This window comes from Anastrepha obliqua, chromosome 2, assembly GCF_027943255.1.
Source record: "Anastrepha obliqua isolate idAnaObli1 chromosome 2, idAnaObli1_1.0, whole genome shotgun sequence".
In the NCBI taxonomy this organism is placed as follows: domain Eukaryota; kingdom Metazoa; phylum Arthropoda; class Insecta; order Diptera; family Tephritidae; genus Anastrepha; species Anastrepha obliqua.
Window position 1 is genome coordinate 84,269,297 of NC_072893.1, and position 244,229 is coordinate 84,513,525.

General features: G+C 36.8%; 9 protein-coding genes across 13 annotated transcripts; 7 read left to right on the forward strand and 2 right to left on the reverse strand.

Annotated features, from left to right (window-relative positions):
• The first annotated feature begins 4,420 nt into the window (after positions 1–4,420).
• LOC129237844 (E3 ubiquitin-protein ligase MARCHF2) lies at positions 4,421–5,780 on the forward strand. Its single transcript, XM_054872797.1, has 3 exons — positions 4,421–5,010; positions 5,065–5,374; positions 5,450–5,780. The coding sequence occupies exons 1-3, from the start codon at positions 4,765–4,767 to the stop codon at positions 5,590–5,592; spliced, it is 699 nt and encodes a 232-aa protein (XP_054728772.1). The 5' UTR covers positions 4,421–4,764; the 3' UTR covers positions 5,593–5,780.
• Positions 5,781–13,693: 7,913 nt separating this feature from the next.
• LOC129237899 (amyloid protein-binding protein 2) lies at positions 13,694–27,979 on the forward strand. The gene is made up of 8 exons (XM_054872875.1): positions 13,694–14,179; positions 22,595–23,169; positions 23,232–23,459; positions 23,522–23,623; positions 25,278–25,791; positions 26,263–26,428; positions 26,491–26,648; positions 26,719–27,979. The coding sequence occupies exons 1-8, from the start codon at positions 14,012–14,014 to the stop codon at positions 26,842–26,844; spliced, it is 2,037 nt and encodes a 678-aa protein (XP_054728850.1). The 5' UTR covers positions 13,694–14,011; the 3' UTR covers positions 26,845–27,979.
• Positions 27,980–49,255: 21,276 nt separating this feature from the next.
• LOC129237166 (uncharacterized) lies at positions 49,256–98,580 on the forward strand. 3 transcript variants are annotated; one of them, XM_054871668.1, is made up of 6 exons: positions 49,256–49,379; positions 85,836–86,236; positions 92,831–92,947; positions 94,314–94,570; positions 94,852–95,011; positions 98,318–98,580. In XM_054871668.1, the coding sequence occupies exons 2-6, from the start codon at positions 86,037–86,039 to the stop codon at positions 98,478–98,480; spliced, it is 897 nt and encodes a 298-aa protein (XP_054727643.1). In that variant the 5' UTR covers positions 49,256–49,379; positions 85,836–86,036; the 3' UTR covers positions 98,481–98,580. The 3 variants fall into 3 exon arrangements, with proteins under 3 accessions (XP_054727643.1, XP_054727644.1, XP_054727645.1); XM_054871669.1 differs by having other exon boundaries at positions 86,005–86,236; XM_054871670.1 differs by lacking the exon at positions 49,256–49,379 and adding an exon at positions 49,431–49,491 and having other exon boundaries at positions 86,005–86,236.
• A 6,773-nt stretch (positions 98,581–105,353) lies between these two features.
• LOC129237167 (uncharacterized) lies at positions 105,354–113,516 on the reverse strand. Its single transcript, XM_054871671.1, has 4 exons — positions 113,038–113,516; positions 112,062–112,208; positions 106,505–106,574; positions 105,354–106,374 (listed from the first exon to the last, which is right to left on the reverse strand). The coding sequence occupies exons 1-4, from the start codon at positions 113,083–113,085 to the stop codon at positions 106,160–106,162; spliced, it is 480 nt and encodes a 159-aa protein (XP_054727646.1). The 5' UTR covers positions 113,086–113,516; the 3' UTR covers positions 105,354–106,159.
• A 1,794-nt stretch (positions 113,517–115,310) lies between these two features.
• Positions 115,311–116,435, forward strand: LOC129237578 (uncharacterized). Its single transcript, XM_054872405.1, has one exon. The coding sequence runs from the start codon at positions 115,550–115,552 to the stop codon at positions 116,303–116,305; it is 756 nt and encodes a 251-aa protein (XP_054728380.1). The 5' UTR covers positions 115,311–115,549; the 3' UTR covers positions 116,306–116,435.
• A 327-nt stretch (positions 116,436–116,762) lies between these two features.
• LOC129238889 (sialin) lies at positions 116,763–119,059 on the forward strand. 2 transcript variants are annotated; one of them, XM_054874113.1, is made up of 2 exons: positions 116,763–117,127; positions 117,233–119,059. In XM_054874113.1, exons 1-2 carry the CDS (start codon positions 116,893–116,895, stop codon positions 118,714–118,716), a joined length of 1,719 nt encoding a protein of 572 aa, XP_054730088.1. In that variant the 5' UTR covers positions 116,763–116,892; the 3' UTR covers positions 118,717–119,059. The 2 variants fall into 2 exon arrangements, with proteins under 2 accessions (XP_054730088.1, XP_054730089.1); XM_054874114.1 differs by having other exon boundaries at positions 117,242–119,059.
• Positions 119,060–120,658: 1,599 nt separating this feature from the next.
• Positions 120,659–122,831, forward strand: LOC129237847 (uncharacterized). The gene is made up of 4 exons (XM_054872801.1): positions 120,659–121,201; positions 122,095–122,183; positions 122,244–122,415; positions 122,485–122,831. Exons 1-4 carry the CDS (start codon positions 121,030–121,032, stop codon positions 122,826–122,828), a joined length of 777 nt encoding a protein of 258 aa, XP_054728776.1. The 5' UTR covers positions 120,659–121,029; the 3' UTR covers positions 122,829–122,831.
• Positions 122,832–130,152: 7,321 nt separating this feature from the next.
• LOC129237669 (neprilysin-1) lies at positions 130,153–189,446 on the reverse strand. The gene is made up of 9 exons (XM_054872544.1): positions 188,671–189,446; positions 160,827–160,880; positions 149,999–150,126; positions 148,510–148,627; positions 147,390–148,393; positions 146,990–147,152; positions 146,787–146,906; positions 131,265–131,461; positions 130,153–131,170 (listed from the first exon to the last, which is right to left on the reverse strand). The coding sequence occupies exons 1-9, from the start codon at positions 189,272–189,274 to the stop codon at positions 130,898–130,900; spliced, it is 2,661 nt and encodes an 886-aa protein (XP_054728519.1). The 5' UTR covers positions 189,275–189,446; the 3' UTR covers positions 130,153–130,897.
• A 31,352-nt stretch (positions 189,447–220,798) lies between these two features.
• LOC129236812 (regulatory-associated protein of mTOR-like) lies at positions 220,799–235,202 on the forward strand. Of its 2 annotated transcripts, XM_054871051.1 has the most exons (5): positions 220,799–221,123; positions 221,268–221,695; positions 229,048–229,409; positions 229,597–229,785; positions 233,110–235,202. In XM_054871051.1, exons 1-5 carry the CDS (start codon positions 220,904–220,906, stop codon positions 233,294–233,296), a joined length of 1,386 nt encoding a protein of 461 aa, XP_054727026.1. In that variant the 5' UTR covers positions 220,799–220,903; the 3' UTR covers positions 233,297–235,202. The 2 variants fall into 2 exon arrangements, with proteins under 2 accessions (XP_054727026.1, XP_054727025.1); XM_054871050.1 differs by lacking the exons at positions 220,799–221,123; positions 221,268–221,695; positions 229,597–229,785; positions 233,110–235,202 and adding exons at positions 223,031–225,454; positions 225,682–228,123 and having other exon boundaries at positions 229,048–229,166.
• Positions 235,203–244,229: the final 9,027 nt, after the last annotated feature.

Consider the following 244,229-nt stretch of genomic DNA (forward strand, 5'->3'; position numbering starts at 1 on the left):
TAGAATTAAAAAAAATCGATTTTTTTATTTTATTTTCTTAATGTACATATATTTAATAATCCACACAGAAAATTTAATATCGTCCCGGTCAATATTTTCGAAGTTATATTTATATTATAGGTATATATATATAAGGTTGTCAAAAAAGTCTTGCGGTATTTTTATATAATTTTCAATTGTTCATAAAATTGGTTATAATAATGCGATTTAAGTCAAATATGCGCCGTTTTGTTCGATGACGAGTTCCCAACGAGATGCCAACTTCATAATGCCCCTCTTATAGAAGCTCGTTTCCCTATTGTCAAAAAACTCGGAGAGCCAATTTTCACAGGACTCTCTTGTGGACAACTTCCGACTACCAAGCTCGTTCGCCATGGACAGAAATAGGTGGTAATCACTTGGTGCGAGATCCGGGCTATACGGTGGATGCAAAAGAACCTCCCATCCGAGCTCCCGGAGCTTCTGGCGCGTCACCAAAGATGTGTGTGGCCTGGCGTTGTCCTGATGGAAGACAATTCGGCCTCTGTTGATCAAAGATGGCCTCTTCTGCATGAGTGCTGCATTCAAGCGGTCCAGTTGTTGGCAGTACTGGTCCGAATTGAGCGTTTGACCATAGGGGAGCAGCTCATAGTGGATGATTCCCTGCCAATCCCACCAAACACACAGAAGAACCTTTCTGGCCGTCAATCCAGGCTTGGCCACCGTCTGGGCAGCTTCACCGCTTTTCGACCACGACCGTTTGCGCTTCACGTTGTCGTAAGTGACCCACTTTTCATCACCAGTCACCATCCGCTTCAAAAACGGGTCGATTTTGTTGCGATTCAGAAGCGATTCGCATGCATCCATACGGGCAAAAATGTTTTTTTGCGTCAAGTCGTGTGGCACCCATACATCGAGCTTCTTTTTGAATCCAAGCTTCTTCAAATGGTTTATAACGGTTTGATGACTCATGCCCAGCTCTTGGCCGATGCTACGGCTGCTACTATGCCGATCTCTTTCGATCAATTCAGCGATTTTATCGCAATTTTCGACGACAGGCCTTCCGGACCGTGGCGCATCTTCGGTCACCTCTGCACCAGAACGAAAAGTTTGAAACCATCGTTGTGCGGTGGAAATGGAAACTGTATCGGGTCCATAAACTGCACAAATTTTATTGGCAGCATGAGATGCATTTTTGCCTTTATCGTAGTAGTACTGTAAAATATGCCGTATTTTCTCTTTATTTTGCTCCATGTTTGCGACGCTATAACTCACGAACGACTAAAAGCAAACAACAATTAATCAAACACGTGTTATCACGTGAAAAGAGCTTTCCAAAAAGCTCTAGCGTGAACCGATGCGACGAATACAACTAGAACTACGCGCTTGCAAAGACAAGCTTGCGGAAATACCGCAAGACTTTTTGGCCAACCTTATATTTCGAAGTGCTTTTCAAACTTTAAACGCGTTTTTCTCAAAATGGTGTTTTCAAAGTCGGTGACCAACATTACTGGAAAACGGCTAAGCCGACTAGTCTCAAATTTTAAATTTAAAACCGATAAATATTTTTTTTATAAACAATTTAAGGCCGAAATTTTGGTCAAAAATCTATTTTTTCAAAAAAATTTATTTTGCTTATTCTTTCAATTAATTACTAGATTTAACATTAACTTTAACGAAATTTTTTTGGTTTTTAAATTTCAGAGGAGAGGTGGTCATCGCAAAACGTATTTTTTGAAAGGAGCTCCTTTCCATATAAATATTTTTACTAATACTGAGTCTTAAAATCCAGTTAAAAGATAACATAATATGTTAGATAAATTTTCCTTCATTGTATTTGTTTTATTTATGTGTACACATTTTTAGATCAATAAATTTAAAAGTTTTCTCAGAAAAAGTGCTGGAAAATTCGCTTTTTTCGGCCTTCTAACTGTATATAACCCCTTAAATATTATTTGCCTAACTCTACCTTATATAAATGACCGAGTTCTTTTTTGTCATGTATGTGTATTTTGCTAAGTTTTCATGTTTGTATTTTCTATGTACGAATGAGCTGTTTACGTTTTTTGTAGTTTTGGAAACTACGTTTGAAGAACGAAAATAAATGGACCCATAAACGCATTAGACTTGCATTTTAATATATATTTTTTGAATTAAAACCATATTACTTGGGTGTCCGAGTTCTTTATTGAGGCACTGTACATATACTTAGAGCCAGGATGAGCTGAAGGAAAATGATATCGCTAAATAAATTTAACAGTAAGTACACGAAAAGTCAATACATTTATTGAAAAGAAGATATTAAACTTAGAAAATAATCTCAAATTAATATAACATTTTAAAAGGTGACTTTTGACACCTATGGTAGAAATAGTGTTAATAAGCCAGTATATTTTTCTACACCCCTATTTCAATTATATTCAAATCAAAAGCCTGTAAACCAACAGCACTAAAAAAGTTAATTTACAAAACTAGCTTACAACTTACGGGTATATGTGGATATAAATATGTGCACTTGCTCGTTTAGGTGTTGGAACGCTGCACTTACGCATTTAAAAACCCCTGCAAATAAAAGCTTTGAAGAACAATTTAAATACAAATATCCTATCAGAGCTTACTAATTGGAGTATATGTTAGGTAGACCCGAGTGTATTTGTTGCGCTAAAAATCTTTAAATACGAAGGTTTTGTAAGAATTGCTACAAACGCCTGTATGAAAATTCACAAACCGGTTGTTCTCTGCAGCAAAAAGAGAGTTTCATATAATGGATTGCAACTAGAGGTAAAACTCGATCGACCTAAATAAGGAAAAACCTAATTAATTTGCAGAATAATTCATTTTTATTATAAAACTTACTCGTATGTTTACAATCAAACAAACGAATTTCAACGAATAATAATGCGTCAAAATGGAAACAATGTTGTCGACCATGATTCAATGATAAAAGGTTTGCCAGTAACCAGCTTTCTCATTCTCCTGACAAATCGGCTCCCTTAGCAAGACACTGGGTTGCTAGGTCTAGACATTTTGAGTAAAAGTGGAGGAAAAGAAAAAACATTTCATTTTCAATATGGTCTGCTTACAAGCAACAACTCGCTAAAGAGTTTTCATCGGTATGTTCAGGACTAGTATGACATGAAATACATACCGCTTAAGTCAGGACATGATAGAGTAATTGAGGTGACCCGAGATCGATTAGTGGAGAATTTACAAAGCTTTATTTCTTATGATGTGGTGATTTAGACGGAATTCATGTTTTGCAAACAACTAGCATTTCCCAAACTGTTGCAGGGAAAATAATTCGATAGTTCCGACGCGATCGGTAACATTTCAGATCTCATTATAAAAAAGTTGGAATTGACGGAACTTGTTTCCAAAGAGCCCACCTTCCCATGGATGGATGAAGTGTCCAGAGGAAGCTTAGAAAAACACAGTACCAGCATGAAAAAGCTCCACATAAAACTGTTGGTCCTTCCATTTATGGAATAACATCAAGACGAGCGCTGCAAATAGGAGAAGGATCTCGGCCAAACACCTAACAGAATTGTACGTGCCAATTATGTATTGATTTTTAACAAAAAAGTTTCTTATTGGCGAAACTTCCTAACTTCGCGATCAGTTGTAAATTTTAAAATTAATTCACAAAATAAAATTTTGGATTAAGTGAAATAATTTCTTGTTTTAATATTAGACTTAGCAATTTCCGCTAATAACTTCTATTTGCACCATTTTTTACTTTCAAATATTAATTTAAATTAATTTTTTAAACCGTTCGCAGTTTCTTTCCGTTTAAGTAAAAAAGTACTTTTTTGCTACCATTTTGACCAAAAAGGATTTAATATTTTCTATTGTATTATACTTTATTCACCTTCTTAAATACAAATTTTTGTAATGGAGTCAAAATCCAATGTCACTAGTGAGCAAATCTTTAATAATGGAATCATGGTTGTCGACCACATCATTTGTATTAAAAAGTTTGAAATTAGTGAGCAGATTTGTCAAGAGGGAGCGAGAAAGCTGCTTACTTACCTATACTTCTATAATTTAATGATGTGTTTGTACACTGCAACAGTCTAGTTCTCAAGCGTCGAATATGAACTAAGACGTAGGGCGCCATTTGAATAAATTATAAATCGTATCGAACGGGTGATTAATTTTGCGCCACCCTGTATATAATTATACATAGATATATAGGTATAAGTACACGAGTTTATGAATAAGCGACTGTGAAGGGATGAGCCAAGCTTATCATCTCACGTCGTATGGTAGACGTGTATATCGAAAAATAAAAAACACTTTTCTAAACAAAAGTCACTTTTTTGGACTTGCAAATTTGCAATTACTATTTATTTTATTCCCTTCTTACGATTGACATCATTTATTCAAGTAGGAGCCAAAGCTTACTAGATGCATGTATTTCCATTTCCCCGTCATCATATTTTCATTGATTGTCAACCTCGAAGCGTTGTAGCTTCGACTTTTCAAAATAAATGGAAAAATATTAAAAATTTTAGTATGAAAATCGGAACAAAATCAACCAAAATTATCAGTTGATCATTAAAGTCAATTTTTAAAAGCCTCAAGCTGCAGCAGCCAGCGCCTCCCGTTACTTCTCCCTCTTCCGGCGCTGCCTCCCAACAGCCACCGGCTCCTGTTTTGATTCCGCCACCACCGCCTCCTCCACCACCATCATTGCTGTCTAGAACTCGAACAACGCCATTTGACGCCTTGTCCTCGCAACCATCAACATCAACACGTCCGCCAATTAGACTACGAACGAACGGCATGCAGGGACTATCAGAGGCGACGGCCATACGTTTATTCAATAGTGTCGTAGCAACAGATCAGCTGACTGCTCCGATAACGTCACTCAATGCTGTCTCACTTACGCCAGTCAATGCTGTAGACGAGCGCAAATCGGTAACGGCGGTGCATTCGACAAATGAGTTTGGTAATACGTGTCGCATTTGCCGTTGCAATCGAAGCGACATACAACTAACGCCATGTCCATGCCAATGTCGCGGCAGTGTGGTAAGCTTTTATCAGACACATTGAGGTGCATGTTGCTCATTTGTTCCTTTCCAGGGTTTTGTGCATTTGCCGTGTTTGAAGCGTTGGATTTTACATCGACGCGGCACACATTGTGAAATTTGCAATGCTCCATTCGACATACCGGAAGAGAAGTTGAATTTACGCCGCATGTTGCGCGCACTGTTCTGTGCGCGTTGTGGCGGTTCTATAATGAAGCATTTGCTCTTTAGCCTCTCACTGCTACCGCTGGCTCATGTGGTGCTCCAACAGGTACTCATTTGCATGGATAACATCAACACTAGCCCCAACGAGCATTTGACGGTGCAGGAAGTGGTGGTGGCATCGTGTGCGCTTTTAACTTCGAGTTCGTTACTGTTATGTGGATTAAAACGCTTAGCTAGTTTAGTGATATGCTTTTATATATCTCTTCTAAATTTAGGTGCACTCTTCTTCCACTTCTTCGAGTTTATAACTACTCGTTTCCTACTCATTCGCAATATTCTTAACCAGTGGTGGATGTTTGGCAACCAGGAGAATTTTACAGTCATCGAAGTGGACAGTGAATATTTTGATGTGTTTTAACTTGCCAGCAATGCATTAAAGTTACGAAAAATTTAAGAAACTTCGAACACCACCACGGAGCATACAAAGTAATACGAAAGAAATTAAAAATATCAAATTTTTTATTATTGTATATTTTGATGAGATTTATTCCAGCCAAAAGGTATTTTGATTCATATTAGAAACGACAATAGATAAATTTTCCTTTATGGTATTTGTTTTATTTAGAGAGAAGGCAGCTGTTTATAAAAATATAATTTATACTACAACAAAACCATATAACTAAAATTTTTAAATTTTGTTCTAATTTCAAAAAAATTCAACAAATTTTCATCAAATTTTAAACTTTTTATTCAGAATTCTAAAACAATTTGAAGTATGCAGTATTTTGTTATAATAAAGTGCACGTTTGTGACTCAAAATTGATCCGTGTTTAATATAATTTTTTTGTTTTTGCTAACGATTTTGTGCACTTTTCCCATACAAAACAAATTTCGCGCATTCGTTATATGGAAAAATGCAAACAACCATCAACAAAAAAATTATCAAGAACCAATGTGAATTTTGAGCCATTTTAAACTAGTATACAAACATTGAATGGGCTACAAAACTGTATACTCAGATCTGTTTAAAAATTTTGAATACATGTATCACACTGCTATTATTGTGAACACAGGTGTACATACTCTGGATATACACCTGATCCAAAGGCCAGAGTAGATGTTACATGGGTACGTAAGAACGTTAAAATTTCGGCAGCTGAGATTGCGATAATTGTTTGAAGCCATTTCGCCTGGTGCAATCAATCGTCGCTTTTGATTCACCACTTCTCTGCTCGTTAGAGAACTCCGCTACTCGGTAAGCGAAAAATTTGTATGTGAAAGCAGTATTTTAGCACTTTGTTTAGGCCAGTGATTCCAAGTATAAGTAGGCATATTTTTTAATATATTTTACATACAGTTTGAGCTGCATGTGGTGCGGAGCAGCACGCTTAACTTTTGACGGGATCGCTTTGAGTTGATATAACCCACGGTAGGCAGGAAGCATCGATAGGTTGCACAAAAATGTCGACAAAAACTGCAAACTGGGTTGTATTTGTTGATGATTATAGGTGCAAAATCCGTTGGAATTGAAATCTTACCTACTCCTTTTCAAAAGTTATTCATATTTTTATATTTCAGGTTGGGACAATTTGGAATAAATATCAAAAGTTGTTTTCTAAATAGATATGTAAAAGTGTTGTATACTCAATACATGGTATATAATATGTATATCAATATTATGTAGCTATATTATATATAATAGTTACGATAAATGCCGCTAGGTGGCAGAGGGCAGTCGAGTGCTTCCCGTAATAAAAAAGTACAGTTTAAACTATAATATTAATATTAGTGTTTTCTGGCAAATGTATTTTCTAGTTTTAGAAATTCTTATATGAGAAGATTAATCAATAATGAATAGTCAGCTGAATAGTCGGGTGAATAGTCAGCATTCGCTTTATAAATGCGATCATGAAGAAAATCGCACAAAAGTATGCGCTCTTTGTGGGAAAAAAATTATTTTCAAAAATAAACCTTCCCATCATTTCTTGCTATCTGAAAAACATATTGAAGTTATAAAAAAGCACATTAATGGTGAATTTAATATTTATAATAGTAAATTCCCAAAAAGTTTATGTAGCTCTTGCCGACTAACTATAAATGAATATGGAAATGATATTTTCAAAAGACCTTGTCCAACTATGCCCAATTACGAGGATCTTAAATTATCAAAAGAAACAAGAACGATGGGTTGTAATTGTTACATCTGTCTAACAGCACGAGTTACGAGTCATAAAAAACAAAAAAAAAGGTAGAGGTCAAATTAAGGATTTCTCTACAAATATTGACGTAAACAAGTGTTTTGATGATACTTCGCAACAAAAAGATTTACTTTCTAAAAATGAGGCAAAGGCAACTAAACCGAGAGCTTCTACTGAGTTATGTAACAGCTGTTTTCAACAAATAGGTAAAGGCATATCACATTCTTGCAGAGGTCTTTCTACTTCTAATGCTCGTAAGAATGTTTTGAATATAGTACAAAAGTTACCCGAGAAACAGCAGAACCAAATAATAACTAAAATTTTGAAAAAAAAAAATATCCAACAATGATAACGAAGATAAAGATGAGCTCGTGTTAAATACTCTGGGATCGAAGGTTCGGGTAACTGTTAATAAAAAAAAAGAAAAAGAATTAAAATTTTCTGCCGAAAGATTAGACAATTTCCAAGCTAATACTGGATCGTCTACAAATGATATGAAAAAATTGGCTAACTTCATTCGTAGTTCTGCTGGTAGAAACTCAGTTCCCAAGAATTACAATCAACATTTGTATGAAAAATCCAATATCCTGGAACACATTTATAAAGAAGGTTTCTACGAATTCGAAACATCCCAAGATGGTATTAAACAGAGATCAGTTGTGTATGCTACTGCATCAGAACTCGTAGACTTTGTCTTTGAAAATCGAAACATTGAACATATTGAACAATCAAAAATAAAAGTAATGGCAGATGGAGGACAAGATTTCTTCAAAGTTTCTCTTTCAATATCAATTCCAGAAGACGACTTGAAAGAAAATGACTTGGATAAAAGTAAAAATGTTTCAACTTACTCTACTGGTGGAAGTATGGCAAATAAACGTAAGTTGACTAGTGTATTTAAATTGCTTTTATTAGCCATAGTGCCTCGGATTAAAGAGACCTATGATAATTTTAAAATTTTCGTTGAATTGACGAAACTCAATGAGATACCATTTAAATTTGTTGGAGATTTAAAGCTCGTTCTATTGGTCAATGGGCAGCAAACTGCAACGGCTTTCTACCCTTGCCCTTATTGCTTCGTCACATTAAATGAATTAAAAAGTTATAATAAAATGATTAAGGAAAATTATATAAGCAGTGATGACAAAAATCTTGATTTAAAGACCTACAAGCATTTAAAAGATGACTACTTTAAATTCAAGAGCTTGGGTAATGACAAAAAAAGTCTAAAGAATGTCGCAGTACAGTTAATCACCCTTTATTCATTGAATACGGCAGTACTGAAGATGATAACTTGTACGTACTTCAGAAGTGCATTCCTCCTGAACTACACCTATTACAAGGGTTTGTCAACCATCTTTTCTGGGACGGTATAGTTAAAATTGAGGAAATTGGAAAATATAGAGCGTTATTGTGGCCGAATAAATTAGGTATATCTCATAAGAGCTATCAAGGAGATATGTTTGAAGGCAATCAATGTCGAAAATTACTTAAAGAGGCCGATAAATTGCAGGATCCTGAAATTTACGAGCTTGCAGGACCATTTCGTTTACAGCCTTATATTGCTGCATTTAAAGCTATGAATAAAATTGTTGAAAAGTGCTTTGCTGCCAAAAAAGCTGATCTTACTGACTTTAACAAAAATTTAAAAGAACTCCGTGAAGCCTTAAAAAGTACTGAAATTTCTCAAACACTAAAAATTCATATTATCCTGGAGCATTTGGAGGAAGCAATCATATTCTTGAATAATGATGGATTAGGTTTATGGTCCGAGCAGGCTGGAGAGTCAGTTCATAGCGAGTTCAATAAATATTGGAATAGATTTAAAATAAATTTGCTAGATGAACCATCTTTTATAAGTCGCTTAAAGAAAGCTGTCGTTACATTTTCATCACAGCATGTTTAAATTTACAAACTTAAGTTTACAAATTCTAAACAATATATACATAAATAGTAACACATCTTAATATCTAAAAATAAAAAAATAAAAAAAAATCTAAAATAATAAAAAAAAATCTAAAAAAACAAAAAATCTGAAAAAAAAAACAAAAAAACTGAAAAAACATAAAAAAAATAGAAAAAAAGGTACAAAGTAAGTTACCTCCACGTGGTGTACCTTGGAAACGATTAAAATCGGCTAAAAACTTATGTAAGATTCTTTATTATTCTTTTGCATAATACAAATTCAAACGAGATTATACTTTTGATATTGATTCCAAATTGTCCCAACATGAAATATAAAAATATGAATAACTTTTGAAAAGGAGCAGGTAAGATTTCAATTCCAACGGATTTTGCACCTATAATCATCAACAAATACAACCCAGTTTGCAGTTTTTGTCGACATTTTTGTGCAACCTATCGATGCTTCCTGCCTACCGTGAACCGGTTTGAGTGGAAAGTTGCAATATTATATTTATGAGCGGCTTGAAAGCATTTACTTGGGAAACTCCAGCTAAACGTCAGTAGCAGAATAATACCTGATTTGGTTTTTTTTGCGATTTGGTGGTGAATCAATGATGATCAAGTCAACGATGATCTGCTTTTTTGTTGTTGTTCCGCTTATTTGTTTACATTCTAACTGAAATTTTTACACTCAAACCACCAAAATGCCAAGACAAAATACGTGCAAAACAAAAACATGTAAATTCTGTTTTTGTACTACTGTTATCACCTTGCATGGGTTGGCATTGAAGAAAACGAAGATTTCCAAAACGAAAATAATGTGATGCTTCTAATTAAATGCAACGTTGAATTGAAGAGAATTTTTTGGTGAATCGAAAGCAACCACTTGAAATTGCAAACGAAATTGTTGCATGCATTTAGGCAAGTGTGTACACATAGTGGGCGCCTTCTATTCACTACTCCTCTGCTCGCTATGTCTATGCTCGATTAATTTGACGAAAAATTTGCATGTGGAAGCAACAACAAAGTCATCGAGCAAGATTCGCCGCTAGCGAGTATGATTGTACCTTATTAGACTGGTATAACTCACTGCCTTACAGACACATGTAATTTTAGGCAGCCCTATTCAATCGCAGCCAAGATATGTTTATGTATACCAGTTTCTCCATCTATTCGTCACTTGCTAACGCTTGAAGAAAAGAAAGAGTCCTATTGATGGTATGTAAAACATATGTGATAACAGGTGGCGCTAAAGTAATCCTCCTATCAGAAAATGCTATAAATTTTGCGATTGGCCCCTAATGTCAGTTCTGTTTTGACATTTGTGTAGTAAACACATGCGAAATACACGTTAATAAACAATGTTACGCTACTCTGCTCCAGAACGCGGAATATTGCTGACTATTTATTTGACCAATAATCGGTCGGTGACTTTGACACAACGTGAATTTCGTCGCAGATTTCTTCGCCGTCCAACGCCTACTAGTGAAACACTGCGACGTTTAGCCGCTCGCCTCGAAGAGACTGGCACAACACGAGATGCTGCCAGGCGTGGCAGACCCCGGAGTAGCCGTTCTGCAGAGAATATTGCTGCTGTAGCCGAGGATATCATGGAAGCGCCGTCGACATCGACCAGACGACGTGCCACGCAAATGGGTATCAGTCGACGGTCTTTACAGCGAATTTTGGTACAAGATTTGAAGATGTTTCCGTACAAAGTCCAGACGGTGCATCAGCTGTTAGCTGCTGACCGCCAATCGCGTCTAACATACGCTCAAGCCATCCTTAATCACCACCAAGAGGAAGATGATTTTTCATCAAAAATAATCATGAGTGATGAGTCCCATTTCCATCTTAGCGGGTACGTAAATAAGCGAAATTTACCCTTCTGGGGCACTGAAAATCCGCGTGTAACCCACGAAGAGCCATTACACCCGCTCAAAGTCACTGTATGGTGTGCTATTTTCGCTGGAGGAGTCATCGGACCTTTTTTCTTCGAAGACGTCGCGGGCCAAACGGTTACTGTGAATAGTGAGCGCTACAGAGCAATGATCAACGAGTTCTTTTTGCCGCAACTTGATGAATTGGTATTGGAAAACATGTGGTTCCAACAGGACGGTGCAACGGCACACACTGCACGTGCCACAACCGATATGCTGAAGGATGCATTTCCCGGGCGCCTAATCTCCCGTTTTGGCGATTTGCACTGGCCAACAAGATCGCCTGATTTGACCGCTCCAGACTTCTTTTTGTGGGGCTTTTTGAAGTCGCGGGTTTATGTCAACAAGCCTCAGACTCTTGCAGCTCTTAAAGACAATATCCGTCAAGAATGTGAGGACCTATCGCCGGAAGTTTTGGCCAAAGTGATGGAAAATGCCACAAAAAGGGCTCAAATGGCAATCAACTGTGGCGGCGGCCATTTACAAGACATCATATTCTCGACTTGATGTAAAAAAATTAAAAGACCAAATAAAAATAATCCACAGGAAGAATCAAAGCTTTTCATTTTTTTTTTAAATTACAGCCAAAAAACATCGCAAGGTTACTTTTGCGCCACCTTATATACGTGATCGCGCCGATAGGTGTACAGCAATTTGTTGATATGTCACAACTTAAAACTGTTCTGACGAACTGTCAATTTACAAACATAAATGCATGAATTCACAAAACATTCAGTCTTTATAGTTAAAAATAAATAAATAAGAAGAAATATTTAGAACAAAAGTAAATTAATTTTGTGCATTATCTTAACTTCTAACTAATGTGCGAGGTGTATTAAAGAAATAAGGCGAATTTTCATTTTTCACAAAAAATATTTATTTATTCATAAATTTCTATTTTATCTTCTTCAAAGTAGTGCCCTTAAATATAACACACTTGTGCCAGCATTTTTTCCAATCCTCGAAGCAGTTCTGATATGCACTTTTTGATATGTCCTTGAGCTCTCCCCGCGATTCGATTTTTATATTCTCTACCGTCGCAAACCACCGTCCTTACAATCTTTAATCAACAGAAAAAAGTCGCAGGGGGCCAAATCTGGTGCATACGGTGGCTGAGACATGATAACGGTGTTGTATTTGGCCAAATAATCTCTCTTAAGCAAAAATTAGTGAGCAGGTGCATTATCATGATGCAAAAGCCATGCATTTCGTTTCCACTATTCGGGCGTTTTTTTCGTATTGCTTCACGTAAATGGGGCATTACTTTAAGGTAATTACTATTATTTACCGTACGACCTTGTGGTAAGAACTCCTGATGCACTGCGACTTGGTAATCGAAGAAAACAACGAGCAAAACATTGACATTTGATCGAACTTGGCGTGCTTTTTTGGTCTTGGTTCTTCTGTACTCTTCCGTTGAGACGATTGGGCTTTGGTTTCGATGTCATAACCATATACCAATGATTCGTCCCCAGTTATGACCCTTTTAAGCAAATATGGATCATTATTGACGGCATTCAACGATTCTCATGCTCATGCGACGTTGTTTTTGGTCAAAATTCAGCAATTTTACAACGAACTTACAACGAACTTTGCTGCCACACGCTTCATGCCTAAAATTTCCGAAAAGATTGCATGGCATGAGCCAACCGATATGCCGACATCCTTAGCAACTTCTCTAATTGTGATTCGACGATTCTCCGTAACACTTCACTTCACTCAACACTTTCATCGGTTGTTGATGTGCATTCAGAACTTTTAAAATTTTTATTTTACTGCAGTCGACAACACAGTCTGACCTTGAAGATATATGGAATGTGAAGTTAAATCTCTACGAATTTTTTAATGAAGTTTTTTTTTTTGAAATGTTAATGTTTGCTAACTTTCCATTTCCATACATTTATCTGGCAATTAAAAGAATCAATGAACAAATACAGTTTTCAACGTTTGAAATAAGGAAATCGATTTGGTTAAGTTAATGTTTGTGTTCTTACATTTACTCTTATACAAGTTTTCAATAATTTATAAAGTTATCTATGCCTTTGCAGCAAGTTTTATACTTAACCCCTGTTTTGCCAGCAGAACTGTATCCAGGGAAAGTGAACAAATTACACGTTCTATTGGTATATTTAGCAACATTTTTTTAATATTGAAAAAAAAAAAATCGTAAAAAATTTATATGAGTATTATTAGATGATTAGATCGTAGATATTAAATGAGTACATATGTATTAGTTAAAGCACAATCCCTCGCGATATGTATCTCACAAAATAATTTTATATTGTGACGTAATCAACCGAACAGCTGGTTGAATGAGAAGTAATGGATCTGCAAATGAACACTCATTATTTTATAATTTTTGGAACAAACTGGCATCGCTGCTTTTAATACTTTTACACAGTAGCGTACTCGCTCTGGTATATTACGAAAGCAATAGTTACGAACTCTACAAGGAAAGCGAAAACGTTTCTTTGTCATTTCCAGTCGTTTGCTGAAATTATTTGAGATTAAACATTTTGTGGTTGTTTGTAAAATAGTGAATCGGTGGGATTTGTATTGTGTATTTGTTTTGTATAATTGTTAAAATTAAGTGCAATTATTTGCTAAAATAATAAAAGACGCCATAAAGTGTATTAAAACAGAAAATTTGTTAATTTAGAGCAAGAAAAAATTCGATTTATACAGTTTATTGGCCAGGGCTAATGGTTCATTGAGCAGCAGCCCAGACTGATTTTCAACTGTCTCGTGGGCAGGAAAACGAGAGGAGCACGGTAGCTGCGAAAGTGCAGTTTAAATGGTGGAAATGGCGCAAGACATCACCAAAGGGAAGACACCCGAATCATTGTACGAGCAATGCCTTGATTGCTACGTCGCTAAACTCAATTATAATGTCCAAACGTTGGATAGTGTGCAGCAGTTGCGATATTTGCCAGCAGGTGTTCTAAGCGATGTTTATGCCATGGTGAGTTATTTGCTCGATTCCATATCCAAGGTTCTAAAGCAATATGCAGTTTCCCGAGTTGGTTTATATCTTAAAAAAATCTATGAGCATATGAAGCAGGGGGCGCCAGCAAACTTATGGTGGTACTTATGCTCAATTTCGTCGGTAATAGTTTACAAATCATTTTATCATCCGAAAACGAAAGTGAAACTAGAAAATTCCACGCTACAATCTCAATAAAAAATGGATATTAAATTATGAGCGTGCAGGGAATTAAAAAGGCTGGCAGTTAAGGCTAATACTTGTTTGTCCCGTGCAACGAGTATCACACGTACTCAGTAAGTTGGTTGGCCACTTCGTGAATGGAAGAGTAAGCATTGGTAGAAGAATCGAAGTGTCAGCTGCTAGCAAGATGAATACATACAATGTGACTCGGGTACAGCAGCTGATTTGTTGTTCTTGCGACTTGTAGTTTTCAGTGTCAAAGTGCCTGCTTTTTCGTTATTTTGTTTGTTCACTTATGTTCTTGAAATTTTGGATTTCAAAATTCCAAATTTTAATAGCTAAGTATATGTCAATGTTGTTGCTTTACTGAAGTCACCTTCTATGAATTCGCCTTGGAGAGACATTTTCAATACTTGCCGTTGTACAACTCCTGTAAAAAAACTCTACACTTCTCCAACACACACATCTTTGTTGTTATTTCTGTTATACATCAGTCAGAATCAGCTGGTGTTTAAAGAGAGAAATAAAATACTAGTCAATCAAGCCAACCTCCAGCAATGAAAACAACGGCCCAGCAGAAAAACAAAACTGATAACGAAATAAAAATAAAGTAGTTTCCCTTTTTGCCATCTTCGATTGAATTGCAATTATAACTTTTTCTTTTGTTTTTTGGCATCACTTTCTCATTAACTGAGTGATGCTTGTGTTTACATTTGAAGTATGTAGCTGTAGCTGTGTACATGCAGAGTTAATGTACAATTTGTCTTAAGATCGTTTAAACACAATTAAATTAGTAAATGCAAATGACCGACAATTCCATTCAACTGTCTCAACACATAAGTTGTGCCAGCATTATTTCGACGTTCAGCTTGTCAATTTGGTATTTGCTCGTGCTTCTAATTTACTATTCCGCGTGACATTTCCCATTTCTACATATTAAGCCGCCCATGCATATCAATAAACCGCTTTAACATAAAATAGAGACCCTCAATTATAGATGATTTTATCTATATAATAGGGTACTATGGCAGTTTGTTAGTTGGCAGTTCGCAAATATGTTCTGCTGTGAACGACCTTGCGAATTTCCTTCGTTTGCGACACTCGAAGAAAATGTCCTTGAAATATCAAATTTTTGACTGTAAAAATAATTTACTTATCTTTGTTCTTCACTTTTTGATACTTGAAGCTTAAACTTCGGGCTTGGCCGGCACAGTTGATTGTTATTTCAAAATTTTCAAATTCAAGCTTGCCAATGCGGTGTCGCGTTATTTGGCGCTCGTTGAATGTACAAAAGCCAAAAATACGCAAAACTGCCAAGTAACGAAGCCACCACCTCGATGTAAAGATCACTAATATGTTGTGGATATCTTGTTTTCTACAGCAACTGCTTAAACCTAGGTCTGAACATCACTAATTCATGGGCTTTATATTGGAGCTGAATGCATTAAAGATTAAATATCGCTTGCTTTTAACCAATACTATTAAATCTATTGAGTGTATAACCAGTTATGCAGTTATAAATGCTTAAAGCAGACGAAAAATTCTGTAGCTTCCTCGATCTTAATCATTTAATTCGGTTACTCATATACATATGTACATGCATATGCATGTAAACATATACGGTGGCTGCAGAAAGTCGTTCCCACTACAGTCGGTTCTACGTAACCGGAACGACCCGGATTTATATCCGGACAAGGCCAAGGACATATGTACAGATGTAGCTACAATCAATTTCCGAATTTTCGTTTACATCAGTCTTTTTTGATGGATATAAAGATGGCACATGTTTTTGAGAGTTAGGCGATTTTCGCTCCGATATTATTAAATTTGACCAAAAGGAACCGTTACATATAACACAAAAACGTATATCAGAAGTGCTTTGAGAATTGGAAATGCATTATAACTGAGAGAAACTTTGAATTTCAAAAAGCACTGTACTTAGAAAAAAGTATTTTACCATATTAGAAGCTCTAAATTTTTTTAAATAATTTTTTCATAACAGTTTGCATTTATCGAATGTAAAAAGCAAACTGATAATTTAAATAATTCAATAATAGAAAATATGTTCATTCATAATGATTCTTTAAAAAAATTTGCCTCTGTACATTTAAAGTGTCCAAGTTATATCACACATAAAATTGTAGTCTATTTCCTCAGAATTTTCAACTAGTGGCCTTAAAATATACTTCGAGTCATACTTTGAATTTTGTTAAGCGTCTGGATGTGAGAATTTATAATAAATAATCTGTTTCATTAAAATTGTCATAACAACATTTTTCCCTTTTTAGTCAGTTTTTATCAGAAGCAATGTATTTACTGTAAGGAGAGGCAAACCATTACGAATTTTGCTTTTACAGGTATTCGTTCCGGAAATTAATATTTCACCACCCACAGTCAAGCTTTAAATATTGCAAATTTTTTAATGTTTTTTAAATATCTATGAAAAAGACATGTCCATGCATATTAATTTAGGGAAAACCACAATCACTAAAAAGGACACTAGGCAACTTTTTTTTTAATTTTCAAAAGGTGCTAAACCCAGTGCTTAAAATACCAAGTTGACAACTAAAGGGTGTTTTTTTTAGAGGTTAGGTTTTCAAAATGAAATAAAACGTATATCATTTAATGTTATGGCCAAGAATTTAGCTTTATTATAAAGATAAGGGTTTGCCATTATGTTTTAAAAATGATTTCGGGCAAGTGGCCGCCGCGGCTGGCTCGAATAAATTCCAGCCGAGAGGCCCAATTTTCGACCACTTTTTGCAGCAATTGGGGCCGTATGTCAGCAATAACGCGCCGAATATTCTCTTCCAAGACGTCAATCGTCTCGGGCTTATCTGCGTAGACAAGCGACTTCACATAGCCCCACAAGAAATAGTCCACCGGTGTTATATCGCACGATCTTGGAGGCCACGCCACAAGTCCACGGCGCGAGATAATGCGCTCACCAAAAGTTTCCTTCAATAAATCGATTGTTGCGTTGGCTGTATGGCATGTAGCGCCGTCTTGTTGGAACCAAAGGTCGTCCACATCAACATCGTCCAATTCAGGCATGAAAAAGTCATTAATCATGGCTCTATAGCGCTCTCCATTGACTGTAACATTATGGCCGGCTTCATTTTTAAAGAAATATGGACCAATGAATCCCTCTGCCCATAGAGCACACCAAACAGTGACTTTTTGAGGATGTAACGGCGTCTCAGCAATAGCTTGTGGATTATGTTCACTCCAAATGCGACAATTTTGCTTATTGACATACCCATTCAACCAAAAGTGAGCTTTATCGCTGAACAAAATTTTCTTGTGATGCGTCGCGCGAACCGAACCATTATTTTCGTAATAAATTTGCACGATTTGCAAACGTTGTTCAGGTGTAAGTCTATTAATTATGAAATGGCAAACCAAATTGAGCATAAATCAAGTGACAGCTGTCAAAAAGACCATCTACGAAAAAAGTAGTGCCAACTTAAAAACCTAACCTCTAAAAAAAACACCCTTTATTTACAGATGAATAGATAAATACTTTTCAACAAAAATACAAAGTCAGCTAATTTGAACCAACCTCGTGCATATACATACATAAATATATGACAGGTTTAAAAATACTGTCCACCTTTAATTTAAGCAAAATTTTAATCATTTTGCCTCTTTTTATAAGTGCATGAAAAATTACAAAAAAAGTGCAGAATAGTTTGATAGGTATTCTATATGCAAATATGCGTACACTTATCAGTAAAACTCTACAAACAACCTTGGCGCAAATATTTGTAAAACAATCACGCAGGTCAAGACGAATTCATATAAGGTGAATTTACTAGAGCAGCTGATTTTTTTCTTGCGTCTATAATCAATTATGGGTCATATACTCTATTTAGGCATATCTGGGCTGAAAATATGTCATCTCAACGCTCAGAGTTTGCCATCGAAAATTGATGAATTTCGATATATTTTTGAGTCATCTGATGTAGATGTTGTGTGTGTATCTGAAACATGGTTCTCTACGTGGCATAATGACGATTCGTTTTGTGTTAATGGCTATAAAACTTTCCGTTTAGATAGAGCCAAGCGTGGTGGCGGTGTTGCAGTGTTTGTTAAAAATAGTCTGTCTTGCTCCCTCAAGTGTATCTCGGAAAATACGAACCTAATAGAATATATTTTCCTTGAAATTAAAACTAAGTATGACAAAATCCTTATTGGCTGTGTATATAGACCTAACAAATACATCGCCTACGCATCATTTGTTGATTTCATCGAAAATTTGTCTCTTAATTATAGCAGGAGATTTTAACAGCGACCTGCTATGTGAAAATGAGTTCGTGTTAGCCATGCGGAGCCTGGGTTTGTTCCCCGCTAACGGCTCTATGCCTACACATTTCACGCAAACTAGTAGCTCTTTGCTAGATATATTTTTTGTTAACGATACCGCTAAAATTATTCTATTTGACCAGCTTTCTGTGCCAGGTTTTTCTAAGCACGATCTAATTTTCATGACATTTGACTTCCAACTGACCCATGACACTAAATACAATACTATTCGTACCGTGATTTTCTACGCATAGATTATAAGCTTCTTGAAGGGGCTGTGGAGGAAATTGACTGGGAATGTATTCATAACTTAATATCTAGTAATGAGCAAATTAGCTTCATTGAAGAAAACATTAGCTCGCTCTTTCACCGCTTCGTACCACTTGTACACAAACCAGTAATTGATAAAAACCGGCCATGGTTCAGCAACCATATTAAACACTTGATTTGCAAACGCAACAAAGCATATCGCAAATGGAAGAGCTTCAGAACCTCGGAAACTTATAACATCTTTAAGGCTTGCAGACGACATGTTAACAAATCAATTAGATTGAGTAAACTAAAATACTATGAGCAGCAGTTTAGTACTGCAGTGGGTTCGAAGCAGACGTGGAACAAAATTCGTGCGATCGGGATTGGGAACAAAAATCAACCTATGCTAGATTTATGTGATGTTAATGTAAATGCACTAAATGAGAATTTTGTGTGCTTGCCCGGCTCTGTTAATAATATATGTTATGACAATTACAATTCTAATCTTAACGTTTTGAATGTGTCGATGATTGTGAGGTAGTACAGTCCATACTTAGTGTCAAGTCGAATGCGGCCGGTCTGGATGGAATTCATCCAAAATTTATAAAATGCCTGTTACCAAAGATCTTAAAATATCTTACCTATGCTCTGAATATCGTCTTAACCACGTCAATCTTTCCCAACTCTTGGAAGAAAGCCAAAATCATACCTATTAAGAAAGCGAATGGAGACTACCGCCCGATTGCAATATTGCCGTTCTTATCCAAAGTTCTTGAGCGTATTATGCATCGCCAAATAAATACGTTTCTGAATAACAACGCCTTGGTGAACACATTGCAGTCGGGGTTTAGATGTAGTAGGAGCTGCACCACAGCACTCCTAAAAGTGTCTGATGACATAAGGCTCAACATTGACAAAAAGCATGTGACTTGTCTAACTCTACTTGGCCATTCAAAGGCATTTGACTCCGTAGACGATAAACTCTTAATTTTGAAGCTTAAAAACTTATTTAGCTTTTCAACGTCGGCCTTGACTCTTATAGAAACGTATCTTAGTGACCGATTACAAGCCGTATGTGGTGCTAATATTATATTTACCATGTCAAACTTTCTCCCTGTAACCAGAGGTGTACCTCAAGGCTCTATCCTTGGCCCTCTTTTATTTGTCTTGTACATTAACGATTTGTTCGGTGTGATTAAATATAGTGATGTCCATGTATATGCTGATGATGTTCAATTATATGTTAGTTGTCCCATTAGCTGTATTGATATTTGCATAAGTAATATGAATTCTGACTTGAGCCTCACAAGCAAGTGGGCTTCTGAAAACGGGTTAATTCTTAATCCTGATAAGTCCCAATGTATCGTTATTTACAAAAAATATATCAAGCTCGATGGCTATACACAAGTCAAACTAAATGGCGCTGTGATTAAATATGTGGACAATGGTAAAAATTTAGGGGTTACATTTAATAGAACTTTGACATGCAGCAACCACATCTTTACTGTCATAGGCAAAGTTTATGGTATGCTTCGAAATTTATGGACGACTCAATATTTTACACCAGTAAACACTCGACTGCTACTAGCTAAAACGTATTTGTTACCAACGTTACTGTATGTTTGTGAGTTATATACTCCTTGTGATAGTGTGTGTCATAGTAAGCTTAATGTTTTGTATAACAACATTGCAAGATACGTGTACTGTAAAAAACGTTATGACCATATTTCTGTATTTGCGAAAAAATTGCTTCCGTATCCTTTTACGACTTGCTTAGATTTAAATGTTTAGTTTTACTCCACAAGATCATAAACACTCAGAAACCCAGATACCTCAAAGATCGACTTATGCCTTCAAAGTTCTGCCGTTCGTTAAACTTAGTCCCGATGAAATACAGTTGTTTGGTGACTGAACGTCAATACTTTGTGTTCTCTGTCCGTCTTTGGAATACCTTACCTTACAAAATTAAACGTATAAAAGAAAGCTCGTGTTTCAAAAATAAATTGCTTCGCTATCTTGTCTAAAATTGCTGAATGCACTCAAATGGATCCACATTATTTAAATCTCTTCCTATTAATCCCTACTCCTACTACTACTATTTTTACCTTACTTTCCTTTTAATACTTTCTCCAACTTATACTTCTTTACTACTATCTGTAATTTTAATTTTAATTTTGATTTTACTGTTAATCCTTTTATGTAAACTATTCTTAAGGTCAATCATTGTAAAAATAACCTATGGTTGTATGTTTTGACTTTAATAATAAATAAATAAATAAAAAAATAAATAAATAAATAAAAGCGAACCTAAAGCCAAGTGCGAAGTGCCTTGCAGGGCAACCTCCTAAAATATATCAATTCACCTGTACTGAATTGAATTGAATTTCAGTTAAGAACACAGGAATTAGAAGCACACGATTACTGCGAAAAAAATGCTGAAAAGTGTGATGCTGCAAGATTAGTCCAAAATCACCTCTAAGCTACCTCAAGGCCTCAACCGAGAGATTCCGAAAATCTCACTAATTTTGGTAAATTATTAAACGTGAATAAATATTTATTAAGCAAGCATTTGCATTTGTATACAAGTACGTGGAAGTGTTTTTCGTTTGTAATTCGGTTTAAAGTGTGTTTCTATTTTTGTTAACTTAACTTGTTTTTAAATATGATAAATCGAAAATACGAATAACCAAAAGCATTTATATTTTAAGCTTACTGCAGCACGATTCATTTTAAGACCAAATTTTTTTGAACCCTTTGTGTGCAAACTTTTCTGTAGTGTTATAAAAAAAGAAAATAAATAATTGGCGTGTACACTCTTGTTAGGTGTTTGGCCGAGCTCCTCCTATTTGTGGTGTGCGTCTTGATGTTGTTCCAGAGTGTTATACTCACTTCTAAATAGCCCTTAAGCATTATTAATACACATTGCTTTAAAGAAAATTAAATATTCGGCATTCCGTGAAAATAACAGGTATGAGTGCAGAAAAACTCAAGATCATTTAATAATGTACGAGATGAAAATTTAAGATTTTCACCATTGCATTGGGATTTCGCAATTACAATTTTTGCATTGTGCAAGTATCACTTGGTTAAATGCGTAGGCTGTTTGTTTCAGCTGCATCGTTTCTCTGCTTTACACTTCGCATGATCGGTATCAATGCCATTGAACCCTGCTGTGTGGACTAGCAATCAATTAAAAACTTGCATTCTGCGTATTGATAAAGGACAGCACAATAAAGTGGCCTCGCGCGAAACAATTGTTAATGTTTAAACATGAATGATGAGAACATAAAAGAAATCCGTGTAAATAAATTCACAACTGAGCAAAATGTGTGAGTTTCCATTTCTGCGTTGTGATGCAAAACTGATGAATAAAAATGATATACGACTTTTGTAACTAAAATATACTACAATACTTATGCTAGTGCATGCATACTTGTGGACTTGAGTTCAGCATATAAAGCCCTGATCGTCTTCCGATAGATATTTAATGAGCCATGCCTCATAACGTGTAGTAGTCCTGTAAGGTGATTCAAAGATGTGCTAAAGATAAATATTACGCTTCAAAAAAGTCCATTGACAATTTAAGATATATTTATCTTATATTCCGTTTATATACTGAAGTATGTATTTAATAAAATTCCGTTCATATTTCAGATGTCCACGCATGAAGAACTTAAGGATATGCTGCTGGAACAGCTTATCGATTTGAGCATCTTTGAACGTTTACTGCGCTTTGATCCAGTACGTCAAAAGCTGTTTCGTTGTCTGACATCCTTGATGAGCAGCGGTAAACTTCTATCGACTCAACTACAACAGAACTTTACTATGCGTTACCACCAGAAACAAGACTCAACAAAATTTACGAAGACTGCCACAAAAGAACACAACTCGAGTGCAATCCCGCTGAGAAAGGCTTCTAAATCTCGCATAACTTCAACAATGGTTGATTTGTTTGCCAATACAAGCATTAGCAGAACTAACGATGATAAAAAGACAAGTGAGACGGCTGAGTCGTCAATTGCAATTGATGTTGACTATGACGAAGTTTTGGATGATGAATTACACTTTGGTTTGGATGCTATTGATTTTGGACTACGTTTGGGCTCATTTCTGTCTGAAGCCGGTTGGCTGGCGGACAGCATAGAGATATTGCAGTGTGTAGCGGTAAAATTGTGTAGCATGCCAGCTGATAAACAACATACGCTTCTGCGCTTAGACTGCCTGCAGAGGTAATATGTTGCGAAATAATGATAAGCATATTTTACTAAAACTTCTCTCTTCTCTATTCCAGATTACTACATTCCGAATCTACATTATACAATTTCAAATCTGCCGAACGCACATTTGATGAAACAGTTAAACTACTCAAAGAATTTTCTCAGGATAATGTACCACGTTCATTATTAGCAAAAATTTACACACAATTCTCGGCCATGTACTTTGCGCGCAGTGAATACGATAATAGCCACATGTGGAGTATTGTTGCAATGCGACATTTGGAAGAATCAACGCCGGAAAGGTATTTCCTTTCGCTCTATAAATTCAAATCAAGATTAATATTTTATATGTCAATTATTTTAGGATCGCAGTAGATGTTTTGCGGCAAGCAGCAAAAGCGTGTGTGGTAAAACGTGATTTTCAACGCGCAAATCTTTTAATTAGTCAAGCAACGTACAGGGCACGGTAAGCATGCCGTTTTAATACCACAGTTAACCATAACGAACGCTGTCAGTAAAGACAAAAAAGGTTAATTCGTCGATTGAAATGAAGAATTAAAACTTTTTCTGTGATGGTGGATGCATTTTTATCAAACACACAACCAAAAGTTTAACTTAGTTTAACAGTTTTTTAACTTACGAATATACAGGGTCCATCACTCGAAGTGTAACCAATAAAAAAGGTTTTATTCAATTCAAAGTAAAAAATGTGTGAAAATAACACAAAATTAAGAATCAACCCGCCGTAGCCGAATGGGTTGGTGCGTGACTACCATTCGGAATTCACAGAGAGAACGTAGGTTCGGATCTCAGTGAACCACCAAAATTAAGAAAAACATTTTTCTAATAGCGGTCGCCTCTCGGCAGGCAATGGCAAACCTCCGAGTGTATTTTTTCCATGAAAAAGCTCCTCATAAAAATATCTGCCGTTCGGAGTCGGCTTGAAACTGTAGGTCCCTCCATATGTGTAACAACATCACACACCACAAATAGGGGGAGGAACTCGGCCAAACACCCAAAAAAGGGTGTACGCGCCAATTATATATATATATATATTTCGGAATTTACTTTTCGATGAACTTTATTACCACAATCTGGCCCAAAAATATTATATTTAGTCTTATCGCTAAATATTATTGTACTTTTGACTAAAACTCATTGTTACGATCAATGAATTTTTTTGTGGATTCCAAAAGCTTTTTTCGGGGTTTTTCACTTATAAGCTGCTTAATGCGAGGAGATCGCTGATTATACTCAGGAGCTCTAAGCGTTCTTTTAACAGTTTCATCACTAATGGTTATTCTGCTAATCTCAGCGAGATTCCTATTAATTTCTGGGGATGTCGCTTAATTTTTCTAATAATAACGGTCTTATCGCGGAACTTCAATGTTTCAGGGCCTTCTTCGCTGTCCTGCGTTTAACGAATTCCTCTACAAAATGCTGTGGATAGTTAAAATGCTCCTTTTTTTGGAATTTGATATATCTTTTAATGTTTTTCTTTCATTTTGTAAATTAGATATTATTTTTCTTTCCTCTAAAGTATTTTCTTTTGACTTTCTACCCACATTTTAAACAACTTCTCGTATTTTATTACACATTAACTGCCGAACCCTTCGAATTTTACTAACAGAATGAATGTTAAATTATACCAACAGCGACGCGCTTTTGTGTGGATAACGGTGCCTTTGCAAATCCTATTACGATTTAAAATTCTCAATACTTATGTGAATTCAATTCAGTTCATGTTTATAGCGGTTTATACTTATAATTTTTTTTTAGATGATTATTTTTTTCAAGAGAAAGCTAAGTGTTCAAATGTATTAAAGAATGAGTTTTTGAATGTGAACCCGAGATAAAACAATCTTTTTTGGACTTTCTACTAAGAAAATCGACTCCGAATACTTTTGTGAGGCACTGTATATAGAAAATTAAGTGTAGAAGATTGCTGGAATACTGCGTTTGTCAAAAATCTCCAGTTCTCCCAATGAAAGTTTAAAGTCTCTGGTAGGCGATTTCCTAAGATCTGATAAGATCACATTTTTTGTAGAGGCAGAAGTACATTTAAAATCCTGTATAAGTATGCTAGTAATTCAAAGTTCGTATTGTACTTTCTTTTATAGAAAAGTTTTTGGTGCGAAACATCAAAAGTATGCCGACACCTTGCTCGATTATGGATTCTTCCTTCTCAATGTTGACTCAGTATATCAAAGCGTTATTGTTTACAAAGATGCCCTCGACATTCGATGCAACATATTTGGCAATCGCAACTTTCATGTAGCGATAGCACACGAAGATCTCTCATATGCTTACTATGTTCACGAATACAGCACCGGCAATTTTTCTTGCGCACGAAAACATGTCGAAAAGGCAATCGACATCATGGAATACTTGGTACCGAAAAATCATTTGATGCTGGCATCAGCGAAACGTGTGAAAGCTTTGTTACTTGAAGAAATCGCTCTGGATAAGCTTGCTGAGGGAGGGGTTGATGAAGACGGGCTCTTACGTCAGTCCGAGGAGTTACATAATTTCGCGCTTAAATTGTCGTTGGAAATGTTCGGCGAAGTGAATGTGCAAACAGCCAAACACTATGGCAATTTAGGTCGACTCTACCAAACTATGAACCGGTTTGAGGTAAGTGGTCGCGAGTAGTATTTATTTTGTAATTATGAAAATGAGCTCGAAAATTATTTGAAGAATTCTGTTGGAGTTACAGTCCTTATACACTCCGGTAATTCTATAATTGCAAGTGGTATTCTCAGCATTCTTATGCAGCCATATGCGCAAGCTCGGGATATGGTCCAGCGACTTTTGTCGTTTCTTCTTTTCGACTGCGATGTCATAGCGAGAAAAAGGGAGTGGACAACACGGCCTGTTTGGCCACATGAAAAGCACATACTCTTAGCCCAACCCAGCTCCATCCTAGATTTATTGAGAGAACTGTGTTTGGATGAGGTATTGTGATGAGTAGAGGGCGTAAAATATCTTTTGGTCGAAGTGCAAACCTCATTTTGTTCTTTTCTATTATATGCGCCAAATTGGAATAATCAGTTTTAACAATTAGTTTTTCGATTTACCACTTGTTAATATCTTTATTTATTCCAGGAGGCAGAGCGCATGCATCTGAAAGCGATAAAAATCAAAACAGATCTGCTGGGTCCCTATGATTACGAAGTGGGTCTTTCGATTGGTCACTTAGCTTCCCTCTACAATTATCATATGAAAAAATACCGTGAAGCTGAGTCATTATATTTGAGGAGCATAGATATTAGTATGTATTAATTGCAGTTATTTGGCTCAATTATTTTTCATAATAATGAATTTGCCTTGCAGGTCTTCGCCTATTCGGTAAATCGTATTCGGGACTAGAGTATGATTACTTAGGCTTATGCCATGTGTACGAAACGCGACACGAATTCGAAAAGTATTTGAAGTATGCAACAATATTGGAGAATTGGCAAGTTTTGCGCGGTCAGAATGTTGATATGAACGTAAGTATTTTGCAATACTGATTTTCTAAAATCTCAAATCTAATTTCTTTGTATATCCGTTCCTATTTAGAAAACCTATGCTGCAGCTAGCGATGAGTGTTCTTTGGAAGATGTGAAATATAAATTCTTTAATATGTGCACACACAATTTAAGCGCCTCAACGACTGCGAATGAAGGTGCGGATACTCTGAATTGATTACACACAGTACACTTGCGCAATATACTCAGTCGAATACTTAAACAATCACTCGAATTTTATAAATGAGTATAAGGATTGATTGCATCCACGACTACGCTGTTGAATTCGATGATTTCTTGATTTCTTTGGTTCAGCTGTATGATGTGGGGTATTTAAAAATGGCATGCGTTGATAGAATCATTTATTGTATATCTTGTTTCGGTTGTTCGTACGATATATTGCTTATGTTAATTATTTTAAGTAAATCCACATATTTTTAAGGAAAAAACAAGACGTCCCATGTTTATTTTTTATCTTAACTACCATTTTAGTTTGCCGTAAATCGAATGAAATATGATTTTTAGCTATAGATATGTATATGCTTCACAGCACTATTCCCTTTCAAATACTGTATTAGCGTTTATTTATCTGAAAAGCTTACTTCAAATAACGGAAATAACTGTAAACAGATTATGAAGTGTAAAGAGATACAGACAAATTGCACAAAAAAATATATAGATATACTTAATAATAAGGATTAGGAAATAGTTGCTTAAACTTTTATGGAACATTTACTAAAGTATAGATATAAATTAACAAAAGTAAAAAAGTAAAAAATAAGACTTTGCATTCTGCTTGGTTATGCGGTTTTACACAACACGTAAATAGGTATATAGCACGCAAAAAGCAAAAACAAAAACAAACAAAAATACCACTTAAGGATAAAGTCATTGAAATTATTACAACATGGAAGAAAATTATATTATAATGTTTTGAAATGTTTCATTTGGTAATATTATGAGACAGCAAAGAAGGTAGTTGGACTTTAATTTTTTTTTTATTAGAAAACGGATTTTTGGAAGTGTTCAAAATGTAAAATAGCGTTCCGAATTTTTTGGAGGCGAGCAATTTTATTTCAGATGCGTGGAATTATTTACAAAATGATCGATTTTACTTATGTTGAGAACGTATATCCTTTGTAAATATTAGGAACTAAAAATAAATTGAGCTGAAGAAGCTCAAAAATAGGAGTTTAATAAATTAAATAACACCAGTTCTGATTTTTTAATTAATGTATTTTCACATTTTTTTTTTGGTTTCAAAATTACATTAAATCAATTTTATTAAAATTTATGTGTATACCTCTACACAACTAAAGCATAAATATTCTATTTATTTTATTATTTTATTTTATTTTATTTTATTTTATTTGGTAATTATTAAGAACGAAAGGGTTTGGATTTTAATGCTTTTCGTAGAAGGAGAAAAGGTTCTACCAAAAGAACAAGCGTTTATGATTTTTTTATCTAAATGTGCGTTTGAATTAAGTAACAAATTTTGTTGTGTGTTGTTTTTGTAGCAGCATAAACATTTCCTATACAATCACGGGGAATGCTACTCGAATGACAGTCCTTGACCGGATATAAATCCGGCTCGTTCTGGTAACTTAAAATCGTCTGCCGTGGCAACGAAATTTTGATTGTACTTTGGAGCACTGGTTAGTAAATCTCCATTAATTTTGATAGAGTTTGAATCGAACTCGTTCTAAAAATTTAAAAATGTAGAATTTTCTTCGACTGCTTTACATCCAAATTGTGTTAAACTTATTTTTGATTTTTTTTCATCCCTTCGAACTCAATAATATATGTATAAAGGAGTTAAAGGATAAAAAAACGTCAGAACACAAGTAAGACACTTTGGGTAGGCCATTCCACAACGTTACATGCTTGCTGCCACTTCTCGCAAATATGCGTATTTATTGGCAACTGGAAAAACTCTACCTTCGTGCCTTTACAAAAGTGTGTTTTATGTTTTTACTCTGGAAATAAGTGCTGCTTTTGATTTCGAATTAGAAATTAAGCTTTCAATTTTCTTTTTTTATTATATATTATATATTTATTTTTCGAAATGTAAAATAATAAAGATTTTTGGAACTCGAGTTGATAACAGGAAATGCCAGCCATAATCTGTTTAATTGCCAGGTAGTTAATACTGGCGACCGATACGTTACAATGAAACTACCTTCTTTATTGTGTCATGGGTAATATCAACATATACAAAAAGGTGCTAAGCATACAGTTCTTGAATTTAATATCTTTTCGGTTATACGATTATAATTATTGTATAAGTATGAAATGCGCAAGAGCGTCATTCAAGCTTGTAAATGTGGATACCAATTGCGTTATACGTATTTCAGAATTTAAAATCGAAATGAATCACTTTTAATTAATTCCTCATTCTAATCTTGGTGTATATAATTTATTTCCGTGTGCCTTGGTTTTCAGCGCATAAACTAAATTCCAATGTATTCTCTGCTTCTACGGCAATTACAGAATTTCATTAATTTTATTGTGTATAATTGAATATATTTTAAGTTATCTTTCGAAAAATTATGACTAATTTTCGCCAGTATACATACATATTATATATTTTTTATTCACTTATATTTACTTATGAATATATTTGGTTTAGTGTTTTATGCGTTCTCTAACTTTTCGAAAGTTTATCCGTTTGATTAATAAATTTTTATGAAAAGGTTGGTTGTCTGGTGGTGTCCATTTAATGTAACTTAAATTAAATCGTTCTAATACTTATTCATATATTTTTTTTTTATTTACACGTATTTATTTTTATTTCTGGTTACTGGCTTAAAACGGAAATCTCAGTGTTATAAGACACAATAAAATAAGTTTTTTTCGTTGCTTTGACAAAATAAAATACAAAGTATTTTTTTAAACGCGTTCATAATTTTTTGGCCAAGCCTCATTTAACAGGTAGTAGTAGAGCAAAAACAACAAGAGCAATGTATTTTGTTTTTGTTCTGGCTTCCTAAATGTAATTTTGCAGTTTATAGTCCCAATAATAAAATGAAATCAGCTGCTCTATTGAGACCACCTCTTCAATGTGACTTGCCTTATTCATAAAAATATAATTTAAAATAACTTTTTTTTAAATAATTATAACATGTGCATATCAAGGGCTTATACTCAATACCCTCTCTGCAAAAATGAAATTTTTAGGAGAGCAAAAAAACTGTTTTTACTGCTATTTTTCAAGAGCCAATAATACAATATAAAGGCGTTCCCGCATGTCATAAAAAAATCACGTTTTAGATTCAACAATTTTTTTTACTTTTAATTCGTTCAATAGATCAGATAGAGATTATTATAATCCGAATGGAAGCTATGTTTATCATAAGTATTGCTGATTGGAAGTACTTTTTGCAGAATAATGAAAATATCAGTTCTTTGACTGTAGATTATATGTTGTACTCGTACTAAGTTTTGAACACAAAACCATTTTGACTATTAAAAAAAAATTAATTTTGGAATTTATTTTCTTAAATTGTCTTTAAATTATCATAGAAATAATAGGCCTCTTCTATTCGCCACACCTCTGCTGGCTATCTCTGTGCTCGAATAACTTGAAGAAAAATTAGCATGCGACAGCAACAACAAAGTCATCGAGCAAGGTTCGCCGCTAAAGGGTATGGTTATACCACATACAACTGGTATAACTCACTATTTTACAAACAAATGTAATTTTAGGCAGCTGTATTCCAGCGTTGCCAAGATATGTTCATTTATACCGGTTGCTTCATCTATTCGCCACTAACTAAAGCTTGGCGAAAAGAAAAGGCCTAATGATATTTATATGGATTAAGGGGGCATCCATAAATTACGTGAGATGTTTAAGGGGGGAGGGGGTCGAGTCAAATCTCATCTAATCTTACGTTGGAGAGGGGGGGGGGGGGGGTCTCGGCAAATATCACGCAATTTTTTTTCTGATCGAAACAAAAAAATAATACTATTTTGGTCCATTATCCAGATTGTACATGCTTAAGATTTAATCTTAAGCGTAATCGTAGTATGATTAAGATCATTCACTAATTCGTTCGAAAGAAAATAATTTCATTCATACTTCGACGTTATACATTACTACTGTCAAACCACCATATTTATTTTATTCCAAATAGCTCAATTTAATCTGAATTTACTGTACAGTGTAGCCCGTCGTTTGTTTCGATTTTTTTCTTCTTTTTACAATAACAATCCAACGCGTTTACATAAGAAACCCACATTTTGAAAAATCTCACATGAGATTGGGGGATGGGGGAGGAGGTTGAATAAAATCTCACGAGGGAGGGAGGGTCAGAAAATTAAAAAAACCACCTCACGTAATTTATGGACGCCCCCTAACTACTTTCAACTCCTGTAAATACTTCCATTTAATTAGATGGCTCGGAAATGAATTAGAATGTAGAGACGGCTTGGAGTCATTGTAGCCTAAATACTTCTTTCTGCAGGTATATCCTTGTAATTGAGATTAGAATTTAACTTGAACCGAACGGGTGCATATTTAAGAGACTTTAGATCAGATCTAGGATTCTTTTGGGCTCGTCCACGTTTTATACTCGAAAAACGCTGTTACTGTAGTTTTGAAAAAAAGTAGTAGTGTAAAATAAGCATAGAATGTGGTTTTTATTATACGAGCCTATTTGGTTATATTATATCATAGTCGTCACATGTCCACTGACACTCATTTTTTTCTCTAAATATTTTTGTTCTATAAAATATATGTATGAAAAAAAAGTTATTGCTGACAGTGGATAATTCCATTAAACCTAAATCTTAAGTGTGTCCTCAATGTCATGGGTGAAAGATACGTAAATCAGCGTTCACGCTACCATCAAAAACTCATTTTCGTCGAAATTCCATTTAGATGGTATTGAGTGCAAGCCTTCGATATGATGTTTTTTTTTTATTCACAAAGCATTTTAAATGCTTTTCATTTTGTGTGAATTTAGTTGTTACTTTTTTATATTTTTAAAACCCCAGCCAGTGTTGTTTAGAATATAGCTGTAGTTGATGAAGTAAAAGTAAAATTGTTTTAAGGAACTTATATACATACATATGTAAATTATACATATTCTTCCACAATGTGTGCTTTGCGTCATAAAAATAAAATAAAATATGAAAGTAAATATATAACGACTTTTTTGACTCCAGTTCATTGACTCATGCAGAGTGAGTTAGTTTTTTGAAGGGTATTTCTAGATATCTACTTCTATGAGGTTTTATTTTATACTTTTCTAATACAATAATGCATCTAAAATTATTACAAAAGTTGAAAAAACTCATCCAAAATGTACTGCGATACCAGCAATCAGAACTTCACACTTAAACAGGCAAGATGAAAATATCTCCATTTATTTACTTTCTGTTGTTGTTGTAGCATCATAAACATTGCCCATACTTACATACGGGGAATGCTGCTGGAGTGACAGTCCTTGGCCGGATATAAGTCCGAGTCGTAGAACCGCCTGTCGTGGAAACGTTATTTACTTGCTTAAGACGACCAGTATAGCCTTCTACGCCTGTAAATCTATGTTCGGCGAAAACTGGGGTCTCAAGCCACGTGTCATGGTTGCCTAGCTTGGTGGGTAGCTCTTCAGAAGGTAGCTCTAGAGAGAGTGCAGAGACCTGCATGTGACTGCGCACTGATCTCTCCATCCGCATCCTGGATTTTGAGGGTTGTTGTGCTAGGGCTATCTTTCCGAGCAGGCAAGATTGGAAAGAGGGGAGAGTCGGCACGGATATAGGTGCCTCTGTTTTCACTGACGGACCCAAAATGGAATCTGGAGTGGGAGCGGGGGTTTCCTCTAAATCAGCCAATATTTCGGTCTTATTCAAACTACCGGATATGAGCATCGTTTTTCAAGCAGAGGTCTTCGCGATTATGCAAGCATGCAAAATGCTTAGGGATCACTGTTGGGAGGGAGACATTAATCTTTTTTCCGATAGTGAAGCTGCGATCAAGGCCCTGTCGTCGCCGTATTGCAGGTCTCTTCTGGTCAATTCCTGTAAGGAGGAACTCAAACGTCTCGAACGTGCAGGAAACAGTTCCTTTATCTGCGTTCCTGAGCACAGAAAAATAGAGGGAAATGAAATTTCCGATGAGCTTGCCAGGAAGTGGTCGACAGAACCGGTTTCAGTTATCCCCTTCTCAGACATCAGTGCTCCCTTGACGTTGTTAAAGGGAAACTAGACAATTTCTTTCTCAAAAACGCGCAAGACAGATGGAGGTCTGTCTCATCGTGTGCTATTTCGAAAACCCTATGGCCTCAATACGTTAACAAGTGGCAAATAGATGAAGTATCTGGTATAAATAAACATATCTTGGTTGCGCTGGAATATAGATATACATATATATATAATTGGCGCATACCCTTTTTGGGTGTTTGGCTGAGCTCCTCCTCCTATTTGTGGTGTGCGTCTTGATGTTGTTCCACAAATGGAGCGGCCTACAGTTTCAAGCCGACTCCGAACTACAGATATTTTTACGAGGAGTTTTTTCATGCCAGAAATGCTCTCGGATGTTTGCCATTACCTGCCGAGGGGCGACCGCTATTAGAAATATGTATGTTTTGCTTAATTTTGGTGTTTCACCGAGATTCGAACCTACGTTCGCTCTGTGAATTCAGAATGGTAGTCACGCACCAACCCATTCGGCTTCGGCGGCGCTGCTTAAAATTACGTGCGTTTGTAAAATAGTGAGTTATACCAGTTTAATGAGGCATCACCATACTCGCTAGTGGCAAATCTTACTCGATAACTTTGTTGTTGCTTTCACATGCACATAGAAGAGGCGTACTATACAACTATGACCAGAGAACTGTGCTATATCTCTATTTCCAACATAAGTTAAGAAAATTAAAGGTAATTTTTTTCTGTAAATTTTTGTTTGTTGTATCTGTAAATTTTTGTTTGTTGTGCCTGCTCGCTATATTTTGGCTCTGTTCGTTATGTTTGGTCTCTGCTCACTTGACGAAGAATTTGAATCTGGCAGAACTCACTATTTTCATTGCATATTGTTTAGTTTTTGGTCTACATTCAACAACAGCTTTGAAAAGAACGAGAACACAGAATACGAGCATCACACGTAACGAGTTGAAGCAACAAATGCTTCCCTGTATGAACGCGGTCTTACCAATACTCATTAAGTGTTAAATAATTGAGGAATAATGAATGAATCTACATATATCAATTATACTTGTCTGATTTGTGGAACAACATAAAGAGACAAGCCACAAATAGAGGGAGTTCGACCAAACACCCAAAAAGAGTGCAAGCGCCAATTATAATTACACATATTCTTGTTTGAAGACGCACCCCGTAAAGCACGGTGGGCGTAACTTGAAAGTTTGAGCATTGATTTCTTGGAATAGGGATCAATAGTGACAATAAATGACAATATGGATAAGTTCGCATATCTTTATACTCTCAAAAATACGATGGAGCCATATTTCATAGAGGGCATTGCCGCTAAACTGCTTATTCATACATGATAACGACCCCAAGCATGCAGCAAAAGTGGTAAAAAATTCGCTTGCCAAAGAAAAAATTACAAATCTTTAATGGTCAGCACAAGCCCCGACCTTAACCCCTTTGTACAGATGCCAAAAGGTAATAGAAAGTTTTTCTAATATAGCAGTTAAAAAATTCAGGTAAGTATTTAATTATATAAACGAATTTAACTTATTTGAAATAAAAATTTCAAAATGTGATGAATTCCGCTTGTTTGAATTTATTATACCTTATACTGGTATTTATTTATTTTTTTTTGCTTATAACACTGAAATAGAGGAATATTCGTATATTTGAGCAAAAATAGCTACCCTATCATGTTGTTGTGGAGAAGTGCGCTATTTCTTTGACCAAAGCTAGTATACGAGTATGACACCTGAGTTCAAAATTCTGGTTATGTAGTTCTATAGCCCATGATAAAAGGTGTGATCTGTATTCATAGAAAATGCTTATCCTCACTATCTCTTAATTATAGCCTAGACAGACAATCGGGGTTAACGACTTAGTTCCGATATATGTACATATTATATATCAGGAATTAAGTGCAGCTAATGTGGATTGACAACTGGACTTAATTCTCATCATTTAAACGAAATTTTTGATGGCAACATTGACGAAAAATGACATTTAATATCTATTGTGAGAGAATAATGAAACTTTTAAAGGGAAGAACAAGCCACACTGGATGCAATGCTAGTTTGTACTAACAAAAAATTACCCGTCTGAAGCAACACACATGTGCCACCGTTTAACCTAGTCCTCCATGCACCACTGGTAGGCCGACGAAGGGATGGCCTTCAGCTCCTTCGTGGTAACTTCAACTTGGGAAACAAAAAGTAGTCGCACGGGGCCATATCAGGTAAATACGGTGCTTGTTCGAAGCTATTTACTTGGTATTTGGTCAAATAATCCACCACAATTTGGTTTCGGTGCGGTGACGCGTTATCATCATGCAAAATCCAAGAATTGTTTGCCCACATTTCCGCCCGTTTGCAACGTACAGCATCTCTACAAACGCTTCAAAACGGATAAATAGTGACATATGTATGTGTTACAGTCCAACAATAGAAAAAAATATGGGCCGGTTCCCAGGTGCGCGGTTCGTTTAAATTAAACATTCCCGGTACTTTTTGATCATAGGGTATAAATGTATAATTGGCGCGCACACCCTTTTTGGGTGTTTTGCCGGGCTCCTACTCCTATTTGTGGCGTGCATCTTGATGTTGTTCCACAAATGGCCGCCGTCTGTTTAGGCTATTATAATCTGAGCTTAATCTCAAAGGCAGATTTACAATAAAATGTTTTTAACTTCTTAACACAAATCCCGTAAGGAGGCGGTACTTTTGAGTGTTGCAAAATTGTACGCGCAGTGTGGGTACATTGAGAATTACTGTTGCGTGATCAAAATTAAAAAAAGGAGATAGTATAATGTTTCAGTTCCAGATCGATAGACAGAAATATTTAAGAGAGAGGGCTACATTTCGGTGGAGTAAAATCTGCAGATTGGATCTGATTCTTCGTATTATTCTTGTGAAAAAAGAAATTTGAAGAATGAGTACATGTATTTGAATTGTAAGTCCAATTCACACATTTTTGTGGAAGGCAGCTAAATGAAGATAAATAAAGCCATCTACACTCTCCAGCGGAGTTGTAATAACTTCTTTAATTATTTAGATATTTTAATCGGAAGCATCTTAAAATATTCATGAGAATGTGCACTTAACAATTAAACAAAACAAAAAATTGATTTTTTTTAATTTCAGGGTGGTCTAACCCCTTTATAAAATATAATGCATGCTTGGATAACTGGGACATGGATAACTGGGACACGCAAACAAGAATTTGGATAGTCCGCCGCTATCACGCACTGGAGTCCGTAGTTTTGGTACAGAGAGAGTACAGGCGGATGTTTGGCGGCGATCCCCCGAGCAGATGGACCATAATGAGACTGGTGAATAATTTTGCTGAGCAAGGAATAGTCGCAAGAAGGCCTTATCATCGAAACCCACCAGTTCGGACGGAGAAAACGATCGCTGCTGTAGCTGCAGCTATACAAAGCAATCCAAGGGTTTCAACAAGAAGCTTATCTGCTCAACTTGGTGTCAGCCGACAGTCTTTGCAAACAATAATGCACAAAGATTTAGACTTATTTCCCTACAAAATTCAAATGGTTAACAAACTGAATGCAGCAGACTTGCCGAATCGCTTGGAATTTTGCCAGAAGATCCTGCAAATGGTGGAAGAAGACCAAAACATGTTAAACTGCCTTTTCATGTCTGATGAGGCCCATTTCGATTTAAACGGCAATGTGAACAAACAAAATTGTCGAATATGGAGTACTTCTAACTCACAGATACTCCATGAGACGGAATTGCATCCTCTTCGCGTGACAGTGAGGTGTGCGGTTTCTTCACGCTGTATTGTCGGGCCTTATTTTTTTGAAGAAAATAGTCACACCGTTACGGTTACTGGAGACCGTTATTTGAAAATGCTGAAAGAATTTTTCTATCCAGAACTACGCCGAAAGAGAATTCCTTTCAACTCTGTGTGGTTTCAACAAGATGAGGCAACGTCTCACATAGCCCAGACTGTTATGACAGAGTTGCGACGAAAATTTCCCAATAAACTGATTTCAAGAAACTCCGAATTTCGTTGGCCCCCCAGGTCGCCTGACCTTACTGCACCTGACTTTTTCTTGTGGGGTTTATGTAAACAAGAAGTTTATAAAACAAAGCCAACAAATTTGGATGAACTAAAACAATCCATTCGGGCAACAATTGCGGCTATTCCTGTCGCAACTCTCAAAGCAGCAATGAACAACTTTTTACTAAGATGCCGCACTTGTGTCAACGAGCATGGGGGGCATTTAAATTCAATTATTTTTAAAACTGGTTCAGCTACATTTAATAAAATTTAATGGCCTTCAACTTAAAAAAAAAAAATAAATGAATTCCATACACTAAAAAAAACGTTATTTGAGTTTCTTATTGTAGCAAAATTCATCAGCCACCCTGTATATTATTTAAAATATTTGTTTTTTTTTTATTTAAATAAAATTTGTTTTATTTTTGCATTTTAACCACAAATATGTTAAAAATTAGGGGATAATGCAAGTTAAAAAAAATGTATCGACATTATTATTAAAAGCAATCGATAGCTTCATGATAGTCAAGAACCATCGTTCATCGCCAAGTCATGATAGTACAGTCGCTAGCAATAACGCCATCAAACTTTCAGATCTACACCTCAGCTTCAGGTTTATTTGAATTGAAAATGAAAGTAACGTCTCCCGCAAAGAACATTTCTTTCCTTCAAATGCTGATAGTTTCAAGCACTCACGTTCACAACAGCCTAAGCTTGCCATGTATACAATTTTATGCAAGCATTTACCGCTAGATTCATCTATTACAATTTGTATACTTAAATTACAACAAAGCATTTTCAAAGAAATTCTGGTTGCAATGAAACAACATAAAATACTCGAACACTGTCACAGCCAAAGAGAAAAATGTAAACTTATAGTATATGATTTTCCCCGCCTATAAATCTCGATGTGCCCTAAATATTTTCTGCCAAATAAATCCTATTGCTGCTAAACGCACGCACAATTAAAGCCCTTTTTCTATTTCCGCTGAAGAGTTTCAAATGCGAAAGTTACTTTTTCCTTTTTATTATTCACTTTCTGTTTTTTTGTTTTGTTCTAACATTTACTTTTTATGTGTGTGATTGTATCACTCATCCGCTCCCGTTTTACGATCGTCGCACAGTGTAGCGTCCCCATATAAGCTTCAGCCAAAAAAAACTTACGAAGATTGTTTCGAAATTAAATTGAGAAGCGAGCCATGTAGACTTCTTTTTAATGCAGACATTCTTCTTAAACCCAGCTTGCAGCCCATTCACTTCATTTTAGTTGGTTTATTTGTTGGCTTCAGTATAATAAGAAGTGAGTGAAGAAATTTATAATTTTGAGCTTTATTCATTATTGAAAATTATGGTGAATGGTCTTTTAAAGTCAAATATTTCCGGTTCCTTAAAATTTGAATACATAAAATAAATTAATTCTTAGTATGAAATATACTTAAAAAAAATTGTTTGATAAACATTTTTTTATTCTTGTTCACTCCTCTCGAGAGCATAGGCCTCGATAAGACTCTTCCATCGTACACGGTTCTGTGATGTTGTTTTCACACCGTCTCATGAAATGTCGGCATCTGCTAGTTTGCGCAGCATCGACCTTTTCCAAGTGTTTTTTGGCCGACCGCGACCTCTGCTCCCTTGCGGGTTCCAGTCCAGTGCCATTCTCGTGGTGCTATCTGGTGGTTTTCTCAATGTGTGACCTATCCATCGCCACTTTCTGCATTTGATTTGCCTAAGGATGGGTTCCTCGTTCGTTAAAAAAATAAATTTGATAAAAAATTATATGTTTTTAATTTATACTTAAAAAAAATGTAAAAAAAGAAATATATTTTCTGTAGAAAATTTTTGGGGAAAAAATTTGTTTTGTCATTATGGAACACCCGATTTTTTTCGGACTTTTTATTTGATTTTTTTTCTGTTAATAATAGCTTAGATTATGCTCAGTAATTTTTGCAAGTTTCCAATTGGGATTGCCCTAACTTTTCATAGGATCGATTCATATCCAAACACCTATAGTGCAAAATTAATCATTAAATTTTGTTTTTGAATAACTTTTTTACTAACTAAAAAAAAGGATTTTGAATAATGGAAATCTTTATTTTGACCTTTACGCATTCCATTGGTGAGCTGTTTGTATACTGCAGCTATCTACTTCATAAGAGTCAAATATGATGATCCGATAGGGTGATTAATTTTGCGCCATCTTTTATGCATCCGGGTACGTTGTTAGGCTAGAACTCCACACTAGTCCTTTCAGGCGTTATGGTTTTTGAAATTGCTCTGGCTTTACTGACTGCCTGCAAACATTAGAAGTAGGTAACTCAATTTCAACTCGACAACTCGATTTCAATGAAACAAACACCGATGGGAAATAACTGCCAATAGTTTAAAAAAATGTATAACAAGGATATGTATAGAAAAAAACTGGAAAGGTACATTTGGATACTTTTTTTATTCACTTCAAAAATTTGTTTTACATACTATTTTATTCTTGCCTAATAAATAGCTTTTACGAGTATCAAATAATGGTTCTAAGCAGCTGATTAATATTGTAAAAAAGCAGTGAGGCCAAATCGTAGAAATTCCATATTCTTCATTAATATAATTCCAAGGCTTTTTTTTTTAGGATAAAATACGTCTCCCAAAATGTTAATGTAAAATACTTGCCATACCAATATGTAAACTTTTAAAATTTCAAATTTTAATCTCCACTGTCGCCACCATGAAATTTAGTTTAGTTTTAATTAAACTATTGGTATTTTATATTAGTAAAAATCGTGCCTTAATTTTAACATTAGATGAAATGTACATATTTTTGTCCGCTTCGTTGCATTGTGCGGCCGCTAGCTCAAATAGTATTTGGCGCTGCACAGTTGGCGCTTGCTATCATCTGTGTACTATATATACTCGTATGTGTTGGCGGAGTACAAACACCTTCCTAAATATGTATATGTATATAAATACATATATACATGAACCCATGTCCAGGTCGAAAGCAGAACTACAGGCATATGTATGCCACTGTCACTTTTCAATCATAAAAAATAACGTCCAAACATTAAGCCGGACAACTACAACAAAAAATATAATTAAGTCAAAATGACTAAGCATAAATACATATAAACTTGTATAAGTATGAATGAATGTGTGGTTGTTTGCATGCGTGCAGCGTTTGACGGGTTGGGTGCTCTTGTGCAGGCACTTCACTTGTCGATCTCCTCGTTATTCAAGTAAAAACATTGGTAAGTAAGTATGTAAACAAAAATGAGAAGCAACTGAAAGACAGTTTTCACCGTCTTTGAACATGTCAAACAGTTTTAATGTTTGCAAACAACATTGCCACCGAGTGTACGGAGCCAGCCAAACGACATAATCTGGTTTTGTAGCCAACGCACTCGTACACAATCCACTCTATACTGTAGTACGGTCAAAGTGGATCAATCACATTTTAAGACTAGTCCTGCGAGAACTAGTTCATTCATGTATCTTAAAAACAGTGGCTATTGAACTAAAATACAAATTTATGAATCATAAGTTTTTTTTCCAATTACTCAAACGTGGTGATTGTCTTATATTCAACGTGAATCAAGAATCATTGTTTGTTTTAAGGTCTAAATTGCTTCTAACTTCAAGTATTTCAAAAGTTATAGTCGATCAAAATTTAAGTTGGCCATCGAACATTTCTACTGTGAAGTATATGAAAGAATAGGCGTGACCCTCCGCGAAAAAAGTGTAAATATTTTATAGTATAGTAATGTAGTTGTACGAGTATAGTATTTAGTATTTTGCTATTTAATATTATAAAGAAGTGAAGTAAAAAGAGGTTGTCTGTAAAGTCGGTTTACTGACGATAGTTTAACGTGATAACGTCATAAGAAAATACTGATTGAATGGTTGCATTTTTCAAAAGAAAATTTTAATTTTATTTGTTTTATAGATATTTTGTATGGATATAGAGAATGAGTAAACATTAACATAACATAATATACTTTAACATAACATAATATAACATAACATAACATAACCTAACATAACATAACATAGCATAACATAACATAACATAACATAACATAACATAACATAACATAACATATCATAACATAACATGCTGTTCATGCAAGGTAACGACGCATGAGCAAGATAACGACGCATTTTTTGTTGCGTGCAGCCGGCTACATAGAATTATAAGACGTTATCACGTCAAAAAATAATAATAATATTAAAACAACAGGTATTATTAAAAAACTTGGTTTTATTTTAAATTCTTCAAGTAAATCAAATTAATAATAATCAATAAGAAGGCATATGCAAATATAAATACGTGAATTTATATATGTACATATTCGCATATACATACACATATACGCTCACTTAAGTAGGAGAGAGCAAGATGTCGAACGTTGCCGTTCGTTTGCTTTGTTTGCTTTGTCGTTCGCTCCGCGCTTTCGCTTGCAGTTCATTCAAGGTAACGGCAATGAGCAAGGTAACGGCAATGAGCAAGGTAACACTAATGAGCAAGGTAACGACACATTTTTTCGTGCGTGCAGCCTGTTAAATCGAATTATAAGACGTTATCACGTCAAAAGTTCTGATTGTTTTGCGCTACATCTAGGCATCCCTTTAGTGAGCCATATTTCAGGAAATCAGCATTACATCGGGTCATCCGATACGACAATTTAAAGGCAACATTAGCTCCCAAAAAAAGTTTATTAAAAAAGCTATTTTATATTCGGTGAAGCCAGTAGCGTGATACAACGGTCTGGAAACGCGGTCACCTCTCAGCGGGCAATGGCAAACCTTTGAGTGTAATATTTCTCATAAAAAACCATATGCCGTTCGGAAGAATTGCAGCCACTTTGTCTTATCATTCAGAGCATTGAAACTTTGGTAGGGGAATAGTAGTAAGTAACTGGCCCCAAAAAATCGATCGCTCTAAATGTAATTCCTGGAACAAATATCAGCAGAATATTTCAATTATTCCGTGTTTTATTTATATACAATATTATTGAAAACCCCTGGAGCATATTCGAAAAGCTCCGAGTGTGTTCTGCCACTTGTTACTCGGAGACTTTAAATGTGCAGAATTGTGTAAAATTGTTATTAAAATGCATTTAATTAAGTAGCCACCTGAATAGATCTATTGTGCAGCCATGTAGCCTGGAGCTCCATTTCCCAGGTAATTTAGTCTGCGTCGTGCCACTTCTGGGCAGTCGCACAGAACGTGTTCTGCTGTTTCTTGTGCCTCTTTGCAAAGTCTACAGGAATCGTTTTCTATCGCACCTACCTTTTTTATGTGATAATTAAGTTTACAGTCTCCTCTAAGTAGTTCAGTGTAAAGTTTTATGTCCTTTCTGCTTAGGTTAAGGATTGCTTCTGCCTTTATCCTTTATCTATGAGTCTTTTCGATTGGCGTAAGCCCGATTGGGCTCTCCAGTAATCGATTAGGCCTCGTTGTTCCTGCCTAAAAAACGCACTTTTATAGCGGAGGTTCAGGAAGGGAGTGTTGGCCCCCTTCGTGCCCCTCACGACGCGGAATCCACATCAAGGTAACAAAGTTTCTTGTTGCTAGGGTGTTGAGGATTTTAAAACATGCCCAGACCAACATTGATTGGAATGAGAAGCTATCCAGCGATTTTAGAGCTGCTTGACTGTCAGAGAGAATGTTAATATTAGCACCGCGCGTGAATTTCTTGACGAATTCTAGTTTCCTTTTCATCTTGTCGTTGACTGTCAGACACGAAGAGTTCAGGATTGAACCCAGAATCCTTACATGTACTGTAAGATTGCTTTCTTTAATAGATTAGGAAGCCTTAGAGCTGCACTGCTTGGCTACAAGATATAGTGGAATGAGTCCAGTGACCATTCCTAAAGCCGCTGTGGGGTAGGTTCGCATTGCTCCCGTTACGCTCAGACAGGCTATTCTTTATACCTTGTTAAGTGTTATCTGAGTCTTAGTTTGGTCTACTTTTGGCCACCACCAGAGGTATAGGCGATCATGGCACTATTATTGTCTTACAAGACCATGCCATCATCTTTGGCCGCAGACCCCATGTTTTACCATAAAGTCTTTGGCATATGTATTATGCTTTCAAAGCTTTATTTGTCATGTACGACAAGTGATTTTTCCTGGTCAAGGTTTTATCAAGTATTACTCCCTGAAATTTCATGTCCCCAGATAGGGTTAAGTCAGCGTCCCCTAGTTTAAGGCACCATAGACTTAATTTCCTTCTTGGGGTGAAGGGTACCACATATGTGCACCCATTTATGATTAAATTCTTAATATTATTTAATTTTGATTAAATTATTAGGTTTTAATATAAATGCATTGCAACGAGAAAATATGCAAATTGACTAGAAATATATCTGAGAAAATTTGTTACAAAGTTCCCTATAAATTGTGTGAATCATAAAACGACTGTACCAGATATGTATACGAGTAGTCAATGGATTTAGATTTGTCACTTATTCACTTCACTTAGTTTGCATTTTATACAGGGTGGTCTATATATTTTATTTTGATATTGGCTGCTATTTACTTTCCGTTCAAAATCTTGACTTTCAGTGAATACCATTACACCCGCGGAATGTATGTAGTAAATTTCTCTTATATATAACTTTAAAATTAAGATATAAAAGTATACTGCAAATTATTCACCTGATATAAAACATGGTCGCTGACAACAAGTTAACAAGGCAGACTACAAGTCACCAAAATATTGCGAGTTATCGCGATTTTCGAGTTAGCGGAGTTACGAGTTATAGGAGACTATCAGCTGAGGTTGCGAGCTTTAAAGCTCTTTTGTGATTTTTTACTATTGCGTGAATACGAGTTATAGAGGTACAACGTTTTTGGGAGTTTAGTTTGCTCCTCTTATTTGTAGTGTGCGTCTTGATGTTGTTCCGCCACCGAACGACAAATTTTTTTACTCATGAGGAGCTTTTTCATGGCAGAAATACACTCGAAGGTTTGACATTGCCTGCCGAGGAATAGATCTAGAGTTATAGAGCTATAGGAATTATTAAAACGAGTTAGATTCTTGGCGGCCGCCGTAGCCGAATGGGTTGGTGCGTGACTACCATTTGGAATTCACAGAGAGAACGTCGGTTCGAATCTCGGTGAAACTCCAAAAGTAAGAAAACGTTTTTTCTTATAGCGGTCGCCCGTCGACAGGCAATGGCAAACTTCCGAGTGTATTTCTGCCATGAAAAAAGCTCCTCATTAAAAAATATCTGCCGTTCGGAGTCGGCTTAAAACTGTAGGTCCCTCCATGTGTAGAACAACATCAAGATGGACGCCACAAATAGGAGGAGGAGCTCGGCCAAACACCCAAAAAGGGTGTACGCGCCAATTATATATATATTAGTTAGATTATAGTTAGATACTTGACAGATACCAACACCTAGAAAAAATGTCCTTCAGCTAGGGAAAAATACGAATTGTCCAAAGGACCTCATTTATACGTATTTTCAACTGGTTTTATTCCAAAGCTTTCAATTTAGTATCTAATACAACACTCTTTGGTTGGAAATCAGATGATCTCAGCTCAATCAACAGATATTTTACTTATAAACGGTCGTTCAAATGTGACGACTAGATGTCAGTAGGGATTAATTCCTAGACGTTCCCTTTTTTATGTTATCTTTGACATTTGTCAAGTGGACAGATGTAAAATTTTACATGCTAGAACAATACGTTCAAATTATTGAAACTTATTATGAAAATGGTCGATCTTTAAAAACAATATTTTACGAAATTTGAATTTTTTTGGTGGAAATAATAGTCCGAATGAGTCAACAATTCAAAGGTTGGTGGCGGCTATACTTATTAACAAATATAATAATATTGGAATGGATAGATTGGTTAGAATTTTGGAGTGGGGATATTACGGACGCAAGATATTAACTTGGACAATTTTTTGTTTTAACAGGACTGGTCATCGATTATGAACCATCTTGGCAAGGCCAAGCGATTTCCTCTGTGCGGACAATACACCCTTAATGCGATTAGCGTCCGAAACTATTATGAGATATGGCCATAAAAATTACAAAATATCTTCAAAAATTGGGTGGATATGCTGTGTTACTGCGATGATAGTGAAGTAAGTAAAATTGTATTTTAAAAATAATAGGAATATTTATTTTTTCCAATAAAGCCATAATATAGCAAAGGAAATTGATGCTTGTTCTTGACATTTAATTTTTGAAAAGTACTTTTATATTAACCACCCTGTATTTATTGAAGTGCATAGCGGAAATAATTTGTTCGTTAACCACTTTGCAGATTAGTTAATATGCAAAATAAAGCAGATTTTATTATCTTGAATAATATAGTATGTAGAATACGTCAGTTTTTTTCCTAGAAGTTTTTCATGACTTATGCACCTTATATAAGTATATTTACAAGCAAGTAATCAAAGAGTCGGAATGGCAGAAGTATTACCCATAAAACCAAATTAAAGGGGTTTAAAATAAAAGTAAACTCAAGCTCCTATTTCCCGGATTGATATTCTCACAAGACCCAAAGTAGGCTCTACTACCGGGAAATAAAATATGTTTTGCATGAATATTTATATTTTATATACATATGCAGGTGTGCACAGCCCTTAGTGCTTATATTTACATTTGCGAGGCGATTACCAACAGGTCATAATAGGATATGCAAAAGCCGTATTTAGCTATTATAAAAGACAAATGAAATCATTGAAGCCCCTGCTTAACGGCCAGCAGCTGTTGTCCTGAAGAGAGTGTACTGTCGTTTTTTGTGGATCTTGGTAATGGACGAACTCTCACAGATATTTAGCCAAGCTTTTGGAGCACAGGGATATGCAAATTATTGAGTAACAGACCTCCCATTATACACAAAGGTGATGTGATAATAAGGAGTTATCTATCTATTGATCCCAATAAAATGGATTGGGAGAAGAATTTTCTTAATGACTGCACCCACTCTGGGTAGTACCGGAATTTGTTTTTCTTTTTAAGAAAGAAAAATACATAGGGGCAGTGCTTGATATAACATACACTTGGATTTGGACCTTGTGTTACTGTTATAAACAAGGCATTAAGAAATTTTTGCCTGAATACGACTTTTTGGTAAAACGTGGGACCTATTAATCGTTTAGTATCAAGGTGACCTAAAGTTAAATAAGGAGGTGAAAGCACAAAATCGAAACGAGGGCAGCAATAAACCTATGAGCAGCTATCAGACATTGTGGCGCAGAATGTCTTCGAAGAGGCATACGAGGTAAGCAACGAAAACGACGGTTTAAAGCATTCCATTTTTAATTTCAATACAGTGCATCCCCTTGGCTATACATACAGCTCTACATGTACTCCATATTCGAAAACACTGCTGGAAGTCTTCTTTTGCTCTTTCAGGACATGTGCCGCTTTCTCTTTCAAAGCTTATACATGTGTATAAATTCCTATGGTTCCGCCATAACGAGATTTCTCCATTCGATTCTTTCGGACGCTAGTCATTTCAATTCGTTCCAACTTTGGTTTGTTATTGCTATCTCCGTTTCTGAAGCTTTATTACGAGCTTAGGTTAGTGATGGCCTGGATTATTCCGGATTATTACGGAATTACGGATGATGTCCTTCGGCTGTCTTCCTAAAATGTGATCAAGTTACCCCAACTTTCTTTTGAGTGTTTCCGTTCGCATTGGAGTTTGATTTGTTGATATCGTGCTGGGCCAGAAGATGCGAAGTACTGTGCGGAGCCAACGGTTAATAAATTTTTGTAATCGCTGCAAGTCTTGGGCGACAAGATTCTGGGTTTTGCAGCCATACAGTAGGATAGAGTTGACATTCGAATTGAAAAGAGTCAAAGGCTGTTTCGCTTTATATAAGTGGCTTTTTATACCTTCTATTTCTTTTAAAGCTTGAACGGACTCAAATTTTATTTTTTTTTACTTAAATTTCACATTAGGAAACATATACATATGTAGAAGTCACATAGCACATAACCCGAGGGATGATGCGGATGGTCCGACACTGAAATCCTGTACTTGACTAAAAACTATTTGAGAGATAACACAGAATAAATGGTAGAAAATCTACGTCTTTTATCACCACAATTCGAGTGATAATTTTGACTTTTATGTAGGTATGATAGTTTGGTCTTTAGGAACCCATTGAAGTTGCCTAATCCAATGAATTCAAAAACAAATTATCATTGCTCGGAATTCTTATATCCTGATTCAATTTTTTATTTTTTGCCTTTCAGTAGATTTGGGCTCTTCTCTTTGTGTGAGCAAACAAAGAACTCTAATATGAATGAAGGCTATGACTATAGCTGGTGGTAACTGGCGTTCAATACATGCATACTTCTTCTATAGCAGCGGCAGTCTCCTTATATATTAACAACATTTCGTTTATACGAATTTTTATAAATCCATTTACAGCAAACCAGGCAAGCCAACAGCATCAACTGTAATTAAAATTGGCTTAAAGATGCAGTATTTTTGAGACCCATGACGGAAAAGAACAGACAAAACATTCAGCAAAATTCGACCGTGTCGCTGACAGTTGGATACATGCCGGATTGTGAGATGGTTCCATAACCAATATAGAGAGCGAAAAGCAAGAAAATATCTTTTTTAAGTAGATGGTGGCACAAAATTAATCACCCTATAGGCGGCCGTAGCCAAATGCGTGACTACCATTTGGAAGTGCAAAGGTTCGAAAACCTGGGCGCGCAACATCAATTGATAGAGAGAGTTTTTCTAAAAGCGGTCGTTCCGACAGACACTGGCAAAACCCCGAATATACTTTTGCCGTGAAAAAGCTCTTCACAAGAAAAAATCTGCTATTCGGGGGCAGCGTAAAACTGTAGGGCACTTCATTTGTGGAACAACACCAAGGCGCACACCACAAATAGGAGGAGGAGCTCGGTCAAACACCGAACAAAATGTGTGAGGGCCAATTAATTATAGTACAGCCGTTTTAAGCCGGCTTCGAACGACAGATATTTTTTATGAGACATTTTTTATGGCAGAAATACACTTGGAGATTTGCCATTGCCTGCCAAGGGGCAACCGCTTTATAAAAACTTTTTCTTCATTTTGGTGTTTCGCGGAGATTCGAACCTACGTTCTCTCCGAATTACGAATGGTAGTCACGTACCAACACTGTATATACATATATGTATACAGTACATATACACACACTCACCATCAGTCACCGTCCAAGAGAGGTGTCCACTCAAAAATTCAAAAGAGGGTAACTTCTTCCTATACACAAGATTTGGCATAGAAAAACATTTCCGCTCAAGGGAGGTGTCCTTTGAAAGATGTTACACTGTATATACACGTAAGATTCATAAGATGGCGCAAAATTAATCAATTTTGTGTTTGAACAACTTTTTTACTATAAGTAAAAAAAAAAACTGATTATGAGTGATGAAAATCTTTATTCTGACTTTAACGCGCTCCATTGCTCGTTTGTTTGTATTGTATAGTATTGTCGTACGACGCAATTTACCAAAATTAAAAATCTTCCGATAGGGTGATAAATTTTGCGCCACCTTGTATAAACCTATGTATGAATTGTTCACAAATACCAACGGTAGTTGAGAAATTTCAATGAATGATAATGATGATATTTACGTCCTGCCAATTTGGCTTGATTTTGAAAAAAACTCGCAAGCCTATTCTTCGAACACATTTGTATTTGATCTGCAGCGTTAAATTTAGTTATGTCATCGATTACAACTAGAAAACAATTGAACTACTTATGTGTGTATTTTGCAAGGTTTTGGTATCTGAAATAAGCAGGTTTTTCTTTTAAATTAATGAGTCATAAGCTTTCAAAGAAAATTTCAATATTTTTATTCAAATTTTATGAAGACTGCTTCCTAAGCTAAGGCCATGAAGAACTAATAGTTTATACCATATATTGTACGGTATTCCGGCGTTATAGAGCTCAGTAAGTAGAATAAGCTAAGTCGGTATGAGCTGTCCACAGATATGTTTCCATTCATACCTCCATCAGCATTCAAACGATTTCATACCAAATTAATTTAATGCTTCATTGATTACAAATTCAATGATAACTTCATTTCAAAAGTGGCAACAACAACGACAGTACAAATGTACCAGTATGCATGCACACTATGAATTGGATAGTACGAGTATGAGTATGAGTATTAGAAAAACAAATAGTCAAAACCCGCAGAGGGTGTAGTTGTCTGCCCAGCTTGGTCAACTTTTATGCGAACATTGGCCAACATCAAATAACTACATGTGTATATATGTACATATGTATGCATTCACATATACATATGTATCTGTTGTGCCCACAGTGAGAGAGAATTTTGAAGCGTCAGTGAGAGTGATAAAGTGGCGCAATGGTTTGTCTGGGCGCAGCGACTTCAGCTTTGCGGTTTGAGCCGGGTTCAAATCAGTTATTACCACTGCATGGCAGCGTGCAGTCCGGCGATTTTTAGCAAACGTCCTGAAAACGGCAAAAGAAATACGAAAAATAAAAAAACCATAGTAAAAATACATACACACATACATATAAATTCGTAACTACGGAGTTAACGAAGGTTAAAAACGATCTTTCATATTATAGTGTTTTGTGCACAAAAAAAAAAAAAAGAATAATAATAAAAGCAAGAAAAAAAGCAAATACCAATGCAGTTTATTTAGTGTTTCTATGTATGTATGCATATTTGTAGTTGATCCCCACGAAGCTGTCGCGCACGCGTGTACCATTTAATCAGCGCTTATCGTTGTTGCTCATTTGTTTGCGGGCGTGTATCTCTTAGCATCACAGTTGACTTAGCGGTGCGTGAGGCACTACATTTCAAAACGATTGTGCGTGAAAATAATCAATTTATCATGCAGCGCGCATTGTGGTTTCTGATGATATACCCATGTATATACGAGTATATACATTCGTTTGTTGCTGTTGTCGTTGCATATAATGCTACATTGATTTTTTTGTCCGAAATATGTTTCTAGTGATTTCTTAATGTACAAGTAGCCATCGATTGTAGACTTTTCTTTTTTAGACCTTTTTAACTGTTGTTTTAATGGGTCCACAACCATATAAAGCTACATATACAGTTGCGAACAAGAAAAGAGAATCAGCATTAACATCAGCAAATAATGAATTTTTTTATTTAATCAGAGATTAAGTGGTTCCAACACATTGGGAATTAAAGTGGGAGATTTGGAGTCCAAACAGGTGGTAATACAATGAGCCTTCAGGTTTAAGTGGCATCCTCTATACTCATATTTTGGGTTGGTGCATGACTACCATTCGGTAGTATCATGTTTTAAAGCCCCGGGCATGAAACACTAAATGATGGAAAACGTTTTTTCTAACCTCCACGTATTTCTCCCAAAAAAGCTCGCCATTAAAAACCATCTACCGGTCGGATGCCATCTACCATATGTCGTTTGTGGTATAGAACTGTAGATCCAGTTGTCTATTTGTGGAAAAACATCAAGACACACACCACAAATATGTAAGAGGAGGAGCTCAGCCAATCACCCAATAATGGATTTAAGAGATACTCTCGATAAGTTCCCATGCTGATATTCATATTTGATTTCCCTACAGAGTTTAAATATTTATAACGATTATCGAAACACTACTCTTGTTTCCAAGTAAATTAACACAAATATTTAACTTTTAATATTTTATAGCTTAGAAAAATTGTAATAGAATGGAATTGTAAAATATCACAAGATTTATCTCCTTCTCTTGACTTGAGAAGTTGAGAACTCGTTGTCTCCGACTCATTGTCGTCCACTCATTTTTTACTTTTGGTATTTTCTTGCTGAAAAAACATTGTTATAATGTAATTTATGTGCCGGCAGGCAATAGCAAACCTCCGAGTGTATCTCTGCCATGAAAAAGTTAGTCATCAAAAATATCTGCCGTTCGGAGTCGGTTTGAAATTGTAGGACCCTCCATTTGTAGAACAACATCAAGACGCACGCCACAAATAGGAGGAGGAGCTCGACCAAACACCCAATATAATTTATTAGATTAAATTATCAACGTTGCGCTAACTTTATGATTTACCTTCTTCATTTTTAATTTTCTCTTTTATTTAAATATAAAATCCTGAAAAATATTGTAATAGTGCAGATCGCGGCATTAACGTAAAATGGAATTTCGCCAGTTATTTTTGGCGCCTTATTTCTGGCAGTCCACCATTTCATGTATCAGCTTTTTATTAACCCAAGGATTGGCGTGCTCTCCAGTACTCAAACGAGTTCCTTGGCGCACTGTCACATAAATTAAGAGAGTTTCTCATCTAGTCTTCTATGGCTGAATTTAAGGAACAAGTTTAAGTATCAAATGAAGAAGTTAGGGTTTTTTAGCTCGTAAATGTGCTACAAAATTTTTATTTTTTACTAAATTTTTATTTTTTATAAAATTACATTTGAATTGAAACGAAGACAGTTAAAAATATTAATTACAATTTTCAATCTGGTACCTATATTTCGTCATAACGTCATAGTACTAACATGGCTGCTAATGTCATTATGTGGACCTACTTTATGTCTTAAATCATGATCATACTATACTTATGCCAAGAAAAACTAGAGCTGGTACTTATTTCCATGTATGCATCTGTATATACTTGTAGCATTTATATGCATGTGTGTTCGCGTGTGCGAAGGCGAACGCTCTTGTTGCATTGACCGATTTTTAGTTATGCTTGCGAAATTGCAGACAGTGGAGCACACTATCGACAGCAATAACAATGACAACAATAATACATACTCTCGTTAACAGTTGTTGGTTTGAGTTTGCAAAAGTTGCATGACAACTGTTGTGCCGAGCTCTCCATTGCAATCTTATAAATGTCCATATACATACACACACTATTTTTGTTGGCATATTAGTTGCATGCTGCGCTGCGTCGTACCTTCGCCTTCTTTCAACAATTCACTTCTTTGGAAAAAAATTTAGAGCAAATTAAACACCTAATTAGTGACTGTGAAAGTTGGCAGTGAAATCTTGCAAAGCAATCAGCTAACTGCAACATTACTCACCCTGTGCTATAATTAAATTAAATTTATCTTTTGATGTTGTACGTACCTATGATGCATATCCAGATTTAATTGTGATTGGGGCTTGCATAAGAAATACTATAAAACGATAACTTGGAGGCAGTTTAATGGAGGTTTGGCGCCCAAAGTTCAATGTATGATCTAAATTACGTGTAAAGTGCAATGTACATAGAATTTTTTACGACCGTTATGGTGTTTTTTCTACGGAGGTATATATGGATGTCTGGATATATACATTATTTTGGGGGGAAAAAACCCATTATTTTTACGTAAATTTTTTGTGCAAATGATTAACAACTGTTTTATGGTCGATCGTGATGCTACGTGACGCTCCTCGGTGATGCTACGACCACTAACATGCCGGTCAACTTTGATTATTTCTATGATTTTATTGACATTATCGACATTCTCTTTAACATCAAAAATGTCTGAACGTAAACGAAACCAAAATTGTACGTAATTAGCTATTACAGTGCCGGCACCATAAACATCATTCATAACTTCAGCGGCCTAGCTTGCATTTTCGCCTTTATCAAAAAACTGTAAAGTGTACCGAATTTTCTTTTTGTTGACTTCCATTGTTAACACCCTGCACCTCACAACTGAATGGGACAAACAAAAAACAGCAAAAAAATGTTTAGTGTGAAATGTCACCTTGGCAACGAGCATAAACTTTAAATTATTTGATCGATACTTTGCGAGATATCGATCGCTACAGCCATCTACCGATAAAATAATGGATTTCTTTTTCCCAAAACTAATATAATACCTGATTAAATTTACTTTTATGTAAATCCATATCGCACCCTAAATACAAAAGATTTTCAGGAGAGACGAAAAACGTTTTATGTAAAAATTATTGTAATATTTAAAGAAAATATTGTTCCATCATGAAAATATACAACATTGAAGAAGGTTCTACTATATTTTTTTTCAATTTTATATTATGTTTGCGAAAATAAAACAAAATTTTGATTTATGACTCTTTAACTGAAATTTTTTCGATTAACTAGTGATATTATCTTAAGTTGTGCCTTTTTAAATGATAAAATGTTTTAATTTTATAAGTTTCCTAACCTAATTGAACTCACTTTTTACAACTAAAGAGGCACAATGCAAAATAATATACCACGAAATTTATCACTTTTTACAGTTATAGAGGCAGAACTCAAAATAAAACTCTTTATGTGTAATAAAAGTAATCAGCTGTTCTTGAGACCATTAACGCAACTAAAAATAATTCTCTTTAGTTGATCGTGCGAAAGCAACACACTTGACATAAAAATAGACATAACTGTATTTTTCCAGTTAACCCTCCGATGTTCGGTGCCTTATGATGCGGTAAGTGCATCATAAGGGTCTGGCCAGACCCATAAAAATAATGTAAGCAATACGGTTTTAAAAATAATTTTATTTATTTATTTGAACGGATTAGTATTAATTACGAAGGGCAATTGGGTTTACAACTATATAGTTGCATGGAATGTTCATTAAGACATATGGGACGATTACATTTGCTGCAGTTATAACGAGTTTTACGTCGCTTTTTAGAAGAAGAAGCAGCACGATGACCATGTTGAAGCGACTTGAGCATATGATTGTTGCTGTGCTGCATCTGATGTCGATGGACAAGATTCCGCTACCTAAAAGTAGCGAAATAATTTATTTTAAATTAGTAAATATGAATACATGCATACACATATCTTTACACGCGGAGATATATGTAGGTGTGTATATAATTCATACTCACCTTGATATTGAAAAGATTCATTGCTTGTCTTATATGAGCAAACCTCCTACTAATGGGTTAGTCGCCCGTTTCGTCATATGTGGGATAACTAGCTGCCGTGCCAATTCAATGATAAATGAGCGCCTCTTATCACTCTGCTTTGCCGGATTCAGCTCGTCATAGATGATGAATGAAGCCAAACAGGCAATATCAAGCATATTATAAAACATTCCCAGTGGCCAACGGTTTGTCGAGCGTTTGCATGAATAGCCAGTCAACATTTGATCCATTGTATCTACCCCCGCTTTAAATTTATTGTAGTCCAAAATTTTATCTGGCTTGAATCCTTTCAATGGATCGGTGCTTTGACGATAATGGGCAGTGGATAACATAATTACTGGCTTTTTCGGCTTTGCCATATACGAGCACAGAGCGATATTATTATTGTGATAACAAAATAAAGTGCTTTTAACATCACGCTTCGGGTTAAGGAATTCATGCGGAATGAAGGTCTTATTTCTCATCCTCTACGATCCATCAACATTTCTGCCAAGTTATATGTTGAAAAAAAAATTGTCAGCATAAACAGTCCTACCGCTGTCCATATAATTTTCCATCAATTTCATGACGACCCGTTCACCTTGATTCGTTTCTCGCTGGCCACCTGGTGGTTTTCCGGTATAAATTATACCTTTCAAAGGGTAGTTTGAAACAGAGTCACAAATCCACCACACTTCATGCCATATTTTGCCGGCTTACTCGGAATATATTGGGTGAATCGAGTGCGCCCACGATATGGAAATAACTGTTCATCGACGGTTACATGACAATCCGGAGTGTATGCTTTCTCTAAATTGGCCATCAGCATGAGCCATACATCGTCCAGGGCAGCAGATTTGCTTTGCTTCAACCTCTCAGCACGAGTACCACTGTAATCGAAACGGATGAAAGTAGTTAAGCTCTTGAACCGATTCAATGACATAGTGGCCTTATAAATTGGCATATTGTAACTGGCCCACAATTCTTTCGCTGGCTGAGAATTCGAGTGGAATACACCAGCAATAAGTAGCATCCCAAAAAAAGCATACATTTCGTCTTCGTTAGCCATTACCCAAGAACGCTGGTTATTACTGGGATGAGTTTCATTCCATAGACGAAACGCTTCAGCGGCTTTTCTGTTGGTTTCCCGCACAATGATACTTACGATTTCAGGAGACAGCAATAGCTTGAAAAGAGCTTTATGACTCGGTGACGCTCCTCGTAGTGGCCCTTTACGAGTAAAAGTTGTAACATTGTGATAACGAGGCCTTCCAGGTGGTGGAGGATTTGAATTCCACATCTTACCATCTTTGGACCTGTATATAAGGCCCTGGCTAATAGATGTGCTGCATGATTCCATTGTGGTTGAAGCCTGAAGGGCGATAGCTTCTCTATACAAATCCTCAATATCATCATGGTTTTCATCCAGAACAGCCTCTAACTCGATTTCCTGTTCTATATCTGATGCTTCACCGAAGTCATCTTCATCTGGAAAATATTCATCATCTTCTACGTCGCCACTTGTTTCAAATGGATTGGACTCCTGTCCCATAATTTCTTCAATTTGTGCCTAAAGTCACTGACGTTCTTCCGGACTCATATTTGCTGCACTTAGCTTACGAAGCAAATGCGTCATCACATCAACTTCATCCATATTTACTTGTTCCATTTTATTAAAAAAAACACTTCCCACTAATTAAAAAACACGTATTCACTTTAATTTTCAAATGTCAACTAAAAAATTATCTCTGCCGCTGCCTCCGCTAACAGTTTAGTTGTTTACACCTAACGGTTAACCAATTTACATGAGAAGCTTATATAGGTCTGCACAGACCCATGTGAGCTTTGTTAACGAAATTAGTTTAAAGTTATTATTTTTATAACAAATATAGCAAAAATCTTAATTTTGCTACTTCATTGTGTTTAGCACACTACATTTTAGGAAGTCATGGACTAAGAAGCCTCAGATATTAAAAATAAAAGATCTACATACATTTAAAGATCGAATGGGTCTGGCCAGACCCATATGAACATCGGAGGGTTAAAGAAGATAGTTATGTGAACGAAATATTTGCAGCAGTTAGAAATGTGTACTCTGAATTAATTTATGCAAAAAACTCAGTTTTGGAAAATTTTGAGTTGTGACCCTTCTGTATTTAGGGTGCGATATGTGTACTTGTATATAGGACGGTTATGTAACATTTTTTCGACGCCGCTCCTAGCAGATTCGGATTCTACATGAAATTCTAAAACAAAAGTTCCGTAGAGCGTAGCTCTAAAGTCAATTTCGAGTCCTCCAAGTTTTAAAGAAAAAAAAAGCTGTCTTTAATTAACACGAAAATTCGTTTTGGGATTTATGGCAATATGAAGAAAAAATACAGCTCCTGTTGAAAAACAAGAATCTAAAAAAAACAACTAAATTTTTTAATACGTTGCTGATCATAAAACTAAAACATGTAAATGTAAAAATAAAGTTTTGAAATATTGTAAAATCGAATTCTTTTCGGCTTTTTCGCAAGTTTTCTTTTAATTTACATTTGAAAAAAAAAATTATATAAAGACTTTTCCTATAAAAATATTAAAAAATGTCATATAATTTGCTTTGTAGCGCCAGTTCGGAAGTTCTTTAGATATCAAAAATAAATTCTTCGAACCAAAGAATTTCCAAGCATCGGGTGCTTTTTTAGCTGCCTGAGAAGCTGCTAGTTTGACAGCTGAGAATGGCAAACTGGGTTGACGTTGCTGTTCAGTAAAATTTGGCAAATCATCATGAACCGTTTAACGCCAAATTGTGGGAATTTGCTTTGAAAAAGAGGAAATCTGTAGTCGAAGTTCATGGCGTACTTCGTTCATTTTACGTGCGGTTTACTCGCTGGCTGTTTCATCGGTCCTTATTTTTTTTCGAAATGATAAAGGAGCAGCCATTACGGTAAATAGTGAGCTCTATCGAGCCATGTAGACTGAATTTTTTATTCCAAAAATTAATCAGTTAAGCATTGGCGACATTGGGTCGCAACAGCATGGCGTAACTTTCCATACCGCTTAATGTGCTTAACAATCCATTTATGGCAATATTCAATCCACTATTGACGCCATGTGGCTACATTTATTGGAAAAATGTAGTCAAAAATTGGACTGATCGAATGGACCATATAACTCGTAGCTGCGGCGGACATATGCCGAATATCATATTCCAAAAAAATAAATGCTATAAAATTAACTACTAGATTATAATGATTATAAAAAAAAATCATTCCAACAAAATTTCTTTTTTTGTATTATCATTTTAAAATCTGAATCTCTTAAACAAACACCCGATACACGTTTGTATTTAAAAAATTATATTAATATTCATAATACTTTGGTCAATAAATTTCTTCATATTAAATGCGTATTAATTAGGGATAGCTTCTTTTTAAAAATAAGAGGCTCGAAATTAACCTTAAAAGTAATACTCGAATGCACTTTTTTCTTAAAATTTTATGTAGGATCCGAATCTGGTAGGTACGATATCGAAAGAAATTTACCCTCTCATATATGTACATATAATTATAAAATATAAATTATTTGCTTAAATGCAAAAAATGCTACTCTTTGCCTCACCATTAACAAATTTGTCCTCCAGTTCATATAAACCCATTGAACTCAACATAAAATTGGACTTCGAAAGACAAGCAATGTTCAGTAAAATGCACAAGTTTTTACAAAATAATTGTTAGTTTGCTGTTTAGTTTCGCTCTAAACGTTACTCGCATATTAATTGGCCGACAAGTGGAGAAAAAATCAAAGCAAATGTAAAAAAAATCACACATTTGATTCCCGGGCTGCTGTTTAATATGCTGTGACGCGCGTCGAGACGTTAACTAGTGTCTGTATTGCAGTATTCATCTGTCTGCACTGGTCTGCCTGACAGTTTTGCATTCCCATCTATTTGCTTCATTTTGGCCCCGATTCATATTATCTAACTCATACATCTCTATGTTTGTACATCGATAGCGAGGTGCATATACATATGTAGAATGAGTTGTTGTAGAATATGAAAAATGCAAGCTTTATACAGATTGACAAATGTACACGTAGGTGCCTGGTTAATGTGACTAATTGAAGTTAAAAGGGGTTAAATATATTTTGACAGCTAATGATTATTACTTATTTTTTACAAATCTACCCGTATGCCCATATCTCGCCTGTTAATTAACCACCGAAAAGCAAATCAAGCTTACGCTCTGACCTGTTATTCTTTTTTCCACCAAAAAAAGCTAGTCAACAGAATTCTCTAATTATTTGAGGCACGCCATTTGATTTGTAAGTTTAATAATACAAGAAAAAACACACGAAACGCGTGAAATATGCATGGATCTATTACATACATAGGTGTAAATGATTTTTTGATATGAGACTGGTTTCCGATGTATTATATTTTATTCAAAACTGAATATATTTTTTTAACTGCTTACATGTAATATTATTTAATTTAAGGTAAACCCCCCGATTGTACTTTTGTTAAGAAAAAGCTTTTTATAAAAACTGTCTGCATTCCGAAAGCGGTATAGAACTATAGGACAACATCAACAAATACACCATCTTTTTGACTTGTACGACGAGCCTTATTTTATTTACGCCGGAGAAACTAAATGCTCTCAATCTCATGGTATGTCACATTAAAAATGTTCTCAATTTCACGGTATGTCACATGGCAGTATTGCATTATCAACTTTTGTACACCTTCCACGTTTTTAGAAGCAAACAAAAAAAATATTTAAAACATTTGCATTTCACAAAGGCAAATAATGCGGTTTCGTCGGCAGAAGTGGAAGTTAGTTTATCAATTCACTCTTGTTTTGATAATTCACATTGAAAATCATAATAAATCATCCATTAAAATTTTCACGAGTTGATTTCAAGTCAATCTTTTTTTTTTGTAGCAATGCCAACTAGCCCCTTGCGGTTGTTAAGGCTCAAATCGTAAATAGGCGCCCTCGTATACAAACTGTATTGCAGATGTTCGTATAATTAGGTTGTTATGAGAGGCATGAGAACTCAAGCTATTGTATCATTCAATGTGTCGTTACAATGTTACATACGTAAGTGGAAATACTCGCGCTTCCACAGGGAGTGAATTCAAAAGCTGAAAAACAAAATAGTTTCTTTCATTAATTCAAATTCAAATGTTTACTAGTATTTTTGATATCAATCAAATACATACATTCCAATAAAACTCAAAAAAGAAACAACGAATGTCCTTCTCCCGCCCAACCGACACGAGGGCCGCAGTCCAACAATCCTAAACTTTGAAAATAAACTGCTCAAGAATTATAAAAGGAAAATATTCCATGTTCTAAAAAAGTTGCTACATGAGAATTGCTATTTCAAAATTTCAAAACTAAGAACATATAATTTTTATATTGTAAAAATATTTTCGTTAAATTTTTTAAGGGGTGGTCTAGAAATTTCAAAAAATCGATTTTTAGTTTTTTCGATATTTCGAAAGTATATTATCTTAAGAATATATTGTGAAATTTTCATGCGAAAATTCCGAATATTATAGCTTCTACAGCCCATTAACTAGGTAGAGAGTGATCCGCGCACTCCTGTACCTTAAACTTTAAACTCATTTATCCCGAAACGACTTTTTCCGGCCTGGCGTTGTCACTAAAAAAAACTATTCAACTTAATCGACTGAAATTTTAATAAGTTGTTCACAATATCAATGGCTACCGCCAGAACTAGAATCATATTATTATTTCATTTTTTTTGTATTTATAGTAAAAAAAACCGAAAAAAAACTCGGTAGCGGGACAGCTGTAGCGGGTCATATTGATTAATAGTTTTTTGGTTTTTGTGTTTCAGATAAATAGAAGAGCCAAAATCAATATCGCCGTCCAGGTCCAATTTTTCGGGGGGGTCGACTTCAGCGCCATTTTTTAAATTATTAAAATTAAAAAAAAAAATTTCATTTTTTTATGTAAAAGAAGTTAAATAAAAGGCCTAAAAAATTTAAATATCGTTTTTCATTTTTTTTTTTGTAAAAAAATTCCTGAAAATACCCTAAATATTCGAACTTTAGACCAACTGGACTTCTTAAGCGTTTGTTTTGCCTTTCAAATATCACCTACCAAATAATTTTATGAAATTTATGAACTCATATCTTTGACACATTTTTCGAAATCGTAGTCGTAACTAATTGTATTATAATTGGAAAAGTTATAGTCATCTTCAGGCAGGAAATACCAAATGATAAAAAAAGTTTTTTCTAAATTTTCTAATAAATAAAGAACCATTTGCCCTTGGGAGGCAGCATAAAACTGTAGGACCCCCCATTTATGGAATAACTTCAAGGGCATGCATCAAATAAGGGAAGGAGCTCAGTCAAACACCCAATAAAGGATGTATGTACCAATTATATATGTATATGTTTTGTATATATTTTCATCTTTAGCATCACTAGTTCATCTAGCAAGCACTAGTTCAGCGCAGTGAATGCCCAATATTTGTACTTGCAAGTAAATACTAATAACTAAGTAGTATTTTCTTACTTTTGACTGCAATGAAGCCACCACTCCATCTATTTGTGCAAATATTAGTTCCTACGCTTTACTTGTGGCAAGTAGGTAGTTGTGAAACGATGAGGAACGAGGAGCATATGACTGCTATAACCGATATTGTATTCAGCTCCTTCGACTCACCATTGATCTCAGCAAGTCAACATTTCACGCCAAACATGAGAATTTTACACAAAAATCTAAGATTGATCGCTTTCCCAAACCAATTAACCTTAGCGATTGATGGCGTGCATACCTCCACTTATTAAATGCTAATCGGTCCATTTTTGTTAATAGTGCTGGAAAAGTTGGCTGAACAACAGAGTCTTGAATATACTATGCTGAAATTGAAGGTAAGGGCTTGACAACCTCGGAGCTGCATTTTAGACTTGCCACATTTTTTGGTGTGGAGCATTAAAAGCTCGATGTTATAGAAAATTGGGAATATGGTAGTTTGTATATCGTTACTCTTCCACCTTCTATGTAATGATAATTTTCAGTATATTTGATAGGCATTTAAGTAATTGTTGAAGTTAGTTACTATAAACTTAATATAGACGATGATCTTGAGAAAGTTATATTCAAAAATACTACCTCAAATCTTCCACCTCCCAAGAAGAAATTTGCATTTTCGTTTATAAAGGCGTTGAACCAAAATATACATCAGAAAATATTTCTTAATTTTATAAATTTAGTTCCTATACGATTATGACTTTCACTTAAAACATCCATCGACGATGTAAGGATCAATAGCGTCCGAACTCAATTCTTCTTTCCTTTTTGGAAAAATCTTCACGACTACAAACTTGGTTTTTTAAATTTGTGTTATTATTTAGACCATTAATCTAGTGTTGCTACAATGGGGAGATGATGTCTTCTTTGATTCCTTCTTCAAACCGGAATGGAAATTTATACCGACGGCCGCTCTTCAGTCCTGATTTAAAAGGATTTTTTTGTAATTTTCACGGTAAATTTCGCATTTTAAATTTTCAATTTTCGTATTTTATATTAAATTATTGATCCCCTGTTACTATTGTAAAAAAATGCAATGAAGCCGAGTAATCGATTTCCTTTTCTTGTATTAGCTAGTTTCTATTGCTTTCACCTACTCTTCCTCCTCCTTACTTTTGTTTGCATATTCTGACCTGACGTCGCAGCGAATTCGGAAGGTTTCATCTCGAATTCTATCATTTTTGCCTTTTATAGATACGCCTTGATTTCGACCTTAATTTTACATTGCCACTCTGGCAATTTATCGATTATTTTTGAAAGAAAAAAGTTGCAGTCTCTTTTGAAATTTTGTTTTGTGCAAAACTCATTGCTTACAAAAAAGGTTATGCATTTCCATTAGATTGCAACCCCTTCTCCCCAACTGCTTGACATATTTCTACCAAATTTTTGTATTTAGATTCTATGTACTTTGTATTACTTTTTTTAAATTTGCATTGGAGTCGTTGATTTCGCTTACAATCAACCAACAGAAATCCGCTACATCGAGCTGATTTTCTTCTCAACAAGATGATGTCATAATAGCGTCATGAAACCTTTCGGCGGCTTCGTCTGCCTCTGTGTGCGTAAAATTCAAAACTTTATTTAAGATATATTTTGGATTGTCCGATTTGGTTCAAATATGCACCGTTTTGTTGTATAATTTATTGCCTCTCTTTGAGAAGTCTTGGTCCTGATTGGCGACAAACTCTAGCAATCGATTTTCACAATCTTCTCGTAATACCTTATCACTCTGGCAGTTTTGCAATGGGAGAAAATATGGTAATTGGTTGTTACCACGTCCGGACTATATGGTGGAAGCACTAAAACTTCCCAACTAAGCTCCCGGAGTTTTTTGTAAGTCTTTACAGACATGTGTGACCTTGCGTTGTCCTGGTGGAACCCAACACCTCTTTTTTTGGCCAATTCTGGTTGCTCCGGTCAAATGTTAACCTCAAACGGTCCAGTTGTTGAGTAGAGATCTGAATTTAGTGTTTGACTACACAGAAGCTACTCATATTAAATGATTCCTTTCAAGTTCTACCAAATATACAGTAGAACCTTCCTGGACGTTATTCCTGCTTTAGCCACCGTTTAAGCTGCTTCACCACACTTTGACGACGATCGTTTTCGCTTAATATTGTCGTATGTGACCCATTTCTCATTCCCAGTCTTCATCCGTTAAAAAAATGGGCCGTTTGGGCAAGGCTTCGCAGATGGAAATTCGATCCATAATGTTTTTGGTGATAAATGGTGTGGCAACCAAACATCGAGCTTCTCCTGAGCGTTGCTATGACTACTAAAGTGCCGCTCAACTTCAATTATTACTGTGATTTTATCGACATTTTTTTAACATCATAAGAATTAAAAATTGGCTGTTACAGTATCGGTACCATAAACACCATTCACAATTTCAACAGTTTGCCTTTATCAAAAAAAAAACTGTAAAATGTACCGAATTTTCGTTTTGTTGACTTCCATTGTTAACACCCTGTAACTCGCAAATGAATAGTACAAACAAAAAACAGGAAAAGAATTTTTTTAGTTTGAAGAGTCACCTTGGCAACGAGCATAAACCTTAAATTGTTTGGTCGATACTTTACGAGATATCGATCGCTACAGCCATCTACCGAGAAAATAATGGATTCATTTTTCCCCAAACTATTGCTGCTATGGTCGTGAATGAGGACTTTACTGCTCAATTGCCTACTTAGTCCAAAGTAGCACTTGTTGGCAAGAGAGATTCTACGTTGGATTTCAAGGCTGACATTGTTATCGGTGTTAATGCTGGTTCCTAAATACACGAAGTCTTTTACAACCTCTAAATTATAACTGTCAACAGTGACGTGGGTGCCGATACGCGAGTGCGCCGACTGTTTGTTTGAAGACAGGAGGTACTTCGTTTTGTCCTCGTTCGCCACCAAACCCATTCGCTTTGCCTCTTTATCCGGTTTGGAGAAGGCACAACTAACAGCGCGGTTGTTAAGGCCGATGATGTCAATATCATCGGCATACGCCAGCAATTGTACGCTCTTATAAAAAATTGAGCGATTAAGTTCTGCGGCTCGTACGATGCTCTCCAACATCAGGTTAAAGAAGTCACACGACAGCGAGTCACCCTGTCTGAAACCTCGTTTGGTATCAAACGGCTCGGAGAGGTCCTTCCCAATTCTGACGGCGTTGCTGGTGTTGAGCAACGTCATCTTACATAGCCGTATTAGTTTTCCGGGGATACCAAATTCAGACATAGCGGCATACAGGTAACTCCTTTCCGTACTGTCGAATGCAGATTTGAAGTCGACGAAAAGATGGTGTGTGTCGATTCTCCTTTCATGGGTCTTTTCCAAGATTTGGCGTATTGTGAATATTTGGTCGATGGTAGACTTTCCAGGTCTGAAGCCACACTGATAAGGTCCAATCAGTTGGTTGACGGTGGGCTTCAGCCTTTCACACAATACGCTCGCTAGAACCTTATAGGCGATATTTAGAAGACTAATCCTGCGGTAATTGGCACAAATTGCAGGATCGCCCTTCTTATGGATTGGGCAGAGCACACTTAAATTCCAATCGGCAGGCATGCTTTCATCCGACCAAATTCTGCATAGGAGTTGATGCATGCACCTTACCAGCTCCTCGCCGCCATGTTTGAATAGCTCAGCCGGCAGTCCGTCGGCGCCCGCGGCTTTGTTGTTCTTTAGCCGTGATATTGCTATTCTCACCTCGTCATGGTCGGGTAACGGAACGACAATTCCGTCGTCAACGATTGGGGTATCGGGATCTTCACATTCTCTATGACATGCGCAGCTGTCACCGTTTAACAGGTTTGAGAAGTGTTCCCTCCATAATTTAAGATTGCTCTGTACGTCAGTCACCAGATCGCTGTCTTTGTTCTTACAGGACAACGCCCCAGTCTTAAAAACTTCTGGTAAAATTTTCGGGCGTTGTTCCTATTGGCCAGCATCTCAAGCTCCTCGCACTCACATATTTCGGCCTCTCGTTTCTTCTGTCGGATAACATCGATCGCAGCGTGGCTCTATAGGCGGCATCCTTTCTTTCTAAGGCAGCATGACATTCCTCGTCGTACCAATTGTTTTTTCGGGCTCGCCGGAATCCGATTTCTTCTTCGGCGGCGGTACGTAGGGAACGAGAAATGTTGCTCCATTACTCGCGCATGCCGGTTTATTGGGCAGTGCTCTCCGAGAGCAGGAGTGAAAGTCGAGTGGCGGATCTTCTGGCTGTCTGTTGTGATTGCAGCTTTTCGATGTCGAACATTCTTTGCGTAGGTAGATGTACGTTTTTTGCTGCACAGAGACGGGTGCGCAGCTTGGCTGCAACAAGGTAATGATCCGAGCCGATGTTGGGTCCTGGGATCGTGCGTACATCTAATGCACTAGAAGCGTGTCTTCCATCACAACATGATCGATCTGGTTTCACGTTTTTCGATCAGGAGACAGCCAGGTAGCTTGGTGTATCTTTTTATGCTGGAATCTGGTGCTGCAGACTACCATGTTTCGGGCCCCGGCGAAGTCGATCAGCCTCTGTCCGTTACCGGATGTTTCGTTGTGCAGGCTGAATTTTCCGACTGTGGGACCAAAAATTCCCTCCTTGCCCACCCTGGCGTTGAAGTCGCCAAGCACGATTTTTATGTCGTGGCGGGGGCAGCGCTCATAGGAACGTTCCAAGCGCTCATAGAAGGAATCTTTGGTCGCATCGTCCTTCTCTTCCGTCGGGGCGTGGGCGCAAATTAGCGAGATGTTAAAAAAACCGCGCTTTGATGCGGATTATTGCGAGACGCTCGTCCACCGGAGTGAACGACAGTACTTGGCGACGAAGTCTCTCTCCCACAACAAATCCGACACCGAATTTGCGCTCCTTTACATGGCAGCTGTAGTAGACGTCGCAAGGTCCCATGGTTTTCTTACCTTGCCCCGTCCATCGCATCTCTTGGATGGCAGTGATGTCAGCCTTTACTCTCACGAGGACATCAGCCAGCCGGGCAGAGGCACCTTCCCCATTAAGGGACCGGACATTCCAGGTGCATGCCCTCAAATCATATTCCTTATTTCGTTTGCAGGGGTCGTCATCAGTGTTGGAAGTTATCATCCGAGGCTTTGTGTATGTTTTCCTTGGGGGAGGTTTTTAAGTGGCGGGTCCCAAACCCAGCGCACAACCAGCTATCCTGGAATGCTTCGCCTTCTCACGTTAGCTCACTCCCGAACGGGTGTTCGGAAGCTACCCAGAGGATACGTGGGCTAATCCCGGCCGTTGTGAGCTGCTTGAACCATATGTAGAAGAATCGTCCTGGCCACTCCCAAGTGAATGGCGATCAGTAACTTTCCCCACTTGCGTGGACTTCTACACATGGAACCATCCTCCTTGAAAGTCAAACTAAGTAAAAAACGTTAGAACAAAACTTAGGTTGAGTTTACTACGGGTGTCCATTATTCCATTGAAATGTGCTAGACGAATGAAGAATGCTTTGAATTGAGTACAGTAAACACCAAGCATTAAGTAGTCGTAGGTAGATTTCTTCAGAGCTCTAGCCAGGTTATCCGAAAAGAAATGTTTATGGTTTTTAGACCACGGTCTTGTGTCGAAAAACAAACCACTAACTCACCGAAAACGTCAGCAATTTTTTATATACATAAATACCACTGATTTGTTTTTTAATACTTGAATATAAACCATTAAGAAACAAACTATGACGGTGGCGGTTTAAATTTCGTAACATTTACACTCTTTCGTTTTTAGTGAGTCGAAAAAGAAATGAAGATGACAGCAAAGTAAATTGTCCATCTCTTAACACTATTCAAATAACTCAAATCAACTGCTTCCAAACAATTTCACTTTTTATGCCTGTGAACTCTACACCGACGGTGTACTTACATACATACATATGCATATACAATGTATATTATACATACATATAATCTTTTGTTATCTCTTTTATGGGGGCCTTCCTACCACTCGAAATATTCACACACAAAAAAAATCGTCCTCACATTGTTTGCAGCAATTAAAATTTAATTCACAGCGTATGCATAACGTGATAATTTCGTGCATACAGGATTGAGGTGGCGCGCATACACTTACATATCTAACAACAATATGTACATACATATGCGATTGTCTATGGATATGGGTGTATATGCGATTTGTATGTTTCGAACAACATTTCGCAATTCGTGAAACCGTTGCTTGACTGTCAACTGACTGCTAATGCTATCAGCAGCGCTAAGCCCTCCCCACCACAATGACAACATTAGCCAAGACAAGAGTGCTATGGGCCAAAGTTACACTTTCACTTTGGACATTTTGGGCCAGGTGAAGAAACGTTATGCGTAAATTGCTGATTAGAGCGCAACCAATGTGAAAAACATTCGAATAAAAAGAAGAAAGGCAGTAGCCACAATGAATAAAAAATGTAAACAAAAATGAAGAGAGCTTAAAAAAATTTAAAAATAAAAACAAAACTCTGCCAAAAACGAGGGAGGGAGAAAAACTGTTAGGCATATGCTTGCGGAATAAGTAAAATGAGAAAAATGAAAAAAATACATATGAAGAAGTACATGTATGCATAGAGAGTAATGGAGTTTAGTTGCATAGCAATTGGGTGAAAAATAAAAACGAACACAAACAACAATTATGTTGTTCATTTACATTTTTCGTGATTTATGGTCGATGTCGTGTGCGGGCCGACATGCACACTTGCCACTTCATTGAATTTGTAGGTGCGCTGAAGTTATTTTATTTTTTGAGTATACACCGCATGGAGTATTTACTGCTGCTGATGTTATCTGCATTAGGCTCAGGTGACGAAACGTAAATACTCGGGATTAATTTATTCAAATATTGCTCGGTACATTTGTGTTTAATGCTAGTTTTTGCTCAATTTAAACATTTAACTATTGCTGGCCTATGTATGTACGTGTGTATGTATGTAGCTAGTTAGCAAACTATAAATGAAAGTGATATTTAGCGCTTACTCAAATAATAAAACTATAATTGGGAAAGAAAATTAGTATTTAAGTTTAATATAGGGTGTCCAGATAAGAACGATAGGAAAATAAGTTTAAGTGCGATACAAATTTGTGCGATATCAAATTTATTTTGCCCTTATTTTGAACCTACATTTATGTCATTTGGGATATTCACTAGGTCTTGTAAGTGCGATTAGGTGTAAACTTTAAACGGCTTAAACACCGTAAAAGTCATATTATGAATTTTTACACAGTAAAAAAATAGTTGGTTTCGAGTCCTCTAAACATTTATTTAACCATTAAGGGGTTAGGCCACTCTAGGATTTTCAAAATATCGAAATTTTTTTTTTTGCTTAAAAGATGCGTTAAACTCTTTAGAATATAAAACAAAAAGTCCTATGCGTGAAAAAAATGTTTATCTCTAATATTTCGCACTTTTGCGCGAGCGCCTCTGACGTCTCTGACACGAGTATTCAAATTTAAACCGTGTTTATCTCAAAACGTGATTTTTCAAAACTGCACGCAGCATAACACAAACAATTTTTAATATTTTCACTTGTAATTGTACAAGGATCTTTAGAACATTATTCCGCACTGAAATACGTACGGATTTTTTTATTAATTAATTAGAAAAATTTTTATAAACAATTAACGGTTCCATTTTAGATGAAAAATTCTACTTTTGACTTCAAACATCTGCAAAATACACAAATTTCAATATTTCTAAAATCCCGTACGTATTTCTACAGCTATACTCACGTCGATTGAGAAGAATTTTTTTAATTTGATTTAGGTGGACATTTACGTCAGTTGTACTGCGTGCCGTGAAGTGCCTTTTTCGCAGGGCGCGTTCAGAGATTCACTCCAAAGGCGCCATTTTGTAATATTTTTCAATAAAAATATTTGTAATTACACTTAAATATATGCTTAATAATATACTTAAAAAGTTTTCTCCTAGCACCTTTCTTTCAATGTAAAAAAAATCCTTAAAAAACTGCTTTTTTTACAGTAGCTAGAGTGGCGTAACCCCTTAAATACTTCAGGACATGCGACAATCTGACACTTACGACACCTTGTGCGCGTTCGTATGACAGTCGCTTCTACGTAACCGAAACTACCCGGAGTTATATCCGACCAAGAGGACTGTCACTCCAGCAGCATTCCCCGTCCATGTATGGGGAATGTTTATGCTGCTACAACAACAACAACACCTTGTGCACGTTCCACGGCAGTCGGCTCTACGTTACCGGAACGACCCGGATTTATATCCAACCAGGGACTGTCACTCCATCACCTTGTACAGCTCTTAATTGTGTATGGCAGTGCTTCAAGCGGTCGGTTATTGCGCAATAGGGTCTTGAATGTTGGTTTCGAACCTGTCCAAAATGTTTGGGAAGGCAAGTTCATACAAGGTGACCTCGGTATTGCACTAACAACACTTACTTTGTAATTTGGTGGTTTGAAAGTTAAGGCTTGCTCCAACCTAGCTGCGAGGCTTGCTCAAAGTGCCATACGAAAAAGTTTAAGGTCCTTATACTCGAAAATTGCTGTTTGATTGTTGGAATATGCTTCTATTATCTGCAATCCATTTTATTCCTCACACTCTGACAGAATTCAGCGATTACAACATAGAGTCTCTCCTTTCGCCCTCCATTAATTCATTCGCTTCATTTCCCCCATCCCTAGCCATCTTCAATGCTTGCTGCTTGCTGATAAATCAGAAATCTCTTGCAAGTTGACAAGCTACTTAGTCTTTAATGTTTATTTTCGATGTTATTCGTGTTTTAATAGACAGTTCATCATTATTTGTCCAGATACGTTTCAATATAATATATCAAACAAAACACTACGTTTCCATTATTCCTTTCATGTTATGGCAGTTAAATTAAATTAATTTTTATTTTGCCCTTATTATAAGACCAGTTAATGAAATTAATATAATCTGTAGAAAACTAAATTTTTATTTTGCAACGCAAAGGTCTCATTTTGCAGCTAGGGTTACTTCCTATTATTCATAAAAAAATTATTTTACTTGCATAGCCATTAAGAAGCTAAAAAAATAAATCTGTTTATATACCGAAGCCACCGAATGTAGACTTGCATTGGTTTCGTAGACTATGGACTTGATGTAACTCAAAAAAAAATAATAATAACTGATAAAAGCTCGTTGTGAGATGACTCAGTCGTCAAATTTCTCATAAATATTTCTAGCATTATGCTATTTGTATGGCATGTTACGCCGCCACGTTAGATATAACGAAGTATTATATATCTCTTTGCACCCAGGACCATTAACGATACCGATGTTCTTTTCCTAATTTTGAAAAAAATACATTCCGATGTTGCCGCCATGCCAAACACCGGACCAAACAGCCAATCTTTGCGGCTGTATGGTTGAACTTTTGTTGACGTAGCCGCCTACCCAAAAATGGGTATCGTTAAAGAAGATGATTTTTGGTAAGAAGTCGACGTTCAGTATTTACAACTGAGCCGGGTTTGCACACATTTCGCAAGCATAAAATAATATAAGGTTTTTTAATAAGATATTCAAAGAAAAATGCTATTTTTTAATATAAATGATCGGATGTTTATTTCATTATAAAGAGGAAGGTATGCCGTTAATAGTAGAAAATAACATCAGGCAAATGACCACCACGGCCACGCTTACAGGACAATATCATTTTCATGAAATTTTCCATAACCGAATTGCAAAGTGGCTGCCCTATGTTCTTATAGCCTCACAAATTCCATCTTTAAGATCTTGAATCGACCCTGGGCTGTTGTCGTAGATCTTCTCTTTCACGTGACCCCAAAAAAAAAACAGTCACAAGATCTCGGTGGCCAATTCTGATCACCTCTTCGAGATATAACACGGTCCGGAAACTTTTCCCGTTAAATATCAATGGTTTCGTTGCTTGTGTGGCACCGTCTTGTTGAAAATAAACGTTGTCCAAATCAATACCATCCAATTCCGGCCATAAAAAATCGTTAATCATCTCTCGATAGCGCAATCCATTCACCTGTAACACCTGTTATTGGAAAACCCTTTATTTGGTAAAATTACCAACCTTACTGAGTATTTTGATTGCTGCATGGCATTTGTGCATTTGACAGCTGCTGAAAAATACAAGTAACTATTGAAAAAACTATCATTGAGTGTCAAAGTTCTACTTTTTATCGCACACGAGAAAATCTATATATCTGCTATAATAGAGTTCAATTATATTAAAACTGCCTTTTATCAAAAGTGTGATATTTCACTTAGAACTCATGGTTGGAATAATTATTATAAGTACATAAAAGCACAAGTAACATACATGCAACGAACATGTAAGTATTAAATGGAAGAAGGATATTAGGAATATGAAACGAAACAAATTTTCTTTGCAATTTTTATGCTTCAGACTCCTTGATGATTATGTATATCTGCTAGTACATTCAGTTTGTAGTTTATTTATTTTAAAATTGTTTACATATAAATATTATTTTTAATGTTTATAGTAATGGGAGGTTGTGAACTATTTTCATTTTTAGCAATGTTGTAGTGTTGAGCGGAATCAATACTTAAAGTAGTAACCAGAGCACGATTTTTATAGGTATAAATACTTGCTACTGACAAGTACTCAGTAATACGTATTAAATTGAAAAAGTACTCAGTATGAATTCATAGTACTCAGTGTCAAGAATCGACATTGGTCTCTGTGCTGACAATTTAAATAATAATGCTAATACTGATAAATTGAAACTACTTTTAAAAATACCCTATTCTTGAAAGAATGGGTAACGAAGTACTCGATTCTCAAAAGTACGCGATACGAGTGGTTCCCATCCCAACAATATTCATACATACCACCTTGATCAAAAAGTTCCCGGAATGTATTCAGAAAATTCAAAAAATAAGTAAAATAAAAAGTTAAGACATTCGTCATTCTCGATGGACTCACAATCTCTTCTGATGTATTCATGCCACTTGTAAACAGCTGTTTTCTTTAGAGTAGCATTACCGAAACAGTCTCCCAACAATTCTAAGCTTTTCACAGCATTGAAACCATTTTTAACGCAAAATTTAACTCAAAGTTGGAAATTCAAATTCATTTTTAAAACTGTAAAAAATTTAAAACACAAGCAAAGATAGATTTACTCAAGATGACGTAACTTTTACAAATGTCAAACAATGACGTTACAATTTTGGCAGGATTGTTAATAATAGTTGTGGGAACCCAACAAATAACCGAACTCAAATCAATTGACGTAAAGTGTCACCTGGCGGTAGTTCCGGGAACTTTTGGATCATGGTATTATGGTATAAGTATAGAAGGCGCTACAACATGTAGTGTTAAGATATTTTGTTAAAAAATGAGTGTCCCAACATTTAATTGCACTGCTGCACGTCAAACACTTTCTAAGCAGAAAGTTTTCAATAGCCTAAATTCACTCGAGGACTTGTAATTGTCTTACTAGAACAAGCGTTAGCAGAAAAAAAGTTCTTTCCTTTTAATATTTAATGTTCGCAATTAATTTTGAACACGGACCAAATGTCGGTATACACTTCACAAGTACACCAAAGTCTAGTGACTGTTATTTCTTCTTCTTTGATGGGGCTGTAACCACTTAGACTTTATAACGGAGAATGACCTTTATAACGGAGAAGCCATTATCTGCTTCTAACGTACAAAGCTCCATAGATCTTTCTCAGGAATCTATCTCTCGGCCGTTTCAAGGGCTCCTCCAACGAGTGTTGTAATCATGTATCATTCAGTGACCAGTCTCCGCAAACTCCAGCACACCTTCTTTTCGAATGTGGCACTATTACGCGTATTGAGACATTTCGGCTAGGTGTGGCCTAAAGAAAGGCATATACGCTCAGTCCAGCCCAGATCTATCTTAGGTTTATTAAGAGAACTGGGATTGGATGAGGTAGTGTTATGAGTATAGGGCCAAAAGGCCATAAGTGCAAAGCTCGTTTTCATTCCTTCATGAATCACTCTGCATATCAGTCCAAACTGACTGATAAATTCATATGAATATGTACACCCCTACATACATACATATAAGTATGTATGAGTCAAATTGACCTTGGTTTTGGTTTTCATTTTACGCTTGCTTTCTGCTACAACTTTTATTGTTTTTGCGCAAGTTTTGTTTAACACCGAAAAGGTCGATATACATAATTTATTTCCTCTTTGTTTTCTGTTTTCTAAATATTAATAACTTATGTGGCGTGATTCGCTTAGATTGCATAATTAGCTGGCTGTTTTTTCGTTGGTTGTTTTTATATTAACAAAAAAAAATGAGAAAGGAAAAATATTCTGAAAAATTAGTCTCGGTGTTTTTTTTTTCAGCAGAAAACTTTGTAGGAAAAAATAATGCATACCAATATACATATGTCTGCATACGTAAATAAAGTTCAAAATGTACCCAGAATTCGTCAATAAAAGCGGTTCAATTATCAATTGATACTCATTTTATTACCTTCAAAATAAAATCAGTGGTAACTAATACACTTATTTCAATGTTTCATCGTATATCGAAAATACTTTTCATAGAAAGGAAGTCAGTAAACCATACTACGGCACTGGCAGAAAACATACAACAAAACTTTCATCGACTTTGTGGTGATAATTGGACTTTGATTCCTCGGTGAAACCCTATTCCGATGATTGTAATTTATTCATAGACTCAGGTCTCATCATCGGAAATGATCTCTAGATAACATTGTGGGAAAAAATGTTTTTAGATTTCTTTAGATAAGGCAATGCAAGACACTTATGTCCGAGGGTATTAAAATTTTCCCATATTTTTTTCACGGAATTCCACTTTCACTTTAATTTTTTCCAAAATTCAGCTTTTATTTATTTATTTACAAGGTGGCGCAAACTTAACCACCCTATCGGAAGGTTTATAATTTTTGAAAATGCTGCCGTACGTCAATTATATTTGACAACTGCGAATTAGACACTTGCAATATACAAACAAGCAAGCAATGTAGCGCGTAAATGTCAAAATAAAGATTTCCATCCCTCAAAACCATTTTTTTATTTATTAAAAAAGTTATTCAAAAAAATATTTGATGGTTAGTTTTGCGCCACCTTAGATTTAGAGTTAGGATCGAGCTACATGAGGTAGGGACTATTTTTGGTTAGGTATACTTATCGAACTCAATGAAACAGAGAAGAAAGGCATACGAAAAAAACGCGTACACTTATTTTTTGGCAAGAGGCTTTATAAGTACGCAGATTTGACAGCTTGAGTAAAGATCTTTAAGTTCTTACGTAACTGAAATTAAGTGTACGTCTAGAGTAATTACACTATAAGCTGTGGAAACTTTTTCAAAATGAACTTCACTTATAGAATCGTATTGCAGATATGATTTTCAAATCATAATAGGGAATAAAACATCAAGGAATTGTAAGATAATTCGATCGAAAATTATTTTATTTAGCATAACTAAGAAAAAATAGACACGAAATGGGGAATAATTAATTATAACGAAAATAATAAATAATTACCACAAAAAGCATTAAATGTATTCCCTTTTAAGTAATTTGAAGCTATGCACACATTTTATTAAAGTGCGTGTCGGTTAGCACTGGGCCGGTGTAATTTTGTACAAACTAACCGATAGCTTAAATAAAAGTGGTGGGCGGAGTTTCATTGTCACGCAAGTGCTGCGGGTGAGCACCTTAAGAAATATGGGTAAAAGGATGGCCGTCGTGAAAGAATTTTTGTAGTATTGAGAAATGTGCTGCAGTTATAAGTTTGTATGCATATCCTCCAAAACCATTGTTGACTACTCGTTAATTTACAATTTAAAGGATGTAGGACAATTTCACTTTTTATTCTCCCTTCTCACCAAATTAAATGCATACTATATAGGTATGTAGCGGGCGTTTTTTAAGAGCATGAAAATTTAAAATGATAATATAATACAAAATATAAATATTGTTGGATTGCATTTTTTAATATATACTATATATATTTTCTAATACATACATAATAATGTATTATAATATATATTTTGTGATGTGCTACTTGATATTTTTCAGACATAAGGAGGGACCAATAGTTTTAAGCCGACACCGAATGGCAGATAGTTTCTTATGAGGAGATTTTCCATGGCAGAAATACTCTCGGAGGCTTGCCATTGCCTGCGAGTCGACTGATCGAGTGGACCAAAAATAAACGCCATCAAATTATCTACTAGATTATACCAGAAATATATTATATATATATATATATATATATATATATAAGCAAAGATTCTTACGTAAAATGTCCACGTAATCGTAGTCGAAGAAAAAATCAACTAGTTATCGGATTAGTTGTTCTAACATTAAACGATTCAAGATGACTTTCTAAACCTTACCTTACATTCGTGGAGTTAAAAAAAACACCCAAAGCATGTTTATAAGTATCCATAAGCACATGAATTTTTACTAATAATTATTAAAATTATAATTTTGTAGGGAAATCCGAGCTCGTTCACTTCCAGAGGGTAGTCCCTGTTTTACCGCAAAAACAAGCTTCCGTCAAGATTATTTTTTCATGAAGCTTTAACATTTTTTTAAGCCTGTCAAGGTTGAAATTTTAATTTTTGTTAAAAAAAGGTGATTTAAAGCTGTGCCATGAAAAAACTTCTCATAAAAAATATCTGCCGTTCGGAGTCGGCTTAAAACTGTAAGTCCCTCCATTTGTGGAACAATATCAGGACGTGTGCCACAAATAGGAGGAGGACCTTGGTCAAACACCCAGTAAAAGGAGATAAAGTTTTGTGTAAACAAATTTTTCAATTTATCCCAAGATTATTATGTATTGAAAAACAAACATCGGTTTAATAGATTTTTAGTAATCCTTGGCAATTGGCTCAGAGAATGTCAGTTTGAGAAAAACATGATAAAAGTTTCAACTTACTATTATGCAATGTAAACGAAACAATGCTGTATTTTTTTACGCGCGCATGCGTCTGCGCTTTCTTGGCGTTAACACGCGACGGTTTTGCAAAAACAACAGCAATACATTCGCACTTATTTACGAATACATACACAATTCTCTCACTCTCTTCGTCACTGTCTATGATTTTTCGGAGACAGTAAATTTGGCAAATGAGTTGACGTAACTGGCCAATTCGCCAACGTTTCATTGTAATTCGGGAAGTAATCGAAGTTGGAGCAGATAATTTGTACAAAGCGATACTAACGATGGTTGTTTAAAAGTGAATTGTCTTTATACTTGTCTGGACGTCTAGGCTACGTAAACAATTTTTCTCCTTTTTGACAGTTAATACCTATTTTCAATTGTCTTCGGAGCATTGTTTTGTGTAAACTCAATGTTAAATGTGGTTCCCTAAGTACAATAAGGCCAATTTTGTTTTTTTAATAACTTTTTTTTGAACAGCTTTTTTTTATTTTGACCTTTACGCGCTCCATTGCTTGTCTGTTTGTGTACTGTAGCAGACTAGCTCACAAGTGTCACACAGGTATATGATTGACGTGCGACCTCATTTGCGCAAATTATAAACCTTCCGATGGAGTGATTAATTTTGCGACACCTTGCGTAAGTGAGTATAGGCAATTCAAAAGTTGTATTATTTGTCAAAATTTTGTTGTTGTTTCGTAAAGAGCAATTAACTACACCCACATATATTTTTTCGGTGTTGTATTCTATGTTGCTATTTTTGTTATATATTTTTTCTGCTTAAACAACTCCACTACATAGCGCTATTCATTTGATTTAACATGAATTATTTGACTAATTCTGTCATTGTCTAGATTTTTAAGGACAACAGTCCTTTTTTAGGTCACTCAAACGATTTGAATATGCTTAAATAAACACTTCTGCAATTGGTCAAGAGACAAAGCAGAATCATGGAGAAGCATTCATTAGTTCCGTCCTTCACAGCGCATAGTATGATATTATGACAATGTAGTTGAGCAAAATTATTTGCTTATATTTTGGGTCATAAAATGGATAAATTATAATTAAACCACGTACAATTTGTTTTTTTAATACATTTTAGAGAAAATATTGATACTAAAGTCATTTTAGTTTAAAAAAAAATATATTATAATTAAATGTAAGGAATGTTTAATACCAATTTACATAGAGCCGACCAACTAGGCATTGTCAGTCTTGACAGTCTAGATGGACATAATTATTTCAATTTATGTTTGTTAAGTAAACGCATTATAAAATGCATAAATATCGTTTATTTTTATAACACAAAAATATAAAAAATAAAAGGCTCATCACTTTCAGAAATACATATTTTCAGAGCTTCTGTATAAGCCGTGGTAATTTCCTTCTTCAATACTATTTATTTGCCCTTCTGTTAATAAATTTAGTTCAGTGCGTTGATCGCAACCGATTACTGAAAATAGACGATTTTCGAGTTGTAACTCATTCTTTGCTTTTCACTGACTTTACTACCTTGAATATCAGCAAAAGTGTCTTAACTTAAAAAAAAAATAATTCAATAATAAGTCAAGCTTTCATAGCTCTCTATACCTGTAAGAAAGCTATAGGCAAAACCTGGGGTTTTTCACCTCGGATCATTTATTGGATATATACCTCGATCATCAAACCGGTACTCTTCTACGGTGTGGTTGTATGGTGGACAGCACTCGAAAAACGGTGTAGAGTAGCCACAATTGATCGAGTTCAAAGAACAACCTGCCTCCTGATAACAGGATGCTTAAGTACAACACCTACTAAGGCTCTAAAGACGTTGCTTCACTTGTTCCCTATCGATCTGGCTGGCAAAGCAATTGCAGCGAAAGCAGCGACACGCATGAATGCTATATCGAAATGGAATAAGTATCTTGGCCATTCGGCCATACTGAACAGGAACACTGTTATCTCTTCCGACATAGACTATAATGTAAGTCTTCCATCACCACCCTTGCTATTCTCCTGTTCACTCCCAACTAGGGAAGAATTGAAGACAAATCTAACCGAAATCGATGGCCCTCTGATTATATATACAGATGGTTCAAAACAAGACGGAAAAGTGGGATTTGGAATCTTTTCCAATTCCCCTCACATCAATCTATCATTTAGATTACCCGACTACTGTAGCGTATTCCAAGCGGAAGTATGCGCTATCTGGTATGCTGCGAAAACTCTCTTAGAAAATAGAATATCACTAGAGGATATCCGCTTTTTCACCGACAGTCAAGCGGCCGTTCGAGCACTCAGCTCCTCTTATACCCACTCAGATGTGGTTCGATCCTGTCTCTTATCTCTTAACGAGATAAGTGTTCAGAATTCTGTCCAAGTTATCTGGATACCGGGTCACAGTGGATTCGAAGGTAACTGCAAAGCTGATGAGTTCGCAAGAGCTGGAGCTGCGCAATCGCTTCCGCTCTCAACATGTAAATTGCTCATTGATCGAGAATTTCACAGCATTGCTGATCGGAGGTGGCGAGTGGAAACTACTTGCGTTACGACCAGACAAATCTGGCCATCTTACAATCTGAAACAGACAAAAACCCTTATAAGTCTTTCGAAACACGAACTAAGGCATATAATATCTCTTATCACCGGCCACTGCCTTTTGGGCACTCACGCACGTCGGCTCGGGGTTCCTCAAAACGACCTGTGCAGATACTGCGAGGACGAAGATGAGGAAGTATCGAGCAGACATTTGCTGTGCAGTTGTCCCGGTCTAGCCAGAAGTCGACTCGCTCTTCTAGGCTCTCCAACAATTGACAATCTTTCAGTACTCTCGAACCTGAAAATCGAATCTCTCATCAAATTCTCGAAACGAATTAATATCTTTGACCAAAATCTACAATAAAAATCTCGGTTAGGTGGGGAAATCATATAAAATAATGAGCTCTAGGGCAACACAACGGACCCAACTTGCGGTCTATGTGGCACTCCGATACGGGGTCACCCTTAAACCAACCAACCAACCAAGTCAAGAAATCAGTTTTTCCATCAAGTTAAAAACAATCTTCATAATCTTTTCTCAACTGATTTTTTAAAGTCACCACGTGCACTATTTCTCTATTAAAATGCGGTATAGTTTTGCCATCGAACCACATTTGGCTAATTTTAAACTGGCGAGGGATGTAATCACTAGAAAACTAGTCTATTTTTAGTGAAATAATACTATAATTGAATAAAATGTACATGGTGGGTAAAAATTAATTAAGCAATTTTGTTTTTGTATAACTTTCTTACTAAGTAAAAAACATTATTTTGAGTGATGGAAATCTTTATTTTGACCTTTATGCGTCCTATTGCTTGCTTGTTTGCTTGTAAATATATTGCAGCTGTCACAGTTCACAAGTGTGGTTTCCCTAATTTTGGTTTATCTGTAGAAAGGAAGTCGATCGCCATAGCTGAGTGCGTTGGTGGGTGACTACTTTCGGAAGTACGCAGGTTCAAATCTAGGTGCATTAAACACAACACAACGTGTATTTCTGCCATGAAAAAACTCCTCATAAAAAACCATCTGCTGTTTGGAGGTGGCGTAAAACTGCAGGTCCTTCCATTTGTGGAACAACATCAAGAGGCATGCCACAAATAGGAGGAGGGGCTCGGCTGAACACGCAAAAAAGGTGTAAGCGCCAAGAAGAGAAGTAAAATGTGCACACCTCCTCACGTGAGAACAAATACCACGAACACACATTTTTGTACATCAAAACGTCTGCCACCTGCCAATTGCTGCGTCATAAAATATTTATGGATACAACTTCGTGGCATTTTCCCAATATTACACGCAACCTCAAACGCAAGTATATTGGCCCATATATAGAATGTAATCGCTCCCTAATCGATATGAAAATATAAATCCTACGCCGACTACATTTGAGCAACATATTTCAGTGATATACCAACCGGCGAAAACAGCGCTTGCAGTTATATGGTATAATATTAAAGAATATTAAATGAAAGTTAAAGAATCAGAGAACTGCAGCGGTGTACTGCTACACCCCATTTACACACGGAGACATCTGGAATGGAGACACTGGAAATTCTCTTTTCATGTCTCATTCGCGGGCACACGGGCAAAATTGTTTTCGGCGACATTTTGACATTTAATACTTTAGCATCGTATGGTTCGGAAGTATTCTCGCACGCGCTTACATGTAAAGCGGAAAACGTTCGTCAAAAATTTCTTAAATATATGAATGAAAAATGCAAACTGGTTAAATAATAAATAATTTGTTGTTTTTTTTATTGAATTTGTTTGTGTCGGTCGCATAGTAATCGGCTCTCTATACAAAACAGATTTTCAATTGTAATTAGTGCGAAAACTGAAAATAAAACGTTATTAAAGCAAGTGCGAAGGTGTAGTGCTTCTATCGTGATAAATGTGGGTGCTACCCGGGACACAATAAAGAAAAATAGACTAAAACTTTATTACCTAAGTTTTGGATGAAAATTTCTCCTTCGTTATCAACATCCAAATCTCCCGCGCAACTTTTTATCAGTTGATAAACAAAAACAGCTGATAATTAACGTCAACATAGATTTTAATTAAGTGTATACCTAAAAGTATACTACAAAAATTAAGGTGTTATAATATTGTATAACAGTTTAGAAGTTCAGAGTTGCCATCCGTCCAATAGAACTTATTAAAATAAAAATTTGTAAACTTTACAATTCAAAAAAAAACAAAAAAAATAAATAAATAAAAAAATAAAAAATAAAAAATAAAAATAAAAAAAATTATAAACATTAAAAATGACCCAAACACCACCTCCAGGAGGTGGAAGGGCCGCGGAACCATCTATAAGTCGGAGTGTTAGAGGTAATACTAACTCAGAGATCGACGATTTAAAAAAGAAATTGAAAGAACTAGAAAAGCTTTGCCTCCAATTAAAAGTTGAAAACCAAAAACTCAAAGAGGAAAGTAATATTTCAAACTCATCCAATACAAAACAAACTTCAAACATAAATCCGGAACAGTATGAGACTGATGAAGAAGATCTTGCACGGGAAACCGACTGGATCCTTAAAAAAAGCAAGAGACAAAGCAAAAAACGAAAGGCTGAAGAATCTCCTGAAATGGAACATATAAATAGTTTTCCACTGAGAATTCAAAATGCCACTGTCATAAATCAAAGTAAAAAGCGTGACCTTCGGCCCCCACCAATTATGGTTTCAAACGTCGAAAATTATCAGGACCTTAGAAATCTTGTTCAAAAAGCAGCCAAAAGTCACTTTGCTATAAAACTTTTAAATAATGAAACATACAAAATTAATGCATCTTCAAGTGATGATTACAGATCCATTACAAAAATGCTCACCATTTCAAATTCATCTTGGTACTCCTACGAAGATAAACAAACACGTCCAATAAAAGTGATGATCAAAAACTTACACCATTCATGTACCCCAATTTCGATAGTGGCTGACATTAAAGAACAAGGCTTCAACATAACGAATGTCGTAAACAAGTTAAAATGGAAAACCCGCGAACCACTAAACATGTTTCTTGCCACATTCGACTCCACCGAAGACATCAAGAAAATTTATGAAATTAAATACATTCTGCATTCTGTCGTTATAATCGAACCAGTTAAAAACTCCAAAGTTATTCCACAATGCAAAAATTGCCAAGCTTTTGGCCACACAAGAAACTTTTGCGGCAAATCACCCAGATGTGTCAAATGCAGCGGAAAACATAAAACTATCGAGTGTACTAAAGAAATGGATGAAAAGCCCAAATGCTGTAACTGTGGTGAAGACCACCCGGCCAATTACCGTGGATGCGTAATTGCGAAAGAGCTTCAAAAAATGCGAAATAAAACTGGTCAGAAACAAAATACGGCTACTGATAATCAGCCTAATAATATACGTCCTGTTAATATGACAAAACATAATAATAGCCAAGCAATTTTACATAGTAATCGGAATAAACCAACCCTTTCCGATGTAGTAAAAGGTAAAGGTAGTGAAAAACTGGTTATAACCAAAACCCAAACAAAAAGTGAAGATATTCTCGCTCAAATCCTTAATAAATTAAATAAGCAAGAAGTTTTTAATACAGACCTCCAAAAGAGACTAAATAATCTCGAACAAAAGTTAAAAACATTGTTATGATTGATAACCTTCGAATTGTAGCGTGGAACTCGAATGGATTATTAAAACACCAAAAGGAACTCGAACTACTTTTAAATATAGAAAAAATAGATATTTGCCTAATATCCGAAACACACTTTACTACACAAAACCACATTTCCTTCAAAAATTATAATGTCTATCACACAATACATCCAAACAATTGCGCAAGAGGAGGTACTGCAGTAATTATTAAAAACAGTCTAGAACACTACGAAGAAAATAAAACTAGCTCTGACATTCTCCAAACAACAACTGTTTCAGTAAGGTTAAAACACCAATATATGTCAATCACAGCTATTTACTGTCCACCGAGGTACACGATATCATCTGACGACTTCAAAACTCTTATTAATATGCACAAACGCAAATTTATTATTGGTGGAGATTTTAACGCGAAAAATACTTATTGGGGATCGCGCCTTACTACAACCAAAGGTCGGGAGCTACTTAAAGCGGCCCAAGAAACCGGATGTGATTTCATTTCTACTGGAAAACCAACGTACTGGCCAACAGATGTAAACAAAAAACCAGATTTAATTGATTTTTTCATGGTCCGAAAAGTATCCCAAAACTTCGTCAAAATAGAAGAGGGATTAAGTCTGAATTCTGACCATTCCCCTATATACTTGACCATAAGTGAATCAGTTGTTGAAAAAGAACCAAATCTGACTCTGTACAACAGATACACTGACTGGGCTTCGTTTAAATCAACACTTAGCACCGCAATGCATTTTTCTGCACCAATATTGACAGCTGAAAGTTTGGAGGTTGAGATCGATTCTTTTACGAAGAAAATTCAGAAAGCTGCTTGGGAAAACACGCCGGAATTGAGGCGGAAAACGATAGGCACCAACTACCCCAAAGAAATAAAACTTCTTCTTGCAAAAAAGAGAAAACTTCGCCGGAAGTGGCAGCAAACTCGTTCACCTGCAGATAAAACGAAACTCAACAATGCAGCAACTGCATTAAAAAAAGAAATAGCAGTTATTGAAAATGAGTCAATGCAACGTTACCTATCAGAGCTTTCAGATGATAAAAAAGATGACTATTCTCTCTGGAAAAGTACAAAGTATTTAAAACGACCAATATGCCATGTTCCACCTATTAGAAATGAAAATAGTACTTGGGCTAGAAGCGATGCAGAAAAAGCCACTGCTTTTGCGAAGTATTTGAAAAAAACTTTCACACCTAATAAGAGTAACTACGACTTAAACTCCTGTGGTACATATGAAAACCGTTCTGAAATTCCACAAATTACATTAAATGAGCTCAGAAAGGAAATCAAGCAACTTAAAGATAAAAAAGCTCCAGGCTTCGACCTTATAACTGCAGAAGTTTTAAAACAATTGCCAAATAAAGCCCTAAAACGATTGGCTTATCTTTTCAATACAGCTATTAAACTAAAATATTTTCCTGGACTGTGGAAAGTTGCGGAAGTTATAATGATTCCAAAACCAGGAAAAGATCCTCACGACGTGTCTTCATACCGTCCGATTTCTCTGTTATCACAAATATCCAAGTTGTTTGAAAAACTAATATTCCTCAGGTTGAAACCCATTATTGAATTAAAAGATCTAATACCTTCTCACCAATTTGGTTTCCGAAGTAAACACTCCACGTTGGAACAAGTCCATAGAATAATATCAGAAATCGAAAAAGCATTAGAGGAAAAGAAGGTATGTTCAGCAGTTTTCCTCGACGTCGCACAGGCGTTCGATAAAGTATGGCATGAAGGCTTGATTTACAAATTAAAGACTTGCCTCCCATACCAATATTGTAGTCTGCTGGAGTCATATATTACTTCAAGATATTTAAGAATTAAACAGGGAAAGGAATATTCTGAACTGGTTGAAATAAAAGCCGGCGTACCACAAGGTAGCATCCTGGGTCCAATCCTGTATATTCTTTATACCCGAGATTTACCACTAATGGCAAATTGTTTAACTGCCACCTTCGCTGACGACACTGCAATTTTATGTGTTGAAAAGACAGAAGAAAAAGCTGCAAGGAACCTTCAAACTGCAATCGACTCTATGGTATCATGGACGAGAAAATGGGGAATCAAACTCAATAACAGTAAATCCATTCACGTGAATTTTACAAATAAAATTACAAAATACCAACCAATAATGATTTCTAATGAAAAAGTCCCATTCGCTAATACTGCAAAATACCTAGGTATTACCCTAGATGCGAAGTTGCGATGGAAAGAGCATATAAAAATAAAACGAAATGAGCTTAACATCAGGCTAAACAAAATGAACTGGCTAATTGGATGGAAATCGCATTTATCCATATATAACAAATTATTGGTCTATAAACAAACATTAAAACCATTATGGGCCTATGGTGCACAGCTTTGGGGTTGCGCCAGTGAAGAAAATATCAATGTAATACAACGCTTTCAAAACAAAGTGCTGAGAATCATCGTTAAAGCACCCTGGTACGTCAGAAATGCTGATATTCATCGGGATCTTAAAGTTAACACTGTAACTGAAGAAATTAAGAAAATAGCAGAAGCGCACCAAATTCGACTTCAAGGGCATGTAAACGAAGAAGCTAGGAGCATCCTTAGTAACCCGTGCCCAGTTCGAAGATTAAAGAGGAAAAAACCACATGAACTTGCTGGCTATTAACAGAAAATAAGAAATATTGTTTGTAATTTCTTTTTATCAATTGTAATTTATTTTCGAATCAAACTGCTCGTTAGTTTCTGAACTAGTTGTAGTGTAATTAAACATTGTAATTTACTTATTATGTTTGAAAAAAAAAAAAAAAAAAAAAAAAAAAAAAATATTTATAAATTCTTATACTTGAATAAAAAAAAATTAAATTAAAAATACTTCATATGTAAATACAGTGCACTCGCGGTAACTCGAATAGCCGCTAAGTCGAACGACGTGCTAACTCGAACACATTTTTTCCCCTATTGACTTCTTTGTAACTCGAACAATAAAAAAGCGCTATAACTCGAACAAAAAAACAAATTTATTTGTACACACATTCTTTTCAAACATGTACATTTTGTACATAGATACATATGTAATAATATAGTATATGTATATAAATTATATGTATACTAGTGTATTGTCCATATGAATATTTCGGCGTTAATATCCCGTTAGTTTTCTGGGAACAACATCTTGCATTGACCAAATTGCTTTAAATTTGTCATTTGTGGTGTATCAGTGCACGTGAGTAATGGATCGTAAAAGGTTGAAGTGCTTAACATTAAAAGAGAGGGTTGAAGTCCTTAACAAAATTAAACGTGGACGTAGTGTTACTTCTCTAGCGAAGGAATATGGGGTAGCCAAGTCCACCATAAGTCTTATAAAAAAGAAAGATAAGGCAAGTTATGGCTTGCACTAACGCTACCGGCAACCATAAGCTTAAACTTCTCGTTATTGACAAAGCAAGAAATCCTCGTGTTTTCAAAAATTTTAACTGTCCGGTGGAGTACAAAAATTCCAAATCAGCCTGGATGACTTCGGCGATTTTCAAAGACTGGTTTCATAATTCGTTCGTGCCGCAGGTAAAATCCAGATTCATTAAAACAATTTTTTTAACCAAGTTAAATGACTTTAATATTTAGGTAAGAAAATATTTGAAAGATGGGGGACTACCTGAGAAGGCTCTTCTTCTAATTGATAATGCCCAATCACATCCCAACGAAATCGAATTAAAGTCCGAGGATGGTTTAATTTTATCTATGTTTTTGCCGCCGAATGCGACACCATTGATCCAGCCAATGGACCAAAATGTAATTCGTATAACGAAACTATACCACAGAAATTTTCTACTGGCTTCCATTTTCAACAATCGATCGAAAAATCGATATCGATGACTGTTTTTTTAACGTAGCACACTCAATTGATAAGTCGAACAAATTCGATAAATCGAACAGCGCCTGTTTTAATTAGTTCGAGTTATCGCGAGTGCACTGTAATTAACTTAAAATTAACTTGAGTATCTAGAAATGCAGGGAAAAATTAGAAATCAACATAAACATGTCCCATAACTATTTTAAATTATACCTAATTTACTACCAAAAATAATCGTGCATTTCCCAAGCAGCGTTCGGATGTTTGTCATCGTTGTTTTCTTCCGTTTGTATGAAAACCAACACATAACTTAGAACTTTCTTCCACAAAAGCAGAAAACGAATGAAGCAACTGTCAAAAATTGCTTTAAGATTGGAAATACGAATAAGAAGAGCAAAGCGTGTCGCCAGTACAGGAGACAAATTCCCTTCCCTCTTCCCCGGCCGTCCTTCACCCCCGAACAAAATGTTTCCCTTCCAGTGGAGACATCGTGTAAATGGGCACTTAGTTTGCGTTGGTCGTACATATTGATACCGCTTTTTTTGTGAGTGGATCGCAAGTCATAAAAATACCACCGCTTGCAGTTCTCTGTAAAGAATACCGTAAAAAATAAACAAAAATGTGTAATACGCTTATTTCTTCCGTGGTTTTTTCAAACCAATTTACATTGAATTGTTAATTCGTTATAATTCATAATCCTTATCAGCAACAGTGCATGCAATCGCAGACTATTTTACTTTTACAAATAAACACATACATACATACATATATGTTTTTGTATGAATTTACGTAGTTGAGCGGAGTTGAGTGGTGAATAAATACATATAAATATGTGTAAATCGAGTTAGTTGCAATGTTTATTCAATTACAAGGCTTTCGAAACGCAACAACGTGTTGAATGTGCCGCAATTATTTTACTAAGTGCATTGTTTTTTAATAAAAAGTATTTGTTACTGCCGCAGGATTTTAGTTTTACAACGGTTTTATTGAAAAAATGTTTACTTTTGGCGCGAAAAAATATTTGCAACTGCTTTGTTTGCTTTTGTGCGCGCTTTGTGGATTGATTTCCGTTGTTGTTGCGAAGCCGACCATCGCTTTTAACCTGCCACAAAGTTTTCAGGGATTTCCCTCCTTCGCATCGTTCACCCAGCAATACTTCGAGAGTCGAAATTTGCGGCAGATGAAGACGTACAGGTAAGTGATGATTTTATAGCAGACTATTTATTAGTAAAAGCAAAACAACAAACAGAAAAAATAGATAAACACTCAGTGCTTGGCGGGTACTGTGACTAACTACAGTCAATAAGTTAAAAAGATCACTCCGCGCACCCGATTCGAGTCCGTAGAAGAGATTCAACGTAAATCGCTGCGAGAAATAAAGTCCGTTTTTATTCCCCGAATTTAGCAAATGATGTGCTCTTTTTTTGATGTGAAAAATGTTTGAATTTATAAATGATAAACATTTTGATCACAGTGTACACAGTGAGCCAGCCATTGACAACATTCTTATTCGGAAATTGCCAAGTGTAATACTAAAACAAGAAATTATTTCACATAATCCAAGATTTTATTTTGAAAATTAATTTTTAAATTTAAAACCAATCGCGACGTTTCGCCAATATGAAACTATTTTGTTAAAAATAAATAAATAATTGGCACGTACAATGCTGTTAGGTGCTTCGCCGAGATCCTTCTCCTATTTGTAGCGCGCGTTCCACAATTGGAAGACCCTACAGTTTTAAGCCGATTCCAGTAGATGGTTTTTTATGAGAAGCTCTTTCATACTGGTACTATGCTTTTCTAAGCCTCCTCTGGACACTTCATCCATCCATAGGAAGGTGGGCTCATTGGAAACAAGTGCTGACAACTTTTTTATAATGAGGTCTGTAATGTAATCGATTGCGTCGGGACTATTTAATAATTCTCCCTGCTGTAACTCTTTAGCAAACGCTAGCTCTTTGCAAAATATGAGTACCGTTTAAATCACCACATCATAAGAATTAAAGCTTTGTAAATTCTCCATCTCGATCTCAGATTGCGTCAAATACTCTATCATGTCCTGACTTAAGCGGTATCTATTTCATGTCATACTACCATAGTCCTGAACATACCGATGAAAACTCTTGAGCGAGTTGTTGCTCGTAAGCAGTCCATTTTGAAAATGAAATGTTTTTTCTACAAATTTTACTTTTCCTCCACTTTTAGTCAAAATTTCTAGAGCTAGCAACACAGTGTCTTGCAAAGGAAGCCGATTTGTCAAGAGGGAATGAGAAAGCTGCTTACTGAGCAAACCTTTTATTATTGAATCATGGGTTAGTAGTTTGTTTCCATTAACCCACTGGAAGAAAATAGGGTAAAAGTACCTTTGAATTGAAATTTTGTAACATAATTCAAAGAATTCGTTTGAAATAAAACTAACGAGCTTGTGTAGCTATTTTATTAAGTTTTTTATTTATAATCATCTTTTTTTGCATTACTTTTGCTTCAAAACTTTGTTCAAATGATTGATTCAAAAATGGATCCTGCTTTTTTACATCCATGGCAATTGTGACGTTGCTGCTTTTTTTCCAATAGTTCTAATTGTGTTTCCGTTAATTTCTAAAAATACATTTTCCAAAAGTTTTATACATTTAAAATTTTTTACTGAACGTAGTAGTGACGTATTCTTGACAATTATTCTTCTCTGAAATGGTGCTAAACTGCTTTTCATTGGAATAATGGGGTTTGACATATGTAACTGAAGTCATTTCGTTCAATACACAAATCTGCTTTTCAATTTCCAAATGGTTTCTTGAATACGGTGTAAGTAATATTTTCGAATTTTTAATTTAGAGTATCGAACAAGGCGAATCTATTAAAGTTGGTGTTGGTAAATCAGCTGATTTGTTTTTTTTTTTCTTTCGCTGGGTCCATGTAGCTGTCAGCACAGAATAAAACTAGGCGAAATAATTTTTTGTTTTCTACTTCGCCAATACCTTGCCGTGACAATCAAACGTACAAAACATTGTTGTTGGTCTAGTGCCACCACCTTCAATAAATGCGCCTTGGTATTGAACCAAACGTTTACCATTGGGATAACAGCGTCTTATGGCACTCGCTGTAGTATTCGAAAAAAATTGTAAAAAGTAAATTCATTCAGGTTAAAACTAGTGCCATTAGTTGATTAGTGAAAATGTTCAACCAATACATTCAAACGAATTGTCAAATAAGCATGTTTACATTTTTTGTTTTGGCTACTTGGCTCACGTATGTATATACTGTGCGTTGTGCTGACTTACTTCACTGAAGAGAGAAGAGGGATATTTCATTCCTCAATGATACGTATTTACGAACTCTGGCTCTGGCAACAGAAAGTCGGTTAACGTCGCTCTATACTGAGGATCGTTGACGGCAACGGTGTCTCATTCCTCATTTCAAAAGAAAGAGGTCCAATGATACCGCTATGCCATAAACCGCACCAAACAGTCAATCTTAGAGGTGCATTGCTACTTGGTAGAAGATTTGTGAATTGTGTTCGCTCCAATAGGGGCAATTTTGTTTGTAGACATATCCGCTGAGCCAAAAATAGGTTTGGCCTGGGAATACGATTTTTTGGTTTGAATCCGGATCTCCATATCTACAATTGAGCTGGGTTTTCTATAATATTGGGTATGGGAATAAGTTTCCGCCCTCGTAAAAGAGGGCTACTAGTATCGCTACTGATACTACTTTTGAGTTCGCTCGAGTATGATAATGTACTGGTGATTCGAAGGTGTATATGTGAGGTCTCGATCGCAGTAGTTGACATTCGTTTGAAGGGTAAAAATCCTTTTTATCTCACGTCAAAAATGTCTACGTTCGTACTGAAAAAACAGCAGTTATGCTTCATTATTACCTTTTAAAGTTTTAAAGAAAAGTGCAGCTGAGACGTGTCGTATATTGATCAATATTTACGGTAATCACGTTCCATCAAATTCAACTTGTAAAGAATGGTTTCGACGCTTCCAAAGTGGTAATTTCGACGTGAGTGATAAAGATCGTGAAGGGGCACCAAAAAAATTCGAAGATACTCAACTACAACAATTATTGGATGATATGTCTAAAGAGTTGGATACTGACAGATCAACCATCGGTAAACGTTTGCACGCGATGGGAATGATCCAGAAAGCAGATAACTGGGTGCCACATCAATTGAAGGAGAGGAATATCGAGAGACGTTTGGTGACGTGTGAGATACTTCTTGAATGGCAGAAAAGAAAAGATTTTCTGCATCGCATTGTCACTGGCGAAGAAAAATTGATCTATTATAATAACCCTAAGCGTCGAAAATGTTGGAGTCTGCAAGGTGAACCAGGTCCATCGACAGCGAAAAAGAATTTTCATGCTTCAAAGGTTATGTTGTGCGTTTGGTGGGATCAGAAGGGTGTGATCTATTATGAACTCCTTAAACCGTCTGCAACCATCACTAGCGATCATAAGCGACTGCAGCTAATGCGTTTGAATCGAGCTTTCAAAGAAAAGCGGCCGGAATGGGACGGTAGACATGACAAATTGATTTTGCTGCATGAAAACTCCAGACCACACGTTGCTAAATCGATCCAGAAATATTTAGAAGGACTGAATTGGGAAAGCTTGCTCCCCCCGCCGTATTCCCCAGATATGACACCTTCAAATTTCATTTCGAATTTTTCGTCAGAGGAATTCGAATGTTGCCTGAAAGATGGAGTAAAGTTGTAGCTTCCAATGGCACATACTTCACATAATATAATGTATTATTTAATTGTTCAAATAATTCGTAACTTTGGCTAAGAAAGGACGGAAACTTATTCCCATACCCAATATAATATTTTTTAGAAAATTCCGTGAAGCAATCACGATGAAATGACAAGCCTTAACACACTTTTACATGAACTTGTTCCTTACCAACTTTAAAATCAATATACGCAAAACCAATATAGTAGGTAAATATTGTTACCATAAAAGTATCTTGCCTACATACATATGGTATACATACGCACTTGCAAATTCATACATATTTAAATAAATCTATAAGAAAACTTGACATTAAAGTAGAGTGAAAGCTTTCCTTGTAGTCAACTCCCATAAGGAGACATCTCTTGAAACCGGCCAAAAATACAACTTATTTTGTTGCGCTTTCTATCCAAATGGCTTCCCTATGAGTGAGCATCTGTTATAGTCGGACAAAAGCACTGCATTTGTTTTTTTTTTTTTTTTTTTTTGAATTCTATGGCAATCGTAGTGCGCGTTTTAAAGGTGAATGTCGTTTTTTTTTTTGTTTCGGTGGTTATTATAATATTTTTGGAGGTTTAGACCATATGTGAACTCGTGTTACAACTTAAAAGAAATTTTCTTAAAAATTAACCAAATTGCGAACGATATTGACCTTTTTGTAAACGAGGGCAAAACCAACTATCTGTTGAAATCGAGCCGGCCAAATTTCCATGTGGGAGCCTATACTTGCAGTGCAGCGTTTTAAGTACCTAGGAGTTATGTTCGCATGTAGCGGTGATTCAACTTCCGCCGGCAGGGATCATATCAACGCCGCCAAAAAAGCGTATTACGCCTACCTTAACTTGTTCAAGTCCCGGCTTTTGTCTAAAGCTACAAAGTTCACTATGTACAAGACTCTTATTCGACCAATCCTAACATATGGTTGTGAGGAATGGACTCTTAAGGTTGATGATTGTGCCCAGATTGGTCGCATGGAAAGAAAAATTTTAAGAAAGATCTTTGGCTCAATAATAATGGTACCTATAGAATCCGATTGAACTCGGAACTGAACGATCTAACTCAGAACGAGACAGCTGTGCGTTTTGTTAAAGCGCAGCCCATAAGATGGCTAGGTCATGTGATCTGTATGCCTGTTGACTGTACCGTGAAGAAAGCCTTGACAGGAAAGCTAATGGGCGTGAAGGCCAAAGGCAGACCGAGGAACCGTTGGATAGACGCAGTAGAACACGATCTGAAGAAGCTGGGAATACGTAACTACGAAGCAACAGCTGAAGATAGACCGCTTTGGAGGAGCATTTTGAAGGAAGCTTTGACGCACTCCGCGTTGTAACGCTATGAAAGAAGAAGAAATACGATGAACAGGCTGAAAAAACAGGAGGTTTTCTCGATATATGATAACCCGGAAGCTTGTGGACGCTACCATTGGTTCATTAGGAGTTTCTCCGCTTCTGTGCCTACGGCATAAGCCTACCAACTTAAATAGGGACTAGCTATGCATAGGTCTAGAAAACTTAGATTATTAGCATGACTTGTTATTGAATGGCAGCGAAAACGTCCGCTATGACGCTAGGAGAATCATAGGCACTCAGGAAACTTATGAGGAGTTCGACGCAACCCAAAAACCTCTCTGAGACTCTCCCCTTCTAGCCGCAGAATGCTGCCCGGGACTACTTATTGGGTATTCGCAGCTAACCTTCATATTTGAAGCCTTTTTATTATTAGCAACATATGGCCCGTTCGGTTGCCTACAGCTCGGCATTCGCAAAATATCTCTAATTCTGCGATCCGGACTGTTCGCCCGTATGAATTTCTAATGTTCTAGATTAAAAAATAAGAGCAAGTCTCTTAAAAAGAAGTATTAAATGAATCTTCCGCTCCCTCTAAATTGAAACCAAACTTGACTCCCTATCGAGGGTTGTACTTAACCTGCTGCTGGGGGAAAATAGTTCAAGGTGCAGAATTAAAATGTTCCGATATTCTTTAAAAGATTAGTGAAACTAATGACTCTGATAGGGAAAAAGAACAAGAGTACAAGTATTGCCAACACACAAACAGTTAATGTACTTGTGCTGCTAAAATTATCCTTCCCCATCTTCAACAAGGCAGTGGTGGAACATAAGAGTATAAGCTTTCAGATCAGGTTAAGCAACTTTGAAAGTTTCTCGGGATGTGGTTCCGTTCTAAGCGATGCCGAAATTTCACTCTTCTAATAATAATATAATAAAAAAAATATTTGGCACATACACCTTTTGTTGGGTGTTTGGCCGAGCTTCTACTCCTATTTGTTATGTACTTTTTATGCTTTTCCACAAATGGCGTTTTGTACCGCCTCTAAACGGCATTTGGTTTTTTATGAGGAGCTTTTTCCATGGCAGAAAAACACTTGGAGTTTGGCATTGCCTGCCGAGAGGCGACCTCTATTAGAAAAAACGATTTCTATCATTTGGTATTTCATGACAGTGGTTTCGAAACCCGTTACTGCAAAATAGCAGACATGCACCAACCAACCTATTTGTCTACAGGCCGTCACACAGCTTAAAGAGAGTATCTCATTGAGGGAAACTTACGGACGCTTTGTCATTGGCAAGTTGGCAAAGTTGGTAAGCATTGGGGAAGACATTGATGGTTTCATGAACATTTTAAGGGTGTGCTATTTTATACAAATATAAACGTATTACAGGAGAACTGACCTCAATTACATCTTATTAGTACTTATTGAAAGATTAACACGTCAGGAAAAGCTACTCTATGTATTCCTAAAACTAAATTGTTTTTAAAATGAACTGTCTTGATTTTATAGAGAAAACTAATTACATCACATTTTGCAGTTTGAAATTCCGCTTTCAAGTTCTAAATAAATTTATTTACATCTGTAGTGATGTACATAATTATGCATTTTATTTCAATTCCTTTACAATATCACATTATGCAAATTCTGGTTACGAAAAGTTAATGTATTATATTTAACATCCAATCCAATTATTCCGAAGAATACACTGATAAGACATTACAGAAATTAATTAAATTTTTTTTTTATTGTATTTTTTATTTTTACAGTGGGAAACGGCTCACTAATGACTCGTTAATAATGATTTACTATCATGACTCCACCATTGCGGTTACCGAATTAGGACCAGAGAAACTGTTGTTAAGCTGCGAGTTGATTGAAATTTAGTAAGTATTATTTATTTGGACTCAAACACTATATCAAGTAAGCAAATAAATATTTTTATCTATGTATAAAATATTTTTTTTGTTTATTTATTTGCATGCGAACTAATTATAAATAATTAATCCTCTAAAGATAAACGCTGGCTTCTACGGCCTTCGGCTCATGTTACTGTAAATTTAAAAATATATATGAAAAATGTTATTCCAAACTATCTTACATCTACCGCCATTCGGAATTCACAGAGAGAACATAGGTTCGAATCTCAGAGAAACAACAAAATTAAGAAAAACATTTTTTCTAATAGTGGTCGCCCCTCGGCAGCCATTGGCAAACCTCCGAGTGTATTTCTGCCATGAAAAAGCTCCTCATAAAAATATCTGCCGTTCGAAGTCGGCTTGAAACTGTAGGTCCCTCCATTTGTGGAACATCAAGACGCACTCCACAAATAGGAGGAGGAGCTCGGCCAAACACCCAAAAAGGGTGTACGCGCCAATTATATATATATATGTGACGTTCCACGTCAACCGGTACACTAGCGGGTCCAAAATTCTATGGGACCGATTTTGAAGTCCAAGGTCTCAAAATGATCGTCTGAATGTCCACCGAGACGGAAAGAATTAAGTTGGTGGACTAATTTTCTTTCGTTCATTTAATACTTTCCAATTCAAGTTTCTGAGTTATCTCAGATTTACCAAAGAGTGCATACGAGTTGTGTTCAAAATATAAGGTGACCTTTTATTTTTCTAGAAAAATATTTTTTTGCTCTTCAAAACGAGTATCTGTATTGTTCTATTCAAAATAACCCCCCTATAGTATATAATAGACTTGTGCCACCCTTTTTTCCAATCATAAAGACACCTCTGACTAAAAAGCGCTTTGGTATGGGCTGAGCGCTTCCAAAGTTGCGGATTTTATATGCACAATTGTGGCAAATCTCCGGGGCCAAGTCCGGTGAACACGGTGGTTGAGGCCAAATCACTGTATTATTTTAGGTAAAAAGAATTCAAATATTTTTGACCTATTTTTTTCTATCGCAGATGGTTGATACTTTTGTTATTTTAGGTAAAAAAAAATTCAAATATTTTTCACCCATTTTTTTCGATAGCAGAAAATTGCCGAACACACCAAAACACAATTAACCTTTAAATCTGCCAAAAACAAAATTCATATAGTTGAAACTGTAAACATATTTACAGTTTATTTTATATTTACTGGTATGTTCAGGATATGCGTACTAACACAACAAAATCGAATGTACTTTGCTCGCGAAATTTTCAACTTTTTGAACACACCTCATACACTCAAAACATCTAGACATATTACAAATATTTATATAACAAATATTCCAATTTTCATTCCTTCTGCTAGCAATGAAAAAGATGGAAAAATCCTACTCGAAGGGCTTTCCAAATACAATCGACCACTACGGATAAAATTTGATGAAATGCTGAAATTAATGAACCAATGTGAGCGTGTCGATAAGATTACATATGCATCACGAAATCGAGCCAAATCCATAGATGTCAATGCGAATAAGGATAGCTCAACGAATAATGGTGTTACAAATTTGGCATCAACTATATTTCCGAAAAGTCCATTTTCATTATTGAGTGGCATAATACCGGGTAAGTAAATGAAACACGCATACAACGGCATGCGAGCATTTTTGCATAGTAATGAACGCTGCTACTTGGCATAGTCTACTTAAGGCTTGAGCTCACACACCCTTTAAATACAATAAATAAAAAAATTAATATCGATATCCGCACAAAAATACATACATTTGTATAAATTGTCATTCAATTAAATATAGTAGTTTATATGTATTGCATTTTCTTACTTAAAATCGATGTAGGTATGTATGTAAGTGTACAAATATTATTAATTTTTAATTATTATTCGATAGGCACAAAATGGTGCGGCACTGGTGACATTGCGGAAACCTACAGCGACTTGGGCACCGAGATGGATATGGATCGTTGTTGTCGACAGCACGATTTATGCCCCGTGAAAATACGTGCCTATCAAAATAAGTACGAACTGATGAACGATTCCTTGTACACAAAGTGAGTGCGCATCCTAATACATACTATAACATTATATATGCACATACTCGTACATACAAACTAGTGATGCCAATGTTGGTGGTCATTTTTGATATCGGGATTTTGGTATATTTATTTAGTTATATATTATGACATAATCCCGCAATTTCGGGACTCATTTCGGAACACAATTTTCTTACATTCAAAAAAACTCTACAAACCTTAAAGTTGTTAGAAAACGCTAAAGAAAAATTTAATATTATTTGTTTTTTAAAAACAAAAATACAAAATTAAAGAAATGAAAAAAATATCACTTAAATTTCGCTTATTAACATCGTTTAAATGCCAACGCATACAAACATTCTTTTGAATTTATAAAAATCATATTTTTAAAAATATAAAATGCAAAAAAAAAACCACCAAAAAAAATTCTATTACTACTAGAAAAAATCATATAAGACCAAAAAGTTTAAAACGCCAACAAAAAATGTTCTTTTCCTTTAAAATTTCATATGCGAATCTAGAAATCGGAAAGTTATAAAGGGTTTTTCAAAAGTAACGCCTAGATGTCAGTAGTGAATAATTCCTAAACGATACCTTTTTCCTGTGCCATGTTTGACATTTGTCAAGTAGACAGATGTACAATTCTACAGGATAGAACAACGCATTACAATTAATGAAACTTATTATAAAAATGTTTAAGAACAACATATCGCAAAAATTGTGTTTTGTTTTTTTGTGTGGAAATAATCATCCGAGTGAGTCGACAGTTCAAAGGTTGGTAAAAAAACGTCTGGTTCTGTCGAGCATAGAAAAAGGGCTGGTAGAGCAAAAACTGGACATTATGGTGTGAATCATGCCATTGTAGTCAAAAGGTGGTCTTCATCAACATCGATATCTCGACGTTCTCAACGATTAGGCATTCGTGAATCGACTGTTTGGGGGATTTTACCTGTAGACGTGCTCATGGTGGACATTTAAATGATGCCATTTTTCACATATAATTGTTACGAGTCGCATTGTAAATAAATATAGTGAAAATGGCAGAATCTATGCCTTTTAGATACTTAATTTTAAAACAACATCCAAACGCGTCTTTTGAAAGACCCTTTCGTTTATTAAATTTGAAATGGTGTTGTAAGAATCGCAAAGGATTTCACTCCAGTTCTCAGTTAAATCATTAGCCGCCGCTCTTTACAGAATAAAAATTAATCACTCTATCGGAAGATTTTTAATTTTTACGCCGTACGTCAACCATATTTGACAATTGTGAATTAGACAGTTGCAGTAAACACACAATCAATGGAGCGCGTAAAGGTCAAAATATAGATCTCCATCACTAAACAACAATTTTTATTTTTTTGATTTAGTAAAAAAGTTATTCGAAGACAAAATCGGTTAATTAATTTTTCGAGTGTCATTCAATTTTGACAGGAGAAACCTTAAATTTGTTTCCATTTAAAATTTAAAAATGTATATTTACAAACCTCAAAAACAACGGATCACAAGGTGAAGTCCAAAATAGAAAAAAAGACTGAGCTAAAATAGAAACGACAGGAGCTTTGTTCGGATAACTTCGTGTTTATTGGTTCATAATAGTTCCCTCTGGCCTCATTGCACTCTTTCAGGTCATTGACCGGAATGTCCTTCAGGATGTCGGCACAAACCTTTTGGATGGCCTCTACGACCGCAAAACGTTTTATTTTCATGCCAAATGCTATTTTCCGAATAGGTAAAAGTCACAGGGAGCCATATCAGACGAATACAGTGAATGATTGATAGTTAAAATGCGATTTCTAGTCAAAAAATCAGTCACAAGAGTGGATCGATGCGATGGTGGATTATCATACAATAAGTGCCAGCTTCCTCCTTCGCGGTATTCAAGGTGAATTCGACTAATGAGATGTAGCAAACGCTTCAAAACGCCAAGATAGAAAATTGCATCGACGGTTTGGTCGATTGGCTCGAAATGCTTGTGGACTATTCCCTTGGAATCATACACCAAAATTGGCATCGACTTGATTTCTGACTTCTCCAAACGCGATTTTTTGGGTGGTGGCGCGTCTGGGGCCTTTCATTCAGCACTTTGACGCTTAGTTTCAGGTTCATGTTGGAAACACCACCTTTCATCACCAGTTACAATGTAATAAAGGAAGTTCTCGTCTTTTCTCGTCTCTTTAATGAGGTTTTTCGAATGTTGAATTCTGAACAATTTTTGGTCCTCAGTTAACTTGTGCGGAATGAAACGTACACGGACCTTTCGTAAGGCCAAATGATCAGTTAAAACGCACTGAATCGATGTTTTTGAGATATTCAACTCCGATTCCAGGAATTATAAACGATGATTTCGGTTCGGCTCATTTTTGATAAATTTGCAAACAATTTTGATGGAGTTTTCGGTTCTTATGTTCATGGTCATATATGTCCTCACAACCATCTCTGAAACGTGTAAGCAACTCATGAATTCTGGCACGAGATAGACAATCATCGCCATAAACTTTTTTCATCAATTCAAATGTTTCGGTAGACGTTTTACCGATTTTAAAACAAAATTCGATAAAAGCCCTTTGTTCGAAACTCATTTTTGTACCGATGACACAAACATATTCACACTTTAGACGCTATAACTTTGCTTCCACTGAACCGAATGTCACCAAGTTTTCACTGGAAGTCATGGAAGTCAGCTGGAGATGTAACAAAAACATTTTTATGCCGCCAGTCTTGTTTATTTTGGATTTCATCTTGTATAACCTCTTCCGCCATAGAAGTTTCAAACAGGCAAAAATAAATATTTAGCGCATGAAATAGTAGAGCGAATTAAGTTTTAATGTTTCTCTATAAAAGCGACGAATTAAAACAGTGAGAGGAGGCCTTAATTTGTACGCATTTATTACCCAATTTACTTCTCCTCATAAGAATAAAAAATTAAGTCCAATGTTAGAAATTTTTTTATTTGGATTTATATGAGTTGTCATTTATTTTATTATAAAATTATTCATAAATTATTCCGAGATTTAGATCAACTACTCGGCACTCAAAAACATCCATATTTCGAGATCCCGAAATAGGTATTAAGATTATCACTATTATTATCAATATACACACCTGCAAACTTGAATGAGTCTAGGTCTCGTGATTATACCAATAACACAGCCTTCTAGCATGCATATACATAGGTATTTTTGTTTTTACTATCCTAATATGGCCTAATACGTATAAGTACATATGTATATATACTTATTAAATGCATACTATTAATTATATTTAAAAATTCACGTTAGTGTTGACTTACCATTAACTTACTGTTTTTTCTGATTATCTTCACAGATCTCATTGCATATGCGATGATATGCTATACTCCTGCCTCAAAAATGCCAACACACCAGCGGCGCAGCTAATGGGCTCAATCTATTTTAATTTGGTTCAAGTACCCTGTTTGGCTGGGGCCAATGAAAATTATCGTTTTCGAGCTGCTAAAGAAGGATTCTAGATAAGCGATAATTGGGGAATATGCTTCTCTATGTACATTACATAGAGAGACAAATGTGAATTAGGAATTAGCCAAATTTGTGTAAAATATTGTGTTTGTTTTTGTATATTATATTACTAAAAATAATTTGTTGTATTAAGTTTTGTTATGTATGATTTTCGATAGCACTTAAGTTCTAGCGTGAAGCGAAAATACAAATTTTTTATTTATTTATACATTTTCACATGAAAAAAAATTGAATTTTTATTTATCAGAAAGTTGTGGCATCAAAGTGATAAGGCTTATTTGAATTAAAGTGAATGCTGGAATGGGTATTTGCTGCAAATCAATTTGAAGGTTTTGTGCAAATTACTAAAACAGGAAACAACATAATTGAAGGAACATATTTAACATTTAATACACTTTCTGCAAAAGCTGTTCATGAAAGCATCGAGCTTTCAGAACAGATCGTCATAAAACTGTCAAATGACAAATTTCTGAGTCAATTTCAGATAGCGAAAAGCATATCGTAAAAAATCTGAAACTGTTATCTTTGGAGGGGGCATAAAACTATTGCCTCTCTATTTGTAAGACATCTTGGAGACAGACCCACTGACTGTAAGCGAAACTTGGCCAAACACCTGATGGCTGTGTAAACTTAGTGACTGGTTTACTTGAACGCATTCAGATTTAGCTATAATGTAATATGAGCATAGAAATGCAATACCTTCGCTGCCACATCGACTCTACAGTGGCATACTAATGGTGAAGATCCTGCTATCTTTTGAAATATCCTTTTCTTTACCTGGACCTTGATCGTTGATCCCTGAGCTGGTGGTTGCTGCATGGCTAATGGGCAAATACTGTTGCTGCTTCCTATGGGAATGCGTCAACCTTCGCATGACCTCCCTGCCTTGGCATAGATAACCATGGGTCATTTAGAGACGACTAAATTTCGGGTTTTGGATAGCGGCTCCGGGTAGGGTATTTTTCTAAACATAAGTAAAAATTTTAATAATAACAATAACAACAACAAACAAACCCAAAAACCTCCAGCGTCGAAGTCAACGCTCAAAGTTTTATCTAGACGGGACTCTGGGAGGAAATCGGAAGCGACTTCGAGTATAGCCCCCGTGGGTGTGAATGGGAATCCGTTTTACCTAGGTTGGCAGCCGCTTGCGGATCCGCTTGCATATTTAGTTATTTGTAATAGGGTCAAGCACCCTCATTACTGCGGTCAGGGAGATGGTCTTGGTCTTACTTTGAAGCTGATGTATCGAATTTCTGATTGGAGGGTGCTTAGCGCTTGAAATACAACAACTGAAAATATTGAACGCGTCGCTACAAGTTGGCACGATAATCCGTGTCTTCCGTGCTGTCCTTGGACTTCCAAAAACTAAATCGTGCAAGCGCTTAAACCTAACGATTACAATTTACGTAAAAATTTTTTAGTAACAATTTTAGAGTTATGCCGTACGGTAAACACTATCTTTTGGAGTGATGAAGCCCATTTCCATTTAAATGGAAGTGTAAATAAGCAAGGTTGCCGTTGTTGGACACCTCAAGAAAAGAACGCAATAATAAAATTGGTTTGGTGTGCATTATCAAGCAGTGGTATAAATGGATCATCTCTTTTTAAATGGTCGAAGACAAGCAATTTCGGTGCATGCTGAAGGATTATTTTCTGAGCACAGAGTTTCAGCAAGATGGCCCATAGAGACCATGGTGATACTGCGGATTTCTTGCCAAAAAAACTGATAAACCATTTCGGTGACATATCCTGGCCACCCAGGTCGCCCAGTCTTATAACTATGGAGGTTTTTCTGTGGGGGTCCCTCAGAAGTAAGGTCCCTGCTACAAACTCAACGACTATCTCATCGAAAAGAAAATATCGCTCTCGAGATTAATGGCATCCCGGCGAGTGGGACGGAGTAAGGAGACCAGAGTTTAGATTCACGTTAAGGTTATTAAAATAAAATTTTATCATTAGTAATTCTTTTAATAATAAATAAAAATAGTAGAGTTCCCTATAAAAATTTATTTTCCTTAATAATTTCGTTATTGACGGTAATTTACTATTGAAAATGACAATTATAATAATAAGTCAATCGTACAGACACAATTTTCAAGATGCCAATTTAACAATGCCTACATTTTTGACACTTACAATGTTAACTTTTGCCGAAGCTGACAGAATTTCTCATCGAACGCGACCATTTAAAAATTCATGCAACACGGCGGTTGTTGATTGATTCAAGTTTTCCCAAGTAGGCACCCAAAGTTGACTTTTCGATTTTTATACATATATCATTAGCCGATTTTAAAAGTTAACATCGTGTGCAATATTGTCACGCAAGCGGGTTTTAATTTTTCGACGAGTTAGATGTAAAAGAATTTCATGCTTTTTACACAATTCATTCGAATCTTATGATTTTGCCAGCAATTTTTATGGCAGCAATTAGAAAACTTTTAAGCAACAAAATAAAATAGTTGATTTGTAAAATTTCAAAAAAAAAAAAAATTCATAAAAATGTTATACAATTTACTTTTTTTAACAATTACGTTTTTTCACCAACTTCTAATATAGTTAAAAATAAATTGGAAAAGCATGCGTGTGAGTGTCAATTACTGAAAATGTAGCTCCTCCTTAAGTACCTTTTAAAAAAGTCCACACGTCGTAATGTGATAAACGCTTCAAGAGCCCTCCAGCCGATCGACGGCACTTGCCATTGTGACTACAATTATTATTAGCTAAATAAAGTGCAAAGCTTTAAGTGACTGAAAATTCTAGTTGATTCTTATCCACCTTTTCCTCACGATGTTGCGAATTTTCTCCGTCTAAAAAAAAATTCGGCCATTCGTTATATGAAGAAAATACATGCACAATGGAGTACTAAAATTTAATGCGCTATAAAATGCGTATTCCAAATTTAAATTTGTTTTTAAATTCGGTTTGAAATGTTTCAAATTTTTATTTTTTTATTTTTATTTCTTATAAATTTTGTACGAAATTTGAAACTTTGATATATTATATATCACAAACTCGACGAAGTTTCATAAAAATTTCAAAAGAATTATAAAAATGGCTTTACGTACAATATTTTATAGAAGTATTTATAGGTAGAGCCCGCTTTTGATAGACCTCCAACTAATTATGTGCGCCTTGATAATTTTCCAACACTTTGATATAAATATATGATATTTGTTGTAGAAAATGAATGCAAATTTGTATTTGAAAATTAATGAAATTTAAAAAACAAGAAAAATAATCAATACTCGTCAAAATTTTATGGGGCTATAGTTTATTCGCGGGCTGTATCAAACGCGGTTCATGTAAGAGAGAAATTCCTGGCACTTTTTGAGCAGAAAAATCCCCAAATTCTCATCGGCTTGATCACCTTCTAAGGTAACTAGACATCTCGACGCTAGATTTTTGATCCAATGAAATTGCCAATCGAGGAAAGAAATTGAATGAATTTGGCAATTCATGTCCCGAAATATTAGGCCTCTTCTTTTTGCCAAGCGTTAGCAAGTGGATAGATGAAGCAACTAGTAAAAATGAACTTATCTCGCCCTGTCAGTGTAGTGTAAATTACCGGTCGTCTTCGTCTAGCTCATCTAACGGTAGGCCCAGGAAACTGGCAGTTTCGACGGGTTGGGTCCAGAGGGAGAGAGGTGTTAGATAAGTGGGTTTGATGGGGCATGTGAAGAGGTGGTTAGTGTCGTGCGGGGTACCTTCACATGCAGGACATATGTTTAGTATGTCGGGGTCGATTCTGGATAGGTAGGAGTTTAACCTGCTACAATATCCAGAACGTAATTGTGTCAATATTACGCGGGACTCTCGAGGAAGCTGGAGCTCTTCGTCTGCGATAGGTGGTGGTTGGACTCCGATAACGGCATTCGGGGGTCGGGAGCTTAGGAAGGTGGTAAGTGTCTCCCGATGAATGTCGTTAATAGCCTGTCTGTATACTGTCTGATCCTGGAGAGGTCTGTCCGTTTTGTCCTGGATCTCGTCCACGTAGTTGAGGAAGTGTCTCCTGATGTGCCTGGGAGGTGGCTCAGGCTCGAGCAGGTGTCTGCATGGGTGAGGCCTACGGTGACACCCAAGCAGAAACTGCTTGCCGAGCATTTTGTTATGCTCCTTAACCGGGAGCATGTGCGCCTCGTCATGTAAATGGTGGATAGGGGACATCAGGAGACATCCTGTCGCGGTCCTGATGGCAGTATTCTGGTAGGTCTGAAGCTTCGTCCACTGCGTATCACTGGTTCGGAAAATCCTCGGGGGGAGGGGGGGTAAATCTTGCTCGATAACTTTGTTGTTGCTTTCGCATGCAAATGTTTCAAGTTAATCGAGTATAAAGATAGCGAGCAGAGATAAACGGTTCACTAGACAGGGCTAGTTTACTGGAGCGGCATCGCTTGGTCGGGAAAAACCCTAGTCATTCCGGTAACGTAGAACCCGCACAAGGGTTTTCAACCTGTCATTGGCCACTCTCAATATCCCTGACAAGTAGAAAGCAGGGGAATCTTATCGGCCGATAACTCTCCTCTCCCCAGTAGTGAAGACACTTGAAGCCCTCCTACTCCCACTCTTCACGAAACACCTGGCCCCAGCCCCACATCAGCATGGTTTCCGACGAGTGCACAGCACCACCACAGCACTCACCGTCATAAACGCCCAAATAAACCACGGGCATCGCCCTTGCGAGAGGACTGTCTTAGTAGCGTTGGACTTGAAGAAAACTTTCCACACTGTCAGCCATTCCACGCTACTAGATTATATTTATCAGGCGACACTCACGCCAGGGCTGAAGAGGTGGTCCGCCAACTACTTGAGTGGCCGTCACCCGCCAGTGATCTTTCGAGACCAAACATCCAAGCAGAGGAAGATCAAGCAAGGTATTCCGCAGGGTGGTGTCCTTTCCCCCTTGCTGTTCAGCTTCTCCCTATCGGAACTCCCCCAACCACCAGAGGGAGTCTCCCTGGTCTCATACGCTGACGACTGCACGGTAATGGCGTCGAGCAATGACATTGATGGCCTATGCGCCAAAGTGAACATCTACCTCAGCGATCTATCTCACTTTTTCACTGCGAGGAATCTCCAACTTTTCCCCACTAAGTCCACGGCGACCCTCTTTACCACCTATACAAAGGAGCTCAAAGTGCAACTCAAGGTAAAAGTGGATGACACACCAATTCCGAATGTTAACAATCCCAAAATTTTGGGTGTAACCGTAATCGGAGTCCAACCACCACCTACAGCACATGAAGAACTCCAGCTTCCCCGTGAGGCCCACTTAACACTGTCACAATTACTTTCTGGATATGTAGCAGGTTAAACTTCTACTTATCCAGAATTGACCCCGACATACCAAACATATGTCCGGCATGTGAAGGCACCCCGCACGACACTAACGACACTCGGTTCTACGTTACCAAAACGACGCGGATTTATATCCGGTCACTTCAGCAGCATTCCCCGTACATGTATGGAGAATGTTTATGCTGCTACAACAACAACAGCACTAACCACCTTTTCACATGCCGCTTAAAACCTACTCATCTAACACCCCTCTCCCTCTGGACTCAATCTGTCGAAACAGCATGCTTCCTGGGCCTACCTTTGGATGAGCTAGACGAAGATGACCGGTGAAATACCCGAAACTGATGGGGCTTGTATTATGCTACAACAACAACATAGCGAGCAGAGAAGTGGCGAATAGAAGGGGCCAATTTTAAGCCATATATTGTCAATATCTGCGAAGCAGTGGGCTGTCATTTTGCTTGTTTGACAGCGAATTGAACTATGCATTTCTCTTCTTTGCAAAAAGGGTTCACTCAGAATCTGGGCGTCATTCTTTCCTGTTCGATGGCAATGCCCACACTTAAAATATTGCCATCGCATACAATCAAATTTGTCGAAAACTCCTGTAAAAAGAAGAATTGAGTGTCGAGATGTTAAGTAAGATTACCTTCGACAATTTTCTTCGGCATTATAGTTGTTGCTATATGGCAACAAAATCCTATGACAGCAAATCCTACAATTACTAAAGCGATGATGATGATAATACAGTGATACCGCCTCTTATTGTCAAAAAGTCCAACTATCGCGCACATTGCCCCACAAAATGCTTTATGATGTGCTTACATGTCACGCTGGTCCTGGACAGACCAATACAAACCACTGCACGAGTTGTAGCTTATAACCACAGCCTTTTGAGAACGAAATGTTTGTCCTACAAATTTAACTTTTCCTCCACTTTTACTCAAAATTTCTAGAATTAGCAACCCAGTGCCTTACTAAAGGAGCCGATTCGTCAAGAGGAAACGATAAGGCAGCGCACTGAGCAAACCTTTTATCACGGAATCATGCAACTTCTCTACTATTAAGTATTAAACAAATTCATATTACTTTTTTTTTTTAATTATCATAATATATTTTTTATTTCACAAATTAGTACATACGATACATAAGTAAAAATTTTAACTGCCGCCCTATACCATTAACAATTTATGCGTATATATAAATATAAAATATATGTATGTGTTAATATGCAAGCGCAGTTAGTTTCTGAACTAACTCGCCTTTCATTTGACTTAAAATTTTTAATCTTTCAATTAATCTTTCACAGTTAAATAAATAAAGTTTTGTTTCTTTGCCATTGGTTCAATTAAATTTTCGAAATTTGTTAGCTCATTTACGTTAGGTACATGCGAAACACTAGTATTATGTTTCTAAGGGCGGTAACTATTGCTTTCAACCCATCGAAATGGTAGTGTTTGGGGTTTGTCAATTACATATTTAGTGTTTGCGTTTCTTGTTGATTGTTTTTAAGTAGGTACATATTTACGAGCAGTCCTTTTAAATACTTGGAGCAGTTTTTTTTTCAATTCTGATTCCACTTCTGCTAAGGTCATACTTCAACGGGTTAAAAATATTAACAGTTTATTGTTAAGACTTGATGTTTGTAGCAGCTATTAAAATATCAAATTAATGGGGAAATCGTTATTAATTAGTTACTCGGCGAAAAACTGGCTGAATGCAGTGCGACATTGAATTTAGTCATAGCTATATAGTTGTGCGCCTAAATATATGCAATATTTCGTTGTCTATCATCTACATTAGGAATTTCTTGCACGCATATTATTTTCATGAATTTAAGTATCGCGTTACAAAAATTGACAGATAATTCATATTTATTCATAAAGTCAAAGTAACATACACAACTGTTTTGACTATTGTATTCTTGAGGATGTAGAATTATAAATATTACTTTTCAATTTGCTCTAAAAATTATATTTCTGAGAAAAGTAACTTTAACATTGCCAATAATAAAAATTTCGTTTCCAGAATTTGTATTCAATTTTAAATCTCACAGAGAGTAATGTGATTAGCTTCGTGCCCGAACAAAACTTATACGCACAATCATAGATACAAATACATATATTATTTTAGACGAGAGCAAAAATAAAAAATAATTATTTTCTTTTTACATGGAAGTATATAGATTTCACATTAATACTAAAACTTTTTTCGAGGCTCTCACTTTCGATAACTGAAACAATAAAATTAAACAAAATTAATAGAATAAATCAGTGAGAAGGGAACACTATTTTGTCAGAGTGTATACGCAATTCTGGTAACAAATCGCCAGATTTCCAACTAAATTTTTTCTCTATGCTACTTGGCCATAAGCTTAGAAAATACTAGCGACATTTGGTCCAGGCTGTGAGTTTGTTGGCGTAGGCTGTGTAGGCCGATCTATGTCCTGATACGTGCGCTGTTGTGTGGTGGGAAACACAGAACCTGTTTGTAAGCTACCGCCACGTGAACTGAACTCACGATACAGTAATATAACAGTGATTGGACGTATAACTAAGTTGATGATAGAAAAAGCAACCGCCCAGCCGTCTGAAAAAATTTAGAATAGTTTTTTTTTTTATTAAATGTGTAATGGAAAAGAACAAAAAATATAATAATATAACGGAAATATGTTTACATACATATCAAGGAATTAAAAAACGATTTTTATACAACTTACTCATAAAATCGAAATATACTATTATGCATATTAAATCAAAGAATATGCTTGAAACGTTTATGACGAGCGCCTGCAAGTAAACGAAAAATTACAATGAAGGAGGGATAGATGCATGAAGTATTTTATAGTGAATTATTTTGCGAAATAATATCTAATAATATTAACGTCATAAGAATATTTACTACATGTTTATTAAGCAAACAGAAAAAGCGATGAGGTACATGGGGTTGTTGGCAACTTACATACATTTATAAAACTTGAATTCCGCCTCATGACACTAAGTACCTACTCACTTCTTTTTTTTTTTTTGGACCCTCCCTGTCAAAGCTGCAGTACGTTTCGTGGGCCCACCGATACATGAGATTGGCGATGACTCACATGACTGCACTGCGCCTAGCCTAGGCGAAGGCTGCCGAATTCCCGATGACGTGGCAGCCGCTATCATCCCTGGCATTCAATAAATCTTTTATAACAACAACTATCATTTACTCTTCACCGGTTCTACGTATCGAAATGGCGCAAGTCATTCCGCAACAAAGAGCCTATTTACACGATGACTTTTCATCCTAAATGTTTTTTCACATTATCTTTTAAAGAAGTCTTCGAAAATCTTATAAAATTTTTTTCAAATAAAACCCACAAAGAAAAAATACTTTTTTTCATTTAGTTCTTAAAAAATTGTTAGGGGTATAATTGATGTCTGCCAAGGATGTTGAGGATGTTCGAATCCGTTTAAGCCTTTGCGATTGTGAAGGTTGTACAAGTCGTTACACTACAAGAAATTGAAGGCACTAGTTAACCAATTCAGTTGCTTGACGCACTCGCAAGTGACAAGATCTGACATATTATCACACAGCACCTTTGGAATATTACGATTTATTTACCATATCCACCTATTTAAAAGTGCAAAGCAGTCAGCGAAGAAAGTATTAATAATGAAATACAAAAACGAAAAGCACTGATGATGTGTTACAGGTTTGCCAAATTTCAAAACAACAAACCAAAATGAGAGTCGGGAATTCTTCGGAAAATGGTTTGGAAAAACCTGAAACATCTGGTTGGGCTAGTAAGCGGTGTTTACAGAGCTATTTTACCGCGGCCCAAGATTCTTCAAGTAAATTTTAAAGTCAGAAAGATACATCCGAATTAGCAACTCCCATGCTACAACAACAACAACTCCAATGCTGTTCTCAAAAAGGAATTATTCTTCTACCATCTGACAACAGAGGCGCCAACCAAAAAAGACTTAGGTTGAAAGAGTCAGCTAAAGAGAATGTATGTATAAGCAGCGACAGCAACAACATCTGAAGTAAATATTAGGCTAATAAAGAATTTATTTAACAAAAGAACTAATAACATTTTTAAATTTGCAAACTTCCGCTATTATGGAAAAAATTTTTTGTAAAAGCCCACAAAAGATAAAAATGAAATACATACGAGTAAAACGGGAGGAAAATATACGACGATAATAAATATGTACATGATAATAATAGGACTATGGTTAAGTTCGTGCGGTTTTTTTTCGAAATTTGAAACTTTATTGACGTAAAATGGTTACAAATTTAATATTCAAAGTAATGTCCATCGCTTGCTACTACTTTTTCCCATCTTTCTGGCAATTCACGGATTCCCTTTGTGAAAAATTCGGTCGGTTTTGCCGCAATCCACGAATCGATCCATTTTTTGACTTCATCGTAATTACGGAAGTGCTGGTCAGCCAGGCCATGTTGCATCGATCGGAAGAGATAGTAATCGGATGGCGCAAGGTCTGGACTATACAGCGGGTGGGGTAGGACATCCCATTTGAGCGTTTCTAAGTATGTTTTGACCACTTGTGCAACATGTGGCCGAGCATTGTCATGTTGCAAAATAACTTTGTCGTGTCTATCGGCGTATTGCGGCCGTTTTTCTCGCAGTGCTCGGCTCAAACGCATCAATTGTCGTCGGTAGACATCCCCCGTAATCGTTTCATTCGGTTTCAGTAGCTCATAATACACAACACCCAGCTGGTCCCACCAGATACACAGCATAACCTTCAGGCCATGAATATTCTGCGCCGACGTCGATGTTGAAGCATGGACAGGGTATTCATACGTTGCCCGACGTTTTGGATTGTCGTAATGGACCCACTTTTCATCGCCAGTCACAATTCTATGCAAAAAACCCTTTCTTTTGTGCCGTTGAAGCAGTTGTTCGCATGCCATAAAACGGCGTTCAACGTCTCTTGGCTTCAATTCATACGGCACCCAATGGCCTACCTTTCGGATCATTCCCATGGCTTTTAAACGTTTGGAAATGGTTGATTGATCAACTCCCAAAGTTTTTGCAACCTCTTCTTGCGTTTGAGCCGGATCTTGATCGAGCAATTCCTCCAATTCGGTATCCATGAACTTTGGCGGCGCACCCTCGCGTTCTTCGTCTTCCAAGCCAAAATCACCACTTTTAAAGCGTGCAAACCACTTCTGGCACATTCGCTCAGCTAGAGCATGCTCACCATAAACTTCCACCAAGATACGATGACTTTCGGCTGCTTTTTTCTTCATATTAAAATAATGAAGAAGAATTCCCCGCAAAAACACATTAGTTGGCACGAAATTCGACATTTTCAAGTGTGGTAAAAATATTGTTGTTTACGCTTCAAATAAAAAACTTATACTGACGTTTGTGCCTTACGACAGTAGCTCTCCAATGAATGTTTGGAAATGTGGATCGATGGAATAATAATCAAGTTACGCCATCTGTTGTAAAACCGCACGAACTTATCGATAGACCTATTACTATTTTTAAACAATTTCTACAGCTTACTATTCATTTGCTTGGCGACAAGCATCTGAATGAAATAAATAAACCTGATCCAGTTGGGCAATAATTTTAAGCAAATATACGAAAAATGCAAGTTCATACTAAATATGTGCTTATGTGGTATACCTACAAATATGGGAGAAAAAACTGATTATCAACTCATTAATTAAACCAAACTCAAACACCAACGGAATGGAGTTGCTGCTTCACCCGCTACACCAGTGGCCAGCGTCGATGACGTTACTGACTTTTATATTAATGTAACTGCTATACAAGAACACATGCTTGTATACGCCTATTTATCATACCACGTCACGACGCTTACGTTTGATTTTCGAAGCTCTAGCGCAAACACACACATATACATTCGTATACGTGTATAAAATGTAGCTAATATCAAATTTGCAAATTCTAATTTTACGTGTGGTCTAGTTTATGTGGGGCGGCGGTAATCGTCAGGGGTGGCATGTAGTCAGCATATACTCGCAATTTGCTTAAATTCATTAATCTCAAAAAGAAAGTTAGAAGTGAACTCGACATTCGGCATGCACACATTCACATTTTCTTAGCAGCCTTTGGGGGGAACAGAGTACAAGGATTTTTATTACGAACATTCAAAAGCAAAGAGTGTGCAACACGCAATGTTAGCCATTTTCTTACGAATTTATAAGTAATTCCTAAAAGAACACATACAGTCGACTCTGCTTAAAAGCAATTACGTACTTTCTTATTTTGTCTTCGCGTTCAAGTTATGCGTACAGGCGTTCTCACTTGCCATTGTAGGCTGTAAAGTCATTTGCTCATATTCGGGATATGCTCTAATAACTTGTCCCCGGAGACATCATCGCACTTAATTTTGCACTTGCATTAAACAGTGTCCATACATTTTTGGGGAATGCTGCTGAAGTGACTGTTCTTGGCCTGATATAAATCTGGATCAAGAAGTAAGCATCTTAGCTTGGTACGGAAGGAAGATAGGCAAATAGACAAATCGCAGACTTATGCCATCTTAGATTAATAAGAGAGTCTGAGACACAATACACATACCTCGAATGAGGTACAGGCAAGTTTGACTATGAAAAGTGCAATTGTATCAGGATTTTATTACTGTGGCCGTAACAGACAATTTTAAGTTAAAACGTATTTTTTTTTTCATTTTTAAAAGCGTTGTACAATTGCAACTAATATATATATAAAAGGATACTAATAAGCAATTTTCATTTGAGCTTGAGTTTAAATTAAAACTGTTTTCCTAATATCAATTCGAATCCATTTCACTTAGAAGCATTTGTATTGGCATACATTTTAATTTTTCCCTCAAGAAATTTTTTCAATTATACGAATTTTCATTTAAGTTAACCATGTTGTTATTTAAGCGGAGTCCACTGTACTACCATTTACACATAGAGGTAAAAATATAGTAGGTGGTACAGGAAGGTTAGATATGGTACCACTTTTAATTTTCTTTCGCGCCATGAATACGGTCATTGACGGGGAATTGCGGAGCAAAAAAAACGAAACTACCATAGTTTGAGGGTTCAAAAGTAGAAAGATTGACCGACAACTTTAACACTGCCCATTGAACAACCGAGCTACGGCAAACAATAATAATCAATAATTTATTCATTCTAAACACGATATTCGCTTATTTTATTAGCTGTAAGTTTTTAGGAGTGAACGAAAGATTGTTTTAATATTATAAATAAAAGCTCAGACGTACAATATATGCACATACATAGTCATAAATAATAGCATACATATGTATATTCATATTATATGCAATGGTTTCAACTTTATAAAGAGTTACTTCCAAAATTCGAATAAGTTATAAGCTTATTACACGAGTATATATACATCTACAAATAAGTAAATAAATATACACATGTATCCACAAAGCAACCAGAGTATATAAAATAAGAGTACATGTATGTACATATGTAAGTATGTTAATAGTTGGAAATGTAACTCAGCAGCTGTCGTTCATTACATTATTAGTTAGCAGCTGGTTATCACTTGCACGTACATACCTAACCTGTCTTAACATGCACGTACATATGTATGCACAATAGGTACATATAACATATGTGCATATTTATATACATATGTAGGTATGTATTTTCAGTACGATTCTTTAAATGTTACGTTTGGTTTAATTTAGTGTCCAATCAAGGACAATCATACTATTACAGTTTACATCAGCGACAAATTTGTATATATATACATATGTATGCATAAGTACATAAATACATACAAACATATGTATATGTGTACTAATCGGTTATTGGCACTAAATTATAGTCGTTCTTTTAGCAAAATATTTATATGACAGAATTAACTCAGTTAATAGGTATTTTAGAAATAAGCAAATTAACAATTAAAATTTAAAAAAATATCAAGCAGCTTTTTACTGATAACTAAATTCTATCAGCATTGAGATGTAGAAGGTATTATAGAACATATTTTTTATAAAATTTTGTAAAATGTTGCTTGCAAGTAAAATAAAATATTAGCTTTGTATGAATTAGCCTATTATATTAGTCTTATAAAAACAAATAACTACATTTTTTAAGTTGTTATTTAATTATTGGTTTCTATAAGTATAGATTTTGTTCAATTTGAATACAGCAAATAAAAGTATCGTCTATATTAGGGTAATAGTTGCATATGATTTAGCCACCACTGTATGTCTGTACATACATACATACAAACATGAATATGTTTGTACATATACGAACTATCACTTTTGCATACTTACCACTTGTGCAGCTTCAATGGATTCCTTGCAATGCATTGTCCAGAACATGGCAATAATAAAGAGAAAATTGTAAAACTCATAAGCTCCATGCCCCCAAGTACCCAGCATAGCATTTGTGATGAAGAAAAAGTGCACAAAAGCGACGAGCTGTAACATTGAGAATTGAAAATGTAGTAAGTTACAGAGATAAGACTTCAGTTACATTTAAACTGGTGTTTGAAGGAAAATCCATGGAGAAGCCATTAAAATTCATCCAAGCAGTATATGTATACGCATAAGCATTAAACCATTTGATACAGTGGGAGGTAAAAAAAACGAAATTGCCTTTCAAACGCATTGAATATGCAAATGCATATGTACATATTAGATGCTTGCGGCTACGATTCATACATAGGCATCACCACAACCACTACGTTCGGAAAATACTTGCGGTCCAGGGGGTGTACTAATGTACTGCTTAACTTAACAATGTTTTCAATTCATTCCATTAATGCATTGAAAAAGCAATTGAGTCACTGCTCACCGTCAATACGATTAATTGTGAATCAAATTTAATTTAGTCGTCTAGCAGAAAGATAAGTATGAATAGTAATGTATGTAAAATATTCTGATAACGTTCTGACTGCCTACCCTTTGAGTAAGTATTGTATGGTATATAAGTAGATACTTATGTTAACTCCAGCTCGTACTAAGTATACAGAGATGCTCAAGTTCTATTTGACATTGAATTGTACATTGATAAAAATTATCGTACTTTTTGTGCTATCACAGTTTTTCGGCATCTACCAAACTTTAAATAAAATAAACAAACTAGCAGCTACATAAAGGGCATCTATATACTGTTGGGCAGCCTCCCACAATATTATTCACAAAACAGAAACGAAGCCTCCACGACATATTTTTTCATACATCCATTTGTATTGCTAGTGCCTAGTTATGGGCGTTTGTCACTAACAATTTCAATGAACATTATTACCTTAACACGCACAAATGATGATGCTAACAATTCGTTTATGTCCGCCATTCTGCTTGCTTATGTATTTGGCAATTTTTGGCCTAGTTTATCTCCCACTTTGCAATCTGTTGCTAATATTTTCGATGACGATGCTGAATTGGATGATTACGCAGTAGTCGCGAAAAGAGCAACAGCTGTTTTGTTTTGCGCCGTTATTTGGTTTTTGCTCCACTTTCGTTTTGATATCTCTCATGCGCGCGTAGAAATAATGCAAACTGTTGTTGTTATTCAATTCAGCTACAGGTGCATAATCACACTCAATACTTTTATTTTCACTTTCCCCACACAAAGCGCAGAATCAATTGTTAAGTATTTTACTGATTAGTATATGTATGTTTACAATAAAAACACAATCCGCGAATAGCACTACTACGAAACTAATCTGACATCAACACAAATATCTTTACGCGAGGAAGTCCAACGAGATTCTGAAATGTTCAGTGGATAAATGTCGTAATCAAAGCGAATCCACACAGGGTGACTTCGGTTAGCATCAGGTTTGTGTCAAAGTGCCTTCTTCTTTGTTGTTGCCATATTTGTTTGTTTACATTCCCATTGGTATTTTAACAGTCAAGCAACCAAAATGTCAAAACAAAATGTATGTAAATGTGTTATTGCTCTACCGAAATCACCTTTTATTAATTCACCTTACGCAGAATTTAGAAAAAGGGGGCATTGCCAGGCACCAAGCTCTTGCACCAGAAAAAATTTCACATATCGATTAATGTAGCCACCTAAAATAAAGCCGTGATCTATTAAGCTACATACACACCAGGCAACTGTTGCAGCAACACGGCCATGTTGCTGCAACCGTTGCTTCGTGTGTATCATTGTTTACTGCTTTTACTCGTTCAGTTCGTTGAAAACAAGCGAAGAAGAAGGTTCGTGCGGAGTAAAATAAAGTGAAAAAGGAAAAAATGGCAATTGAAAATAATGAAAATTATGTTAATTTTATTAACGAATATAAAAATTTGAGAGAGCTGTGGGATATAAGTAGTGAAAAATATAAAAATAAAAATTTTAGAAAAAAAGCATACGAACAATTAAAAAATGAATACAATAAAATTGATAAAAATTTCAAGTCCGCAAAAGAGTTTCCTGTTGCAAGATACCGTAAAGTTATTGCCAGTCTAATTTCTGCTGATATTGCCTCTCTCATTCTGCTGATCAGCCTCTCGTTCGAAAATTCGTTTTTTTTTTAAAGCCAATTTTTGGAACAAATTTTCTTTCTTTTCTTTTGTTGCATCTCTTCTTCCTCATTTTCGTACAAAAGTTCGTCAATTATAATAAGAGAAGTAATTTTACGTATTTCGTCGATCATTTAAAAAATTTTATTTTACGTATCTTCCGCTTGTACCTTTCCTGCACCACAGTTATACACAATACTGAGATTGAAGCAACGGTCGCAACGTGTTTCTTGTATATCTTGCCTCGTGTATTATATATCTAGCTTTAGAGTTTTCATGAGAGCACTTAATTGATTCCCCAAAAGCTGAAAAGCTCATTTTTACGCGTCGGTTCGATTCCCTCTAAAGCGTTCAAAGCTTCCAAATGACCACAGAAGTACAAAGTAAAGCAAAGTAAAAAAGCTGAAGATGGAATTATTGGAAATGACAAGGCTAGGTGGCGCTTATGGTATTGTTACGAATTTTCTTACGTTAAAATTCAAACAAATCTCTTACAATAACTCCTCTGAGTTTGACCACAATATTTTCAAATAAAATCACAAATAAATTAGTTTTAAAACTTTAAATGTACGCGTTCAGCTTAAGACTGAACTCGCTCTACTATTTTTCGTTTATTTCCATACAAATAAAATTTATAACTAAATGCCCAATGCCAATGCACCTCTTCTTACAAACAACTGCATTTGGAGGCTTTATATTAATTTGTGCTTTATTAGTTCCCTTGCCTTAGTTCGCTTAAGTTTTAATCTCTCAAATCATAGGATGTATTACCCAAGCCTACACTGAATTTTTACAAATATGTAATTTCTCCTACTTATGTTTGTTTTGTATCACGAAGAGAGCAGACATCAGTCTTGTCAAAATCGCAAAAAATAAGGTAACTGTTTTTAATGGCGCCACCTTAGATATGCAATTCGCCTTGCCACCTTCAGTATTCTATTCGCCTTTGTGGATGTAGTTTGTTTTTGTAATTTGATTGTTTGAATATCAAAACCACCTATTACTTTTACAAATTTTACGAATTTCAATTAGCATGTGAATTAAATACATAATTTTAACATGCATTTGGAAAAAAATAAGGAAGGACTACAAATCGGCTTTTGTTGCAACATCACCTTGTATGAATTCGCCGTGGTCAAATTGTTTCTTATCAGAAACACAAAGAGAAATCATACAAATAGTTCATTTTATAAGTGGTGAATAATTTTTGCTGAAATATAATAGTTTGCTCGCCATTTTTAAAAAATCTATCAGTTCTTAAATCGTTTTTAAAACAAACTTCTGTAATGCCAGACATTAAAATCTGTCAGCATATGCTTGATAATATCGAATACGATAGTGTAACAAACAGCGAAATTGAAAAGGTGACTGGGAAAATGGTCGACAGTGCATGTAATTGCACACCCACCGTTCTAATCGTTGCTGATAAAGCCGATCTCAACGCGGCTGCTTATTATTTGGCACAATCACTTCAATCTCCTTTTGCCATCGATGTTATTGTGACTGTACTCGTCGCTGAGTCAGTACGTACGCCTTTCCTGGAGCGCCTGCATCCACAATTGCGAGCAATTCCAAGTGAGGTAGCACCGCACATTGAACGAAATAATGCTTTAGCTTTGATAGCTAAGCACAACTGGGAGACCATTTCTGTACCAGAGTTAGGGGCGAACTCACCTGTAATAGTGTGTGATGTGACGCATGATCATTTGGGAACTGGTTACAATGGTGTTACGACACTCCATACATTCCGTACTACACAAGAGTCTATTAGCTTGTATAAAAAAGAATCGATAAAAGCAGTAAATGCGTCTATTTGGACGAGTAATCTTGCCAGCGCATACGAAATGGCATTGCAGATCCCATGCGTTAACATCTTTATTGACTGTAATAAGGTCTCTTTGGAGCCACTGGAAAACGATTGCACAACTGCGAGTAATGGAAGCTGTGCTTTGGTTAAAGGAAATTACCATTACGAAAGACTAATTCTAAAGAATGGAAGGAAAAATATTGTTTTTCCTTTTGGAACAGCTATTGCAAATTAAAAATGATATGTGAGACATGTGGACTACAATTTGTTAATTGTACTTCATGTATTATTTACTACAAACACATATATAATTTCCATTAATGTAATAAACACAATTTAAATGTAATAAACACAAATTAAACGAACCCCCTATTCTTAATTTAAAGTAATAATTTTTTGTGGACTTGGGCATATATTGAATGTAACAATCTGTTTACTCATACTTCCTAATAGCGCATACCTTAGCGCTTATATCTCCATTAAAAGTATAATGAAACTAAAGTCGAAAGACTTGATAACTAGCGTTTTCCTGTTTAGTTCTATTTTAAATTTGATTAATTATATTTGATTTTAATTATAATAAATAAATAAACCAACTTTTATTTCATTGCATAGTGGTAACTCTATATTTTAATCAGCTGTTATTGCAATTCTACTAGTTTGCCTTTCTCTTTTCTGTTGACTTTCTTGAATTCTAAACAAAAGTATTTCATGTCCATTGCATTTGTGCGAGCTTATAGCGCCGTGTATTAAGTGCATTAATTGAGTCAAATTCGTAGTTTGTGTGATTTAATAAGAGCTTAGGGTAGTGATAAGCGCAGAATGTTTCGCAAAAAAAATTCGCATGAAGCCGTTGACGTGGACAACAACGGTGATGGTTTGGTACGCAATTATGCAGCGGAAGATTGTGCTGATGACGATATAACTTTTCGCAGAGATGTAGACAATAGTCGTAGATCAGCAAGTGCAACTAATGTGTACAGTAATGAAGATAGCGACGAATTAGACACAAACGAGGGCAGTTCTGCTGATACGCCTCTCATTCGAGATATTGAAGGTTAGCACACATACATACCTAACACATACTTTCAAAAAGCTTTACTCATAACACAAAGCGCATGCGACTTAAACTACTTTTCCTTAAGGCTAATAACGTTCTTAGTTATTTCAGATGATGATACATTTCTGAAATCTCGGCATATTTTTGGACTCATGGGTTTCCTTGGTTTTGCTGTAGTTTATGCAATGCGCGTTAATTTGTCGGTTGCTATAGTTGCTATGGTAAATCAAACTGCCATTCCTCAAAGTAATTCCACAAGTGTCGATGATACTTGTCCAGTTCCGACACCAAAGAATAATACAAGACCTATGAGAGAGGGTGATTTTGTGTGGGATGAAGCTACCCAAGGTCTGGTGTTGGGTTCCTTTTTTTACGGATACGTGCTGACACAAGTGCCAGGTGGTCGTCTGGCAGAGGTTATGGGTGGAAAGCTGATTTATGGTTATGGCGTATTAATTACTGCAATTTTTACACTGCTAACGCCTATTGCCGCCTACTGGGATCTGCCAATGTTAGTACTTGTCCGAGTGCTAGAAGGCATGGGTGAAGGTGTTACCTACCCAGCGATGCACGCAATGTTAGCCCACTGGATACCACCACTAGAGCGCAACAAATTCGCTGCTATTGTATACGCGGGATCGAATATTGGCACAGTGATCTCAATGCCGTTGGCAGGCTGGCTCTGCTCTTTGGAATTTCTCGGAGGATGGCCATCGGCATTTTATATATTTGGTTTGCTTGGCATAGTATGGTTCGCATTTTGGATGTATCTCGTGTATGACAGTCCATGTAAGCATCCTCGTATATCATTAAAAGAGCGAGACTATATAGAGCGGAGTATACGATCCATGCAGCCACGTAATTATAACGAATTACTATCTGAATCTAGCATAGATGTTATACAGACAGCCGAAGAGCAGATACCGTGGCATTCAATTTTGACTTCAATACCGTTGTGGGCGATTTTAATAACTCAATGTGGTCAGAGTTGGGCTTTTTATACGCAACTGACTGAACTACCCACATATATGAGCAATATACTACATTTTGACATCCAATCAAATGCAATGCTGAATGCAATCCCCTACTTTACAAGTTGGATAGTAGGTATTTTGTGCTCAGGTTTGGCCGATTGGATGCTGGAGCGCGGTTATATTTCTCTGCTCAACTCGTATAAGTTATGGAATTCGGTAGCGTCCATTATACCATCACTGGGACTTTTAGCTACTGCCTACGTGGGCTGTAATTGGATATGGGTGACAGTGATGCTAGCAGGTGTTGGTTCCTTTGGCGGCGCAGTATATGCAGGTAATCAAATGAATCACATCGCTTTAAGTCCACGCTTCGCAGGCACAATGTATGGACTGACGAACTCAGCTGCCAACATTTGTGGCTTTCTAGCACCATATGTAATTGGACTGATTATAAATCATCATGAAACATTGGCACAATGGCGTATTGTATTTTGGTTGGCTGCTGCGGTAAACGTAGGAGGCAATTTCATATATTTAATATTCGCTAGCGCCAGTGAACAAAGTTGGTCCCGTAACCCGAGTCTAATTGCAACACAAAATATACCTTCTTAAAGGCCACAGTAGCGATTGTTGGCGCTGGAAATCTAGCGATAATGCCGTGATAAACGAAGGATGCTATTATTTCCTGAATACCTACGCAAATTTGTGATAATTTATTTTTTCCACATTAACACATGGAATTGTATGAGTTACATATAATATTTAAATGCATTAATTAAGAAACTTGGAAATTAGGCGCAACGCCTAAAAGTATTTTAAATATCTACCAATAATGTTAACAATATAAACTTTGTGTTATAATTTTATTAGATTTTTTACATTCCAATAGAATGTGAACTTTTTAAATGAGAACTTTATTTATTCTTTTAATAAAGTTGATCTATGTATACTCTTATCTACACAGGTACTTTTATAAAAATTTGCAATGAAAACTCCAAAGTATGTAATAAACGCACAAGGTACCGGGGCGATTCTTATGATATACATAGATTTAAAATAGCGTATTAGCGTATATTATTTTTTGTTTAAGGTAGTTTGGTATCGAAAATAATGAAATAACGGTAGAATAACGCATCAAAACAAAAAAAAAAAAATCTCTTCGAGGTACATAATTTAATTAAATTTCAACTCAAACCGGTTAAATCAACTCCAGTAGAATATTTTGAGTGGTTGCTTTCTACGTAATTGACTAAATTTTCGTAGTGTTCTTTTACAGGTCGGATGCAAAAGAATACAGCTTAAGTTAAGTCTAGACGTCCAAAGTCTAATTCGCTCTCTCATTCGTAACTCATTTCCCATTGCCCTTCGAATTAAGTAATTCGTCATACAAAATTTAGAGAGGGGATTACTGCATTTGTAAGTAAATCAGTCTCAAATACCTTGCGAATTGCGAACAAATTGTTGTTTCTTAATTTTCTTCGGAAATTTGTAGAAATTAGCTGACAAACTAATGTACCTTGGACAAAGCATTAGTCGCCACGGTTTACGGTATATTTTATCATTTATGATTAGTCACTAGTGACATTAAACGATAGTTGATTTCAACGATGTTTTTCGATAGGTGATGTGTAGGATATCGATACTACCGAATAATAACACTTCATTATTTTGACTTTATATGTATGTGTCTATATTTTCCATGCATCTAAATTTGTTTTTAAGAAAAATTAGCGCATCAATAGTTTTGGGCTTTAAGATTGATAGCAAGTTATTTATAACTAAACGCCCCTGTTGGAAATTCGTTCAGACTCAACTGAAGACAGGAGTATGCCACCAAATTTGCCTACTAAACTCGGCAGCGAATGTAATTACTTAAATAAAAGTATATAAACAAATAAGGAATAAGTTATATTATAACTATAACATATTCACATTTAAATTTTAATGTAGTATACCTTCATATAAATAAGAGAGTCACTATCTGGCTTGGAATACGTTCACATATAAGTAGATGATCTACTTTTTCGCGATTAACATAAAATCCGTAATTAAAAAGCGCGATTTTCCGTACAAAATTTCTCTCCCAAAATCTGAGATTATAAAATAATCCTAGATAATAATCATAATTTTGGACATACAACCCTGTGTTTTTTGTCTTATCGATAATTATTATTACGAATGCGAAGAGAAACATCAAAATGAAAACTAAATGAAATGGATGCCGGCAAAGAAAACAGGTCTGTAAACATAATTCTAATAAAATGTTTGTCAAAATTATTAATTATGGTTCAATTTTACAGAAAAAACGCGTGTCCATAAACGTTTTGTCCCCTTATTACTTATTATAAAATATAATATAGAATACCCCATGCGCATTGCTGGCATAATTTTTTGCAGTCTCAGTAAACGTCGCATACGGATTTCCTCCAACTGTTTATTATTAGCAGCCAATTGCGCAATTAGCTCTTCTCCTTGTATAATATTTTCTTCATATATTTAATAATTAAATTAAAGAAACCAAAAATACCGAAATATTCCACCAAAATAATTTCTATGAAGAAAAACCTCTCAAAGCAATATTGTCAAAGCTGATTGTTAATTTTGCAGGTCATCTGCCATTTGTGAATGGGTAGATTAATTTGGTGGATTTATAGGAGATTAATGCATATGTGAACGTATTATTGGGATGCCTGCATTTAAAAATTAAATCCAATGATAATGAAAAAACTAAACACATATGGCGCAGAGTATCGAGTCACAAAACCTTGGATAGTCGCAAAATAACACTCATTATCGATATAATCGGCGATAGCCCCACAGCTTTATTAATCACCATCACTAATTTGTCTCGCACAGGAAAGCTTCTGCTTTGATTGTAAACATCCTTTGTTTTTTATTTAAAAATTTAAAAAAATTTGTATTGAAATGGGTAGACGTAAAACAAATTTGTCCCGATCCTCAAGAAATGCACGGGCGACCGCCCTTTACAGAGCGAGAAAGGCTAAAAAAGCAATTTCTATCGAAGTGGAACCTTCACAGGATTGCCGAGCACCACAATCTAAAATTAGAGCTGCATCTGAGTTTACTTCTTATAAAGGTGATTATTACTAGTAATTATTGGTCTCATATTAATTGAATATTATATGTATGAAGATATGCAGTTCACATCTAACTGTTTAAAAACTTATTATTAAGAATGCAAAATGATAGATAAAACCATTTCCAATGGCGGCCAACCCTGAATAGATAATGACAAATGGGGAATGTTTAGTTAATTACCCACTGATTTTGGGGTGATGGGCGGAGCTGGAGCGGGCGTGGCATCGCAGGCCATTACAGAGAGGATAGTTCGAAATTCAAGAGAAGCCCCTAATCTTTCCACGAGCACTCTATAGAGCTGTTTGAAAGTGGAACATGTGAAGTTACTTAGACAAAACCCATTGAATTGAATACAATCGTGTGTTAAAATTGTTTGGATCCGATCACCCACTTAGATGCATAACCGGCAATCTATAAGTAATTAACTAAACCGTACGCTGAAAAACCTCCGGGTGTAGTTCTGTCAAAAAAATTTATAAAAACTATCTACTATTCTGAAGGAAGCGCTTCAAAGCTGTAGGTCCCGCCATTTGGAGAACAACATGAAAACGCGTACTACCCTCCAAATGACTCACTTCACCAGTAATCACTAGTGAGCCTTTTAATTTGGCCGTGTATGCCCTACAAGGAAAAGCAAAATATATAGTGTATACACTTAACACTATTCCTGTCATTTCCACGACAGTCATTTCCACGACGGTCGGTTCTACGTTACCGAAACGACCCGGATTTATTATATATCCGGCCAAGGACTGTCACTCCAGCAGCATTCACCGTATGGAAGTATGGGGAATGTTTATGCTGCTACAGCTACAACAACAACAACACTATTTCTTTTTTTTTTTTCTTGTCTTGTTATATCAAATGGTATTATATTGTTTTTTATTTTAGGAAGAAAATATGGTAAAACCCGCAAAAAATGGACAAACGAAGAGAATCAACTTTTATTGGACTATTTGTTGGAAAACAATGATATTGAAGTATTTGCTTAAAATAATAATTTAAATAACTTTTTCATATACATTCTTACTCATGAACAGAAACCTACCGCCCATCTGTACTATGCTAATTTTTTAAATAAAACCAAAATTGACGCCCACCCTAATATGATGTGTGGAAAAGTACGGCATATGAAAAAGACATACCTGATGGCCGAACAGTGGCTAAGAACAGAAGTCAACAAAGTAGATATTGACTGCCCAATAATAAAAGGTGACATTAAATTACCAACAAAATGTGTTCCCTTTTGCCTAACTTCCTCAAATGCATTTAATATTTTAGAGAAATTGCATAAAATTTGTCCATACTACAACCGGCTTTCCCAGATCTTTCCAATTAACGATTCAGACACAGCAGTCTCATATGCTGAAGGCGATTTTCGGTATAATGAAAATAAGACGGCCAAGATATTTGATGATTTTGCGGAAAGTAATTCTACGTTACCAGATGATCGATACTCCTGGAGTGAAGACCTGATGGTAAAATCAGAGATTATAGATGATGAAGCAGCTAATTTGGTAAAATCAGAGATTATCTTTGATGAAGAGGCAGCTACTGTGATAAAGTCAGAGATTATCTTTGATGAAGAAGAAGGTATTGAAAAAGCACATTGGCTGGTCCCGTAGAAACTCCAACTTTTTGTAGTAAAAAAATTACCAAGACAAACAATAAAACGAAATGAAGAAAAAATAAAGTGAGAATATGTCAAATTACGAAAACTAGAGTTAGAAATGTATGAGCATTATAAGGATAAGGAGTAGAAGGTATCCCCAGAAATTTAGCTGGAACTTACATATTTCAGTCTTCGATTTTTAAATAGAATCTTAGAAGAAATGCATCATAAATTGAAATGAGAAAGTCATAATTATACCATGGTCTGACCGAAGAATAAAACAAAATAATGGATTTTTCTTTACACATATAATAATACTAGCTTTAATCCGCGGCCCCGCTCGCGTAGGAGTAGTTTTGAGGGATTTAGGATATGTATGTATATAAAAGAATTACAAACAATAATTTCATAGAAAATAGTTTTTTATGAATAACCATAATATTACAATACCCGGCATCCGTTGCTATGCCACGTTGAATAAAATCAAAACAACCAATCAGAAAAATAGCAAGCAAAATTATTCTTATTAATTTTCTATCTCAAACCGTTTTTGAACTTTGCATTTGGGTCATAGTTGAACAGCTTATGCGGATTATGAAGTCAAGAGTGTGCTATAAATAGTGGGAAATAGGAAAAACTAAGGTTTTTTAGATTAAATTTAAGCAAATATTCGATTATTAGTGACGAATGCGAGTGGTGGCACGGCCTGGGGGCTGTGGGAAGGGAGTTCCATCATAAAAACATGCCTATAACCTTCATTGGGTGAAAATGTGATGTATAAAAATTTTTACGTCATTTGGTGTTGTCGTTTCGTAGTGATGCGCGGACAACGTACAGACATTCACCTTTATAGTATAGATTAACAAGTTTTTATCTTTGTCTATTTTTGTTATTCTATTCTTTCGTAAGAATATGTTTAGCTGATTTTTACCTTTGGGACTATAGCTCTCTACGAATCAACCAGAAATGATTGGTACCACCAAAGTCGGCATATCGGATGCTATCCAGGAAGTTTATCCAGACATACGGACAAGTGCTGAGTTTTGCAATGAGCTATCCATTCCATTATCTATTACGACTGATAAGTCTCATCTCATTCTCTTTCAAAATTTTACAGAGGCCGGCATATTCGGTAGAAGTTAGATCCGAGTTCTCTAATAATATTTTTCTAAGGCAGCAGCATTCATAATTCGTGATTCGCAATTTGTAATTTTTGAATTACGAACCCAACTAGGTATTTTGCATTACAAATTTTGAGAGCGAATTACTGCGACTAATTTCTTTCAGAAACTTACCGAAATCGGAGGTAAAACCAACACAAAGAAAAAAAACAGAATTAAACCAAATCAAAGAAGAAGGAAATAAATTCTTAGCAAAATACCAAAAAGAATAAATAAACAAATAACTTAACATTTTTTGAATTATGGAAGCAAGAAGAAATAAACACAAATTTTTCTTCATAGGGTCAAGTTAACACTCCTGGAATATACAGAGATGAAAAAAGTTCTTGGAAATAAATTTATCTATAAATAAATTGTTTTATCGGAGAGCTGTAATATATGTTTCAGGATTGGACTCAGTTTTAATTGCAGTAAGGCGACCGCCGTAGCCGAATGAGTTGGTGCGTGACTACCATTTGGAATTCAGAGAGAGCGTAGGTTCGAATCTCGGTGCAACATCAAAATTAAGAAAAAGTGTTTTCTAGTAGCGGCCGCCCCTTGGCAGGCAATAGCAAACCTCCGAGTGTATTTCTGCCATGAAAAAGCTTCTCATTAAAATATCTACCGTTCGGAGTCGGCTAGAAACTGTAGATCCCTCCATTTTGTGGAACAACATCAAGACGCACCCCATAAATAGGAGGAAGAGCTCGGCCAAGCACCCAAAAATATGCTTGAAACGACGCTAGTTGCAGTGAAATTGTAATTTGAAAAAAAAAAAACCAAATATTAAAAAAAATGTTACTGACTTACTAATAAATCTGGAAAACAGGGTAATTAGAAATAGTAATTGAGAGAGCGAATACGTAGTAAACGATGCCCTTGGAAACATATTAAAACTCTAGACCTGAGCAAACTGCACTAGAAGAATTCGCATTAGAGATATTTCTTGATATTGAAGAAGCCTACGACAATGTGTTCTCCGGGAAAAATTATTAATTCTTTATAGGTATAGGTTAGGTTGACCTGACTGGCTGAAAGCCTTCACATAGACCTATTGGTCCTGAGTGGTACCAGATGGAGCTTGACCCCTACCTTTCCATGTAGTATGCTTCTTGTAATAAGCCTGCGTCTTTTGCGAATCTAAGTAAGCTCTGAAGCTCCAACCCCAAGAGATATTCTATTCTCTCATATTGTAGAGCTCCTTAAAACTTCATTCGGGTTTTAGCTAATGCAGGGCAGAAACATAGAAAGTGTTCTAAAGTTTCCCTCTCTTCTTTATAGTTCATTGCAATTCCCATCTTCTGTGCGTGTACCGCTAACAAATTGTGGCCTGTCAGTATACCTACGATAGTTCTGCTTTCCTTACTAGACAGGGCTAGTACGAATCTGGCGTATTTATCTGCATTCTTTGTACACATGATTTTCGCGGTTTTGCAAATAGCTAGATTATTCTACCTCCTGTATTTCCAATATTTTGTTGGTGTATGCCGATGATATTGACATCAACGGCCTTCACAACCGCGCTGTTAGTTCTGCCTTCTCCAAACTGGATAAAGAGGCAATAGAGAGGGTCTGGTGGTGAGCGAGGACAAGACGAAGTACATCCTGTCTTCTAACAAACACCCGGCGAACTCGCGTATCGGCATCCACGTCACTGTTGATAGTTATAATTTCGAGGTTTTAAAAGACTTCGTTTATTTAGGGACCAGCATTAACACCGATAACAATGTCAACCTTGAAATACAACGTAGAATCTCTCTTGCCAAGAAGTGCTACTTTGTACTAAGTAGGCAACTGAGCAGTAAAGTCCTCTCTCGACGAGCAAAACTAACACTCTACAGGGCTCTTATCATGCCCGTCCTAACGTATGACGCAGAAGCTTGGACGGTGACAATATCCGATGAAGCGTCATTTGGAGTGTTTGAGAGAAAGATTCTGCGTAAGATTTTTGGACCTTTGCACTTTGGCGGCGGCGAATATCGCAGGTGATGGAACGATGAACTGTATGAGCTTTACGACGACATAGACATAGCGCAGCGAATAAAGATCCAGCGGCTACGTTGGCTTGGTCATGTCGTCCGAATGGATACAAACGTTCCGGCTCTGAAAGTATTCGATACGGTACCAGCTGGTGGTAGCAGAGGAAGAGGAAGGCCTCCTTTACGTTGGAAAGGTCAGGGGGAGAAGGACTTGGCTTCACTTGATGTGCCAAACTGGCGCCGATTAGCACAAGAAAGAAACGACTGGCGCGCTTTGTTAAACTCGGCCAAAATCGCGTAAGCGGTTATCGCGTCAATTAAGAAGAAGAAGAAGTATAGGTAGGACTTAACTTTCCTAGGGTAGACAATAACACTAGGTAGACAATAACGGACATAGAGTCCACTCTTCACTTTTTTGGAGTTTAACGGTAAATATTTCATTTCCGCTATTTCAGAATTAAGAGTACAGTCTTCCAGGCTACCACCTATGCTGGTGACTCAACCCTAATACAACCAGGGCTTGGATGAATTACTACTATAAAACGCCTTGGGTATTACAAGATATATTGGTTTCAGTCTCCTTATGGGAAAAACTAAAATTCACAATTTCTAAACTGCATCGTTAATGATGTAACTTTAATACGTTCGAACAAAATTTTGAGGAGCGGAAGGCAGACCATCATAGTTCTATGTGAAGGTTAAAATTGAGGCTACAAACCTTATATATGTGTGTAGTTCGCATGTGTGTAGTATACTTGTCCCGGTTATATCCCGGTAAACGTTCGTAGACAAGGCTAGAGTTAATAGAGTTAATCTGTGGCTTGTATACTAATTACTGGGCTATATCTTTAGCACCAACAAGAGCTCCCGAAGCCTGCCAACTTCAGGTAAGCTGCAATCACACTCAATTCATTTCAAAATAATGTCCCACTATTAGTAACAGTAAAGAAAGATGGTTTAGTATAAAAAAGCTGAGCTCTGGCTTTTTTTATCGCTCAGCTCTGGCTTAACATTTCTTTTCTCAACCTCAATCATTCGTTATCTACTCCTCCCATAGTCAAGGGGTAACTATATAACTTAACTACCGCAAGATCTCAGCGAGATCAACAGCCTCGATACAAAGTGTAAAATCCCAACAGAGTCTTATAACCGATAGCACTTGGGGCAAAAATAAGTAAAGGTTGCGGGCGTAATTTAAGTCTCTAGGTCTACCGGTGCTAAATTACGCAGCTACCATCTCGGGAATAGTAGGTTGGAGTGGACGAAGGTACAAAACTATCAGAAAACCGTACTCAGGACTCCAACGGGATGTTTCCCCCCGAGCACCATCTAAATAGTGAGTTATATATATATGGTATGCTCCATTTTCAGGAGTTTGTATACGAAGAGTTTCAGATGTCTCGCGGTATAATGATCTTCTAAATACCAGTATAACCTGATTAAACTCCCACTTATCTATAATTATAATCGACCTTTACATACTCAAGATTTGTTCGGCATGGGAAGATACCTCGCATGATGTTAACCACCTCTTTATATGCCCGCTTAACTCTACTCATCTCCCTCTCCCTCCGACACGGTCTCGTCGAAACAGCGCGTTGACTGATGTTATTACCGCTCTAAGCTGCTTCAAAAACTACAACGAAAATGTCAATGCATTTCAACCCACTCTAAAAGAAGAGGTATGTGAATCTTCGTCCCCGCTATCTATCGTACATATGACCGAGCGACTAAGATACAGGCAACAAATCAGGTTAGATGCGAAAACTTAACTTCGTACTTGAGCTTAAAACCAATTTATTTTAAAATCAGCGACGACATACACTGCAACTTTATTCATATGTACATAGGTATGCATGTATGTATGTCTTTGATCAAATGCTCTGACAATCAGATGACCCAGCAGTACATCGTACATATCTGTATCCAATATGGGATATATATGTACCTTGGTAAGCCGTCATTTTTGTACGTTGGCGGTGGTGAATATCGCAGGCGATGGAACGATAAACTGTCTGAGCTTTACGACGACGTAGACATAGCGCAGCGAATACAGATCCAGCGGCTACGTTGGCCGAGTCATGTCGTCCGAATGGATACAAACGTTCCGGCTCTGAAAGTATTCGATACGGTACCAGCTGGTGGTAGCAGAAAAAGAGGAAGGCCTCCTTTACGTTGGAAAGGTTAAGTGGAGAAGGACTCGGTTTCACTTGGTATGTCCAACTGACGCCGGTCAGCACGAAAAATGACTGGCGTGCTTTGTTAACCCTCCGATGTTCGGTGCCTTATGATGCGGTAAGTGCATCATAAGGGTCTGGCCAGACCCATACAAATAATGTAAGAAATACGGTTTTAAAAATAATTTTATTTATTTATTTGAACGGATTAGTATTAATTACGAAGAGCAATTGGGTTTACAACTATATAGTTGCATGGAATGTTCATTAAGACACATGGGACGATTACATTTGCTGCAGTTATAACGAGTTTTACGTCGCTTTTTCGAAGAAGAAGCAGCACGATGATAGCACGATGACCCTGTTGAAGCAACTTGAGCATATGATTGTTGCTGTGCTGCATCTGATGTCGATGGACAAGATTCCGGTACCTATAAGTAGCGAAATTATTTATTTTAAATTAGTAAATATGAATACATGCATACACATATCTTTATACGTGGAGATATATGTAGGTGTGTATATAATTCATACTCAACTTGATATTGAATAGATTCATTGCTTGTCTTATATGAGCAAACCTCCTACTAATGGGTTAGTCGCCCGTTTCGCTTTAAATTTATTGTAGTCCAAAATTTGATCTGGCTTGAATCCTTTCAATGGATCGGTGCTTTGACGGTAATGGGCAGTGGATAACATAATTACTGGCTTTTTCGGCTTTGCCATATACGAGCACAGAGCGATATTATTATTGTGATAACAAAATAAAGTGCTTTTAACATCACGCTTCGGGTTAAGCAATTCATGCGGAATGAAGGTCTTATTTTTTCTTACGGTACCGACGAAAGCCACTCTACAATCCATCAACATTTCTGCCAAGTTGTATGTTGAAAAAAAATTGTCAGCATAAACAGTCCTACCGCTTTCCATATAATTTTCCATCAATTTCATGACGACCCGTTCACCTTGATTCATTTCTCGCTGGCCACCTGGTGGTTTTCCGGTATAAATTATACCTTTCAAAGGGTAGTTTGAAACAGAGTCACAAATCCAGGTCACAGGAGACAGCAATAGCTTGAAAAGAGCTTTATGACACGGTGACGCTCCTCGTAGTGGCCCTTTACGAGTAAAAGTTGTAACATTGTGACAACGAGGCCTTCCAGGTGGTGGAGGATTTGAATTCCACATCTTACAATCTTTCGACCTGTATATAAGGCCCTGGGTAATAGATGTGCTGCATGATTCCATTGTGGTTGAAGCCTGAAGGGCGATAGCTTCTCTATACAAATTCTCAATATCATCATGGTTTTCATCCAGAACAGCCTCTAACTCGATTTCCTGTTCTATATCTGATGCTTCACCGAAGTCATCTTCATCTGGAAAATATTCATCATCTTCCACGTCGCCACTTGTTTCAAATGGATCGGACTCCTGTCCCATAATTTCTTCAATTTGTGCCTGAAGTCGCTGACGTTTTTCCGGACTCACATTTGCTGCACTTAGCTTACGAAGCAAATGCGTCATCACATCAACTTCATCCATATTTACTTGTTCCATTTTATTAAAAAAAAACACTTCCCACTAATTAAAAAACACGTATTCACTTTAATTTTCAAATGTCAACTAAAAAATTATCTCTGTCGCTGCCTCCGCTAACAGTTTAGTTGTTTACACCTAACGGTTAACCAATTTACATGAGAAGCTTATATGGGTCTGCACAGACCCATGTGAGCTTAATTAACGAAATTAGTTTAAAGTTATTATTTTTACAACAAATATATACCAAAAATCTTAATTTTGCTACTTCATTGTGTTTAGCACACTACATTTTAGGAAGTCATGGACTAAGAAGCCTCAGATATTAAAAATAAAAGATCTACATACATTTAAAGATCGAATGGGTCTGGCCAGACCCATATGAACATCGGAGGGTTAAACTCGCCCAATATCTCGTAAGTGGTCATCGCGCCAATTAAGAAGAAGAAACCCTCATACTTGGAAGAGTAAAAACTCGTTTATAATATTGTGAAATTTACCATATAGTTGTTTTTTTATTCTATATTATCAATATACATATGTATGTATGTATGTATGTCCAATGAAAGTACATATCAAGTGTATGAATGCATTTTTTATCTGTACACATATGTATGCATGTATGTACACATGTGTAGGTATTTTGCTCTGCTTTAATGAACGATTTCCAAATATTTTTTCACTTGTTTAATCAGAAATAACTGTATTTTGCTATGTGTAAGTATGTCTAAATTTGGTTATGTATGAATTTGCATTATACAAATTGCAAATGTAAATATGTTAGGTATATTTACTTATAATTTGAATGCATGTTTGTATGTATGTATGTGTGTATGTGTAAAGCATGTATGTATGATGCTTAACTAACATGCGTTAATTTTATTCATTCAAATTAACAATTTTACAATTTATGTATTTGTATATGTATGTATGTACCTGTATGTATGTATATTATCCTCGTTAACATAAGTACGAAGTTAAGTAATGTTTTATTACATTTATAAAAAATAAAATCATTAGATACTAATTCTATTCTTTTAAGCAAACTGCTTTCAATATTTATGCCTCTACACTACATACACTGTGCTACTCAATCAAATTTATTGTTTACTTTTATTATCTTATACATCTTTTGTGCATCATATAAATTATGTATTAAGTAAGTATGTATATATTTAGTTAAATATTTATATGCACGTACATATGTATGCACATATATAGCGAACTTTTTTACCACACGCTACACTTTTCCACAGGATTCATCGGCGAGCCGAGTTTACATTTGTACGCCTCGGCAAAGTCTTTAGAGTTTGAGAGTGGCGCGAGTACTCGTATGAAACCCGGCGAGTGCACCGAAGAGCGTATCTTCGTAACCGCATCTTCGGGTCGCATTGAACCGCACCAGATTTGTGCGTAATTCAAGAAGAATAGTTGGTCGTGCGTTAAATTGAGGCCGGGCAATTCCGGTTCGGGGCCATGACGTTTTACCCACTTTTTATAGGCCTATGTGAGACGAATAAAGATCGTACAAGTTGATTTTAGTCAACAGAATTAAAGGTAATAATAATATAATTTTATGTATAAGTTTCTCACCCACCCTGAAAGCCTGCTTTAGTCCACCATTGTCCGCTATATTTTCACCTTGTGTCATTCGTCCATTCACATACATATCCACTTCTTCGATCTTATATCTGGAATACTGGTCGATTATGCACTGCGTGCGTTCACGGAAAGCTTCGATTGTGGCATTATTCCACCATTGCATCATATTCCCATCCTTATCAAATTGACGACCTGTATCGTAGAGTTAAAAAATTTTCAAAATTTTATATAAATGTTTTTTAAATTGAAAACAGATATCTTAATAGGGGTTGAACCTTGAAGACTTTCAGAAATAACTAACATTATATCGGGTGCTCATTTAATAGCTTGAGAACTTAAAACCATAACAAAAACAAAAATATTGTTGGAATAGATTGTTTTATATTTTTTATTTTTATTATAATGTGGTAGATAATTTCATGGCATTTATTTTTTGTGTTATTTTTTATGTATATGTCCACCGTGGCTATAAGTTACATGGTCCATTCGATCAGTCCAATTTTTTACTACTTTGTCCAATATATTTGAATAATAAATCTAAATTGGCCCATCATAGTCATTTGGCTTCAATTCTTGCACCAGCTTTATTTTATAGGCATGAAAGCCAGATCTTTGCAGGGGTCGTCATCAGTATAGGAAGTTTTCCTGTAAGAACAAAGACGGCGACCTGGTGACTGACATCCAGAGCATACTTCTATGCAAAATATGGTCGGATGAAACCATAAGAAGAGTGATCCTGCAATCTGTGCCAATTATCGCGGGATCAGTCTACTAAATATCGCCTATAAGGTTCTAGCGAGTGTATTGGGTGAAAGGCTGAAGCCCACCATCAACCAACTGATTGGATCTTATCAGTGTGGCTTTAGACTTTGAAAATCCACAATCGAACAAATATGCATAATACCCAAATCTTGGAAAAAGCCCGTAAATAGAGAATCGACACCCACTTTTCGTCGACTTCAAAGCTGCATTCGACAGTACGAAAAGAAGCTACCTATATGCCTTGATGTCTGAATTTGGAATCCCCGCAAAACTAATACGGCTATGGTATGCTCAATACCAGCAGCGAAGTCAGAATTGGGAAGGGTCTCTCCGAGCCGTTTGATATCGAACGAGGTTTCAGACAGGGTGACTCGCTGTCGTGTGACTTCTTTAACCTGATGTTGGAGAGGATCGTACGAGCCGCAGAGCTTAATCGCTCAGGCACAATATTTTGTAGGTAGGTAGGTAGGTAGGGTGGTTGTCGCAAAACACACTTAGACCTTCGGCAGGTCCATTGTGATACCACTGGAGCTTATCCTTACTCTACGTGTTCCTTTTCAAACCATCCGGTTGCTTTAATAAACGAGCAGAGCTTCGTTAGTTTTAGATGGGCTATGTCCGCTACATCGGTTAGAAATGCTGTATCGAGAGTGCGCAGCCTTCTCATAGCTAGGCTTTCACACTCACATAAAAGGTGTCTGACTGTTTCCTCTTCTTCTGTATTAAGACAGCTTCTACAGAAATCGAAGTAAGGGAGTCCTAACCTTCTAGCGTGGCTGCCTATTAAGCAATGACCAGTTAAAACACCTATCATTTTTCTTATAGATTCTCTGTTGAATCTTAGCAAGATCTTCGATCGACCGCTGTTCCAGTTCGGCCATGTCTGTCTGCTTAGTTCGCATGTTGTGAGGTTTTGCCAGATTGTATTTACCTTTTTGATGGTTTCCCTGTCTACAAGTAATTTACAAGTGGCTATGGGCATGGGTATCAGCGCCTTATCCGGTTCGAGACCGAGCGTTGTACCGGTTCTTGCAAGTTCATCCGCCTTACAATTTCCTGTAATGTTTCTGTGGCCTGGCACCCAGATAAGGTGCACCTTGTAGCACTTAGATACGTCATCTAGTAGTTTAAAACATTCTAGAACTGTTTTTGACGAGTGTGTTTTTGATTCCAGCGCTTTTATTGCTGCTTGACTGTACGAGTAAATGAAGACTTCATTTGCGGATAATACTCTCGTTTTTATCTCTTTAAGTCCCTCTTTTATGGCAGTGACTTCCGCCTGAAATACACTGCAATGATCAGGCAAGCGAAATGATTGGCATACTCCGAGTTTGTCGGAGTAGACCCCTCCGCCTACTTGGTTGTCTAGTTTTGAGTCATCTGTGTAGATGTTTAAGTCATTTATCTTGACAATGAGCCCGTTATCCCATTCCTCTTTGGAAGGAAATACTGTGACAAAGGATTTATCGAAATTGATGTCCTTGGTCCTACAGAAATCCGTTGTGCTGGGAATGCAGGGGAATTGTTCTAAAATTGAGGAGTGCCCTCTTTGGTACGTTCTGAGTAGGCCGATTTCTCTTAGTCTGAGAGTTGCTTTGGCAGCTGTTTGCTTACCGTACTGCTCTATTGGTAGAATGTTAAGAATAATATTTAGTGCATCTGTGGGTGTGGTTCTGAGGACCCCGCAGATGCAAAGACTGGCCATTCTTTGTACGTGTGCCATGGTTCTTTTGACGTACAATTTATCTAAAGCTGGCCACCAATATTTTGTAAGAGCGTACAATTGTTGGCGTATGCCGATGATATTGACATCATCGGCCTTAACAACCGCGCTGTTAGTTCTGCCTTCTCCAAACTGAATAAAGAGACAAATCGAAGGAGTCTGGTTGTGAACGAGGACAAAACGAAGTACCTCCTGTCATCAAACAAACAGTCGGCGCACTCGCGTATCGGCACCCACGTCACTGTTGACAGTTATAATTTCGAGGTTGTAAAAGACTTCGTTCATTTAGGAACCAGCATTAACACCTATAACAATGTCAGCCTGGAAACCTATCGCAGAATCTTTCTTGCCAACAAGTGTTACTTTGGACTAAGTAGGCAACTGAGTAATAAAGTTCTCTCTCGATGATCAAACCTTCCGGCTCTGAAAGTATTTGATGCGGTACCAGCTGGTGGTAGCAGAGGAAGAGTATGGCCTCCTCTGCGTTGGAAAGATCAGATGGAGAAGGACTTGGCTTCGCTTGGTGTGTCCAATTGGCGCCGGTTAGCACGAGAAAGAAACGACTGGCGCGCTTTGTTAAACTCGGCCAAAATGGCGTAAGCGGCTATCGCGCCAATTAAGAAGAATAAGCAAGATCTTTATGTAAAATATTCCACGCATACGAGGGACAAAGGTCAACAACTTGAGAACGCTGATGAATTGACATTCTCAGCTGTCACATCATAGTTATCGATATCGATAGTTTACAATTTTTATAGCTTTAAAACTGAGGCAGTTATTTATAAAAAAGTAAAATGTAATCAAATTTGAGAAAAGAAAAAAGTTAAACAAACTTTAAAGTATTCAAAATTACTTTTTGCGTCGTATATAATAAAGTACAGGGTGCCGAATAATTATAAACTTATCAATTTTTTAACGTAAGGCACATTTTCTATAACCTACTGTAAACAAGTATGTCTGCAAAAGATGCTTTCGCCGATGAGGAACTAACTGCAAGGTGAATAAATAATAAAATAATGAATAAATAATAAGCAAAAATTATCTGGAGTTTATCAATTTTCGCAAGTTTCCGAATATATAAATAATTTTTATCTACTTAAACTGAAAAATAAGGTTTTGTTTTTAAAACTATTTTATATGATAGTTTTAATAATTACTCTTATAAAAAAAATTTGCCATCATTTGTTGTTATAAAAGCAAATACAGAAAATAATAGCTTTGAGTTTATAATTACTCTTCGCATGAACGTATTCCAAAAATTTTCCAACTTTTTTATCAGAATTTAGCAAGTATACAGCTTTACTGAAGTTTTTTAATTTGAAGTGGCTCAAACATCTCGTTGGTTTTTAACAATTTAGCTTTTGCTGGCAGTCTTGTGCATTTTCTCCATGTAAAAGCATTTCGAGAATTTTTATTTGGAAAAAAATTCACAACACCGTCAACAAGAGAAAATTATTAAAAACTGACGCAAACCTGGAAGAAACTTTTAACTGGCATAGTTTTAAATTGCCAAAATTGAGAGGGCTACAAAATTTGAAATCCAAATTTCTCTAAAAATTCTAGCTAAAAAGTTTGAAATTTTGATAAAAAATTGGCGAATTTTAAGTACAAAGTTTGAAATTTTGAAGTATATAATTTTTGTTGTAGTACGAAATATATATATATACAGTCCTGTGCAAAAAAAACCGGACAGCTAATTTACCCTATTTAAATTTCTATAGCAGTATAAAGCTTCTTGGCGGTAAGTAGCTTTTTTTGTGTATAAATAGAACAGTTTTGAATTAATTTGTATCATAATTTAACCAATAAGTGGAATAGTTGATACGTGGTAAGTGTTAATATCGAAAATATGCCAAGATCGAAGCAAATGGGAGCTGTCGTTAAGGGGCAAATTATTGCACTATCACAGCAAAAATTGTCCGTACGTCAAATTGCTGCTAAAGTAGGTTTCAGCAAATCATCTGTTGCCGATTTTTTAAAGAAATTTGCAGAAACGGCTTCAACGGAGCGAAAGAAAGGATCTGGACTACGAAAAAAGACGTGCCTGCTGAAGACCGGATGATTAAGCGGATGTGTATCCAGGACCGTTTCAAATCTTCGGCAGACATCAGGAAGGAGTTCTTGGATGCAACTGGCGTCGAAATAGATTCATCTACTGTGCGTAGGAGATTGATAAATGCCGGTTTTGTAGGAAGACATCCCGCAAAAAAGCCGTTTTTGAACGAAAAAATGCGTCAAAAACGATACCGATGGGCCAAAGCTCATGAAAACTGGACTGTCGAGAACTGGAAGAATGTGATTTTTTCGGATGAATCCAAGTTTAACGTCTTTGGATCGGATAAAACTGGATGCATACTGCCTACTGTAAGACAGTCAGTTGGTAGAATGGTATGGGGCTGCTTCAGCTAAGACGGAACGAAAGCACTGACTCTTATTGATGCTCGGGTGAATGGAGATGCTTACATTTCAATTTTAAATAGGCATTTAATACCTGCCATTGAGGAGCAGTATTCTCTAAGAACGGACGTTATATTTCAGGATGGTTCTGCGCCATGCCACCGATCTCACAAAGTAAGTTATGATTTTTGTTAAATCTCCCGAGTGTTTCGTTTAAATGTCGAATCAAAAAACCAATGATTTATTCCTTATTTGTTGCAGGTAAAAGAATTTATGGAAAAAAACGGAATTGTCCAATAGGAATGGCCGGGTAACAGTCCTGACCTAAACCTAATTGAGAACCTCTGCGCCATTGTAAAGAAGCAGGCAGCTGAAAAAAAGCCGAAGAACAAAACTGACCTGGATAATATTATAATGGACACTTGGCACAACGATATTTCGGAGGAATTGTTGCAAACCCTGGTTACATCAATGCCGAGACGTATTAAAGCGGTAATTAAGGCGAAAAGCGGTGCGACCAAGTATTAAAACTTCAAATTATAACATTTATAATGAAATAATTAATTTTGTTTTGAATTAATTAGCTGTAAGATTATATAATAAGGATAAACTAATAATAAAACATTCGTTATTGACTATGCTAAAACAAATAAAGTATGAAAATATTAAAAACACGTATGATATTTATTGACTTTATTTCATACTTTTGTATTAAAAACACAATGGATTATAACCACATTTAAACATATTTGATAAAATTCATACTACTTCAAAAAATGGAGTTTTCAGACTGTCCGGGTTTTTTGCACAGGACTGTATATGTAAGTTATGTTGCCATACACCACTACACTTCCCAACGTCGCACCCTGTGATCACATTGCACTACACGTGAGTTCATTGCTCCAATTAAAGTTCACACAAGAACTTTCGCTGACGCGACACACGCGCAAGCGATCAATTGCAATATCCAATGCTTGGGAATTGCAAGGCCAGCATATTGGCCAACACGCGCAACCCAACGATTGCGAAATACCAGCAAGTGGTGGGAACTGCAACGTTGGCGAATTAGCTTAGGTTAAGAAGCTAGTTGGTAAGAATTATAATTTGTAAAGTTTAGTTAGAATCAGAACCGCAACTAGTGCGGAATAAAAATTATATGTGAACAATTAAAATCGCGTTTTTTATGTTATCGGTGAACAGTTGGTTCACCGCAACTTTAATTTTTTGGAAGCCCCTATCGGTCAGGGCTTAAGTGGCGCCCGAGCAGTCGGTGTAAAGTGACTTAAAAAAATAAACGATAATAATAATAAAATTTTCGAAAACGGAGTCAAAATCGAAGTCAACAACAAATCGGCATAGGCAGTTGCTGTAACATAAAGTGCTAATTGAACTAAATTTTACGTGGTTTGCCACAAACGAATTGAAACAAGAAATTTGAATAGAATTTTCATTTTTTGGATAAAAATTAAGCTTTGTTGGAATGCCAGTTGGTGCTTGTAAAATCAGTCAAACATCCTTTGTGAAGTGCAATACTTAGCTGTGTGTGTGCGTGCTTTTGTGCATATTTGCCAATTCAACAGCAAATTTCGTGTAAAAGAAATCAAGTTCGGAAAAAAAAGGAAAAGTTAATCGCATTGATTTATTTTGCATACCAAAAATCAAAAAAAAAAAAAAAAAAAAATAAAAAAATTGACGGAACTCTGAATTTGGAAACATTTGGTACCGCCGTTTTTTCAAGAAGCCAAAGAAAATTTTGGTTTGTGTAAGTTTACAAATCTATTCTATCTATATATATTTCTATTTTCAAAAAAATGAACTCCGACGAGATTTCGAGGTCCCTCACAGAGATGAATGGCGCTCTGAATGCCATTCTTGGTAAGGTAAAGAAGTTCGAGGAGCGTCTCAATAGGGTGGAAGCAACGAACAGAGATGACTCCTTGCAAGGCCTTACACAGGACCTGGAACGAATAGAGAGGGAAGTACTGGAGGTACGGAGACAGTCCACGGACACCAGGCCACAACCAGTCGAGCCACTAGTTACGCCTCGAACGGAAGATGAACTAACTCAAGTGGCCAAGCTTCCGGACTGTGTCAAGGAGCTGCAAGTATTCGATGGTTCACGGGAACACTATGGTTCCTGGGTGCATAGTGTAGAGTTAGTAATAAAAGACTACGAAATTGTGCGGCACAAGCCGATATATACCGCCATCCTAAGACATATTAGGGGAAAAATTAGGGGGGCGGCCGATTCTGCGCTACTTGCGCACAACATCCACGATTCAGACTGGGCAAAAATTAAAGAAACCCTTTCGCTGCACTACGCAGACACTAGAGACTTACAAACGTTGGAACAGCAACTGACGTTAATGTCTCAAGGGCGGCAGAGGTTATCCGACTTCTATTCGCAAATCCAAAAACAGTTATCCCTAATGATAAACACGATAGAACCAGAAAAGTACGCACATAAGGAAACAATTGAAGCGCTGACAGAGGCGCACCGTCGAAGAGCCCTAGATGTGTTCATTAGAGGTCTCAACGGGGATCTACCAGCCCTGCTCCTCGTTCAAAATGTCAAATCCTTACCAGAGGCATACTCTGCTTGCCTGAAGTTGCGCAATGCGGACCGCAGAAATACATTTCACCGTCCATCTCTAGCAAATAGAGGTGACGGGAATATTATTGATACCCCATCCTTCTCCCGTAACAGGCGGGATTACAATGGCCAAGGCTATTCTGGCCAGCAACATCCACGCCAGCCGAACAACAATCGAACGTGGCAAGACGGCAACCGGAAAGAACCAAGACCGTCTTACTCAAATTCAGGGCAAACAAGACCGCAAAATTGGCGGAGCACTCCGTCGGCGTTAGTAAAATCAAATTACGAGCCATCTTCCCAGTCGCGAAACACTAGATTTACCCCATATGACGTCGCAAATAGGGGTGCAGGTTCCACGGGACACATGAACCAAACAGCTAGTAAACAACAAAAGCTATTCCACCTGATACCGGTAGATAAAGAAGTTATCCCGGATACAGAAAACAAAGAACAACTCACGGAGGATCAGGTAAATTTTACCATAGGAGCCTCATGTCTGGCGTACCATATTTAGAATATGTTACGCATGATCAGGGTATGTTAGAGTTTCTAGTCGACACGGGGGCAAACAAAAATTACATCAGTGAACGCGTAGCACGCAACACCGTGCCAGTGGAAAAGCCATTCAAAGTAACCTCTGCCGGTGGCGACATGAAGGTAGACAGAAAAGTATGTGGATATTTTTTTAAGTTTGTAGGCAAGGACACTCCCACCACATTTTTCGTCCTCCCAGGACTCAAATCGTTCGACGGGATCATAGGCGACGACACGTTGACTGAAGTCAAAGCGGTAATAGATAGAGAACTCAACGTCCTTATGCTGAAACCAAATGTAGTATTGCCCCTTAAGCGAAAAATAGCGCAACAAGTTAATAAAATAGAAACAAACATCCCGCTGGATCCAAATATCACTAACCTTACTAAAAATAAGCTCTACCAAATATTAAATAAATACGAAACCTTGTTTGGTCCGGTTGACCGCAGTATGGAAATCCAAACCAATGTCCAAGCCGAAATAAGAACTAATACCGGAAACCCTATCTACACAAAAAGTTACCCCTACCCTGTAAACATGCGCGAAGAAGTTGAGAAGCAAATCCAGAATTTACTTTCAGAAGGAATAATTCGTCCTTCAAAAAGCCCATACAATTCGCCCATATGGATTGTGCCGAAAAAATCTCAGTCTGATGGGGAAAAGAAATATCGAATGGTCATAGATTTCAAGCGGTTAAACGCAGTAACTGTCCCTGACACGTATCCTATACCTGACATTAATGGCACCATCGCGAGTCTTGGTAATGCTAAATATTTCACAACACTTGACCTCACTTCGGGATTTCACCAAATTCCAATGAAGGACAGCGACATCGCAAAAACGGCATTTTCCACAATGAATGGAAAATACGAATTTTTGCGGCTTCCTTTTGGTCTCAAAAATGCACCCTCTATCTTTCAACGAATGATAGACGACGTGCTCAAAGAATTCATAGGTCGTACATGTTTCGTATACATCGACGACATCATAATTTTCAGCAAAGACCAGGATACTCATTTAAGGGACATCGAGACCATTCTCCACAGGCTTTTGAACGCAGGTCTCAGAGTTAATCTAGAAAAAACGCAATTCCTTAAAACAAGCGTAGAGTTTCTAGGTTATATTGTGACCTCCGAGGGAATACTCCCAGACCCAAAAAAAGTAGATTCAATAAGAAAAATGCTTCCTCCTTCCAGCTTAAAGGAACTTAAAAGTTTCCTAGGTTTAACATCATATTATAGAAAATTCATCCGAGATTACGCTAAAATTGCAAAACCGCTTACCAACCTCACACGAGGAGAGCACGCACAGATAAAGGCAACGCAATCCAAAAAGGTACCCATAAGCTTGGACACAGAAGCGCTAAAGGCATTCATTGATCTCAAGGAGATACTGACGACATCGGAAGTCCTAACCTTCCCCAACTTCGACAAACCCTTCAATCTAACAACTGACGCCTCCGACTTCGCTATTGGTGCCGTGTTGTCACAAGATTACGATGGTAAGGATAAACCAATAGCATTTATATCAAGAAGCCTAAGTACTACGGAAGAAGCATATGCGACCAACGAAAAGGAAATGCTCGCCATTGTTTGGGCATTGGACAATCTCCGGAACTACCTATATGGCGCTAAGAGGATACGAATATTCACCGACCATCAACCATTGACGTTTTCCCTCAGCAACCGGAACTACAATGCAAAACTAAAGCGATGGAAGTCTAGGATCGAGGAATATAATTATGAAATAATATACAAACCAGGTAAATCAAACGTCGTGGCAGACGCTCTTTCCCGCTTAAAAACTCAGGCGAATCCCCTTACATCGATAAGCGACGACGATTCAACAGGCAACACCGTCCACAGTGCGGAGCAAGATAATTCGGATCTGATACCGTTCGTGGAAGCGCCAATAAACGTATTCAAAAACCAACTTGTATTTGGAGGTAGGTTGGAGATATTGGAGGAACCCCATCCCGGTTACTCGCGACACTATCTAGGGTCAGAGGGAATTAGCGAAGCAGAGCTTATCGACGTCCTCAAGAAAAAACTAAGACCAAACGTAATCAATGGTATTAAGATTCCAGAAGCTCAATTAGGACTACTCCAGAAGGTATATTTAGAAAATTTTATGCAATATAAGATCCGAGTAGCTCAGACTATGGTAGAAGATTTGAGGGATCCGGATAGGATTTGCGATATAATATGGGCAGAACATAAAAGGGCTCACCGCAATGCCACAGAGAATAAGAAACAACTCCTGGAGAAATACTACTTTCCCAGAATGAACAGTATAATCAAAGGATATGTCTCGTCCTGCGAAACTTGTAAGGTCAGTAAATACGATAGGCATCCGAATGCACCAGAGCTGCAAAAAACACCAATCCCATCACGTCCTTGTGAGATAATCCATTTGGACATTTTCGAAATTCAAGGGGAGAAATTCCTCAGTGTTATCGACAAATTCTCAAAATTTGCGAAACTTTTCCATTTACGTAACAAGTCCACTTTGCACCTTAAGGACAAAATAATAAAACTCCTACACTATTTCACAACACCTGATATTCTCGTGACCGACAACGAGCGCGGTTTAATTAGTCCAATTATCCAGAACCTGTTAGACTCTTTAGGAATAAAATTGTATCGCACACCATCCCAAAGAAGCGAAGTGAATGGTCAGGTAGAAAGACTCCACTCTACCTTAATTGAAATAATTAGATGCCTGAAGATAGACAACCCAAAGTTAAGGACAAAAGAATTAGTTAACATAGCAGTGGATCGATACAATAATTCAATTCACTCGGTTATAAACCAAAAACCAAGTGAAATATTTTTTAATCGAGCAAAATCCTCTAACTATCAGGAGCTGTTAGAAAAAAGTAGAAAAACTAATAAATATTTGAAAGCCTTGCTGACAAAAAAGCAGCTAGACCAGATCAAACGTCACAATAAGAAAAGATCTCTTCCGGAGCGTTATGACGAAAACGATGTCATATACGTAAAGGACAAGCAGATTAAGGGAAAGCAAAAACCCGTGTATAAAAAAGAAATTGTTGCAAAAGACAATAAAGTATCAGTCACCACGCTAAGTGGCAAGAAAATACATAAAACTCACATAAAAAATGTGAGACGCAGGAATACATATCCTAGCACCTAAACAAAAAAAATATAAAACAAACAAAAAATTTTTTAATAAAAAATAATAAAGAAATATAATGAAATAAATTAACATAAGAAAGAAAACTTGGTACTAAGGGGTAGTTAATCTAACAAGAGCGGGCTTGTAAGTGGGACAAATCGTGCCTTAACCGGATAACGCGATTCTCCATAGCTGGTTCGAGAAATGATAACACCTCTAGTCCAGAACAAAAGGAAATGGTCATTACTACAAGAGCGGGCTTGTTAGTGGGATGAATCGTGCCCTAGTAGGCTCGTAGTGCCATCGAATTTGACAAATGGCTACACTACTTCCAAACGGGATTCTGGCGATCTCTCCGTAGCTGGTTCGAGAACAGTATGGCCCTCTGTCCTATACCAAAATTTAAAATGCCTCCCCCGCATAATCGGCTGGAGAAGAAAGAAAAAAAAAAAATTTTAAAATGCCTCCCCCGCATAATCGGCTGGAGAAGAACAAAAAAAAATTTAAAATGCCTCCCCGCATAATCGGCTGGAGAAGAAAAAAAAAAAAAAAAAAAAAAAAAAAAATAAATAAATAAAATAAAATTTTTAAATGCCTCCCCCGCATAATCGGCTGGAGAAGAAAGAAAAAAAAAATTTAAAATGCCTCCCCCGCATAATCGGCTGGAGAAGAAAGAAAAAAAACAAAATTTAAAATGCCTCCCCCGCATAATCGGCTGGAGAAGAAAGAAAAAAAAAAAAAAAAAACACAAACCCAACATATTTCCCATTTTGTTTTTTTCCTAATTTTCTGTTCCTTTTCATTTCTATTTATGAATATTTTTGTAATAACAATATAAAGTAAATTTAAACAAATTTTTCTTTTTAATATTCCCTACTAATCATTATAAAAAAATCGTTTTATCCAAAAGAAAAAAATATACAAAAATAACATAACTTGTAAACCACTTGTAAACTTTAAACCACTAACACACTAACAAAATAATATCGCAGGAAAAGCTAAAATCCTAAACCAGGATAGTAACACTAGTTTAATGATATTCAATCTAATCCTGAGAATTCCGCTTACTAATAATACCTCCCTACTATCAACAACATTTTTCGCTTTTTACGAAATACCTTCTTAGAACCTAACAACTACTAACTTACTAACTACATTAAAATAGAATTAACATCTTGCGTTGCAGATTCCCACTGCTGGCAAATGCCATCAGCGGTCTGAACATTTTCAATTACAAGGCTCCGATCGTAACAATCCAAAATGGAAACGGGTGGATCATTGGCGGGTCATTCAAACTGGTACACGTCATCAATCTACAACAATATGCTACAACCTTGAGGCAAATGGAAAACTTAACAAACCGAATTGAGGACCAGATATTAACACAGCACTACTATACATCAATCAAACGCTAGAACGACTTCATGAACTAATGGGCAACACAGGTAGAGCAAGAAATACTCGATCTATCGACTGGCTAGGCTCAGCGTGGAAATGGATAGCAGGATCACCTGACGCAACGGATTGGAACAATATCCTGCACAGTCAAAATCAAATAATTCAGAATAACAACCATCAGTACAGGGTTAATAAGAAACTATTCACGGCTACACAGGAGGTATTGGAAAAAATCGACGAGGTCGTGGATCGCACGAATAACGTGGTAAAGGAAACAGAAATCATGGAATTCAGACAAAACGCACTTCACAACATTTTTCTTCTTCGCGAGGATGTAAACGAAATGGTGCGGGGATGTCAGTTGGCAAAGAATGGAATTGTCAACACCAACCTACTGGATATGGACGAAATTAACCAAATTCTATCAGAAATAGAAACGCTCCCATATCAGAATATAATAGAAGCAATCGAATATGGCCAACCGTCGGTACTGACTAACGGGACACTTCTCCTCTACGTCCTTTCAATGCCAAAAGTAACAACTAAAAAATATAATCTCCTGGTTACTCGCGCTGGAATCTATGGAGGTAAGCAACTAAATCTCCCTTTTGACAGGATGCTTGTCAACCAGGAAGAGACGTACGGTCTAACAAAGAATTGCCTGGTAATCAGCTCGTCCACGGTATGTAAATCAGAATCCTTGATTAAACTGGAAGAAAGCAGTTGCCTACCGCGACTCCTAAAAGGTGGAGAAGCCAACTGCGAATTCATCAGACAGAATGGGTCACAAATAGAGCTGATAAACGAGAAAACCGTGTTTATATCAAACTTCCAAGGAGTAATCAAAAATAGCAATGCCTCTATTACGGTAAATGGCACCTACGTAATCCAATTAAATAACGAAACAGTCACCATTGGTGACCAAGTATTTTCTAGTTATGAAACTATTATCGCACAGGCCCTTCCAGCAGTACTATCAAAGGTGAAGAGCCATACAATGAAGGTCAACCTAGAATACGTCCACGACCTGACCATGGAAAACATAAGGTATCTTGGGTACGTTAATGAAAAGGTAAATTTCTCTCTCGCTTCAGAAATCCTCTCGATATGCGCAATTGTTCTTATTGCCGCCATGCTGTGGAGATGCTACAATAGAAAGCTAGACCTTCCGCCAGTTGAAATCCCGACTGATTGGTCAGATAACACTAACAACAGCAAAATCATTAGAGGAAAGTCTGCTCCTGAAATTCATCGCCTGGACAATAGCCTGCCAGTCACACCAGTCAGTATCAACATGTCACCAGGAAACTGTAGTTACTCTCTACAACATTTTACCCCCTCGCAATTTTCGTCTTTTGATCTGCGAGACGCAGATCTTTAAAGGGGGAGGAGTTATGTTGCCATACACCACTACACTTCCCAACGTCGCACCCTGTGATCACATTGCACTACACGTGAGTTCATTGCTCCAATTAAAGTTCACACAAGAACTTTCGCTGACGCGACACACGCGCAAGCGATCAATTGCAATATCCAATGCTTGGGAATTGCAAGGCCAGCATATTGGCCAACACGCGCAACCCAACGATTGCGAAATACCAGCAAGTGGTGGGAACTGCAACGTTGGCGAATTAGCTTAGGTTAAGAAGCTAGTTGGTAAGAATTATAATTTGTAAAGTTTAGTTAGAATCAGAACCGCAACTAGTGCGGAATAAAAATTATATGTGAACAATTAAAATCGCGTTTTTTATGTTATCGGTGAACAGTTGGTTCACCGCAACTTTAATTTTTTGGAAGCCCCTATCGGTCAGGGCTTAAGTTGTATATATATATAATTGGCGCGTACATCCTTTTTGGGTGTTTGGCCGAACTCCTTCTCCTATTTGTGGTGTGCGTCTTGATGTTGTTCCACAAATGGAGGGACCTACAGTTTCAAGCCGACTCCGAACGGCAGATATTTTTATGAGGAGCTTTTTCATGGCAGAAATACACTCGGAGGTTTGCCATTCCTGCCGAGGGGCGACCGCTATTAGAAAAATTATTTAGTGTTTCACCGAGATTCGAACCTACATTCTCTCTGTGAATTCCGAATGGTAGTCACACCCCAACCCATTCGGCTACGGCGGCCGCCTTACGCCTAGTACGAAATGCATTTTTATAAAAAAAAAAATAATATAAAAATATTCAAAACTTTGCAAATATCGTGCTGCAATTATTGTGAACACAGGTGGCTGGAACAAAAAACGTATTTTAATGTCTGATTATCATTCAAAGCTTTCTTTGCTAAGTAATTACTGAAAAAATCCATTTTTGAAAATGACCGTTGTATCGAAGGCGGCTGTGATTAATGCCTATCAAATTTCGGTCGAATATCTCAATTTTAATTCGAGTTAGCTTGTGCATGGACAGATGGACAAACGGATACATACATGATATATATTATATTATAAGTTATACGTATCATATTTATATTTATATTTTTTAAAATATAAAACGCAAACAAAAACCTCAAAAAAAAAAAACCTGCTGTTGCAACTAGAAAAAGTCGTATCAGACTAAAAAGTCGTAAAATGCCAACCAAAAATTCTTTCTTCGTTTTTTAAATAACCAACAGATTTTTTTGTGTGAAACGTCACCTTGATAACGAGCATAAACTTCAAATTGTTTGAGCGATACTTTACAAGATATCGATTCCTATAGCCATCTCCCGAGAAAATAATGGAAAAACGCAACTAAATGGGTTTGTGGGTGTCTACCATTTGATAGTGCCCGGTTTTGAAACTTTGTGTGCGCATGATAGAAAAGGTTTTTTCTAATAGCTACTCGGCAGCCAATGGCAAATGTCCGAAAGTATTTTCGGCATGAAAATCGTTTCTTATAAAAAAACCAACTGCCGTTTCGAGGCCGCATAAATAATACCCATGTGTGCTAGTGCGCTTGAGTATAAAAATCATTAAACAAAACTGTACCTTTATCATCAAAGCCATGCGTTATTTCATGTCCGATCACAACACCGATTCCACCGTAGTTAACAGATTTCGGATAATTGTTGCTATAAAATAGCGGTTGGAATATTCCTGCGGGGAAGACTGTAGATGGGAAATAAGAAAATATATTTATTTTTATAAATATTATAGTTTGAAAGATGTAATACATATTTGTTAAAATTTACCTATATCATTCTTGTTTGGATTATAGAATGCATTCACAACGGCCGGTTCGGTCGTCCATTTCTCCTTGTCAACTGGCTGATGCAGAAGTTGTAAATTCTTATCCGAATCCCATTTCAGTATATTTAGCACATTCTCCATGAAATTGTCGGAAATTATTGTGAGCTGCATGTTGCATATAAAACAAATGTGAATATAAAATTAAATGTTTTATAGCTGTATACGTAATAATATTTTATCCCCCCATTGAGGCTTGAGACCTATACAACTTTACAACGCGAGTATCGGCAAGAGAACAGTGAACTCTTTGTTCGTATGCACTATCATATTTCAAGTACGATTACAATTCATTAACATATCCGCCTCTTTCATAAAATTGCATTATACAAATTTTGAACTTACATTTTCATACTCCTTCTCCAGCTCCGTTGAATTGTTGAGAATTTCAGGATAACCAATTCGTTCATTCATTGCGTTCGCCTTCTCCCTAGCCACGGCACGCGTCTCATCGTCCATCCAATGATTCTCTGTCAGCAACTCATTGAATGCCTCACGTAGCGTATGTATCATTTCTAGCGCCGTATCCTTACTCTCCTGATTGAAATTGTCACGTATGAAGAGTGCACCTACCGCCAAACCCAATTTTTTATTCGTCCATTCAACACACTGCGACCAACGCATACGCTCCGATTGTACGCCCAGCAATATCTTGCGGAATTCGATGCGCTCTCGCTGATATTCGTCGATCATATGTGCCATTATAGACATCACCAAACGCCAAATGACATAATTGTGTACTACGCGTCGATCGGCAGTTTCCAGCATTTTACCCATTTCCACCAGATATGGCATGGCGTAGCTAACGAGCACCTCATCCGGCAACAATTGTATATCTGGACCTAAAACCGTTTGGAGAAATATGGTCCAATTCAGTTGTGGCACTTGACGTTGCAATTCGGGCAAAGATATTTTTTTGTAGATGGCGCTAGTGTCGTGGCGATCTGCCTCGGGCAGTGAGGCGTTTACCAATTTTATTTCAAATTTGACCACCTCGTCTAGCTCTTGAGCTGCAGTTGTTGGATCAGCACCCAATAATATTGCCGTTTGCGTCATGTACTTGTGGTACGCTTTTAAGTCGTTTTCACTACTCGGCTTCAGATAGTAATCGCGTGAAGGAAGCGCCAGCTGTAGTTGATCGATTTGTAAAATGTTAATCGAAGAGTTTTTATCATCGGCGCCCACATAAAGCTCCACTAATACCGGTTCACTATAATTACCACGCATAAGGCCCATTAACTGCTCGATGGTCATGTTGGGCGGTTGCCAATTGGGTGTGATCACTGGCCAACCACCTAGCGACATAAGTACCTCCTTCAAGCGACCTTCGCCGACTTTGCGTATTTGAGCTAAAAGGTAGGAGTTACTTAGTAGCGTTCGAATAAATTATGAAAGTTTGAGCGTAAGTATTTATGTATTTACAATATTTGTTGGAGTGAATTAAGGAAAATCTGTCTCAACTTACGTAAATCCATACAACTTTTATAAAACTGTTTCGCTTTGATTGTGGCGTTGTTATCGTCATCATTGATTGACTCCTCTAGTACGCCCTTTAATACCACCTGCTGTTCGTCGGATAAAACCTAAAATAGTGCACAAAGGTGGTATTTACATATCTCAAGAATTTCTATTCTTCAAGAACTTCTATTCATAAAACTATGTACGAGTTGTGGTTATTATTATTAAACTTTTACTTTGCCCTGATATCTGGTCAGTTCCGAACTCCAAAAAGGGTGACTGCGGAGCGTACTCTCTCGTAAAATAACTGATTTACCCAACCGTGGCGCACACGAGCCAGGCGTATAAGATGCCCCGATATGCGCGCTAGTAGACCAATTTACTGAAGTAAGCCAGAAGTGACTGTTTCTCTGTTTGAGTCACTGTCCCGCATCTGTTCCATTACCATCTGGAAATCAGTTTGGCCTTCAATATCCGTGACGGAGGACTCTAAAATAGCCAGATATCGTTGTTTTGGTATGGATACAAGAGGTTCCTACCATTGACATGTTACTGATGTCTCGACCATTCAGGTGATTGCGCCTGAATTGGCTGATCTGTGAGCGTCTGGTATGAAAGTTTTGATGAAACAGCAGGAGTGTCACTACAAGAGTGACGAGTCGGCCTTCCAGGACTTCAGTATCAAGCTGCAGCTATACTACCTACACGTGCACGACTGCAGTTGGACTGACTTTATTCAACTAATAAAAGAGCAGCGTCATTTCACAGCTTTGCCGAAGCGGTTACATCCAGGCAGAAGAAGAGAACGGGTTACAAGAGCGTTTTGCTAGGAAAGGCTCTGAAGTAGTATAATGTCTATATCATGACATACAAAAAATGACATACCAAAAAAATAGTTAAAACTTGGTAATTCGACGCGCTCCTATTATTTTGAGCACAGCTGTATATGCGTTGTCTAGAGGGCAAGATATGAGGCATGTCGAATGATAATGAGAAAAAATGTAATAATCTTTGAAATTGGGCTCTGGATACTTTGTTTAGAGAGCTACTGAATATCGATCTTTAAAGCGGAACCGAATCGAACAGAACAGCATTTTTTGTGCGGAACATGACCGAAACCGGTGCCAAAGTACGATAGTTCTCAGTCTTTATCTCCAAGACTATTAGACAAAAATCAAACAAACTTGGGCACTCACTGAGCTGTATTTTAGCAGGACTTAAAATCAATTTTATAGTAACCACGCTCATCTATTAAGTAACCAAAATTTTAAATGTTACCCATCCCTGTGGGCAACTTGGTGTACATACATATCTTGGTAGGTAAGGACAAAGTTGGTCAATAACCACACACGCTTTCCACTATTACCAAAATCACAAAAAATATTACTTATATATGTCATCAATTAATAAGGAAAATCTGTACGATATTTTTATAAAGCAAGCTTAATAAGTATTAGTTACAACTTTACTTGTTTATAGTTGTACTATGACTTTACCTCGAATGTACTTATGGAACTCCGATCTTCTGGTATGATATGTATCTTGTTCCATGTGCCACAGGCGTATTGGAAAAAGTTTGTGCACGGGTCCGCTGATGTATCCATGGCCGAAAGCAACGAAGCAGCTAAGTGAAAGAAACCCAAGCAAGTGAAAGTTTTTAATTCAAGTTATCACCAAATTAGAATTGTTAAGAATTATTTAAATCTTATATATATTATATATAATATCATATATATAATATCATATTTTTTGCAAAGTTTTTAACAGTTGGTTTTTTTTCTGCTGATGTACAGTCACTTACTTCACTTAGGCAAAAATAGATAAGAGAGTTTACAGATATTCTATTTAAAAACATAAAAACACATACAGAGAACACAACAGAGTAAGCAGATATTTAATTTTTGTTTTATTGTTTTTAATTTTTAAGTATACAAATTTTTAAATATTAAAAGTAGTCACTCATTTCATTGTAAAGCACAAAACAAAAAAAAAAAAAACAAAACCATAGAAAGAATTCACGCCGCAGGTTTCATTATGTAACTTAAAAACGAGCAAATTTTTTAAATTTTACGGTATTTAGTTCTTTATGGGTATCCTTTATTATCAGAGTTACAGCTTGAAGTCTACGTGGCACTGCGATTATTCATGAAGTATAAAATATATATATTTAATTCGCAATACTCAATAAACCGTGTAGTCTTCATCGCTGTTGAATATAGCCTGGCATCTTCTTCATGCTTTGAACCAGCTTTTCTGCGTAGCTCGTCGACAAACAGGACTAGATTTTGCGAACTTGACGCACAAGTCGCTTTAAATCATGTACTGGCTTTCCAGCAAGATGCGTTTTCATAGCTCCCCACACATTTTCAATGGGGTTGGCGTCTGGGGACTGTTAAGGCCAGTCCAATACTGTGGCGCCATTTTCTTGTTTTGTTGTTTCTCAACGTGTTTTTCTGAGAGCAGTGGTTTTGATGGTGTGATGATGACGGTAGGATATGTTCGCCTCCTTCAGTCAACGTTCGATGGTGTTGATACTCACATCTATCCCCTTTTTCTCATTTAAGTTACATAAAGAGCAGTTTTTATTGTAAATGCCATTAAGCATAATGTAATTGCTTCTGGCTTTAAAAATTCAAGAAATTTTAAATTTTTCTGTCATCTTTACAATAACTTTGAACTATACTATGGTCCATTCCTTTATATATTTTGTAGGCACTCTTTAGTGCTCTATTCCACTTTTTTGCCTGCTAGAGGTGTTAATATAATTTAGAAATATTTCGCTTTTTTTGCCCATTTGCCTTTTTCTAACACCGTTTCGTCCCATTTCAAACTGTATGCCAGTCCTATTTGATTTAATGCCTTAGCTCAGAAAACACTTCTTTTTAAAACTATTTTTGTTAAGACGCGTGGGAGCCTTAAGGCTTCCTTCTTTAAAAAAAGTTGTTCCATGTGAAGTTTAAACTTAGCATTCCGGCGTTGTTCGTTTCCTCATTGTTTCTGGAAAACCATTTTGCGTGTAACGACCACTCCCGCGTAGCAGCACGTGTCTGTTATAATTATTATTATTATTACCACCACGAAAAACCATTATTGCCGATTTGGCTAGGTAGGTAGGAGGTTACCATGTTCCATTTTTCATATTAAGCCCCTAGTTATTTATCATTTTTGAAGTGTTTTTGTTTCATCTGCCAAAATGACTATATCATCATAGAGAAGCAGCCTTATACATGCTTAGATCGTCAACTTTCAAACCACCACCCAAATCTTCATGCAATTAATTTAAATAGCAAAGGAGACATCAGACACCCTTGCTTTATCGCAGAGAACATTTCAAAATCATCAGAAGAATCTTCACCTGTTCTTATTATAGATCTTGTCTTTAGATATACTTGTTCAGTGAAGTTATCAAAATTGGGAGATATCCTCGTACCACGAAGTTTGTAAATGAGCAGTTTCCTTGGTACTTTGTCAAAAGCAGCTTTAAAATCAACAAAAAAGGCATACACTTTTTTCTTGTTAAATTTTAAATATTCTAAATTTTAGGTACACTATTGACATAAGTCTATAGATATTGTCAATCGTTGAATATTTTTGCCGTAAATCTGCTTGAAACTCTGTGCGCATGTTATTTACACCCATTGAGGCAGTCGAAAATTTAAAACACCCATTAGAATTTTTGCACAGCAATTCATAAAAGATATTCCTGTGTAATTTGCGTTATCCTCTCTATCACACATTTTTGAAAATCGGAAAAAGCAGATATGTTTGAAAAATGTCTCCCACTTTACCAGTTGTGTATAACTTATTTTAAACTTCCAAAAGCTGGTTCAATAACTCACTAGTTGAATTTAAATGTTATTTGCTGTTTGGGTTAGTTTTAAAAGTGTTTTGAAATATTTCCTAAACAAAGACGGATCTATATTCTAACCAAAATCTGTTTGTTGACCTCATATTTCTTTTGCCAGAGTCAAGGGATCTTTGCTGCATTTAATATTTTTTATTTTTCTCTCATTTAGTAAAACGAATTTATAAAAATCTGGTGAACTAACATTAGATATTTTTATATTTATATTTGAATTATAAATAAATAAATAAAAACTTTGGATTCTCCTTCCATTTTCTAATTTTGTACATTTCTACTAATATTTTTACACTTTTTTGATGCATCGCAATGTATCATATTGACAAATGATATGAGTGTTTTTAGATACAAAAACTAGCGAAGTTTGAATATTTTAACAATGAATGCGCCTACCCTTTGTATACCCATAAGTCATCCACTATCAACTGATAAGCTAAGTGATAAGCACAATTATGCGAAAGTAATATTGAGTGCTACATACATACATATGCCCATAGGAAAATTGACTTTTGGGCTATAACACATTTGTTAATATACTCATGCGTGATAGCTCATTACATACATTAGTACTTACAGCTTTTTTAACTTTTCAGAGCTTAGCGGATTCGAAATAGATACGAGTATACAGTGGTAGACATCCCTATCAGCGCAGTTTAATTTTTTAGAAATATTTTGTTATAGAACGATTGGTCTTAGGGATGTAACTATCTATATGCAACCGAACTGAATATTTCAAAATTTCCGCATTCGTTTAAGTGCAAGCATTCGTTAAAGTGGAATACTGTTGTCATTATTTCTCACATTTTCAATTTAAAATAGGAAGTTGAAGGTGAGTTAAATTTTTGAGTGCCTAAACTTTTTGCTTGGAGGTTGGCGTAACCGAATGGGTTGGTGCGTGGCTAACATTCGCAAGTGCCCGAGTTCGAATCTCCTGGCATGAAAGACCTAATGATGGAAAAGGTTTTTTCCAACAGCGGCAGGCAATGGTAAACCTCTGTATTTCTGTCATGAAAATGCTCCTGCAGGTCCCTCCGGCAGAAAAACGCACGTCACAAACAGGAGGAGTATAACAAATTTACGATTTACCCAATATTGTCGGCGAAATGTTCATTTACAACGGCCGCTTGGACTGTCAACAGTATTACATTCAGATGTATTAGAAACTGTACTTTTGCCTTCGTTAACGCGCGAAACTAATTTGGATGGAGTTCATGTTCAACAAGACACTGCTGCTTATTGCAAATCAGCGACTACAATGCGTTGGTTTAGAGACAATAATATTGCTTTGTTAGTTTGGCCAGCATAGTTTCAAGATCTAAATCCCATAGAGCACATGTGGGTTATTTTCAAGCGTAAAATAAAGGAGCACCGCTTAAAATTGCAAACAGCCCTGAAAAATGTTTTCATTCACGAGTGGAGCCGCCATAAGTACAGCCGAATGTGCACAGCTTGAACGCAACATGCCATAGAGGATTGCTGCTGTTATCAAATCAAAGAGCGGTTGTACTAAATTTTAATGCTTTTATTTGTACTGATTTATTAATAAAATATCTTTATTTCACTTTTTGAAACGAAAAATTCAAAAATTCAGTAATTAGTAGGGTGCCTTATACTTTTCAAGGCCAAGGCTGTATGATTTTAGAAAATGTCTGTAATCCTTTAGACATTTTCCAAAATTAGTTGGACTGAAGCTGAACGAGTGTAAATTAAGTTATTGATAGAAAAGTCCTACTCAAGTCGTCAGATTGCGAGGCCTGAAAGTGCTTTACGCTGTAAAGAAAGTTACAAATGGCAGTACCAAACTGACGAACAGCCGAAACTAAACTTTGCTGCAGCCAAATAAAGACTCCCTAGTCTCTCTCCTAGTAATGCCCAGTCAGATTTCGGGGGTTCTCACTGTACAAAACAGAAGCAGGGTCATCTAAAATTCACCAGAAAACAGAGAGCCAAAAAGACATTTTTTCAGATGAAAAAAAAAAAATCTTTGGACGGGTCAGACTGTTACATGACTGTTTTTACTGCCATAAACTGTCAAAGTCTAATGTGGTGCGGTCAAACCGAAATTTCGGAGGAAGTAGCGTAATGAACTTTACACCCATTACATGTCGGATGAGTTATTCTCCGGGCGAAAATTTTGTCGTTTATAGGGCCATCATCTGAAAAAAGTTAAATTTTTCAATAGGATAATGCCTCAATACCCGCAGACGTGGGCTTGTGAGCCTCGAAATAACTTTTCTTGAGTGGTCAGCTTGCAGTCTACATTATAACCCTATAGAAAACTTCTTGAATGTCTAGGCAAGTAAGATTTACGCAAATAGGCATGCATTTAATTTGGTAATGATCTCAAAGCAGCTTTCAGTAATGTTGGTGCGCACTCAGCTCAGATTTGTTAAAAAATGTAATCAGCTCTATGTCAAACCGAATTTTTGTATTAATTGAGAGCCGAGGAGGCCCCACAAAGTACCAAATTAACAACAAAAAATCTTCAATGTATTGTTTTCTAACAAAAAAGTCAAGTGCAGTTGTTATGCAGAAGGCGGTGCAAAATAAATAATAAAAAAACATGTTGGTGAGTGATGAAAATTTTTAATTTCACCTTTTCGCACTCCATTGCTTGTATGTTTGTATATTGAAGCTGTCTAGTTCACAAGTGTGAAATATGATTGATATGGGTGGTTAATTTTGCGCCAGTTTGCAGATAAAAAATGCACCACAAAAATATATGCGTGTATGCGTATGTATGTCTACCACTGTAGATAGATAGTAAAAAAGCAGTATTTTTTATGCACGCAAAGCACAATTTTAAGATTAGCACACGCATATATGTACATATAAGCATAAGTGTAAGTTTATGCTTTATTATCCTTTAAAAATGGTTTGATAGACGGATTTGAGTAGATCGGGTGGTCATAATTGAAGTAGAAAACACTCAAAGACTTAACACATTCAGTACGTATTAAAACAGAGAGAGGGGCGATGTTATAAGGATGTTTCCCCAAAGACTATGGGAAATGTGATGACGGCTAGAGTATTTTAAATACATCTAACCTAAAACTGAACCTCCTAAGCCTAGTAAAAGCAGAACAAAAACAAAGAAATATCTCTGAAGTCTCTTATTATGCCCGTCCTATTGTATGGCGTAGAAGCTTGGATGAAGACAATATTCGAAGAGGCTTCCCTTGGAGTATTTGAGAAAAAGATTGTGCGGAAGATTTTTGAACCTTTGCACATCGGCAACAGCGCGTATCGCAGGCGATGAAACAATGAGCTGTATGAACTTTATGGCGACATAGACATAATTCAGATAATAAAGATCCAGCGGCTCCGTTGGCTGGGTCATGTCACTCGAATGGATACAAACGCTGCGGCTTTGAAAGTATTCGATGCGGTACCGGCTGGGGATGGAGAGATCAGGTGGAGAAACTGTTGGTTTGACTTGGTGTATCCCACAGGCGCCGGTTAGCACGGGAAAGAAACGACTGGGGCGCTTTGTTAAACTTGTCCAAAATCGTGTGAGTGGTTAGCGTGCCAATCAAGAAGAAGAAGAAGAAGAAGAAGAAGATGTTACTATAATATTTTAGATAAGCTTTTGTAAGTTTAGTAAAAAGTATTCATTTACTATTGACTCTATCATTTCACATTTGCTGTTGGCTTGCTATCATATAGAGAAAGGTAAAATCATCGACCATTTCTGTAGAGTTCTTTTAATATTGAAAACTAAATTATGTTATTGTTATTTCTAATACACAGCAAGAAAAGCTATGAAAGCAAAATTATTCAAAGGATGCTTTCACTTTTAAATAAATTAACTAAATTGAGTTCCAATCTACTGAAATTAATAAAAATGTTTCTGCTGGAAAAAAATTATAATTCAATAAATTTACATTATTGCTGTGGTAAAATTAAATTTTAAAAGGGTTTCTATTAGTTCAATGTATTGTTTAATATAATAAGTGCTATATGACATTTATACTAGTTATACAACACGTATACTTATGCAAACAAGTAATGTGCCGCATTTAACAAGTGTACATATGTGTACCTATACGCGAGAGTCGCCCTACCCCTTTTAGTATTCATTGAGAAGTTCAGTTTAAAAACAAGGAAATGCGCAAGTGTCACTGTATTCTTTATCGAAAGAGGTCAGGGTAAATGGGTTGTAGTCGTTGATGTGCGTAGCAGAACTTTACTTTATATATGTACATAGCGTACTTTACCTACCATACTCGTACATAATATGTCATATGCACAGGAGTTTTACTACATGTTACTCATACGCCCGGTAGAGCTGTGGTGTGTTATTAAATAAGTTTTTGTAGATATGAAGCGATTTATGAACTACCACTGACAATTTGCGTGTGTTTGTATGTGTGCGTGTATGGGTTCGCTTATAGCTCACGCGTATATAACTCAATATATGTACTCTTTTAAGCATACAACTACACACATACGAGTATGTATCTGCTTGTTTGTGTGTCATGAGGAACCGGCATATTGTGACTGTCACCTTTATTGGCGCTGTTATCTTTCGCATCGTAGAGCAAAGTATTTGCAAGTGGTAACAAAGTTAAGCTATATTTTTAAAGTTAAAGTTTTCCAAGGTACCATACTTTATAAAATAACACAACCTCCGGCTATAGATGTGACAACATACATACGTAGTTGTGCGTATTAAAAGGTAAAAGTTCTAGCAACCAAGTAGACTTTTAATTTAGACATTGTATGTGTACCAGTTTGTCAATTTGAAGTAATATATAAATATATTATATTCTGACGTTGTTCTATAAATGGGGAATCCTACAATTTTATACAGCCTCCGAATGGCAGTTGGTTTTTTTTTTTGTTTTTTTGTTGAGAAGCGTTCTCATAGCAGAAATACACTCGGCGGTTTCCCACTAGTTGCATTTAAAAAAATTTTACAACAACTTGGTATTTCCAATTCACAGTAGGCTTTGAAGCCGGATTCATTGAACGGTAGTCACTCGAAACCTCACTCACTCACCCCAGCGGCCGCCGAAACAAGCAGCTTTAAATATTTTCGTCACATCATTTTATTCGCTTGACGGCAGATATGACAAAATAAACACACACGCACATATATGTGTTTATTTCATGTTAGGATGTAAAATTTTCACATGACATTTACAGCAGTAACAATAATATAACAAAAAACAACCTATGGCAACAACCTTTTGACGACAAGAGCAACATTGACAACAATAGTCGGAACAGTGGCAGCAACAGCTACAGACATGCATAAATGTACATATATACATATGTAGGTACATATGTATGTACAAGTGTATAACCAGCAAATAGTCCACTGGAGAGTTTTTGCTCAGGAAATTACATGTTTGTGCCACCAATCAAAATGGCTGGCAATGTCATGTTGTAACATGGCTAAAGAACACATGAAATGCATTTTGAATTGGACAAACGCTTGCCAGTTTGCCAGTTTGCCAGTTTTTCAGTTGTCTGGTGAAGACTTACTTCATCCATTCAAGCGCTTGGAGCGGCATATAGACAGATGGAGGGACAGTTGTATGGTGAGCATTGTTGACAACAAAGGTTGTCATAGATGTCATCGTTAACATTACATATTTGTTTGCTGCTACTGCTGTTGCTTCTACTCTCAGTACTTATGTATGTAGTTTAAAATTTCTGGATTTGTAACTGAGACTATTATTGCTGTAGTTTGTGTTTTTGCTCGCGCTTACATAAATTCAGGAATTGCATAATTTTGACTTAATAATGTTGTGCAAATCAAAACATTATTATTTGCTTTTTAAAGAATACTCCAGTGAGTTATATTATTCTCTCATGCACAATTTAAGTAACTATCATACTCTGTTAAGTGCTGAGCAGTACAATTATCTTTATTTGATTTGTTCTCATGTTAAATTTTGTAACTATATTACAATTTTTAGTTAACTTCAATACCATTCTGCTCGGTATTACATGGGGTGTTTGGGAACTTAAAATGATAATACAAAACAGAAGTACTTATATTGTTCGATTGAATTCTCTTTTTATTATAATATGGGAGATAATTTCGAGGCATATGCCCGCCACAGCTACGAGTTACATGGTTCATTCGATCAGTCCACTACTACTTTTGACTACTTTTTCTATTAAATCTGGCCGTATGAAGTCAATGGTGGCTTGAATATGGTACATGAAAAAATTATAAGGCCGATTAAGAATTTATGTTTTTAATATGATAAATATGCATTTTTCCAAGTAAATAATCATTAAAGACAAAAACTATGGTTCTACAAATGGATAGATATTCAAGGCATTTTTTTCTATTTACGGAAAACTAGCGTAGTTTACGCAATTTTTATCCGATTATTGAAAGTAATACATTAATTTCTTCGTTAATAAATGCACTCAAAGAATATTAACAAACATCTTTAATTTTGTTGTAAAATTATGCAATAAAAAATTGTTAAAATTAAAAAAATGATAAAAAAAGCACTTTCTCCAGGTTTAATCAAATAAAAATCAGAACTAACTAGTTTGAATAATTACTTGTTGTACATCATTTGAAAGGTCTGACAATATCATTTTCAAAACATATAAAATATTGAAAATCGGTGAAAAAATGACCGAGATATCCGTAGATTACCGCGCAAAGTCTGAAAAAACTGTTTTTTATAAATAAATAAAAATTGGAGGGTACAACAAAAATAACAAAAATATTTTTATGCATTATTCGACCATATAAACAACCTACAGTGTGTAATATGTCAGGTGTATTTCGTTTTTTTTTTTGTAGCACTGTGTTATTAGGAAAAGTATAATCTATAGAACGAAAAAATTATAAGACCAATGTTATTACATATATTTAAAATAAACATATACGATTCTTGTGGGTAGTTTTTGGCCATCCGACAATAATTGCAATTCTAAGGGTTTTAGCGCTACCAAACAGTCTTCCATTTTTAAAACCGATTAAGATTGGGTTAAGGTCAAGGCTTCAGTCAGACCAATCTAAAATTCAAATTTTTTTCGCTGCCAAAAACTCAATTTTTCGTGCGCTGTGTTGCAATAAATCGATTGTTAAGCGCGCTGTATGGCAATTTGCGTCGTCTCATTGGAACAAAATGTTGTCGCTATATAACTGATTTATTTTTGGAAACAAAAATTCAGTCAGCACGGCTCCATAGCGTTCGCGGTTCTCCGTAACGGCAGCTCCTTCCACACTTCGAAAGAAATATGTATCGATGATGTCGCCAGAGCTCTATGAACTTCGCAAAGCAATTTATTTGTTCCATAGTAAATTTCCGCAATTTGAAGCAAGGCTGACGTTAAATAATTCAAGATGACTTATAAACCTTACTGAACAGAAATGTCAATTTTCCATTCTCAGCTGCCAAACTATAGTTATCGATATCGATAGTTCTCATGCTGCTAGAAAAACAATCGATACTATCAGCGCAATATTCTACGCCAACAGATACAATTTTCATTTTTCAGCAGATACAAATACACATATGTATCGGAAGATTTATAATTTTGCAGATGGTGTCTTACGCGAATCATATTTGACGCTTGTGAACTAGACATCTGCAGTACACAAACAGACAAGCAATGAAGTGCGCAAAGGTCAAAATAAAGATATTCATCACTTCAAATTAATTTTTTTTTATTTAATAAAAAAGTTATTCAAAATTAAATTGGTATTATTTATTTTGCGCCACCTTGTATGTAAGAGCAAATTTGTTTTTACAACAATTTTTGTGTCTTTCAAAGATTGATGACACAAATTTATCATAATGGCAATTTACATATTATTCACACGAACGCTAATGATCCCTATCAGTCAATGACTGATACTCAGTAATTAATTTAACATAACCTAGGTATGTTTTTAATTATACGAATATGAATATAAATGCATTGTTATGTGGGTATGTACCTATATGCATAAATAAAAAATTAAACATGCGCTTTTAGTGTACATGTATGTATATGGGGTGTATTAAAGTTTAAATTAATATCAATTTAATTCCCCAATGCGCATTCACGCAGGTGTTCTGACCATAATAGCAGTGCGACATTTTGCAAAGTTTTGAATATTTATTTATTTTTAATTTAATTTTTTTTATAAAAATATCTATAGTTTAACAAAAAACCGTGTAATTTAAAGTATCAAACTTTGTAAAAAAGTTTCAAAAGATTAAACGAATTAACATGAAAATTTCAAGCTTTTAGAAAACTTTCGAGTGTACAGTTTTATAGCCCATTGAATTTTGTTATAATAAAGTAAAAATTTCAAGTGGCTCAAAAAATTGTTCAGTATTTGTTGTGTGGAAGAAAACGCATAGCACTGTTTAATGCCTTTTGAGCCACCTTAAAAAAAAGCCACCTGAAAAAAAAAAAATTAAACACATAACCTGGTAATATGTCGCGTGTATGTTTCATATCTTGTATACCCATGTGCATGTATCTTGTATTACCTGTTCGGACGCAATCCTCTGTCAGGCAAACATCTCGCTGACGATTTTTCACACCTGCAAAAGTATAGAAAAGAAGTGGCTTTTTATATTTATTGGATAAGTCATTTAAAGTAAAAGTGCGGAAAGAATAATAGGAAGTGCTGATCATCCAGGCAATCATACAGTCCCTCCAGAAAAATATCTAAAGACAGTCAATTAGTCCTGAAAATATAAGGCTTACGTGTCGAACACACGAAAATCTTTAAATGAGTTATAGGCATATTTTTAAACAATGTCAATAGCTCTACTTCTGTGCTTTTGGGTTGATATCAAAGTGGACACTACTCAACGAAGCTTCAAGCGATAATAGTTCAAGTGAGGAGCAATGCTATAAGATGCCAGAGCGAAATCAGCAAAATAGAGCGGTCTGCTGAATAAGTTGTTGATTTTTCAATTTGAACGAAGGCAGCAAATTGTCTTAAATAACTAATTCTCATAAATAATGTTTAATTAATTGTTTCATTGTATTTTCCAAGCGTTCCCACTCTTTTTTTTAAGTTTTAAAACCAGGTAAAAATTTTAGTTATTTTTACTTATTTGGTCCCACAACATTAGACGTAAAAGCAGTTATGCAGCATCTTTAAATTAATATCTAAAGTTTGATTTAACTCAAGGTTTGGCCATCCCAAGCAAACTTGTGACAGTAACTTCGACAGCAACTTCGTGGTTCAGACAAAGGGACATGAGCGATGGCTGTGTTGATTTTCTCTTTATATCACCGGTTCTCGTTCTCACTCTAACATATTTTGCTCTTATCCAAAAGCATACACCTACAGCAGTTTATAGCGTGAAGTAGTGCCATATTATCGCATTGCTTTTAGTGCCCACTCTGGCTGAACCTTAGGATTAAAGAGAACTCAAATTACCTTTATTATAAGGATACTTATAGGAGAATGTATAATTGGCACACATGCCAATATATTGGGAGTGCACTCAGCAAACTTTAAATGTAGCTTTAAATACGAGCACTAGACAAAGCTAGACAAACATGGTCGGCAAAGCTTTAATGCGAAATCGTGCGAATGCATCACAGATCGAAATAAGATCACTGGCAAAGTTCAGATATCGACTGGGCATCACGACATTGTATGGGAACGGCTACTTAGCGGGCGGATAATATTAGCCTATGATGGATTCTACCGTCAATCACATCACTATAACTGCAGCTAAAGATTTTTGGTGCTTTTGGACTGATTGCTGTGAAGCTTTAACCTTTTCGTAAAACGGTGTTTTTAGCTTAGGAAGAGAATGGGCCACTTTTAGAGAAGAGAAAGAAGGAGGTAAATATAGGTGAGGTACATTCAAAGTGCTTTCTTTTCACTAAAAAAATGCCACTAAAATGTTGCCATGCATCCTATGAAAATCTTGCATATTTCATTTTAGATTATTAGAACAAAAAAAAATTCAACACTTCCACAAATTATATGCATGTATCTTGAACATAATACTATTTAACGATTTACTTCTATTTTTTGTAACAAAGTTCTCGCCCAACAATTTTGACATTCTTGTCTATACCGATAAGTTAAATACAGCGGGATAACACTCAGCAGCACTTTTTTTTGTGGGAAGAAAATATTGGACTTTTGCATCGTTTTGATAAAATATACTGAAAAATACATATATACCCTTTATTGGGTGTTTAGCCGAGCTTCTCCTCTAATTTGTGGTTTATGTCTTGATGTTGATACACAAATGATTTCTAAAAGGCTTCTGAATATCTTTAAAGGCAGGGTAAGCAAAATTGTTAGTTTAGTAAATGCTCAGATTTAAAAAATATTTTTTTTTTTTTTGTTTTGTTTTTTTTTTTTTTTTGTCGGGACAACTAGCAAGTGCAGCACTCAGACATTAATTGAGTCCATTGTACTACACTTGAATTCCCTTTTAATTTTCTTTAAATCTACCCGATCTCCGAAGAAATCTGAGTAGATCTTGTGGTGCCAAGGAGCCAAGATGGTCGCTTCTTAACACATCAGTGCCAAAGACCTCAAACCTGATTCGAGCGAAGGCGGGGCAGACACACAGGAAGTGGTCCGCCGTCTCATACTCCTCTTCACAAGCTGGGCAGAGTACACTGTCTGAGATGCCCAACCTTTCCATGTGCTTTGCCCACAGAAAGTGGCCCGTCATCAGTCCAACCAGCCGTCTGCACTCCCCTCTGCTTAATGACAGAAGGGTTTGCGACAGTCGATCGGACATGACCGGTAACATCAGTTTTGTCCATCTGCAGCCTCTCTCAGCCTGCCAAGCTCGCTTGTGGGTAGTAGTTACCCATTTGCTAACCGTGGCCGTGATGGCCGCAGAGGGGAGTGGCAAAGCGGGCTCTGGGCCAAAGAAGTTGGCCTCAGAGCCCATCTTAGCTAAGGAGTCAGAGGTCTCGTTACCCGCGATACCCACGTGTCCCGGGACCCATTCTAGCATTATGTCTACCGACATAGTTCAGCCTGGATTTACAGGACTTCACTACCCCTGATGTGGTTTGAGGGCTGTCTAAGGCCATAAGCGCTGCTTGGCTGTCGCTGCAGACACATATAGATCTGCCTCTCCACCGTTTTTCCACAACAAAGTTCATCGCTTCTTGAACTGCATACACCTCCGCTTGAAACACAGATGCATGCATTCCAAGAGCAAAGTGCAGTTTTGTCCCGCTGGATTCCACATAGACCCCAGAGCCAGAGCCATGCTCGGTCCTGGAGCCATCCGTAAAAATGCGAAAACAGTGTTTACCGGGCTCATTTTCTGAGTCTCCCCACAACTGAGCCTCTGGTAGCACTACACTATATCTCTTTTCAAGTACGACTCTTGATGGCATGGAGTCAAGGGGCATGGAGAGAATCGTTGGATCGATGTCCATGCCTTCTCTGTGTTCCAATGCCGGACAAGGGCCGTACCAGTTCCCACTGTGTTTCAGTCTGCAGATGGCCTTCAAGGCCTCTCCTTGGATGAAAGCATCAAGTGGTGGTAAACCAATCAGAGCATCTAGTTTCGGGCCTGAAGTAGTCGGAAAAGCTCCGGTACAACAGATGGCCACAGTGCGTTGTAAAAAATACTTACTTAGCTTGGCAGCTCGGTTAAGTACGTGCACCACCAGACAGATCAAGTAACGGGTGATTTTTTTCCTATTATCTTTTTAAACAGTTGGTTTAAACAGCTGACACACGTTTCGTGTTTTGTTTCACTGTCAAACATCTTCAGTTTGGTCTATAATTTAACCATGAATCATCTTACAGACGAACAACGCTTGCAAATCATTGAATTTTATTATAAAAAGGCGTGTTCTGTTAAGAAAGTTTATCGCGCGCTTCTTCCATTTTATGGTCAGTTTAATCGATCCACTGAAGCGGCTATTCGAGCTATTGTGACTAAATTTACAACCAAATTTACATTATTGGACATCAAACCACCAACACGCTTACGTAGAGTGCGAACTGAAGAAAATATCGCAGCTGTATCGGCCAGTGTTAATGATGACCATCAATTATCGATTCGTCGCCGTTCGCAGCAATCGGGCCTCTGTTACCTGTTACTCAACAACGTGGAAAATTTTGCGAAAGGATTTAGGTGTGAAGCTTTTCAAAAAACCACTTTTTTATCGAAAGATTGTGTTCAGCGACGACGCTCAATTTTGGATCAATGGGTACGTAAATAAGCAGAATTGTCGATTTTGAAGTGAAGTTCAGCCAGAAGAATTGCAAGAGCTACCAATGTATCCAGAAAAGGTCCAGTTTGTTGGGGTTTATGGGCTGGAGGTATCATTGGACCGTACTTCTTTAAAGATGCTGCGAATCGTAACGTAACTGTGCATGGTGAGCGCTACTGTGAAATGATATCCAACTTTTTTTTGCCCAAAATGCAAGAGCTTGACTTGCATGACATGTGGTTTCAGCAAGACGGTGCCCCATGCCACACAGCACGCGTAACAATGAACTTGTTGAGAGGCGAGTTCGGTGAACATTTTATTTCACGTTCGGGACCTGTCAATTGGCCACCCAGATCGTGCGATATAACGCCTTTAGATTATGTTAAAGCTCATGTCTATTCAGACAAGCCTGCTTCAATTAACGCATTGGAAGACAACATTAAAGCATTTATTTGTGAGATACCGGCCGAAACATTGGAAAGAGTGTGCCAAAATTTGACTAAGCGGATGGACCATATGAAGCGCAGTCGCGGTCAACACTTGCATGAAATAATCTTCAAACATTAAATTATATGGACTGTATAGTACTATCGATTTAAATTAAAATTTCATGTATTTTTCTGAATTTTACGCGTGTCATCACCCTTTAGATGAGTTCAACTATGCGTTTTATAAGCACGGGGAGAATTCCAGATAATCAGAGCAGCGTAGTACATAAATAGCGCATGCTGCAGTTAAGAACAAAGTTCGAAGTAAACAATTTTTGAGGGTTTCAGAACAAGCTTTTAGATATGTGACTGCAGAAGAAAAAGAAAAGTCTGAATCTGAAGTTTTAGTGTTTAATTTTCTGCATAAAAGGAGGGCTTTATAAGTAGACTTAAATAAAAAAGAATTAATTGGCGCGTACACTTCTGTTTTGGCCGAGCTCCTCCTCCTATTTGTGGCGTCCGTGTGCCTCTTGATGTTGTCCCACAAATGGAGAGACCTACAATTTTAAGCCGACTCCGATCGGCAAATAGTTTTTTATGAGGAACTTTTTCATGACAGAAATTCAGGTTTGTCATTGCATGCCGAGGGGCGACTGCTATTAGAAAATCACTTTTTCTATTATTAGCTGTTTTATGCACGAAGATTTGAACCTACGCACTCTCGAATGGTAGTCAAGCACGGCTACGACAGACGCCGGTTTTTATAGACACACTCGTACAAGTTCAAAAACTTGCCAGCTCTTACTCATAGGATAGGAGCTTGATCTCAGAAGCTGAGTTTGAATTCTTATAAACTTGTACAAAATAAAGGATAGAAGCTGAGTTAAGATTCCTTATAATACTCACAAAATTTAGGCCGAGCAAAATCTCACTTTTTTGCAACAGGTGACACATTTGTGTATTGCTGATGGATGCGAAGCTTAAAAGTGAATATAAAACTGAACTATCTTTGACAATTATAAAAACATACATATAATTTAATTTAATTAAAGAAACTATGAACATTAATTTAGTCATGCTTTTTTCATAAAAGCGTACGTATGGATACTTAAAAGTATATATGTATACATAAATGTACTCGTACGTATGTACGTGCCAGTGCGATGTTACACCTATGATGCTTTACCCTATAAACTTACTATGTACCTACGTATGTATAAACGTATGCATTCAGTTTTAGTTTGTGAACTATTGTGCGGAATAACCGCAACCACCTCGAGATGTGCTAGCTAAACAAAGGCCAAGCCATATCAATGACTTGTAACGAAAAGCTTCACTCAATTTATTAAAGGATTCAGTCAGGTGCACGCAGTGATAGTAAAAGATAAAAAACTATAAAATCAATATTGTACGTATGTACATACATACAACACGCAAATATCCCATGTAAAATGAGTTGAAGTGTGAAAACAGTGCCGACAACAAGTATGAAAATACTTATTGAGAAAACCAAAAAAAGATAAAATTTGTATAATACAGGGTGGCTGATGAATTTTGCTACATTAAGAACTCAAATAACTTTTTTTTTAGTGTATGGAATTCATTTATTTTTTTTTCATGTTAAAGGTCATTAAATTTTATTAAATGTAGCTTAACTAGTTTTAAAAATAATTGAATTTAAATGCCCCCCCTGCTCGTTGACACAAGTGTGGCATCTTAGTAAAAAGTTGTTCATTGCTGCTTTGAGAGTTGCGACAGGAATAGCCGCAATTGTTGCCCGAATGGATTGTTTTAGTTCATCCAAATTTGTTGGCTTTGTTTTATAAACTTCTTGTTTACATAAACCCCACAAGAAAAAGTCAGGTGCAGTAAGGTCAGGCGACCTGGGGGGCCAACGAAATTCGGAGTTTCTTGAAATCAGTTTATTGGGAAATTTTCGTCGCAACTCTGTCATAACAGTCTGGGCTATGTGAGACGTTGCCCCATCTTGTTCAAAACTCACAGAGTTAAAAGGAATTCTCTTTCGGCGTAGTTCTGGATAGAAAAATTCTTTCAGCATTTTCAAATAACGGTCTCCAGTAACCGTAACGGTGTGACCATTTTCTTCAAAAAAATAAGGCCCGACAATACAGCGTGAAGAAACCGCACACCACACTGTCACGCGAAGAGGATGCAATTCCGTCTCGTGGAGTATCTGTGGGTTAGAAGTACTCCATATTCGACAATTTTGTTTGTTCACATTGCCGTTTAAATCGAAATGGGCCTCATCAGACATGAAAAGGCAGTTTAACATGTTTTGGTCTTCTTCCACCATTTGCAGGATCTTCTGGCAAAATTCCAAGCGAATCGGCAAGTCTGCTGCATTCAGTTTGTTAACCATTTGAATTTTGTAGGGAAATAAGTCTAAATCTTTGTGCATTATTGTTTGCAAAGACTGTCGGCTGACACCAAGTTGAGCAGATAAGCTTCTTGTTGAAACCCTTGGATTGCTTTGTATAGCTGCAGCTACAGCAGCGATCGTTTCCTCCGTCCGAACTGGTGGGTTTCGATGATAAGGCCTTCTTGCGGCTGTTCCTTGCTCAGCAAAATTATTCACCAGTCTCATTATGGTCCATCTGCTCGGGGGATCGCCGCCAAACATCCGCCTGTACTCTCTCTGTACCAAAACTACGGACTCCAGTGCGTGATAGCGGCGGACTATCCAAACTCTTGTTTGCGTGTCCCAGTTATCCATTTTAATAAATTTTAAAGATCAATCTGCAAATTAAAACAAAAATGGAACAGATAACTTAAAAAGAAAAAAAGTTATTCAATTTTCTTTTGGTAGCGGCTTTCATCAGCCACCCTGTATTTATTTTCCTTAATTGTTACGAAAATCCGACACCACCTTGATCAAAAAGTTCCCGGTATATATTCCTTGCCTTCAAAGTATCAACACTTATGCCAGCGTTTGATCCAGCTCTAACATTTCTGGAACTCTATTTTCGGTAGAGCCCTCAGAGCCTTTTCCATCTTCCATTACTTGATTTCAGCTGCTAAAACGCGTTCTCTGTAGTGGTTTTTTTCAAACAGAAACAGTGGATCGGTCAAACAGAAAAATTCGCATATTAGATGAATTCGATGGCTGTTGGATGATATTCTTTTCGTTCTGGGTCAAAAATTCACGGATGTAGATCACGGTGTGAGACAGTGAGTTATCATGGTGCAAAATCTACGAGTTGTTTTTTCTCAAATCCTTTCTTTCCCTACTAACTGGCTGATGTGGCAAAAATTCGCGGAGCCCAATACCGTTGTTGTTGTTAAAGTGGTTGAGTATTTCTACTGAAATAATCTTAACTAGCGACTAGCGTCGTTTTACTGCCACTGTTATCGTATGATGTCGTTTTTTTTTTGTTTTTTGTTTTTTGTTTTTCAGATCCATTTCATGAGATCCAGATATAACAGTACATTTTTTAGCTAAGCCTGGACATTCGCATACATAGTGGAAAAGACTTTCTTTCACCCCCTCCGTCTGACAGGTTCTGCAGATGGGATTGAAAGGAAGGTTAAGTATGGCTGCATGATCCCTTACCTTCCAGTGACCTGTAAGGGTTGCAGTCATACGTGAGATATTTGGGCGGGAGATCCCCAATTATGGTTTTGTAGTACATGTAGTTAATTGCTTCCACTTTATTTCAGCTAAAGCATAGTCGTTTTTATTGTGTTGAATGGGGTAGCAACTGCCACCACCTCTACTATGTCTAGTACTGAACCTTTTCTCGGTAGCTCATCTGCTATCTCATTCCCTCTATATTCCTGTGACCGCGAATCCATATCAGAGTAATTTGAAGCCAATGACCAAGCAGTTCTAGTTCCTCTCTACACTGTAAAAGTAGCTTGGATGAAATGGAATTGGAATCTAAGGTCTTAATAGCTGCTTGACTGTCTGAAAATATAGCTACTCTTGCACCAATTTCTTTGTAGTGTTTTAGTGATTTGCAAGCTTCCCTGATTGCTAATTCTGCCTGGAGCACGCTGGCATAGTGAGGAAGTTGAGTTGATTTGGATAAGTTAAGCAGTTCTGAATAGAGGCCAGTTCCCACACCACAGTTCATCTTAGAACCGCCATTGTAGATTTCGGCATCGAATCTACCAATCACTTTCCATTTCCTCCATTCGGCTCTCGGTGGAAAACGTACCGTAAAGTCTTCCTTGAAATTGAGGTCGGGGTTTGTGAAGTCTGATTTGTTTTCGAGCAGTGAGGGTCCCTGTAGGGGAATCTTACTGTGACCGTACAATATTGTGGTTCAGCTTTCTATATCTCTGAGTAGCGTGGTGAGGCAATTATTTTTGTGTGTAAGTCTAATGATAACAGATGTGTTAGCATGTTAAGCGCTTCAGTAGAACTGGTGATAAGCGCTTCTGTGTTTAAGGTTCATGCTGCTCTTTGTATCATGTTTACCTTGGTTTGGTTGTAATTCTTTTCCATAGCAGACCACCAGACTAGTGCAGCATATGTTACTATCGGTCTTACAATGGCTGTGTAGGACTAATGGGATAACTTTGGCCCATAGTCCGTTGTAGTCCATAAAAACCGTGAGCATCGCTTTCTTTTTGAACTGAAAATACGTTGTTTTTTTGGTCTTGGAGCTCTCATTCGGAGCTCTCCACTCACACGCCTGATATCTGGATTGCGTGTCGTAATCATAAGTCCTCGTAGCCACGTTTCGTCTCCAGTAATGTTGCGTTTTTTTAAATGTTGGGTCGAATTTAGCTTTGGAAAAAATGTTTTTAGCGATATCAACGCTGCCCCTGTTTTGCAAGAACTTCATGTCCTTTGGGACCAACTTTGCAGCAACACAACCCACACCCAAATCATTAGCTAAAATATTCTACCATTAACGGATCCATAAGCAATGTTCAAGTTCTCTGCAAGCTCTGTGATGATTAATTTGCAGTTATTGATCACTTCTTAACTTTTCTTTTACTGATGTTTTCATCAGTTTGCGATGTCGAGGGCCTGGCACTATGTTTGTCATCCTCGTTGGGCACACGATATCTTCTGAAGAGACTTATAAACAGTTGTTTTCTTTATATTTAGAGTATCGTTACCGAAACAGTTTCCCAATATTTCTAACGTTGAATTCATTGAATCCATTTTTAACACAAAATTTAATACAAACTCGTTGTTGTAAATTCAAATCCATTTTTAAAACTGTAAAAGAACAAAAACACGTGCAGAGATAAATTTACTGAAGGCATCGGAACTTTTACAAATTTCAAGTAACGGCGATGAAATTTTGATATAAACGTTAATCACAGATGTGGCAACCTCACAAAAAAAAATGTTTCTAGGTTGCCACATCTCTTTCTCTAGATGTGTAAAAAAGGCAGTCATAAAAAATATGTTACTAGCAGCCTTTCGTTAAAGTTAATAGCGTTCTGATCATATCCTAGACGCTAGTGTTTGGACGAGCTCGTCCTTCCATTTGTGGAATCGTCTTGAGGTTGTTCCAGAAATGGAGGCACCTACAGTTTTAAGCCGACTCCACGCGGCAGGTGAAAATATAAGAGAAGATTTTTAATGCCAGAAATGTACTCGGGAGCTTGCCATTGCCTTCCGTTGGCCAACCGCTGTTAGAAAAAACCTTTTTATCATTTGGGGTTTCCGCCTACAGTGTGGAAACCCGGGCCCTCCCGAATGGTATACACGCAGACTAGTTAAAAGACATACGTGGTGTTTTGTGGCCAAGTTGTTATTGCTATTCGGTTCGTACCGATCCAGTGAATGGATATGAAGCATCACCATAATACGCTAATATTTGTTAACAACAGTCGCCCCTGGCAGGCAGTGGCCAGCATTCGAGTGCATTTCAGGTCATGGAAGTGTAAAATCATCAAAGCCTGACAGAACTTGCTGCAAATTAAATATTAATAAATTAATATAACGCCGAAAGATCACTCTTAATTTTCTAGGAAACCTCAAAAAATATCCACAACCTCAAATTGATAAACGAACCTGATATTGAGTAACAAATTACTTGCTGTTTGCGTACAATTTTTCCAGAATCCCATTGCAGTTTTTTTAGTAAAACCTGATTTAATTATGATCCTGATTCGGTCGTTCGTCTGCCTAAATTAAGTTTCTCGCGCATTTTACAAAGCTTGGGCATTAAGTGCCATTTTAAAATCGTTAAGAATACTTTTCGCTTGAGAAAGGGATGTAGAGCCACTGAAATGGCTCTGGGCACAAAATAAGTGGTTAAAGTGGTGATTCATCCAGAATCCAACTAGCGCTTCCTCACCATTTTGTTGAAATAAGTGGTAGAAAATAATGCTTTTGTAGCCCAGGTTTATGAAGAAAATGTCGGTTTTCCCATTATTTTAACCGATTTATTAGTACTTATATTACTGTAATTAAAATGTTTAAAATAAGAGCAAAATGGAAGTGCAGAAATGTGCACTTAAACGCTTAACAGCAGCGGACATGCATATGCACTTTTAACTACATAAATACACTCAACATCAGTTACTTCATCTCATAACAACCATTCATAGTCCATTTATGGCGACATGATGAGTGACACATAAGGATGTAAACGAGATTTTAACATTTTCTATATGACTGACAACAACGGTACGTAGAAGAAGTGGCAGGTATAAGCTGATAACTTTCGTCAGTAGAGGCAAGCATCACGAGCTCGTCGTCAGAGAGTTGGCCAAGCCCTTCAAAATCGTACACGCACACATACACACGCTTAGGGTCAGTCACAGTAAAAAATCAGCAATGCTAGATTGCATACATGGCTTGCAGGGAAAACCATCGTCACTGAGCTGGTGCACTTTTAGAGCATTTAGAATCATGACTAGTTCACTTTTTTCTCTTTCTGTCGCAATTGACAAATTTTACACGGTGATGACACGGAAGTGTTAATGCAACCCCTTTTCGATATGTGGTGCCGACTAAATAAGTTCGGCAAATTGAGATCTAGATCGCGCAGGTGTTGCCATTGTCGTTAACAAAGATACTTGTAGAGTATTGGCGTGCCATTCAAAAGGTTCTACGTTCGACTTTTGTGTTTTTTTATATTAAATAAATAAATAAAAGATTAATATTAATAATAATTCAAATGTGACAAAATAACTAACTTTAATTAAATTCGAAAAAATATACATCATCTCTCAGCCATACGCGAATTAGCAACTTATAGCCTAAACCGACGGTGACGTTAATCGAGAATTACTACTTAATTCGGATATATCTCAGGAATTAAGTGCAACTAATGCGGATTGACATATTTTAAGCGTGTTAGCGAAAATTTCGATGGCAACATTGTCGAAAAATGACAGTTAATATCTATTGTGAATAAAATATAATGAGAATTTTAAAATTCTGGAACAATATGTAGAAAATAACATGAGCAAGTATTTTATAGCATTTTCGTTTATTATATAAGTTTAAAAATTTTTATAAACACAGTAGATTCTGTTTTTATGCGGTATATACGTTCCGCAAGAAACAGCATAAAAAAAGCTACCAGTTCTATAGTAAAACTATAGATACGTTTCAAAAGTGCTAAGAACCTCATAAATCTGAATTAATGTAATAAAATCGCATAAAAAAGGGTACTAGTCCCATATTATAACTATAGATACGTTCCATAGACCGCATGAATCTGAAATTATTAAATAAAATCGCATAAACAAAAAATTGTATTTTTGAAAATTATATATTTATTTAAGAAACGTCAGAATCGAAAAACAAATTTACATCGTCATGTTGCGCATTCGTTTAGGATTTGGCGTAAAATCACTTCCGCCACTTGAGGAAATGTACACGTCTGATCTGGATGGTGATGCAGGCGGTTCCATACTTGTAGGGTTAGCATTTTTGATGTAATCTGTGATGAGTTTTTGCTTAGCTGGTTTAGAATCTTGTTTATATGTACAATTCCCGATAGGTCGACATGCATTTTTTAATTAAAAAAACAACCGCACTATTTCAAAACCGCATAAAAACAGAATCTACTGTATAATTATTTTTTCGTATCAGGGCAGCTAATATCCGTAATTGTCGCCTGCGATCCATCTTTTACTGACAAAACTATCCAATAAATAAATCAGCTGTTAACTAATACGAGTAACAACCGTCTGTCACACTACAATTTTAATCAGAATACGCCGGTAATCCCGATTAATGGTGCCCTCTGTCTAGGCTATTACTAAATAAAAATCATAAAGCATTCCCCGGCGCTGCGAGGGCAGTGTACGAGAAGAGCGATTGTTTGCAATTTCGGCTTACGCCTCAATAACACGTATAATACAGATGTCAGATACTTACTTTTCTCATGAGTGGCGTAGTGGTCCGTTTCAATTAAGAATTAAAAATTTCCTGCAGGGAGTACTTGCCTTTGCACGCATATATATCTATACGAACACCGTACACACTGAAGCTAGCAAATGGTAAGTTAATTGAAATGTTCTTCGCCTATAGCCTGTGTGTAACCCACTTTAGCTTCTTACTCCTGCGGATAAAATTGTTGGGAACGTTTTGACTCAATTGAAAATCGATAAGTGAATACGCTTACCGTCCCCATGTTGCTTCAACGCATTATACTAATGGACGTTGACATATGTACATATGTATTTACATACATGCAAGTGTATAAATATGTTGCATGGATTGATAGCTTGGTGTGTATTAAACTGAGAGGAAACAGTTGAGTTTTAAGAATTTACTTTGTATCAGATATTATAAGAAGAGCCTGGGTGACCAAGCGCAAAAATGAAAATGTGGTATGTTCACTTTTTTGTGAACAAATCAAATTAATCAAATTCATATTTTATGACACTCTCCTTCATATGATAAAATATCACTGAGTCTGATTCAGCGGAAGTGAACCGAAGTTGGATATTCATCATATTTGACACTTGTGAACTAGATAGCTGCAGTATATATACAAACACACAAACAATGGAGCGCGTAAAGGTCAAAATGCAGACTTCCATCACTCAAATCCACTTACATCTCCGAGTGTCTTGTCTTAGACAAGCAACCTGGCTAACCCAAACTAACCTAATTACTCAAAATAATGTGTTTATTTAGTAAAAAAGTTATTCGAAAATAAAACTCCTCCATTCAGCAACCTACTTCGATTTTTGGTATTGAAGCACCACATTTAGTCAATGTGAGACGCTGATACACGAGTTTCAACGTGGCCGTCGATCTTTGTATGATGAATTTCGTGAAGGTCATCCAAAAATTGCTGCTATGCCGGAAACAATCGGTGCTGTGCGTCTATTGATAACGCAAGATCGTCATGTGAGACAGAGGTAACTTTATGCATTGGTGAGATCAGCGTACATTCATTGGCGGGATCAGCATGGTCGTCAAGAAGATTTTTTCTCGTTGTATACCGCATAATATATTGTAACGATTGCCCAAAAAAGGTAGTGGATTAGTGTATAGAAATCTTGAACAAATTCAGCGGCGGTAGTTCAAAGTACTTCTATGACATCGTAACAGATGATGAATCTTGGATCTAGGCATATAGCCAGCAACAAAATAACAATCGACAGTATGAGTGTTCCAAGATGGTCTTAATCCAACAAACATTGTTTGTGGAAGAAGCCCTTCAAGGCAAATGCTCACATGTTTTTTCGAAAAATTTGGTCATGTCGCAACTGTTCTACTAGAAAAACTTAAAAGAGTTAATTCCTAGTGGTACACCATCATTTGTTTACCAGAAGTTTTTGGAGAATTAAGAAAAACCAACCGCCGAAGACGATACGGTTTTCAGCAACATAGTGCGATCCTCACGTATCGGCTCACACACGAGAATTTTTGAGCACTTAGGGCGGAGACCCTGATTCAACACCTTTTGATTTATTTTTGTTCTCGAACTTCAGAAATCAATTGCGAGGTCAACTTTGTTCAACGCCTGAAGAAGCAGTTGAAGCCTTTAAAGCATCCGTTTTGAAGGTGCCCACTTCAAAGTGACAAAAGTGTTTTCAAAATTGGTTCAAGCGAAAGCAGAAGGGTTTTGACTTCGAAGGAGAGCATTTTGCAAAAAAAGTAAAATCATTTTCATTATTATTTTGCTGTTCTTTGTTTAGACTCCACTCCACTCCACTTGAATACATTGTGAAATATTTGGAAGGTTCCATTAACCGCTTTTACGGCTTTTGGTTTAGACTATAAGTTTTGGGCTTCGTTAAGAAAGGGCGTGACTACTAGCCTACATTTTTTTGTTATATTCTCTTCAATCTGTCAATTAATTTTTTGTGTACCTGTATTTGTTTAAAAGCAAAGGAAATTTGTAAACGTAGTAGAAAGATGGGTTGCTGAATTTAAACGAGGTCATACAATACGATCTTCGTTAAGGACGTCTAAAAACAGCAACAACATCAGAAGTCGTAGAAAAAATACAAGTTAACGTATTGGAAAATCGTCGAACCTAGGCATCTGAATGGTCAGTCTAAGCAATATTGACTGAAGCATTGGATTACAGAAAGCTGTGTGCAGATTTCCCAGTAACATTTAGAGCGTTTTCGAAAGCATAAAGTAGATTTTGTACGTCCATTCAACACTGTGGGTGAGACTTGGGTCTATCATGATGATGCTAAATCAAAACAAGAGGCTAAAGAGTGGTGTGAACCTGGTTCTTCGGCTCCGAAACAAGTTCGTGTTCAGAAATCGGCCTCATAGGTGTTTTCATCAGGACAATGCACCGTGTCACAAGAGCATTTTGGCAATGGCTAAAATCCATGAATTAAAGTTCGACCTCCATCTGTTTCCAGACCAAAAAATGATGAGTTCATAACAGCAGTGGAAGCGTATTTTGCAGCCCTTCCAGATTCTCACTTCAGAGATGGAATTTATTAAATTGGTGATGTGCAGGGAGACTATACTGCATAATAATGTATTTAAAACTATACATTTGTGTTTTTTTTTTTATCGAACCGTAAAACGCATTGAACAAGCTAGTAATTCCTCTTGGTGGTCTTACATGAAGCGCGTTGACTTGCATCCAAATCAATCGATTTTAATCTATGAGTCAAATTTGTTTCATCAATTCCCAGATAAACTGACAGGAAAAAGTGTTTCAAAATACGTCATAAATTTCTTGTTACTTCAGTAAACTTCTAGAAACTTTGTTTTTAGACTATTATGGAATCTCAACTTCTGTGCAAACGAATCTTTGCAGAGAGTAAAAATTGTGATATTTTCAAACAGAGCGCTAATCTGAAAAGGAAGCTGAAAGGAAGAAAAATCTCTCTTAGTAATAAGAAGTTTTATTTTGATATTCAAAGAAAAATGCTATTTTTTAATATAAATGATCGGATGTTTATTTCATTATAAAGAGTAAGGTATGCCGTTAATAGTGGAAAATAACATCAAAGAAAAAAGTCACGAGGTGTTAAATCACAAGATCTCGGCGGCCAATTGTGATCAACTCTTTGAGAGATAACACGGTCCGGTCTTTTCCCGTAAAAGATCAATGGTTTCGTTGCTTGTATAAATAAATATATTATATAAAAATATAAAAATAAACGTTGTCCAGATTCTCCAATTCCGGCCATAAAAAATCATTAACCATCTCTCGATAGCGATAGATGAAACCTGTTATTAGAAAACCCTTTATTACGCGAGGGACTCTATAATAAAGTCATCTCTACTTGTGTAAGAACCAGAGGCATTTGTAGATCTATTCTCCTGTATGAAGTGACCTGTTTTGAGTAAGGCAGACTTGCGTAAATAGAGCACTCAAATTCATAGGCCTGGCGGCTTCCACTGCCCCAGAGAAATTCTTGTATACTAAATATTTTTAGCCTTCTTTCGAGAAGCACAGATTGCTATGCTCTGAACTTGGTTCGTTAAATTAATTTTAATACAATACAATACTGCTAATATAGCCGTTTATTTGGATGGCTCAAAGCTTGATGGCAAAGTATAAAGAAATCTCCCTTCGCGGAGCTCAAGAGTCGAAACAATTATTCCTTTTTTGAACAGAGTTACTAATCTTTAGTGATAGCCAAGCTGATAGTCTGCTGAGATTCAACAGCCCACTAAGCCCTAAATAACTACATATGTAAGTGTGTATTTTTAACTAATATGTTTTTGACTTTAAATTGGCGACTGCATTGTTCATTTTGTATGAAAATCGCCTTTTTTTATAAATACATACTTTTTCATACATATATTCATTGGCCTATATCACTCGTATATATATTTAGATATGTGTTTGTATATTAATATATATTTTAATGTTATTGTATTTGTAGAATGAAAAAGAGTTCACGAGTGACATAAAGGAAATGAACTTGCTGCTATTTTCCTAGTCATCAATGTCGCGCTTAGTTTTCATACCTAGCGCACCACTAGGCCATTTGTTCATATAATGGGTGTTTGTTACAACTATCTGGATTTGATTCAACTTATATACATATTTTTATATACATATATAAAATTAAGAATAATATGAAAAATTTTAAAATAATTATTCTCATCTTCCTATATGTAAAAATTTGATATTCCAATAATTAATGAGAAAAAATTACCATGACAATAAAAATTGATTGTTATATATATCTATACTAATATTATAAAGAGGAAAACTTTGTTTGTTTGTTTGTTACGAATAGGCTCAAAAACTACTGGACCGATTTTAAAAATTCTTTCACCATTCGAAAGCTACATCATCCACGAGTAACATGGATTATATTTTATTTTGGAAATAGGGCTCGAGATATAGGTCAAAACGTGGACCCGGGTAACCTTCGGATGTGTATGTACAATATGGGTATCAAATGGAAGCTGTTGGTGAATGCTTTAGTCCAGAGTATTTTTCATGCCGCTCTGTGACTGGGGTCTCGAGATATAGGTCAAAACGTGAACCCGAGTAACCTTTGGTTGTGTATGTACAATATGGGTATCAAATGGAAGCTGTTGGTGAATGCTTTAGTCCAGAGTATTTTTCATGCCGCTCTGTGACTGGGGTCTCGAGATATAGGTCAAAACGTGGACCCGGGTAACCTTTGGTTGTATATGTACAATATGGGTATCAAATGAAAGCTGTTGATAAGTGCTTTAATACGGGGTAATTTTCATACCTATTGATGACTAGGGTCTCGAAATATATGCCAAAACGTGGACTCGCCGTGTCTTTGAACCGAATTAAACCAAACTTACACACATTGTTAAGTAGGTATTGAAGATGATTTCCGTATAGTTTGAATACCTATTGGTAGATAGGGTCCCGAGATATAGGTCAAAACGTGGACCCGGGTAACCTTCGGACGTGTATGTACAATATGGGTATCAAATGAAAGCTGTTGGTGACTACTTTAGTACAAAGTATTTTTCATGCCGCTACGTGACTGGGGTCTCGAGATATAGGTCAAAACGTGGACCCGGGTAACCTTTGGTTGTGTATGTACAATATGGGTATCAAATGAAAGCTGTTGATAAGTGCTTTAATACGGGGTAATTTTCATACCTATTGATGACTAGGGTCTCGAAATATATGCTAAAACGTGGACTCGCCGTGTCTTTGAACCGAATTAAACCAAACTTACACACATTGTTAAGTAGGTGTTGAAGATGATTTCCGTATAGTTTGAATACCTATTGGTAGATAGGGTCCCGAGATATAGGTCAAAACGTGGACCCGGGTAACCTTCGGACGTGTATGTACAATATGGGTATCAAATGAAAGCTGTTGGTGACTACTTTAGTACAAAGTATTTTTCATGCCGCTACGTGACTGGGGTCTCGAGATATAGGTCAAAACGTGGACCCGGGTAACCTTTGGTTGTGTATGTACAATATGGGTATCAAATGAAAGCTGTTGATAAGTGCTTTAATACGGGGTAATTTTCATACCTATTGATGACTAGGGTCTCGAAATATATGCCAAAACGTGGACCCGCCGTGTCTTTGCACCGAATTAAACCAAACTTACGCACATTGTTAAGTAAGTATTGAAAATGGGTTTCGTAAAATGTGGTTGTAATTCGGAGCACTGGCAACGGGTACATCGTTCTTTTGAACCAGCCATAATGTCGCTTACTTTTTTAACGCTTGGGGTGGAACTGAACTGTCAATTGACAATGTGTCAATATTTCTTTCTGATTTGGATGCCATAAGGAAAAAGTAAGTGCAACATGTAAAAATTGTTTGTGAATTTTTTTGGAGCGGATTTTGGAACAGTGAATAATTTCTTACGAAATTTGAGAATTTAATGTGAAATCCGAATGAAATTATGTGTTCGTGGAAAAAAAATTTTTTTCGTTTTTTTTTTTTTTTAAATATAAATGGATAATGGTTAAAAAAGCTCCAATGCTTAATAAAACATATAAATTGAAACGAAAAATTCATGGATGATCATATGCGTTGATTTGAAATTTAAAAACAATCTTCTTTTTTCCTGATTTTCAATTTATATTTTATATTTACTCAAAAACAAATAGAAAAACAAAAAATATTGTTAATGCCAAAGCGCTTGAATAAAGAATAAAGAAATAAATAATATGAAAAGCATATATTTTCTGTTCTAAACCATATCTATTCTATTTTAGTGTGCCCAGCGAAGGGGGCCGGGTTTGCTAGTACATATATATATATATATATATATATATATATTAGGCCGGGTCGATTTGTGGGGAGGCAAAAAAATCGCCCATTGCTCTGTGAAAATCATATTCTAGGGATCAAAATAAGAAACTTTGACGAAGGAACCATACCTCTAAAACGAATTCTGATGTCCCCCAATTTGGGTCGAACTTTTTAGTTTCTTTTCTCATGTAAAGGCCAAAAATGGTGATATTTTGAAATGATTGTATGGAGAACCCCCCAGGGGAGTTCCAGAGGGTGTGCCACTGGCATAGGTGGATTGGCGGTCCAAAGTTAGTGGAGGTCGTTCATACATTCGGACTCTATTGGAGCACTCTAAATGGGTCAAAGTGGGATTTTTCGTTCGACCCAAATTGGGGTATGGTTCCTTCGGCAAAGTTTCTTATTTTGATCCCTAGAATACGATTTTCATAGAGCAATGAGCGATTTTTAAATCGAGCCGCCCTAATATATATATATGAGGCCCTTTGTTCCACCTAGGAACCACGGGAAAATATATATATATAATAGGTCTATCGATAAGTTCGTGCGGTTTTACAACAGATGGCGTAACTTGATTATTATTCCATCGATCCACATTCCAAACATTCATTGGAGAGCTACTGTCGTAAGGCACAAACGTCAGTATAAGTTTTTTATTTGAAGCGTAAACAACAATATTTTTACCACACTTGAAAATGTCGAATTTCGTGCCAAATAATGTGTTTTTGCGGGGAATTCTTCTTCATTATTTTAATATGAAGAAAAAAGCAGCCGAAAGTCATCGTATCTTGGTGGAAGTTTATGGTGAGCATGCTCTAGCTGAGCGAACGTGCCAGAAGTGGTTTGCACGCTTTAAAAGTGGTGATTTTGGCTTGGAAGACGAAGAACGCGAGGGTGCGCCGCCAAAGTTCATGGATACCGAATTGGAGGAATTGCTCGATCAAGATCCGGCTCAAACGCAAGAAGAGGTTGCAAAAACTTTGGGAGTTGATCAATCAACCATTTCCAAACGTTTAAAAGCCATGGGAATGATCCGAAAGGTAGGCCATTGGGTGCCGTATGAATTGCAGCCAAGAGACGTTGAACGCCGTTTTATGGCATGCGAACAACTGCTTCAACGGCACAAAAGAAAGGGTTTTTTGCATCGAATTGTGACTGGCGATGAAAAGTGGGTCCATTACGACAATCCAAAACGTCGGGCAACGTATGGATACCCTGGCCATGCTTCAACATCGACGTCGGCGCAGAATATTCATGGCCTGAAGGTTATGCTGTGTATCTGGTAGGACCAGCTGGGTGTTGTGTATTATGAGCTACTGAAACCGAATGAAACGATTACGGGGGATGTCTACCGACGACAATTGATGCGTTTGAGCCGAGCACTGCGAGAAAAACGGCCGCAATACGCCGATAGACACGACAAAGTTATTTTGCAACATGACAATGCTCGGCCACATTTTGCACAAGTGGTCAAAACATACTTAGAAACGCTCAAATGGGATGTCCTACCCCACCCGCCGTATAGTCCAGACCTTGCGCCATCCGATTACTATCTCTTCCGATCGATGCAACATGGCCTGGCTGACCAGCACTTCCGTAATTACGATGAAGTCAAAAAATGGATCGATTCGTGGATTGCGGCAAAACCGACCGAATTTTTCACAAAGGGAATCCGTGAATTGCCAGAAAGATGGGAAAAAGGAGTAGTAAGCGATGGACAATACTTTGAATATTAAATTTGTAACCATTTTACGTCAATAAAGTTTCACGAACTTATTCATAGTCCTTTTATATAATATATATATATATATATATATATATATATAATTGGCGCGTACAACCTTTCTGGGTGTTTGGCCGAGCTCCTCCTTTTATTTGTGGCGTGCGTCGTAATGTTGTTCCACAAATAGAGGGACCTACAGTTTCAAGCCGACTCCGAACGGCAGATATTTTTTATGAGGAGCTTTTTCATTGCAGAAATACACTTGTAGGCTTGCCATTGCCTACCGAGGGGTGATCGCTATTAGAAAAAACTTTTTCTTCATTTCTCTCTGAATTCCGAATGGTATTCACGCACCAACCCATTCGGCTACGGCGGCTGATTGTCATACTGCCTTTTATTTTTCATTTGCAATGGAAACGCCTAAAAGTACCTCATGGAAATGCAATGATATATTTAATAATATTTACATTTATTTATTTCAGTTAAATCTATGCAATTTTCCTTATCTATAGCGCCCGATATACTTTACGTGCGTACCTGCCGAAGTTGGCTCTGTGGGATGGTTACAAGCATAGCGGGTTAAATTAGTGTGTTGATAAGCGGCCCAACGCTAAAATCATTTACTTTACTAAATGGTACAGTGGAATGGCCACGCCCGCCACCTGGGTGCAGTTCAAAGCCTATCTAAACTTCTGCCTTATTTTGAGTCCGGCACTCGATTGCATGGCAACTCTACATCGAGTCAAAAAGACTCTGCACGATTTTCGCGATTTTCGCCGTTAAACCATTAATACCACGATACTCTCTAAGGGGTCGTCTTTACGAAAAGGTGGGAGCGAATTTCAGTTTTACGTTTCCGATCTGACTTCGTAGTCGAAACTACTACCAGTTGTGCTACCATACAGCTCTGACCTGGTGACCTGAGCACGTCATAGATATACGAGGTGTGTTCAAAAAGTATCGCGAATTTTGTGTTTTTCAAAATCTATTTATTTATTCATTAATATCTATTTTGTCTCCTTCAAAGTAATCCCCATGAGACGTTTTTTCCAATATCCGAAGCACTTCAAAAAATCTTTTTTTTTATCTTGTTCAGCTCCTCCTTCGATGCCGTCTTTATCTCGTCAATCATAGCGTAGCGTCGTCTTTTCATAGGCCTTTTTAGTTTCGGGGGCAGATCTGGGGAATACGGTGGCTGTGGCATCATTAGTGTGTTGTTTTTGGGCAAAAAGTCACGCACAAACAACGATGTGTGTTGCAAGAATCCGGGCGTTTCTGGCGGATGGCTTCGCGTAAGTTGCGCATAACTTTTAGGTAATATTCCTTATTGACCGTTTTACCCTGTGGCAATAACTCTAATGCAAAACGCCCCTGCAATCGAAGAAAGCGGTAAACAAAACTTTTACATTCGACCGAACTTGGCGCGCTTTTTCGGTCTTGGTTCGTGCGGCAGCTTCCATTGAGATGATTGGTTTCCACGTCATAACCATAAACTCACGATTCGTCACCTGTTATGACCCTCTGGAGCAAATTTGGGCCGTCGTGGATAGGGTCCAAAATCTCATTAGAAATGTTCATGCGATGCTGCTTTTGGTCGAAATTTAGCAGTTTTGGTACGAATTTTGCGGCGACCTCTTGGTTTCAATAAAAAAAAAATTCTATGAAAATGTCCAATAACTGCAGTTAGTAAATAGTTAGGTTAGAAAGTCCAATTCCTCGAATTGTATTTTAAGGAAAAACCTCCTTTTTTCGGTGGCGTCAGAAAAAAAAGTAAAAGGAGGAGAAATGTATAAAGGTCTCTTTTTTTTCGATAAGACCTAGCAAGTGGCGGATAGATGAAGCAAATGAACATATGTCGGCAACGCGGTAGAGCGCGGCCTTAAATTACATGTGTTGGTAAGGCAGTGCGGCCTAATGAGCTATAGCCATATTCGCTAGCGGCGTATCTTACTCGATAACTTTGTTGTTGCTTTCGTAGGCAAATTCTTCATCAAGTTAATCGAGCATAGAGATAGCGAGCGGGGAAATGGCGAATAGAAGAGGCCTTAACAATGACAATTCGGTTTCCGCGGTGGTGTTAGATGCTTTAATCGATGGGAAAATATAAGTATTACCAAGTCTTCGTATGATGGTGTTGCCATCTGGTTTAGGTTCGTTTGTTTACTAAACCGCCACAACTCATTAAATAACTAATAGTTCTAAGACGGCAGCAGTAGCAGAATGTGATTAATGGTTTGCTGTTGCTAATGGGCGTCAAATGTCGAGTCATAGAAAAAGTTTTCTCTTAAATGAAAACATAGGCAATGGAAACAAAGGTAATGGAAACCCCCAGATGTATTTCTGCCGTGAAAAATCATACCATAAAATGCATTTATCGTTCCGAGGCGAAACTGTAGGACATCTACAGAACAACATCAGGACACCCAACACAAATACGAGAAGAAGCTATACCAATCACTTAACAAGCGATAATTATAAATATAATATACATATATACATACATGTATATGTATAGGCACATACATGTACATAGTTAAGATATTTGTATAATTTTTGCCAAAATTAATCACTAATCACAATAACATTTCCGTAAAACGTGCGCAGAGTACACAAAACTTCGATTCCGCCTGAACTTATACTTGCTTTCAGTATTTTCATATATACAAAACATACATATGTAAGCATTTGCATATCCACTTAAACATATCTACGTATAAATATGTATAAGTAGTAGTATACCTAAGCCACTCGTTCGATGGTTCGTATGTGTACTTGGCTGTTTGCCCACCTGTTGGGCGTTCTACTGCCTGTTGAATGTGTCGTCATCGCCTCGGGCCAACACAAACGTAAAACGTAGCAAATGCAGAAGCGGCAATAATGGAAGAAAGTGCGGATATTAAATGTACGCCCGAATTGGTTGTTCAGTTGAATGGGTACCACGGAAGCCTGTTTGTTTAGACGACTGCTTGACGGTGGTTTTCTCGGTTAGTTGGTTAGTCTGTTGGTTGACTGTTGGCAGTTTGAAGATAAACACATTTCACATAATATAATAGAGTTGAGTCGAATGAAATGGAATAGAATCGCAAAGAATGCAATTATAACGTTGAAACGTTTTTCGATTTTATTAAGCACTGACCCAGTTACCTCGTCGAGAAATAGCAATATACTGTGCACCTGTATGTATGTTTGCACCTATAAATATTGTATTGCACAATTTTAACACTTTAAGAACGAATGAATAAAAAATGGAAAGGTTATGGAAAAGTTTAACGGTGCCACAACTCAAATCAGTAAGGACATCAATAGCATACATATATACACGCGTGTAGATAAAAACAAACGCTTCAGGAAACAAGTAATTGCGTTGACCTCTTCTAATGAACATGATATGTCCACGCTTTCTGTATGGAGCTCCAATTTGGCCGAGTCGTTAAAAACGAAGGCATAGAAACGTGCGATCTCTGCAATGTATAAGCTAAGAGGTAAAAAATAGCAGAATGAAAGGGTTCACAGAGGATTATTTTTACTTAGCATTATTTGGCGCCTCAATATATATATTTATATATATGCATACATATAATTGACACGTACACCCTTTTTGGGGTTTTGGCGGAGCTCCTCCTCCTATTTGTGGCGTGCGTCGTTATGTTGTTCCACAAATGGAGGGACCTACAGTTTCAAGCCGAGCCCTAACGCAGATATATTGTATTTTATGAGGAGCTTTTTCATGGCAGAACTACACTCGGTGGTTTGCCATTACCTGGCGAGGGGCGACCGCTACTAGAAAACAACTTTTTCTTCATTTTGGTTTTTCACCGAGATTCGAACCTACGTTCTCTCTCTCTAAGTTCAGAATAGTAGTCACGCACAAACCCATTCGGCTACTGCGGCGGCCTTAATACAACTAGAAATAATACTAAGTCGCAGTCAAATCGGTTCATTAACCTTTGAGATATCGCCAGATAAACAAAAAGAAAAGGAAAAAACATCAACTATGGAAAAATTTTGATTCTTGGCGTGCTTAAGCTCTTCCCTAAGCAACGAAAAATACCATAGATGTTTATGGGAGAGATATCATCTATTTAAGTGGCCTCTTCACAAAGAAGAACAATGACTTATGAGTGGTATATTTTGTTCACAATTTAAGACTGTGATTGTTCAGCCGATTAAGGCGAAATCCTCAAAAAACTCGTTTTGGCAGAAATAGTTGAACTTGCAGGTCGTTTGAAAAATCCGCGCAAAGTCCGAGAGATGGTACTACTGGCGGTTATCGAGTTTATGTTTAGTTAGTAGCTCTTGAAAGAGCACGCATCAAAATTCAGTCAGATCGGTCTATTTCTTTGTGTTTGGCATTCGTTTGAATCGAGGAAGTCCAGTGATCTTCTATCACGACGACGCATCAGCTCACGCAACAGCAATTATGGTCGCAAAGTTAATGGAAATAGGGTTGCAACTCGTATCGCAACCCCCTATTCCTCAGACTTGGCTCTCTCCGTTCCCTCGGACTACTATTTGTTCCACAATTTAAAGAAAAGGTTGGCGGAGAAAAAGATTTTATTCAAAGGAGAAGGTGATTGCAGAGACGAATTGATATTTTTTACACTTGAACAAATAGAAATGCAACTGCTGAAGTGATTATTTCAAACTTGAGAGTTATCTCCGGAATAACCAGTGCATTCTTTTAACTCGTCTTTTAAGTAGTTGACCCTTTCTTTCATTACTTTGCAGCTGGAGTTTTTCAAAATATCACAGAAGCTTTGGTAAGTAAAAAGCAACGCTGCAGCGTGTTCCAGCCAAATTTGAACTTATTGCATAGAAAACGAAAGATTATTCAAAATTAAACAGCGTAAAACAAGGAATCGTGGTACCAGCAGTAATTACAATTACAAATCTATTCAAACATGGCGGCGAGGAGCTGGTAAGGTGCATGCATCAACTCCTATGCAAAATATGGTCGGATGAAAGCATGCCTGCCGATTGGAATTTAAGTGTGCCCAATCCATAAGAAGGGTGGTCCTGCAATCTGTGCCAATTACCGCGGGATTAGTCTTCTAAATATCGCCTATAAGGTTCTAGCGAGCGTATTGGGTGAAAGGCTGAGGCCCACTATCAACCAACTGATTGGACCTTATCAGTGTGGCTTTAGACTTTGAAAATCCACAATCGACCAAATATTTACAATACGCCAAATCTTGGGCAAGACCCATGAAAGGAGAATCGACACACACCCTCTTTTCGTCGACTTCAAAGCTGCATTCGACAGTACAAAAAGGAGTTATCTGTATGCCGCGATGTTTGAATTTGGTATCCCCACAAAACTAATACGGCTTTGCAAAAGGATGTTGCTCAACACCAGTAGCGCCGTTAGAACTGAGAAGAATCTCTCCGAGCCGTTTGATACCAAACGAGGCTTCAGACGGGGTGACTCGCTGTCGTGTGACCTTTAACCTGACTTTGGAGAGCATCGTACGAGCCGTAGAAATTAATCCTTAGCAATATTTCATAAGGGCCTACAATTGTTGGCGTATGCCGATTATTTTTAACATTGGCCTTAACAACCGCGCTGTTATATCTGTCTCCTCCAAACCGGATAAAGAGGCAAGGCGAATGGTTTTGGTGGTGAACGAGGACAAAACGAAGTATCTCCTGCCTTCAAACAAACAATCGGCGTACTCACGTCCCTGTTGACAGTTATGATTTCGAGGTTGTAAAAGACTTCGTTTATTTAGGAACTAGCATTAACACATATAACAATGTCAGCCTGGAAATCCAACGTAGAATCTCTCTTGCCAATAAGTGCTAGTTTGGACTAAGTAGGCAACTGAGTAATAAAGTCCTCTCTCGACGAACAAAACTAATACTCTACAAGGCTGTCATCATGCCCGTCCTAACGTATGGCGCAGAAGCGTGGACGATGACAACACCCGATAAAGCGACGCTTGGAGTGTTTCAGAGAAAGATTCTGCGGAAGATTTTCGGACCTTTGCACGTTGGCAACGACGAATATTGCAGGCGATGGAAGGATGAGCTGTATGAGCTTCACAACGACATAGTCATAGGGCAGCGAATAAAGATCCAGCGGCTACGTTGGCTTGGTCATGCCGTTCGAATGGATACAAACGCTCTGAAAGTATTCGATGCGGTACCAGCTGTTGGTAGCAGAGAAAGAGGAAAGCCTCCTTTGCGTTGGATAGATCAGGTGAAGAGGACATGGCTTCACTTGGTGTGTCCAACTGGCGCCGGTTAGCACGAGAAAGAAACAACTGGCGCGCTTTGTTAAGCTCGGCCAAAATCGCGTAAGCGGTTATCGCGCCAATTAAGAAGAAGAAGTAGGTAGAGTACTAGAGACCGGATAGAGAACATCATAAAAAAACTGTGAAGATCTTTACACTTCCAGTGACTTTTTAGGTATATAGTGGGGTCTGTGTCCAGAATTTATAGGCTGGATGTATGTATACGGCGTTTGTTGGTCTGAAATAAAGCTATGGATACGAGCTATAACCTTATAATTATGAACATGGGCAACGATCGGAATGTATTTCTATAGCTGAGGCGACAAAGCTATGCTCAACGACACTTTGAACGTCAGTTCCAAATCAGCTATGAAATAGGTATAAGGTTCTAAGCAATTAAGCATTCTTAAGAATTATTTGCGTCTATCAGGCATAGTGAGTGTTTTTCAGTTGAAAGTTTTAGCTATGAAGCAATTTATAAAACAGTGTGAAAATAACAGTACTAAAAGCTCTTGGCTCAAAAATATGTACTCCGATCATTATAGTACATGGAGTTTGTCACGGAATTGGGTCGTAGACATATCCGCGATTGTTTGCAGGACACTGAAATATTTAAAAGTTAAAAAATGTTTCGGGCGTGGAAGAGATTCTTTTGCTTATGGAATTTAACAGGAGTCGGATCTCTCTATACTGGCAAAGCCTGGTTAATCGTAGGTAGAAGGTTTTGCAATTCTGCTACAACTTGTCTTCTTTATAAAATAGTAAAGAAAGAGATATCCAGGCTAATTAATGGTTTCAGGCATTGGATGCTCACGCAGTCATATTTGCACTAGAACACTTCATACATAACATTTCGCAGTTGTAACTCAACAGAATTAGAACGAGATTCCTGAGTAAGACTCAACTTGGTATTCTAATATATCTAGGCAACATAAGCTCCTTGAAATTTCTTAGTTTTTAAACGCCATGGATTTACAACATTACTGAGCGAGAAACTGAGGTGAATTGGCAGTCATTCAATTGGTTCTTATCAAATGCTTCATTTAGTGAGCCACAAAAACAATGGTACATAAGAAATTATCTACACAAGGCATGAAAAACTGGTACAACTTTACAAAGAGGAAGGAAGAAAACTTTCTGTATTTGTATAAATAAATATGCATTAACTCCTCCAACTTTACTTACCTCCATACTCTGTATTCATTCTACGACTTTCCAAGCTCACTCCCGTGCCAGCTGTGGATAGCGAGTGACAACTATAGCTACCAGCAAAGTAGATCGCCAATGCGCCGATCGCCGCGCCGAGTACAGTAAAAGCTGCAGCTAAAATTATAAAGCGACGTCTTTGTGTTGGCTCCTTCATCAACCAATCGCTATGCTGGTTTGGATGGGTGTGGTGGCTGGGACGCATGGGAGTTGTGGTGCTTTGGTAGGGCGAGGGTGCATTACGCTGAAGAGCAGTACGAGTTCCACTACCAGGGATACTCGTACCTACACCACCAACAACATTACCGCCACCGCCGCTGTCAGTGCCTAAATACACCACCGTGGGCAACTTGACGTGTGGCCCATTGTTCGCGGCACTGTTGTTTAAATTCTTGCTATTCTGCTGCAGGTTAGATAGTTTGTCATCAATAAGTGCAGTCGTTGCGATGCCGCTGCTATCGGCAAGTAGGGGCGAAACGGCAGTTGACGCACCACCGTCTTCCATTGTTGCACCACTGCTTACGCCAAAGATGTGCGGTGTGCGTAGGAAACCATTATTCAACAATTTATTCGTTTCAGGCATAACCGCGACTTGTTGGATCTGCACGCAACAGCCGGCGTAATAAACTTCTGACGCGTTTTTTTTCACAAAACTTCACTTGTAATTACCGTTTTTGTTTTAGTTGTTTTTCACTTTAGTTGCTGCGGTCATTGAGTGCTCAAAATTTTATCACTAACGGGTTTCAGAAATCAATAGACACCTGTTAGGTTAGTTATTATTTAATTGATCGGATGATTTATGTGTTTATTTGTAAATAAATGAACAAAAAAGCGCTGCATTATCGACTATGTATGTATGTATTTATGCATATACCCAATTAACACTTGAAATAAAATTCTGAAACCTTTAAAAAAACCCTAGTTCCCAATTTGATATTCAGCATTGTTTGCCATTTGGTAATAAATATGTGTCTTCCTAACTTTTTCTCAAATATTTGTTGTTAATTTTATTACGAGTTCAGAAAGACTTGATAAAAAAACAAAATATTTATACTTCTAATGATTGGAAACGAGTAATTCTCAACATGATAGCTATATATGTACCTAAATAATACCAGATGGCACAAAATTAATCACCATATCGAGAGAATTATAATTTTTGCAAAAGGGGTGGTACGTCTATCATATTTGACACTTGTGAATTACACAACTGCAGTATACGAACAGACAAGCAATGGAGCGCATAATGATCCGAATAGATATTCCTATCCCTCAAAATCGTTTTTTATTCACTAAAAAAGTTATTCAAAAAGAAAATTGGATGTTTAATTTTGCGTCTTCGTTTACATATACATAAATGTATAATGAACATAGGTATATACATATAAGTACATCCCACACATCTACGTTTTGACCGGGTTTGACTATTTTTCTTCTGGTTTTTGAAAGTGCACTATAATTTTTTGTTTGTTATAAAAGTATATCTCATTGTCTAACAAAAACAATTTCAATCCAAGATTCAAAATTTATACAAAAAATTAGAGCAATTCGGCGTACTTTTCCTTACAATTCCTTGGTTTTTAACAGTATTTGCATTAATTATTTCGTAGCAGCAATATCAACAAAAACATTGACCTGCTCTCGCTATTGCTGTGAACCTGAACAGATAAGTAGTGCAGCAGGTTACGCAAGACGCGGGATCAACTGTTTTGTTGCTTTTCAAGCTACGTTCGGTACTACCAGAGCAATAGTAAAAAAAAAAAAATAAGTAAGTGTAAGTAAAGAATTTAGCCTATTTGCCTTTGGGGCAGGAAATAGCTGCAATAATCACCCCATTATTTGTAGAAACCAAGCATTTCTTTACGTACAATATTTCCAACCCTTTTTGTTTTCGCATTATCACTCACCTACCTGCTAAATTCGTGAAAATGGAAAAAGGGTCAAAACCACTGGATTATCGGCATGACAGTAAAAATTTAGATTTCTTTGTTTGAAGAAAATACGAGGGCGGTCAATAAGTCCGTGACTTTTTGTATTTCTGACCTCTTTACTGAAAAAGAAATACTGCTCCTGTCAACAGGCATTTGTCAGTTGACTCCTGTCAAAATTTGAACGTGCTGCGTCAGTTAGTTTGTGTTTTACATCTACCTTTATCAATAGATAAGTCCGTTATGTATGGAAGTTTTTATAACATGAAACATTGGAGGGTTCATGAACTATAAAAAATATAATTTTAAGTTGTATTAAACCATACCTACAACCTATAGTAAACTGACATACCTAATTTGTCGTTTATATTTTCCATGTAGCACCGCAGAAACGCATACAAAATGCATCTAACAAAATAAAAACGAAAGCAGCTCTGGGAGTGTTAGCAGAGCAAAAAAAAGCAAGAGAAGCAGCGGTAGCTGAAGTACACATAAATAATTTTGAAACTAGTGCTTCGGCCGATTCCAAGTTCTTTATTACTACTCCAATTACAGAGAGCACTTACATCATTTTTTGACTATTGTCCTGAGCTGCTAACTGAGCTCAATAACGAACGTACTAAAGCTTGAACAAGGCATCTCGCAATTTGCGCTATCTGCTGCACTACTCACATGTTCTAGTTCAGAGTAGTAGTGAGAGCAAAAATGAAAACTAGGAAATAACGGAGTACTTTCAATCCGTGGTTTTTACATAGAATTTCTAGAAAAAAATTGGGTATGCAATTTTCGAGCTTATTAAAGTTTAGTATAATAAAGTGCAAGTTTGAAGAGAGAAAAATCCCGCATTTTCCCCCACATAAAAAAGGTTGTGTGGTTACCATAATAATCATAAATAAAAATTTGTGTATCATCGTAAATTGGTTTTTGTTTTTCGTATCAATGGCAACGCGTTAACTATGTAGATATAAAAGCAATTGAATCTATTTCGTTACATTCATGCTTGGAATGAAGTTGGGAATATGACACACTTTTCAATGTAAGGACTAATGAAAATCCCCATTAAAATTATGCCTTTTGGCTTGAACATGCTATCAACGGTAAGTTTAGATTTGAGAAAATTATTAGTTATCAAATGGTTCTCAACTTGCGATTGCACAAAAATGTTTAATATTTCTGGCAAACACATTTTTTACATTGCTTATTTATAATTAATTATTTATTATGTATTGCTTGCACTGTTTTAGTATTTGATTAAAGACTGTTAATTTTACTTGTGAATTGCCAGATTGATATAAGTATCGTATATATACAGTATATATGTATATAGTACATGCATACATTATTAATTAAAAGTACTAACAAGCAGGGCAAGAAAAGTGCTTTCAGCAAGCATTGGTCGGTGCGTGAACTAACATTTGGAAGTGCATAGGTTCGAGTCTTCAGGCATGAAACGCCAAATCACAGAATAAGTTTTTTATAATAGTAGTTGCCCTCGGCAGGTCACTTCCTAGCAGAAGCATACTCGAGATAAGCCTCTTATTAAAAACCATCTGCCGTTCGTAGAGCGAATAAAGCTATGGATTCCGTTGTTTGAAGGATACGACAAGGTCTCTCAGGCATCTAATAAAGTATTCATGCACCAATTAATGAAAAGCTTTATTACGAGTTCAGTTCCTACTTATCCAGGTCTAACTGTAATCTATAAATGATTGATGAGAAGATTAGTCAATCAATAATTGAAGTGGATATTTGTTATTTTGTAATCGATTGCAAAATCATTAAAGTGTTATTATAATTTTTGAGTGATTATTGTCACAAAAAACGACATGGACAACGATTGAAATTAGAAAAACAAAATTTATAAATAAAAAGTTGCTGCGCGTTGTCTTATATGAATTAGCTTATAAGTGTTTGGCTTTAATGGTTGTTTTTAGAAATAAGGTTACATAATGAGCGGACAAACCGTATCTTTAAAATGTCAGTTACACAATGGGCTGTAAGGCTATTGCACTCTGGAAGAACCGGGGGACAAAGTGCATACCAGCCAGTCATAATCTACTGATAATAGAATTGATATTTAAGTTTATATGCACTTTAAACCAGACGTCTATCTCTGTGCAGAGATCAATTTTGAAAAGAAATTCCCGAATGAGCGAATTGCCGTTCTGAGCGACAGCCAGGGTGCACTCAAGGCTTTTTTGCTTTTGAATTAAGTACATTAAGAAACTCAATATATTAGGATTGCATAATCGCATCAGGCTCATCTAGGTCACAGCACATACGGAAATACCTGGAAATGAGGCAACCGATGCATTGGTTAAAAGTTCTCGCTATTAATAGAATTAGAGCCATTGCTTGCCTTGGAACAACATACCATAAAGGAAGAGCTTAAAAGCGCAGAGTTAAGGGCACCAAAACATGGGACTACGCCAGGTTAAGTACTCATTGGGAGGATGCAATCAAAGGAGATTCATATCTCATATAACTCCCTAAAGGATAAGCTGAGAATGTTCACTGGCATTCTCATTCTAACAGGTCACTGTAGATTATGCAACTATCGGCATAGGCTAGTGATATGATTCATCGACTTCTGTCGTTTCTCCGATAAATCCCCGGGAACTCCAACACACTTTCTTCTTGAATGCGATGTCACAGCGATAAACAGGAGTAGATCACGCCATAGTATGGTCAGAAAAAAGGTACATACACTGAGATGAGTAGAGGACACCAAAGTCTTTAGGCCGAAGTGCAAACCTTCTAAAACGATCTTGAGCTTACAAATTTTCAGGTAATAAGAAATTTTTGTTCTAGAATTTTTCGAATCGGTCGTATTTGTGGTTAACTATAGTCAAACCGTTCAGCTTAAAGAAGCAAACAAATGGGATGGAAGGTTTGAAAATAAACTATCTCATAGCATCTATTGTCCTCATAAAAGATAAATATGCCCAATCGTTTTTTTTTTGTTTCTTTGTTTTTCAGTTCAGACTTTGCCAACTTTGCCCCCCATTCGCGGACAGCTGTGCTTTTTTACTGTCATCTGAAGAAAATGAAGCGGAAAGTCAGCACATGCTATGTGAAGCTTATGGAAAACATGGAGCACTTTCAAATTGTGAGTTAAGATTTAGAGCGTTCAAAAGTGGTAATTTTGATAAAACAGTACAAGCCAGATAGAGTGAACCAATTCGGCAAGTGCCTTTACAGTCAATCAACGTTGTTCCTAGAACTCAATGACTCCTTAAGTTAATTCATTCGTTAAACAAACACATTTTATTTAAAATACCATATAATTTCCATTAAAAATTGTTTATAATTTAAAATTATTTCATTCCAAAGTCTTTAGTATTTGTTCGTTTCTTTTTCCTTTAAGATACTTCTTTACAGCTTCATCTCTAAAATTTCGAAGGGCAAGTAAAGGGTCTTTCAGAGGTGATGTCTAGATGCCAGTGGTGAATAATCCCTAAACGGTACCATTTTTATATATAATTTTTGGCATTTGTCAAGTAGATAGATATTAAAAATATTGAAAATTATTTGGAAAATGGTTCTTCTTTAAGAACAATATTTCGCCAAATTCATGATTTTTTGGAAGTACTCATCTGAATTAGCCGACAATTCAAAGGTTAGGGGAAAAATATGCAGAAACTGGTTCTGTTTCTGTCGAGTATAGAAAAAGGATTGTCAGGCCAAAAACTGGGCATTGTGTTGAGAATATTGCTGCTGTAGCACAAAGTGTTGCTGAACAACCTTCAACATCGATATTTCGACGTCCTCAACAACTAGCCATTCATGAATCGACTGTTTAACGTAATTGTACTGCCAATTGTGGGCATTCAATTGATGACATTTTTAACATATATTACTTAACTGTTAAGAGCCGTATTGCAAATAAAGATAGTGAAATCTGAAAGAATCTAAATTTTTACATGCTTTATTTTATAACAACATCTAAGCGCGTCGCTTGATCGAGCATCAAAGTGTTCGTGTTTTCTTCGTTAGCTTTGTCAAAGGTTGTGACAGAATCTGACGCCGTTTAACCAGTTTTTTTTTGTACAACTACTAATTTTTTTCTACTATTATAATATTATTTTATTTATAAAATTTTATTAAATTTATTCTATTAATAGTTATTGTACCCTACTCAGTACAAAAGAAATTATGTGAACACTCTGTAGATTACTCAATGAAAGAAATTTGATGTTCACTCGATTGAGTTCAGTTAAGACGGGATCCATTTTTTTATTCTTTTTGTTCTTCTATTTATTTGCATCTATGTTTCGAAGGTGATGCAGGGCATTTGGTGGGATCAGAAAAACTGATTATTGATGATTTTTCATATGACAATGCGCGGTCACATGTTGCACAAGCCGTTAAAATCTACCCACCGTATATCCCGGGCATTACCACCTCTGACTACCACTTGTTCCGACCAATGCAGAATATTTTGGCTGAAATACTTCACTGTCTGGATTATTGTTGCAATTGTTTAAAGCAAAGTCCCAAAGGAAAAAATTCTTTAAAATACGATTGCACGCCGAAAATGCTTACTACATTCCGACCTACTGAGAACTTATGTTTTTTTTTCAGCTAATAAAATGTGTGTACAAATACTAAGTTTCATTTCATTTCAAAATGCGAGTTTCTACCGCAATCGCTTTTAAATACGCTTCTGGGCCACTGCTTAATTATTCATTTCTTTTTTTGTTCTGGTAAATAAGTATAAAATTATTTTATGTCCGATCTAAGCGTATTGACGACGGTCGACGTGTCTGTGTCTTGGTTTTTTTTTTCTGATAAAGCATAGGCAAAATTTATATAAATACATATGTAGACACACATAGTATGTTTGTTTGTAGTTCAAAATTACGATAAAAAGGCAAACTGCATAAAAATCTGTGCCTTTTGATAGATTTAACAGTCACGCGAATTTGTGTGCATAGTAGAAATACGATGCATAGCAGCAAGTAAGTGTGTAAGCATATCAGAACTTGTTTTTAGCGGCAAAAGATGTTAAAAAGGCCGGCAGGTTCTTGTTGGATTGGTTCCCTGCCATCGTATTTATTTTTGTCTTAATTTTTTCTCACATTTCAGCCGTACGGTTGCCCATAAACTGTCCAGATAATGCTGTGCACCACAAAAAAAAAAAAAGAAAAGAATAAAATAAAATGCTTCTTAAAAAGTCGCACATCAACCGTGTGACTTTATTGAATATTTATTGAAACGAGATTGGTACGATCGCTCAATAAACTACTATACATTCATATACACACATAAATACATACTTATCAAGAAACACATACTGACTTAGATTTTGCAGCTTACTTTGGAGCTGGTTTGATTCGATTTAATAATGAGCAAAGCATACATTTTCAACAATATTTGCAAAATAATCAACTGCTTTTTTTCTTTTGTTTTTAGCTCAATTAGTTTAGAAATTTTTTGTTTTATAATTTGCATACAACGCTGATTTTAGTTTGTATTCTTTGAAACTCAGAATTTGTCTTGTTTTTTAATTTTTGTATTTATTAAATTTTTTTATTACTTTTTATTGCTGAACTGGGTGTGAAACTTATTATTTTTCTTTGCTTTTTAATAACTGAGTTCTTGAATTTATAACTGAAATTCTGTGACTTTAAATTCTGAAAAACTGTTTGAATTGTTTAAAAGCTATTCACTTGCGTGCACTATAATCCCACTTTGCATTTATACCATGAAATTGTTAAACAACTTTGTATTGCCCTAAGTTGCTAACAAACCGCAATTCACTCACACAAACGCACTTGCTCGTTCACTTGCTAACTAAATACTAGAATATTTCGCTATCACTTCGGCTTCGCCTTGCCTTTATACTTAACACTACTCGGTACTGCATTCGCGTGGCGCTGCGTTGCGACTGAGCGCTGCCATGGCACATCCTTAGCTTTTAAATTAAAACTGCTGAGAGCTTTTTTTTAGACGCGTGTAAGCCATATGGAGCCATCAAGTAGAAGTAGAAGCAGAAGCAACAGTAACAGCAATGACAATGATACTGGCCAATATTTTTATATATCTACAAACATACCGACATACACACTAACAGCGCACAATGTTTACAAGAATTGGTTGGTCTAGTGGCAGCAAGCAGAGCAAAGCGATGTCAGGCCAAGTAAGCCATTTTGGTATCCTTGTTGGCTTGATGAGTGTGCGGATGAAGGGTGGAGTGGAGTGGAGTTTGTTTGGTATGGTGTATTAAAAGTGTGATAAAGAATTTGTATGCGCATGTTTTCTGGGCGATGTTATTGTGGCCAATTAATAGTAAGCACTCTACAATTGGCAACCCGCGTGAAATGAGAGATAATTTTTTCATTACTAATACTTTTTGGAAAAATTAACTGGTTTTGAAAACTTTCCAAACATTAATATTCCAAATAATTGATATAAATAAATAATTAATGCAGCATCATCCTGAAGCTGAAACATCTGCCCATATTTCCTCAAAGAAGAGGCTGGCGCCATTGTAACAGTGAATGGCGAACGCTATCGCGCCATGATAAACGACTTTTTGATACCGGAAATTGAAGCGCGCGATCTCCACAACATTTGTTACTTACAAGACGGCGTTACTTGCCAAAAAGCAATTTTTCTCTTGTTTTAGGCCAGTAGATTGACCACAATCGGTGATATCACACCTTTGGAATATTATTTCTGAGGGCATGTAAAGTCTAACTACTTTGTGGATGAACCAGCCTCGATTGAGTTATTGGAAGCCAACATCACTAAATCTATTCACGATATACCAACCGAAGTCCTCCAGCGAGTCATTCAAAATTGGTGTTTACGGATGGCCGAATTACGTCGCAGTTACGGCCAACATTTGAAAGGGATTTTCTTTAAAAAATAAATGCCACCAAATTGAAGAGTAACAAGAGTTTAAAGTCAATTTTGAAAAATAATATATAATTGGCTCTTACTCCCTTTACTGGGTGTTTGGCGAACTCTTTCTATTATTTGTGGCGTGCGTCACAAATAGGGAGATCTACAGTTTTAAGCCGTCTCCGACATTGATCTATGAAGAGCTTTTTCATGGCAGAAATACTCGTACGCTTGTAAGTTTGCCATTGCTAGTCACGCACCAAACTAATATATTTGGTTGCGGCGGTGGTTATACCAAACAGAAATATGGTTAGAATTTTTGTATTATAATTTCGTAGCTAATTTCATAGCATTTATTATTTGAATATGATATCTAGCATATGTCCGCCGCGGCTAGGAGTTACATGATACATTCGATCAGTCCAATAAATCGATTCTTAAGCGCGCTGTATGACGAAATCCCCTATTTTTGCGTAAAATTTTTGCGCAAATGGCTTAAAACTGTTTTATGGTTGACCTTTAAATCCTACTATTACTCCTACGATTACTAACATGATAGTCAACATCGATTATTTCTGTGATTTTATTAACATTTTCGACATATTCTTTAACATTCAACCTTAATATCTGAACGGAATCGACGAATTGGTGTTACAGTATCGGCACCATAAACACCATTCAAAAATTCAGCGGCCTGGCTTGCACTTTCAACGTGTAAAATATACCGAATTTCCTCTTTGCTCACTTCCATTGTTAACAACCTGTAACTCACAACTGAATGGAGTAAACAAAATTTTTTTAGTTTGAAATGTCACCTTGACAACGAGTATGAACTTTAAGTTCTTTGATCGATACTTTACGAGATATCGATTTGTCGAGAAAATAATTGATTTCTTTTTCGCCAAACTGTTTTATAAAAAAACGAATAGTATATATATATATAATATAATTGGTGTGCGTCTTGATGTTGTTCCACAAATGGAGGGACCTACAGTTTCAAGCCGACTCCGAACGGCAGACATTTTTTAAGAGGATCTTTTTCATGGCAGAAATACACTCGGAGGTTTGCCATTGCCTGCCGAGGAGCGACCGCTATTACAAAAAAACTTTTTCTTAATTTTGGAGTTCCACCGAGATTCGAACCTACATTCTCTCTGAATTCCGAATGGTAGTCAGGCACCAACCCATTCGGCTACGGCGGCCGTCATGCCACATAAATTATTACTATTGAATGCGTTTTTTTCTAAATAAAAAATAATGAGTTTTAAGTGTATTTGAATGATGTAACAATCGCTAAAAGCTTCGGCGGAGATCTCAAAGAAATCTAAATAACTTAAATATAAATCGAAAGTGAAATATTAAATCACAAACTGAAAGTGTGCTATTGTTGCGTGTCGCCGTTCTGTTTTAGGAGCGAAGCTGTACCGGGGCGATTATCTAAAGTACGACCACGTGGACACAACTTATTTGCCGTTGATGATATATTCCATGTGGATATCGAGCAAATACGTATAGGTTTGAAAAGCGGCCGACCGACCGTTAAATTATTTGGACATTGTTCATAAAAAAGAAATACTGAAACATGGTTATTATGTTGCCTAATCTAAAAGAAATACAAAGAAACGCGCTCAATTTGCCACTTTGTTTTATATACTCGTATACCGATTTCCTTTATGAAATCTGTTTAATTTAATTTAATTTTTTTAAACATAACTTATTTAATTCATAAAGATAACGTTTTCAAATGTGTGGCTAGCCTCTAAAAAAATATTTTCAAAATTTTTCTTACTTTCCAAATATTTTTTCGCTTGCACTCGTTCTGTAACATTCCAGTTCACTCAGTGTGCTTTACTTTCTATTCAGGACTTACGCCTGTATTTTTATTTTTTCAAACTAGTGTCAACACTCTTTCATAATGGCTTGCCAATAATATTTCTTAAATTTTCTTCAATTAACTTTTATTAAATTTAATTATACCGCTTTTTAATTAACCATATTCAAAATTGTTTTAAGAACTAAAATTTTCAAATCGCTTTTATTTGACAAGCGTTTATTTAATCACAAATTTCAGGCAAATGGCAACCCTATAAATATTTTCGAAAGTAAGATTTATCAAATCTCTTTGAACTTTGAGATTGTTATATTTTTTATCTTATTATACAATAAACTTTAATTTAAATTTTCAAAAAGGTGGCACCCCTCAAAATCTATTTTTCGAAAATATCACTTATAGACCCTTTTCATTTGACACCCGCATTGCCATATTTGATGAATCATATTAATTTCATTTGACTTTTTAAACAGATGACAACTCTCTACCCAATATTTGCAAATATTTTCATAAAAATCGATACACAAATACCGTAACAAGAGTTTTTTATGTATGAGATAATTCATGTGAAATGCAGTTATCAAAATTTGTGCATTAAAGCTTAATGCATAGATCCCACCATGCATTAATTGCTAATGCTTCGGGCGGTTTGTGTAGAAGAGTGGCGAAAAAGTCGATCGCCGCAATATTTGCCACCATATTTAAATACTATAATTAATTTTAAATGCATAGTTACTCTACCTAAAACAAATTTCAGCGCTAGAATTCAATCACTCTGTGTTTTATTTAAATACACAATTTTTTTGCCTCTATTGACTTAACATTACGTTAACATAATACAGTAGCACTATGCCTTGCCTGTTTTTGCCATTCGAATTTTTTGATTTTTATAGCACCTAATTGCATTTGTTTTGATGGGGAATCCATTAGTAAACACATCTGCTATAAGTTGTTTACTTACTTATACTTTCCCGATTGGAATACTAACATATACTTACACATATGTATATACAATATATATGCGTACACTTGTAAACAAATTTTACATACCGACAGCTGTCTTACACTAGACAGGTTTAAGCCTATCTCGTGTGCGATAGCACATGTTTTTTATTATGCTGATTGGCTGTGATAATGAAAAGGTGATAGCTGGTAAACATATATACATATGTCCATACGCATGTACATTGATAACGGGGTTTTTATGGCCAATATTTGGGTTTTACTGGCTTTAGAATATTTAAGGGTTTTGCGGTTACATGACTGCCTCAATAGCAAAAAATGTTCAGTATAACTTTGTGCGAAGATAACCAGCCTCCCAATTTTCTATCGTTGCTGGATTCTTAACATAAAGCAATAACTTAACTTTAATCTCATGTCGATGGTCGTGGAGGTGGGTACCCACTGAATGGGAGTAATTCGATTCCTGGAGTCATATTAGGTACTATGCGTATGAAAGAAGTCGTTGGAAGAGACTTGCTTCCGCCTTATGCTCTAAGAGCGACACATCTTCTAAATTTATGCACGCATTTTTGAAGTCGTACTGTTTGTATACTTTTAAGATGTTCCAGGGATTATTCTTTACATAATATACATTCACTTCCCCAGCGATGATGTCTTCATACATCTGGTATACATCTGGCAAGAAGTCGTGTTGGATGAATTTTATTTATGATAGTGAACGGATGCCCGATTATGCATCTCGTAATATTGGCGAGCTGCTACATAGATACGTGAAGTTTCGAAAGAAATTTTCAACGATTTGCTTGCGGGTGTAAGGCCTTGGAACAAAACAAAATAGCAGGTATACTGTACAGAAATGTCAAAAATGTGTTTATAGAAGTGGATAACTGGTTTGTTACACACACAAAAAGACACACAGAAGTTTCTGTACGTCTAAAAAAACACCAGTTACAAACGATTTGTTATCATGCATGCGGTCACTCCTACTAAGTGTTGTGCGTATCTGTGAACTGCATGTACATATGTACATATGTGCTCGTATACGATAATTGAATGATAGCAAGTATGCATACCCACGTTCCTGTATGTACATACCCATACGATAATATACTCAGCTCAGCTGGTGATCGACGTTGCAAAGCCGTATCGTAAATTTGATTTATTGCTAGATACTCGTCTGTGTATATGGGAATATGCATGTGTGTATTTGTTAAAAAGCAAAAACAATGTACCATGCGAAATTGTACAAGTGGGGCACAATCTTGTTTAGTACAAATACTTATCAGGGATGGTTATAATTATAAATCAAATAATTTAAATTAAAGTTTATTCATTGATTGCCAATAACAGCTTAAGTCGACTTCAGAAAGAATTGAGTTATAAAGGGCCTTTTAAAAATGGCGCTTAGATGTTGTTTTCAAATAAAAGATGTACAAATTTATTTTCTTTCCGGTTTTACTATTTTTATTCAAACCACGGCTCTTAACAATTATATGTGAAAATAACATCATTTAAATTAAAATTTTCTCGCTTCTAATGTTTATGTATGGAATCCTTGTTAGCTTATTCACATAGACTTATAATATATTATGTATATGTACAGGGTACGGCAATCGAAGTGCAAATAACTTCAGACCGCTCACGCAGCTGAGCATCAGTCTGTGCATCAGCTGTCTGTTAGTTGGCTAAATTACACTCCAGAGAGGTGTTTATAAGCGTGCGGAAACATTTTGCCGAGAGTAAATGCGAAAAAAAATCAGTAATGGATTTCAAACGGAATAGTGTGATTGCATTACAACCAGCGTTAGTTTGTGATCTCGAGCACCTTAAAGTAAATAAAGTTTTTGTTTATCCCACCAATACTCGTTACAATGATACTGGAAGCATCGCGAAACGGTATGGAGGTGGTCATCAAAGCACTGCAACGTCACGTGAAATGGTTCAAAAAGTGAAAAAGTAACCAGAGCGAAATCCCCGACGAAGTTCTAATCAAATATCGAAAGAACTGAAAATATCTGACCGTAGCATCCCCCGCATACTAAAAACTGATCTCAAAGTCAAGCCTTATAAGATCCAAAAGGCGCATGATCTCACACCAAAGCAGTAACAAGTCTGACTTGAGACAACGAAGGAGTTACTTCGCTTGGCAGAAATCAGTCAATTTCCGAACATTGTGTTTTCTGACGAGAAAATTTTTCAAATTGAGCAATTCGTAAACTCCCAAAACGATAGGGTTTATTTGACCGACCGTTCACACGAGAATTTGAGTCATCGATTGGCCACCAGGAGGCACCACCCGCCACAGGTAATGATTTGGGCCGCTGTAATCGCAGATGGGCGCACTCCAATCGTTTTTATTGAGCCTGGCGTCAAGGTAAATGCGAAATATTATCGGGGAAGTACTCTGGAGGTTGCTTCGAAGCCGTGGGCAGAGAAATATTTCGGTGGCAGACCATGGACGTTTCAACAGGGCTCGGCACCGTCTCACAAAGCTCGAGTGAACCGAGAATGGCTAAAAAACAACGTTCCAAACTTCATAACGTCCACACAATGGCTCTCAAATTCACCAGATTCTTTGGGCCATTTTGGAGAGCAAGGGCCGTACTAAAAGATTCACCAGTCTCGAGGGGCTGAAAAAAGTATGTGTCTGCGAGTGGGCCAAAATACCTGCAAGTCACATTCGGGCAACTTGCGATTCATTTCTAGACCATCTCAAGGCCATAGTCAAGGCAAAAGGTGGTCATATCGAGCAAAAGTAAATTGATTCTTAATTTTTTATTTTTTTCACACATTTTTTACTTTGAATTGAATAAAAGTAATTTTCCAAATTAAATGTATGGCCTTTTTAACTGGTTACACTTCGAGTGCCGGACCCTGTATACACTCGGAGATTTGCCATTGTCTGCCGAGGTGCGACCGCTATTAGAAAATAATTCTTCTTCATTTTGGTGTTTCGCGGAGATTTGAACCTATGATCTCTGAATTCCGAATGGTAGTCAGGCACCAACCCATTCGGCTACGGTGACGCTTTTACTTTCCCTAAAATGTATTTTAGTGGAGTTACATCGCATGATCAAGGTGGGCAGTTTATGTCACCATTAGAACGCAATAATGTAATGTTTTCTCGTATTGCGTGACTAGTGGCTCCATCCTGTTGAAAATAAAGATAGTCTATGTCTATTCCTTCAAGCTCAAGTTTAACAGATCATTTTTGTAGGTCTAATGACTCTTCTGAAATTATTCGAGTGTTTTCTTCTTCTCAGATGTGGCAATTTTGTTTGTTGACATCGCTAAAGACGATTTTGCGTGTGAAACCAGCATTGCGTCCAAAAAACCAATTCATGAAATGTTTGCGTTGATAATGTTCTCTTGGCTTCAATTCATGTGTTAATTAAATTTTGTAAGAGTGCAAATGCGAATCCTTCTGTAAAATCCGCCAAACAGTCGACTCATAAAGGTCTGATTGTTGAAAATGCCGAGATATAAATGTTGAAGGTTGTTCAGCAACACTGTACGCTACAGGTGCAATATTTTCAGCAGAATGTCTAGTTCTTGGTCTGTCAGTCCTTTTTCTATCCTAGATAGATATGTCGTTCTTAAAGAAGTACTTGAACATCAAGCCATTTGAATTCGAAGAGGGAGTATATCTTCTCCTTCATATTTCTCAGTGATAATGGTCGCTTTGTTTAAATAATTTAAAATTTTTTTTCTGCACGTCGAGTATCATTACAAAGTGGTGCTGGATCAGTGTTGCAAAAAAAAAAAAAAAAATGGTTTAGAATTACTGCCTTTTGGGCACTACCACTTATTGCGTAAATTTTCAGCCAAAGCATTTCTTTTTGTGTAATAAATACGAGTATGGATATGAATCGAAGTGGCTTTAGAAATTAATATGACTTTTAAAAATTCAGTAAAAGAATCTCAGCTACATCCATCGAGCCAATTTTAGACCAGGCTATTTTTTTTCTTTTAAAATTTTTTTTATAAATTATATATAAAAAAATGGCCTGGTCCAAACTCTTCAAGTCTTTGACCGTGTTTGGCATGATGGCTTACTATATAAAATAAAGGACACCCTTCGAATAAATGATAACATATTTATTAAGTCCTACTTCGATAATCGACGTTTCTTTGTCAAACAAGCCGAGGAACAGTCTGAACTATGTGAAAGTTCAGCTGGTGTACCCCAAGGCAGTATTATGGGCCGCTTCCTATATTTGCTATACACATACGATCTACCTGCTTCTGAAAGAATAATAGGGGGACCGTTTGCGAATGATACTGTCGTACTCATTATTGACTCCCACCCCCATGTGACCTCCCAAAAACTACAGAAAGGTCTTGCTACTTACTCAGCTACCTTGAAACCGATATGGACATATGTCATTCAACTTTGGGGCACTGCAGCTAACTCCAACATCAAAATACTTGAAAGATTCCAGTCAAAACCTCTCAGAATGATCTCAAACGCCCCTTATTATATCACAAATGCACAAATTCATCGTGATCCCAAAGTACCCACAGTAAATGAAGAAATACGAAAATATGCCACGTTACACAAGACACGACTCCAATCGCACTCAAATCCTCTTGCCACAGAAATAATTGCAAATCCCATAACCTTCACCAGACTCAAAAAACATATCGCAATAAAGAAATGGATTAAAAAAATACAATTTATATATTCAGATTCATATAAAGGGTTTTTTAATAATAGGTGTTATTTTGGTATTCAAAGAAAAATGCTATTTTTTTAATATAAATGATCGCATGTTTATTTCATTATAAAGAGTAAGGTATGCCGTTAATAGTGGAAAATAACATCAAAGAAAAAAGTCACAAGGTGTTAAATCACAAGATCTCGGAGGCCACTTGTGATCACCTTTTCTAGAGATAACACGGTTCGGACACTTTTCCCGTAAAATATCAATGGTTTCGTTGGTTGTGTGGCATGTAGCGCCGTCTTGTTGAAAATAAACGTTGTCCAAATCAATACCATCCAATTCTAGTCATAAAAAATCATTAATCATCTCTCGATAGCGATAGATAACACCTGTTATTGGAACCCCTTTATAAAGGAGATATACGTTAAGTGGAAAATATGACTGCGGCAACAGATTTTGCGATAAACGAAGTTTTTGATAAATAACATTTAATATGATTTGATTTCTATTTATTCGCTCACAACAATAATTTATTTATTCTTATTTTTTTTATTAATTATTAATTAAGTGAATTAGTCTGTAAGAACATTTTCTGTATACTGAATGTACTAATAAATAAATAAATTATATAATGATGAACTTTTTATTTTAACTTTGCTGTTTATACCAGAGTATTTTCTGATATGTAAGCTCTTTGGTTAAGGAAATCAATGCATAATTTTGAATATTCTTGTACATACATTTTGCAAATTTTAATATATTCACATGTACATACACACTTATGGGCCCATGATTTTCATTTTTCTCGCGGTGCAAAGTGACAATCCACTTAAAAGCAGTGAATCCAAACACGATTTTATTCATTACAACGCTGAATTTTGTATTTTTCACGTACGCGACCCCACATGTATGTGAACACGAAAGAGTTAACACACGATAAAATAAGTTTATATAATATGATACATATGTGTGTATGTATGCATGCATGCCTCTGTATGTATTGGGCAAATAAACACGCCTTTCCCTCTATATGTGTGTATATATGCGCTAAGTTATGCTTGCCGGCCTAGCTAGAAGCAGCAACAACCTGTGGGCTTAATGTGGCTAGTCGGTGTGGCCGCACAAGCCAGCATGGCGTATGAGTGACTTTTTATTGTTCCATGCACGCCCGCCAAATAACCATTTAGTTATAGCATGTTGTCGCTTACCATCCACTTCATTGCGTGCGTGCTGCGCCTTGTGTATCTACAGTAATGCACGCCACTAATTCGAAATTATAGCCTTTCTATTTTGTTATCAAAACAATTCAAGTTTTCGCACAAAGGCTAATAAAAACAATACAAATAAAATAGACATAGAAATAAAACAATAGGAGTGGTGAAAATATGGTGTCTACAATTTGCCAATTGCCACTTTGCCGTTTGGCATTAATTTTGCTTTAAGTTGACTTATGTATATAAGTACTAATTTATCTCTGTTTTTTCTAGACATTTTCTTTTTCTATCTACATACAGATGTATGTACTCTTTGATTTTCTTAAATAATATTATTTATTTTTAGCACTTCGCGCGCCAGTGTTGATTTATTTTGGTTTTTGACGTCACAGTTATTTCAGTGGCAAGAGGTTTTACTCTCTGTCTCTTTGGGACATAAATAAATGATTTTAAATGCCAGTGCTTTATCATACGTTTTTTGTTGGCGGTTTTGACTGCTTGGCGGTATAAAGCAGATATAGGACATCCCTCCGATTACTGCAAACATGTGTCGTGGATTAGTCTATGCGATGCTGTTATTAACCTCCTGGCGACAACAAATCAATTTATCACTATGCGGGCTAGCAAATACTCGCATGAGCTAGCGTATATGCATATATATCTTGTATCTATGTACATATTTACGTATGACCGTGCGTGAGGGTGAGGGTAACACTCTTTCTGTGATAATATCTCTGAATGTAGTATGAAATCGGACAGGAGACGTTTATTTATCTATTTTATCTATTTATTAAATGAGGATGTATCTGTAAGACTTTTTAGTCTCTTATAATACATCATCTGGTTGGAAGTATTATTAGACAAATTTTCAAAAAAAAATGTATAGCATTGAGATGGTTTGCTAATTTTTAAAAAAATTACCAAAGTAGCAACTAATTTTAAAATAAATAGTTCATTTATCCAAATCGCGCATAAAAATTAGTTAAAAGAATTAGAGTTTGAACAGAATAGAGTACTTTTGTACATGGCGTATATTTTTGGTTATATATTATTCTAGTAGGTAAAATTAAGGGACTAAAAAAATCCAAATTTTGCGTTTTTTTTAGTTTTCAGTTAATTGTAAATTTCAAATAGTTGCAAAAAAATATAAATAAAAAATAATAATAATAATTTAAAGCTGCATGTATCTACTTTCGAGTTGTTTTACTGAAAAAATTTTCAAATCAACGGGTGTTATGCAATTCTAAGAGTGGTATAAAGAATTTCGTTTTTACGCATGAACCGGATAACTTGTTTAGTTTTTAATTCTTTTACCTCATATACCTTAATACGATCACATCTCGCTGAGATATCGAATCGAAAAGGATCCTTTCGTCTTTGATTATCGATATCTCATCAACTAATGATTGCAGAGAAATTTTAAAACTGGTTTCAAGAATTTGCAAACATTTTCTTTCCACATCGATCATCGTTATTTCTAAATTTTTTTTCAATTCTTCACATAAATGTGATAAAGCAAAAAATAAAAAAAAAGTTTTCCATGATTTTTTTTTAAGCCAAACACTCAATTCGAAATATTGATAAAATGAATATTAGAATATGAAGTGCCTTTTGCAGTGCCTTTCAATATACGAGTATCCACAAAAACCATACAAAGTTTCATGCAATCATTTTTTTTGTTCCATTCTATTGAAATTTTAAAAAAAGTAAAGGACTACGTTTTTTGCGCTTAGATGAAGCAGAAATGTTTTCTCAGGCTTTTTCGCAATTTTTATCAAAAAAAAAAAAATTTTTTCTAAATTTTTAAATTTTTAAATTAAAAAAAATTTTCTGTTGAAAATGAGATAATGCTGGTTTACCCTTCTTACAATCGGGTGTGAGTGTTTTTTTTTTAATTGTTAATGAAGTTATTCTCTTTACAGGCAGACTAATGGATGAAAATGCAACAATTTTTTTTTACATGGGCTATAGTGTACTAATAATATAGGAACTGAATTTCAAGCAATTTGGCGTTGATATCGCCAAAGACATTATTTCGAAGGTTGAATCCGACCCAACATGCATCAAACGTATCATAATAGGGAAAAAACATCAGGGGAGTGAGTGGAGAGCTCCGAATGAACAAAGATCGGGAAAATCACATCGCTTTCAGTCAAAAAAGCAATGCTCACGATTTTTATGCACTACAACGGTATTGTATAACACGAATTTTTGCAAGAAGATCAGGCAGTTAATAAGGACAAGAAAGGATTTGTGAGAAAACCACTCGTGGAGTCTGCACCACGATAACGCACAGTGCCATCTGTATTAATGAATTTCTGACCAAGAAAGAAACGAATACCAGCTAACAGCCATCGAATTCCCCTGATATGGCTCCCTGCAATTTTTTTCTATTTGATGGACTCAAAAAAGTACCATGGGGAACATGTTTTAACAGACGAAAGGAAGCCACGAAAAAATCGAAGACGATTCTGATGGCTATACCGAAAAAAGAGTTCCAGAAATGTTTCGAGAGCTGGCATAAGTGGATTGCAGTTGATGGCGAGTACTTCGAAAGCGATAATATTACTTTTGAGGAATAAACTTGTATTTTGAATTTTCTGAATACATTTCGAGAACTTTCTGAACGAGGTGGGATTTTCAAACTTGCTAAGTTACTTGCAAGCTTATTAGCTTACCTTCAAAGACAGTACATTTTGACTCATGCTGCAAGTAAATGTGAAAAAATATAAACATTGGGCAATTGAAAATGAATATCCCTTTTGTTTTTTTTTATAAATATGGAACCAAAACTAAATAAGACCCAAATAATTAACTTCATAGCATTGCACCGCTCCTGGAAACATTTTCGAAATGAATTTGCATTTGTCACATGCAACTTCCTCTTGCCCACTGCAACTTGCAGCCCTTTTTGAGCCTTTCGATGAGAAATGCACTTGCACGTGTGGCTTCGCATGGGGTAAAAACCGCATCTGTTGCTTTTCTATGTATGGTAGGTATGTATTTATGTGCATATGTACGTGTGTAAATCCGAATATGTGAATGACGATATGAAAACTTAAATACTTTAGTTCGTGAATTGATTCTTCCATTTAGTAGATTAAATTTTCTTGGATAAACTAATTATTTTCGCACACTCTCGTCACCCTTCAACAGATTTATTGCACCTTGAATTGATTTACATGCACGCAGTCTATCTATCCTGTATGAACAAATTTATACACATCCACATATAAGTACATGTATGTAAAAGCAAATATTTGTTTATAAGCTTTTGTATATGTATTTTGTAAATATTTACATACATTTATGTATATACATATATACACACGCCAGTGGCACATACAATAAAACATAAGTTGGTCATCAATGAACTTGAAACTGTTGCGCAAAATTTTTGGCGCAAAAGGGGGAAAATAAATCGTGGGTCAAGCTAAGGCATCCCTTGGGGCACTCCAAACGTGGCAACTGACGATGAAAGCCGATAGCGAATAGCCGATGGACAATAACCAATGGCGCGCAACAGGCGGTTCGCTAATTTATGAACTGGTTTGAGTTGTTGCGCATTTTTAGCAGCTGTTTGCACATTTTTTTCACTCACTGACATATGTTTGCTTTTTTTGCCTCGAATTACGTGCCCCAGCACGCAGAATGTGGCTTAAAATCAGAAGCAGCATACACTTTTTGTGGTTTTCAATTCACATATAGATTTAACATGCATTTAACACATTTTTCGGTCAATACAAATTATTTCAAAGGGGCGGCATGTGGATGACGAGTTGCTAATCAATTGAAAAATATCACAAACTCACTCACGCCCGCTTGTTGTACGTACAATTGCTGAACTTGTACAAATATTGAGATGCATGCACTACATATTTGAAATGTATTATACATATGGATTTGTGTTTTAAGCAATATTTATTATTTAATTTTTTTTTTTTTGTTTTTTTCTTTAAGCTCGTATACGTATTTTCAATATTGTGTTTATTTGTATATTTTCTTGTTCTTGGACATTTAAAAAGTGCAATTCATTTTAATTTTTGAAAAGTGTACTTGTACTATACATACATATGTTTATGCGCACAGTCTTTTTTAGACTAAATATTCTCACTTAGTTTCGCTTTTTAATTTTTCACTTTTCAAAATTTCACTCTTCTCATAATCTCAATGATTTACATATAAACATATGCATGTATGTATGTATGTATGCATTTCATATAATACAATATTTCATATACAGTATGTACATATTATTTTATAAACCAAATTATCTTTATTTTACTTTGGTTGTAGTTGCGTCAAACAAGCCAAACCAAACCAAACCGTTCAACCATTTCACTCGATTACCCGCAACCGACTGATTTGACGACGGCGCATCTCGATTTGGCCTAAAGGCGTATAGTCAGTCGTTGCCATTTTTGACGTTCGTGCTTTTGTTGTTATGGCTGATGCCACTTTTCTGAGTTGGCCACGCACTTGGCCATGATACATACACGCACACATATGTATGTATACGTGCGTGTATACCTAAATACATTCTTAGATAATACTTAGCGGGGTTGGTCGTTGCGCGCCCAAAGTGAAAATGTGTTCGGTTTTATTGCGTACGGTATGCATTTTAAGCTCTAAGATGTTTGTTTAATTATTCGCGAACGTGTATGAATCGTAGAACCGGCAGAGGCAATAAGTTACTCTATACATATGCACATAGATAGAACGCAATTCGGGAATTGAAATTTTTGCTAATTCCTAATATTTTCTACAATTTTTTTCATATTTCAAATGTATGATTAACTAGAAAGCTATGGTGTTATAACGGTGGTCTGTAAAGGTCCGTTATGGTTGTCTGGAATTTTATCGAGATAAGTTGATGTTATATAATATTGTTGTTGTTGATGTCATACAATATATATATATACATCGGGTGTTTTTTTAGCTGCATGAGAACTATCGATATCGATAACTATGGTTTGACAGCTGAGAATGGCAAACTGTGTAGACATTTCTGTTCAGTAAGGTTTGGAAAGTCGTTTAAGGCAAGAACAACACTTCCAAACTGTGGAGATTTAAAAACTGTTCGAAAAGTTGATAAATCACTCATCGGTACTTAATTATATTGAAATGAGAGAGGAGCTGCCGTTACGGTGAATGGCGAGTGTTATCGCGCCATGCTGCCTAAATTTTTTTCCAAAATTTATTATTATTATTATTATTTATTAGATATATCAAAATGCTCTAAATATAAAGGAGTACTAGCTGCCAGGGCTTACGACTCTTTCTTTAAGTATATAATACCTGTGTTGATTTAGTTCTAATTATGGAGTTTAAATAATCTTTATTGACTTACATTGTTTCAGAATTATTAATAAGCTGAACTTCGACGGCATTTGGTTCCAAAAATACGGCGCAACTTGCCATGCAGCACGCTTAACAATTGATTTGTTGCAATATTCAAGCCACCATTGACGCCATACGGCCAAATTTATCTGAAAAAGTAGTCAAACATTTTTCAGGTCGAATGGAGCTGTAACTCGCAGCCGTGGCGAACATATGCCGGATATCATATTAAAAAAAATACGATGTAATTATCTTATAATTATATTAAAAAAATAAAAAAATAAAAATATTAAAAAACAATTAATTCCAATAATATTTCTGTTTTTTATGTTGTTATATTTCTGTTTACGACGCTACTAAAATGTTCAGAATAAGTCCAGGTTTATTCATCTGCCGCACTCAACCTGAAGTGTGCGCTGGATATTCTAACTATAGATCTGTAGCCACAAGAATTAGTCGTCGAGATCGAAAATCTTGCTTTATGCACCGGTATACTACCCAGAAGCCAAGGTATTAGTAGAATATGGCGACATATACCAGATGTGTCTTTCTAAATGACGAGACTCACACTGTAAAATAATTTATTTTGATTTCGCACACACTAGGTTGTTCAATAAGTTTTGCGGTTCGATAAGAAAAAAACCAATTGTATGGTTTGAAATACACTTTATTATTCAGTTTAGTCACACTGAGCATCAATACACTTTTTCCAACGAGATTCCAACTGATGAATTCCATCCCTGAAGAAAATATGGAAGACTGCAAAGTACGCTTCCACAGCTGTTATGAGCAGGGCCGTAGAGAGCATATCCGGGCCCCGGGGGAAAATTGCAAATGCGGGCCCTTTCCAATGATGTCTAATTCATATAAATACGCATAATCTCGAGTCCGGGCCCCTCTGAAAACTCCGGGCCCGGGGGAAAAAGTACCCGATCCCCCCCCCCCCCCCCCCCCCCCCTCTCGTCGAGCCTGGTTATGAGCTCATCATTTGATGAAAAGCGCTTTTTATGGATGAATTTTTTTAAGGTCTGGAAGCAGATGGAAATCGCTAGGGGCCAAATCTAATGAATTTCTGACGAAAAATGATTTTCTTCTAGTCTAAAATGTTACAATAATATTCAGAATTTATTGTTTTAATAATCTACAAACAAAATTCCTTTCGAGCCCCAAAAATCCAATGCTAACACCTTCTTGCCCGATTTCTGGACACGAAATCGATTCGGAGCCGAAGAATCAGGTTCACACCACTCGTGCTTCTTCTTTTGATCAAGGTAAGGTGATAGACCCATAGTGATGAATTAGCGGTCAAAACCCACTCTAGCATTTCGAAAACTCTATAAATGTTGCTGACTAAGTCGCATTCAAATGTGCTTTTGTTCCATTATTAGCGAATGTGGCAACCATTCTACACACAATACTTCAGTCAAAAAATTGCTTACATTGTCCAATTAGATGTTTAGGGCTTTACTAAATCTCTTTCAGTCACTCGACGATTTTCCAATACGATATTCTGTATTTTTCTACGATTTCTGGTGTTGTTGCTGTTTTTGCACCTCCTCGACCAGGATCGTCTTCAAGGCTTGTACGACCAAGTTTAAATTCAGTAACCCATCTTTCTACTGTACTAATTGATGACAAAAAGTCCTTATACTCTTTCAACATTCGTTCATACATTTAAAAATTTAATCACTGCACGATACTTGATTTTTTCCATTGTAAAAATACTGTGACACGTCGATACTAAATGGTTTGTAGACAAAGAATGAATTGACAGATTGAAATGAAACTTCACATACGTTAATATGAAGAGTGTGCCAATATAACAAAAAAAAGTAGGCTAACCGCAACGCCCTCTCTTATCGGACCGCAAAACTTAATGAACAACCTAGTATTTACTTATTATTTCTTACCTTAAATATGCATACCCCCAAAATTGTTTGTGAATGACTTTCTTACTAAATAAAAAAATACTAAATTTTGAGTGGTGCTGCCATTGCTGTTATGTCTGTATACTGCATTTGCAAAAATTATAAAGCTTCCGATAGGGTGATAAATGTTGCGCCACTTTGTATCTTCCATTGAGCGAAATATCTATTTCAGGTGAAATGCCGCTTTCTCTTTCACAGCTTCAACAGTCTGATTTCAGCTCCGGAAACAGATGAATGTTGAACGGCGCAAACACAACTCTAATGTGAATTAAGCCTATGAGCATACTGGTTTGTTTACATCTGCTAGAGATACTACATTTTAAAGAGAAGTGTCACACTATTCGGCTGGCATTCGATGGCTTTTGGGACAAGCGTACTTTTTCTATAGAATCCTCAGTTTCTTTTTTAAGTCGACTGAGGAGGTTATTGTGTGTAACCGGAAATTTATAATGGAAGATTTTTGTAGAGGTATTGCACCTTCGATAGGGAGAAATCATAATAACTGTGGAACTTAGCCTCTGTCACTGCCAACTACGTAAAAGAATTTGAAAAGATATCTCGGCCTGCAATCGTATAAATTCCAACTGGCATAAGGATTAAAGTTATTAAATCATCGTTATCGTCATACTTTCAACAAATGCAGTCGAAAAAAAAAATAGAAGCTAAACCGGATTTTTTACCGTAAAATCGTATAATATTTACTGTAAAATCGTATAATATTTAGAGATGAAGCTCATTTACAACCTGCAAGCCGAAGACGTGATTTGTTCATTATATTAGAAGAAAAAGAATGTTACCGTTAATGGTGTACGAATTTTCAGTACCCCAAATCGAAGACCATCATTGAGCTGTACATCATGTGATGGCATCCCGCACGACACTAACCACATTTTCACATGCCCATCAAACCGACTCATCTAACACCCCTCTCCCTCTGGACCCAACCTGTCGAAACAGCAAGTTTCCTGGGCCTACCGTTCGATGAGCTAGACGAAGATGACCGGTAATGTACACTACACACAATAACAACATTGAGCTCAAGACCAGTCATCTAAAAGCTGAATAGCTCCAACAAGATGGTGCAACATGATGTACAGAGCGTGAAACCATCACTTTATTGGGAGTAACTTTGGAACTGTTCACTGTCTAATTCTAGTCAAGTGAACTATTTTGGTGGAAGTCAAGTCACTGGTCTCTGTTGATAAACCATCTCTAAGTGAAGAGTTGGAAACCAACCTTTGGTACTTTATTATTTAAAACCGTATATGCTTTCAAATATGCTTTGCTATGTACGGCTTGATAGTCTATATAAGCCAACTAAAAGTAACAACAAATTAAATAATTGCATTAATTTATTTATTCCTATTTAGTCCTCAATTAGAAACCACCTAAGCAATACATCAACTATTGTTTGGCGTGCGCTTCAATTATTATCTTCACTTTTTGGAGTGATTCTAAAAGCAAAATTAATTTAATACATTCAGCAAATTCAATATCTTTTTAAATCTTAATTGGAAAAAAATAAATACTATACTTTATTAGTAGAAGCGTATACCTCTTTTTTTAATATAGTAACCGCCTAAGATATTATGGGCACAGAGCGTTAGCCATTTCTTCTTCGTGATGCCCGTCGATTTAGTCAGGCAAACTTCTTACCTCCTTGTTCTTTTCAACGCAGGGATGGGGCCTTGTCACCATTATTTATTTTATTTTATAAAGGTTTACATGACAATAAAATTATTATACAAACTAAAAGTAGTTCAGCGCTAGCATCGGAGGCTTTCGACTGTCACCATTAATACTCGTAGGTGCTTTTAGATATAGAATATTTGTATTCATTTATATGACTTGACTTAGCGAATCCGCAAAATATTTATTCAGTGTATTACTTCTATGTCGTTATATTCGAGCATCGTTTGTGAATTTCGCTTCCCCGTCATTTTGTGTAACCGCCTAATCCACTGTTGTCATCGCCTATCCTGTTGACTATAAAGTGTAGTTTCGTAGACAGAAAACTTTACTCTTGAAAGTAGGACCAGTTTGAAAAGGGACTTCTATATGGTTACCAAGTATACAAAGTCTTTAAACTACGACTGTCCATACTGAGGTGGATGTGCAGAGGTGCGAGTCCACTGACTGTTTGTTCGACGATAGGAGATATTAGTTTTGTCTCATTTAGTTCCTTCCATTATTAATTCAGCTTATAAGAGACAGAAGTAACGGCGCGGCTGTCAATGGTAAGGAAATTCAATTTTATTTTATCAAGCCGTATTAGTTTAGCGGGATTGAAGTTTAGGATATTCGAGTCTTCGATCGAGAAATAACCACGTGATAGAGTATGCCCATAGTAGCAAGACAGTCCTGTACCGGGAAACGAGAAGTATTTGGCGAAAGAGACTTCTTCCCACCACAAATTCCATACTACCTTTAAATGACAGCTGTGATAAACGTGAGCGGATGGGGTACGGTACACTAGTCAGGGCTAGTTTACTGGGGCGGCAGCCCTTGGTCGGGAAAAACCCGAGTAACTCCGGTAACGTAGAACCGGAAGCAATGGGAATGAAACGTGAGCTGATTTGTTTGTTTGTTAAGAGTCACGTGAGCTGATAAACGTTGCTGTTGTAGCAGTTAATCAAGCCTTATCAGTTCGGTGTAGTCACCGATTATCACGATGACATTTCATCTAAGAGTACGCCCAGGACACATTTCGCTAGCCACATTTCTTTGCCATTGCGTCAAGTGCTATCGGCTAGCGATTTGAGTACCTTGTTGAAGTTTTAGATCTTAGTAGCAATTGCGATTGTATGTACCGAGAAGAAGAGCAAACTGTTGAAGGTGACCCCCAAAATGTTGAGTATTTTATGGTCGGTATTGGGGTACAGTCGATTTGCACCTATAGCTCCTTTAAAGAGAATTGCCGTGGATTTAGGGAAAGAAAGCTGGGGATTCCTTATTGTGAAAAAAGAGAAGGGCTGTGATAAACGTCACTGTTGTTGTTCTTGTAGCTGGCTGCAAGACCCTGTCTAGTGCAGTGAATTCGTCGGTGTATCTCATCTAATGGTAGGCTCTGGAAACCGGCTGCTTTATTGATGCGGTAAGATCAGAGGCAAAGGCTATTAGAAGAGTACGGTGTTATTTGCAGGATAACGCATCCCTCAAGTTACGGCGATGTTAGCCATTTTGCTTCTACGAGGATATCAACAAGATTGGAGGATACGCTTTCTCCATCTTAGCACAATTGCGTTCAAGGTATTGTAGTAGGCTAAATTCCTATCTAACGAGCATTGATCCCGGCATGTAAAGATACCCCGTATGACATTAACCACTCCCATAAAACGCCTCACCCTTTGGATCCAAACGTGGAAGCAGTATATTTCCTGTGCTTACCGTTAGAGGAGCCAGTCGGTAACTACACCGTACTGGCAGGGTTTGATGAACAGCACCAACAACAACAATCAATACCATTTACTCAATTTATAATTCTTAAAGCATTTGCGGTAGTCGTTACCAAAAGAGCGTGCCTGATTTGAGGGTTTTCTGGACTTTTCTGAAAGTAATTACCAGCCTTCTTATAATGCTTGTCATTGCATGTCCCAGATTCTTGGCGACTTGCTTATTTCGCCGATCAGCACCGCTTTTCTTCGATGATAAAATTTACTGTGCGCTTCCGTTATTTAGACGTAGTAGGGTTTATCTGATTCTTTAAAATTCGTTTTTGAAATATTTGTCAAACGAAATACAAAAATAAATTAAAAAAAAAAAATTTCAAAATTAAGCTGATGACCTAGCCGCTAATGCTTTAAGATCATTGTGATTGTAATTTATTATTTTTCCCAATTAAAAAAAAAATATGTATTGAAAATACTCACTTTTTGCAGTTGAGCTTTTCTTTAAGAAATATATGTACATTCTCGCATTTATTTCTTGGCAGTAACTCCCTCGCAAATTCATTTGTTTAAAATTGGTAGTATCTATATTTCATTGTGAGGTGGATACAGTCTTAAAAAAATTTGAAATATAGTTTAAAATTACATTGCCTGCTTTAAACTTACTAGAAATGATGTGCATACAAACACTTTAAAAAGGATCATCGGATTATCTTTAAGCTGGGATTTTGTCCTCTCATTATGAGGTTATGCATCCTGCGCTTTAAAAGTTAAAGTGCGCCCCTATAAATTTTTTCTAAAAGAATATTTACCGAATAATCTAACCTAGCCACATTCTCTAATTCCTACCTCTCGTTTAATGAGTTAAATTTATACTTTCAAAACATAGGTGGTATTCGTACTAAGCCTGATATCATACTCACCCGTTCCGCCAAATGTGGATTTTTACGTGACAATTTTCGATGACTCAAATTTTTATGATAATAAATATTTTGATTCAAACTTATTCAACGTCCTTCGCAAGGGCTGTAACTCTAAGAGAACTGAATGTTTTTTTAGGTGGTGGCGTACTAATTGCAGTTTGTAGAATTAATTTTGTACAACCAACTTATTTTGTAAAATAGTTTAACATAATGAATGGTCGCATTTAGGTAACCAATGATCTCTGAAAGTTTAAAAACCTGTGAAAAGAGTTCTTAAAACGTTTAAACTTTTATAAGCAGTATTTGCAAAAATGTAATAGCTTAAACAAATTTCATTAAAATAATTACGGCTAAATATTGAAAAGAGATTAACCCCCCTCTTATGACTTTTGGCACTACATTAAATATAAGAAATCGTGTAGTAGTGTTCCATCTGCTATTTGTTTTGGTTATAAATCTGCTAACCCGCCAGTAAATATAACTGCTGTTGTTGTTGTTACTGTAACAGCATAAAAATTTCCCATACATATATGGGGAATGCTGATGAAGTGACAGTCCTTGGCCGGATATAGGTCCGGGTCGTTCCGGTTACGAAGAACCGACTGTCATGGGGTGTAGTCAATCTTTTCGCTTCTCTTTCAATATTATTTTCGTCAGAATGACCAGTGTTCAATGATTCAGATTCTTATTGATTTTTAGATCGGCTTCTAAAGAAATCTTCAACCCAGAATTTTGGGCCATTCAGAGTAATTTTTCTAAAGGAATGTCGGACAGTTATTTCTCCGATAAAAATAATCTTAAATAAAACATTTTTTTAGCAATGAATGAGAACTTACAAGCATGTGTATCCTCAATTTTTAAAAGCAGCAATAAGAATGAAGTAAGTAATTCGGCCGCCGTAGCCGAATGGGTTGGTGCGGATTACCATTCGGAATGCACAGAGAGGTCGTTGGTTCGAATCTCGATGAAAGCAAAATTAATAAAAAAAAACATTTTTCTAATAGCTGTCGCCCCTCGGCAGGCAATGGCAAACCTCCGAGTGTATTTCTGCCATGAAAAAGCTCCTCATAAAAATATCTGCCGTTCGGAGTCGGCTTGAAACTGTAGGTCCCTCCATTTGTGGAACAACATCAAAACGCACACCACAAATAGGAGGAGGAGCTCGGCCAAACACCTAACAGAAGTGTACGCGCCAATTATTTATTTTTTTTTAAGTAATCCTTGGCTAATTTCTACTTGGATTCCAAAGCTGTGGACAGAGCCTGTCATTACATATTATTGAAGTGAAAACTTCTTTAGAATCGTTGGGAGTGATTTGAGACTCGATGAAACGAAAAAGCGACACTACGAAGCGTTATATGTTGATATACGTATATGTGTGTGGCTGCGTACTGCTGAGCCACGCTAGTATAGAGAGTATTGCAGTATGTAAACTACACTGCCTATTACTTGCTTTGGTGTTTAGTTCAACCGTCATACGTATGTATGTTTGTATGTATGCTAGTACGTATGTGTGCGCGCCTGCGTATTACGGAGCCACGGTGAGCGAGAAGGCATTATGTATGCCTATACTACACTACCTATTACTTGCTTAGACCAAGCGTCCTACGAATGTTTGTGTGTATGTTAGTACGTCTGTGTAATATACGCGTTACGGCGCTCATAATAGCAACCGCGTATGCTGTATTGCGTCCGTATTTTTATATTCGTAAATATTTTCATTTTTAAATATTTACCGCAATTGCAGGCGGTGTTGCAATATACCACAATCAAAATGACGGTGCTCGTATTGTAACTGCACAGATAGATCTGAATGCACAGCAACTAGAATCACTGTCTGTTCAGCTCTCTAAAGCGGGAGAAATATGTGCATGCGAAACCAGAGTGAGCAATGGAAAAACAGTTTTAATTGTGGCAATTTATATTTGACCGAATCAATCAATAAATAGCATCACGGAATTCATTCACGAAAATTTAATAAAGTAAACACCAGAAGTATCGCGGATACTTAGAAAAGATTAGGATAAAGTTCCAATGATTTTATGTGTCGATTTTAACGTAAATTTTGCATTGGACACAGCGGTTCCTTTAATTGACTCTCTCAATACAACATTCAATTTAAAAATGTGTAACAATCGCACTGAATCGACAACACGATCAAAAACAACAATTGACGCGGTATTTCAAAGATATGTTGACAACATCGAAACCAAAGCATTTGTATCATATTTTAGCTATCATAAGCCACTCGTATCATTTGTTGAAATTGAAAACATTGAGGATGAATAATAATAAAATGAAGAAAATAAAATATGAACTTTATAGCAATATTATAATGAACCTATAATTATCCCGCTCCTAATGCTGCTTTCGTCTCATTCTCTCTCAGTTTGTTTTACGGAAGGTTTCACTTCTATCGCGTCTAACCGTTAGACTGGTATTTTTTTATATAAATTATCTTCGCTTTTATTTAACTCTGTTTTCCTGCAGTGGGTGAAATCGCATTTATGCGGAAGGCGTTGCGTCGTTACAGTTGACGGTATATCCCTGAAACATTCATTGCCTGCTCTGTAGTGCTTCAGGGAAGTGTTTCAGGCCCCCTACTCTTTGTGTTATTTATCAACTGTATTAGCAATTGCCTCTCATTCGCTAATTTTTTGTGATATGCTGGCGACTTAGAAATATTTTCAGTTATACATAAATAACATAACACATGTACATAGTTTGTAGGCTTAAAGCAGAAGTGGACACATACATATGTTATGTGGTGTCACAAATAACGAATTACTCTAAATATTAAAAAATGCTATGCCACCCTTTAATATGTTTCATACTTCTTATATAATAACTAATTATATAATTCAATCTATTTATAATTTTATTGTCACATTGATTTTATTTTATCAAAATCATATTGTCTTAAGATTTCTAGTACCCTCCTCTGAAATCCCGTAATAATAAGGCATTGTTTATAAAATAATTCCTGTTTTGGGCATTTATCATTTTCGTAGCCCAGCTGTCTACGTTTGTAAATTTGACATTTTCTTTTTTTCATTGTTTACTGTTTCTTCTGCCGCCCCCTGTGCATCTATTATAATTTGTGTGCCCTCTATTTTTAATTTAAACAAATTTCCTCTTTTATTTAATTACAAAATTTTTGTAACTATTCCCGGGAATACTACAGACATGTTAAAGTGCCTCATGCATTTACTGTTACTGGTTGTCAGCGCATGTTTTGTGTTACAAGCTACTGCGAAGTCTGATTCCGTCATAAAGACCCGTGAGAGTTTACTTGTGGAGCATCCATGCCCAAATTTAAAACGCCATGAAATCGAGTCTCATCTGTCAACTAAGACACCATATCGTGTAGTGGCTAACTTGGACGATAAACCCCTCACCTATTCAGGTAAGAACTCTTAGGAAAATACACTTAGCAGCAATGCTGAAAATTCGTTCGGGTGTACCGGCTCATAATACTGTTACGAAGACCCCTGCGTAATAAAAAGTGTAATTAACTTTTGTGTCTACCTACTTTTTTTATATCAAATAGGATGCCGCGCTACTCGTATTTGGGCAATTATACGTCATGGGACGCGAAATCCCAGCAAAGAGCACATTGAGGAAGCCAAGCTTAAACTCGTACGATTGAAGGAACAAATTCTTAAGAATGCTCAAACTAAGTTATGTCCCGAAGAACTGATTCGTTTGCGAAATTGGCAATTCAATGTCAGCAGCGAAGAAGAGAAATATCTTACTGCAGAAGGTGAGGACGAACTAGTCGAATTGGCTGAGCGTATGCAGAATCGTTTCCCGGATTTATTGTTTGACCAATATCATCCCGATTTCTATTATTTCAAATACACAAAGACCCAGCGCACATTAAAGAGCGCACAGAGTTTTACTAGTGGTCTTTTCGGACGACATCGTATCGGATCTGTTGAATATCCGGAAGCATTGCATAAAGATCCAGTATTAAGGGTGAGTGAAAAATTAGTTAATATTTGATATATTGAACCAAAATATTATTTTATATTAATTTTCATATATACATATGTTTATTTTATATTTGTTCTATGCAATTTTTTTGCCGAGTTCCATCTTGTTTTGATAAGTTTAGTTACCATATTCGTGTAAAATCAAGAATGACATATTAGAAGATTTGGCATCCAAAACAAAATTGTGCGAGTAACTTTGGCAGCTTGTACCTCATAGGAAACTTCACAGTCCAATTGTGATCACTTATTTCACATATTCAATATGCTCTTAAAATCAGTTGTTCAGACGGCAACGAAGTAACATAGGCAATGGCTGCGTTACTTCCTTCTAATATCAGCAACACAAACCCAGTTTTTGCCGACCTCTTTTGTAATCAAATCGCTGCCATACCCCTTATTACGTTGTCAAGGCCGATTAACGGTATGAACTTGGTCACACTTTGGCATTCTGTACATGGTGTGTATAATTAGAGAGCTATTATTCATGTTCGATAACACACAAATTGTAATAGTTGTAAAAAACTAGAAGTTTTTTACGGCTCGGTTCGTTAACATCAAAAAATTACCCATCACTCAAAAATTGAGCAATCAAAGTGATAAGTGTTGTTCTCTCGGCAGTCGGTTCTACGTAACCAGGATTTATATCCGGCCAAGGGTTGTCACTGAATCGGCATTCCTTATATATGTATGGGGAATGTTTTTGCTGCTACAACAACAACAACAACAAGAGAAATATTAGCCAGCGAAAAGTATCTATCATGAAAATATGTACATATGTACATATATGACCTTCATCATATGCCTGAACCTTTTGTAAACAAACAAATTTTTTTTTACAAGTTTTTCTTTTTTTTCTCTTTGAGAGTGAATTTTGCTGGCGCTCTTGATTTGGAATGTTGGTGAGTGATCGGGCGATTTTGTTATCGAACACAACTATGAAATGCTCCTTTATCTTATTGTGAATAAATTTCCCTTTGAGTCGGGTATTTTGTTTTTTATAGTCAAGTAGTGGCAAGCCTACCAGCTGTGGGACATATTGGCGAACATTGCAGTCAAGGCAAGGCGAATTTATTACAGGTGACAGCAAACACATATAAGTAAAACCCTACATGTATTTGTTGTTGCGTTTGGTGCAAGCATCATGTCAAAATCAGCAAGCAAATGTAAACATACGAATGTAAACATACCAATGCATACAAACAAAGCATATCATTTTGACGTAAGCCATACCTACGGCGAAAAATTCAGCTGGGTGAATGCTGTCACCTTATTAAATCCACCTTGAGTCAAGGCAATTAAGACGCGAACTGCCAGACAAAGCGAAGCAACCAATAAAGCTGTGTAAAACGTCAAATTTGGGAAAGAATTGTAAGAATGCTGCGTATTTTTCGGTCTAACGTGGTTTTCAATTAAGAATAAAAAGTGTTCATAATTAAATAGAACAAGCGCATTTAAGTTGTACAGTGAATATAAGATGCGCAAAAAGTGATGTGAAACAACGCAAAGCAAGAAAGAATTGCGTAGGGTCTGATAAATTTCCAACCAAAAGAAAAAAAATTCGGTTGTGTTAGCTGTTACGGCGTATCGGGCTCTAGGCCTGGTCTGTGAGCAACGAAAAGAGGGCTTGTGAACGACGTAGAAGAGTCCTGTATGATAGGCCGACAATTCGAGAATTTACTGACACGGCTAAATCCCAATACAATACATACATATTTATGGCAAACAGAATTGGGACAGGAGGTTATTAGGAGTGAATTTTAAGTAAAATCGTGTCAAAGTCGGTCAGGGTCATTAAAAATCGACTTTTTAACTGGTATTAATTGTGTTAGTAAAATACATAAAGAAGTGTATTAGGATTATTTTTTGGTCTTAACCGCGTAAATGGATAGTGCAAGAAATTATGGACGTCTCGCTACCTCCTTCGTTATTGGAAGTGGCAGCAGTATAAGCGTTTGCGCCGGTGCCATGAGTCCAAGTAGCCGCAAGACATCAATGTCCGATAGCCAACAAATGTTAACCATGCTGCAGCAGCTGGCCAATGGATCCTTTGGTATTATAATGCCGGATAAGCATTGCCCACTCTGCTTTCAAGCCAAACGACATCAGGAAAAAATTGAGGGAATAAAGTGCAAACCAGTTGCTTGGCGCATAAGAGAGCGAATGAAAACTGCTAGTGTGGTGTTAGTGCTGTGCCTTAATATAGGCGTTGATCCACCCGACGTCGTCAAAATACAGCCATGTGCACGCTTGGAATGTTGGGTCGACCCTTCATCCGTATCGGCACCAAAAGCAATGGAATTGATTGGCAGTAATCTACAAATGCAATATGAACGTTGGCAGCCACGCGCGCGCTACAAGAAATGTCACGATCCCACAGCTGAGGATGTAAAGAAGCTGTGTACCTCACTGCGTCGTAATGCGAAAGGTGAGCGCATCCTCTTCCACTACAATGGACACGGTGTTCCTAAGCCTACAGCTAATGGAGAAATTTGGGTATTCAACAAAACATTCACACAATATATACCGTTAAGCATTTTCGAACTACAAAGCTGGATGGGTGCACCGTCGATATATGTATACGATTGCTCAAACGCTGGCATAATTATAAATTCGTTCCAGCAATTTGCAGAGCAGCATGAAAGAGATTTAGAAAAGTCGGGCCAACGCATAGGATCTGCACAACCACCATCCATATTGACACCACTGGTGAGCTATAAAAATTGCATACATTTGGCCGCCTGCTCTGTGAATGAGATATTGCCAATGAATGCCAACCTGCCTGCAGATTTATTTACTTCCTGTCTAACTACGCCCATAAATATTGCTCTTAAGTGGTACACAATGCAAGAGAAATTTGAGCTGGTCCCGCTCATACAAAGTGAGCAAGTCGATAAGATACCAGGGAAAGTGAATGATCGCCGAACAATGATGGGGGAGTTAAATTGGATTTTTACTGCTATCACTGATACTATTGCATGGAATACTTTACCGCGCGATCTCTTTCAGCGTTTGTTCCGACAGGATTTGCTCGTTGCTAGTCTCTTTCGCAATTTTCTACTCGCAGAGCGGATATTACGTTCTCATGATTGCACGCCTGTATCGCATCCAGCATTGCCACCATGCTTCCGTCACCACATGTGGTCCGCTTGGGATTTAGTTGTTGACTACGCGTTGCAGCAGCTGCCCGAAATACTGGAAAAAGGTGCACCCTATCGCCAGCTACCATTCTTTGAGCAACAATTAACCGCTTTCCAAGTTTGGTTGGATCGCGAATCTGAATCGCGTTCACCACCCGAGCAGCTGCCTATTGTATTACAAGTGTTGCTATCACAAGTGCATCGATTGCGCGCTTTGGAACTACTAGCCCGTTTTCTAGACCTTGGGGCTTGGGCGGTTAATTTGGCGCTTGGTGTGGGCATCTTTCCCTACGTACTTAAATTGCTGCAAAGCTCCGCGAAAGAGTTGCGCCCGGTGCTCGTTTTTATATGGGCCAAAATACTGGCTGTCGATCCAAATTGTCAGGTGGATTTAGTAAAGGAGCATAAGTACTTTCTGTCTGTACTGCAGGACACAACTGTGGCCAAGGAATATCGCACGCTTTCTGCATTTGTGTTAGCTTGCATTGTGAATGATTTTTTGTTGGGGAAAACAAGCGCTTTGCAAGGATCTTTAGTGTCGATATGTTTGGAGCAGCTGAATGATGAAAGCTGGCTTTTGAGGCAATGGCTGGCAATATGCTTAGGTAATGATCAAATAAATTGTTTGTGAAATCTTGCTTAACATTTGGTACTATCAAAAATTCTCTGATCGTACTTGCGCGAAAAAAATTCTACTACCGCAAGTAGGATTTGTTATGAATTTAAGTATTAGTTGTAATAATTCTATCCCAAAGGTTTTGCAAGTATAGTAAAATTAAGGTAAGAAAGCTATTCTCACATTTATCTCATTGTTCTTACCTTTTGCTCTTAGGAATGCTTTGGCAAAATTTCGAAAAAGCTCGATGGTCTGGTGTCCGCGATTTGGCGCACGAAAAACTGTATCCTCTACTTAAGGATCCAATACCAGAAGTTCGAGCGGCGGCAGTTTTCGCATTGGGCACATTTATTAGTTCAGTTACGGATCGAGAGGAGCACGCCAATAACATTGATCGCATAATTGCTATTACACTCTTGGATACCGTGGGAGAGGATATGTCACCTTTGGTACGTTTGGAGTTGGCCGCAGCGCTCCAATGGATGGTGTTGCTATTTGAGTCCCAGTTCGTGACGGTATACATGCAAGAGCAAATGTGCAGTTCGAACCCCAATTTGGCGCTAGCTACCACATCAGTTAGCGGTAGTGAACGTAGCGCCAGTGTTAGCCATGGTATGGCAGGCGCGCCCAGTCCAGCGATTGTGCATCACTCTACACACAGCTTGGAACGTCATGTTTCAATGCGGCGAGGCGCAAGCTCAAGTTCAATATCAAATATGGTATCAACCTCTATACCATTCCAATCGATATTTCTACGATTGTGGCAGGGCATTTACAATCTAGGTCATGATCCGTTCCCAGAGGTGGCGGAGACAGCGCAAAAGATCATCGCTTACGTGCGTGATAAGTCAGTCGATTTGATTACCGCCAAAGAAGCCACAAGCGACAAGTGCAATTCGAGTGTCAGTTTGCCTCCGAGTCCGTCAACTCGCGGCAACTTTTTGGGCGGTGAGTCACCACCGGTAGGAGGCGGCGTGCAAATAGGGCATCAAAACAGCAGCAACTGGGCGACCAAACTGCGCAACAACAAGCTTTTAACTACAAATGTGATGAACAGCAGCGACCATCAGTCTATTTTACAACGGAAACTACGTACAACGTCGATGGGCGATGAGACGGACAGTTGTGGGCCGCTGAACGGCAGTCGTAGCGCAGTCTTGATGAGTTCCGGTCTTGCAGTGGGAGCAAGTGCAGGGTTGAACATGAATACTGGTGGCAGCAGTGGCGGTGGTGATGGTTCACATTCAGCTCGTAGCAGTACAAGCGAGAACAACTACGAGACGAAATCAGCTCCGCTTAAGCCAATCCTACAAACTGAGTTCATATCATGGGCTAATTCGTACTTTATGCGACCTGGAAAGAATCGCTATGCCTCCGCCGAGGGTACAGAAGGACAGCAGGTATTTCCCGCAGATACAAATTCACCAGAATTACGCTCGCGACACTTTCGTTTTCATCGCAATGAACTAATAAGACGGCAGTCAAAGGAGCAACATATGCGTGGAAACCGTATAGATACACAGACATGCATGCTGAAGACACAACACACGCCCGCCATTGTCAAATTGCTGCCATTTGAAACGCAACTCGCCGTCGCCTATAGAGAAAAAGTGCTAGTCTATGATTGGGTTCGAAATTCGGTGCGTTCCTATGTGCCACAGGCGAGCAGCAGTGTCGTAGCGCGTAATTACATCGGTGAAAGCAGTGGTTCATCATCGTCGCCATCAGCACATATGCAACATCATCAGCAACAGTACCTACAGCAACAGCAACAAAGTTTGACCTCACGTGTTAGTGCCATTGAGTTTCTGAATGCGCATGATATAGGTTTGATACTGGCAGGCCATGAGGATGGTATTGTGCGCGTTTGGCAACCAGGTGTCGAGGATCAGACTGAATCGCAGCTTATCACTGCATTTGAGGGTCTCCCAGCTATGAACGCCGCTTATACTAGTTCCTACGGTGGCAGTGGTAGTGGTACTGGCTCCGGATCGTCTTCGTTGAAGCATCGTCGCGACTTGATGCGGACCGGTATAGTCACCGCTTGGCAGCAATGGCGTCAGCATCTAGTTGTGGGCGGTGGCGTTTCGCGGTATTTACGCATATGGGACGTAGAGCGAGAACTGAAATACTGTGACATGCCGATTGGCAGTGAGACGAGCGTGCGGGTATTAGCTCCATTCTCATACAACCTGAACAGTAGTATTGTTGTGGCAGGTTGTGGTGATGGTAGTGTGCGTCTGTTTGACAAACGCCTGCCACCACAAGAGGCGCGTATCTGCGTTTTTCGCGAACATATTGGTGCCATATTATCCGCATTCCTGAAGGAAAACCAACCTATGCTGGTCACTGGGTGTACGCAGGGTCGTGTGCGTGTCTTCGATTTGCGTCAAGCAGCTGTGGTCTCCAGCTGGGAGGCGGGCTCCGATGTGGCTGTAATCGCCAGCCACCCATCGGCCGATCTAGTGGCGTGCGGTAGTGCACAGGGCATTGCAATATATCAAGAAAATGGACGAGCATTGAATACGTTGCGTGGCACCGAAGGCTTTATGGGGACGAAAATCGGTTATCCGACTTGCTTGTCGTTCCACCCATATAAGGCCGCCTTGGCGGTGGGTTGTGTCGATAACACGGTCGTTGTATATGAACCTGCAGCAGGTATCTAAAAAAGTGAAAATTAATATGTTACTATCAGGCCTGTTCTGAATGCCCACTCGATTTGAAAAGTAAAGCGATACATACACATTCTGACTCGTTTCCGTTTCGTGGTGGTGTTCTTAATTTCGGGTGATATCGAGAAGTACGAAATTGTTTTCATTTAGATTTGATAATCAGCTTGTTTCATTAATGTTTTCGTTACTGGATGCCATTAGTCGCAGCTTATTTGTAAAAGGAAAAGATTGTCACATATTTTCATGAAAAACACCGACGTAAAAAAAATGTTTGTATGACTAATATATTTATTATGACTAAAACTCAAATAAAACTGTGACTAAAAATTTCGAACCTAAAAATGTTTCTTTGAAAATGATTTGTAAGCATGGCAATATAAAACCTTTCGATGAGTAATGCGCAGATCTAGAAAATGTTCAGATCTAGAACATGTTTTCATTTCGATTGTTTATGCTTTTTTTCCTGCAACAGGTTTATTAAACTTATTGACTAGATATGACCGCAATTAGGACGGAAATATTCTTAAAATTATTAAGATTAAAACTCACATATTTCGTGTAATTTACCAATTACTTTGTAACTACTTGTAACTAATTTCGACTCCGAAAATTTTACCGGAATCGAAATGCAGAACAGACCTGAATATTATCAATAAATACAACTTAATACTACTAGATTTTTTATTTTTGATTTTTTTTCAAATTCTTACATAGTCTTTGCATAATTATTTTTATTATTTGTTATTGAAATTTATACTATTTGTTATTAAGCATTCTTTTTTTGTATTTTAACTTTCCAGATTTTCATTTTTTCATTTTGTTTTTGCATTATTTATTATATAACATAGTTGCAATATTCGTCTTTAAATTTTCTGCGATTTCTTAATAATTACCTCTTCTTTCCTTACAGTTTTATAAACTTTGCAAACGCTGGAAGATTGATGTTGATAATAATCCAAAGACATTTGACAATGCTGAACGTTTTCTGAATGAACCCGAAATGATTGACGCCGTCAATTTTATACGTCGTCGCACACAGATCCAAAATATTACAGCCCAAGAGGCGAAACTCATCTATACTATCTGCGGTTTTGAGACAGCTTGGAATCGTCGGAAAGATCCATCAGTATGGTGCAATCTATTTAATCAGGACACAATCAAAGCATTAGAATTTTTCGAAGATCTCGAGTATTATTGGAACGATGGTTATGGTTTTGAAATTACGCATCGCATAGCCTGTGCGGCTATGGAAAATATGTTTGAATATATTGAGTGAGTAGAAGAGTGCACAACATAGTCAAAATTGAGGCATGAATGCGATATTTTATGACAATCAGGGAGGTGCTGCAACAAAAAAAAAAAATTGTTGGAGTAGCCCACTACCGCAATTTATTCTGCTAAATAAACCTTATCGTGTTTTTCACATTTGATAACTTATTTCCTAATTTGTTTTTTTCAGTCCGAATTCCAACAAACCAAATGCTACTTTTTACTTTACTCACTCTGGCACCTTGCTCAAAGTTTTGGCTCATCTTGGTCTTTACAAAGACGCAGAACCTTTAACATATCGAGATTTTGGACGTGAACGCGCCTGGCGCACCAGTGTCATTGACACATTTGCAACCAATTTAGCTTTTGTGCTATATGAGTACGTGAGAAATAGACATACAGTCTGTCTAATGCAAGCGTGACCCACAAAATTTAAACTTACGTAGATTCCCGCTGTAAAAAAAAAAAATTTAATGCTGCTAAATAGGCGTATCATTTTCACAATAGGCGTTGTGCAATTTGTTAGTTTTGTGAGAAATTTAGAAAGCATACGTTATATTTACAAAATGAGTTCCGTGTATGAAAAACGATTAGAGACAGTGTTCCTATGTCTCGTGCATGTGCAGCAAAATATTTGAAGAATTCAAAGACGTTCATAAATAAATGGGTGCAATGGTATATATATATATTATATATATGATTGGCGCGTACCCCCTTTTTGGGTATTTGGCCGAGCTCCTTCTATTTGTGGTGTGCGTCTTGATGTTGTTCCACAAATGGAGGGAGCTACAGTTTCAAGCCGACTCCGAACGGCAGTTATTTTTATGAGGAACTTTTTCATGGCAGAAATAAACTCGGAAGTTTGCCATTGCCTGCCTAGGGGCGACCGCTATTAGAAAAATGTTTTGTCTTAATTTTGGTGTTTAACCGAGATTCCAACCCACGTTCTCTCTGTGAATTCCGAATGGTAGTCACGCACTAACCCATTCGGCAACGGCGGCCGCCGTGCAATGGTATACCGAAGATAAAAACATCGAGAACTCCCCCGGACGAGGCCCAAAAAGAAGCACCCCCAAAGCAAGATCAGAAGTTCGTTGATTTGTTTGTGACAAAGCCGATAACAGCGATAACTGTGTGAAGCTGAAGAAGTTTGAAGGAATTTTAAGGAAAAGTGTTGTTAATGTATCCAAAGACACGATTCGAGGACGTCAACGTGCAGAAGACCTCAAATTCCGGAGCACATTGAAAAGAAAAAAAACGGTGCTCTCATTATGGCACATTGAAAAAAAAAAGACTTGCATGTGTTAAGGCAAATTCAGACCGGAATTGGGCGAACGTAATATTTTTTGACGAATCTTCAATGAACTGTTAAGCATCTAAGGTTCATTTTGTTAAGTTTGTTGTTGTAGCAGCATAAACATTCCCCGTACAATTACGGGGAATGTTGCTGGAGTCACATTCCTTGCCCGCATATAAATCCGTGTCGTTCCGGTAATGTAGAACCGACTGCCGTGTGAACTTTAGTTCAGTTTCATGTTTGGAGCTGTTACTCCGAAAAGGGATTTGCCCGTTTATTTGTGTTTATCGCCAACGATCCCGATCCTAAACATCGAAGCTACCTTCGGCTAGTAGAGTGGAAACAGCAAAATGGGATTGAAATGCTGGATTCGCCTTCACAGTCGCCCGATGCCAACCCTATTGAAAATGTTTGGATAATTGTTAAGCATAAACTAAAAAACAAAAACAAAAAATCTTCTGGCAAAAATTCGTGGTGTGCAGTACCTGATATCTGGATCGTACTCATAAACCCACGTTTCGTTTCCAGTAATGATGCGTTTGATGAATGTTTGGTGGGATTCAGCCTTGGAAATTGTCTTTGGTAAAATCAATGCGTATTGTGTCAAAGGCTGAAGCCTACCATCAACCAACTGATTGGACCTTATTAGTGTGGCTTTAAACCAGGAAAGTCCATTATCGACCAGATATTCACAATACGCCAAGTCTTCGAAAAAACCCGTGAAAGGAGAATCGACATACACCATCTTTTTGTCGACTTCAAAGCAGCATTCGACAGTATGAAAAGGAGTCACCTATATGGCTCGATGTCTGAATTTGGTATCCCGGCAAAAATAATCAGGCTATGCAAGATGACGTTGCTCAGCACCAGCAGCGCTGGGAAGGACTTCTCCGAGCCGTTTGATATCAAACGAGGTTTCAGACAGAGTGACTCGCTGTCGTGTGACTTCTTTAACCTGATGTTGGAGTGGATTGTACGAGCCACAGAGCTTAATCGCTCAAGCACAATATTTTGTAAGAGCGTACAATTGTTGGCGTATGCCGATGATATTGACATCATCGGCCTTAACAACCGCGCTGTTAGTTCTGTCTTCTCCAAACTGAATAAAGAGGCAAAGCGAATGGTCTAGTGGTGAACAAGGACAAAACGAAGTATCTGCTGTCATCAAACAAACAGTCGGCGCACTCGCGTATCGGCACGCACCTCACTGCTGACAGTTATGATTTCGAGGTTCTAATAGACTTCGTTTATCCAGGAACCAGCATTAACATCTTTAACAATGTCAGCCTTGAAATCCAACGGAGAATCTCTCTTACTAACAAGTCCTACTTTGGACTAAGTAGGCAAAAGAGTAGTGAAGTTCTCTCTCGACGAACAAAACTAACACTCTATAAGGCTCTCATCATGCCAGCATGACAGCATGACAGCATCCGATGAAGCGCAAGATTTTTGAACTTTTGCACTTCGGTGACGGCGAATATCGCAGACGATGGAACGATGAGCTGTATGAGCTTTCCGACGACATAGACATAGCGCAGCGAATAAATATCCAGCGGCAACGTTGGTTGCATCATGTTGTCCGAAAGAATACAAACGCACCGGTTCTGAAAGTATTCGATGCGTTACCAACTGCTGATAGCAGAGGGAAGGACTCGGCTTCACTTGGTATGTCCAACTGGCGCCGATTGGCACGAGAAAGAAACGACTGCCGCGCTTTGTTAAATTCGGTCAAAATCGCGAAAGCGGTTATCGCTACAATTAAGAAGAAGAAGGGAAGCAATGCTGCCCTTTTTTGCATGAATTTCAGATCCTGTGGGACCAACTTTGCAGCAACACGGCGGAAATCCAAATCATTAATTACAATGTCTTGGACGGATCTATAAGCGATATTTAAGTTCTCAGCCAGCTCTCCGATGGTTAATTTGTGGTTTTTGATGAAATGGAATGTAGGAATGTTAATCACAGATGTGGCAACCTAACAAACAAACAAAACTCAAATCACAGAGAACATTATCGTTCTCTGCAAATCAGTTGAATTAGAGCGTCACTTGGCGGTTGTTCCGGGATCTTTTTGATAAAGGTGGTATCAAAATAAAAATAATGGTGGTATGCGTGTTGATCATCTTCAACAAACGGAATTTTAAGCCGACTCCGAAGGAGTTTTTATGAGGAGTTTTTTTTTGTTTTTTGTGATATTGCGTATAATAAATATTACAAGCCCATACAACCTATGCGATGCAGTTTGCTAGAATTGACTTGGTAAAATAGTTTCCAAGTTATGGCGTTCACACTCCTATTAGACAGACTGTATACACTTTTAAATTAAAAATTGCCAAATTCTTGTTACGCATATCTTTTCTTAAGGTACGAGTTAATAATATTCCGTCTATATTCCGTTCCTTTCAGGTGCAATAAAGAAAATGGATCAATGGTGTTAACGTTGCATCAGGAACGCCCAATTCGCCTGCCGGGCTGCCCACAAGATCAAGATCTCTGCAGCTTGACGACGCTGAAAAAGCAGTACACCCAAAATGTCTCCAATTGTGATTTAGAAGAATTGTGCCACAATGAACAGCATGTAGAGCCGAATTGAAAACATACAAAAAAGAAAATGATCATAAAATAGCCAATCTGTGCAAATCAAGACAGCGGGAATGTAGAGAAACTTTGCTATTGTAAAAAAGCAAGCGAACAAAAACTAAATACCATTAATTAAAGAAAGCTCTTATTGCTTGATCAACTGGCGCTACTTTCGAATTGTGACTTAATTGTAAATTAACTGTTGCAAATGTCAAATATCTTGGATTAGCAAGTGTGCGAAAATACAGAATAAGAACACAGCGATTTTGCTTATACATACCTTAAGTTGATATGAGTATACACACAAACAACTTTACACACATATACATATATAGTTAATGATTAAAAAAAATAAAAAAATTAAATTAAGCTAACATTTATACACACGTATACATACATATTGTTATGCATATGAAGATATCGACTTTGGCTCCGTATATATATATATGTAGGGTACTACACGTCAAGGTAGTGCGAATAGGTTAAATCGTGATTTTTAACTTATTTTGAAAAGAAATATCAAAGCAGCTTTATTGTAACCTCATATAAGTTCTTGAATGGTAAAAAATATGTATATTACTTGGTGATTTGTAAATTAAAGTGCGTACACTTTTACATACATATTTTTTCGCGAGCACTGCAAAATTGCATTCAATGTGATTTGCTTTTTTATATGTACATATATATGTATAACTATATATTTGCTGTATTCTAAAGATGAATACAACCTATCCAGTTTTAACTTATCCATCACCTAAATTAACTTAGTTGACTATTTACAAATGACATTGTACGACTTCAATATTTTTTTTATTTGAGCTTAAATATTAAGAGTTATGTCTGAAATAGCAAATATACTTACACGGCTGAATTTCCCTGGGGTCTCTGAGACGAACGGAAAAGCTTTTATTTTAATCGAACGGTATCTTTATACCTACCAGTCTTTGATTGTTACAATGAAGTTGCACACCGGACGAATGGCTATATTTGTAATTATTCATTTTTCTGTATACAATAATGTAAGGTATAATTTGAAAAGTAGCGTATTCATAAAAAAAGTGACGTGCAGTAAATATATATACATATATATATATTGCATGCACTTAATTAACTTTGTTAAATGCTTATCGTAAGCCAAACGCCGGGAGCCAAATTTTCTTTGAATGTTAAAAGAAACCTAATAATTTAGAATTTCATGAAATTTTATTATCTGGTTTTGGCTTACGATAGCCATAAGTTTACAATTAAAAATATGCAAAAAGTCGCATACACAATTTAGCATATATAAGGACTATAAAGGACTACAGTTACAAGATGAACCAAATGCAGAACACACAAATAATGGCTGGAAAAATCGAAAACTACAAAAAATTTCCTTATTAATTATTAATTAACTGATAAAACTCACAAAAAATATATATTGTATACTTTGATTTCGATATCGACAAGAGAGTGTTATTTAATATTTAATTTATTGTTATTATTTTTATTTGTTAACTGGCAAGCGAATTCGCAAGTGACAAATTGTAATTTCTTTGCTTTAGTCACAAAAATCCCAATAGACATTCACTTGTGCTGAACAGCAATTGGTTCATAACTGTTTAAAAGCAATTATTGTTTGCGATTTTTTTTTTGTTGCAAATGTTCCCAAATCATTGTTTAATTTTAGCGCCGAAATGGGTCTATTACAATATAACGCGTTCGATGAGAAAATATAGTAATTGGATTTCATAAAATGCGCCTTTATTAATTATATAATTATAAATAAATTTCATATTATTACATACTAGTGGTAATTGCTTGCAATATGTAAACTACTTAACTAACTTCTGCGAAAAATAAACTAAGTACCGTAATATTGAAAAAAAATCTATATCTTTTATTAATCCATAAATAAAGTCTCAAAAGTGACGCCTAGATGTAAGTAGTGAATAATTTCTAGACGACACCTTTTTTGTTTTGTGCCATCTTTGACATCTGTCAGGTAGAGAGATGAGCAATTTTGCGCGATAGAACAACGCGTTAAAATTATTGAAATTTATGAAAAAGGACCATCTCTCAGAACAACATATCGCAAAATTCGTGATTTTTTTGGTGGAAGTAATCGACAATTTAAAGTTTGGTGAACAAATTTCAAGAAACTGGTTCTGTGTAGGGTAGAAAAAAGACTGGCAGACCAAAAACTGGACATTCTGTTGAGAATATTGCTGCGGTAGCGCAAGCCTTCAACATTGATATCTCAACGCTCTCGACTGTTCGACGTACTTAACTTGTAGAGGTGCTCATGGTGGATACCATTTATGTTAGTTTTCACATATAATTGTTGAGAGTCGTTTTTTGAATAAAATTAGTGAAACATGAAAGAATCTAAATTTTTGCATTTTTTTATTTCAAAACCACATCTAAGCGCCACTTTTGAAAGGCCTTTTATAACCTTACACCATCAAATTCTTGACATCAAATATTATATATATATATAATTGGCGCGTACACCCTTTATGGGTGTTTGGCTGAGCTCCTCCTCCTATTTGTGGTGTGCGTCTTGATGTTGTTCCACAAATGGAGGTACCTACAGGACCTCGACATCAAATATTAATTTGAAGAAAAAGGTAGCCATTATTTACTAGGTAAATAACTGTAGTGATCGATATCTTGTAAAGTATCGAAAAAAATATGCAAAGTTTTTGCTCGTTGTCAAGGTGACTTTTCACATCTAAAAAAATCATTTGTTGTCTGTTTTTGTTTGTTCCATTTATTGTAGTTGTTAGTTACAGGTTGTTAACAATGGAAGCCGAAAAACCGAAAATTCGGTACATTTTATAGTTTTTCTTTGACAAAGGCGAAAATTCACGCCAGGCCGCTGAACTTGTTAATGGTGTCCATGCCGTAACAGCTAATTATGTGCAATTTTGGATTTATCGATTCCATTCAGGCATTTTTTGATGTTAAAGAAAATGTCGATCACACAAAAAATTACAGAAATAATCGAATATCACCGGCATGTAAGTAGTCGTAGGATCGCCCAGAAGCTAAATGGTCGATCATAAAACAGTTTTAAACCATTTGCCCAAACATTTGCGCAAAAATAATGGCGTGTCAGTTAGAGCTGGACTCAAATATATCACTTCTAAGAGTAGCTTGTGATCAAATGAAAATAAGAGCAAATTGCAAAGGAAAAAACTTTATGTTTAGTTGGGAATCGCTTCTTTTCAAAGACAGCACCACATCGACATTAAAAAGTCTTCTCAGGAGCTGCACATCGCTTTTGGGGTATTGCATTCCAGGCTTTTTCTATTTGTGCCAGGTAGACACTGTCTACAAGTTTTTCTACAATTTGGATTTTACCACTTTAATACTCTGCTCAAAATCACACTAAAGGTTCTCAAAGGAATAGAGTTCCGGTGATTGAGAAGCCGCTTTAAAACACTTTATGTGCTCCTAAGCAACAGTTCAACGAGCGTAGAGTGTGTTTTGAACAATTTTTATGTATGAAATATCATCGTCAGACCAAATATTCTTTTGAATATGTATGGTAGACGAGACGTAAGTCTGTTATGGTGGATTTATAAAGGTGTTAGTTATTCCATATGGCTGTTTGTTTCAATGCGTTGGACCTACGTCAGGCCCGATAAAATGTGCCCATACCATAACATTATCTTTTTCTTGATTGGCGCGATAAACGCTTACGCGATTTTGGGCGAATTTTACAAAGCGTACCAGTCGTTTCTTCCTCGTGCTAACCGGCACCAGTTAAACACACTAAATGAAGCCAAGTCCTTCTCCACCTGATATTTTCAACATAGAGGAGGCCTTTCTCGTCCTCTGCTATCAGCAGCTGGTACCACATAGAATATTTTCACAGCCGAAGCGTTTGCATCCATTCGGACGACATGAGCCAGCCAACGTAGTCGCTGGATCTTTATTCGCTGCGCTATGTCTATGTCGTTGTAAAGCTCATACAGCTCATCGTTCGGTTGTCTGCGATATTCGCCGTCGCCAAAGTGCAAAGGTTCAAAATTTTTCCGCAGAACCTTTCTTTCAAACACTCCAAGTGACGCCTCATCGGATATTGTCATCGTCCAAGCTTCTGCGCCATACGTTAGGATGGGTATGAGTGTTAGTTCTGTTCGTCGAGGAAAGGACTTTACTACTAAATCGCCCACTTAGTCCGAAGTAGCACTTGTTCGCAAGAGAGATTCTCCGTTTGATTTCAAGGTTGACAATGTTACCAGTGTTAATGCTGGTTCCTAAATAAACGAAATATTTTACAACCTCGAAATCATAACTGTCAACAGTGACGTGGGTCCCGAGACGCTAGTTATCTTATCACCGCCATGCTTTATAGAGTATTGTATGTACGTTAAGCCTACCTTTTTCTATCGGAACCGAATCGAACGATAAATCTTAGATCCATTACACCAACAACTTTGATATCCTGCTCTTTGGTGCACAAAAGTCTGTATATGTGATTCCTCTTTGTAATAAGTGGTTTGTCTTGTCCTGTGCACCCACTTAAATCTTTTCATTTCATTCAGTGTTATGGAAAATATAATATATTAACACTTCACTCTGGATAGGACAGGAGCCTTTAAATTGGTCTGCCAATAACGCTATACATATCAATCAATATTCTCGTGCTCTGGGGCGTTGCCCCAATTTTACATATTTGACCCATGCACCATATTTCAGGATGTTGTTAAAGGCATTATAAACCATCTTTTTAGAATATCACAAATGCTTCGATATCTCCAGAGTTATACTTCGGGACGATTTTATGTTCCGATTGATTTGATTTTATGCGCTTCATAGCATCAGGGTCCTTTCGCCATGATTTATAACAAAATTTTTATTTATTTCAATTTATCTAGCGTAAAATCTTACCCCAAATTTTGAATCAGTGAAATTTAGTAACGTCTTGTCTCGTATAGGTATGTGCTATGTTTGAGTACAGCTCTAACTGGTACTACTTGCATGTAAATGAGTTCTATGAGGAAGCAAGGAATATATCAAGCAACTTGTTCTCCAGGTTAGGTTAGGTTATACTGGCTGGCCGAAGACACGCAGATACCATTTTGGTCTGGTCCATAGCGATACCAGATCAGAATCCTATTTTAGCGAAAATATGCATCACTCAAAATTCGCGTACTGTTCGCGAATGCATTCCGTTCAGGAATACATTCTAGTCTCTCATAACTGAGAGCACCCGGGTAGCATAGTCTAGTTTTCGAGAGAGCCGGAGAGTAGTATAGAATATGTTCGGCAGTTTATCTTGTACCCGGCTCTTTACATTTCCTGCAAGCATTGTGCTCTACTTAGTAAATAACTTTCTAGGAAAAATGTTACAAATCATTTAGTGCATTGAGCAGGAATACTATAGAAAGAATGTTGTGAAGTTCAGCATCCTAGACAGCGTTAGTTTACTGGGTTGGCGTCCTTTGGTCTGGAAAAACCCGAGTCTTGCCGGTAAGTAGAAACGGCTGTCGTGGAATGCTTTACCTCCCATGTGAGACCCGCGTAACTATGGCAGAGTAACGTTCTGTATATTGTAACAGGTTAAACTCCTACTTATTCAGAATCGATAAAGGTCCGGCATGTGCATGTACCACGCACGAATTATATAAATACAAACTGTAAGTCCCCCCATTTGTCAAGACGCACGTCACAAATAGGAGGGAGAGCTCGGCCAAACACCTAAAACGGGCGTACGCGCCAATTATACATATATATACATATATGTATATACATATATATATATGTATAATATATGACGTGCGTCTTGACGTCAAGCCGACTCCGTACGGCAGATATATTTTTATGAGGAGCCTTTTCATGGCAGAAATACACTCGGAGGTTTGTCGCCGAATGGTAGTCACGCACCAACCCGTTCGGCTACGGCGGCCGCCACGATACTAACCATCAATTCACATGCCCCAAAAACCCTCTCATCTAACACCCCTCTCCCTCTGGCCCCAATCTATCGAAACAGCATGTTTCTTGGGCATATATTTAGATGAGATTCACGATGACGATCGGTGACTACACCGTACTGGAAAGGCTTGATAAACTGCTATAACAACAACAACGAGATAATGTTGATATGGTATAGAGTACTAAATTCGTGATCACCACTGCATCTCTATGCTGTACACGTTGATGGATTGTGTAAGGGTATCCACAGAGCTAAACGTCGAGCTGAGCGTAAGGCAGATACCGGTCTGCGGCGCTCTGTATTTAATATTGTGTAAAACGTGTGTATTTTATAAACGATAAACGTTTGCACGCGATCGGAATGGTCCAGAAAGCAGGTAACTGGGTGCTACATCAATTGAAGGAGAGGAATATCGAGGTGACGCGTGAGATGCTTCTTGAACGACGGAAAAGAAAAAGGTTTTCTGAATCGCATCGTCACTGGCGATGAAAAATATATCTATTATGATAATGGATTGGATGCCAGGTGAACCAGGTCCATCAACAGCGGAAAACAATATTCATGCTTCAAAGGTTATGTTGTGCATTTGGTGGGATCAGAAGGGTGTGATCTATTATGAACTCCTTAAGCCATCTGAAACCATCACTGGCGATCGTTACAGACTGCAGCTTATGCGTTTATATCGAGCTCTCAAAGAAAAGTGGCCGAAATGGGACGGTAGACATGACAAACAGATTTTGCTGCATGACAACGCCAAGCCACACGTTGCTAAATCGGTCCAGAAATATTTAGAGGGACTGAATTGAGAAGTCCTGCCCCCTGTCCTCACTTCGCACGTTTTCGGCATCTATTCAATATAATTCCACGTATAACAAGTTAAGAAGCGCTAAATTAGGTGGGGACCGAACTTTATACAGGTTTGCGAGAAATTTGTCCTCGATACTTAAGGACATTATTATTTAGGTTAGAAATTCAACACTAGCCGTAGGTGCTAGAGAAAGTTTTCTCTAGTGCTGGTCGCACTGCGGCAGGCAATGACAAACCTTCAAGTGTATTTCTGCTATGAGATGCTCCCCATAAAAAATATCTGCCGTTCGGAGTAGGCATAGAACTGTAGGTCCCTCCATTTGTGTGGAAAAACATGAAGACGCATGTCTCGACCATACATCTAGAAAAGGTGTAATATATATATATAACGTTTAGCCTCTTTGTAATGGATTTGATTAGCAGCTGCATCAATTAATAGGACTATGAATAAGTTCGTGCGGTTTTACAACAGATGGCGTAACTTGATTATTATTCCATCGATCCACATTTCCAAACATTCATTGGAGAGCTACTGTCGTAAGGCACAAACGTCAGTATAAGTTTTTTATTTGAAGCGTAAACAACAATATTTTTACCACACTTGAAAATGTCGAATTTCGTGCCAAATAATGTGTTTTTGCGGGGAATTCTTCTTCATTATTTTAATATGAAGAAAAAAGCAGCCGAAAGTCATCGTATCTTGGTGGAAGTTTATGGTGAGCATGCTCTAGCTGAGCGAACGTGCCAGAAGTGGTTTGCACGCTTTAAAAGTGGTGATTTTGGCTTGGAAGACGAAGAACGCGAGGGTGCGCCGCCAAAGTTCATGGATACCGAATTGGAGGAATTGCTCGATCAAGATCCGGCTCAAACGCAAGAAGAGGTTGCAAAAACTTTGGGAGTTGATCAATCAACCATTTCCAAACGTTTAAAAGCCATGGGAATGATCCGAAAGGTAGGCCATTGGGTGCCGTATGAATTGCAGCCAAGAGACGTTGAACGCCGTTTTATGGCATGCGAACAACTGCTTCAACGGCACAAAAGAAAGGGTTTTTTGCATCGAATTGTGACTGGCGATGAAAAGTGGGTCCATTACGACAATCCAAAACGTCGGGCAACGTATGGATACCCTGGCCATGCTTCAACATCGACGTCGGCGCAGAATATTCATGGCCTGAAGGTTATGCTGTGTATCTGGTGGGACCAGCTGGGTGTTGTGTATTATGAGCTACTGAAACCGAATGAAACGATTACGGGGGATGTTTACCGACGACAATTGATGCGTTTGAGCCGAGCACTGCGAGAAAAACGGCCGCAATACGCCGATAGACACGACAAAGTTATTTTGCAACATGACAATGCTCGGCCACATGTTGCACAAGTGGTCAAAACATACTTAGAAACGCTCAAATGGGATGTCCTACCCCACCCGCCGTATAGTCCAGACCTTGCGCCATCCGATTACTATCTCTTCCGATCGATGCAACATGGCCTGGCTGACCAGCACTTCCGTAATTACGATGAAGTCAAAAAATGGATCGATTCGTGGATTGCGGCAAAACCGACCGAATTTTTCACAAAGGGAATCCGTGAATTGCCAGAAAGATGGGAAAAAGTAGTAGCAAGCGATGGACAATACTTTGAATATTAAATTTGTAACCATTTTACGTCAATAAAGTTTCAAATTTCGAAAAAAAACCGCACGAACTTATTCATAGTCCTATTATTTGACCTTTTTCCTTTACATGAGACCTCCTTGAATCTTTTGTGTTTTCCAAAATATATCATATATTTCCTACGACGCTGAGATGACGTCATGTGAGGGTAGTTTCAAATACGCAACAGCTGTAAAATTTTCTGCTTGCATTTGTGACCGTTGTGATCGTATATTTTAAAGTCGTTGCATACAGCGAGCGTTTTGCATTATAGCAAAAATTGTTTTCTAATGATAAATGAAAGAAGAAAAATGTTTTTGCCCATTGTTTCTCCTATTAACTGACTTTTGCAGCAGACATACAACGCCGAATCTTGAGGCTACAACCTGCTTGTGCTACAACCTGCTTGAGCGCTGACAGGTCCTACCGCACTTGGTCCTTCCAACGAAGATGTAGTCTTCCCCTTCCTCGTCTTCCTTTATGGGGTACCATTTCGTAGGTTTGCATTGCTGGAGCATCTTCGTTCATACGGTTGACATGTCCCACCTAGCGTAGCCTTTGTTTTTTTACACGCTTAAGTTCATTTTGTCGAAAAAGTACAGGGAATTGTTCAATAAATCGCAAAATAATTGTTTAATCATCAAAAATTATTTTGTCGCCTTCAAAATAGGCTCCATTCGAAGCAATATACAAATACCAATGATTAGTCCAGTCATCAAAGCACCTTTTAAACGCGTTTGAAGAGATCTTCTTCAGCTCCTTCAGCGAATTCTCCTTTATGGCCTTTATCGACTCAAAGCGCGTCCACGGAGTGGCAATTTAAGTTTTGGTCAAAAAAGTATACACAATTTGAACTTGTGAGACGGTGCGTTATCATGGTGCAAGATCCATTAGTTTTCTTTCCACAAATTGGGCCGTTTTCTATGCACAACATTTCTCAAATGCCGCATAACTTCCAAATAATATTCTTTATTTACCGAATAATCATTTGGAACGAATTCCGAGATTCCGAGTGCACAACACCATGATAATAAAAAAAACGACTAGCATGACTTTCACTTTTGACCGACTTTGACGTGGTTTTTTGGGTTTTGGCTCATGTGGATAGCGTTATTCAGACGCCTGTTGATTGGTTTGCATGTCAAACTCATGTAACTACGTCTCATCACCTGTTATGATGCGCTGGATAAACGTTGGATCCGAATTCACTTGCTAAAATATAATATATAAATCTTAAGCAGAATTTTTCTCTCAAAAGTTCCCAAAACTTTCTCATCTGCTGTTGACATCGTCCATGCTTCCGCACCATATAGCGTTTTTTAGAGCGTCAGTTTGGCCCTTCGAGAGAGCGAGCTTTACTTCTCAATTGCCTTCTGAGCCCAAAATAACACCAGTTGGCAAGAAATATTCTCCGCTTGATCTCCAGGCGGACGTCATTTTTGTGGTTGATGCTGGTCCCAAGGTAGACAAAGTTCCTCACAACTTTAAATTGCTGGTTGTGAACACTGACATTTTGTGCAAGTCGCAAATACTCCTTTTGTGTTGATAGCAGGTACTTTGTTTTGCCCTCATTCACTGCAGGACCCGCATTGCTCTCTTCTCTCTTTAAGTTGCAGAATGCTAAGCATACAGCGCTGTGGGTTTGCCGATAATGTCGATGTCATCGAATCATGTCATCTAAATGCGAATGAGCTAGTTTCATATTGCCCAATCTCACTACTCCGACTGATGTGAAAACCATTTGAGAAACTATTCGCCTTACATCTAAGTTTGGGTTCACAGAAAAACATTCTACGAAGTTCTGAGGAAAAATAACATCTGCTCCGCGATTTTTCTGGATGTAGCACAGGCTTTCGATGATGTCTGGCTTGAGGGACTGACCTACAAACTGAAGACACTACTTCCGTTACAGTTTACTGAATTACTGACGATAGACGATCGGTATTTTCGCATAAAACATAAGCAGACATATACCAGCATTAGGGAAATCAATGCCTTTCTCAAGGAAGCATACTTGGGTCTAATTTATACTTATTGTACACTTCTGATTTGCCGGTCGCAGAATCCTGCAAAATAGCGATACTTATCAACCACAAAGCTATGTGAAATATAAAACTTCATTAAACTAAATCGGTACATTAAAAATTGTATAATACAAAATAAATTAACGTAGTAACAAATTCTACAAGAACGTGAAATATAAAATATAATGAAATTAATTCGGTACACGGCATTAACACCTATAACAATGTCAGCCTTGTAATCCAACGTAGAATCTCTCTTGCCAACAAGTTCTACTTTGGAGTAAGTAGTCAAATGAGTAGTAAAGACCTCTCTCGACGAGCAAAACTAACACTCTACATGGCTCTCATCATGCCCGTCTTAACGTATGGCGCAGAAGCTTGGACGATGACAACATCCGATTAAGCGACGCTTGGAGTGTTTGAGAGAAAGATTCTGCGGAAGAGTTTTACACCTTTGCATGTTAGCAACGGCGAATATCGCAGGCGATGGAACGATGAGCTGTATCAGCTTCACGACAACATAGACATATCGCA

Excerpts from the sequence above, each read along its gene's own strand:
- LOC129237844 (XM_054872797.1), top strand. The coding sequence starts at position 4,765 with ATGCAGGGACTATCAGAGGCGACGGCCATACGTTTATTCAATAGTGTC. Across the intron at positions 5,011-5,064 it reads GCCAATGTCGCGGCAGTGTG|GGTTTTGTGCATTTGCCGTG; the intron begins GTAAGCTTTTAT and ends GTTCCTTTCCAG. Across the intron at positions 5,375-5,449 it reads GTGTGCGCTTTTAACTTCGA|GTGCACTCTTCTTCCACTTC; the intron begins GTTCGTTACTGT and ends TTCTAAATTTAG.
- LOC129237899 (XM_054872875.1), top strand. The coding sequence starts at position 14,012 with ATGGTGGAAATGGCGCAAGACATCACCAAAGGGAAGACACCCGAATCA. Across the intron at positions 23,170-23,231 it reads CGCTTAGACTGCCTGCAGAG|ATTACTACATTCCGAATCTA; the intron begins GTAATATGTTGC and ends TCTCTATTCCAG. Across the intron at positions 26,649-26,718 it reads GTCAGAATGTTGATATGAAC|AAAACCTATGCTGCAGCTAG; the intron begins GTAAGTATTTTG and ends GTTCCTATTTAG.
- LOC129237166 (XM_054871668.1), top strand. The coding sequence starts at position 86,037 with ATGTTTACTTTTGGCGCGAAAAAATATTTGCAACTGCTTTGTTTGCTT. Across the intron at positions 86,237-92,830 it reads CGGCAGATGAAGACGTACAG|TGGGAAACGGCTCACTAATG; the intron begins GTAAGTGATGAT and ends TTATTTTTACAG. Across the intron at positions 92,948-94,313 it reads TGCGAGTTGATTGAAATTTA|CAATGAAAAAGATGGAAAAA; the intron begins GTAAGTATTATT and ends TCCTTCTGCTAG.
- LOC129237167 (XM_054871671.1), bottom strand. The coding sequence starts at position 113,085 with ATGGCGGACATAAACGAATTGTTAGCATCATCATTTGTGCGTGTTAAG. Across the intron at positions 112,209-113,037 it reads CATCATTTGTGCGTGTTAAG|CTCGTCGCTTTTGTGCACTT; the intron begins GTAATAATGTTC and ends TCAATGTTACAG. Across the intron at positions 106,375-106,504 it reads AGTATATTTCGATTTTATGA|ACGGCTGGGCGGTTGCTTTT; the intron begins GTAAGTTGTATA and ends AAATTTTTTCAG.
- LOC129237578 (XM_054872405.1), top strand. The coding sequence starts at position 115,550 with ATGCCAGACATTAAAATCTGTCAGCATATGCTTGATAATATCGAATAC.
- LOC129238889 (XM_054874113.1), top strand. The coding sequence starts at position 116,893 with ATGTTTCGCAAAAAAAATTCGCATGAAGCCGTTGACGTGGACAACAAC. Across the intron at positions 117,128-117,232 it reads TCTCATTCGAGATATTGAAG|TTATTTCAGATGATGATACA; the intron begins GTTAGCACACAT and ends TAACGTTCTTAG.
- LOC129237847 (XM_054872801.1), top strand. The coding sequence starts at position 121,030 with ATGGGTAGACGTAAAACAAATTTGTCCCGATCCTCAAGAAATGCACGG. Across the intron at positions 121,202-122,094 it reads TGAGTTTACTTCTTATAAAG|GAAGAAAATATGGTAAAACC; the intron begins GTGATTATTACT and ends TTTTTATTTTAG. Across the intron at positions 122,416-122,484 it reads TGACTGCCCAATAATAAAAG|AGAAATTGCATAAAATTTGT; the intron begins GTGACATTAAAT and ends TTAATATTTTAG.
- LOC129237669 (XM_054872544.1), bottom strand. The coding sequence starts at position 189,274 with ATGCCTGAAACGAATAAATTGTTGAATAATGGTTTCCTACGCACACCG. Across the intron at positions 148,394-148,509 it reads TAAAAGTTGTATGGATTTAC|CTCAAATACGCAAAGTCGGC; the intron begins GTAAGTTGAGAC and ends CCTACCTTTTAG. Across the intron at positions 131,171-131,264 it reads GACTAAAGCAGGCTTTCAGG|GCCTATAAAAAGTGGGTAAA; the intron begins GTGGGTGAGAAA and ends CGTCTCACATAG.
- LOC129236812 (XM_054871050.1), top strand. The coding sequence starts at position 223,594 with ATGGATAGTGCAAGAAATTATGGACGTCTCGCTACCTCCTTCGTTATT. Across the intron at positions 225,455-225,681 it reads ATGGCTGGCAATATGCTTAG|GAATGCTTTGGCAAAATTTC; the intron begins GTAATGATCAAA and ends TTTTGCTCTTAG.